This window comes from Bufo bufo, chromosome 6, assembly GCF_905171765.1.
Source record: "Bufo bufo chromosome 6, aBufBuf1.1, whole genome shotgun sequence".
In the NCBI taxonomy this organism is placed as follows: domain Eukaryota; kingdom Metazoa; phylum Chordata; class Amphibia; order Anura; family Bufonidae; genus Bufo; species Bufo bufo.
The window spans coordinates 314,883,755-315,172,112 of record NC_053394.1 but is presented as its reverse complement, the minus strand read 5'-3'; the positions used below and the strand labels follow the sequence as shown (position 1 = coordinate 315,172,112).

The 288,358-nt window shown below is 45.3% G+C and overlaps 5 protein-coding genes across 9 annotated transcripts; 3 read left to right on the top strand and 2 right to left on the bottom strand.

Annotated features, from left to right (window-relative positions):
* The first annotated feature begins 67,226 nt into the window (after positions 1–67,226).
* On the top strand, positions 67,227–133,356 carry PLEKHH3 (pleckstrin homology, MyTH4 and FERM domain containing H3). Of its 2 annotated transcripts, none has more exons than XM_040435875.1 (13): positions 67,227–68,271; positions 101,685–101,740; positions 113,887–113,975; positions 116,042–116,236; positions 117,054–117,211; positions 118,651–118,774; positions 122,064–122,361; positions 123,256–123,463; positions 127,483–127,610; positions 128,986–129,106; positions 130,162–130,626; positions 130,729–130,920; positions 132,611–133,356. In XM_040435875.1, exons 1-13 carry the CDS (start codon positions 68,134–68,136, stop codon positions 132,719–132,721), a joined length of 2,283 nt encoding a protein of 760 aa, XP_040291809.1. In that variant the 5' UTR covers positions 67,227–68,133; the 3' UTR covers positions 132,722–133,356. The 2 variants fall into 2 exon arrangements, with proteins under 2 accessions (XP_040291809.1, XP_040291807.1); XM_040435873.1 differs by having other exon boundaries at positions 67,228–68,271; positions 127,483–127,619.
* A 9,182-nt stretch (positions 133,357–142,538) lies between these two features.
* Positions 142,539–173,983, bottom strand: TUBG1 (tubulin gamma 1). The gene is made up of 12 exons (XM_040438755.1): positions 173,807–173,983; positions 171,104–171,216; positions 170,342–170,509; positions 169,924–169,992; positions 166,093–166,172; positions 165,583–165,709; positions 164,242–164,328; positions 162,405–162,554; positions 151,078–151,230; positions 149,051–149,212; positions 145,569–146,406; positions 142,539–144,878 (listed from the first exon to the last, which is right to left on the bottom strand). The coding sequence occupies exons 1-11, from the start codon at positions 173,853–173,855 to the stop codon at positions 146,209–146,211; spliced, it is 1,356 nt and encodes a 451-aa protein (XP_040294689.1). The 5' UTR covers positions 173,856–173,983; the 3' UTR covers positions 142,539–144,878; positions 145,569–146,208.
* A 210-nt stretch (positions 173,984–174,193) lies between these two features.
* On the top strand, positions 174,194–196,318 carry RETREG3 (reticulophagy regulator family member 3). Its single transcript, XM_040438756.1, is given in 13 exon segments — positions 174,194–174,308; positions 174,390–174,688; positions 185,198–185,213; positions 185,215–185,247; positions 185,249–185,293; positions 186,273–186,276; positions 187,378–187,430; positions 187,432–187,545; positions 188,065–188,149; positions 191,479–191,616; positions 192,759–192,829; positions 193,039–193,171; positions 193,797–196,318. Coding segments are annotated over 12 exon segments (1,359 nt in total). The 5' UTR covers positions 174,194–174,308; positions 174,390–174,455; the 3' UTR covers positions 194,231–196,318.
* Positions 196,319–215,421: 19,103 nt separating this feature from the next.
* On the top strand, positions 215,422–243,762 carry LOC121003477 (PSMC3 interacting protein). The gene is made up of 8 exons (XM_040435357.1): positions 215,422–215,543; positions 220,401–220,501; positions 223,531–223,620; positions 223,711–223,822; positions 227,070–227,215; positions 227,921–227,974; positions 242,982–243,041; positions 243,531–243,762. The coding sequence occupies exons 1-8, from the start codon at positions 215,519–215,521 to the stop codon at positions 243,585–243,587; spliced, it is 645 nt and encodes a 214-aa protein (XP_040291291.1). The 5' UTR covers positions 215,422–215,518; the 3' UTR covers positions 243,588–243,762.
* Positions 243,763–247,483: 3,721 nt separating this feature from the next.
* MLX (MAX dimerization protein MLX) lies at positions 247,484–264,661 on the bottom strand. 4 transcript variants are annotated; one of them, XM_040435352.1, is made up of 8 exons: positions 264,571–264,661; positions 261,409–261,442; positions 260,345–260,428; positions 257,869–258,014; positions 256,853–256,952; positions 254,691–254,790; positions 254,401–254,602; positions 247,484–249,005 (listed from the first exon to the last, which is right to left on the bottom strand). In XM_040435352.1, exons 1-8 carry the CDS (start codon positions 264,616–264,618, stop codon positions 248,949–248,951), a joined length of 771 nt encoding a protein of 256 aa, XP_040291286.1. In that variant the 5' UTR covers positions 264,619–264,661; the 3' UTR covers positions 247,484–248,948. The 4 variants fall into 4 exon arrangements, with proteins under 4 accessions (XP_040291286.1, XP_040291287.1, XP_040291289.1 ...); XM_040435353.1 differs by having other exon boundaries at positions 257,869–257,975; XM_040435355.1 differs by having other exon boundaries at positions 264,483–264,590.
* Positions 264,662–288,358: the final 23,697 nt, after the last annotated feature.

Below are 288,358 nucleotides of genomic sequence, written 5' to 3'. Positions count from 1 at the left end.
ACAATATAGAGCATGCTGTGATTTTCACGCAACGCATAAGTGATGCGTGAAAATCACCGCTCATGTGCACAGCCCCATTGAAATGAATGGGTCAGGATTCAGTGCGGGTGTAATGCGTTCACCTCACGCATTGCACCTGCGTGGAATACTCGCCGTGTGAAAGGGGCCTAATATTACCACTTTACAAAGCTTGGGTGCAGCCTTATCTGGAATATTCAGTTCAGTTCTGGGAACTAGTACATAAAAAAGGATTCTCTGGAGCTGGAGAGAGTACAAAGGAGAGCGACTAAACTGATAAGGGGCATGGAGGGTCTTAGTTATGAAGAAAGATTAAAAGAATTAAATGTATTCAGTCTTGAGAAGAGACATTTAAGGGAAAAATGATTAACCTACACAAATATATAAATGGGCTGTACAAAAATATGCTGTCCCTCCCTTCATCTAGAGAAGAAAAAGTTCAATCTCCAGAGGTGTCAAGGCTTCTTCACTATGAGAACTGTGAATCTGTGGAGTAGTCTACCTCAGGACATGGTCACAGCAGGAACAGTGGACAGTTTTAAAAAGGGCTTAGATAAAAAGTAAATGACTCACTCCCTTTTTTTAAATTCACTTCACCATCTATGCCTTGGTTAAACTTGATAGTCTTATGCAGGGGCGGACAGGGAACTTAAAGTGGCCCTGGAAAAAAAACTAAAAGTGGCTTCAAGTTGTAGGCAGGTCCAAATCGACAGAAGACAGGGTGACATAAGTAGGCAGGGTCAACAGTAATACGCGGGGTCAACAATAACATAGCGCAGAACAGAATTCCAGCCCAGCAGAACCAAATACCACAGTGTAACATAAAATACTACTGCCCATGCCACAGTATGAAACTGTATCATTATCTTGAGGACAGCAATACAGTTGAGTTCAGGAGGGCACCTGTGACCGCTGGCCAGGTGCATAAGTGCCTGATGTGCCTACATTAATTAATGCTGAGAGCATCAGATCTTTATATACCAGGCTGCCCGCCATGAGGAGGGCTTGGACGGCCCCCTGGGCATCAGCCCACTGGGGAATTTCCCTGTAGTGTCTATGGCCAGACCACCCTTGGACTTATGTCTTTTTTCAACCGTATTAACTATCATTATAAAAAATGCTGCGTGACTTTTCTGCGACACGTCGACGTGTAGCCCTAGCCGCAAGAACCAGCGTATGACCTTATGTACATGACCATATTCATTTTGCGAAATACTTTTTCTCACACCTGTCAATAGAAATGTCTATTCTTGTATGAAAAATGGATGACAATAGAAATGTCTATTGTTGTATGCCAAATGGATGACATCTGTGTGCTGTTCACATTTTTTGCAGACCCATAGAAATGAATGGGTCCAAGTGCGATCTGCAAAAATGTGTATCGGACACAGACAAAAACTATAGTCATGAAATCTAAAAGTGCACCGAATTTCTCATCCACGTCCTGTCTATAGACCCTGTAACGCTTCTGATTCTCAATTAGAATAACGTGTACAAAGAATCTTTAGCATTAAATACTGGAAACTCTGTGTGTATTTAATGCCAGAGATTCTATGTACTACTTGTGATCGGATCGGCTAGCAGATAGTGACCCCTAACATTAGCAGTGGAGGTGTGGCGGAACTGCTTACGTGATGGTTAGCCTAAAGGGGGCCACTTTAGAATGGAGGATATGAGAGCTGAGGCCTATGGGTGGGAGGGTATGACGTCCTGTGAACCGCATCGCTGTGGAGCTCTCGGCCCCCACCTTATGTAGCTGCAGCTGGCGCCTCCCCTCACACAAATGCGGCGTCTGCCGCGCCTATACTTGTGATCGGATCGGCTAGCAGGTAGTGACCCCTAACATTAGCAGTGGAGGTGTGGCGGAACTGCTTACGTGATGGTTAGCCTAAAGGGGCCAAAAAGGAAACACAAGACCCGGATGGTTCAAAGGACTCATGTTACAGACTTACAGCAATAATTTCTGGAAAGCATTGGACATCTCTGAGCGAGGATTGGGAATGTACCTGGTATAGCAGGAGGACTGCCATCGACCTAGTTTCTTAATGATGTGCGCCGGTGTACCATTTTTTGATGCCGCTGAGGCAGCGCCTATCCTAAATGAATGCCCCGTGATCGACCGTGGATTCACCTTCAGATTGGAGAGGAGGATCCGTACGTGTTTCAAGAAAACTTGAATGCTGAGGGGAACGGAGCCAAGCGCTAATAGGGGAGATTGAGCTGGGGCCTGTTTGATGGTGTCTGACCAGTCCCGCAGGACCGCTACCGGGCACCAGGCATTCCCCGTGGGAAAATATCTCACTTGTACGGTTTCCCCCGGCCTCGCCGTTTTCGAATGCTGCAAAGAGAGTGAGAACAGGCAACCAACCTGGACGAGGTGTCCCTTCTGGAGGTAATCGGGGGAGGAACCTGCGCATGTGAATTCACCTGGGCGTAGGAAACCGCAGAAGCTGAGATATATCGCTGTCTTTATAAGTAGACTAGTATGGTGCCCAAAAGGCTCGTTGTCTAACATGTGAGACAGGGATTTGAACATTTCCCCTGTGATGGGTTCCTGTGACGTCTTAGGTCTTACTGTTGTACATAGTATCCCCTTCAAGATGGCTTTGATGGGGTGTGCCAAAAATAACGATGGTCTATCGGGGTATATGCTGTACCAGAAATGCTGGATGCCGGTTAAATATAATTTGATCGTGCTATGGGATAGTTTGAGAGTCTTGTGGCAGTATGCTATGAACGCTAAGATATAAGAAACATGGTCTACGTCAGATTGCGGAAAAAGGCGTTGGAACGTGATGAAGTGTCCCCAGGCCGTGTTGTAATTCCTCTGTGTGTTTTTGGAGAGTGACTGATTAATGAGGGACCTAGCCACTTCCAGGTGCTGCCTCAATCCATGTGGAGGAGGTTGTGAGCTGGTGTTGGAGTCGGGAATGGGTCTGCGTCTGGAGAAACCTGGAAAAAAGACTGCATGTTAAGTCTGGACAAGGCATCTGCGGCCAAATTTGCCTTCCCGGCAATGTGCGCAACTTCATAGTTAAAGTGATACTGTAACGCTAACCACACGAATCGCCTTAAAAACGCCATGATCTGCCCGGATGCTGATCTCCCTTTGTTGACCAGATCCACCAGTACCATATTATCCGAAATGAAAAGCACCGTCTTGTTAGTCCAGTGACTACCCCAAGCCTGCGCCGCTGCAGCTATGGGGTAAATCTCAAACAGTGGTGATGATCCGGAAAACCCCGGGATGCTGGATACCTCTGCTGGCCACGCACTAGCCATCCAGTGCCCACCATAAATCGCAGCAAAACCTACTGATGACGAGGCGTCTGTGTGTATGACGGGGGAGTTGTTGGAGACCATGGGTATAAATAACGAGACTCCATTCCAGTGTGTCAAAAACTGGTCCCACATTAACAGATCTGCCCTGGCCTGGTGATCAAGATAGATGAGAGAATCTTGATCTGTCGCCTCAGGCAACAAACGAAGGAGTCTGGAGATGAATGATCTACCCTGGGGGATGATTCTCATAGCAAAATTGAGCATCCCTAAGACGCTCTGCAAATCAACTCTGGACGTGACCCCCGCCTGGACCAAGCTGCGCACCGCAGCTCTGATCCTTGACAACTTATCTTCAGGTAGACTGGCCTGACACGTAGCAGTGTCTAACTGGATGCCTAAAAAGGTTATCCTGGTGCCGGGCCCATCTGTTTTGTTGTCAGCGACGGGTACGTGGAGGTCCCTGAAAACCCGCATCAGTGTATTGAGGTCACCTGGCGATCGTGAAGGGGGTTCGATTAGCAGAAAATCATCTAGGTAATGTATGACGTGTGTGAGACGGGACCACTCAAACAGTCTCTTTTCAGGGTTTATTAGGCACACAGTACAGTACAGGCTTGCTTTCTTCAAATAACAGAACAGTCCAAATGAAATAACAACACGCAGTGATACAGGCTTCTCACCAGCTGCAGTTTTCTCCCAGCAAATCCTCACTGCCAAGAGGTTTGGTTCAGCAGTCTTCCTCTCAGACCACCATCCACACACACTGCTCTCTGGCAGAGTGTGCTTTTAATCACCATCACACCTGTGTGTGTGGCGGTAACACCCGAGATGGAGTATGGGAGTGACCTTCCCACCCAAGCTCTTCAGTCACTCCTAAATCCCGGACCCAAACTCCAGCTACCACCAACTCAGTGATCTACCACCACTGGTCACTACTTACCTCCGGGATTTACATCACTGAGCGTAGCAGCCTCAGTGACACATACCTACCATCTATGATGTCACCCACTGCATGCTTACATATCCCCCCCCTCTGCCTAAAGCCGGGGGGCTTGGCACCTTCCATAACCAAACAATGGACTCTTGACAGGGCATCTGCATTGATGTGCAATTTGCCTGGCCTGTGTTCCACCACATAGTCAAAATCCTGTAATGCCAGGAACCACCTTGTTACCCTAGCATTATTTCCCTTGTTTTGACTCATCCACTTCAGTGGGGTATGGTCTGAGACGAGTCTGAACTTTCTGCCTAGCAGGTAATACCTTAGGGACCCTAGGGCCCATTTTATTGCCAGACATTCCCGTTCCACAATCGAGTAATTCCTCTTACAGGGGTTCAGTTTCCTACTTAGATACATGACAGGATGCTCTTCTCTGTTAACCACCTGGGACATAACAGCCCCTAGTCCCACCTCTGATGCGTCTGTCTGTACTATAAATTCCTTGGAGAAATCTGGCGCTATTAGCACTGGTTGCCTACAAAGAACGGACTTTAGTTCTACAAACGCCTTTTCTGCCTCCGGGGACCACTGAACCATAACTGACTTTTTCCCTTTCGTGAGGTCAGACAAAGGAGCAGCAATACTGGCAAAGTTGGGGACAAATCGCCGGTAATACCCGACTATCCCTAAGAAGGCCTGCACTTGTTTTTTTGTAAGAGGCCGGGGCCAACTCTGTATGGCTTCTACCTTGTTGGCCTGGGGTTTAATCATGCCTCTTCCCACAACATAACCCAAGTATTTGGCCTGCTCCATACCTATGGCACACTTCTCTGGGTTGGCTGTAAACCCTGCTTCTCTGAGTGAGTCTAGAACGGCCTGGACTTTACTTAAATGGCTTTTCCAATCCAGGCTGTAGATAACAATGTCATCTAAGTAGGCCGCTGCATATTCCCTGTGGGGAAGCAAAATGTCATCCATTGCCCTTTGAAATGTAGCAGGGGCCCCTTTCAACCCAAATGGCATCCTCACATAGTGAAAACATCCCTCTGACGTAGAAAAGGCTGTTTTCTCTCGGGCCTCCTTTGCTAATGGTATTTGCCAATACCCTTTGGTGAGGTCTAATGTGGTTATATACCTGGCGGGACCCAACCTTTCAACCAGTTCATCCACCCTAGGCATAGGGTAAGCATCCATCTTGGAAACCTCATTAAGTTTCCGAAAGTCATTACAAAAGCGCCAGCTTCCATTTGGTTTTGGGACCAACACAATTGGGCTGGACCATTCACTTTTGGACCTTTCAATTACCCCTAATTGTAACATCCTCTGAACCTCCTCTGAGACTGCTTGTCTACGGGCTTCTGGGATGCGATACGGTTTTACTTTAACCCTTATGTGGGGTTCAGTGATGACATCATGTTCCACCACATTAATGCAACCTGGTAAGCTAGAGAATATGTCCGTATTACGTTGCAACAACTCTTTAGTTTCCTGTCTTTGGGGACGTGATAAGGAACTAGCAATTATCACCTTTCCAAACTCAGGACCGGAAACGGTGGGAGATAAGAGCGTAGCTGACAAGGACTCCCGTTCTTTCCAAGGTTTCATTAAGTTTACATGATAGACCTGCACTGGTTTCCTTTTCCCTGGCTGATGAACTCTATAATTTACTTCCCCAACTTTTTCCATCACCTCAAAAGGTCCCTGCCATCTAGCCAATAACTTGCTCTCAACCGTAGGTACCAGAATTAATACCCGATCCCCTGGCTTGAACTCTCTAATTCTGGCAGAACGGTTGTACACACTTCTCTGAGCTTCTTGGGCCCTCTGGAGATGTTCCTTCACTATGGGCATCACCTTGGCAATTCTCTCTTGCATTTGTACCACATGATCAATGACACTCCTGTATGGAGTAACTTCAGTCTCCCATGTCTCCTTAGCTACATCCAGCAAACCCCGAGGGTGTCTACCATAAAGCAATTCAAAAGGTGAGAACCCTGTAGAAGCTTGAGGAACTTCCCGGATTGAAAACAACAGATATGGCAACAAACAATCCCAATCCTTGCCATCTTTCTCAATGGCCTTTTTCAACATGGCTTTCAAGGTTTTATTGAACCTTTCTACGAGGCCATCAGTTTGGGGATGGTACACTGAAGTTTTTAACTGTTTCATTTTCAGTAGTTTACACAGCTCGAGCATGACCCTGGACATAAATGGGGTCCCTTGGTCAGTCAAGATTTCTTTGGGGAGTCCCACTCTCGTGCATATATGAAACAACTCCCGAGCAATAGTTTTAGCGGAGGAGTTTCGTAACTGCACGGCCTCTGGATACCGGGTAGCATAATCCAGCACTACTAGAATATACTGGTGTCCCCTAGCTGATTTGTCTAACGGTCCCACTAAGTCCATGGCGATCCTTTCAAATGGTATCTCAATAATAGGAAGTGGCACCAACGGACTTTTAAAATGAGACCGCGGGGCCTTTAATTGGCATGTAGGGCAGGATTTACAGTATTCGTCTATTTCTTTATAACACCCCGGCCAATAGAACCTCTGAAATATTCGTTCGCGGGTTTTATCTGTACCTAGGTGACCCCCTAACACATGAGTATGAGCCATTTCTAGGACCATTTTTCTATAGGGCCCGGGAACCACTAACTGTTCTATGACCTCATTGTGAGCTTTGGTAACCTGATATAAGAGGTCATTGTGCATTTCAAAATACGGATACCTGTGGTCAGCACCCGGCTCTTGGGGGACACCATTTAGAACGGTCACATTTGCTAAAGCCCCTTTTAGAGTGGGGTCTTGCGCCTGGTCCGTCCCAAAATTCCCTTGCGGGATATCCAGAACGGGTATGGTCTGCTCAGATTCTACGGTCTCACTCTCGTCTCCCACCAAGACAGATAGCGGAAATCCCTCAACTATCTCAGCTGGTTCACTAGGCATAGCCTGGTTTGTGATTTCCTCAACATGAGACACATCATAAGCAGGTGCAAATTTTACTTGTTTGGGTGACATTTTACCCCACAGTTCCCAAAACAACGGAAAATCCCACCCTATTATCATGGCATGCAATAAGTTCTTCACCATGCCCACCATATGCAATACAGTCCCACATTCAGTGGCTATGGTGACCTGAGCAACTGGATAGTTCTTAACATCCCCATGCACACACATCACCCCCATGCCCTGTCCAGGTGCCGGCAATACGGGAACAAGATTTTCTCTAACAAGTGTAACCAGGCTTCCTGAGTCTAGTAGTGCAGTCACAGGGCTAGCATTGACAGTCACCTGGTACATATGAGGCCTGGTTGCCTGGCACTGGATGGCACTGCAGGCGGGATGGGCAAACAGGGAGCACCGTCGTGCCATGTCACAATCCATACGTTCATTTGTCATGGGACAGTGAGCTGCAATGTGCCCCAGGTTATGACACCTCCAACAAACAAGACGGCGGGGCAGAGGTCTAGAACCAGCTTCTGGTGATTCTTTTCTCGTTTCCACGGACACTTGTCCCCGCTCTCCCCTGGGTTTAAACCCCCTCTTACTGGGTTCCGCATAAACCTTGGGGTTACCGGGAGTTATTTTTATTTTCTCAGCTCCTGCAAGGAGGTTCTCCGCTGCAGTGTACCTCTCAACCAGGTTTATCAGCTGGTCAGCATTCTGGGGATCTCCCTGGGCCACCCAGCGTTGTACTGGCCCGGGAAGAGAGTGCAGGTAACGATCCATTACCACTTTTTCCACCATCTGCTCTGGGGACGACGACTCTGGTTGTAACCACTTCCGTACCAAGTGGAACAGATCAAACATCTGTGACCTCGGTGGTTTGTCCTGGCAAAAGATCCACTGTTGTACCCGCTGGGCCTGGAGTGCAGGACTGACTCCCATGCGAGCCAGTATTTCTGCTTTTAATTTGCGGTAGTCTCTCGAATCCTGCAAGGTCAGGTCATAGTATGCTTTCTGCGGCTCCCCAGTCAAATATGGAGCCAGCACCTCAGCCCACTGATCTACAGGCAGTTTCTCTCTGTCTGCAATACGTTCAAAGACAGTTAAATAAGCCTCCACGTCGTCCTCATTTGTCATTCTCTGTAAAGCAGACTGCACAGTTTTCCGCACCCCACCTGAAGCTTGCCCAGCCATATGCACCACTTGTGGTGCTGTCACCGCGTCTCTGAGGGCCGCAATTTGCTCAGTCAATAGACGGTTAGTCTCGTGTTGCTGTGCATTAGCCTGCCGTTGAGCCTGTAAAGCCTCTGTATGGGCTCTTTGCTGCTGCTCCAGTGCCTGCCGCTGCTGCAGATTGCTCTGCACCATCTGCTTGAGGAGCTCCTCCATTTCAACAGATTCTTGTTGCAATCCTGCTGCTGCCTTAACCCACGACATTCACCACTGACAGGTTTTCATGTCGTTGCTCCTAGCAACCAACTGCCCGCATCCTCCACCATATGTGAGACGGGACCACTCAAACAGTCTCTTTTCAGGGTTTATTAGGCACACAGTACAGTACAGGCTTGCTTTCTTCAAATAACAGAACAGTCCAAATGAAATAACAACACGCAGTGATACAGGCTTCTCACCAGCTGCAGTTTTCTCCCAGCAAATCCTCACTGCCAAGAGGTTTGGTTCAGCAGTCTTCCTCTCAGACCACCATCCACACACACTGCTCTCTGGCAGAGTGTGCTTTTAATCACCATCACACCTGTGTGTGTGGCGGTAACACCCGAGATGGAGTATGGGAGTGACCTTCCCACCCAAGCTCTTCAGTCACTCCTAAATCCCGGACCCAAACTCCAGCTACCACCAACTCAGTGATCTACCACCACTGGTCACTACTTACCTCTGGGATTTACATCACTGAGCGTAGCAGCCTCAGTGACACATACCTACCATCTATGATGTCACCCACTGCATGCTTACACGTGGCATGCGTCGAATTTGTGCTCCAAGATCCAGTGCAGGCACTTGGCAAATTGATCAAAAAGCCAAGGACTAGATCTGGACCCAAACATTAACTTGTTGGCGAAATAATAACTACCCTCCCATTTGATTCCGTGCCACTGCCATAACTGAGGTAAGATAGGGAGGAGTTTAAAGGCATCCGTGATGTCAGCTTTGGATAGCCACGCCTGTTTACCTAAGGACAGAATGACCTGGATGGCTTTGTCTATGGAGGAATACTTAATTGAAAATTCCTCCCTTTTTGTGGGCAAGCGATGCGGGGGTGTGCCCTGTAGCAATTTGCGCAAAGATGCAATAAGCGGCACTGATTATGAAAGCAGCTTCCTGCGTTGAAATTATTACAGATCTGCGACTTTCCCAAATATCTAATGGGCCGCCCTAACTTGTCCACCCCGGAGACCGTTTTAGACTGAAATGAATCTAGGGAGTTTTTAGGGATGGGAAAGTCTGCCCGCGCGCTGGCGATTGTACACCATTCTTCTGAATGGGAATAAGACCCGCAATTGATGCATGCCAGTGTTTTAAGCCCGGCGAAGTGTCGACAGAACAGCTCAGTGTCCATTACTGCCCAATCAACTGTATGCTGGAATTGGGCTAATAATGCGGCAGCTTTGGCGGAGAACGAGCGATGGTATTCGTAAAATGCCGTGCCCCCATACTTGTGGCCAAGGTCCACCACCTTATAAAGGTACAGGTCTAATTCTTCTCTGCGCCTCAGGGACACTGAGCAGATTACCTCTCTGTATAAGCTGAAAGCTAGCACGAATTCGGTGACACTGAGCTTTCTGTTCAGTCTGGTGTCCCTGGATTTTAATATGACTGACACATCGCCACATGCGATTGTTTTGTTGTCCGGCACCTCGTGGGTGGCTATTAATAATGAGGCTAAGTTAATGTCCTTACCCTCTAGGATAGCTTTCCTCAGATTTGCAGGAATTAAGTGAGACGGGGATATGCTGGGGAAATTGGGCGGGCCATAGACGCCTGTGCCAGCGGATGTGGATGGAACCACCGGACCCTGACTGTCGCCAGTGGAAGTGGATGCCCTGCTTTCGATGACCTCGAGTCTGGCCTGAAAGTTGGACATTGAAGAGGACATGTTATTGATAGCTGCATGCAGCTGAGTGATGGAAGTTTGTATGGTGTTCATGGAGAACATGTCTTGACTGGGGCCTGAATCCGCCTGAAGAAGATGAAACAGTTCGGCCTTCCTGGCCGATGCAGGAAAAGGGATGCCTCTTCGCAGGAGTTCTGCTGATAATTTTGGAATGGTCCAGGATCTCAGGGAATGGGTGTGATCCCTATCAGACAGTAGATCAAGACTTCTTTGGGAATCAGCCGTGCCTTGGCTCCCTTGATCCTGTGATGGTTCCATCTAAAAATAGTGTGAGACATGAAGGCCCTGTTACCCGAATGTACCCCTTAATGAGCATGCACTAGTGCGCCCTGGATCTATTCACCTGTGAAGTTCTATCTTAACCGTGCGCCCGTACCTGGTGATGACATGAAATGCAAAGTGTGCGCCTGTCCCCCAGAACAAGGTGAGTGGAGTGACCCTTGGTGTCAGACGGAACTGTGTGCGACATGACAGTAAGATTGGTGCATGAACGGAAGGTTAGGATGTGACTTTGGAGCTGTTCTAGAATGGGTTTCCTCTGATTTCGTACGCCTGTAGTCGTGACAGGACTCAAATTGAGTCCTAAGTTCGTGAAGGACCGTGTTTGCCTGCAGACGTGACAGGACTTAAATCGTGTCCAGGATCGTGTTGGACTAGCATTTGCCTGAAGTTGTGACAGGGCTTAAATCGTGTCCTGACTGCGTGACGGACTTACGGTTTGCCTGAAGTCGTGACAGGACTTGATTGTGATCTGAAGGCGTGACGGACCTGCGTGCGTGCGTGAAGAGTACGTACGTTCCCTGTGGTGTCCGACTGAATATCAGACTACTGGGTTTGGGGATGTCGATATTATGCAATGGAAAAAAGGGGGTACCGAAGATTATGCATGGAGAACCGAGCGTCGTGCTACCCCCCCTATGCCATCACCCCAAATGCAGAAGTTCTAATCATGCAACAGAGTAATTATCACGATCGCCGACATTATCCCCCAACAGCCAGATAACCAGTGATATATATATATATTTTTTTCCTTTACCTTATCAAGTTTAGCAATGAACCTGCCGCCCTGTAAAAAAGTGCAGACATAGAATGAGTGTGTCCCCAGTGCATGCTGGAGCCACAAACCCTGCAGCCCCCTGACAATACCCTAAATGATAAACAATTCCTATATAGTAGCTGCAGTAACTGGCCATGTGTCACCACCTGCAAAGAAATACATGACAGAAAAGCGAGATGAACCTCTGGTCAGACCAGCAGACAGGGCGTGCGCTGCCCGTGTCTGTCATGAAGCATGCTGCCTGATACTGAGTCTGGCCATATGCGCTGCTGGTGCCTGCGGCTGTCATCGCCCCCCCCACTTACCCTCCGTGTGTGTAACCGCCGTACCGCCGCTTGTGCTGTAAAGCCCCTGGCCGACGGTCTTCTACTTACCCGACCTAACGATCGCCTCACGCTCGCCGGAGGAAGTTCCGAAAATCGCGCTCAACGCTGACGCATGCGCAGAAGAAGCACCGGATATGACGTCCTGTGAACCGCATCGCTGTGGAGCTCTCGGCCCCCACCTTATGTAGCCGCAGCTGGCGCCTCCCCTCACACAAATGCGGCGTCTGCCGCGCCTATACTTAATCAAATTGAGAACAGTATAAAGCCAGTTAAATGACTAGCAAATATCTACGAGGACAAATATAACATGTACAGTTGCTTTAACTCTTTGACTACTAATAGTTGGCGATCTGTTGCTTCATTCTGGATAAAAATGAAAGTTTTGAGGGCGGCAAAGAAACACCATGTGCAACAAAGTTTGGCGCAGGGAGATAAATCCCCATTATGTCTAATTTAATAGTAAATATCCTGGTGACAGACTCCCTTTAAAGACGTTTTACTCTACTGTCTGCTCCTTGGACCTACAGGACCCTGTTCTATCCATATACACTTTCAGTTTCATATGGTGCTTGTACTTCCTCAACACTACTACTTTTTGCTGTCATGGTTCCTCATGAATCAGTGATGATCTTCTTTCTTTTTTGTTTCTACACAGACATAGGCTAGTTTCATATCTGCACAAATCACTGAAAAGAATGCACTAAAATGATACACAACTCACAATACTAGCTAATTCCTCATGCCGTTGTTAAAAGCTGAGAACTTTGCCAATGTCTTCCAGTCAGGGACATATCGGAGCCCCTCATGCACCACGTCACAGTGTCTGAGCTAGGGTTGAACGATATCAAAAATATTCCCACGATAACGATATTAAGAAATTTATCGCGATAACGATATATATCGAGATAAATGCCCATTTAGAAGAAAAAAACACTTGGGGCCACAAGGAGACATTATACTGTATGGGGGCAGCCACAAGGAGACGTTACACTGTATGGGGCAGCCACAAGGAGACATTACACTGTATGGGGGCAGCCGCAAGGAGACGTTACACTGTATGGGGGCAGCCGCAAGGAGACGTTATACTGTATGGGGGCAGCCGCAAGGAGACGTTATACTGTATGGGGGCAGCCACAAGGAGACGTTACACTGTAAGGGGGCAGCCACAAGGAGACGTTATACTGTATGGGGGGCAGCTACAAGGAGACGTTATACTGTATGGGGGCAACCACAAGGAGACGTTATACTGTATGGGGGCAGCCACAAGGAGACGTTATACTGTATGGGGGAAGCCACAAGGAGACGTTACACTGTATGGGGCAGCCACAAGGAGACGTTACACTGTATGGGGCAGCCACAAGGAGACGTTACACTGTATGGGGCAGCCACAAGGAGACGTTACACTGTATGGGGGCAACCACAAGGAGACATTACACTGTATGGGGTCAGCCACAAGGAGACGTTACACTGTATGGGGGCAGCCACAAGGAGACGTTACGCCCCTTTGAAAAAGCTTGGCGAAACGCGCGTCAGGGGTCCGCTCACCAAGGATCCAAGGTCGGTTCCCCAATACTTCTTATGTGTTTTTTTACATGTGTTGGTTTTATGCTTGCTGTGATCTGATACATGGTGGATGCAGGTGGCATATAATGACATCTGATGTTGGGATGTGTGATTCACACACTGCGTCTATCAAACTGCTATTTCCTGCAAGCATGTCAACACCTGCACTTTTACTAAAGCTCACGTCTCCTTTTTGCCTGTGATGAGATAATTCATCTTGATAATAATCGGGCTAATCGGAGACATGGGCCCTGGGTATATAACAATCTTTGTGTAACCTTGGTGGGGCGCTGTTTTGCAGTGCCACCACATTACTGCATCATACTTAATATATTTATTATTGTCTAATTTTTGGTCGTCTTTTATGTGACTTACCAATAAAATATTTGCAATTTATGTTCATGTGTGTTTTGTTTATCGGATCCACTGTATGGGGGCAGCCACAAGGAGACGTTATACTGTATGGGGGCAGCCACAAGGAGATGTTATACTGTATGGGGGCAGCCACAAGGAGACGTTACACTGTATGGGGGCAGCCACAAGGAGACGTTACACTGTATGGGGGCAGCCACAAGGAGACGTTATACTGTATGGGGGCAGCCACAAGGAGACGTTATACTGTATGGGGCAGCCACAAGGAGACGTAATACTGTATGAGGGCAGCCACAAGGAGACGTTACACTGTATGGGGCCAGCCACAAGGAGACGTTATACTGTATGGGGCCAGCCACAAGGAGACGTTACACTGTATGGGGCCAGCCACAAGGAGACATTATACTGTATGGGGGCAGCCACAAGGAGACGTTACACTGTATGGGGGCAGCCACAAGGAGACGTTATACTGTATGGGGCCAGCCACAAGGAGACACTATACTGTATGGGGGCAGCCACAAGCAGACACTATACTGTATGGGGCAGCCACAAGGAGACGTTACACTGTATGGGGGCAGCCACAAGGAGACGTTACACTGTATGGGGCAGCCACAAGGAGACTTTACACTGTATGGGGGCAGCCACAAGGAGACGTTACACTGTATGGGGGCAGCCACAAGGAGACGTTACACTGTATGGGGGCAGCAATAAGGAGACGTTATACTGTATGAGAATAGCCACAAGGAGACACTACTGTATGGGGCAGCCACAAGGAGACGTTATACTGTATGGAGGCAGCCACAAGGAGACGTTATACTGTATGGGGGCAGCCACAAGGAGACATTATACTGTATGGGGGCAGCCACAAGGAGACACTATACTGTATGGGGGCCACAAGGAGACGTTATACTGTATGGGGACAGCCAGGCAGCCACAAGGAGACATTATACTGTATGGGGACAGCCAGGCAGTCACAAGGAGACATTATACTGTATGGGGACAGCCAGGCAGCCACAAGGAGACGTTATACTGTATGGGGGCAGCCACAAGGAGACACTATACTGTATGGGGGCAGCCACAAGTAGACATTATACTGTATGGGGACAGCCAGTCAGCCACAAGGAGACATTATACTGTATGGGGACAGCCAGGCAGCCACAAGGAGACGTTAATTGTTATACTTTTAAATGTCATTTTTCACCATTTTGGGTATCTGTAACTAGTCGATTGACTTCTAGTAACAACAAAAACATTACAGGGTTAATTCTGTACCAGAACGAGTGGTTTATAGTAATCTTATGTATCATCTCCTACTAGAAGGTGTATTGCAGGCTGTAAGCAGAAGTGTTGGTGGTGCTCCTGTCCTGTCCTGCGCTGCGCAGCCTCGCCTGTCATCTGATTCCGACGTCAGACGTCAGTGGGCGGAGACTGCATTATGGGAGCCTGCATGGAGGAGCCGGGGTAGCCGCTACGGGCAGCAATTGGTATGGAATCATACTGGGGCAGTCAGCGCACATGATCGCTTCTATGACGTCACAAAATACTGCGGTAATTTGGAAACAGCGATATCGCCATATCGCTGTTTCCTAATACCGCGGTATATTGCCAACACCGGTATATCGCCCAACCCTAGTCTCAGCACGCATGGGGTCCTACCACTCAACTGCCCGTGGTTTGTGAACAGGGTCTGAACAGTGCAATTAACTCACAGCCAGGCTCTCACATGCCTCCATAGTGGTATCACCAATGCATTGTGAGATAGAATAAAGCTGTGAGCCGCACCCACAACAGACCATGTCACACAGAAGCTACCAGGTACAAAAGAATGTTACCAGCAAAATGAAGTGGCACATTCCATACACATAAAAAAAAACTCACTGAAAAAGTGGCCTAAACAGGTGGAAATGCTCCAAACCCAGACACTGTGGCGTGTCTATAACCGGGGGAGCAATTTCTCTGAATGTGGTCCGCAGATAACGGCAATCCCCAGCAAAAAATGCGTACAATGGAGGATGCCGGGGCGGACCGCATGCACCACAAAGACATCTTACACAAAATGTATATATACCCAAATCACTGAAAAAAATGCACCAAAATGATACGCAACTGAGAATACTAGCTAATTCCTCATGCCTAATAATGTGTCCCATTATTAGGACCGCCCCTCTTTGTAACCGGAAGTGACGCGATGCGTTCCAGGCTGGAACGCATTCGCTTCCTTTCTATGTGTGGCCACACATGTCCTTTCCCAGCTGTTCACTATACAGACTAATTATCTAGCTATAAAGTCACTCTGCTAGCCTCCTTTATACACACTCTCCCCCCTGAAGAAGCTTACGCTAAACGTGCGTTGGGGCTCTGTTGGTTCACCACTCAGGTATTTACTTTATGGCTCTTCTATGGCTATTTCAATGTGATATACTTATGCACTTTGTCATTTTCTGCACTATGCACTTTATATCTTGGCATGTATTGTACCTCACCCTGATCTAGTTCTGGTAGCCTTGACTAGGTTTTATATATTTGATATTTGGCTTTGTGCCATACGTACATATTTTAGGATATTTTTATCATTCCTCTAGCCTTGACACGTTCTGTTATCCAGTGGTGCTCCATTATTCTGAGTGCTCCCCACTTACCATTGCATTGTGTTTTTATGTGTATTTGAATACATTTTGTCTCGTGTTGAGACTATAATAAAGTTTACATTTATCATTATTTGTGCTAGCCTTGTTCTCTTTTTTGGTGTTACATCGTACCTGCAGGCTCAGCACGTGTACATTTCTTGTGAGTCATCCTCTATTGGTGATAGTCCTCATGCCGATGTTAAAAGCTGAGAACTTTGCCAATATCTTCCAGTCAGGAACATATCGGAGCCCCTCATGCACCACGTCACGGTGTCTCAGCAAGCATGGGGTCCTACCACTCAATAGCCCGTGGTGTGTGAACAAGGTCTGAACAGTGCTAGAAACCAACTCACAGCCAGGCTCTCACATGCCTCCATAGTGGTATCACCAATGTGCCGTGAGGTAAAATAAAGCTGTGAGCTGCACCCACAACAGACCATGTGAGACAGAAGCTACCAGATGCAAAAGAATGTCAGGATCCCGAAAGGAAATATGGAGGGATCCTCATGGGATTATAATCATCCCAGAGTTTTATATTAGGAGCTTTTGGTGGGAATTTTTCCCGCCAAGAATATGAGGTTCAGGGCTAAGAATAGGTAGGTTACCGGGCAGAGTGGGAGAGGTCAGTGATTGGGTCAGGGAGAGACCTATGGAATTTCGTTGCTGGGCAGAATGGAGTAGGGATGCCCAGCAACAGGTATGGGATTGGGCGGAATTTCTGGGCTGGGACCAGGTTAGTGTTATAAGAAGAGGTGTCTGCCAGCTGTGTGCTGCCAGAACAAGTACCTGAGGGAAGTTTTGCTGCCCGTTTCTGTCTGCTGCTCTCCCCTGTGAAGAATTGGTGTCCGTTCCCTCCTGCTGCCTTTTACATGATGGAGGATTTCGTCGCTGAACTTAGGAGGCGTGCTGGAGATAGTGACACAGCGTCCTGGCTTGAATCCTGCCTGGCTGAGATGACTCCCCTTTCAGCGGTTCCTGCAGCGGTCGGCGATTCCATTGCGGTTTCGGAGGTGTCAGCGATGGTGGGTGAGGATCCGGGTGCTCCCTCCATGTTGCCTGCGCTGCGCTCTTCTGTGAGAGAGAAGAGGCAGCGCACCCGTTTTTCTCCTTCCCCACGCAGGTCCGGTCAGGAGAGGAAGAGGCTGGAGAGACGTGGTTCCTCTGCAAATGAGTGCGCCGGAAGCAGCAGCAGCTTGATGACGTCGGCGGTGCACCCGGAATTGATGTCCCCGGTGAACTTGGATCAGAATTTCGGTTCCGCTTGCGATCTTCAGCGTTCGGGTCCTGTTCCTGAGGTTTCTTCTGCTGGGAGAGCTTCCACTGATGCCACCAACGTTCCGGTCCAGTCAAGGAGGAAAGGAAGGCGCAGAGATGGAAGGCGGCCTGTGCAGCATTCCTCCCAGCAGCTCCACTTAGGTGTTGAGCGCCAGGGGAGTGCGTGCCTGGATGAGGGACCACAGCTACAGGATTTCCCTAGATCTTCTGCAGGTATCCAGGCTTCTGCTTCTGAGGGTGGTGAGTGCACCAGTGGTCTGAGTTCTGTCATTGCCTCTTTGTTTTCTGTGCTTTTCTCTTTGAAGAATTTTGTTCCTCCTCCCCCCCCTCCTCCTGAGCCGACTAGTGTGGCAGGTGATATTGCGGACACTTTGCGGTTTTCCGGTCAGGAGGTGGGTAGGGATTCAGATAGTGAGGTATCTCTCCCCAGGCCAGTAGTTGCGAAATGGAAAGGCGTTTCCGAAATGTGTTATAAAGAAACGTTGCCATGTGAATTATCTCCTTTAGGATTTCATCTCTCCATGTCAGTAAATTAAAAGTAGAAAAAGAGAGGGAGTGAGCACTCACAACACCTGGACCATAGGATAGAGAATGTACACTGCTCAAAAAAATAAAGGGAACACAAAAATAACACATCCTAGATCTGAATTAATTCAATATTCTTCTGAAATACTTTGTTCTTTACATAGTTGAATGTGCTGACAACAAAATCACACAAAAATTAAAAAATGGAAATCAAATTTTTCAACCCATGGAGGTCTGGATTTGGAGTCACACTCAAAATTAAAGTGGAAAAACACACTACAGGCTGATCCAACTTTGATGTAATGTCCTTAAAACAAGTCAAAATGAGGCTCAGTAGTGTGTGTGGCCTCCACGTGCCTGTATGACCTCCCTACAACGCCTGTGCATGCTCCTGATGCGGTGGCGGACGGTCTCCTGAGGGATCTCCTCCCAGACCTGGACTAAAGCATCTGCCAACTCCTGGACAGTCTGTGGTGCAACGTGACGTTGGTGGATAGAGCGAGACATGATGTCCCAGATGTGCTCAATTGGATTCAGGTCTGGGGAACGGGCAGGCCAGTCCATAGCATCAATGCCTTCGTCTTGCAGGAACTGCTGACACACTCCAGCCACATGAGGTCTAGCATTGTCTTGCATTAGGAGGAACCCAGGGCCAACCGCACCAGCATATGGTCTCACAAGGGGTCTGAGGATCTCATCTCGGTACCTAATGGCAGTCAGGCTACCTCTGGTGAGCCCATGGAGGGCTGTGCGGCCCTCCAAAGAAATGCCACCCCACACCATTACTGACCCAATGCCAAACCGGTCATGCTGGAGGATGTTGCAGGCAGCAGAACGTTCTCCACGGCATCTCAAGACTCTGTCACGTCTGTCACATGTGCTCAGTGTGAACCTGCTTTCATCTGTGAAGAGCACAGGGCGCCAGTGGCGAATTTGCCAATCTTGGTGTTCTCTGCAAATGCCAAACGTCCTGCACGGTGTTGGGCTGTAAGCACAACCCCCACCTGTGGATGTCGGGCCCTCATATCACCCTCATGGAGTCTGTTTCTGACCGTTTGAGCAGACACATGCACATTTGTGGCCTGCTGGAGGTCATTTTGCAGGCCTCTGGCAGTGCTCCTCCTGTTCCTCCTTGCACAAAGGCGGAGGTAGCGGTCCTGCTGCTGGGTTGTTGCCCTCCTACGGCCTCCTCCACGTCTCCTGATGTACTGGCCTGTCTCCTGGTAGTGCCTCCATGCTCTGGACACTACGCTGACAGACACAGCAAACCTTCTTGCCACAGCTCGCATTGATGTGCCATCCTGGATAAGCTGCACTACCTGAGCCACTTGTGTGGGTTGTAGACTCCGTCTCATGCTACCACTAGAGTGAAAGCACCGCCAGCATTCAAAAGTGACCAAAAGATCAGCCAGGAAGCATAGGAACTGAGAAGTGGACTGTGGTTACCACCTGCAGAACCACTCCTTTATTGGGGGTGTCTTGCTAATTGCCTATAATTTCCACCTGTTGTCTATCCCATTTGCACAACAGCATGTGAAATTGATTGTCACTCAGTGTTGCTTCCTAAGTGGACAGTTTGATTTCACAGAAGTGTGATTGACTTGGAGTTACATTGTGTTGTTTAAGTGTTCCCTTTATTTTTTTGAGCAGTGTATTTATTGGGATAGGACCTACTACGTCCAATAACAATCCAAAAATAGCACACACTAAAATACAATTAAAAATACAATGCAAAATTGGTACCAATGTAAAATTATACTTCTGATGGGGTGGAAACCTTGTTAATACATTCTAAACAATAATATCACTTAAAAGCACCTAATTCCTAGAAAAATGATGAAGGAAAAGAACCGCATGTAATAATGGCACTATTAATAATCGTTGTGCCGCAATCCGCAGTCCAAATTACTCAGTATCTATTTCCTAGAAATAAGAAATCGCATCAAATGAGGGCACTGATGATATTTATTGTGCCACAATCCGCAGTTCAAATAGAAGTGTCCCAAATATATCTGTAAAGACTCACTAAAAGTGCTGGTTTATTTCTTAATGCATACCAGTAGTGTATAGTTCCAGCATTATAGCACAATGAGTCCCTCCAAAGGTTATCTTCTTCCAGCTATATGACCGCCCAAAATGGTAAGGTTTAAAACAGTGCTGTTCAAATTACTGCTGTTCAAATTAGCAGTTCAGGTTCCTACCTGAGTCCTGGTGCTGCGTCCCGCTGTTGCATCTCCCAGTCCTTCCACGAGGTGCGTGCAATGTTGGTCGCTTCGGCGTCTTGCCTTGCACGTCTCAGACAAATGACGTCACACTAACGCGGGACTGAATGAGCAGGATCAATGCCTTAGCAGTAGTATTCGTTTGCTATATACTGGAGCGGTAGTTAAAGCTGAAGATTCTCCTATCGCATGGCCATGCAATTCTTTAGAGAAGGTTCCGTAGGTTGGGTGGGCGCTTCTTCCTAACACCAGACGCGTTTCGGGGCGTCTACACCCCTTTCTCACTGAGTTACCTACACTGGGACAGTTGGCATCCCCCTCCCCTGAAAAGGGGTATTCCTGTAGGCCAATATCTGAGGGCACGTCGGAATTGCTCGGATGACGTCTCTTTCAACAGAGAGAGCGAGCAACTCTTGCAAAGGTTTAGGAAAAGAGGGTACCCCAATAGATCCCTAAAAAGAGCATACAACAGAGCTAAGGGGGCAGACAGAGAGGATTTACTCAAAGTCGTGCCACCTAAAAAGAGCGAAGTGATCAGATGTATAGGGACATATGATGGGTACAACAGAGAGATCTATGGCATTATTAGGAAACACTGGCATATTATAAAATCAGATAAAGATCTGGGCATGATACTCACCCCAAATCCATCTGTGACATACAGAAGAGGTCCCAACTTAAAAGATCAGCTGGTCCATAGCCACCTCATGGAGAAGGGTGTAAACCCCGGAACATCAAGGGAGAGATATAGAGGCTCATCGCCGTGTGGAGACTGCTCTTTTTGTAAATTTATCCCACGCATTAAGAAATTTACTAATCCTGTGGATAAAAAAGAGCATGAAATAAGATAGCTGATCACATGTAAAACACAGGGTGTGGTTTATGTGGCCTCCTGCCCATGTCCCAAATTATATGTGGGCAAAACCATACAAGAGCTGAGACGCCGCATCTCAGGTCACCTGAGCACTATTGAAACTGAGAAAGATACACCTATAGCTAGACACATAAAATATTTTCACGGCAATAAGAGTTCTGTCCTACGTTTCTGGGGGATCGAGAAGATATCCCTAGGACCAAGAGGAGGAAATTTGGATAAAAAACTCTTAAGGAGCGAGGCTCGCTGGATATTTAGATTGGGCACTATGAACCCATACGGCTTAAATGAGGGATTCTCCTTTACAGCATTTATATAATTCTATACCCCAATTGGAGAAACCTTAAAATACAAAGTAGGAATTTAAATTAATGTAAAAATAATTTGTAGCAGGAAGAAGAGGAATATCCAGAACCACTATCACCTAACATCCATCTGAAATAGGATGACGGCGAATGGACTTGGTAGAGAATACATGGGAATATCAGTAAAAAATGATGCGCATGCGCGAGGACATAGAAGAAACAAGCATCTAGTCCTCGCTGATTTTAAAGCTGTAGGCTAGAAAAAAATAATGTCCAAAGCGCATGCGTGGCATTATCATATAAATATGCTCTAGGAGGATAAGACCCCACGCATGCGCTAAAACTTAGAGGTAACAATCTTTGAACTCTCAGCCCATGTGCATGCGTGATATGAAGGACACGTAAGGGCGAAATTTTGGATAAAATTCCGTCTTTTATGTATATTACAGTACGTAATTATAACGTACAGTACGTAACTATCATCATCATAAAGGGGAAAAATGAATCCAGGCTGTAGCGCATGCGTGGTATAACCTCGGACGTTTTGAGAGCATAATGATTTAACCTTAAATAAAACTAAGTTCAGACGCATGCACAGAGCATAATAATTTAAACGGAAATAAAATTAAGTCCAGACGCATGCGCACTAGGTATCCTCCCGATGCGAAAAGATGACGAACCTACTATGGATGTGGTGAGTGGACGGATTATCACTCTGTCACACGAGCGACGGATATTGGATTGGATTTTGACTTAAGAAATACCCACCCATAGAGGTTAAAAACCTCTTCCTGTATAGCGCTCGTGTTGTCAGTAGCTCCATGTCCCCTGAAGACGCCACATCCGTGGCGAAACATGTCGGGGGAGCTACAATCTTAATTTTAGATCAAGTGTGGTTGAGATAGTGTGTCTGAACGGGGTCTGACTGCAGACACACCTCGTGTTAGACACATAAAGGCAGGGAATCGTAACAAAACGCTGTACAACATTACAGATTGGTACAAAAAGCGATCACATATGACCTTAATATTGCGATCTATACAGAAACTAACACAATTACCTAGCCGATACTTAAAGAGCTGGTAAATAGAGGGAATAAGAGTGTTATAATATCACCCACTGGAAGTATGGACGCATGTTATTTAAGGCAGTAATATAGGTGAAGCAACCTGTGTCCACATTGCCCAAATCCCAGCTACACTTGTAATTTTAAAATAGGATCTTCCTTTCTTCTCGATTTATTTTAAATAGTAAAAACAATAAATGTTATGTTTTAAATGACCACAAACGGGAAGCTTGTAGCCTTAGGCTAACTGAATTATATTTATTATTATTTCTCGGGTCCAAAGGGTCCTTGCTGAAAACTGATAATAAAGAGGTTAACCCCCTCCAAACCTAGACCCATATACGGTGAAGGAGTTAGGTCTCCAATTCACTGTTAGATATTTCTCCAATAGAATTGCTTAGGTATGAAATAGATCCCGTAAAGCGATCTAAGCGAGTCAAGTAAATTAACATTGATGCATAGTGTGTATAGCTCGACAAAAGAAGAAAAAATATATAAAAAATTTAAAAAACATATATATAAAAAAAAGTGTGTCAGATGACCTGGGATGGCAGGTTTCCTCAAACAAAAATTGAGTCTAGAGAATCTCACTATTGAAGCAAGCCAGGTTTTCTCGAACGTCCATATACCTCTGGGCCAGACAGATATAAATATTGCCTTCAGGAACTTAAACAAAACCTATAGCCAACATGTGTGTTCCTGGTGGGAGATAGCTAGCCTGGAGACATACATACAACAGGGGATGGTATATAGAGGTTTGTGTATCCCTTTAAGACCAAACGTACATTTGGAGGATACCCAATTTACAAAGGGGTGGGAAGGCCTATTGACAGATTGCTCATTGAGACTGCTGAAATATCTAGCAGAATATGAAAAAGAGTTCTTCAAGAAAGTAGACCAACAATTAGAAAAGGAGATTAGGTAAATACAGGAATTCAGCCAACATCCAGAATTCCTTGACCTTGAACAAAAAAATAAAGAAAAACATAGACACATTACAAAACGAAATAAAAGAGAGGAAACATGGGAAATATATGAGAGACCGTACCGATTTTGAAAGTGATAGAGTGTACCTTTGGAGGAATAGAGCTAATAATAGGAACCCACAGAGGAGATATAGAGAACATTCAGACATTGAGACCTCGGGTACAGAAGGATCAGGTTATAGCTCTACTGGGCAGGGGAATTACCCTAAGGGGACAAAACGCAAAACTAAGAAGAGACAGTACCCCCCCCCCCCCAAAAAAATCCTCATTAGAGAGACGTGAATCTCTTCAAACATGCCCGAGAGGAACAGTATTAATACCAAGTACATCAGATCACAATACAACTATGGGAAAGACTCCCACCCAATCCAGTATTTCTTTATCTACACAGCCTTTCTCATTTGGTCCATCCCAAGGGGAGAACATAGGTCCGGGCCTATCAATGTTTCAACCCCCGACAACACAATCCCCTATTTCACTGCATTCGACTCAGGCAATTATGGGCTCAGGGGAAAAAATCACTCCAATTGCCCCCCTTTTTTTAGGGCAAGCAGGGGTTCAATTGAGGGACCGGGAAAGATGGGGCTACAGCAAATAGCTGAAATTACATGTCATGACAATCAAGCCCAAGATGACAAACAAATTATAAACTTGTCAACACATGTAATAACATCAGCACAGAGGACTCTTCTAAGCAAAGGCCTTACCTTTTCACCGGTGCCACAGTGTGACAAGTTCTTGTGGATCAAGGACATCAATCTCTTTGCACGAAAACTGGCCCTACATAAAATACACAAACAAGAAGAACATGACGCAAGAAAACTATACGAGAATGAAAGAAGATGCGTGGCAATGTTGGAGGAATTACAGCAAGAGAGTGAAGGTTATCAGATTATACCTGATCCTCCGTTCTCTACACTTAGACCTAAATCTAGAATCACTCCACAATTTACACAGTTTCAGGAAATAGAGACTTTTGTTCATCTGGTCACACATGATATCAAATCATTAAAAATGAGGAAAGATCCTATAGAACCCAACCTGAGCATCCAGGAACAGGAAGCCTTAGAGTCTTTAAAGAGTAATGATAACATCATAATAAAACCTAGTGACAAAGGTGGCAATATAGTCATTCAAGATAAAAAGGACTATGTTGATATGGTGCTGAGACTATTGAGAGATAAAAAAAAAACATATAGGCCCTTACCTAATGACCCTACAAAGGAATACCTGACCAAACTCAAAGATCTACTATATGAGGCCCTCCGAGAAAATATAATAACGAAAGATGAATACCAATATCTATATAATAAGAATCCCATGATATCCACCTTTTATGCCTTACCAAAGGTACATAAGGATAAGAGACCAATTCCGGGGAGACCCATAGTCTCGGGCAATGATAACCTAACACAGGCCATCAGTGAATATGTCGACCAAATATTAAGACCTTTTGTGACCACACTTCCTTCATATATCAGGGACACCAAAGACCTTCTTCTAAAAATAAACGATATCACCTTGACACCTCACACCATTTTAGCTAGCCTGGATGTAGAATCACTCTACAGTAACATCCAGCACACATTAGGGATCAACACGGTAGAATATTATTTAAACACTAGAAGCCAAAATTTTATGAAGCACAATAAGTTTGTTTTGTCACTACTATTGTTTGTCCTAGAACACAATTATTTTGTTTTTCAGGGACAATTCTATAAACAAATTAATGGTACTGCGATGGGGATGTCATGTGCCCCAACGTATGCTAATTTATTTTTAGGGTGGTGGGAAAATAGTCACGTTTTCACGGAGGGAATGTCGTCATATGTCTGTCACATTATTTTCTGGGGCAGATATATTGACGACATTCTCATCTTATGGGATGGGGGTCACACACTGTTTCATGAATTCACTCAGGCACTGAACAATAATGATATTAGCATGAAATACACCTATGAAATACATGATAAGGAGATAGTGTTCTTGGATCTGAAAATTAAGAAAACAGAAAGTGGTCACTTGACAACAGAGGTTTATCGCAAACCCACTTCGACAAATAGTTACCTACACTGGGACAGTTGGCATCCCCCTCCCCTGAAAAGGGGTATTCCTGTAGGCCAATATCTGAGGGCACGTCGGAATTGCTCGGATGACGTCTCTTTCAACAGAGAGAGCGAGCAACTCTTGCAAAGGTTTAGGAAAAGAGGGTACCCCAATAGATCCCTAAAAAGAGTATACAACAGAGCTAAGGGGGCAGACAGAGAGGATTTACTCAAAGTCGTGCCACCTAAAAAGAGCGAAGTGATCATATGTATAGGGACATATGATGGGTACAACAGAGAGATCTATGGCATTATTAGGAAACACGGGCATATTATTAAATCAGATAAAGATCTGGGCATGATACTCACCCCAAATCCATCTGTGACATACAGAAGAGGTCCCAACTTGAAAGATCAGCTGGTCCATAGCCACCTCATGGAGAAGGGTGTAAACCCTGGAACATCAAGGGAGAGATATAGAGGCTCATCGCCGTGTGGAGACTGCTCTTTTTGTAAATTTATCCCACGCATTAAGAAATTTACTAATCCTGTGGATAAAAAAGAGTATGAAATAAGACAGCTGATCACATGTAAAACACAGGGTGTGGTTTATGTGGCCTCCTGACCATGTCCCAAATTATATGTGGGCAAAACCATACAAGAGCTGAGACGCCGCATCTCAGGTCACCTGAACACTATTGAAACCGAGAAAGATACACCTATAGCTAGACACATAAAATATTTTCACGGCAATAAGAGTTCTGTCCTACGTTTCTGGGGGATCGAGAAGATATCCCTAGGACCAAGAGGAGGAAATTTGGATAAAAAACTCTTAAGGATCGAGGTTCGCTGGATATTTAGATTGGGCACTATGAACCCATACGGCTTAAATGAGGGATTCTCCTTTACAGCATTTATATAATTCTATACCCCAATTGGAGAAACCTTAAAATACAAAGTAGGAATTTAAATTAATGTAAAAATAATTTGCAGCAGGAAGAAGAGGAATATCCAGAACCACTATCACCTAACATCCATCTGAAATAGGATGACGGCGAATGGACTTGGTAGAGAATACATGGGAATATCAGTAAAAAATTATGCGCATGCGCGAGGACATAGAAGAAACAAGCATCTAGTCCTCGCTGATATTAAAGCTGTAGGCTAGAAAAAATTAATGTCCAAAGCGCATGCGTGGCATTATTATATAAATATGTTCTAGGAGGTTAAGACCCCACGCATGCGCTAAAACTTAGAGGTAACAATCTTTGAACTCTTAGCCCATGCGCATGCGTGATATGAAGGACACGTAAGGGCGAAATTTTGGATAAAATTCTGTCTTTTATGTATATTACAGTACGTAATTATAACGTACAGTACGTAGCTATCATCATCATACTGTAAAGGGGAAAAATGAATCCAGGCTGTAGCGCATGCGTGGTATAACCTCAGACGTTTTGAGAGCATAATGATTTAACCTTAAATAAAACTAAGTTCAGACGCATGCACAGAGCATAATAATTTAAACTGAAATAAAACTAAGTCCAGACGCATGCGCAACTAGGCATCTCCCGACGCGGAATTATGACAAATCGAGTCAGAATAAGACTAAGTCCAGACACATGCGCACTAGGTATCCTCCCAATGCGAGAAGATGACGAACCTACTATGGATGTGGTGAGTGGACGGATTATGACTCTGTCACACGAGCGACGGATATTGATTGGATTTTGACTTAAGAAATACCCACCCATAGAGGTTAAAAACTTCTTCCTGTATAGCGCTCGTGTTGTCAGTAGCTCCATGTCCCCTGAAGACGCCACATCCGTGGCGAAACATGTCGGGGGAGCTACAATCTGAATTTTAGATCAAGTGTGGCTGAGATAGTGTGTCTGAACGGGGTCTGACTGCAGACACACCTTGTGTTAGACACATAAAGGCAGGGAATCGCAACAAAATGCTGTACAACATTACAGATTGGTACAAAAAGCGATCGCATATGACCTTAATATTGCGATCTATACAGAAACTAACACAATTACCCAGCCGATACTTAAAGAGCTGGTAAATAGAGGGAATAAGAGTGTTATAATAGCACCCACTGGAAGTATGGACGCATGTTATTTAAGGCAGTAATATAGGTGAAGCAACCTGTGTCCACATTGCCCAAATCCCAGCTACACTTGTAATTTTAAAATAGGATCTTCCTTTTTTCCCGATTTATTTTAAATAGTAAAAACAATAAATGTTATGTTTTAAATGACCACAAACGGGAAACTTGTAGCCTTAGGCTAACTAAATTATATTTATTAGTATTTCTCGGGTCCAAAGGGTCCTTGCTGAAAACTGAACTTATTGTTGCCGCAGCGTTCATCCTTTGCGACTGCAAGACAACAGTCAACTCCGCCAGCCTCACATTCGCAGTTATTTAAGAAAGGCACTTGCTTTGCTTTTAATGAATCACAGTGTAGATGGCCTGCATCTAGCAAGTACCGTCATGAGTGTGCTTTTTGTGGAGGTAGCCATCCGCTGGTTCGGTGTTATAAAAGAGCTAACATGCCGACCCAGCCTTCCACAAAAGAGTATGTGGCTAAGAGCTTGGACGCCAGTAAATCTGGAGAACATGCGCCCTTGGCTCGAGCGTTACCCAAATTTCATGATGGCGGAGTTGCTTCTGGATAGTTTTGCTTTTGGTTTTCGGTTACTGTCATTTTCTGGTTTGGGTTGTGATTGGGTTAAGAATTTGTCTTCTGTTGATCAGTTCCCTTTGGTGGTTCAATCCAAATTAGCAAAGGAATTGGCTTTAGGTAGGATTGCAGGTCCTTTTTCCTCTCCTCCTTTTGCTAATTTTCACCTTTCCCCATTAGGGGTGGTCCCTAAAAAGGAGCCTAATGCTTATCGTTTAATTCACCACTTGTCCTTTCCTCATGGGGCGTCTTTGAATGATGAAATCGATAAAGCATTATGCTCTGTTAAATATGCCACCTTTGATTCTGCTGTGGATTTTGTGCGGGGCTGTGGCAAAGGCGCTTTAATGGCGAAAGCGGACATACAGTCCGCTTTTCGTTTATTGCTGGTTCATCCTTCATGTTTTATTCTTTGGGTTTTCATTTTAACGGTTTGTTTTACTTTGATAAATGTCTTCCTATGGGATGTTCCTTATCATGTTTTTATTTTGAAGTTTTTTCCCCTTTTCTTGAATGGACGGTTTCGGTAAGATGTGACGCATTATTTGGATGATTTTTTGTTCATTCGTCCGGCAGGCTCTTCGGTGTGTTCTGAATTGTTGGAATCTTTCTTTGCAGTATGTTCTGAGTTTGGTGTTCTGCTTGCAGAGGATAAGACGGTTTATCCTGTTAATCGTTTGGAGTACCTGGGAATAGTCATTGATTCCAAGAAGGCTGTGTGTTGTCTCCCATTGGAAAAGGTTGCCAAGATATGCACGGTTTTGTCTGAATTGTTGAAAAGGCGTAAAGCTACAGTGAGGGAGATTCAGTCGGTTTTAGGTATGTTAGCCTTTGCTAGTAGAGTAATGCCGATGGGGTTTGTATTTTGTAGGAGGTTGTCTTCAAAAATTTCAGGCATTAGGAATCCAGCTTTTCATGTTCGTTTGTGCAGAGAGGTTAAAGAGGATTTTGTCGTTTGGTTGGAATTTTTTCAGCAGTATAATGGTAGGTCGTTTTGGCAGGAGGATTTTGTGGTGGCTTCATCTTTGGATTTATTTACTGATACTGCCGGTTCGTGTGGTTTCGGTGCATATTGGAACGGGCATTGGTGTGCTGCAGAGTGGCATCCGGCATGGGTATCGAATGGGATCACTAAGAATATTGTTATGTTGGAGTTGTTCCCTGTAGTGGTAGCGTTAGTTTTGTGGGGTAGTTTTTTCTCTAATAAAAGGATTATTTTGCATTCTGATAATAAGGGTGTTTTGTTTGCAGTTGTTTGTCGTCTAAATGTCTGTTGGTGGTTAAGTTGTTGCGTCATTTAGTTCTTTTGTGTTTAAAGTTAAATATTTGGCTGAAGGCTAGTCATGTTCCTGGAATAGATAACTCCATTGCTGATTCGTTGTCACGTTTTCAGTTTCAGAGATTTCATTGGCTGGCGGAAGGGGCCGACCCGGAAGGGGAGATATGTCCAGAGCATCTGTGGAATCTGATTTGGTCCTAGGCATGTCGTACTTGCAGTCATCCGTGGCTCCTGCAACGTGGTTGGATTAATTTCGGTCTTGGGGTCGTTGGTGTCGGTTTGCCGCTGGTAGAGGTTGGTCCCCTTATGTCTGTGGCGAGGTTTCGGCTTTAGCTTTTTGCTTAACATTATTTCAGGATGATTTGGCTTATGCTACAGTTTTGAGAGTTTTGTCTGGATTTCCTTTTTTGTTAGAATTTTAGGTTCCCCTTCCATTTTAGATAATTTCTTGATCAAGCAGGTTCTGAAAGGATAAAGGCGAGGTAAATGTTTTCCTGACAGTAGGTGTCCTATTTCACCGGTGTTGTTGGAGGCAATTATGTCACGCTACTTATAGGGTTTGCTTGAATGATTTCGAGGCATTGCTTTTTTCCACTGTGTTTTGTTGTATGTTTTTTGGTGCGTTTAGAATTGGTGAGTTGTTTCCAAAGAATGGAAGGTCAAGCTTAGGCTTGGAATTTCAGCACGTTCATATTCATGTTAACTATGTTTTGATTTTTCTTCCATCATCCAAAGTGGATCAATCAGGTAAGGGTACCTGGATTTGTTTGGACAAGGTGAGGTCGGGTTCTATTTGTCCGGTGAGTATGTTATTTCGGTATGGGCAGGTCAGACCGGTGGGTTGTAGCAGGTTTTTTATCCATGCGAATGCTTCTACATTGACACAGTTCAGATCTGTTCTTTCAAGATGTTTAAAGGATTTGGGACTTGAGGGTTTCCGCCTCACGTCGTATTCCTTTCGGATCGGTGCTGCCACGTCGGCAGCGGAGTCTGGTTTGAGTACGTCCGTAATTAAGAGTATTGGTAGATGGTCATCTAATCGTTTTAAACTATATGTTCGTCCTGATTTTACCATTGTTTAATTCTTTCTTGTTTATAGCTTTCACAGGGCTCACCGTATGGATCATCGGCCATTCTTTCGTGCATTGGGCCCATAGAAGAGCTTTGGAAAGGTCATACGGTGACAATCTGTCCTGGTCTACAGACGTCGTGAGAGTATATTGGAATGGAGTCAGGGGTTTGCGTTGGGAAGGTTTATTGGATGTAGTTTTAGAAATGTGTTCATTATACCCCGACCCTGATGTTATTATTTTTCATGCAGGAGGCAATGATGTGGGCAAGTTCAGTACCATTGAGTTGGCCTTTTGTATGAAGAGTACTATGGTCAGGACAAGGCGGTTGTTTCCTGATGCCCGTCTTGTTTTTTCTGAAATGATGCCTCGTTTGCTATGGTTGTCTTATCCAAACTTTAAGTATTTGGATAGAATTAGGATTCGAATTAATAGGATTATGGCTCGTTTTATGCCGCTAGTCTGGGGATTCTCTTTTCGTCACGTGGACTTTGAAGGTGGTTTGCCCGGCCTCTATTTTTCAGATAAAATCCATTTGTCAGCAATTGGTCTGGATATTTTCAACTTAAACTTGCAGACGATGATTGAATTAGCAGTTGGTGGGGTGGGGCCCATGCCGCCTGTTTAGTCGGCATGTTCCGGTGGGTAAAAGTCGCTCACTGATAAGGTGAGCGGACGAGTTGAGTCAGTAGTTTAGGCCGAGCTTATGGCTGGTCTAATAATTGGTTTGTTAATAAGATATTGATGATGAGTTAATTCATTGATGAGTTATTTTATGATGATTTATTGTTAATTAACTTTAAGCTAATCTTTATTAAAGATGGCCGTGGCCTTATTTATTCCACCCATTTAAGGTGTCCACGTGTATTTTTTGTAGTGATTAAGCTATTGGTGTTGGTTATAGGGTTGGGTATGATTTATAATCCCATGTCAGGATCCCGAAAGGAAATATGGAGGGATCCTTATGGGATTATAATCATCCCAGAGTTTTACATTAGGAGTTTTGGCGGGAATTTTTCTCGCCAAGAATATGAGGTTCAGGGCTAAGAATAGGTAGGTTACCGGGCAGAGTGGGAGAGGTCAGTGATTGGGTCAGGGAGGGACCTATGGAATTTCATTGCTGGGCAGAATGGAGTAGGGATGCCCAGCAACAGGTATGGGATTGGGCGGGATTTCTGGGCTGGGACCAGGTTAGGGTTATAAGAAGAGGTGTCTGCCAGAACGAGTACCTGAGGGAAGTTTTGCTGCCCCACCCGCCCTTCCCGCTTTTATTTTATTTTGTCACGGCCGCTTTATTAGAAGGAGGGTAAAAGTCGCTCACTGATAAGGTGAGCGGACGAGTTGAGTGAGTAGTTTAGGCCGAGTTTATGGCTTGTTAATAAGATATTGATGATGAGTTAATTCATTGATGAGTTATTTTATGATGATTTATTGTTAACTAACTTTAAGCTAATCTTTAATAAAGATGGCCGTGGCCTTATTTATTCCACCCATTTAAGGTGTCCACGTGTATTTTTTGTAGTGATTAAGCTATTGGTGTTGTTTATAGGGTTGGGTATGATTTATAATCCCATGTTACCAACAAAATAAAGTGGCACATTCCATACACATAAAGACAAAAACTCACAGAAAAAAGTGGCCTAAACAGGTGACAATGCTTCAAACCCATACACTATAGCGTGTCTATAACCGGGGGAGCAATTTCTCTGCATGTGGTCCGCAGATAACGGCAATCCCCAGCAAAAAATGTGTACAGTGGAGGATGCCAGGGCGGACCGCATGCACCACAAAGACATCTTACATAAAATGATACATTGTGCAGATGAAAAAATATATATATATACAAATCACTGAAAAAAATGCACCAAAATGATACGCAACTGACAATACTAGCTAATTCCTCAGGCCGATGTTAAAAGATGCCGAGTTTCATATCTGCATTTTTAGAGGAACAGCTGGTCGGATTTCACCATATACGTCATAGCCATATACTGCCGTTCACCTCCGGACTCCATTGACTACATTGGGATTCGATGGGGATCTGGCTGGCTTTTGTCTGGCTGAAACCCAGCACTCATGCAGGAAACCGGACAGATCCTCGTCAGATCACATTGTAGTTGATGGAGCCCACAGGAAAATGGCAGTATCTGGCTATGCCGGATACCGTGAAATCCGTCAGGCTATTTCTCTGCCAGAACGGCCTGCTGAATTTACAAGTAAAAACACAGATGGGAAACTAGCCTAACAACTGCTCTGTTTTTTCAGGACTGTCCCTACAAACTTCCTCCTGTGACTTGTCTGGCGCTTTCCTGTGCATGCATAGCTTTCTTTGCTGTCAATATTCTACCTCTAAGTCAGGCCTAGGCAAATCTTCCAGTCAATGTACTGAAGATATAACAAGTTAATTGAGGTTTGCCCCCTCAGTAAGAATAGAGCTTTACATAATGGCAGTCACAGAGGTGAGACGCCTAAGGCCTCTTTCACACTACCGTATGGCTATTTCAGTGTTTTGCGGTCCGTTTTTCACGGATCCGTTGTTCCGTGTTTTTTGTTTTTGTTGTGTTTCCGTTTCCGTTCCGTTTTTCCGTTCCGTTTTACCATATGGCATATACAGTATACAGTAATTACATAGAAAAAATTTGGCTGGGCATAACATTTTCAATAGATGGTTCCACAAAAACGGAACGGATACGGAAGACATACGGATGCATTTCCGCATGTGTTCTGTTTTTTTTTGCAGACCCATTGACTTGAATGGAGCCACGGAACGTGATTTGCGGGCAATAATAGAACATGTCCTATCTTTCAACGGAATGGAAAAACGGAAATATGGAAACGTAATGCATACGGAGTACATTCCGTTTTTTTTTGCGGAACCATTGAAATGAACGCAAAAAACGGCCCGCAAAACAGAAAAAAGAAAACAGTAGTGTGAAAGAGGCCTAACACTTTCACACTCGTGTTTGGTGCGGATCCGTCATGGATCTGCACAAACGCTTCAGTTCAGATAATACAACCGCATGCATTCGTTCAGAACGGATCAGTTTGTATTATCTTTAACATAGCCAAAACGGATCCGTCTTGAACACCAGGGCCGATCCTAGGGTCACAGGCGCCTGGGTGCAGAAATATTTCTGGCGCCCCCACATGGGCGTGGTTATCTTACTAACTCCTCCCCTTTACAATGTTTCTATGGCAACAACTTCAGCCCCCAACTTCAGCCCCACCAATTTGCTTTGACAATAACTTAGTCAACGGCTTTGACAAGTCAAAATAAATGTCATGTGCCAGTAGCCAGAGCCCCCCCATATCATGTGCCAGTAGCCAGAGCCCCCCATATCATGTGCCAGTAGCCCCCCTTATGTGCCAGTAGCCCTCCTATGTGCCAGTAGCCCCCCTATGTGCCAGTAGCCCCCCTTATCATGTGCCAGTAGACCCCCTTATCATGTGCCAGTAGCCCCCTTATCATGTGCCAGTAGCCCCCCTTATCATGTGCCAGTAGCCCCCCATATCATGTGCCAGTAGCCAGAGCCCCCCCCCCCTTATCATGTGCCAGTAGCCAGAGCCCCCCCCCATATCATGTGCCAGTAGCCAGAGCCCCCCATATCATGTGCCAGTAGCCCCCCTTATGTGCCAGTAGCCCCCCTATGTGCCAGTAGCCCCCCTTATCATGTGCCAGTAGACCCCCTTATCATGTGCCAGTAGCCCCCTTATCATGTGCCAGTAGCCCCCCTTATCATGTGCCAGTAGCCCCCCATATCATGTGCCAGTAGCCAGAGCCCCCCCCTTATCATGTGCCAGTAGCCAGAGCCCCCCCCCATATCATGTGCCAGTAGCCAGATCCCCCCCATTATCATGTGCCAGTAGCCAGAGTGCCCCCATATCATGTGCCAGTAGCCAGTAGCCCCCCCTTATCATGTGCCAGTAGCCAGAGCCCCCCCCCTTATCATGTGCCAGTAGCCAGAGCCCCCCCCCCCATATCATGTGCCAGTAGCCAGATCCCCCCCATTATCATGTGCCAGTAGCCAGAGTGCCCCCATATCATGTGCCAGTAGCCAGAGTGCCCCCATATCATGTGCCAGTAGCCCCCCTTATCATGTGCCAGCCCAGTAGTCCCCCCATATCATGTGCCAGCCCAGTAGTCCCCCCTTATCATGTGCCAGCCCAGTAGTCCCCCCTTATCATGTGCCAGCCCAGTAGCCCCCCTTATCATGTGCCAGCCCAGTAGCCCCCCTTATCATGTGCCAGCCCAGTAGTCCCCCCTTATGTGCCAGCCCAGTAGCCCCCCTTATGTGCCAGCCCAGTAGCCCCCCTTATCATGTGCCAGCCCAGTATTGTACCTATATAAAAAAATTAAAAAAAATAATACACTTATACTTACCTCCAGCAATGCGATGCGATGCAGGCCGCCTCTTCCGTCTGTGTCCCTCGCTATACGGCTCAGGCGACGCGATGACGTCATCGCGCCGCCTGCACCGGCCTCTGATAGGCTGCCAGCACTAAGCCGGCAGCCTATCAGAGGAACAGGAGGGGACACACCTCTCCCTCCTCTGCCACAGCACAGGCATCTGTATTGCCGTCCTGAGGACGGCAATACAGATGACTATGGAGATGAGCGCTTCCGCAATGGAGGCGCTCATCTCCTGCTCTGCCCTGCCGCCGGCCGCGGCCGCCCCCACTTGTCACCAGGGCCGCGGCCTTGCGGCACTCAGGCTTGCCGGCCCATCGGGAAATTTCCCGCTATCCCGGCAGGCCAGTCCGGCCCTGCGCTCGGCGCCTTTCGGGTGACAGCGCTGGGGTGCGGGGCACCCACTGCACCCCGTGTAGGATCGGCCCTGTTGAACACCATTTAAAGTCAATGGGGGATGGATCCGTTTTCTATTGTGCCATATTGTGTCAGTGAAAACGGATCCGTCCCCATTGACTCACATTGTGTGTCAGGACGGATCCGTTTGAATCAGTTTCATCAGACGGACACCAAAACGCTGCAAGCAGCGTTTTAGTGTCCGCCTCCAAAGCGAAATGGAGGTGGAACAGAGCCAAACTGATGCATTCTGAGCGGATCCTTATCCATTCAGAATGCATTATGGGCAAAACTGTTCCCTGAATGGATCTCACAAATGGAAACCAAAACGCCAGTGTGAAAGTAGCCTAAGGGCTGTGTTAGACTTGCTGATGGCTCGCTAACGAGTGTTCATAGGAAAACACGTTAGCGATGATCTGGCAGTGTAATACTGATTACCTGATGAACAAGCAAACACTTGTTCATCGGGAAATCGTGATTTTTAAGCATACTTAAAAATCATAGTTTGCCGGAGGCAGATTGTGCCTTCTAATCACGATCTGCTGCCAGCAAACAATGATTCTGTATGGAGACGAGCACTGGCATTAGCGATTGCTCCTGCCCATACTGTAGAGGAGATCACTGCATATAATTGCAGCGGTCTCCTCCAGTTACAAGCAGGCAATGGCTGGGAAGGAACGCTTCCTTCCCAACAATCGTCTGCTAAATCTTTTAATGTGATACAGCCCTAAAGTAGTAGTGTCCCCCAGTGTACAAAGCATGGTCTAATGGGTGAACTGTCAGTGTAATCCTGACAAGTATAATATATTGCAATATCGAAGTATTGAAGTGTTATAGAAGTTCAGATGTCAAGTCCCCTAGTGGACCTAAATAAATGTAAAAAAAATGTTTCAAAATATTGTTAAAGAATGAAAAATAACAAAACTAAAACATTTTCCCTATTAAAAGTGTTTTTTATGTAAAAAAACAAAACAAAAACAAACAAACACGTACTCAACCTATATAAATAAATTATCACATTTGAATGCAATGGTCCAGTGAAGAAAATGGTAACAAAGAACATTAACTAGAATGTGCCACTTTCCACTTTTATTTGTACTTAAGGACAGATTGCCATCTGGCATAATATACATTCAGCACGGCAGATCTAGAATAAAAGTGGCTTCTATGGCTGTTTTTTGGAAAGCAATGGGGATTGATATGAGATAAAGAGCATTGACGTAGTTCAATGCGATGGAGATTTAATTACAGGCTAGTTTGGAATGATAACTAGCGCTTAGTGTGTGAATAACAATCATTAATGAACAGGAATTGTGACTATGGAGTTGTCACTTCACAGTATACTGATTGCACAAGTGCTATAGACTTGAATAGAGGAAGCCACACCCAGCTTTTCCCATCCTTCCTTCCTACTTGTGTCTGTTTTGTGGAACAAGCATATGGATGCAGAAAGCACACAGATGATCCGTGTGATTTTTGCAGCCATATGTTTGTTTCACAAAAAGATAGCACATGTCCTATACTTGACCACAAAATGCGGACCACATACCAACTAAAGTCAATGGGTCCGCACAAAATGCAGATGTGACACTAATGGTATCTGTATTTCCCACCTCACATCCAATTTCTCATACACATGTAGGTTTCTGCTCTATGTTGCACCACTGACTCCAGCAATCCAGTCTGAAACCAAACTCTTGTTCACACCTGGTATCATTCATTAGCTTTCCTTATTTGCATATAAACAGTCAGCCAGTGCCACCTCTTGCTATATCCCACTCTCACTTGTCTAATCCCTACCGTTCTATCTTACCTCCATCACAGAGTCCCTGCCACTAACTGCTCTCACTCCTCTAACGTCATACCCATTCACCTGACCCCTGCTCCCCCACTCTACTGTATCTGGAGGATTATGGAACTCTTGTTCCATCTGCAACAAACTTTCCTCCATCCACGACCTCTTCATTTCCCAGAAACGTACATTCTTTGGCCTCACTGAAACATGGCTGACACCCACTGACACAGCCTCCCTGCTGCACTATCCTATGGGAAACTTCAGTTTAGTCACACTCCCTGCCCAGACAGACATGGTGATGGTGTTGGCCTCCTATCAGGTAACTGCTCCTTCAACCCATCTCCACCCTTTCATAACCTCCCCTCTTTCAAAGTCCACTCCGTCCGCATGTTCTCTCCCTCCAACTACCGAATAGCTGTTGTCTACTGTCTACTGTTACACAATGGTCCTGCACAGCCATCCACAGAGACGGGCACATGCTAGTCCTTGTCTTCACCTGCCTTTGCTACCTATTTATTTTCTCTATCTCTCCTCCAAGGGCGGACTGACCGGTCGGGCACTTCGGACATGGTCCAAGGGCCCTGCCGGGATGGGGGCCCGCCGCTGAATAACAATGTGTTAAGCCCAGCGCCCCGATTCCGAATGTTATGATGGCCTGGTAATGGCAGCGGGGGCCGGTGCACTCACTGTATTCTATTACACCGGGCCCAGCTCACTGTAATACTAATATTCATATGTGAACAAGAGAAATCCTCTCCGTACTCACAAACTCAGTAGCAGGTAGGCCGGGCGGCAGCGTAACTCACTGACGTCACGGCGTCACGCGCCTGCTTCATTCATAAAGTGGGAGGAGCAGGCGCGTGAAGGCAGTGAGTTGCGCTGCCGCCCGGCCTGCCTGCTACTGAGTTTGTGAGTACGGAGAGGATCGCAGAGGATTTCTCTTGTTTAATGCCTATATTAATGCCTCAATAGTACAGTGAGCGGGGCCCGGTGTAATAGAATACAGTGACTGCACCGGGCCCCGCTGCCATTACAACACCAGATGCCAGCCCCCAGACCCTGTATTGGGGGTCATTCACTCACAGGGACACTGTTATGGGGGGATCTGTGGATGACACATATATAGCATAAGGTGCTATATATGTGTCACCCACAGATCCCCCCCCCACAACAGTGCCATCCACAGAGCCCCCAAACCGTGCCATCCACAGAGCCCCCATAACAGTGCCATCCACAGAGCCCCCATAACAGTGCCATCCACAGAGCCCCCATAACAGTGCCATCCACAGACCACCATTAGTTCAAAACCCACCAAAAGCACACCTTTTGGTTCAAAATATTTTTTAATTTGGCAATTCCCCGACCCTCTTGTAATTGTTCCACTACTTGTGGGCTGCGCGGGCATGAGTTCAGTCACTTCGGTGCGCAATCCGTCCTGCAGCGCGTGATCCCGCAAGACCAGCCACTGTAGGTCACGGGTCTCGCGGGATCACGCACCGCAGGATGGGATTGCGCACCGAAGTGACTGAACTCATGCCCACGTAGCCCGCAAGTAGAGGATCAGTGGAACAAGTACAAGGTGGGTGGGGGAATGATCTGTGGGGTTGCCCAGACGGCTAGGCCCTTCACAGTAGTTATTAACCGCTTTCAGCAGTCCCCCATTCACTGAAGGCGGGACTGCTGAAAGGGACTAATAACTACTGTGAAGGGCCTCCCCCCTCCCCTTCACAGTAGTTATGCCCAGATATGTGCTCCCTTCACAGTAGTTATGCCCAGATATGTGTCCTCTCACAATAGTTATTCTCCCTCCAACCTCCAAATAACCATCATCCACTGTCCAACAGGCCCTTCTACTGTCTTTTATGACTACCTACTTACATAGCTTCTACAATCCCTCTCTGGATTACAGGCCAGCCAGCCAGGCCCAAAGCCTGCCAGCCGCAGCCAGCAAGCCCACAGCCTGCCAGCCAGCAACCGTAATTGAGGTAAGAGGAGCCAACTTGGCCTAGGTATCAGCAAGCTATGTTGTGTTGCTATATTGTGAATAGGAACCAGAGTGTTGGAGAGACCCCCCTCCAGGCCCCATTAGACTCCATTGTAGTCTCTAATGGGAGGGGATTCTTTCGAACACACTCTCTAAAGGACACTGAGATAGCCTCTGCTAGAAAGACCCCTCTCCATGGCCCATTAGCCCTCAATTGTAGTCTATACTGGGGCCTGGAGGGGACTGTTTCTAACAGAGCCTCACTAATGGACGCTGAGATGAGATCACCCCATACGAAAGCATTGAATCAATGCTTTCCTATGGGGAAAAATCTGACCCTGGAGGTCATCATGCAGAGTGTGAGGACGTCCAGCGTCAGATACCAGACCAAAGGTCTGTTTTACTCCAGGAAGCCCTCAGGTGGCTGCCAGCCACTAGAGGCTGACTTATTGCTGGAACGTAAACAATGCAGTTTCTCTAGAACATTGCAGCTCGATTTGCAAAAGGGACACTGTACCCAGACCACTTCAATGAGCTGAAGTGGTCTGGGTGCCTTTTGTGTCACTTTAACTTTGAAATCTTATTAAAGATTGTGTAGGGTGTGGCTGGAGGCGGGGCATGGAGGCGGGACAAGGGTGGGGCTTGCAGCAGAACATGGGTGGGGCCTGTAAGGGGGCCCTTGATTTATTTTGCCCGGGGGCCCTGAGGGTTCTCAATCCGCCCCTGCTCTCCTCTCTCCCTCTTAGACCACAATCTTCTTACATTCTCTCTCATCAACTGCCCCTCCACTCCATAAACTAACACACTCTCATAGAAACCTCAAACATCTCTATTCGCACACTCTCCGACTCTCTCGCACAACTATCCTCCATATCTTCCCTTTATGACACTGACACAGCCGCTGCTTTCTACAATACCACAATTGCTTAAGACCTCGACTCAGTCACCCCTCTCGCACACACTAGAACCCAGCAAATCAATGGACAACCCTGGCACATTCACCAGACAAATATCTGAGACAAGCATCCAGAGATGCAGAATGACCCTAGAAGAAAACCCATTCTAAAGAAGACTTCATCTCATTCAAACAAGCTGTTCTCAAATTCAAGTCTGCACTCACCTCTTCTAAACAGGACTACTTCACTAATCTAATATCATCTCTTTCCCACAACCCCAAACAACTGTTTAATACATTTGTTTGTTCCCCAGCGACCAGTGGCGTCGCCAGGGGGGGGGCCAGAGGGGGCCACGGCCCCCCCTACATCAAGCTGTGCCCCCCCATGTGCCCCCCCAACTAAAATGTCCCCCATTCATTTTGGTACTAGTGTTGGTCTGTGCTGCCTGCTGCGCACTGTGTAGGCACTCCTACCGGACATCTAAGTTCACACATCTCAGTCTGAGTCTCGGTGCCCGGGTGCCGTACGTACTGCCGTTGCGGTCTCACTCTCTTCTAGTCTCACTCTTCACCCACCGTCGCCGCGTCCCCTAGCACCGCCCCGGCCCCGGCCCTAGCCCCGCCCCCAACCCCATACCAGTTGAGTCAGACTCAGTGGCAGACAGTGCTGTGCATAAATCAGCGCTCCTGCTCCTCCTCCTAGGCGCATGACGTCACTGTGAGCAGCCCGCCCACTGCCTGTAGTCTAATTTGCTTAAGCCAGCCAGGGCCAGACGAGACTAGAGACTGACTAAGACAGACAAAACAGTGTGTGGCGTGGCCCTACCGAACAGACAGACAGTGTGTAGCAAGCAGGACACTCAGGTTAACTTAATAATATAAGGTACTACAACTTACAAGTAGTGACTGAGTGGACTGGTTAAGTCTCTTTCTATTCTAAGGCTACTTTCACACTTGCGGCAGTGTGATCCGGCGGGTAGTTCCGTCGTCGGAACTGCCCGCCGGATCCGCCGATCTGCTGCTGACTGAAAGCATTTGTGAGACGGATCCGGATGCGGATCCGTCTCACAAATGCATTGCAAGGATGGATCCGTCTCTCCGCTTGTCATGGGGACAGACGGATCCGTCTTGTAAATTTTTTCAAATTTTTACCGGTCTGCGCATGCGCAGGCCGGAAGGACGGATCCAGCATTCCGGTATTCTGAATGCCGGATCCGGCACTAATACATTCCTATGGGAAAAAATGCCGGATCCGGCATTCAGGCAAGTCTTCTGTTTTTTTCGCCGGAGAGAAAACCGTAGCATGCTGCGGTTTTCTCTTTTGCCTGATCAGTCAAAACGACTGATCTGAAGACATCCTGATGCAAACTGAACGTATTACTCTCCATTCAGAATGCATGGGGATAAGGCCTCTTTCACACTTGCGTTGTTGGGATCCGGCATGCACTTCCGTTGCCGGAGGTGCCTGCCGGATCCGTAACAACGCAAGTGTACTGAAAGCATTTGAAGACGGAACCGTCTTCCAAATGCTTTCAGTGTTACTATGGCACCCAGGACGCTATTAAAGTCCTGGTTGCCATAGTAGGAGCGGGGAGCGGGGGAGCAGTATACTTACAGTCCGTGCGGCTCCCCGGGCGCTCCAGAGTGACGTCAGAGCGCCCCATGCGCATGGATGACGTGATCCATGTGATCACGTGATCCATGCGCTTGGGGCGCCCTGACGTCACTCTGGAGCGCCCGGGGAGCCGCACGGACGGTAAGTATACTGCTCCCCTGCTCCCCGCTACACTTACCATGGCTGTCAGGACTTTAGCGTCCCGGTAGCCATGGTAACCACTCTGAAAAAGCTAAATGTCGGCTCCGGCAATGCGCCGAAACGACGTTTAGCTTAAGGCCGGATCCGGATCAATGCCTTTCAATGGGCATTGATCCCGGATCCGGCCTTGCGGCAAGTCTTCAGGATTTTTGGCCGGAGCAAAAAGCGCAGCATGCTGCGGTATTTTCTCCGGCCAAAAAACGTTCCGTACCGGAACTGAAGACATCCTGATGCATCCTGAACGGATTACTCTCCATTCAGAATGCATTAGGATAATCCTGATCAGTATTCTTCCGGCATAGAGTCCCGACGACGGAACTCTATGCCGGAAGACAATAACGCAAGTGTGAAAGAGCCCTAAAACTGATCAGTTCTTTTCCGGTATAGAGCCCCTGTGACGGAACTCTATGCCGGAAAAGAAAAAACGCTAGTGTGAAAGGACCCTAACTAGAGAGATTAGATCTGACTCTGACTGAGTCTGAGAGGAGAGCTGACTGGCGGCTGCCCCTGAATCTTCCTGATTTAAAAGTTAAATGGGTTCTGCACTTTCATTTAACTGATAATCTATACTCTGGATAGATCATCAGCTTCTGATCGGTGGGGGTCCCGGGTCAGACACCCGGGACCCCCGCTGATCAGCTGCTTGAGAAGGCACCGGCGCTCCAGTAGCACCGCGGCCTTCTCACTGTTTACCGCCGGCCCAGTGATGTCACGAGTTACGACTAGTATCAATTAGTGTGGGCGCGGCTAAGCTCCATCCAAGTGAACAGAGCTTAGCCGCGCTTAGGCTAGTTGATACTAGTCGTGATGTCAGTCAGTGGGCCGGCAGTAAACAGTGAGAAGGCCGAGGTGCTGCTGGAGCGCCGGTGCCTTCTCAAGCAGCTGATCAGCGGGGGTCCTGGGTGTCGGACCCCCGCCGATCAGAAGCTGATGATCTATCCAGAGGATAGATCATCAGTTAGATGAAAGTGCAGAACCCCTTTAAAGTTAATGTCAGTGCATCCTGGATGATTACAGTGTTTACTACTTTACCGTTTAGAGAAATCATGTTCAAATGTGAGCGGTGGGGAGGGTGATCTGTGGTCTGTGGATGTCATGAGTCATTACACTGTTAAAGGGGGGAGGGATCTGTGGATGATACTCTTATAGTGTTATAGGGAGGGGGATCGGGGGTCTGTGGATGTCATGACACTGTTACGGGGGGGGGGGGAATCTGTATATGACACTGTTATAGGGACGGGGATCTGTAGATGACTCGATTATGGGGGGGGGGGGGTCTGTGCCACTCTGTGGATGACACTGTTAGGCTCCATTCAGACATCCGTAACAGCGGCAATGTGCGGGTCCGCATTTTTTTTCGGGAATGGAATTGCGGACCCGGAAGTGCGGGTCCGCATTTCCGTATCCGCCAGCACGTCGTGCTGCCCTATAGAAATGAATGGGTCCGCAATTCCGTTATGCAAATTTCGGATGTGTAAATGGGGCCTTATAGGGAGAGGGATCCCGGTATGACACTGATATGGGGTGGATCTGTGGATGACACATATAGCATAAGATGCTATAAACGGTATGTCATCCACAGATCCCCCTCCATAAGTGTCATCCATAGATCCCCCTCCATAAGGGTCATCCACAGATCCCCCTCTATAAGGGTCATCCACAGATCCCCCTCCATAAGTGTCATCCACAGATCCCCCTCCATAAGTGTCATCCACAGATCCCCCTCCATAAGTGTCATCCACAGATCCCCCTCCATAAGTGTCATCCACAGATCCCCCTCCATAAGTGTCATCCACAGATCCCCCTCCATAAGTGTCATCCACAGATCCCCCTCCATAAGTGTCATCCACAGATCCCCCTCCATAAGTGTCATCCACAGATCCCCCTCCATAAGGGTCATCCACAGATCCCCTTCCATAAGGGTCATCCACAGATCCCCCTCCATAAATGTCATCCACAGATCCTAATGATCTGATGCTCTCAGAATTACTTAATGCTAGTTGCTTCGGGTACTTATGCACATGCACTTGGACAGCAGCTGCGGGCGCTTTCCTGAATTCAGCCGTATAACTGCCCTCTGTAAACTACAACTCCCGTTGGCTGTCCACTCCAGGCATGCTGGGAGTTGTAGTTTTCCAATATCTGGAGCTCCACAGTTTGGAGACCACTGCTCTATAAGCTAAAGCAGCAGATGGAGGTCTAACCACTGTGGCCCCCACCAATCCTGAGAATGGGACATAATTGTGCCTGGAGTCAATAGTGGGGACTGCATCTGCGTGTCCACCACTCCATCCATTCCCCATGCATGTCTACATTCTCAGGATCGGCAGGGGTTCCAGCAGTCAGACTCCCACCTATCTGACCTATCTGCTTGTTATCCCCTATACTGTGGATATATATAACTTAATGACATGGGGAAAGAAAAATTGCAGTGGGAGGTTATTGTTTTATTCATTATGTTATAGGAATGCACTAAATATCTTTTTTTAATACTGAATACAAGTACTTCAGGTGCTCGCCGATAGCGATACTATCGGGTCATGCCATGTGACAAAGAGAAGGGGACTTGACACAGCCGGTAGATGCTGGAATTGGAGTAATTCCAGCATGCCCAGGCAGCTAGGACATGTTGAAATCTGAGTGATTGGGGTTTTTCTTCCCTATTGCGGTTTTAGGTATTGGGTAAAATATCGCAGCATTTCTAAGCATACTTGTGTAAATGTATCGTTGTTATAGCTGCCCCCCCTACTTTTGTCCTGGCCCCCAGTGTGCCCCCCCAAAATTTGAAAGCTAGAGACGCCACTGCCAGCGACCCCTACCACAACCTTCATCTCAGCTGAAGACTTTGCTTCATATTTCAAGGATAAAATCGACCAAATCCGTGAAAGCTTCAAACTACCACTACTTCCCCCCTACACAGCTGTCCAGTGCTCTTCCTACATAACTCTGTTTACCACTGTCACAAATGAAAACCTTTCCACCTTGATCTCCAAGTCACACCGCACCACCCGTGCCCTTAACCCAGTCCCATCCCATCTCATCCCCAACCTCACCACTATAGTTATCCCTGCCCTAACCCACCTCTTCAACTTATGGATAACCACTGGTGGCTTCCCTTCCTCTTTTAAACATGCAAGCATCACACCCATACTCAAGAAGCCCTCACTGAACCCATCCTTTTTATCCAGCTATCGCCCCATCTCACTAATCTCATTTGCATCAAAACTCCTACAACAACATATCCATCTTGAACTGTCCTCCCAGCTCTCATCCCACTCATTTTTGACCAGCTGCAGTTTGGCCAATCTACAAGGATCACCAAGGATCTGCTAACTTCCAAAGTTAAACGTCACTACTCTGCGCTCCTCCTCCTTGACCTGTCCTCTGCCTTTGATACTGTTGACTACTCTCTCCTGTTACAAACCCTCTCTTACCTCAGCATCAAATACCTGGCCCTCTTTTGGATCTCCTCTTACCTCATCAACAGAACCTTCAGTGTTTCCCATTCATCCTCCACCTCCTCATCACCCCCCCCCCTCTCTGTTGGTGTCCCTCAAGGCTCTGTCCTGGGTCCCCTACTTTTCTCCATTTAAACATTTAGCTTGGGACAGCTCAGAGTCCCATGGCTTCCAATACCACGATTATGTTGATGACACTCAAATCTACCTCACTGGCCCAGATGTCACTTTCCTGCTATCCAGAATCCCAGTGTGTCTGTCGGCTATAGCTTCATTTTTTTCCTCCTGCTTTCTAAAACTCAACATGGAAAAAACTGAATTCATTGTCTTTCCTCCATGTCACTCAGCCCCCCTACCTGCCATATCCATAAGAGTTAATAGCACAACACTTTATCCAGTCTAGCAGGTCCGCTGCCTGTCATGGTCTTACCTTCTTGCTGTTCTCCTTCGTTTGACATGTGCTGGCGGCCATCTTGGTTTCTGGGTTTCTTGTAGCCTTCCACCCTGCGGCTCCTCCTTCCCACTGGGAGGAGCTGGATGCCTAGCTCATATATATAGGAGGTCTGTGGCTTCAGTTCCTTGCTTGGTCCTCCTGTGTTCACATGCTTCTAAGACTGCTGCTGCTTCTGGTTCCTGATCCTGGCTTCGTCTGACTACCCTGCTGGTTCCTGATCCTGGCTTCGTCTGACTACCCTGCTGGTTCCTGATCCTGGCTTCGTCTGACTACCCTTCTGGTTCCTGATCTCTGGCCTCTCAAAGACTCTGCTTCGGTTTCACCATTCGTTTGGACTTTTGCTTTACAGCTTTATTTTCAATAAAGCCTTCTTATTTTCACTTATCTCTTGTTGTACGTCTGGTTCATGGTTCCGTGACATTAGGACCAAGCCATGAGTTCTGACGGTACAGGGCCATCCTCGCTACCCATGCTGGTTGCCAGACTTGATCAGCAGGATCACCTGTTGGGTCGGTTCGCTGTGGCGTTGCAAACCCTGCTTGAACGCACGGCTCATTTCGCTCCCGTTGCCGATGGGTCGGTTGTCGCTCCTACTGCCGCTCCGGTTGTTGCGCCAGAGTCTACCCCGACACCTGTTGTTGCGCCTGCGGTGTTTCGGGGTATGACCGGTTCTGCCCCTCTTCCACAGCGCTTTGGGGTAGAGCCAACTCAGTGCCGAGGTTTCCTTAACCAGGTGGGCATTTATTTTGAGTTGCTGCCACATGCCTTTCCTACTGAGAGATCAAAGGTGGGCTTCTTGATCTCGCTGCTCTCGGACAAGGCCTTGGCCTGGGCCAGCCCTTTATGGGAGAACAACAATCCGGTGGTTGCCGAGTTTTCCGGTTTTGTTGCTTCTCTTCGGAAGGTATTCGATGTGCCGGCTCGTGCTGCCTCTGCCGCGAAGCTCCTTATGTCCATCAGACAGGATTCACGATCCGTAGCTGAATACGCCATTGAGTTTCGTACCCTGGCAGCAGAGGTGGGCTGGAATAATGAGGCTCTGGTCGCTGCTTTCTCTCATGGTCTCTCGGATGCCTTGAAGGATGAGGTTGCAGCTAAGGACCTACCAGTGGAGCTCGAGTCTCTTATTTCTTTCCTGATTTTGATTGACACCAGACTCAGGGAGAGACCTTCCTTTAAGGAGAGCCTGCGGAGGTCTTCTAACAGATTGGCGCCTACGTTTGCTGTCCCACCCGTGCCTCCCTCTCCTCCCACGCCTCCTGGGGATGACTTGTCTGGGGGTGAACCCATGCAGCTGGGGTTTGCTCGCCTGTCCGAGGGGGAGAGGGTACTCCGGAGACGCGAGGGTCGATGCATGTACTGTGGTCTCGGTGGGCATTTTCGGTTGGCATGTCCGAACCGTCCGGGAAACGCTCGTACCTGAGATCCTGTCGGGGGCAGATCTTGGGTGGAGTCTCCTCGTCCCCGGTTTCCCGTGTTGACAAACCACTGATCACTGTTGTCCTCTCCTGGGTCGGGGGCTCGGTGACGACCCAGGCGTTGGTGGACTCTGGTGCTGGTGGTTGGTTCATTGATAGTGTGTTCGCTGCCGCCAATTCCATTCCTCTGCAGGCTCGAGGTTCCCCACTGGCTCTTGAGGCGATAGACGGCAGACCCCTTCTGTCGTCACACGTGACTCATGAGACCCTTCCAGTGGGGATAGCCATTGGTGCCGTTCACAGAGAGTCGGTCTGCCTCCAGGTTATTTCGTCTCCACACTACTCGGTGGTCTTGGGGTACCCCTGGCTCCAGAAGCATAATCCGACTTTCGATTGGAGATCGGCCGAGATCCTCTCGTGGTCACCGCAGTGTGGGGCTAGTTGCATCCATGGGTCTGTCAAGTTGCTGTGTACTTCCTCGGACTCTCTGTTGCCTCCTGAATACGAGGAGTACCGGGATGTATTCGATAAGGTACGCGCGGTTGCTCTACCTCCGCACCGCCCATACGATTGTGCCATAGAGTTACAACCTGGTGCCGTTCCTCCTCGTGGCAAAGTCTATCCACTGTCGGTAGCGGAGAATGAGGCCATGGAGGAGTACGTGAGGGACGCGCTTTCACGCGGACACATTCGCAAATCCTCGTCCCCGGCAGGGGCTGGATTTTTCTTTGTGAAAAAGAAGGGCGGTGAGTTGAGGCCTTGCATCGATTACAGGGGTCTCAATCGCATCACGATCAAGAACGCTTACCCGATACCCTTGATTTCCGAGCTGTTCGATCACCTTAAAGGGGCCACGGTCTTTACCAAACTCGACCTGAGGGCGGCATATAACCTGGTAAGGATCAAGGCGGGCGATGAGTGGAAGACCGCGTTTAACACCAGGACCGGTCATTATGAATCCTTGGTTATGCCCTTTGGGTTGTGCAATGCGCCCGCAGTCTTTCAGGAATTCATCAACGATGTTTTCCGTGACCTGTTGCAGCAGTGTGTGGTGGTCTATTTGGATGACATCTTGGTATATTCTGAATCCATGGAGGCCCACATTCTGGATGTCAGACGAGTGTTGCAACGGTTACGAGAGAACAAGCTGTTCGGTAAGCTTGAGAAATGCGAATTTCACCGATCCCAGGTAACCTTCTTAGGTTACATCATTTCCGCTGAGGGGTTCTCCATGGATCCTGAGAAGGTTTCAGCTGTCTTACAGTGGCCCCAGCCCAGTGGTCTTCGTTCCCTGCAGCGCTTTTTGGGCTTCGCCAATTATTATCGGAAGTTCATCAGGGACTTTTCCATGCTGGCCAAGCCTCTCACGGATCTGACCAGGAAGGGCAGTAATTCCCAGGTCTGGCCGCTCGAGGCCATCCGAGCTTTTGAGGCCCTAAAGTCCGCTTTTGTGTCGGCTCCGATTCTGTCGCATCCCAACCCTGGGTTGCCCTTTGTCCTCGAGGTGGACCGTCTGAGACGGGAGTAGGCGCCCTTCTGTCTCAGCGTAGAACACCAGAGGGTCCTCTGCTTCCTTGTGGGTTTTACTCCCGGAAACTGTCTTCCGCGGAGTGCAACTATCAGATTGGTGACAGGGAGTTATTGGCCATCGTGCAGGCCCTTAAAGAATGGAGGCACTTGCTCGAGGGTTCGGTGGTTCCGGTTCTCATCCTGACGGACCATAAGAATCTGACCTACCTTTCTGAGGCCAAGAGATTGACACCACGTCAGGCCAGATGGGCTCTGTTCTTGTCACGTTTTAATTACGTGGTCTCCTACCTACCCGGTTCCAAGAACATCAGGGCGGATGCCCTATCACGGCAGTACTCCGAGCTGTCCAGGGAGGAGTCGATTCCGACTTCGGTCATACCTCCGAATCAGATCCTGGCCGCCATTCGCACCAGCCTGACCTCTCCCCTGGGTGAGCAGATTTTGGCGGCTCAATCTGGTGCTCCCTCTGGGAGACCCAACGGCAGATGTTTTGTGCCTGAGGAGTTGCGCACTCGGTTGTTGCGAACCTACAATAACTCCAAGACCGCGGGGCATCCTGGAAAGAATCAGCTGTCCTGGGCTGTTTCACGTCTGTTCTGGTGGCCTTCCCTACGTTCCGACATCGCCGCATATGTAGCGGCATGCTCCGTTTGTGCCCAGAGTAAGTCCCCTCGGCACCTTCCGTTGCGCCTTCTGCAACCCATAGCCACCGGGGAGCGCCCATGGTCACACCTGGGGATGGATTTCATTGTGGACCTCCCTGCATCCCGAGGCCATACGGTCATTCTCATGATTGTGGATCGGTTTTCCAAAATGTGCCACTGTGTTCCTCTCAAGAAGTTACCCTCTGCACAAGAGTTGGCCACGATTTTTGCCAGGGAGGTCTTCCGGTTGCACGGTTTGCCCAAGGAGATTGTGTCGGATCGGGGGAGTCAGTTTGTGTCCAGGTTCTGGCGCGCCTTTTGCTCCCAGTTGGGAATTCATCTCTCCTTCTCCTCGGCCTACCACCCTCAGTCCAATGGGGCCGCAGAACGATCCAATCAGGCCTTGGAGCAATTCCTTCGTTGCTATGTCTCCGATCACCAAGACAATTGGGTTGACCTTCTGCCTTGGGCTGAGTTTGCCAGGAACACGGCGGTGAACTCTTTCTCTGGGACGTCTCCCTTCATGGCCAATTATGGGTTCCAACCTGCCGTGTTACCGGAGGTATTCTCTCCCCAGGATATTCCGGCTGTGGAGGATCACCTTTCCGTCCTACGTGCTTCTTGGGTACAGATCCAGAAGTCCCTTGAGGCCTCTGCGCAGCGCCAGAGACTCCAGGCTGATCGCAGACGAGCGCCTGCTCCTTCCTACCAGGTCGGAGACCGTGTATGGTTGTCCACCCGCAACCTCAACCTTCGAGTGCCCACTCCCAAGCTGGCGCCTCGCTTTGTTGGTCCCTTCCGAGTGCTTCGCAGGGTAAACCCGGTATCCTATGCCCTTGCGCTTCCTCCTGGCATGCGGATCTCTAACGTGTTTCATGTCTCCCTGTTGAAGCCACTGGTGTGTAATCGTTTCACTTCCTCGGTTCCTCGGCCTCGTCCGGTCCGAGTGGGCAATCATGAGGAGTATGAGGTGAGCAATATCCTGGACTCACGCCTGGTCCGCGGTCGGGTGCAGTTTTTGGTCCATTGGCGTGGTTATGGTCCAGAGGAGCGTTCCTGGGTTTCCTCCGCAGATGTCCATGCTCCTGCCTTGCTCCGAGCCTTCCACGCACGCTTCCCTCAGAAACCGTTTTTTGCTCCGCGGAGGAGGGGCCTTTGAGGGGGAGGTACTGTCATGGTCTTACCTTCTTGCTGTTCTCCTTCGTTTGACATGTGCTGGCGGCCATCTTGGTTTCTGGGTTTCTTGTAGCCTTCCACCCTGCGGCTCCTCCTTCCCACTGGGAGGAGCTGGATGCCTAGCTCATATATATAGGAGGTCTGTGGCTTCAGTTCCTTGCTTGGTCCTCCTGTGTTCACATGCTTCTAAGACTGCTGCTGCTTCTGGTTCCTGATCCTGGCTTCGTCTGACTACCCTGCTGGTTCCTGATCCTGGCTTCGTCTGACTACCCTGCTGGTTCCTGATCCTGGCTTCGTCTGACTACCCTTCTGGTTCCTGATCTCTGGCCTCTCAAAGACTCTGCTTCGGTTTCACCATTCGTTTGGACTTTTGCTTTACAGCTTTATTTTCAATAAAGCCTTCTTATTTTCACTTATCTCTTGTTGTACGTCTGGTTCATGGTTCCGTGACACTGCCTGAGGATAACATTTGATTCTGCTCTGTCCTTTAACATCCTTGAGTCAACTAAAATGCTAGAGCATGCCCTAGTCATCTCCTGCCTGGACTACTACAACATTCTCCTCTATGGCCTTCCATCTAGCCCTCTTGCTCCCCTCTAATCTATTCTCAACTCTGGTTAATCCACCTCTCTTCGTTTGTCCTCTGCCTCCCCCTCTGCCAATCTCTTCACTGGTTCCCCATTTCCTAGGGAATTCAGTTTAAAATACTAACAACTACATATAAGGCCATGCTTAACCAGTCCCCTCCTTACATCTCTGACCTGGTTTCTTGATACATTCCCACACGTAATCTCCCATCTTCACAGGACCTGATTCTCTGTTCTCCTCTTCACACAGTTGACTGTAGCTGGCCAGCTAAGACCTGTCCTAGGTTGCTAATATAGCTTCTCTGTTTATACAGCTAGACCTGCCAATAACCTTAATACAGTTCCTATGTTTGTGTATTAAAGACAAAAGCAGAGTTTTTTACAGGGACTTCATGTTTGGATGTCATATAACTGTTATATATTGTGTTCACAGAAGCAGAAAAAATAATATGCCTTTAAGATTCATTATATGGATGTGAGGTAAGTTCAATGACACAGCAGAAACAACAGAAAGGATAGAGTTAAACTGCTGTTGCTGGGCAGGAGTCTAGACCAATCACAGCCAGCCTCACACACAGCCTGTGTGGGAAATTCCCTAGCACGAGCTGCTAGAAATTATTATTCCCCAGAGAGAGAAGCAGCTGAACAGACATTCACTCCACTAAGAGAGGTATTTAAAACAGTTATATAATGTTCCTACTGTTAATATAGTGATTAGAACTGTATACTAAACCAGTTATATGTGTGTTTACTTACAGTTCCACCAATTGCAAACTACAAAGTTCACAATCCAAGTTCAAATTCTATATTGCAATCCAAATTGCATACAACCATACCAGATCATACTCAACCAACCTGAAAATAGTTACTGCTAACTTCATATTGTAAATGTTTGACCAAATTCAGCAAGTGAACTATTAGTTAGACCTCAGATATACCTCTCAGAGAGATCATAAAGTGCTTAAATAACTTAAAGTGAGAGTACAGATACTCAAGAGAGAAATATATCCACCATTTTATGTTGAATGACAAGATTGAACAGTTGAACCACCATCTTATGCATACTGCCATTTTATGATACTTTATTCAACATGTGTTTTGTACATGGACTATCTGCTGCGGAGGCGGCAGTGTTATATATGAAGAAAAGTTGAAGTTAATAAATAAGTTATTTCAAGCATTTGGTGTGCTCTTTAAACCTACTGTTTCCATAGAACAGCGCTAGAGGAATTACAGAGTAATAGACAGTGTGGCTGGACTAAAAAGTCAGAGATATCAAAATTCTTCTAATGCCACAGTGCAAAAGGCACTTCATAGTGCTGCGCCTGCCACATTGACTACAAGATATTTAATGTATGTATGTTTTATAACTATTGGTCCTAAGGAAGAATATGTATTATGTGCTAAAGTTTTAAAGAATGTTTTGTATAAGATGGGTGTTGCCTGCAAAGGAAGGGGAGGGGATGAAAATTAACCCTATATAAAGGAGTGTTTGGTGAAAGATGGCACGGTAGCCCCTGAGGAAGCCTTGTCGGCGAAACCTAGGTCGGGCATTGGACTTGATGGACCTGATTGTATAATAATTTTATAAGGCGTTTTTTATCATGATTTTATTGTGAGTATAATAAAAAAAGTTCCATTTACTCAACTGTGTGGCCCTTCACTATGTACCCAAAACTTTGATTACGTAGGAAGGTTGCTTTGAGGAAAGGCTACTACCCACGGGATTTAGGTGTGCTGGTTGTGTCAAAGAAGATTGCCGCTTCTCTAGAGCTTGTGAACTGGGACGTATACCTGGCAGCACGACCACCTTTTTTATAAAGACTGGTTTATTGTGATTTTCATTTTAAATCTTGCTAAGATATTTAATGTGCCTCTCCCATACTCTGGAACTCGCTGCCCCAGTACATCACCCGCTCCCTCAACATCCAAATGTTCAAAAGTAACCTGAAGACCCACCTCTTCAGGAAAGCCTGCCACCTTATATAAGCATTCGGCTCCACACAGTCAAATAAGCAGCATTTATCCCCACCCACTGTGTCCTTCCCCCTTCCCTTGTAGATTGTAAGCTCTTGCGGAGTCCTCTTCCTCTCTGTACCAGTCTGTTAATTGTTTAATGTATTTTATATTATGTATTTGTAAACCCCTGTTGATGTACAGTGCCATGGAATTAATGGCGGTTTCAAATAAACAATAAAAATTATATTTTGCGGATTCTCAATTTGCGGATCGCAAAATACATACGGTCATGTGCATGAGGCCTAATTGTGCTCATAAGGCTTAGGGTCCATTCACACATCCGTGTGTGTTTTGTGGATCCACGGATCTGCAAAACACGGACATCGGCAATGTGCGTTCCGCATTTTGCAGACCACACATCGCCGGCAATTGCGGACAAGCATAGAACATGTTCTATTTTTTTCGGGATCGGAATTGTGGACTCGGAAGTGCGGGTCCGCATCTCCGGATCTGGGCAGCACATCGTGCGGCCCCATAGAAATAAATGGGTCCGCAATTCCGTTCCGCATTCAGAATTGCGGACGTGTTAATGGACCCTTAACCTGACGTAAATATTATTTCTATGAAGAGAGTCTGGCCGCTTTGATCTCTGACTGGTGGATTCACTGACAAAAATCTCATGTCTGTGGCCAACCTTAGCCTTGTTATAAAGGCCTTCTGCTTCTGAAGAGTTATGTCAGTGCTTTCAACAGACTGAAAGGACTCACTGATTTGTACAACTGGATTTGCAAAAGGGAACTCGTTATTTCAAGGGGTCATGCCATTGAAACGTATGGACGTCATAGAGGAATAGCCGACCCTCTTCAGTACCAAAATATTCTTGCTGACACATCTTTGGGTTTTATTTCATAGGTACTCACTTTAGTTTAAGTTCAATTGGGTAATCGAAATGGCTTACGTGGTGATGGATTTCTTTTGGCTCCGTATTGACATAAGAAGGTGGCCTAGCTGCTTGAATAGGAAATAGAAGCAGCTTGTCTTTTGTTCTTTATCCTGAGTAGGAGGCACATGTCCAAATATCAGTTTATAAAGCAGGGTGAAAGGTGCGTGCAGATTAGGATCTTGGATGCTCGCCAGTTTCCCTGGTTTCACAACTGCATGAACCTCACACCCACTGCCTCCGAATCCTTCATACACCAGCTTGTGGTTTCACACTTGCGGCAGAGGATTCCGGCAGGCAGTTCCGTCGCTGGAACTGCCTGCCGGATCCGGCGATCCAGACGCAAACTGATGGCATTTGTCAGGCAGATCCAGTATTAACTTTTTTAGCATTTTTAAAGGTCTGCACAGACCGGAAATCTGGATACGTTTTGCCAGACCACTTAATGCCAGATCCGGCACTAATACACTTCAATGTAAATGAATGCCGGCATTGCGGCATTCCGGCAAGTGATCAGTATTTTTGGCCAGAGAGAAAACTGCAGCATGCTGCGGTATTTTCTCCGTCCAAAAAACGTAAGAGGGACTGAACTAATGCATCCTGATGCATACTAATTGGAATGCATTAGGATAAAACTGATCAGTTTTTTTCCGGTATTGAGCTCCTGTGACGGAACTCAATACCGGAAAACAAAAACGCTAGTGTGAAAGTACCCTTAGGCCCCTTTCACACGGGCGAGTATTCCGCGCGGGTGCAATGCGTGATGTGAACGCATTGCACCCGCACTGAATCCTGACCCATTCAATTCTATGGGGCTGTGCACATGAGCGGTGATTTTCACGCATCACTTGTGCGTTACGTGTAAATCGCAGCATGCTCTATATTCTGCGTTTTTCACGCAACGCAGGCCCCATAGAAGTGAATTGGGCCGGGTGAAAATCTCAAGCATCCGCAAGAAAGTGCGGATGCGGTGAGATTTTCACGCATGGTTGCTAGGTGACGATCGAGCTGGGGACCCAATCTGTATTATTTTCCCTTATAACATGGTTATAAGGGAAAATAATAGCATTCTGAATACAGAATGCAAAGTAAAATAGTGATAGAGGGGTTAAAAAAAAATTAAAAATTAACTCACAGAGGCCACTTGATCGCGTAGTTGTGGATCTCTGTCTTCTTCTGTAATGTTGAGCTGCCGGCTAAGGACCTGTGTTGATGTCACATCACATGGTCCAATCACATGGTCCCTCACCATGGTGATGAACCATGTGATTGGACCAGCAACACACCCGCATCTTATCCGGGCAAAAAACATGACGCCCGTGTGAAAAAGGCCTTAGAGTGCCGGATCAAATGTATACAAATTATACCCACAAGCTTCCTCTCAATCTGCAGTTGATGAAGTTGAACCCTGGTAATGTAACAGGTTTAATGTGCAAAGCTTGGTGGTCAAAGCAGCTACTTACAGGTGCTAGTAAATAAATTAATAAGACCTACCCAGGGTGGGTGCAAGAAATAGGAGGGGGGGAGATTTATCAGAACTGGTGTAAAGGAAAACTGGCTTAGTTGCTCATGGCGACCAATCAGATTGCACCTTTAATTTTTCAGAGCTCCTTTTGGAAAATAAAAGGTGGAATCTGATTGGTTGCTATAGGCAACTAAACCAGGTTTTCTTTACACTAGTTTTAATAAATTTCCCTCCTGGTGTTCATTATTAATCTGTCTGCTAAGGCTTTGTTCACATGGCAGATTTTGTCCATGGATTCCTGCACAGATTCTGTGCCAAAAACCATTAAACATCTGCAGTGGGGTCGAAGACGTCGTCGCTCGGGGTCCCTTCAAGGTGTTATGAGTGTTTTTGTCATGACGCCAGTTGCATTTCAGCAACGAGGGACATAGTCCCCCTAAGTAGATGGTGTTGGTGGTACCCAGGTGTAGGAATGCCAGAGTGGTGTACGGGTAGCCTATAATGTTCCTTTAGATGTGGCTGTGCATATGTCACGATGCTCCTAACTGGATATCCTGGAACCCCAGGCGTGGGCGCCCGTTGCAGAAAAAAGGAAATGATGATGCAGGGAACGATGAAATAATTGAGTCCAGACTCTGTATAACATAGAACAGCAGCTTTAGGCATTTTCACACGGTTTTTTTTTCCGTTTACGGGCCGTTTTTTACGTTCCGTATACGGAACCATTCATTTCAATGGTTCTGCAAAAAAAAGGAATGTACTCCGTATGCATTCCGTTTCCGTATTTCAGTTTTTCCGTTCCGTTGAAAGATAGAACATGTCCTATTATTGCCCGCAAATCACGTTCCGTGGCTCAATTGAAGTCAATGGGTCCGCAAAAAAAGGAACACATACGGAATGTACTCCGTATGTCTTCCGTATCCGTTCCATTTTTGCAGATCCATCTACTGAAAATGTTATGCCCAGCCCAATTTTTTCTACGTAATTACTGTATACTGTATATGCCATACAGAAAAACGGAACGGAAACAAAAAATGGAACAACGGATCCGTGAAAATCAGACAGCAAAACACTGAAAAGCCATACTGTCATGTGCAGGAGGCCTTACTTGAATAAACTTTCATCAGGGAAACAATCTTCCAACTTTGTCTTGGTTACCAGCAGGTTTTGGCATAAATTCTGGCAGGCAAACACATTTGGCCCTGCTACATCTGTCACTCTCTAGCTCTGCTGTTCTATCAGGATTAAATAGAAACTTTTCCTTCCTGCTGTACTTAGCTCGGTAGTCTGACTCTGTCTTTATCTTTCTTTTTCTCTTTCTCTTTATCCAGGGAACCTTTCCTCCTGGCTTTTGAGGGTTTCAGCTCTCTTCTCTTGTTCCAGCAAAACTGATGGTGCTCTGTTGGCTGGGACACAACTTCCCTTTTGGAAGGGAAACTTTAGACTCCCTTCTGCAGGGACGAGGACCTGCTGCCTTCCCCATACAGGGGCTACTCTGAACTGCTCCTCGCTAACTAAAACTCCTCCCTCTCTATATCGCTCTCTATATTGCTGGGTATAATGACCTCTGACCCCATGCTGGGTATAATTACCAGATGTTGATTCAGTTACATATTTATTACCAGAGAATTCTTGTACAGTCACTCAAAATTGAGAAAGCTCGTTGGAAGAATGAGTGAAATGTTTTCAAGAAATCTACAGTAAGTGCAGTTGCCTTGATTTATTCTTTACAGATATCCTTCCTCTCTAGAGAGGGTTAGAATGGACAGAAGGTTCCACTCTAGGCAAACTAGCTCTGCCAAGCTCGCTTCCACCTGCTGGTGACCCAGGCTCATTACATGTTAACATAACATTACAGGGAAAAGAATATGCACATTGTTTGAACCTGGAAATAAATACACATGATCACATTTAATCAACCATAGGAGATAGTGGACAGGTGTGTAAAAGGTGGTTGTGCCACTCTGGGGCATTACACATCCATGTGGAAACCACCTCCCATTGTTGTCCATGGGAGTCCGCTATGTTGTTTACGAGTAGTTTTCCAGTCCTCTCCAAAACTCAACATTTTCATTCTTGACTCAGTTTTCACGTGGACACCACTGGAAACAGTGGATCAGCTCCTTATAAATTGAAAAACCGCAGAAAAAAACTGTGGGTTTCTGGCATGGAATACATGTCAGATTTTGAAATTGGCAAAATCAACTGTGTGAACACAGCCTAATATCCATCAGCCCCAACTTCCCCATTACTTCTCTCTAAAGTGTATTTTCAGCTCTGTTGCTCCTTAACTTGATTAAAAAAAAAATAGGGTTGGACACTTTGAAATCCAACTTTCAGATGCTAAAACAACTGTTCGCAATGAAGAGGGCCCATCTTAGGCCCCTTTCAGACGAACGAGTTTCACGATCCGGAATTGCGTCGTCAAGTATGCAGTAGCTCCCGCCCTCACCTCACAGCACTGACAGGGACGCATAACATTATATTGATTTATGACGCTATGTAACCCTTAGAGTTCTGGAATGTATTGGATAACACTTACATAATGCTGTCAGTGTTATCCAATACATTACAGAACTGTAAAGGTTACATAGCATCATAAATCAATATAATGCTATGTGACCCTGTCAGCGCTGGGAGGTCAGGGCGGGAACTGTGCTGCAAGTCCGCAGCATGGCACTCGCTCATCTGAAAGGGGCATTAGGAACCACATTTTTAACAATGACTAATTTAAATGATAATCACAGCAATTACCTCCAACAGAAAAGAAGTGCAACTAGTCACTTAATGTGGATTTAAGGTGCTTTCACACTTGCGGCAGAGGATTCCGGCAGGCAGTTCCGTCGCCGAAACTGATAGCATTTGTTAGACGGATCAGGATCCTGATTCCGTATGACAAATGCATTGAAATGCCGGATCCGTCTCTCCGGTGTCATCTGGAAAAACGGATCCGGCATTTTTTTTTTTTTTTACATTTTTTGCGGATGCCGGATCCGTTTTGCCGGATCTGGCATTAATGCATGTCAATCAGGCATTCCGGCAAGTTTTCCGGAATTTTGGACGGAGATAAAACCGGAGCATGCTGCGGTATTATCTCCGTCCTGGAAAGTCAAAAAGACTGAACTGAAGACATCCTGAACGGATTGCTCTCCATTCAGAATGCATTAGGATAAAACTGATCAGTTCTTTTTCGGTATTGAGCCCGTAGGACGGAACTCAATGCCAGAAAAGAATAACGCTAGTATGAAAGTACCCTTAAACTGCCTGATTTTTGGGCAAATTATCAGGAATGATCGTTCCTGCAAACACTCGTTCCTGACAATCTGCCCATCTAAATGTGCAGCCGATCACCCGATGAACGAGTGAAACGCTTGTTCATCAGGTGATCCTGTTGTTCGTCCAGGCACCACCAATCATCATTTCTGGGCAGTAGATTGTGCCGTCTAAACAGCGATTCTGTATGGGGACGAGCGATCGCAATAGCCAACAATAAATGTATGGTTGACATGATGTTAGATGGATGCACATTGCACTGTTGTTGCTTACATACTGTAGAAGTAGCTGATAGATTCCCTTTAAGTTAGCTTATTCATATGGGCTGTGCAGTGTTACTCACTATCTAGAGGGGATGTTAGTATTGTTTTTCTATAATACATATGTACAGATATACATATGCATAATTTATTACCACTGCGGTTGCATTTAGCAGTTTGTCCCCAGGCATTGTATTGTGTGCTCATGGAGCACAGAATTTGGTCATTACTTTGGGACACAGGCTGATCATGGAAATTCAATTTCTCACCTTTGGCTGAATAAACATGGCAGCAGTCAGTCGACAAATGAGAGATGTGGGCTTGCCCACTGACCGCAACCCTCTACATGGGCCTAAAATTTGTCATTGTAGGTGGCACATTGCCCCATGCTGTTGGCTATATACACTCTGTATGGGGACAGAATGACCTTTAAGCCTCCTGCGCACAACCATATCCATTTTGTGGTCCTTGTGCATCCTACACTTATCGCAAGGCCGATTGTCAAAATGTCTATGCTTGTACACAAAAAGAACAAAAATAGGACATGTCCGATAATTTGCGGATACCTGCAAGGATGCAGGATAAGATCCGTGTGCTGTCAGCGTTTTTTTGCAGCCCCATAGAAATTAAAAAGTCCACAATCGATCCACAAAAAATGTAGTTTGGATGCGGACCAAAAATATGATTGTGTGCATGCCTTAAACAAACTATGACCCACTTGTTATAGCTTCGATCAGCATTGGTTATAGCTCCACATTGGAACTTGAGATGAGAAACTGGATTTCAACATGTCCCATCCTTGAAAGCAGATACGGCTGAGTTCACAGTAATGTTTTGCTTTCCGCTCTCCTGATCTGTCAGAAGATTAGAAAAAAAATAGATCCAGTATTTTAAGCATCAGTTAGGCTAGTTTCAGTACCGCTAAGGATCCAGCGGGCTGTTCCGGCAAGAAACAACATGCCGGATCTCTCTGCATTCTGGCGCTGCCAGACGCTTGAACGTTAAACTACAATGGGGAGCAGAGGAGATCCGGCCACATCCCGAAAAATATGCCTAAAATGGCCCAGAAAAAGACTGCTGCGCTGCCGGAACAGCCCGTTGGATCCCTAGTACAAGTGTGAAACTTGCTTTATAATCAGTTTTCATCAGTTTGCTTCACTTCTGTCAGAGATCAGTTATTTTCTGACGAGAGAAAAAGTCCTGAATGCAGTTCTTTTTCTCCTGTCAAAAATAACTGATCTCTGATGGAAGAGACAAAAACTGATGAAAACTGATAACTAATGCCCAAAAAAAGACAAATCGGTTATTTTTAATGCTAACTGAGCATAACTGATGCTCAAAATTACAGATCTGTTTTTAGAAATGTTTCTTTTCTTCTGGCGGATCGGAAGAATGGAAAGCTAAACGGTGATGTGAAGTCAGCCTAAGCAACCACTTGAGATGTCTAGCAGCCACTCTGGGTCCTTTTACAAGGGTAAGCTAATAACCCATAAACATGTGTTGATCAACAATTCATCATGTCAATCAGCGCTCATCTAACATTTCAGGCTGCTTTCACATCTGTGCTTTACATGTCCATTCTTCTGCTCTGTCATTGGAGCAGAAGAATTAAAATAACGGAAGTGTCAGATTCAGCACTTAACTGAAGCGAACGGAGCCTACAGACCTCATTGACTACAATGGGATCCGATCTACGCAGTTCTGTTATTAAGGCTGATGACGGCACAGGAATTCAGAGTGCACGGGCACTACCATTACATGACGTTGCGCATGTGCGAGATTTTACTGCTGCAGCAGAGTGACATCCAAATATTGGTTGGCTTACGTTCAGACAGAAAGCCTAATTGTGCCAATTTCCACCACTTTTAGACAGATTTTAGGCGCAAACACATTAGAAAATCTGAGTCACTGAGCCTGCTACAGAATTGAACATCCACCGCACGCTGTGATTTCTGTGTGAAATTTCTGGTACATGTGAATTGGGTTTTGAAACCCCCATCCACTTGTATGGTAAGGTAATGTAAGAATCTGATTATTGATAGAGATGGCTCACCTACTAATCAACATATGAAATGGGTGCACCTACAAAAAAAGATCCACCCAATCTTCTAAAAGGTAAGTATACACATAAACATGGAGGATTGTTTGAACAATATATTTATTTAGTAAAACATTCAGAATGAGTTGTAAATATAAAAATCTGTGATTAAATACAAAATTCCATAAAATACACATAAAAACATATATATCACATAGAAGGTATAGTCTCTATATATCCTTGATATATATAGGTGGTGATCCCAATGAAGTGACTCGGTGCAAATAACAACGTCCGTCCGGTGGCCTCACTAACCCAGCTAGTATCAAGGTGAGACGTGCATTAGTTTATACTGATAGTTTTATAGAATCCTCAATTAGATCAATGTCACGAGGGTGTCAAGAGCCACGTCTGACTCCGTTATACCCGGGGTCAGGAAGTCGCAGCGGGTGGCTGCGCGCTCTATGTCTAAAGACAGTGCTGTTTCTTAATGGTAGCTTTCTGGGTTTGCCTTGCAACCCTTTTTGGCTCACTCAGGGATCCGTAGCTCCTTCTCCTCAGCTGTTTCTTGTCCAGCACTCCCAACCTCCTTATATTCCCCTCTCCCACTTCTCTGGTTGCCAGATATAGAGCTTCCTGCCTGGACTTCTATACTGACCCACTGGAGCTGAGTAGCTGTGATCCCTGGTTGTTGTTCCAGAACGTTACCCTCCGGATCCCTGTTGGGCCTTGGTGGTCTGCTGTTGTTGCCCACCTGGGATTATATGTTTGTCTGTATTGTCTGTCCTCTCCTTGGTGTTTTCCTCTTAGTGTCAGTGGTGCGGACTAGTGATCCCACCGCCCTGTTCACTACGTAGGGCTCATCTTAGGGAAAGCCAGGGTTTAGGCACGTGATCGGCGTACGGGTGAGGAACCCGTCTAGGGATGTCAGGGCAGTCAGGTGCCAGCCTCAAGGTGAGTCAGGGGTCACCACCTTTCCCTCTCCCTTGGACAGGGCCTTCCCATTTCCCTCCCTTTGCGTGACGCCGGTCATGACAATCAATTGTGCTTGCTCAGTTGGGTCGGTTACTTTTGTGATCGTCTGTAATGTATTGTGTGGTATCTTAGATATCGCTGCTTGCATATACATTCAGCACTGGTTTACTCACTGTTCTGCTGAACTTGTCGGCTTTACTGCGTGTATCGTGGCGTCCCACGTGTAGCTCGGTCGTTGGAGGCAGTGGTCTGGCTTCCAGGAATATTGTCCACGGGTTTAGGGAATGATTTCAACAATTATAAAGCATCCAAGATGTTTGCAAATACAAGTCACTTGCCTCTATGATTGGAAAAAGTGCGGATCTGTTGGTCCCCTTGGGTTTCTGTCGGCAAACAGCTCCTCTAACTAATAACATGAAAAATTCCTTGTTTTATAAAAAATATATTTTTAAATAATAAATAGCACAAAAACAAAGTTAGCAATTACATACAAAAGTGATTTTACATTGATACAATAATCAATAATTATTAATAAGAAAAAGTACCGAGGTATTTTTAAAAAAAATGCAACATTACCGCAAGATAAACGCGAAAAAAATGTATGGCTAGTATGTGATAGTATAAAAAGCGTATTGAGATATTGTATACATAATATCATAATGGAACTTTGGAAATATATATATCGTAATAGATATATAGAATATACAACATAAGATGGTATACATCTATAACAATAGGCCACAACATTTATAAAAATTGCATTACTATATTATGCCATTTATAACATATACATAAACGACATTGTGAATTTTAATTGTATACTTCTACTAATCAACTTTGTATTGTATGTATTTTAATAATATATTAATAATAATATAGGAATAAGTCTCTATTTATACATAGACAAAAATAAGGCAATACGATCCTACTCAATACACTAAGATCCCAACTAGGATCACACAGAAATCCATGCCATATCTTCAGTACAACACAATTAAATTAATCTGAACCATACCTGGGAAGGTATATAAACTAGCCACATTCATGAGAAAAATGACCACTGAGGAAGGAGTCTTAGTTAACTCCGAAACGCGTATGGTAATAATAAGATCGATATTCTCATGAAATAAACTACAGGACCGAAAATTGAAGCGCTTCAAGTAACGAACAGGGAGAGGAATCGGTAACGCGATTTACAAGGGAAACGCCAAAAATTCACATCTCCAGTGAAACCTGGTCTTGCGCTAAACTGATTACATGCACAAGACTACCACCAGGGAGTCACTGTTACGGCATATCCGCAGTTAGTTACTGAGGATCCCTAAACCCGTGGACAATATTCCTGGAAGCCAGACCACTGCCTGCAACGACCGAGCTACACGTGGGATGCCACGATACACGCAGTAAAGCCGGCAAGTTCAGCAGAACAGTGAGTAAACCAGTGCTGAATGTATATGCAAGCAGCGATATCTAAGATACCACACAATACATTACAGACGATCACAAAAGTAACCGACCCAACTGAGCAAGCACAATTGATCTAATTGAGGATTCTATAAAACTATCAGTATAAACGAATGCACGTCTCACCTTGATACTAGCTGGAATAGTGAGGCCACCGGACAGACGTTGTTATTTGCACCGAGTCACTTCATTGGGATCACCACCTATATATATCAAGGATATATAGAGACTATACCTTCTATGTGATATATCTGTTTTTATGTGTATTTTATGGAATTTTGTATTTAATCACAGATTTTTATATTTACAACTCATTCTGAATGTTTTACTAAATAAATATATTGTTCAAACAATCCTCCATGTGTAACCAAGTGTAGGTGTGCTCTACTACTTTTTCTAATGTAAGAATCTGCCACTTCTGGAGTCGGCCTAGGGTTCATTTTATCAGATTTTTTGTTGTTTTTGCCAATATTATGTTTTGTTTCAGGTTTTTTTTTCCTGTTTTTTTTTTTTTTTTTTTTTCTTCCTGTTCTATTATCCTAACATGTTATCTATGTGTAGATGAAGCTTTTTAGGGACATTTTTCCACACCCTCAACTGTCTATTGTGTATGTATGTAGTTACTCTAGACATGCTGGATTTTATAGACATTTCCATCTGAGTACATTCCCAGGCTGTTAACTCTGCCAGATATTGAGGTATCTGTGGTTTCTTTACAGTGGTTAGCCCCATTTCCACATCTCAAAACCAACAGGGCCTGGGCTCGGATTAAGGAATTCCTATAAAAATCCTATTGTTGAGCCTACAGATGTCTCTGGGGTCCCATCAGTATGGAGGGTAATCTAGACTTGAAAGTAAAGGATTCCTTTGAAAGATATATAGCAATTAACGTGCAGAACAAGCAGCCTGTATGGTGGACCGGAAAATCCTATGCTGTTTTACAGGAGAAAAGTGCTGTCTCAGGAGGCCATTCTGACTTTTTAAGAACTTGATCCTATTAAGTCCGTAGAAACAATTGATGACTGTCTTAATCGCATTAAGGGTTACCACAATGTGTGAAAAATACAATAGGTCTGATTGCTAATGTGATGTATAACAGACACTATGCACGAGACACGTAGGGACATGTCTTGCTACTTGCTTTATTCAAGGACATTCAAGGGTGTAATCTGGTAACAAAAAATAAACCCCTATCTACTAGATAGGTGCTAACTAGTGATGAGCGAAGCTAGCTTCAGATGTTACAGCTTTGTTCATAACTTTAGATTAATACTGTATGGAGATTCGTCTCCGCACAGGATCAGAATGTATGGAGTTAGTTATTTGCAAAGTTGCAAGTGACTTAGTTGAATAACTTCGGTGGAAAACCACTTTAAAACGTGGAACCGAACTGGTACCTTGGAACCGAAGCCGACTTCGGTTTCAAGTTTTAAAGTGTTTTTTTTTTAACTTTAAAAATAAATTACCGAAGTTATTCAACAAAGTCATGCGAGACTTCGCGAATAACTAACTTCAGCTCAGGGCTTTTAGCTTAGCGAAGCAGGCACAGGCTGGAGCTGCTCCACTCAGCTGATCCTGGCATAGCACATGGTTACAGGGTGCCAGCATTTAGTAAACCTCGGGGGGCACAGGCAGGAGCAGCAATGTGCGCTCCTGCCCGTACTCCCTGCACTGCAGTCCCATTGAGAAACTGTGTTCTCCGTACACCGCTGAGAAGTCAGCGACGTGGACAATAGTGAATTTAAAGTGCGCAGGAAATCAGGGCCTAGGGGGGAATATCTCTAGTAAAAATACAAAATACATTAATAAAATACATTAGAAAAATTAGTATTAGGTCATTAGGGACATTCAAAAAAATTTTATTAAAAGTTTAGCTACTCTTGAAGGACGAAATGCCAAACGGAACCCTTTAGAGGCATTCTGTTTTGCTCCGTCCTTATATATTTCTAAGGGCACAAATAAGGGTTCAGTTTCCATTATGTATGATGCGGAAAAAAAGTCCTGTCGACAGGACTTTTTTCCTCGCCATAAATAACGGAACAAAACGGAACCCATCCTATTAGGCTAAGTTCACACGAACGTGTGTGATCTGTGGCCGTATTGCGGGCCGCAATACACGGCCACAGTTCCATGTGCATTCCGCATCACGGATGCTGACCCATTCACTTCAATGGGTCCGCAAATCCGGAATCGCGGAACGGCCGCACGGGACCCCTCGGAAGCACTACGGAGTGCTTCCGTGGGGGTACGTCCCGTACTTCCGTTCCGCAAAAAGATGTCCTATCTTTTAGCGGAACGGGTGGATCGCGGACCCAATAAAGTGAATGGGTCCGCGATCCGATGCGGCTGACCCACGGCCGGCGATCGTGCATTGCGGTCCACTATTTGCGGGCCGCAGCACAGGCACAGGTCACACACGTTCGTGTGAACTCGGCCTTATTGTCCGCATTACGGATAAGGATAATACTGCTCTATTAGGGGCCAGCTATTCCGTTCCGCAAGATACAGAATACACAGGGGCGTCATCCGTATTTTTTTTGCCGATACGTTTTTGCGGACCACAAAATACATATGGTCGTGTGCATGAGCCCTTAGAGAGTAACGAAACTTTTATGCAATTTTATTTAAAAATGGCCCAAATGCCGTAAAATCTTTTTTATAATATACTTTATTAATGGATTTTGACTTTTTTAATAAAGAAATTGAAACTGAAGTTACTCCATGTGCATTCCGTTTCCGTATTTCCATTCTGCAAAAAAATAGAACATGTCCTATTATTGTCAGCATTAGGCCTCCTGCACACGAAAGTGTGCGCCCGGGGTCGTGCTGCGGCCCGCAAAATGCGGGCCACAATGCACGAACACCGACCGTGGGGCAGCCGCAGCGGATCGCGGACATGTTCTTTTTGCGGAACGGAAGTACAGGATGAAACCCCACAGACGCACTACGGCAACGGGACACCTACGGTCGTGTGCAGGAGGCCTTACGAACAAGGATAGTACTGTTCTATGAAGTGGTAGATGTTCCGTTCTGCAAAATACGGGATGCACACTGATGTCATCCGTATTTTTTGCAGATCCGTTTTTTGCGGATCGTAAAATACAAACGGTCGTGTGTCTGACGGTGTCTGAATACACACATTAAAATGAATGGGGACGGGTGCTGTCCGTGGAACACTGACGTGTGAATGAGGCTTTATTTATTTTTTAAGGAAACATTCCTGGGGTATTGCTATTATGCAATTTTCCTCAGGTACAAGGGGCTTGGTGCTATTTACCCACCCCACCCCACCGAGTTAATTATTTACTAGTGCACTCTATAGACCCTGGGCAGTGGTTGTGTAGCTATAATTCCCTGGAGGACATGCTGGGATCTGTAGTTCCATAGCGGCTGAGGCTGGTCAATACTGTTCTTTCAGGCTTGGAGGGGTTAATTGCAGGGGCAGCACCCTGCTGCAGCTGGCTGCCCCCCTCCTCCCTGAGCGCTGCCAAGGGGCACATGATGCAACAAGCTGCAGACTCGGATCAGGGCTTTGCACAACCCGGGGACACACCCCCGCACTCCTATTGGCTGCAGGCAGACGGAGGCTTTCAGCCATTGGTCAGTTGTCGATCCCATCCCCCTCCACATGGCAGAGGGTGTCAGGCAGCTCCCTGTGTAGTGCAGAGGAGGAGGAGGAGGACTGTCATCCTCCCTTCACTGGAGCGCCCTCCTCCCTCTCTTCTATTCTCCCTCTACTCTTATCCTTCTCTCTCCTTGTTCATCAGGAAGTAGTTGCAGACACAGCTGCCGTCACGTCTTCTTCTGGATCTCTTCTTCTTATTTTCTTCCATATCCTTCTAAACTCTTTTTTGAAATTCATTGGATTCTTATGGAGCAGCATATGGATTTAAAGGGGATCATATTATCCAAGTAAAAAACGACCTCGTTACTGTGCCCTATACCTGGCTTACTGTACCTCTGGCCTTTTCATGCTTGGTCTGCAGCTGCAGCCTGGCATAGCTCTTACAAAAGGTCCCTTACAATCTGTGCCTGCTAATTCCAGAGGTGCCCTCCTGCTGTGGATGATCAGATCACCACTACAACCCCCAGCAAGTCCTAACTGGGGTGAGATCATGCCTTGCTGCCAGTAGCCAGCCTGTGGTGGCTGCAGATGTGGGCACCACCAGATGCCAAGACCCCTCCTTCCAACCTAAGATTGCACAGATAAAGAAGAGTGTCCTGTTCTTCCAGGAACCCTGATCTTCTTCACAGAGGGGGGGTTGGCTGCCCACCTCTGGCTTGTCAGATCATTCCCAACACTGGATCCTTCTCCTAGACCTTCAAGCCATTTGGATTACAAAGTATTTTATTCAGAATTGTCTTCTTCATATCAACTTGGCACACTGCCCCATGTATCTTCATCCTTGACTGCTGGGGCTGCTCTTTACACGGGGGTCTCTACGTCTCCCTTTTATATAGCAGATCTGAACATTGTCTGTGACTGCCCAGAAAACTGCTCCAGTTTTTATTCTCGGTTGGGGGTTGAAGCTTGTCAGATGTGAACCACCTAAGCCAAAGCAAAGGGTGGGGGGAGAGAGAGAGGTGGTGGGGACCCTTCTGAATGCCTTTACAAGGTTTCTGGTGGTGGGTCTGCTGCAGGCATGGGTTCACCCTGCTGGGCAGGGAATATGGTGAGAAAGAGGAAGAGGAGGAATCATTTGAGATGAGCAGTCCTGGTGTCCAGATGACCAACAGAAATGTAAGTGTCCAGTACATTGTCTACCACTCTACTCTGCGCTTTTACCAGCAAGGACCCATGAAATTGTGTAGAAGATTATTTAAGGCGATGTTCAAAGTTGCAGTTAAGTTGTCAGAGCTGGTTTTACAAATTGTCGATGACTGAATCCTGCCTATGAATTATTAATTCATGTAATAGCCGCTGGTCTGTGATGAATGATTTAACAGTCTAACGGCCTGTAAGCGTGCTTAATTGGTAGGTTTGTTTCTCCATTTTTGACCTTGGATATCGATGTGGTGAGATAAATCATTGACTTAGAAATATACAAGCAAGAGCTCCATGACATCCCAGGTACAGTCCAGTCCAATCCATTGAGTTATTAAGTAAGTTTTACTAGGATCAGATAAGATCCAGCAAATACACCTTATATACCCCTTAGGCCTCATGCACACGGCCGTTGTTTTGGTCCGCATCCAAGCCGCAGTTTTGGCGGCTCGGATGCGGACCCATTCACTTCAATGGGGCCGCAAAAGATGCGGATAGCACTCCGTGTGCTGTCCGCATCCGTTGCTCCGTTCCGTGGTCCGCAAAAAAAATATAACCTGTCCTATTCTTGTCTGCTTTTTGTGGACAAGAATAGGCAGTTATATCAATGGCTGTCCATGCCGTTCCGCAAATTGCAGAACGCACACGGACGCCATCCGTGTTTTGCGGACCGCAAAACACACAACGGTCGTGTGCATGAGGCCTTAGAGTACTTTCACACTTGCGACAGGATGGATCCGACAGGCTGTTCACCCTGTCGGATCCGTCCTTCCGCTATTTCGCCCTGTGCCGCCGCTCTGTCCCCATTGACTATAATGGGGACGGGGGCGGAGCTCCGGCGCAGCCCGGTAGTGCACGGCGAAAAGCCGCCGGAATAAAAGTCCTGCATGTCCGACTTTTTAGTCCGGCGGCTTTTCACCGCAAACTGCCATACTGCGCCGGAGCTCCGCCCCGTCCCCATTATAGTCAATGGGGACGGAGCGGCGGCACGGCGAAATAGCGGAAGGACGGATCCGACAGGGTGAACAGCCTGTCGGATCCGTCCTGCCTCAAGTGTGAAAGTACCCTTATTCAGACAGTCAGTGTTTGATTAGCGATTTTCATCAATGATTGGGAGCCAAAACCAGGAACGGGTCAGAAACACAGAACAGGGGCAAATCTTTCCATTATACCTTATCGCTATGTAGGCTTCACTCCTGGTTTTGGCTCACAATCGCTGATCAAACATTGACCGTGTGAAAATAGTCTCAGGGGTCGCTACTGGGCACACATCATGGATTTCCAGTAGACAAGGTTGTAGAGTTTATCAAGACTATTGACCACCATTCATGGGATAGTCAGGTCCTGAGCAAAGTAAAGAAAATTGTTAGGTGTATGGTCCACTTGATGGTCCTGGTTGGATGCAGCAGCTGGGCTTCATCTGAAAGTCTGAATTTAGGTAAACTTTATTTAGGTTAAACTGTTACTATGACAACCATTCCGGGAACTCCGCCAAGTTGAGTGTTGCTACATTTTACAGTTTTGTTACTTTGCCCCTGGCAATATTCATTGTCGGTGAGAAATAAAGAGAACGTTCTTCCAGGTATGGTAGCATTGGGACACACGTATTCAGAGGGCTCAGGCAGGTCCACCATCTGGGTCGTGTGCACTCGTTACGCAAGAGTACGCAGGTATATCAAATAACTTGTAGAACAAAAATACGTGCATCATCCATAATGTTAGCAGAGGTTGCTGTTTGGATTCGCCTTGTTGCTTCAGAGCCCTGTGGTGTTGGCCGGACCAGGAAAGGGTTAACAGTGTCCACATAATCCTTTCCATGGATGCCTCTGGATTTGGAGGTGGCTATTTAAGCGGAGTGTGAGCTGACTTCTGTTGGCGTGATGGATTTATCTGGTTTTAAAATCCACATTAATCCATAGGTTGACATTAGAGGATCTATAGAGTGACAGGTATGCGCAGATGGAGGATGGGAATCCATGGAAGTTCAATCTGATGTAGGTCAGTCACCTTGGTGCTAAAAACGGGTTTGTCTCACAGGGACTCCAGCCATGTAATATTGGTTGTTGTAATCCCGTTCACCTGCGTTTCAAAATAATCCACGTGGATTGATGGCAGGGACAGCTTCATTAGCTGTTCAGCCAACAGCGATCGCTTCCGATTTCCCCCATATACATGCATGCTCAGCCGAGCGTGTATGTCTTTTCAAGAGGAGAAAAGCCGCTGCCAGACACCTCTGGTGGCAGTTTATCTCCTGGGAGAACAGCTCAGGAGGTGATAAATATCGGATCGTGGTGGGTACGACTGCTGGCACCCCTTGTGATCCCCCTGAGTCTCCACTGAATGGATCGGTAGTGTGAATGTAGGTTCACCACTCCATTCACTTTTATGGGGCAGATGTAGAATGGAATCGGGGACCAACACATGCACTATAGCTCTAATCAAAGGGCATCTAGAGACCCATCCTTTTCGGGATTGCAGTCTGATATTTATTTACCTATCCTTTGGATTGGTGATAAGCAATATTTATGAGAGCGTTGATTAGCCCCGCTGCATGGCACTAACTCTTGTGTGGATCCGAGGCCCAGCAAACAGTATATCAGTGCAGGAAAAGGGAATGTCAGCCTCTGATTTCTGCCCCAATTCCTTTAGTAAATACGTGTCCGATTGGCCATAGGTAAATACCACGTGTGCATGTACACAGGTCATCAATATCAGATCGGTGGGGGTCCGGGACACCCCAAACCCCGCCAATCAAAAGTTTGAGAAGGCATCGGAGCTCCTGTAAGCGCCACGGCCTTCTTGCAGCTCACCAAGCAGAGCGCCGTACATTGTATAGCAGCTGTGCTTGGTATCACGCTCAGCCCTATTCACTTCTATGAGGCTGAGCGCTATACCAAGCACAGCCGCTATACAATGTACGGTGCTCTGCTTGGTCAGCTGCGCTTACAGGAGCGCCAATGCCTTCTCAAACAGTTGATCGGCAGGGGTCCTGGGTGTCGGACCTCCAACGATCCTGAGAATAGGTTATCAGTATCAAAATCCCAGAAACCCCTTTAATATCTATGGGAATTTGAAATGCATTACACAATTAAAGCTGAGAGGTTACAGATTTGCTGCACAACTTTGTTGCGGATTTTGTTGCAGAAATTTCCACAACTGAAAATCTGTTCCATTCAACTTACTGAGGCTTGCAGAAATCCATGTGCTTGCCGCTCATTTAAATGAATGAAATTGATTTTCAGTCATGGAACTTTCTGCAACAAAATCTGTAGGTACACATACACATGTCCATCTCGCCCTGAATTACTAGTTGTGGAGATGCCACCTCCCCGTAAATGTTAGCGTATATCATCAGTGGGCATGCTTCTTTTTTTTTAGATTGTTTCTGAAGATAGTTGTAAAGTTTATTAGGGAGGGGGGTCATTTATGCTGGTCTTAGATTCCCCCCCTACGTTGCCGTAAGGCCCCTTTCACACGAGCGAGTATTCTGCGCGGATGCGATGCGGGAGGTGAACGCATTGCACCCGCACTGAATACTGACTCATTCATTTCTATGGGGCTGTGCACACGAGCGGTGATTTTCACGCATCACTTTTGCGTTGCGTGAAAATCGCAGCATGCTCCTCTTTGTGCGTTTTTCACGTAACGCAGGCCCCATAGAAATGAATGGGGTTGCGTGAAAATCGCAAGCATCCGCAAGCAAGTGCGGATGCGGTGCGATTTTCACGCACGGTTGCTAGGAGACGATCGGGATGGAGATCCGATCATTATTATTTTCCCTTATAACATGTTTATAAGGGAAAATAATAGCATTCTGAATACAGAATGCATAGTAAAACAGCGCTGGAGGGGTTAAAAAAAAATCAAATCATTTAACTCACCTTAATCCACTTGCTCGCGTAGCCGGCATCTCCGTCTGTCTCTTTTACTGTATAGGACCTGTGGTGAGCATTAACTATAGTTCAAGGACCTGGGATGACGTCACTCTGGTCATCACATGGTACGTCACATGATCTTTTACCATGGTAAATCACCATGGTAAAAGATCATGTTACGTACCATGTGATGACCGGAGTGACGTCATCCCAGGTCCTTGAACTATAGTTAATGCTCACCACAGGTCCTATACAGTAAAAAAAGACAGACGGAGATGCCGGCTACGCGAGCAAGTGGATTAAGGTGAGTTAAATGATTTTTTATTTTTTTTTAACCCCTCCAGCGCTGTTTTACTATGCATTCTGTATTCAGAATGCTATTATTTTCCCTTATAACCATGTTATAAGGGAAAATAATACTATTTACAGAACACCGATCCCAAGCCCGAACTTCTGTGAAGAAGTTCGGGTTTGGGTACCAAACACGCGCGATTTTTCTCACGCGAGTGCAAAACGCATTACAATGTTTTGCACTCGCGCGGAAAAATCGCGGGTGTTCCCGCAACGCACCCGCACATTTTCCCGCAACGCCCGTGTGAAAGGGGCCTAAGAGGTACGTCTCATCATAAGGGCTCATGCACATGACCGTATGTATTTTGCGGTCCGCAAAAAAATTATCCGCAAAAAATACAGATGACATCCGTGTGCATTCCGTATTTTGCGGAAACGGAACAGCTGGCCCCTAATAGAACAGTACTATTCTTGTCCGTAATGCGCACAATAATAGGACATGTTCTATTTTTTTGCGGAACGGAAATACGGACATACGGAAACGGAATGCACACTTTTTTTTGCAAACCCATTAAAATGAATGGTTCCATATACGGTCCGAAAAAAAAACGGAACGGACACTGAATGAAAATACGTTTGTATGCATGAGGCCTAAATTAGACGGATCTACGGCAGTCCGTGGGCCTGGCGTAATAACTACCCCATACAATGAAGTAGTTTTTCTCCAACATTTTAGCCTGTTTGCAGGCGTAAATGTTAGTAAATTTTCCAGGGCTAGGGGCAGGAGCCAACACTCCCCTGCTCTGCCCCCATTCCACCAAATGTCAAACATGGAGTAAAACTTAAATATTGTTGCACTACAGATCAAAAAAGAGACTTGTGACTTTTTTTTTTACGACTAAAATAGGCACAAATCCCTTGATAAATGACCCCCATGATCTTTTACTCTTACTTGAATTGTGCATTTTATATCCACTTTAAGGTAGACATCTTTATTTTTTTCCATGGAAGTCCATGGAAATGTTGCATGACGAGGCAATTTACATTGACTTCTATGCATCTTATATCACACATAGTGCCAGCAGCTGCAGTTTTGGTGGTTGAAGTGGTACAAATGCGTTGTGTTTGTACACCTCTGTTCCTATGGAAGTGCATTGTGTAAGGTCTGAAAGAAACCCAACAGATACAGGATATAAATGCTGCCAAAGTCAACATATTACCCTGCAGTGATTGGAAAAGGGCCTATCGCCTGGGGGCCCAGACCACTCTCTGTGCTGACCTCTATCCCGACACAAAACAATATAGTAGGGTAAGGGTAACAAGCGTGCCTGAAAGTTCAGTGCTGTTCATGGAGAGTTTCTAAAATCGAAAATATTCCTCAATGGGAATACTCAAGTCATATGGCCAGTCTTAGCACCCTAGGACATTACTAGTATTTCTTCACACAATTGTCACCGAGGAATGGATTTTCTGGAAAATAAATTTGCTGGGCGACATCTGGGAATTTGTTCATCAATGCAACCCTTCAGCGTTCATTTTCACAATGGATGTTCAGCACCTGGCTTTCCAGAGCAGCAACAAAGCCCCTCAGTATCTGGCCCGCGGTGAAGCTCCCAGTAATGAAACCCACATGCTTCATCTGCTGCCTCTGAGCTGCGGATTTGCTGGCCTTGCACTTCTAACCCATTCCTCGCAGCACACATGCCGGCAGAAGCACAGTGGCACACTTTGAACATTTAATTGCTTTCATGGAGGTATCTGTCAATTATATTTAGGGAATTCCATGAACTTAGGAGAAACTCATGGGTTACGTTGTTGGGTGCAAAATGTTGACATTTCTAGTTGGTGCAACAACCTAGATTGCTCTTATTTATTGACTTGAGAGTGCACCCAGCTTTCTAGAGTTCTGAAGAGCATATCTGTCTTATGTTATGCAATTATTTGTCTTCTTCATATCTGTGGATAACTAGGTAGAGCTGTCCTTTGGATTTGTTACCCAGCTTGTGCGCCCATACACATTATGGACATGACCAGCTAATATGTATTGGGGTATCCTAACTTTCCCCTGAAGGCAGATGTTGGGGGAAAGAAGGTTTGGGCATGTTGGGTTTCAGCGTGCCCTATTCTTTGTTCCCATGGACAGTCAGAGGAGTCTGGCAGTGCCTTATTCCCCTTTCCTCATTGAAAACACACTCAACTGACTATATATATGGATGAATGACCAGAAAGTGATATCATCCAACAGATATCTCTGGCGTATGGGCACCTCTAGGTCTTATGTACTGCCTGGGATTTGGACAAATTTGTAATATGACAACCATAGATGTCCAAGGAACTTGGACAAGGTACCTCTCCATGGTTCCAGCAGAAAACAAAATTGTGGTTTGCTCCATTAGATGCCATTTTATGGAGCTATAGAAGCTTTTAGTGGTGTATATCTTCATAATACGGAGCTGCAGGGACTCCTTGTGGTACTGTACGAGCTCCATGTCTGCAGTTCTACATGTACATGAGGCTTTAGCATTAGTAAACCCTAAACCATCTCTAAATCAAGATGCAAAATGTAGATCATCACAATGAATGGTGCTTAAATATTGCACAGCTATAGACCAGATGTGCAATACATCCTGGCAAGGAGCATAAAAGAATCTATAAACTCTGATAGGATCCCATCAAGGATCTTTAAGTACGGTATGTATTGCAGATTTTGCTCTTATGAGTCATAGGGAGCAGCCTGCTGGAGATGTCTGGATCCGGCATTGCCGGGCGCTACCTGATACCCGCAAGCCTCATTAACTATAACCGAGCAGCGGTTTTTCTCCGGCTGATTCTCTGCATATTTGCTGGGTTGTGACCGGATCTCCATTGATCCCCATTATACTTAACAGGGGCCAGAAGGCAACGCGGTAGCTTCTGGCAATCTAGAGAGATCCTGCCGGATCTAAAAGCGCTAGACTAGCCTCAGTCTACTATACAAAACCTATTACACTTTAATATATCCCCACCTAATAGGGCATCCATCTACTATCCAAAGTGAGAGTCACATCCGATACACATGGCAGCATTATATGACCTTGTTCTATAAGCATGAGCCTAGCCATACATCATTAGACATTACGTCTGGCTCGTAGATGGTCTGTGAAGGCTGTACAAGAATTGCATACAGGCCGAAGTACAGAAAAAAACTGAATGTCCCTGATGATTGTCTGAAAGTGAGCAGAGGTGATGGCTGCATTCACACACCTCAATCATTCCCTCTGTATGGGGATGAATGATCACTATTGCTATCGCTTGTCCCCATGGATCGCTCATCCCCATATATATTTATTGTTTCTGGGCAGCAGATCCCTGTTTGCACAAGACGATCTGTTACTCAGAAATGGCGATTTTGGGTGCCACATCAACAATGGTTGGTGGCACACTCAGGGTATGGCTACATGTTCAGTTTTCTTAATGCAGCTTTTGAGGCCAAGAACAGGCGAGAATTTAATAAAAAAAAAAAAAAAAGTTGCCTCTCTCCTTAATACTTTCTCTCCTTTCATGATCCGCTTCTGATTTTGGACTAAAAAACTGAATGTGTGGCGCACCCTTACATGGAGAAATGACTACGGTAATTAATTTAATCTGCCTGATAATCTGTCCATGTAAAAGGGCCATAAATTAAAATGAGGATTAGGCCAAAACAGCTGAACAATCACTGCCATGATCTAGTACAGGGATCAGCAACCTTCGGCACTCCAGCTGTTGTGAAACTACAATTCCCAGCATGCTCCATTCATTTCTATGTGAGTTTTTAGAAGAGCAGAGCAAGTATGCATGATGGGAGTTGTAGTTTCACAACAGCTGGAGTGCCGGAGGTTGCCGACCCCTGAATTCTAGTAGGTTTCCATTAATGGGAAGCAGATCTTTTTTGATGATAGGATCAGACAGCGACAAAAAAAGAAAATCCGATCAACTTTTTAAAGAAGTTGCCCCATTTAGGACAGTTATGACATATGCCATAGGATATTCTATAAATGTCACATAGGTGCGGGTGCCACCTCTGGAAAACTCTTCTATTTCCAGAACTGGGACACTGAAGTGAATGGAGAGCACACTGCGCATGTGTGACCTCCTCTCTGTTCACTGCTGTGGGACTTCTGAAAATAGCCCAGCAAGCACACCCAGCTAACTTTTGGAAGTCCCATAGCAGTGAAGGAAGAGTGAAAGTTGGACAAGAAAGGGCCCTATTACGTGGGCACATAAAGCAGACGATTGTCGGGAGCGCAGCTTTCCTGTCATTCACCTGCTCGCTAGAGGAGGCCGCTGCTATTACATGCAGCGATCTCCTCCTCAGTATGGGGACAAGCGATCACTAATGCATCACTAGTCTCTATACTGTCTCATTGTCTGCCGGTAACTGGCGATCTGCCATCGGGTAATCGGTGGCAGTATTACACTGCCAGATGATTGTTAACGAACGTTCAAAGGAATGTTCGTTAGCGATCATCTTACCAATAATCTGCCTGTGTAATAGGGCCTTAAGGCTACCTTTCTATTCACCACTATGGGGGTTCCTAAAATAGCTAAACCAGCACACCACTATTTTCAGAAGTCCCATAGCAGTGAATGTAGGATGGAAGCGCATGCGCGGTTTGTTATCCCTTCACTTCAAGGGCCTAATCTGGAGATAGGAGCTGACCAACACCTATCTGGTGTGTATATATATATATATATATATATATATATATAGCATGTCCTAGTGTAATGCTATAAATGTCCCAGTGTTGACAACCCCTTTAAGAAGCACCATGTTACTCTGTGCCAGCACTGAATTTTGCTGCAAAGTTAGTTGTTAGCCATTTTGGGAAATCACCACCACGCTAATTGTTGGGTGGCTTTAAGGAAGTGGTTTTGCCTTTGTGTGGTATTCTGTGCAAACTTGGATCCTCATAGAATGGAATCTCTTTCTGTAGAAATTGAGTAAGGAGCGGCTCTAGCATTAGGTTAGCTGGAGGCTGTAGAAAACCTGTCAGACAAGATGCGATGATCACACCTGTCTTCAGTGATAAGATGTCAGTTTTTATCTCCAGCTGGGGAGGACTGAGTTAGTTGTCACAGAGAGAAGTTGCTATGTAATAAGGCCGTGACTCTGCCCTCTTATTACCTCTCTTATATGCTGATACACTGGTATCCGTGATTCAAAAATTTTACAAGATCTTGTAGTTATAAGGATTCTTTAAACAGGATCTATCGGTTCAAGTACATAATTGTATTCCCTATAATAAAACCATTCTGAAGCATCTTGTCTTCTAAGGGTACTTTGACACTTGCGTTGTTGGATTCCGGCAGGCAGTTCCGTCGCCGGCAATCTGTGTGCAAACGGATACCATTTGTAGATGGATCCGGATGCGGATCCGTCTCACAAATGCATTGAAATACCGGATCCGTCTCTCCGGTTATCATCCAGAAAAACTGATCCGGTATTTATCTGATCCGTTTTTCCAGAACACTTGGGGCTGGATCCGACATTAATGCATTTCAATGGAAAATAAGGCAAGTGTTCCTGAATTTTGGACGGAGAAAATACTGCAGCATGCTGCGGTATTATCTCAGTTCAAAAACCATACAACTGAAGACATCCCATACAACCATACAACTGAAGACATCCTGATGCATCCTGAACGGATTGCTCTCCATTCAGAATGCATTAGGATAAAACTGATCAGTTTTTTCCCCGGTATTGATCCCCCAGGACGGAACTCAATACCGGAAAAGTTTAACGCAAGTGTGAAAGTACCCTTACTCTGTAAAATCATCTTTTGCATGGAAACATACAAATGGTAATAATTATAAATGGCGAGGGGCCTTTAAATGAGGGATATATGCAAATAGTTCAATTTTAGATACAGACAGTATTCAGTGTAAATGCACAAAACCATCAACAATCATCAATAAAAACCTATAAAAATCAACAGCCGTGGCACAACTTGAAGCTGCAAGGCCCCAATGCAAAATTTGTAGAAAGACCCTCTCCATCCTTTGCCATTTATATAGGGCATTTTGGTCCCCCCCCTAGGCTCATGGGCCCAGGTGCAACTGCTACCTCTGTTCACCCCCCCACCTGACCCCACCCCCCATAGTTACACCCCTGATCATTAGCTTGGTAGAAAGAAGGTGACCAGGACTCAACTGTTCCTTTTCATGGATGAATGTAAAAATGGCGGTCTTCAGGGTTGTATTGATTCCGTACTGGCGGTTGTTTAGTGGTGGTTTGTAAGATTGTTACATGTAAATAGGCCTTGGCCCTCGTGCACGTGGCTGTATTATATAATATAGCTCTGTATTATACCATAGTTCACTATTGATTTATTGGGGTGTTCTCCCCTAGAAGCATTGCTAGTATGGAACTCTAGGGATCATACAGTTTCTTAAATTAAAAACAAAGTCCATGTATAAGAGTGATGTCACACAGTTTTGTGGAAGTTTTTGATGATGTTTTCTAAGCCAAAGCTAAAAGTGGATCCAGTAGGAAGGAGAAGCGTAGGGGTATGTTCAGAGTCGGACGATTTTGTTTCATAATGTTTGCCGTGGGCTTTAATTCAGAGCTGCTCTACATTTAGCTCCTCCGCTAAAACGCGAGGAAGCTCCCTTTGCGGCTCTGCGGGACCTGTACATTCTTGGAGCAGTCTTGAAAACTGGGCAGCAAAAACTCTCAGCCACATGAACTGCAGCGCGGCCTCCCATTGAAAACAGTGGGATGTGGTTTTAGCATGGGTTCAGTCCTGAAAACCCTGCGCCCCAAATCCTTCATACCTGAAGTCTTTCCTTCATTTTTCTCATTCTCTACCAACCCACCTCTGGCTTTGTGCCAAAAAATGCATCAAAAATGGCCACAAAAAGTTGTGTGACAACACCCTAAATGTAGTTTTTCAGTTTGTAACATATGCAAAGAATGTCAACCTGTCTTACCGGACAAACCTCCTCTGCAACGTCAAAATTCTTTAGTCATGGCCTAGCATGTGCATGTCATCACTGGAAATAAAGAATCCGTGACCCTGCTGTCCTGTTCCACATGTTGTAAAACATGCTTGTATTCTGTTGGTGTGTGAGTGTCATAGCCTTAATAAACGTGGCTTCATATCGTAAAATTATCCCTCGGGCCCACCAGTCATTCACAGCATTTTACAGGGGCGGACTGGGAACAAAGTGGCCCTGGAAAAAAATACTTAAAGTGGCTCCATGTTGTAGTTGGGTCCTTATTGATGGAAGGCAGGGCCAGCAATACCATATTGTGGCACATTACACCAACCCAGCAGAGCCAAATACCTCAGTCCATCACAAAATGCTGCGAGGAGCACAAAATATATCCGCAAAAACTTCCACTGGCCGGCTGTGAGGAGGACTCAGGCGGACCCCTGGGCATCGGCCCACTGGGAAACTTCCCTGTAAGGTCTATGGCCAATCCGCCCATGGCAATTTGCCATTCTATGGGGAATTCATGTAAATTTTAGAGGCTATTTTTTAATCTGAACTGCTAATACAATGCTGAATGTTAATAGGCGATGTTCACACACAAAATACTCGTCCCAAAAATCTAGTATGGAACTCGTGACAGAAAGCAGAAGCTGAGCCGTGGGTTAAGCCAGGGGGCTGCAAGCTGATTAGCTTCATTCTATGGGTATGATCATTGAGTGGCCACCCACCATGGTCTCATCTCTGGATCTGGTGTAGAAACCAAGGCAAAGTAGGGCAGGACGTTTCTTTTTTCAGCAGGTTGACAAAAAATAAAAAATGTTGGCCTTTTCATCCAATTAGAAAAATGGGAGGCAGATTTCATGTTTATTCCTATGTGGTTTCTGGGTTAAAATCAGTGTAAAAACCTCGGTGTGAACTAGCTCTTAAGCAATTTATTTTTGTAGTGTCAGCATACCACACAGTACCGTACAGAGATTGTCATTGCTCAAATTGGTCCCTGTCCCAACTGGGGATTACAATCTAAATTCCAAGTGAACCTATTTGGGCCCTTTCACACGAGTGAGTATTCCGCGCGGGTGCAATGCATTGCACCCGCACTGAATCCGGACCCATTCATTTCAAAGGGTCTGTGTACACGAGCGTTTCTTTTCACACATCACTTGTGCGTTGCGTGAAAATCGCAGCATGTTCTATATTCTGCGTTTTTCACGCAATGCTGGTCCCATAGAAGTGAATGGGGATGCGTCAAAATCGCATCCGCAAGCAAGTGCGGATGCGATGCATTTTTCACGGATGGTTGCCAGAAGATGTTGTTTGTAAACCTTCAGTTTTTCATCATGCGCTCGAAAAACGCATCAATGCATTGCACCCGCGCGCTAAAAACTGAACGCATCCGGACCTAATCCGTATCGCTCGTCTGCAAGGTTCACACATCTCTGTCCATGACATTGTCTGTGAAAAAACAGTCTTTGTTGATCCATGAAAATGTCTGTGAAGGGTCTGTTTTTTGCCCTCCATGTATTTCCAATTTCCATGTGCTCTGCTAGGCTTCTCCTACCAATGGTCAGTGAAAACCACTGGCAGAGCGCTGATGCCATCCATGCCCTGTAAGTGGTTTTCTCAGACTCATAGGGGGTCATTTACACAGACTAGCTTTTTAAGTTGGTCTTTTACTCCACTTTTGCGTTGGTGGAAGATGCACCTTGTTTATGACGAGACGTGCACCTCGTCATAAATTAAGTGCACCGTCAGCAGTCCATGGGGGAGATTTATCAAACTGGTGTAAAGTAGAACTGGCTCAGTTGCCCATAGCAACCAATCAGATTCCAGCTTTCATTTTCTAAAGGAGCTGTCAAAAATGAAAGATGGAATCTGATTGGTTGCTATGGGCAACTGAGGCAGTTTTCCTTTACACCAGTTTGATAAATCTCCCCCATGTGCTTGGAGGAAAAACTAGACCAGCCCCTGGCTGGATTAGTTTTTGGCCAAAATTTCTGCCTGTTTCCAGGTGTAAATGTTGGTGAATTGACACGCCCCCTCAACACTTCTGTGCAGGGGTGCACCTTTCTGCTGCCTGAGTCGAAAACTGAAACGGCAACCCTACCTGAAATGGTAGGAGAAGCCTAGCAGAGCACATGGAAATTGGAAATACATGGAGGGCAAAAAACAGACCCTTCACAGACATTTTCATGGATCAACAAAGACTGTTTTTTCACAGACAATGTCATGGACAGAGATGTGTGAATAAGGTCTAAGACCCCTTGCAGACGAGCGATACGGATTAGGTCCGGATGCGTTCAGTTTTAAGCGCGGGTGCAATGCATTGATGCGTTTTTCGAGCGCATGATAAAAAAAATGCCAATTTCTTAACCTAACCCCTTTTCCACAATGAAAGCGCTCATTGCCCGTGGCCCTTCCGCTGCCCCCCTCTTGTCCCCCCGATCACCTCACCTGGCCTCATTGGTGGTGCACCCCTGCTCCTGTGTGTCGAACGTGACACAAAAATGCCTGTGAAACAGGACGTTCAAAAACTCACAAAAAGGTGGTCGTGCAACATTTTTATGCCAAAACCTGGTTTAAAAATGTTTGTAAATGACTCCCATGGATTTCAAATGGCATATTTCCACAACATTGACCAAAGAAGTGCATGGTGCTGCTAAATGGATATGTGTGCTGCCCGTGGAGAACAGGAGAACATGGTCAGCACACACCTGTGATTCACTGACGTGTGAATAAGCCCTTATTATGATTTACCAGACTATGGAGAAACATGGATCGTACTTGGTATGGTCTCAGAAACCATGACTGAGATCGAGGATGATTTTTTTAAACCCTCATGCAGTCTCCTGCTAATGAAAAATACCTCGGTCAAATGGGAGGAGTGCTGACACCATGAAAAAACAAGACAGAACAAATGATTTTGCAAACAATGGAGAAAAGAACCATGGATCGCACATCCACCTGACATTGTGCAGTACCGCATGGCGGCTGTTGCTGTTTTTTACTTAGATTTTTTTCAAAAATAGAAGTAGAGGCTTTTCTGTGTTTGTAGCTCCTACCAATCCTTTACAATCCACATCTGGTTGTGGCTTCAAAAATAGGGCATGGGCCCACGTGGCATTTCCCTTGCGGATCTCTTGGTTTTCAGCTGCAGCAAAACTTGCACCATATAGTACAGATTTAGTTGCTGAAATCCCTGTGGAAATGCCACATTTTCACCTTCTACGTTGCAAACGGTGAAACCTGCAACATAAACTCACATGCTGAGGATTTAAAATCCGTACCGTAATCGTCCGCAGGGACATTTGTGAAAATCTCATCCACTTTGCAGCTACTATATACACTGTGGGTTTTTCTGCAAGCAGCCCTGCTGTAGAGAATCTGCAGTGTATATGCCATGTGTGGATGTACCCTTACACGCTAAAATTGAGATGGACTGGTAGCATGCGCCTACCAATTAGTCTGTCTTCAAAATGGTCATATTAGGCCGCATTCACACATACGTGGATTTTCACGGACCACGGTCCGCGAAAACCTGTCCTGCTGAGTGCACGAGCGCACGGCGTCATTGGTTGCTATAACGCCGTGCGCTTCGTGCCGCCACCGCTGTACAGTAACACACTCGTATAGATCATATGAGTGTATTACTGTACAGAGGCGGCGGCACGAAGCGCACAGCGTCATGGCAACTAATGACCTTGTGCACCTTAGCAGGACGGGTTTTCACGGACCACGGTCCATGAAAATCCACATATGTGTGAATGCGGCCTTGTAAACCTTTCTGGCAGCCTATTCCGGTAGAAAACAGCCTGCCCGAGTTCACCAGATCCGGCATTGCCCGATTCACTCGTTTACCACTGGGTAAATTCCTCTAAAATAACTGATCTCAGATGGAATGGCTAAAATGGATGCCAAATGTGCATACATGGATGCTTTAAATACTTTAAATCTGTTTTTTTTTCTTTATTTTTCGGTTCCTCTGGCGGACCACAAGAATGAAAAATAAACGGCCTTAGATCTTTTGCACATGACTGAGATTTGAGATTCTACATCACATTGGATGCAGAATATACTGAGCTGCAATATCAGACAAAACCCAAGGCCAGGTGTGGCGATGTTTCTGAGAGAGAGAGCAGCCATGTTTTTCTAATACTGAATAGAGCTTTTAAATGCATCCTCATGCTTGAGGTGAATCTGGTATCTTTCTTAGACGAAAAAGCTGACCTACAATGGGAACGTGCTGAACGTATGAAATACTATTTTCCGGCACACAACAGATATTGGCCTTATTATTAGGCACCAGCCCATAAGGTTTTTGGAGCTACCCATTTCCTGCAAGATAAATACCAGTGGTGATGAAATGACGTTGTGTACAGAAGAGCAAGTCTTCCCAGGTCACCACTGTAAGAGGGAAGTCATTTACTCCTATATACAAGTAATAACCTACAGCCACATGTAAAACTGGATATCATCAGTTACCTCGGTTTACCCTGGTCTGACCTCCAGGACCAGGAAACGGAATCCTTAAATATTCACAGTTCCATCAAGTCCTGGCAGAGACATTAGTAAGCAGTCGTTAAGTTGGGAATTATTCAAAGGTAAGTATGTTTAAGGGGCAACTGTCTGAAACTTTATCGGATCTTTTTTACTTTGATCCAGAAGGTATTATGATCATTTTGTTAGTTTTAGTACAATATCATTTTAGATTTTTTAGATTCATGTTTATGTGGGAGTCGGTCAAACAAACATTCTACCAGCACCTACATAAGTGTACACCCACCTTTAAACAGCCGAATGAAGAGTCAGGCTGGTCCCCCAGAGTACGAGATGATCCTCTAGTGAGCCCAGTCTCTAAAGCCAAAGTGGACCCCAAAGGTCCTGAGGATAGGTCATCAATATAAATAAAGCGGACAACCCGTTAGCGGTTTGGGATTTTTGGCAACTTCAATTTCGAGGTCACACAGGAAGATACCGGTACTATAAACTGCATGCGATCGTTACGGGAACTTGGTAGACAAGGTTGCAGTGTGCGTGCCCCAGTGGCTTTCAAGCTTCAGAAGGTTCTCCCTATCAACCTACCATGTTCACATTGAACATGTACGTTGACATTTTTACAATTGACATTTACTATGAGGAAACTGTGGGGTGATTTTGTGTGTTTGTGAAGACACAGCTGTGTAGTGACATCCATCTTCGTAAATACCTTGTTTTAAGAAGGCAACAAACAACCGTTAATCTGGTGTCATCACCATGAGCCATGAGGTTAGTGGTAGGGACCTAATTACATGACACTTCTAGGAGGAGGAACCGGTTATGGATTAGATAGCTGCACACAGTAGTTGTGAATCAATTTTTACAACATAAGGCCTCTTTCACACTACCGTATGGCTATTTCAGTGTTTTGCGGTCCGTTTTTCACGGATCCGTTGTTCCGTTTTTTTGTTTCCGTTGTGTTTTTGTTTCGGTTCCGTTTTTCGTATGCCATGTACAGTATACAGTAATTACATAGAACAAATTGGGCTGGGCATAACATTTTCAATAGATGGTTCCGCAAAAAACGGAACGGATACGGAAGACATACGGATGCATTTCCGTATGCGTTCCGTTTTTTTGCGGACCCATTGACTTTAATGAAGCCACGGAACGTGATTTGCGGCCAAATATAGGACATGTTCTATCTTTGCACGGAACTGAAACACGTAAACGGAATACATACGAAGTACATTCCGTGTTTTTTTGCCGGAACCATTGAAATGAAAGAAGAGAAAAACCTTATTGATGCGGATGCTAGTTACCCCTTTTAGGGGAGAAAATTACTTCCCAAATTATGGCAATTAGGATAAATCCCTGGATCAGCATCGCATCTCCCAAAATCTAGTAAGGCCTCGTTCATAGTTACGTTTGAATTTCAGTGGCCTGATCCGGCTATGTACTGTCGGATCCCCATCGACCCCATAATGGGATCCGGTGGTGATGTGGCTGATTTTCTGGTATAAATGCCTGGTTTTGGTTGGACAGATACTACTACATGCAGAGATTTTTCTCCGGCTGACAGCCAGCATTTATGCCGAAACAGCCTGTTGCATCAGGCTACCCGATTCACAATGCTACTGTGAATGTAGCCTCTGGCAATGTTCACACCTACGTTGTGAAATCTTGTAGGCTGTTATGGCAGAGGCCATTTCTTTGCCCAAGCCTCCAACCTCCCCAAATGTCTTTGACATATTATATTATCCTCCTCTGTGTTGATTACACAGTTTAGTGTCATCTGCAAATATTAAAATTCTACTCTGTGAGCCCTCTATCAGGTCCCAATATATTACCAGAACAGGCCCAATGCTTATTTCTGTGGCACCCTACTTGTGAATGTGATCCAATATGACGTACCCGTACATCATTTAGGTTAAGCAGTGCTAGCACGCTACATACATGGCAGGTGCCAGCTGTACAATACAGCAGACATCTGTCGGCAATAACCAGGTTCACAGATCCCAGTAATTTAACCCCTATGGCTGCGGTCAATAGTGACCGTATCATCTATAGGGACAGGGTTTTGCCTTCTGATTGGAGCCCCAATGGCAAAATCATGGGACTCTGATTGGTTGCCATGACAGGCTGGGGCCTTGTGAAGGCTCCCAGCATTGTCACAGTGAGCTGCCTGTGAAAATCCCATGGACTGCAATAGTATTCAGTTGCAATCTTTGGGACAAGTAATCAGAAGATCGCATGTTCAAGTTCCCTGAGTGGATTAAAAATTATAGTGAAAACAAATTTTAAAAGTTTATAAAGAAATAAGAAAAAATATTTCTTAAAAGGTATAATAGAGAATATATAAATTTGGTATTGCCCTAATTGCACTGACCCGCAGAATAAAGCAGAGATTTCATAAAACCCCCCCAAAAAAAATTGCGAGCCACAATGCACGAACTCCCACAGTGGGGCAGCCGCAGTGGATTGCGGACCCATTTACTTTAATGGGTCCGCGATCCGGCCGTTCCGCAAAAAGATAGGACATGTTATATCTTTTTGCGGAACGGAAGTAGTGCTTCCGTAGGGTTCCGTTCCGTGCTTCCATTCCGCATCTCTGGATTTGCGGACCCATTGAAGTGAATAAAAAAAAAGCAGTATGGATGTCACACGGACATCATCCGTATTTTTTGCTGAGCTGTGTTTTGCGGACTGCAAAATACATATGGTCGTGTGCATGAGCCCTTAAAGGGGTTGTCCAGGACTTTACTGTGGACGGTCTTTATCCTCAGAATAGGCTATTGATATCTGATCGGCAAGGGTCTAACACCCTGAAACTCCGCTGTTTCAGGGCAGCGGCACCAGAACTACACCGATCCATCCATTGTGTAGTGAAGGAAACTGGTTATCGAAGCTCTGCATTTATCACTACACAATGGATGGAGCTGTGTAGTTCCGGCGCCGGAGATACTGCAGAACAGCTGATCAGCAGGGCTGGGGGCGCCCGATATTATGGCCAACCCTATTACATGGATTGATGCATAGACAGTGATCGGGTAGGGTACCGTCTGATAGTATGCCACAGAAAATAAGCACATACCCGTTTGCTCGTTCATCATGTGATTGGCGGCACATTTGCACAGGACAATTATTGTTAACAAGTATTCCTAGGAATGCAGGTTCCCGATAATTGCCTAAGGGCTCATTCAGAGGGCCGTATGCTGTCCGCAAAAATACGGATCTGTTTTTTTGCCGACAGTTCAGCATGTCCGCAAAAAACGGATTGCATTCCATTTTTTTGATGATCCATAGGCCTCATGCACATGACCGTTGTTTTATTCCGTGTCCATTGTTCCGTTTTCCGTGATTTTCTGCGGACCCATTGACTTTCAATGGGTCCATGGAAAACTCGGATAATGCACCGTTTGTCATCCGCGTCCGTGATCCGTGCTTCCAGTCCGTCAAAAAAATATGTCCTGTCCTATTTTTTTCACGGACAACGGTTCGCGGACCCATTCAAGTCAATGGGTCCATGAAAAAACACGGAGGCACACAAGATTGTCATCCGTGTCCGCGTCCGTTTTTTTTCTATCATTTTCAAGGCAAACTTGACTTCGATTTTCTTTTCACTTTTCATGTCTGGTGATCCTCCAAAAATCAAGGAAGACGCACGGAAACGGATCACTGAACAACGGAACAGCTTTTTGCGGACCGCAAAAAAATACTGTCGTGTGCATGAGGCCATAGACTAGGGCCATGTCCTGATTTTCACTGACAAGTATAGGACATGTTTCATTTTTTTGCTGAGCAGTGCAATGGAAGAAAAGGGCCCAATAGAACTGAATGGGACAGCATCTAATCCGCAAAAAAACCAAAAGGGATCCGCATTTTTGCGGACAGCATACGGCCGTCTGAATGAGCCCTAAGATCATTGGCCTGTGTAAACCAAACTTTACCCTGGTCCAGTCTGGAACTTTCCTCCTCATAGAAGCTGACCAGTCGGCTTTTATTTGACTATTTGACAAACTCTTTTCAGAACTATTTGTTACATGTAGGGCTTAGGCTAATTAGCGTTTTCAATTCCGCTATAGAGATCAGTCATGGGGTCTCAATAGCAGAAGAATCCGTTCATGACGGATGCATGCGGTTGTATTATTGTAACGGAAGCATTTTTGCAGATCCATGACGGATCCGCAAAAAATGCTAATGTGAAAGTAGCCTTAGAAAAATGAATGACGCACAATCCTGTATTACAGCTTTAAAACCCTTTGTGCTTCTCTTTTGGAGACCCACTGCCAGGTCCCTATTAAATTTAGAATCGGGTCCTCCATTTGGCCACCTGCCGGAGCGTTGGATTGAGGTGACAACACCTGGTGTGGGACAGATGGGACATGTTGTTAAATATAGAGTGTCACCTTCATTTCTCCTGGACGGACGCGGGAGGATGGAAACTTGATCTTTTTCATTCACTCGAGTACTGCCTGTAACAGCAGTGTGTATAGGGTGCGCAGCAGGTTCTCAGACAGCGACGTGAAGAGATTTATTATCCTAAGGGCCCATTTCCAAATTAGTACTTTTGTGATTGTTTTGTGTGTTTACTCAGGGCATTGCTGTGAACACTAAGGCCTTGTTCACACTTTTTTTTATTTATTTTTTTTAAGCGATATTTGGCGTGGATGCTGCACCAAAAATTAGCAGTCAGCAGTGCTGAATATGTCTCCTGTTGTATATAGTGGAGGCTACACTGCACTTTACGTGGCTTTACGGTTCATAGCCGTGACAGCACCAAGAAAGGGCGTGCCCTTATTTGGCACAATGTCCGGATGGACGCCGCTGGAACCCTGAACCGGGAGCGGATCCGAAACGGCAAAATCCACCATCAGAACTAGCCCTAAGAACGGTAACAGTAATGGCTACATGTAAGGCTACCTGCATATTCTGCAGATTACACAGTTTTTTTCCCGCGTGGATTCTCGCACGGAAAACTGCAGAGCAATACAGTACCAGCAAAGTGTATGAGATTTCACAAAAGTCATGTACACTTTGCTTTTTTGTTCCATGCAGAAATTGATCAATGCAAGGGTGAGATCTGCGGCAAAACCACATCAAATCCACACCAAAAACCGCAGGTAACACATGCGCCGGGAGCAATTTTGGTGCGGTAATACACAGAACTCTGCACTGAAATCCGAGTGCAGGTAGCCTTAGGGGCCACATGGGGCCTAAAAGGCAGTGGAAAATCTGCGGTGCAAAGGGAAATCCCAAGCATAAATTGACATGTGGCAGATCTCAAGTCCATGCCGCAGGTCAATTTACAGTGCAGATATATTTTTTCCTGCAATGGATCATATTTCTTAAAATCTCATCTACTTTGCCAGCACTGTACAACCCTGTAGATTTGCGGCGTGAAATCTGCAGTGTTTACACTACATGTGAACATACCCTAAGGGTCCATTCACACGTCCGCAATTTAGTTCCGCATTTTGCGGAACGGAATTGCGGACACATTAATTTCTATGGGGCAGCACGATGTGGTCCGCAATTCCGATCCCGAAAAATATAGAACATGTCCTATTCTTGTCCACAATTGCGGACAAGAATAGGCATTTTTTATTCAGTGCCGGCGATGTGCGGTCCGCAAAATGCGGAACGCACATCGCCGATGTCCGTGTTTTGCGGAAAGGCGTTGTCTCGTATGTACCAAGGCTGTTTTTCCCGGTTTCGTTTTTTATGGGTTTTTTTTCAGTAGTGTTTCTGGTTCTGTTCCGTTTTTCCATATGGCATATACAGTATACAGTAATTACATATAAAAAATTGGGCTGGGCATAAAATTTTCAATAGATGGTTCCGCAAAAATGAATATGTGTTCAGTTTTTTTTTTATGGAGCCACGGAACGTGATTTGCGGGCAATAATAGGACATGTTCTATCTTTCAACGGAACAGAAATACGGAAACGGAATGCATAGGAGTACATTCAGGTTTTTTTTGCGGAACCATTGAAATGAATGGTTCCGTACACGGACTGTATGCGGAACACAAAAATACGGCCCGTATACGGAAAGCAAAAAACGTTCGTGTGAACGAGCCCTTAACATACTGAGCGGGAAAACTACAGGGGGGCACAGTGGGGCGCAGGAGCGATATTTAAAAAAAACAGGCAGGGTGTCAGCATCACCGCAAGTAAAGGTATTTATCTAGAATTTAAAAATAAACAGACGTCTCAGGTTCCATGTCCCTGGGGATCTGCTGTTGTTGAATGCATAAGCCAAATTTCCTCTGTAAGGCTGGGTTCAGACCTGAGCGTATTCGATATGCGCTTTTTACAGGCGTTTTTATCGGGCACTTGTATCAGGTGTTTTTAATGGGCAGAAACAAGCAAACGCCCATTTAGGCGCGTTCCCGCTGAAGTCTATGGGTGGGAACGCGCAACAATACGCTCCTGTACTTCTTGAGGCATAGGGCGTTTTACAGCGCGTTCGTACGCGCTGTAAAACGCTCAGTTGAGAACCATGCCCATAGGGAAACAGTGGTTTTTGCCTGTTGAGCGTAAAACGCTGTAAAACGCTCAGGTCTAAACCCAGCCTAACAGCCAACTGAATGGATGACCATGAAATGCATAGATAGACCAGGTCCGCCATAGCAGGTAGTCATAGTCATTCTGGTTCCTAGATTACAGCTTTGTGTGTAAAATCAAATCACCGGTTGTGGAGCAGGTCGTGGCTTCTGCCCTTGATTGGTCGATTGGCTGTGATAGCCATTTCCTGCCGGGTTGAGGCAGTAGTAGGAAATGGGGTGCATCAGAACTAAGGTGGTGGGGAATCTGTAAGGTGCCCCTGGGACAGCTTGTTTTCTTGCAACAAATAGTATGTACCAAAAAAGTATATAAATCTGAGATAATTATATAAGTATATAAATATAAAAAAGTTATATAATAAATATTTAAAAAGAGGTCTAATATAGGAACCAGACAGATATGATTCTGGAGCAAGTTACTACTTTAATTTCTGCACATTTATTTCCCAGGTCAAAAAGAGGGACATTTAAGGAGCAAAGAGGGCAGAAGGACTTGGGTCAAAAAAGGGACCGTCACTCTAAGGGCTCATGCACACGACATAGACACGTAAGGAGAGGTTACAGCTCCTCCTTAACAAACTGGTACAGCCTTTCTAGCCGTGCATTATAAATATTTTACGTTTTAAGTAATAAAGTATAAAAATACAAGTGTGTACACAGTGAATATGCATGGACATAGGTTCAGATAGGTTAATGCATTTTGCAGACCTCCCCTCCCCCACCTCCTTGTCTGTATGTCTATGTTTACTCATGTCTCAGACTGTGATAAGCCACCTGGTTTGGAAGAACTTACATGGTTGAGTGCTCCCTCTTTATGACAGCTCTCTGGTCCTTTGATACATGGTTAACTCATTCACTGCCAGCGCAGTAGGCATGGAGTTCCTAACAGGGACATTTTTGGAGGGAACACCCTTCTCCCCACATAGCAGAAGACAGCCCGTAGATTACCACCCTCTAATCTTACTACTTGTTTGCCCATATGGAACTATTGAGGAATTTCAGCAGAGGTTGACTTGATTACTTTATTCCCGGTTTGTGCCACCGCTTTACATACTGCTTGGTGAGGAGTCAGGACCGCGGTGTCAAAGCCTCATTTTCCCCACAGAGCAGAGAGAAATCAATGGCCATTCATTGATTTCAGTCCACGCCTTTGACTCCCTGAAAGCCCCTCACAGCTTCATGCCTCACCCATCTAGAAAGGACTACAAAATGGTCAATTCAGTGGCACAATGAAATGCTAATGAACCCGAAGTGATCAAATTGGCCTTAAATAATATGAAAAGTGACCTAAACGGCTTTTTTTTTTTTTTGTACGCAGGCTTTTGTTCAAAAAGCTAGTAATATCCACATTAAAAAACTCTGAACGTTCCCGATAGGCTTTCAAGTTCTCGCATTGTGATTTGTGCAGTCTTCTGTATTTTATGCTCCATTCGTTAATGTTTTAATGACAGTAGTGGGGTTTACGTAGGAGTAATGTGTGGTCTTTTATAAGCATAGGAGACCGGTGAAGGCATCCAAGAATCTGACAGACCTAGGCTTACACAATCTTTGGAGGCTCTTCAGCGAGATACAGTATAGAACAGCATTGTCGAAAAGTGAGGCCTAATTTTTTTTACGCAATGCCGATAAAGATTTTCTCTTCTATATAAAAAAAATGAACCTTCATCAGTCTGCAGTGTTCTGTACGAGCACCTTGGAAACTGGGCAGACACCCTCCTCATATTACTTGCATAGGAGTTACTAGGTGGGGCCATACATCTGGTCGTCCATGTGACCTCTATGTATTACAGAGAATGTGGGGGTGGGTTATGATGTCGGCTGTGGTAAATGTTTCCTGCAGTTTAGCGTCGGGGGCGACTCTAAAAAGTCTAACAAATATCATATTGTGAGTTGAAAAAAATTCAAATTCCTTATGTAAAGTATGCAAAGTTGGACAAAGCTCTAAAAACTGGTCTGTTTTTGCCGGGCTTGGGCAAACTGTGTTGGACATGGTGTCATTGGGCCAACCCTCCATCTGTATGCTGAATATGTGTATACATACCAACATTGTTGTTGGTTAATTCAAGCCATGTAAGCCTCAACCACCTGGCAATGCCCCCAAACCTACATCGGACCACCCACTTCTGGGCATGGCTTGCATAATCCCGACCTATTTTCAGCCCAGGGCAACCGAATTTGCCAGGACTGTCCCTGTAAATTCACATCCACTTTTAATTTTTCACACAGGAAATGTCATATCAGGTGGAATTGGTTATTTTTGAATCATCTTATATGAAATAGACTCTCTTGACTGGAGGTTTTCGGGGAGGAAGGGCAGGTTGGCAGAGAGGGCATTTTTTGGTTGTTAACTATGCGGTCTAGGGCTGTTTTACAAGGCCAGTATCTATGATCTCTCGCTATCTAACTCGTGTAAAGTAGAACTGTCTTAGTTGCCATAGCAACCAATCAGAGTCCACCTTTCATTTTCCAAAGGGGCTGTGAAAAATGAAAGGTGGAATCTGGTTGCTATGGGCAACTAAGCCAGTTCTACTTTATATCAGCTTGATAAATCACCCCCCAAATGTCTAAATCATATTTTGGATGCACTATTGACACTTATTACATTACTTGCCCTGGTTATACAGTAATAACTGTTAAGCATTTAATTGCATATTTAATTACGTGTTGCATTAATTGCTAGAGTCACTCAATATATTGCATGCTGCGTATCTTAGGCTGGGTTCACTTCATGTTTTCCCCATCCGTTAAATGTATACAAAAAAACATATACGTTAAACGGATGCCTGAGACTGATGCCAGAATACCGGAATTGCCGTATCCAGCATAGCCAGACACTGCCAGGTCCGTTGGATCTTATTCAAAATAATAGGGAGCGTCGGGTTTTCAGCATTCTGTCGAACACGAAACCGCTGCATGTAGCATTTTTTGTCTGGCAGAATGCTGACATTAATGCCGGAAACCCGATGGACCCCATTATAGTGAATGGGATCCGGTGGCCCCAGCAGTGTCTGGCGATGCTGGTTACAGCTGTTATAGTAGGGTGGCCACTTGCTTCACCCTCAAAAGTCGGACACTTTAGCCACGCTCCTGAGTCCGCTAAGCCACGCTCCTGACTCTGCCAAGCCAAGCCCCCTGCTGCTGGCAAAGGGAAAAAAAAGGACTTTCAGGTGATCTGCGGGCGAGGGGATGTTCTTCTTTCCCCCTCAGTCAGCCATGTCGGCCGGCTCTAGTGACTGACTGAGGGCAGGGCCGGCGCTTCCATAGAGGCAAGGGGGGAAATTGCCCCCGGGCCCCCTAGTCCTTAGGGGCCCCCCCCGCACCGGCCCGCAACTAACTATAGGCAGGACAGTCACACGGAGATGAGCACTTCCATTATGGAAGCGCTCATCTCCAGTCATCTGTATCGCCGTCCTCAGGACAGTGATACAGATGGCTGTGCAGCAGGGCAGGGGAGGGAGAGGTGTGTCCCTTCCCGCTCTTCTTATAGGCAGCAGGCACTAGGCCGGCAGCCTATCAGAGGCCGGCGCAGGCGGCAAGATGACGTCATCGCGCCGCCTGAGCCCTGAGCCGTACAGCGCGGGACACAGGCCGGAAGAGGCCTGCATCACATCGCTGCCAAGGAGGTAAGTATAAGTGTTTTTTTTTTGTCTGTCAATACTAGTGGCTACTGGCACATGATGAGGGGCTCTGGCTACTGGCACATGATCGGGGGGCCTATAGCTACTGGGACATTATAGGGGGGCCTATGGCTACTGGCACATTATAGGTGGGGCCTATGGCTACTGGCACATGTTGATGGGGGCCCATGGCTACTGGCACATGTTGATGGGGGGGGGGGCTCAGGCTACTGGCACATGATAGTGGGGCCTATGGCTACTGGCACATGATGGGGGGCTCAGGCTACTGGCACATGATAGGGGGGGCTTATGGCTACTGGCACATGTTGATGGGGGGCTCAGGCTACTGGCACATGATAGGGGGGCCTCTGGCTACTGGCACATGATAGGGGGGGCTCAGGCTACTGGCACATGATAGGGGGGCTCTGGCTACTGGCACATGATATAGGGAGGGCTCTGGCTACTGGCACATGACATAGGGGGGGCTCTGGCTGACATAGGGGGGGCTCTGGCACATGATATAGGGGGGGCTCTGGCTACTGCACATGATATAGGGGGGGCTCTGGCTACTGGCACATTATTGGGGGACATCTATGGGGGCACTTCTTACTGGCCCATTATTGGTGGGCACTATAGGGGCATCTACTGAGGCCACAAAGAACGATTATTTTATATGGGGGCTCTGTATAGGGGCATTTTATACTGGGACACATTATGGTGGGTACTATGGGGAAGGTGGGAGAGGAGTACTATGGGGTCATCTACGTGGGCACTGAGAAGGGGTATTTTATACTTACAAATTATGGGGGACACTGATGGCATCTACTGGGGCACTATATATAGGGCATTTTATACTGGTACATTATGTAGGGCACTAGGAGGGAGGGGGGAGAGGAGCACTATGGGGGCACTATATAGGGGTATTTTATACTGGCACATTATGGGGGCATTATGGGGACATTAGCTCAACTGGGGGAATTACAAGGGGGTATTTTTTGCACTGTCACATTATAAGGAGAATTATTTCTACTGGGGGGGCATTATGGTGGGCTTTATTACTCCCCCATGGTATGACCCCCCCTAGTAGCAGCACCATCCTCTCCCTGCTCTGCTATCCCTCTGCCCCTTCTCCAAATCCTTATTATGAAATCTTTCTCATTAGGATAAAACACAACATCAGCTCCGCCGAGCCCCCGACCAAAGTGTGGAAGTGGTGTCTGAGATCCCCAAGGGCCAAGTCAAGTAATTGTAAGTTTTCATATTAAATATGTTTATGTTATACACATATAGCCTACACCGTGCCCCACAATATACAGTTTCTTCTGTAAAAGTCACGTAGAACCGGCCCTGACTGAGGGTGAGGAAAGCCACTAAGGGTGAGGAAAGCCTCAGTCAGTCAGTTTGTGCCTGCAGCTCACGCACAATGCTGCTGAAAAGAAGGACATCCCTGCATCCGTCCAGGCCCTGCGACGGACAGAGGACAGGGAGTCTGGAAACTGGACTGTTCAGCCTAAAATCGGACGTCTTATAGTAAATGGAATCCAGCGGGCCCTGATATTGTCCAGCTCGACTCCACTGTTGGAACAGAATCCGGTCGCAAATGCCTGCCACAAGTGTGGATGTACCCTCAGCAGTCCTCTTAAAAAGGCTGGTCATAAATATGTCAGCCAGACGCTCTGGGGAAGATTTATCAAACTGGTGTAAAGTAGAAGTGTCTCAGTTGCCCATAGCAACCAATCCGATTCCACCTTTCCTTTTCTAAAGGAGCTGTGAAAAATGAAAGGTGGAATCTGATTAGTTGCTATGGGCAACTAATCCAGTTCTACTTTACACCAGTTTGATATCTTTCCCCCACTGTGTGTCCCAATCGCCACTATAAAGAAGCACACTTAGTGCAGCCGAGCCTACATGAGGGGAGTTATGCTGTCCCCAGAGGCGTCTGCCATTATTGGAGAGTCAGGAGACCCCCCATTAGATAGTCTGCTGATCCTACCGAAAACAGTGGCTTCTGCCAATATGCATCTAGTGTGTATGGCCAGATTTGCTCTATACCTATGTAATACAGTGAAACCTCTCCACCTCTTTGAGAAGACCACTGCTTTTTACAAGACCAGATTTTCTGTTCTTATACATATTAGCCTCTTCTTTGAGAAGACACATTCAGAAGCTGTCAGCCAAACAATTATTTGGCTGACCGCTAGGTCTCACCACTGCCTCCCCACTCCCCCATACACGTTCAGTTCGCCTCAACATGCATGTGTATTCAGTGGGCAGAGAGGAGAAAACTGCTGCCAGATATTTCTGGTGGTGGCTTATCTCCTGGGAGAACAAAAGGATCGGGTGAAAAAATTCATTTCACCTGAATCCTTCTTTCACCCACTTTATTTGTCAAGGGAGAGTCTTGAGCTACCCATGCACTTTAGGATGTTGGCCAAACCCTTAGGCTCCATTCACACGTCCGCAAAATGTGTCCGCATCCTTTCCGCAATTTTGCGGAAAGGGTGCGGACCCATTCATTCTCTATGGGGACGGAATGTGCTGTCCGCATCCACATTTGCGGATCCGCACTTCCGCATCCGTGCTTCCATTTCCGCAAAAAAATAGAACATGTCCTATTCTTGTCCGCAATTGCGGACAAGAACAGGCATATTCTATTATGTCGGCAATGTGCGGTCCGCAAAATGCGGAACACACATTGCCGCTTTCTGTGTTTTGCGGATCCGTGTCTCCGTGTATCCGCAAAACACATTGCGGACGTGTGAATAGAGCCTTAGGGTCCATTCACACGTCAGTATTTTTTACCTTTCCAGATAAACGTTCCTTTTTTTGGCGGATCCGTTTTTCAGTACAACCTTCCGTTTTTTTTACTAAAGTGCTTCCGAATCCGTTCCGTGTTTCCGTTATTCCGTTTTTTTTTTTTTTTTTCCATCCATTTTCCTGTCAATGGATCCGCAAAATCGGATGACATTCGGATGGTTTTGTGCATGTCATCCGCATTTATGCGGATCCATTGACTTGAATGGACAACGGACCCGAAAAACGGACAGAAAGTAGGACAAGCTTAATATTTTTTCAGGATCCGCATACTCGAAAATAGGAAAACGGAACGGATTCCGTGATTCGGACAGCACTATGATTGGTGTCCGCATTTTTGCAGAGGCAATTGAAATTAATGGATCCGAAAAAAACTTTCCGATTTAAATCGGAACGGAAACGGAGTGTTATAACGGACGTGTGAATGGACCCTAAAGGTGAGTTTACAACACACAATGATACAGCTGATTGTTGGGAAGGAAGCGTTCCTTCCTGACAGTCGTCTGCTCGTTCAGTGAAGGAGAGAGCTGCGTTTACATGCACCGATCTCCTTCACTGTTTGAGGATGAGGGATCGCAATTGTGATCCCTCCTACCCATACAGAATCATTGTTACTGGGCTGCAGATCGCTGTTCAGACTGCACCATCTGCTGCCCAGAAATGATGATTGGTGGCGCCTGCATGAACGACTGGATCACCCAAAGAACGAGCGTTTCGCTCGTTCATCGGGTGATCGGCGTCACATTTAGACGAACGCTCGTCAGCGATTATCTTAACAATAATCTGCCTGTGTGATAGGGCCTTGAGGGTGGCAATACACACATTAGATGAAACCTCTGATAATGCAGGGACTGGCTGACCATCTAATGTGTATGGTTGGGGGTGTTTCTGAGTTTTCCTCAACAGTAGTAGTCGGGGAATGAAGAGTCAGAGCTGGATTTCAACATGCCTGATTCTTTTTGTTCTCAGTGGAGATGCCTTTGGAGAGGTCCAACGTGTCTGGCAGCAGCTTACTCCTCTGTCCCTATTGAGAACACATGTACAGTTGGACAAAAAGGGCGTGCATGTTAATAGGGGGTCAGTAAGAATAGCTGTCACAATTATGTAGACCTATGCCTAGCTTTAAAGGGATTGCCCAGGATTTTGATATTGATCATTATCAGTTTAGTGGAGGTCTGACGCCCCACAGATCAGCTGTTACTTTCTAGCTCTGGTACCAGAAGTTGGTGCTGGAACTACATGGTCCCATCCATTGTGTAGTGAATGGAGCTGGTACTTGCTGCGTTGCTCCCAGTGAAGTGAATGGGAGCAACTCTGCAGTCACCAGCTCCTTCTACTGCATGATAAACAAAGTAAGAGCTGACTGGATGCGGGGTGTCGGACCTATGCCGATCTGATATTGATGGTCTATCCCAAGGATAGTCCATCAATATCAAAATGCCTGGAAGCCCCTTTTAAGGTGCCCATTCTCCTTCAATGTTCAGCTGCCAGCTATAATACTGTGGCCAAGGCAGAATGACCATTTGGTGCCTCCTTGCTTCACGGCATCCAGCTGTGTGTGATTTTTGTCTTCTATTGTCTTTTTATATCGATCCCATATATTTTGACTTACAGCACTGGGTATAGTGTACATGTGTTTACAGAGCGAGGGCTCTGGAGACATAAAAAAGCCTTTGAATACCCTCAGGCTGCGTCACCAGGAATTCTTTATTTGGTCTGTTTGTATGTCCATAAACATTTGTTAACACAAGAATCAAATGAAAGTACAAGCAGAGCAAAGTAAGCTGTATGTTAAGAATGTTGCATCCCCCAATATAAGGGCTGTATTACACCAACAGATTATCTGACCAATTTCTGTCCAATTAGACCAATAGTTGGTGTATAACAAAAGATCTGTGTGTGTAATACAGCCCTAAGTGCTTGGGCGGATCTATATAGATAAAGAAGGACAATATCTGTATGTGTGTATGTATGTTCCGCGATCACTCAAAAACGCAACCATCGATTTCAACAAAACTTGGTATACACATCCCTTGCTACCTGGAAAGAAATTTTGTGGGGGTCACAGCTCTCTAGGATGTACCGTTCCTGAGATATTCCCAAAAAATTTCCTGCATTAGCCAATACAAGCCTGCAAATCTTTCTCTTCATATCCCAACTGCCATACACACGGTCACATGTCCCTTATCAGCCAACAGAAGCTCGCAGGCCCTTAGTCTCCACATACACACAGTTTTACTCCAGGTTTCCATAACAAACCAGCCATTTTTCTTCACTGCTGCAGGTCAGCTTTAAAGGGGCAGGGTGCTATGGATGACACTATTAAGGGAGTGGAGTGCTGTGGAGGTCACAGTTCAGGGGGAAGTTACGGTTGTTATTCAGGCCACCATCAAAAGACGGACTTAAAAACTCCGCCTCCCAGTTCCTGCTAAGCCATGCCCCCGATCCGGTTAGGCCACGCCCACTCCACAGCCGGCAGGGATTGAAAAAACTTCTGTCAGCTTCAGGGGTGGGAGGGAGGGGGACTTTCCCCCTGCAGCTCACGCTCAGACAACACAGTGCTGCTGTCTGAGAGTGAGCTGTTCAAAAGGACATCCCTGTGTGAGATATTGCCAAAAAATGCATTAGCCAATAGAAGCCTGGTCACATGACCCTTATCAGCCAATAGAAGCTCGCAGGCCCTTAGTCTCCACATACACAGTTTTACACCAGGTTTCTATAACAACCCAGCCATTTTTCTTCACTGCTGTAGGTCAGCTTTAAAGGGGCAGGGCGCTGTGGATGACACTGTTCGGGGGCAGGTAGGGTGACCATTCAGGCCTCCCTCAAAAGACAGACTTGAAAACCCCGCCCCCAGTTCCCGCTAAGCCACGCCCCCTTCCACTCCGCAGCCGATGGGGATTGAACAAATTAAGGTTAAAATCAACTTCTGTCAGCTGCAGGGGTGGGAGGGAGGTTGACTTTCTCCCTGCAGCTCACGCTCACACAGCACAGTGCTGCTGTCTGAGACTGAGCTGTTCAAAAGGACATCCCTGTGTCCATCCAGGCTCTGCGCCGGACGGAGGACAGGGAGTCTGAAAGCCGGACTGTCCTACCTAAAACCGGGCCTCTAGCCACCCTAGGGGCAGGCTGCTGTGGAGGTCACAGTTAAGAGGACGGTCCGCTATGGAGGTCAGTGTTAAGGGGCAGATTGCTGTAGAGGCCACTGTTAAGGGGACGGGGTATTGTGGAAATCACTGTTAAGGAAAGGGGGTACTGTGGAGGTCACTAATAAAGGGGCGGCCGCTGTGGAGGTCACTGATAAGGAGGCGGGATGCTGTGAAGGTTACTGTTAAAGGGGCGGGTGCGGTGGAGGTCTCTGTTAAGGGGACAGGAAACTGTGGAGGTCACAGTTAAGGGGGCGGTCTGCTAAGAAGGTCAGTGTTAAGGGGCGGGGTGCTGTAGAGGTCACTGTTTGGGGGCGGGGTGTTGTGGAAATCACTGTTAACGAGACGGGGTACTGTGGAATAAACGGGCGGCCGCTGTGGAGGTCACTGTTAAAGGGGAGGGCGCTAATGACACACACAAACATTAAGTGAAATAGATGAAATATAGCCGTGTGAAGCCGGGTCCTTCTGCTAGTTTATTATAAAGGTAGGCCACTTTTGTGATGTGAAAAAGTTGCAAACTGTAACTTTCTCCACCAGCCTCACCCCTTTGCCCAAAAAGAGGATGTGGCAAGGGGCGGGGCTGACGGCACCACCACAATTATCATCTTCTATGCCAGTTTTCTAGCGTAGAACACTGAAATCTACACCAGTGTATGCCTCATCATAAATCAGGCGCAGCATCCGACAGCGCTCCTGATTATCACAGCACTGGCATATGCCTCGGGGTGGGGGCAGGCTATGATAAATCTGCCCCCTTGAGTTTTTCTCTTCTGACAAGTTATTGAAGCAATTGTCTGGTTCAGAAAACCTCTTTTTGATTTATGTATTTTAAAAATTTATTTCTGTGCTTTGTTTATGTAGTTCCAACACATTCCACAGCCTCCTATAGATTGAGATTGCCATCAGCCACATTAGTCCCTGTCCCGAATGGGGGGTAACAATCGAATTGTTCCATTCTCAGAGACACATATACATACTAGGGCAAATTTCACAGGAAGCCAGTTGACCAACCAGTATATTTTTAGAAGAAAACCTATGCAAACATAGAGAGAAAACACAAACTCCTTGTTGTTCTTGGTTAGGTTTCATACTGCTGCTACCATGTGTTAAACGGAGCTCCCAAACACTGGATATGGCAGGGAGTCTAAGTAATGGCTATCTCTAAGGAACCAGTTGGCGTGTCCTCATTTCCCATGCAAAATTATTGCCATCAATGCAATGCGGCATTAGGTTCTCCATAGCCACATCCACACTTTGTAGCAGCTCTCCGCTTTGACTGGTTCTGGACAAGCCCTTTAAGATATTTATTTAACCAAATGTCTCCAGAAAGGATTGTCCAAATGTTGACAGCTGTCAAATACTTTACGCCCTGCTGACTGGCTTTCTGTATCTGACTTGTCACCAAAGGAGACAAACCATGAAGCATGAATACAGGTCAAGTAGAACTGGTTCTTCACTTTGTTTACTATGTGTAGATGACATCAGAAGGTTAACTTCAGGAATTTGAACGCATCACCGTCATTAGTAGTCACAGCAAAATGTAAAAATACCCGATATTTATCACCGTTTTCATCCTCACTAAATCGTTATGTAAGACGTTCTGCCACTCATTGACTCATTTTACTTATATTTTGCCTTTTAATAGGGGTCCACAGATGTCGGCGTTACCCAGCCTGTCCGTGCATCCAATGGCTTGGAAAGGTAGGTCCCAGACTGACTAAAGCATGAAGTGTTGGGTAATGTATATTAGAATATGCAATTCCCATGGTGCCATACTCGACAATTTAACCTTACCATTATAATAAATACACAAGACTACCATTGTGGATAAAAATGGCCGCGGTCTTTATTAAACTGGGGGGGGGGGGGAGGTGGGTAACAATAAATAATAAAATTCCATAAATTATTCAACCATTGAACTTCCCACCAATATTAACTCAAGTCTATTAGTGCACTCTCCTCAAGAGTCCACCCAGTAAGGCCTAGTTCACACGACCGTATGGCTTTTATTGTTTTTTGCGGTCCGTTTTTCACGGATCCGTTGTTCCGTTTTTGAGTTCCGTTGTGTTTCCGTTTCCTTTCCGTTTTTCCGTTCCGTTTTTCTGTATGCCATGTACAGTATACAGTAATTACATAGAAAAAATTGGGCTGGCCAAAACATTTTCAATAGATGGTTCAGAAAAAACGGAACGGAAACGGAAGACATACGGATGCATTTCCGTATGTGTTCCGTTTTTTTTGCGGACCCATTGACTTGAATGGAGGCACGACCCGTGATTTACGGCCAAATATAGGACAAGCTCTATCTTTCAACGGAACGGAAAAACGGAAATACGGAAACGGAATGCATACGGAACACATTCAGTTTTTTTTGCGGAACCATTGAAATGAATGGTTCCGTATACGGACCGTATACGGAACACAAAAAAACGGCCCGTACACTCGCAAAAAAAACGTTTGTGTGAACTAGGCCTAAGGCTGAGCGACTAATCCCCCCCTCCCCCACCTCCCCCTATTTCAAAAGACCGCGACTAAACCCTTGGGAGGGCTGGCGGGACACGATCTTCTTTCTTCACTCTTCAGCCGCTGACAGAGCTTCCAATGGTGAGTGTCTTCTATAAATACTTCTTCATTCCCGCCGAAAACTGCCCTTGACCAATCCATTGTTCCAGCTAAAAATAGCCCTTTGCCCAGCAACTGGTCAGCAACCCTTTTCTGCCAATCACCTTTAATTCAGCTACCGGCTAACCACAGATTTACCTGAGGAGAAATAAATGGCGGGAAAAGGAGAGAAAGAAGGGGGGCAGAGGGGGTAGAGAGACATGGCCACCAACAATACATTTTATATGTCTCAATGACACCATGAGGGGCAAATGCCAATTACTGGCACAGCCCCTTTCATTATGACTGCAAAAGACGATATACAACCATTGCGTGCCTCACTTAATATAAAACACAAGACCAGGATTATGTAATATGAAGGTCTTGGCGTGCAATAAATGTGTGTGGTTCTGATATTATTGAAATGTGTAGTCACGCTGAGGGAATGTAGACATTAATGCTGAAGGAATTATTCTTGGCAGTATTAAATATATATTACAGTAATCGCATCTGCCTTCATGTGTCAGATGCTATTGATAATGTATAGGCATACCTGATTACTCTACAACATACAACAGGGATGCCCAACCTGCGGCCCTCCAGATATTGCAAAACTACAATTCCCAGCATGCCTGGACAGCCTACAGCTATTAGGGCATGCTGGGAGTTTTGAAACAGCTGGATGGCCGCAGGTTGAGCTTCCCTGCTGTAAAGCATCGCCATGGCATTGAGCATTCTCTGGAAGCCATAGTATACAAAATTCTTTCTCCTTTTAATACTTCTTAAAGGGAACCTGTCACCTGGATTTTGTGTATAGAGCTGAGGACATGGGTTGCTAGATGGCCACTAGCACATCCGCAATACCCAGTCCCTATAGCTCTGTGTGCTTTTATTGTGTCAAAAAAACTATTTGATAAATATGCAAATTAACCTGAAATGAGTCAGAGCTTGAAAATATGACTCTTCTCTGGTCACACAAGTAAGATATGACTCTTTAATGTTAATTTGCATATGTATCAAATCAGTTTTTTTACACAATAAAAGCACACAGAGCTATGGGGACTGGGTATTGCGAATGGGCTAGCGGCCATCTAGCAACCCATGTCCTCAGCTCTATACACAAAATCCCACTGACAGGTTCCCTTTAAGGCAGCTCTACCCCATTTATATTCACTTACCCTAATTACTTCCACTATTTCGATTTGGGAGACTAAGAGTGTAGTGTTTTTGTTGCCGTTGGGGTACTGTTCCTCCTTGCAGAGATGCCTGCTGTTGTATCGAAACGTCCAGGCAATGTTCCCTGGGAAAAGATATGCAAATAAGCTCTCCTCCAGAAGGAAGTTAGTGCCCGATCCGTTAAAGAGTCTTAAAGCATGACTACAGATTTTACCAAACCAAAATTTCCTACAAAAGGAAGAGACACTCGTCAACTGCTGGTTTCGTGGGTTCTTGGCCCTTGTCAGTATACAGTTGGGCACTGGTTGGCTGCATACAGCAGTTTCTATCGGCATGCTTCAAACATGTAACTGTATGCACATAGCGTGTTGATAACGTGGTCATCCACAAGATTTTCCCTGCTTCTCCAGTTGATTTAACTGGGATCCACCAGAAATCTATGGACACAATCCAAAAGTCACCAGCTTATTGTGAAAAGATGGATTGGACAGGTTTGACTTTACCTTGTCCAATTCTTTGTTTCCTGAGTGAAATGGTTTATCCCCCTCTTGGTGTTGCCTGAGTTATGAGAACTGTTGCCTAAACTGTAATAATATAACCAAAAAATAAAAATAAATACTCAACCTCTACACTTCTACCTGCACAACCGCTCTTCTGCCTCCCTCAGCGGGTGCGCTGAAAGAGTCCAATGGGTGAGTATTAGTTCCTTGCTTCTGCTATTTCACCACTTGCCTTTGGCAATATTCTTACATAAATTGGACAACCCCTTTAAACATGCAGGCTCAGTCAGTCCATAAACGTATGATTATGGAGTAGTCCTGATCAGCCCGATTCAGCTTTAGGGTACCTGCACACAAATCCACCCCAAAACCGCACATAAATCTACACTTTTTATCGTGGTCTTGGTGCATTTTATGTGCAGTTTTTGGTGTGGATTTTCTATTTAGGTTAACAACCACTCTACATAAGGTGCGGAAACGCACAAACCATTGCAAGCTGCAGATGTAAAAAATCCACGCAGCAGGTTAATTTTCACACGGAAGAAAAAATAAAGCAAAGTGTAGATGAGATTTGCGAGACACCATTCACTTTTGCTGGCACTATATCACTCTGCGTTTTTTCTATGCGTAAAGAGCCTGCATAATCGGCAACATGTGCAAGTAGCCTTAAAAGGCCTTTACATTGCCAGAACACTAGCAGCACTAGTAGAAGTGCAGCCTCCTCTTTTAACAGCTGATTAGAAGGGGTGCCGGGAGTCGGACCCCCACCAATCAGATATTGATGACCTATCCTTAGCTTGTTGGCAATAATCTGCCTGTGGAAAGGTGCCACCAATAACCCGATGAACAAGTAAAACGCTCATTCATTGAGTCACCTAAGTCATCATTTGCTGGCAGCAGATCCGGATGTCTAAACAGCACTGTGCTGCCAGCAAACAATGGTTGTAATTACACTGCGCCGCCTCTGCAAGCAAGACGACGCGCAGTGTAATCTTGAAGAGGAAGCAGCGTTCGTACAAGCGCCGCCTTCTCTTCTAACAGCTGATCGGCGGGGGGTGCCGGGAGTTGGACCCCCACCAATCAGATATTGATGACCTATCCTTGGCTTATCTCAATCAAAGATTGATTGTGATACTTCAGTTTGTCCGATCCTTCTCTACCCCAATGTTTTCTGTTGGGGGAGACGTTGGGAGTTGACCATGCACATTAGATCCTCAGTCAGTGGCGCCAAAAATGGTTGGTTAACCCAACAATACACTCATGTGTATGGGAAAACATGGTCGGCTTGTTCCACAAACTGTGCAATACTTGTGCACAGGTTGTATCCGGCCTTGTAGCACAACCCGCAATAGCAGTTACAGCCTGTGGACTGATGGAGTGCTGCTTCTGGATTTAAAAAAAACATGTGTTTCTAAGGCTACTTTCACACTCGCGTTTTGGCTCTCCGTTTGTGAGATCAGTCATGGGCTCTCACAAGCGGTCCAAAACGGATCAGTTTTGCCCTAATGCATTCTGAATGGAAAAGGATCCGCTCAGAATGCATCAGTTTGCCTCCGATCAGTCTCCATTCTGCTCTGGAGGCAGACACCAAAACGCTGCTTGCAGTGTTTTGCTGTCCGCTTGACGAAACTGAGCCAAACGGATCCGTCCTGGCACACAATGTAAGTCAATGGGGACGGATCCGTTTTCTTTGACACAATTTGGCACAAAAGAAAACGGATCCGTCTCCCATTGACTTTCAGTGGAGTTCATGACGGATCCGTCTTGGCTATGTTACAGATAATACAAACGGATCCGTTCATGACGGATGCATGCGGTTGTATTATTGTAACGGATCCGTTTTTGCAGACTCATGATGGATCCGCCCCAAAACGCGAGTGTGAATGTAGCCTAATACTGTTATGCTTCCACAGTCCACAGCTTGACCATTTCTTTGGCTTGGTTTCTACTGTGGTGAACAGTGGTTATATTACTACACTGGATTCATCTCACACCCACTGACGTCCTATAAAATTGTCCTTAGTGTAAGGTAGGGAGATTAGATGGTGAGGCCCAGAGGGAGATGGACTGATGTAGAATATGTTTGCGCTATTAATGATGGGTGATAAATACTAGAACTATAGTCAGGACTCATTTTGCCCAAATATTTTTTTTTTGTACAGTGACTGGCCATACGTTTTTGATGAGGCAATATCCGTGGGAGGAATTTTCACTGTTTGTATTAAGGCTGTACCTCTGGATTTAGTGTTCTTGTGTGCTCTATAAAGAGAGTCTCCTGATACATTGCAGATCCAGTCCAGCTGGGCTCGACGCTGTCCCAGTATGTGAATGTAACATACACATCCATCTGGAGAGAATGACAGCAAGGTTAATACAGAGCGCAGGCCTTGCCAGGAACCCCTCCCCCGCACGCCTCTTCCTCTCTTCTCACTCATTTCATTTCTTTTCTTGTATCCAGTAGGTTTCTATTTCTTCTCTTCGCTTCTGTATTTTTCCCTAACTTCATTACTAGCCATAAAATATAGTAAATCATTTTGCAGTCCTTTTGAAGTGCTCCCGGTTAACGCTGTACTCATGCATTGTCAATTTTTTCTCTTCCCGACATTTCTCTGTAGCCCTCCCTCCCTCCTTATACTTTTTCGGACCATTTTCCAAATTCCTTGGCCGTAGGATTTACGTAAACAAGTTTATTTTTAGGCCCGAGGTCTCGCTCTGATTAGACTGGCTCCCTACTTTCCCACCAGCTCAGCAGCAAAGGAGTCTGGGAATCTGGAAGGATTATACACGGAGACATTTCTTATTAAAAGTTCGTTCTCTCGGCATGCAACAGGAAATGGAGATATTGTTTGTTCAGCCTAACAGTGTGATTACCTGGAAAGCTTAAAATTAATGAATTTCAGCAAGTCACTTTCCCAAAATGCTTGTGCTGAACTGTTCAAGCTACCACAGGATGTCTGACTTGGCTTATCTATAAGGGTAAAGAATAATAATGAAAGGATCATTTACGGCTCTATGAGGGGTTTTTGGCATAGCATTATATATTTATTTCACATTGCCTCCATAGTGATTCCACAGCGATGTACAGAGATTAGTCTTGAAGCCCAATTGCACTAACAAGCTAACTTCCCTATTTCAGTAAAAATAAGAATTCAACTTCCCTATCTCAGTAAAAATAAGAATTCAACTTCCCTATCTCAGTAAAAATAAGAATTCAACTTCCCTATCTCAGTAAAAGTAGAAGAACAAGATGCATCCATGGACTTGTCATACATACTGGGAAAGGATACTTGCATGTCTACTACTTTGTATTTTTCTTTCACCAGTTTAACACTAGGAATAAACATCTCCATGTGCTTTATACTGGGATGCATTTTAAATGCATTGCCAGTATGTAAAAAGGCCATCTTTCCAACACTATGGCAGAAACATCTCCTATGGTATAGCATCATTCCTGTCTACCAGTTAAGCTGTGACCTCCTGTTCCATTAACTGTGCCATAGTGATACAATTGATGCTTTATTACTTCTCACAAGATAAAGTAGGAAGATATTTTAGATTCCAGGGTCCTGACCCCTAAATAGATTTTTGACCTATGTTGGTGCTGGAACAGCCAGAACTCCTAACGGAGATGTGAACAAGGTCTTAGTGAAGCAAGCTTCCCCGTCACTCCATGTGGCTTCAGTCACCAACTACGTGCAAAGCAAAATGCTGGATCATAGTGGTGCTGCAGGGCATCATGACCCATCATCCAAACTGCAAAGAATAGGTTCAAAGATGGCATATATATTTACATCAGGCATGCTCAACTCCCAGCATGCCCGAACAGCCTACAGCTATCAGCCTACAGCAGGGCATTGTGGGAGTTGTAGTTTTACAACAGCTGGAGGGCCGTAGGTTGAGCATGCCTGATTTACATATATAGCAAAAAATACTACTGCAGTACATGTGCTGCAAAATGGGGAGTGCATAGTTCACCCCCCCTTACAAGCGGCTAGTTGAAAGCTGAATTACAGCAGCAATAGGATGAAGCATTTTGACAGATATGTCCTTCAGATTGTTATAATTATAGATCTTAACCCATAGCATTCAAACCAGGCACCTTGAATCTTCAATTAGTCCAGCTGAAATCTCGCGCAGGCGCAGTACCGCCTACTGCCTGCGCCTGTGCGATCTGACCGCTCCTGAGGGCAACAGCCTCAAAAGTGTCACTGGGCTCTGCGCAGAGCCCAGTGACGTCTTCTTATCGCTGTTGCCCTCAGGAGCGGTCGGATCGCACAGGCGCAGGCAGTAGGCAGTACTGCGCCTGCGCGAGATTTCAGCCGGACTAACTGAAGATTCCAGGTGCCTGGTTTGAATGAATTAGCTGACGTACCAGAGGGGGGCGGCGCCATTAAACTAGACTGAGGAGGCGTGCTTGGGCTATAAACTAAGGCCGGCTAGGCACTTCAGGGGGGCGTTACTGGGCTCAGAGGGTGAAGAATAACGCCCCTCTGGGCACCTTCAGGGTTAATTTGCATAACACAAAGATCGCTTTTTTAGCAAAACGAAAGCATGAAAATAAGAAAGAAAACCACTGCAGGAGAGAAGGTAATTTATTACACATGGCAATGGTGGGAGCTTAATATGGTCAAACCAGGTGACCGATTCCCTTTAATAAAATCTGTCTGTATGGTGCCACCTGCTGTTTGTTCTTTTCTTTATTTCTATGTCCACCTCACTGAGGTGGTCACAAGCTCTCAGTCATATCTCCTGTTAGATGCTGTGGCAGAGCTAAGGCAGAAAGGACACATCCCTTAAGAAAGGAATACCCCTGATCTGCCAGCCTGAAATAAATCTAGCAGAGCAATTGGAGCTCTAAATAGGGAGATCTCTGGATCGGTGTGAGGTACAGGGATGTTCTAGCTTTGTTACAGATTGTCATGTATTATATGATTTTCATTTTTATATCAGTCATGGCATAACCCCTTTAACTACTACCGTATATTTATAACATAGGGTTTCTGCCATCGGTTTCAAATCTGTCGCCCGGACTTGTCCTTATGTCTTGTACCACTTCACTGTTGTAATAGTTCTTTTTATTTCTCCTACGTTCTTCTATTAATGTTCTCTCCTGTCTATATTAGAGTCATCTGGTACTCCCGCTCCTCTATTTTTACCTTTTGTCTCCCTTCCTCCAGTTTTTCTGACTCAGCACCATCATTACACAAATCATTCGCTCTTTCCCTGTGATTCAGCCTCCCCCCTCCTCCTCTTCCTCCTCCTTCACATTACCGCCCCATCTCCCGTGCCCTTCATCTGACTGTCTGGGTGCAGGCATTGGCCCAGGCCCATAGCTAATGTGGTTTCCCTCCCTTCCTTCAGGTGGTTAAATTAAACCCAGCACACTGGCGCGTCCCTGCGTTCCTTCCTGCTGGGCTTCAACATCTCGGGAGCCTCCGGGCAAAGATTTCCCATGGCACTTTTTAGAGGCACAGTCCTGTGGTATGAGTGTAGTCCTCTGGATGAGACTTTCTTCACCAACTATCCTGGCATTCCTCCAAGGCCAAGGACTTCTGATTTCTTCTTTGTTTTTAAAGGAGCCTCTATCACAGTGACCACATCTTCTATGACACATGTTAAAAGGGACATAACTATGAAAAGGGAGAGCCATATATGCATGTACAAAATGGGGATTCCATGTGATAAGCCGCAGTAGAAACAACCTCTGTATGTTCAGCTTAAATACCCGCAAAGCAGTTTCCCATTGTTTGCATTGCTACATAGTGGCAGGCGGGGCGCTGGAAAGAGTACTGAGCATGACATATGGCACCTAAAAGGGAACCCGTGACCAGGAAGTTCACAGCTGCACCAGGAACAATGCCTTGCAGGGCTTGCTCAGCTGAATGTAATTATACATTTAACTTACTGTTGCTTCATCCTCGGGAAAGATTATTTTTAATCCATATGCAAATGAGAAGTTACGTGCACTGAGGGCGGACCCAAGGCACTCTGTGCACCCTTGCTCCTCCTGCTTCCTCTGCCAGCCCCTCCCTCTCCTTGATTGACATCGCCAGATGAGACGACTATGCAGGAACCTGGCCCTGTCTATCAAGAGGAAGAAGAAGGGGCTGGCAGAGAACGCAGGAGGAGCAAGGGTGCCCAGAGAAGTTTGGTCCGGTCCTTAGTGAGCGTAACTGCTCATTTGCATATGGATCAAAATGACTTTTTCTCCAGAATGTACAGATCGCTAGGTGAAAAGGTATCATTACATTTAGCTGAGCTAGACCTACAAGACATGATGCCTGGTTTAAAGAGGACCTGTCACCGCTCCTGACATGTCTGTTTTAGTAACTACTTGTATTCCCCCATGTAATAACAGTTCTGGAGCATCTATTCTTATCACTCTATCTTGTGCCATTCCTTTATTATTCCTGCTAGAAGTTATATATGAAATGCTAGCAATTTGCAATTAAGGTCCAGATGGGTGTTACCAGTTGGAGGTGTGTCCCTGCACAGTCCGACATTGTAGTCAAAAGTAATAGGGCCTATAAATTAAACACTTAGTGCTACGTCTATTAACAGAAAAGCCACAAATATTGCACTAGATCAACAATTGATAAATAAAATCATGACTGGATCGAATAAATAGATAAAAATACTTAAAACAACATATAAGAGGGACATACCTAAGATAACACAGTGACACAAAGGTACTACATAACGTTATAGCACATATGGTGCCATCCAAAATGAAGGTCTCTGGACCAGTCCTGGGGCCAGCCACAAATAGGTAACATCATGCAACTGAGATTGTAAAAGACTAAATATAAAAAGTATTTTGTCTTTTATTATCTCAGTTGCATGATGTTACCTATTTGTTGCTGGCCCCAGGAATAGTCCAGAGGCCTTCATTTTGGTATGGCTGTGGGAATAGCCGGCAGGGTACCATATGTGCTATAACATTATGTAGTACCTTTGTGTCACCTCTTCTGTTCCTCTAGTTCCCCCATCCCCAGTCCATTCAAATACCTTTCTTAATCTGTGACGGTCCTGAGGAGGACCATCGCAGCAGCAGCAAGGTAGCCATCAGCGTAGCAGAGTCTTACACTGTGCTATCACTCCTCTTTGGTGGCCAGGGCGGGAAGCGTGCCGAGTGGGCCTATCAAACGCGTTGTGTGTGATGCGTCTGAAGGTTTTCTATTAAAACATACAGTGCGGCGGGGCAAGTAACAAATGGCGACAAGACTGAAAAGACTTGCCATCATTCGTCGACAGCTGGCGTGCCACCTCTGGCACACGTGCTGCAGGTTGTGCAATATTTGTGGATTTATAGACTGACATTGGCAGCACTGATTGGATAGTGTCAGACTGCACAGGGACACCCCCCCCCCCCTTCCCCCCCCCAACTGGACCTTCATTGCAAACTACTATTAATTCATTAGTTACTTAAACATACATCTTAGGCTACTTTCACACCTGCGTTTGGTGCGGATCCGTCTGGTATCTGCACAGACGGATCCGCACCTATAATGCAAACGCTTGTATCCGTTCAGAACGGATCCGTTTGCATTATCATGAACAAAAAAAAAAAAAAAAAAAAAAATTTTTTTTTTTTTTTTTTTTTTGTTCATGATAATGCAAACGGATCCGTTCAGACTTTACATTGAAAGTCAATGGGGGACGGATCCGTTTGAAAATTGAGCCATACTGTGTCAACTTCAAACGGATCCGTCCCCATTGACTTACATTGTAAGTCTGGACGGATCCGTTCGCCTCCGCACGGCCAGGCGGACACCCGAACGCTGCAAGCAGCGTTCAGGTGTCCGTCTGCTGAGCGGAGCGGAGGACAAACGCTGCCAGACTGATGCATTCTGAGCGGATCCGCCTCCACTCAGAATGCATTAGGACTGGACGGATCCGTTCGGGGCCGCTTGTGAGAGCCTTCAAACGGAACTCACAAGCGGAGCCCCGAACGCTAGTGTGAAAGTAGCCTTAGTAGAGGCTACAGGTCCTCTATATAAGGGCTTGTTCACACGACCGTGCCGTTTTTTTGCAGATCCGCAAAAGACGGATGGCGCCCGTGTGCCGTCTGTGGAACGGAACAGGAGGCCTATTATAGAAATGCCTATTCTTGTCCGCAAAAAGGACAAGAATAGGACAGGACTCATAATTTTTGCGGAGCCACGGAACGGAGCAACGGATGCGGACAGCACACAGAGTGCTGTTCGCATCTTTTGCAGACCCATTGTGTGCACCCCGTGGTCGTGCTGCGGCCTGCAAAATGCGGGCCGCAATGCACGAACACGGTCCGTGGGGCAGCCGCAGCGGATCGCAGACCCATTCACTTTAATGGGTCCGCGATCCGGCCGTTCCGCAAAAAGGTGGGACATGTTCTATCTTTTTGCGGAACGGAAGTACAGGACGAAACCGCACGGAAGCACTCCGTAGTGCTCAGGAGAGATATCTGCCTTTCAAAATGGAAACCTAAATACTGTTTAATATAAACTGAAGCGACTTGACAAATGAAGGACATTTTTTAAAATGTATTTTAATGGAATTTGTTGTAGCTGTCCCTTTTTCTGTGTAGTAGCAGGGTAATATTATGTCAAAGTTTCCATAATTCTGGAGCATCTTTTTATGTAACTCTGATCTCCTGTTCCTTTATTATTCCTACTGAATGAATTGGCAGCAGTCTGCAATAAAGGTCCAGATGGGTGTTACCAGTTGGGGGTATGTCCATGCACAGTCTGCCACTGGCAGCACTGATAGGATAGAGTTAGACTGTGCAAGGAAACCTTTCCCCCAACTGGTAACACCCAGTCGGACCTTTATTGCAGACTGCTGGTGGTTGCTAATAAACCTCTAGTTGGAATAATAGATGGCTGCTCCCGAATTTCAGGAGCGGTGTCAGGTCCTGCTTAAAGGAGTGTTTTATTCTGATAACCTTAGGATAGGTTATCAGTATGTGATCAATGGGGTTCCGGGCCCTCCGCTGATCAGCTGTTTGAGGAAGCCATAGTGCTGCGGTGAGTGCTGTGGCCTCCTCGCAGCTTACTCTAGGCCTGTGATGTCATGTTCATTGGTCACATGGCCTAGTGGCAGCTCAGTCCCATTCAAGTAAATGGGGCTGATCTGCGATACCAATCATACAGCCACTATCCAATGGACGACGCTGTGCTTGGTAAGCTGCGAGGAGGCTGCGGCACTCACCGGGGTGCTGCGGCCTCTTCAAACAGCTGATTGGCAGGGGTGCTGGGAGTCTGACCCCCACCCATCAGATACTGATGACCTATCCTAAAGATAGGTCATCAGTATAAAACGCTTGGAAATCCCCATTAAACAAAGGTGACCTTCATTGGGAAGTTATAATGTCATGATGCTATCAATGGCAGATCCTAGGATATATGTTTGGAGTACCGGTATCTTGCTTCACAAGTGCTATATTCTTTTTATCATTTATTTTTGGCTATAAATCACGGCTGATAGGAGAAGAGCGAGTAGGTGGCCTAGAAGCCTCTTATCTGCTCTCATACTCTGTGTAATAAGTGGGTGGCTGGCTATGAGATCCTCTTCTGTCTTTGCTTATTTCAGGCCGTTACATGTCTCTGAGGAAAAATCCAGCCTGATAACACCCAGCAGCAAGGTTATATGCAAGGACGACCAAGATGTCATTGTGAAAGGTAACTATATATTCCCTGGTGGCTTAAAGGGAACCTGTCACCACCTTAAAGGCTGTAGAACAGGCCGATGTTTGGGCAGTGTGAGCGTCAATGGATAATAATACACCCATCAGTGTATGCAAAGTGAATGATTGTTACCGCAGAGGTTCCTCCTTTATTCAGTTCTGTTGACTGTTGGCAGCACATCCCCGATTACACAGGATGATGTGTTACCAATAATTGGACATCTTTCATCCTGATGATAGATGCCCATCAGCCGAAAAATTAGCTTTTACCCGTTTATCGCCTGGTCAATTATTGAGAACGAGCCATCCTATAAAGGCTTGTTCCCGATAATTGGCCCCAAATCGTGTGGTCTAATAAGGCTGTAACGGATCCCCAATCTCGTTGGGTACCTTACAGCTCAGTTCATCACGTTCCTGTGAATATTTTCGGTTACTTCGTCTGATCACTAACTTTGCAGAAAATCATCTTTATTCACTCCACACTGTATACAAATTGACCTTTTAAGGTCAAGGAGGCAGCGGACCTCATGCTTCAAGTCTAGTTTGCCATCCTGCCATCCCGACTCTTCAGTCCTCATGGACGTCTCTCATTTTGTTTAAGTCAGACACGATGAGCCCGAGATTCTGCGCATGCGCCATCATCTACCGTTTTCTGTGCACAAACAGGTTTTTCTGCAAAGGTAACCATTGAACAAAGTAACCGAATTCATTCATGGGAACTTGATGAACAGAGCTATAAGATTCTCTGGGCAGTTAGGAGGTTGGTTTTTTTCGTGGTGACAGGTTCCCTTTAAAACTCATCCATCCAATGCCAACCACACAAAAAGAAATCCAAAAACATGAGTAATTTTTTTTCTTGTCAAATTTCATTTTTAGTATGAAGTAGGTTTTGAGGCAGAAAGAAATATTTAACATGTAATGGGATGGTGGGAGTTGGAGAAGTTTGGATGACCGTAGAGAGAAAGGAAGCTGCGGGAGGACTGGACAGTGGCCAGGATTAGTGATATCAAATTATATAATGGTAATAAAACATTTAGGTGGCGTCCAGGTCTTGTGTAAGATCTGTCCTATGTAAACAGAATCGGTCTACTGAGAGGAGTTTGTCAGACTTTATTGCTGATCATAGAATTAGAATCGTTCCGGTTATATGTTCACTGCACGTAGTGTATTACAATCACATTAGTTCTCATGTACAATAAAAACTATTTAAGGCGCTATTAGACTGCATGATTTTGCGCAATTCTCAGGGATACGAATGCTCGGTCCCAATAATTGGCCCATATAAGGAGGTTGGGCCTCTCACAATCATATACCGGTGGTCTGGCTAACCTTTGACCTTAGATCAGGGCTGGCTCTGTGGCCATCGAATGCATGCGATCATCAAATGTGGTACATTGCAGCGTGATTTCTCATGTCATTGCCACTAATAGTTACAGGGTTTTTAGGACCCTATTCCACCTGGAGATCATGCAGGCGATTGTCGGGAAGCAAGCGTTCCTTCCTGGCAATCACCTGCTCGCTAGCGGAGGAGACCACTGCTATTACATGCAGCGATCTCCTCCTCAGAATAGGGAGTAGCGATCGCTATGCCATCACTCGTCCCCATACTTACTGTTTGCCGGCATCGTGATTACGCGATACCATCTGCCACTGACAAACAAAGATTTTGAAACCGGATTCCAATTCCAATTACCCGATGAACAAGCGTTTGCTTGTTCATCGAGTGATCGGCGGCAGTATTACACTGCCAGATCATCGCTAACGAGCAATACTAACTCGTAGAGATAAATCAGTGGAACTAATGCCCGTCACTTGTGCAGTTAGAAGAATAAACTTTTGGGGAGATTTGTCAAACTGGTGTAAAGTAGAACTGCCTTAGTTGCCCATAGTAACCAATCAGATTCCACCTTTCATTTTCCAAAGGAGCTGTGAAAAATGAAAGGAGGAATCTGATTGGTTGCTATGGGCAACTAAGCCGGTTCTACTTAACAACAGTTTAATAAATCTCCCCCTTTATGTCTCCCAACTCACATTCAGTTTTCTGTTTCTCCTTTGCCTCAGGGTGGTTGCAGCGCGAGGTGTGTGGTGAAGCCAGACGGCCCTGGTCCAGGCTGAAGAAATACTGGTTTGTCCTGACTCCGGATTCCCTGGATTGCTACAATAGCAATGAGAAGCCTAACAAACGCTTGGGGAGCTTGGTGCTTACCAGCTTGTGTTCTGTCATGTGGCCATCTAAACAAACATACAAGGAGACAGGTAAACGTCAGCATAGAGCAATCTCAGAAACAACCATCTCACAGGAACATGTGCTTATAATGCTGCTCCGTGTCTGCCTATTGATGTGAACAGCATTAGGCCTCTTACGCCTGAGGTCAAACTTGAGAAAAATGGCAAAATAGCTATACATTAGCAGGAATTCTGTCTGCGGAAAATGGGATCGGCTAGGTTGGAAATTTGCGGGTGCAAATTACATGGTTAAGGCATGGTTGGTGGACTAGGAAAGTCTGGTTGATAGGTTTAGTTTGGCACATTGCTGTTTATATGAACAATCCCATGAACGACTGATTGGCTGCAATGTCGCCGATCATCATCTCGTGTATGGCCAGCTTTAGACCATATACCTGGCCATATTACAGCTTCTGGGTTGAATAGGACACCCTTAGACTTCTGTAAGGCATTACTTCACCTTTGTATGTCTCCAATTGTACATAGAGACCTACAGAAGTTTCTGTGCTCCTCAAGAAGCACTGGTTCTAGGGTGGGGGGGGGGGGGGTATGTCTCCACTGCTGCTACCTAGTATAGAGACTCACGGGGCTGTGTATGTTGATTAGGTTCACAAGTTAAAGAAGTAGAAATGTAATCAAAGTTTTGCTGTTCTGAGCACTGACAATATCATGGTAAATGGAAAGGCTCTCATTGGGACAAGGTTTCAGAAAGGTGTCTTTGGTTCTAGTGCTTTTTATCCAGAGTGGGATCATAATCATATAATTGACATGCAACCATAATGAGGTCTCTCGTCTTTGATGGACAGTCACTGTCCACTCCTCTAATGCTTGTTCTGCTTGTCCTCAGGGTTCTGGAACGTAACTGTGTATGGCAGGAAGCACTGCTACCGCTTGTACACCGAACATCTCAATGAGGCCGTGCATTGGGTGTGCGCCATCCAGAAAGTGATAGACAGCAAAGACCCAATGGAGACTCCCACACAGCTGCTCATTAAAGACATTGAAGTGAGTAGATCTGACTGTAGATTGCATCTATCTATTGTCTACTTTCACATCGTAATGAATACATGTTGATATTTTAGTCACTATATACGTTTATACCTGACTGGTTTGTAGCTATAGGAGCAGTGGTTTACAGCCAGGCACCATGCCTCTTAGCTCCCTTTTGTATCATGTTTCTATATGCAGTTTGTTTGAATAAGTCACTGCACCCCCTTTCCCAAAATGTATTGCATAGCAGTGCTTAATATGTGGGCACATTATTAATTCAAATACCATGATAGTTATTCCGATGGTACATAGGAGGTCCTAGCCTATGTCGGGATTGGAAATGCATTGCAGTCATTTTCAGGATATCATTCCAATATGCAATTATTGTCACCGGTTGATTTTCCCAGTGTCCATTTGCTGTATGCCCCTGGAAAGCTTGCAGCGCATACATCAAATGAGTCCATAGGCCCCCATGGTATATGTAGTTATACCTTCTGATGTGCGGGATAGTTAAGCCTGCGGCACTATTGCATATAGAGGCGCGCCACCAGATAACTATACCACATGCTAAAAATGCAAACAGGCAACAGTGAAAGAGAAAAAAATACATGCAAGCCTAATGGGACTACACTATTGCCCAAAAGGTAAAAATGCAAACAGGCAGCACTCTTAGGTAAAAAATAATAATAAAAAATGTATTCACCCATGTGGATGCAACGTTTCGACTCAACACTAGAGCCTTTCTCAAGAGAAAGGCTCCAGTGTTGAGCCGAAAGATTGCGTCCACATGGGTCAATACATTTCTTATTATTTTTTACCTAAGAGTGCTGCCTGTTTGCATTTTTACCTTTTGGGCAATAGTGTAGTCCCATTAGGCTTGCATGTATTTTTTTCTTATTGATTTTTGGTTCTGGTGCTGCCATTTTCCTGTTTTTATACCACTTGTTATACATTTCTTTTTTTTTTTTTCTTACATGTGTAATACCTATGTGTGAGTAAACCCTAGTAGATAGACTTCTGGGTCCACCAGAGCAGCTCTCAGCTCTGGCCTATAGATGGGGATTGGGTCATGCAGTTGGAACCACTGCTAGACTAGAAAAAAGGAAACTGTAAACCATAGGATTAGTTACTTGTGTATTCTTCTGTTTCCACACACCGTATCCCCTAAATTTTGGCTTAACCAGAAGCTTCAGACTTTTCTCTGTTGTAACATATTCAGCAAAACTCGGCACTGCCTCAAAATATGACAGAATCTCAGCTGTTTTACATATAAAGGCTCTGTGTCGAAACAGGATGTTGAGAGAAATCTGAAGCTTATTTTGAGTTTTTGAAGAAGGAAGCTTCATGGTGTCACATATGTTCTGCGACACTAACGATAACCACAATTGTGTCAGTGCCGTGAGAAAGATGATCTTACAGCATCTTTTTTCTTCTATTTCTTTTTCATCATTCAGGAGAATAATTGTAATCAAGAAACTGTGGAAGAAATCTACAGATTGAACCCCATTTTACGGCATACAAAGAACCCCGTCTATGCTCCACTTTTACCCTTTCCGTATGGATCTGACGATCATTCCCGTAAGTGTTGGGAAACGGTGTTTGCTGTGGTTTCGCTTTGCGTCATCTAAAGCCAAACCTAAGTGGTGGCTTTTTGTGAAGACTAGTGAAAGAGCCTTAGATTATTCTACTAGAGTAGCATGGAGACGGAGACGGTAACGTAATGATTGAAGTTGTATTTGCTAACACCCAGCATCGCTCCTAACTGACCAGTTTCAGATCGTAAGATTGTAAAGTTAGTCTTTTCACATATGCTAGGCTGTTTCTAAAGCCATCAGTCATCTTCCTCCATAAAAAAATCAGACATGAATATCTATCTTAGGTTGGCATATACATTACCTTTAGTTATTCCCAAATAACTAGAGGTAAGACCTAAAATGTAACTGAACCAAATGGCATTGGATAGACCCCGTTAACTACAATGGTGTCTGTTTGGTAGTCCACTCTTCCTGCAGAAAAACAGGCTGCATGCAGGACAGAATCAGTGATGGATGCCCCAAACTGAACCTCCAACGAAGATGTGGACATGATTGCTTAGACGGCAGCTATTGGGAAGAGTCGCGACCACCATACACAATAGATTATTCCGTCACTTTTTAACTTTTAGATAAAGTCTACATTATCTTGGCAATACAATGGCAAATATCTCTAACATACCAATATTCTATGGTCCAGCATGTGTGTTTGTGCATACACTGATAGCAACTGAGATACTTCACATCAAAAATGACCATGGAATACATTTTTTGTTCTGTGTTATCAGATGACTGCAGTGTATTATAACAAACAGTTTATTGCTATACATTATATACCTCTGCTTGCAGCTGTGAGATTTTTACCTAGGTCCAAATAGGGGAATTAGACTCACGTGTAAACCAAGTAAAAAAAAGTAGAAGATGATTACGGCCACTTGGCCCAATTTTAGCAGAATAAAAATCCTTCTCGACTCCCATTATATCAACACATTACATGGGTAGATACACAAGGCAATAAGCGGGAACAAACCGTTTGCTCCAGATCATTATCCACAATTACATGCAGCAATCATCCCTTTGTATGGGGATGAAAAATCATTACTACAGACTCGTTTTTTGCTTGTTTGTCAGGTCATTTGCACTGGCCAATTGGGAATGAGCATTCATAGGCACATCCATTCCAGATAATTGGCCTGGTCCTTGGTCCGTGGAAAAGGGCCTTAGTCTCTGGATTGACATCTCATCTTCAGAATCTAGTACCCTTTACCTGTGAGATCATTACTTTCATGAAAGTCATGGAGACACCTCTTGAATTTGTGCAATCAACCATCACTACCTCTGGTGTTAGAGAGTTCTTCTATATTTCTGATGAGTTCCTCTTAGTGCAGCTACACCGTGTGTAGCCATAGTTTGGACAGGAACTAGCAATTTTATGAGAACTAATACTAGAAAGTGATACATGAGGTGCTTCCACCAAGGCTGAGTTCACACTTCAGTTATTTCCATCAGCTATTGTGAGCCAAAACCAGATGTGGGTCAAAAACACAGAAAAGGAGGAAATCTTTGCATTATACCTTATCTCTGAGTAGGCTTCACCACTGTTTTTGGCTCACAATAACTGACCAAAGCTGTCTTCTTGTTCTCATGGACGTGCCGGTAAAGTTGCATCTTTTATTCTGTGCCAAGAGCTTATAAATTGTGCTGCACATACTCCCTGCTAGAAAATATTAGTGATGTCTATTGTGTAGCTGCGTGAGACACACCATGTGTCCCTGTCTATTAAAAAAACAAGGTTAGTCCTCTTTTTGGGATACCAGTTTAAGTCGAGAGAAAACACTGGATTCCAAATAGGTGCAAGTTTCACAGTCCCTTCCTCCTAGTGCATGCTGGGGCCAGCTGAACGCTAGCACTGCAAAACCTTTGAAAGACAATTATACATAAACTCACATTATGCAAATTGAGATCCCAAGAACGTCTGCAATGAGCAAAATATTACTGGTAATCTAGGATTTGATCATCTGCATCACGATCATTTACCGCATATGTGGCTTGTCCTTTGGGGGATTCCCACTCCAGCAAATAAGGAAATCATTGTCTTTCTTGAGGACCCCAGACGCCAGGGAGTTTTTAAATGTCTTAGTCATTCTCTGTCCTTTGATCCCTTGTCTCGCTCCCTCTAGTCTGGCAGACAGAGTAGCACTAACTTCCCGCATTAAATATTAAAATGAAAGCCGCTGGTTACGCGTCTTATTTTATTTTTACCACGTTTGTGGCGTCTTTTCTGGGAAATTAATCTGTGACTTCACTGATTTGTTCCACGTAGTGGCGTCACATTATAGGGGTTGTTTCAGCCGCACATCCCGTGTTTGTATGTCCTCTCAGGGTATGTGGACATCACAGAGAGGGAGTTCCTCCCTATGAGCCAGAATAGAAAACCACTATATGATCAACTGTTCATTTGAATAGCCGCCACATAGGTCATATGATTAACATCCGTTTCTAAACATTTTAAGAGCCCTCAGTGAAATGGTGGTAAACCTTCGTTCAGTCAAGTGATCGCATCTTTCATGCAGCATCTAAAATCATGGTTTGTGGGCATCACATTGCCCTGTGTAAACAGGCATTGGCTGCCCACAAACAACGAAACCCTATGCAGAAGAACAATCACAGTAGTGATTGTTGATTCCCATACAGCAGAGGTGACTGTTTCATGTAAATGCAGCTCTGCTGTAGTGCAAAGATCAGGCAATGATCGGGAAATAATGGTTTCTTCCCAATAATTGCCCCAATAATTGTTTTTATTACACATTCAGCATATGTGCCTGGAAAGCTCCTGGCTCACACTCTGAATGTATCCATAGGCCCCCTTTCACCCAGCATATGCCAAGAGTGTCCTTTTTCTTCCAATGGAAGTCAATGGCCGTTGTGTGCCTAGGCAGTGGCGTACTTTGGAGGGTTACGTCTGAGGTATAGATCAGGGATGTAGATGTGAATAGGGTCTAACATCGCTGTTTGCACCAATTTTCTTAACCTCAGTATGCCTTCCTCTAGGCCATTTGTCAGAATTATATAATTGTTGTAATTTTGCTTTTTTTTTGTGAAAGGGTTTTTGAGGAATTGTGGGAGCAATTATCTGTCTCCCCCTAGCCTTATGTGTAGCGAATGGTTATTAAACTCTCTTTTTTAAGCATACCCTTTCATGTACTTTTTTCCCAGCATGCAGATGGTTTATAATTCTATATATTCATGTTTAAACAAGTGCAGACGACATATGTGCTTGCCTTTTAGCGCGTTTTGTGTTTCAAATCCTAATTTGCCCTTTTTGCCTTTTTCAGCCCATAATGTCAAGGGTTACACAGCTCTACGAGATGAAGCAGTGAAAATATTTAACTCCCTGCAGCAACTGGAGAGCGAACGAGACCCCGTGCCGCTGATGCAGGGCGTCCTTCAGACATGCCTAGACCTACGGCCTCTTCGAGATGAGGTGTACTGCCAAGTTATGAAGCAAACCACAGATCCACCAGATCCAGGGAGTGTTTCTGACCTCAGATACTGGCAGCTGCTTACTTGCATGAGTTGCACTTACCTGCCCAGTCCTGCTGTCCTGCGCTTTCTACTGTTTCACTTGCACAGGTAAATTAGTAGTAAGCTATCAAAGTGAACTTAGCTTGTTACTGTTACACAAAAGGTACTCCAGATAATCAACTATATGACATGCTAATGACAAATATGGTGAATCATCTGTTTTAAACTGCACCCCTCCCCAGCTCTGTGCACACAAATGGAATGACTAAGAAGTGCGATATGTTAATCTCATGCTGTTCTAATGGAGCGGACCATTACAATGTGACAAGTGAATGAGACGCCTGGTATAGAATGGTTTTCGTTCTTTTCGAGCAGGGATAGCGGCTCAGCCGACAGCCCAACCCATACACATGCACACTGGGCTCTACGAGTGTTAAAAAGGAAGTAAGACGCTGCCAGACATCTGTGGTGGAGATAATCTGCGCTGAGAACAAGAGGTTTCGGCATGTTGAAATCCAACATGCCCGCTCCATCTTTCTCTCATCTGGTGTAGGCAGGGGTGCACCTAGCCTTCCTGCTGCATGAGGCAAAAACGGAAACGGCGCCGCCCCCCCCCCCCCTCCCCTTCCAATGCCAATTTCTTAACCTAATCCCTTTGCCGCAATGAAAGTACTCATGGCCCTTCCACTGCCCATAGGAAAATAGGCATGTGCCAATAGGTCTCACTTGGTAGTAGCCGATTTCATACATCATGGGAAATGGAACTCCTCGTAGATGAGACGTTCGGGGCTGTTTCGTGGCTGCCCATTTACATACTTTATCTCATCACAACGATGGGTCAGTATAGTGGTACATGCCCTTTGGATAATTTGAAAGCACTGACCTTGAGAATAGAGGATCTGTCCATTGAGCAATAATACAGATACTGGATTTTTATTTGATATGATTGTTTGGAAAGAAAGTGTTGGTAGATGAGACAGAATCGTATCTTATTCTTCCTAGAATGAAAAGCCAATACCCCAACGCAGAAATGGAGAAGTACGCCGATTTCATCCTGTCTGCTCTGGATAAGACAAAGCAGCGCGAGTACGTACCATCCTATGAGGAGATCTCTGTGCTGATTCAGAGGCAAGAGTTAATATGCACTGTATACTACCCAGGATCCGGCGTCTGCAAAGTACCAATTACATCTCATACTACAGCTGGAGAGGTGAGATATTGTTTGCATTATGGTTATTCCAATCGACTTCTTGCCTTGAAATGAAAACTTGTTTATCGCTGGAAAAGTTGCACTGGATCCAGTAGGCTTGTGCTAGGGCAGATAGTGGAATCTCTCTGCCGATCGTTAACAGGCATTATTCATATACTCATAACTGGCCTGTACTATTTCACCGAGCCAGAGAATAAATAATTACACTTCACCCTAGGAATTATGGGCAGAGACATGAATTGTACCATTTTCTGCTCCTATTGGTCAACCTTACATCTGGAACTACTGGTTTGGATACAGCCAGAGATATGGATGAAACAAATCCTGAATGAAACTTGCAGGAAACAGTTTGAATCTTGTTAGATCTCATCAGTGCAAGGTATGGGTCAATGAAATCACTCCAATATTAGAGAACGTCCTTCTACTGAGATAACTTTGGCTTTGAAGAACCTACCAGAATTTATTAGGGAATTTTGTAAATCTGATTTCTAATACAGTATTATTGGATTTCATTTATGTACAGGAGTGCTCTGACTATACACATAGCTGTCTTACAGATCTGCTAGCACACTACAGACTGCTGTTTATGGACTGTGAATGCGCGCCATGCTTGTTGCAACTTTCCAATAACAGCTGGGGCCGTGCCTTGATTTTTAAAAGGGGTTGTCACGGTGAGACACCCTATTTAGGCAGGAGCTACACAGTGACTTTGGCCATTTGGTGCGACCAAAGATTGCTGTGTAGCTGAGAAGCCTGAAAATATAATGGAAGTAAGTGGGGTCAACGCAACCCCAGAATCACAAAAAATCCAGTAGTTACAGCAACTTGGGAGTTGCACTGAGACCTCATTCACTTCCATTATGTTATGAGGCTGCACTGCTCCACAGCGAAGCTTTTTGCGGCCAAAGTCACCATGTAGCTCCAGCCTTAAAGGGCTTTTTTTTTTTTGTTTAACATATACTGGTAGGTTCACAAAACTGGGACCCACAGTTTAAGCCAGTCCTAAAACCTCAACTAAATACTATTCATCTATACACTGAGGAACATAAGTATTTGAACACCCTGTGATTTGGCAAGTTCTCCCACTTAGAAATCATGGATGGGTCTGAAATTCACATTGTAGGTGCATTCCCACTCGGAGAGACAGAATAAATTTTTTAAAAAATCAGGAAATCACATTGTATGATTTTTAAAGAATTTATTTGTCTTGCACTGCTGAACATAAGTATTTGAACACCTGAGAAAATCAGTGTTAATATTTGGTACAGAAGCCTTTGTCTGCAATTAGAGGTCAAATGTTCCCTGTAGTTCTTGACCCAGTTTGCACACACTGCAACAGGGATTTTGGCCCACTCCTCCACACAGATCTCCTCTAGATCTGTCATGTTTCGGGGCTGTCGCTGAGCAACATAGAGTTTCAGCTCCCTCCAAAGATGTGCTATTGGATTTAGGTCTGGAGACCGGCTAGGTCACTCCAAAACCTTGATATGCTTCTTACGGAGCCACTCCTTAGTTATTCTGGCTGTGTGCTTCGGGTCGTTGTAATGTTGGAAGACCCAGCCATGACCCATCTTCAATGCTCTGACAGAGGCAAGGAGGTTGTTGCTCAAAATCTCACAATAAGGGCTCATGCACACGACAGTATTTTGCATTCAGTATACTGGCCGTTTTTTTGAGTTCAGTATGCGGTACATATACTGAACCATTCATTTCAATGGTTCAGCAAAAAAACTGAAGTGTCTCCGTGTGCATTCCGTTTCAGTATTTCCGTACCGTGAAAAGATAGAACATGTCCTATTCTTGTCCGCAAATCATGGTGCTTGGCTCCATTCAAGTCAATGGGTCCGCAAAAAAAACAGAACACATATGGAAATGCATCCGTATCCGTTCCGTTTTTGCGGAACCATCTATTGAAAATGTTATGCCCAGCCCAATTTTTTCTATGTAATTACTGAATAATGTATAGTGCATACGGAAAAACGGAACGGAAAGGAAACTAAAACACAAAGGAAACAAACAATGGGACGGATCCGTAAAAAACGGACCGCAAAACACTGAAAAAGTGATACGGTCATGTGCATGAGCCCTAAATGGCCCCATTCATCCTCTCCTTAATACAGTGCAACTCAGCCTTCTCTTTCCTCCGAACACGACGAGTGAAGTTTAGACAAAAAAGTTCTACTTTGGTATCATCTGACCACATGACTTTCTCCCATGCCTCCTCTGGATCATCTAGATCAGGCATGCTCAACCTGCGGCCCTCCAGCTGTTGCAAAACTACAACTCCCACAATGCCCTGCTGTAGGCTGACAGCTGTAGACTGTTCGGGCATGCTGGGAGTTGTAGTTTTGCAACAGCTGGAGGGCCGCAGGTTGAGCATGCCTGATCTAGATGGTCTTTGGCAAACTTCAGACAGGCCTGGACATGTGATGACTTTAGCAGGGGAACCTTCCGTGCAATGCACGATTTGAAACCATGACAGCGTAGTGTTCTACTGACAGTGACCTTTAAAACTGTGGTCCCAGCTCTCTTCAGGTCATTGACCAGCTCCTCCCTTGTAGTTCTGGGCTGATTCCTCACCTTTCTTATCATCAGTGATACCCCACGAGGTGAGATCTTGCATGGAGACCCAGTCCGAGGGAGACTGAAAGTAGTCTTTAGCCTCTTCCATTTTCTAACAATTGCTCCAACAGTTGATCTATTTTCACCAAGCTGCTTGGCAATTGCCCCGTAGCCCTTTCCAGCCTTGTGGAGGTCCACAATTTTGTCTCTGGTGTCTTTTGACAGCTCTTTGGTCTTGCCCATGGTAGTAGTCGGTGTCTGACTGACTGTGGGGTGGACAGGTGTCTTTAAAGAGCTCAGACAGGTGCTACTAAGTTAGATTAATGAGTGGAGTACAGGTGGACTTTTTAAAAGGCACAGTAACAGGTCTTTGAGAGACAGAATTCTTGCTGTTTCTCAGGTGTTCAAATACTTATGTTCAGCAGTGAAAGACAAATAAATTCTTTAAAATTCATACAATGTGATTTCCTGATTTATTTATTTTTTTATTCTGTCTCTCAGAGTGGGAATGCACCTACAATGTGAATTTCAGACCCCTCCATGATTTCTAAGTGGGAGAACTTGTGTTCAAATACTTCTGTTCCTCACTGTATATAACCATAATATAATCTTAATTATGATTATTTCTACAATAAACATGTCCTCTTACCATAGCTAAGTAAAAGGTATTGCCCATATATATGGTAGTATAGTCAAAAGTTGTCCCTTCTCCGCCAATAACCAATTATTGACAACTGCCAACTGCTAACTTGGACTAGGCTGTTACTTCTTGTCTTTTAGATTTTTTCTTTTGGGTTTTGTCTGGAATGTAGCGTATTTATTTAGTTTTTGTTTTAAGGCCTCCTTCAGACGTCAGTTTAACCAGTGATTTCCATAAGTGGTTGTGAGCCAAAACCAAGTGAGGGTGAAATAGACAGAACAGGTGCAAATCTTTCAATTATACCTTATCTTTTGTAGGCTTCACTCCTGGTTTTGGCTCATGGTCACCGATGGAAATCACTGATCAAACACTGAATGTGTAAATAAGGCTTTAGGCTAGGTGCACACTTGCACCTAGATTCTGGCATTCTGTTTTGGCATAAGAACGGAATACCAGAATAACCAGATCCTGCATATGCTGGACTCCAGCGTGAGTACCGGGATTGCCAGACTAAATACATCAGCATGCTGCAGTATTTTGTACTTTATTTTTGCTGGAATCTACACCGCTGATCACATAGCCTAAGGGAGAAGGAATGGGAACTTGACCTTGGATTCTTACATGTAGATTGTAAGCCCTCACGGGCAGGGCCCTCTCTCCTTCTGTACCAGTTTGTAACTCGTTTTGTTTATGATTAGTGCAATTGTCTGTATTATGTGTGTATACCTCTTCTCATATGTACAGCGCTATGGAATGAATGGCGCTTTAATAATAAATAATAATAATGAAATCTTCTCAATCTTATCTCCTGAAACAGTTGGTGGAAGAGCTGATCAAACAGCTGAATCTGACTCACAGTCGAAACATATTTGCCCTCTTTGAGCAGAACAACCATTACGAGCAAGCTTTGGCCAAAGCCACTATAGTTGCCGATACCCTCACCAGGTTTGAAAAGTAAATGGAGCTTTTACTAGTGGGTTTTAAGGGGGAGAGTTGGTTAGACCTGATCATTCTGATGAAAACATGTGTAAATCAAGTCACTTATTGAATGGATGAGCTTGGATAAGGCCACAAAGAGAGACATTGGAGTGCAATAAGATTTGGCTTGGTTTTTTAATTGATTACATGCCCACACAATTTTGTCGGAAATCAGCGGATTTGCCTCCACTACTATTAATAATCAGTTTGAAAACCATGGCAAAATGTACCTTGTCTTGTGCTTGGCCACCTCAGTGTCGCTTTCTGTGGTTTTACTTTTCAATGCAATTCATTCAATAAAACATTTCAGTTTTAGACTAAAATGTTTCTTGAGACAATGAACACTGTGGGGGAGATTTATCAAAACTGGTGTAAAGGAAAAGTGATCTAGTTCCCCATAGCAACCAATACCAGTTTTACGCCAGTTTTTATAAATCCCCCCCTTTAAGTCATATTTTTAATCTGTATGTGCAATAACATATAGAGCATGGCTTCTACAGTTTCAGTTTTTCCCTAGGTAACTTGGACATGTAAAAAAAAAAAATATATATATATATCACATAAGCCCTTTGACTTAGGGCTCATGGACACAGCCGTAGCCGTTTTTGCGGTACACAAATTGCAGATCCGCAAAACACGGATACCAGCCATGTGTGTTCCGCATTTTGCAGAACAGAAAGTCCGGCCCATAAAAGAACTGTCCTATCCTTGTCCATAATGCAGACATGTTCTATATTTTTACAGGTGCCACGCAATGGACATACTGTTGCGGACAGCACGCGGTGTGCTGTCTGCATTTTTTGCAGCCACGTTCATGTGAATGGGTCCGCATCCAACCGGAGAAAAAATGCAAACCAAAAATACGTTTGTGTGCATGAGCCCTTAGGGTGACCATTCAGATTGATGAATATCGGTCAAACCAACCGATTATGGTGGGCCCACTATTCATTGTGTATTGGGGCCGTCTAACTCCCACGATGGCAGATGTGAAGTGAAAGAAGCATTGGACAATTGGATTTCAGTGTACTCGATTTCTTGTTTTCAGTGGAAATAAGTTGTGGTCAGTGGAGTCTAGCTGTAGCTTGCGCCCTTGTTCCTACTAAAAACACACGCCCATTTGGCTGAACCGAGTGTGCATGTGTATATGGGGAGGAGTAACTGATAGTTAAAGGAGTGTTAGGGGATACTTCTGAAATCATGCTTCAATCACTGGAGGCCACTCCATGCTCCAAATATGGAGGCTCCAGCCATAAGGCATATTCAGAACAAGGATGAGCGGAATCTTTATTATTGTATTCAAACCATGGCTACTGAAAATCTGTAACATTGTTTTTTTTTGTAGCTTCACGTGTAAAGAGAAGGGGTTTGAAACACGATGGAAGTTATACTTCAAGCTTTACTGTTTCCTTGACACAGAAGATGTCCTGAAGGACAGCTTAGAATATTCCTTCATTTTTGAGCAGGTATGTGACAGATCCACGAGTCCCAACCTTATGTTGATCCATATTTAACCCTTTAAAAAAAACTATGGTATGTCACGAATGGACTAATCTAGATTGGACACAATGGAAGCTCCATTCTCTGGTTGTCTATCATTTTCTAGTTTAGTAGGAATTAATATCACAAGGCAATTGGCATTTTAAATTTGGTGGCTTCATAGATCCCTTTTCCCAGGAACTGGATGGTTTTGAATGGATCCATTCACTTTTTATAGCGGAGTTGGGGGGGAGCATCTGAGGTATCTTGTATCTAAATTTGCTATGCAATTCAACACAAGCTATGGTTCTCTGAACAGACATTTTAGACTTCAGAGAGGTTGGATGTAGTGTTGAGAATACAGACAGGAAGTTCAGGAAAATATCTCCTCCCATGAGAACTACCTTTTTGACAGATCTCTAAAGGCCCCATTTAGACAACTGGAATATGGGCGCATTGTAGCAACCATATCATGACCAAAGACCCTAACCCAAGCAGCAGTCTTGTAACCTAATGGGGTTTTCCAGGATGTTGGAATCGATGGCCAGTCCTCAGGATAGGACATCAATATATGATCGGCAGGGGTCTAATACCCCTGCAGATCAGCTGTTTCAGAGTAGCTCAGTACCACAACTTGGCGACGGAACTACACAGCTCTGTCCATTGTGTGGTTGATGGAGCTGCTGACTGCAGTGCTGGTCCTATGCAAAGCGATGGTGTCAGATCCCCGCCAACCAGATATTTATGGCCTATCCTAAGAATAAGTTACCAATATTAAAATCCTTGAAAACTCTTTTAACTCAGTGTCATAAGGATTCTTAAATACTAATTTGTTCAGGTCAGTGGAGCCACTGTTTGACTTCGGAGTGGACTGTTATATGGACACTAAAAATGTACCCGTATTATGGCTCTCTGAATATCGATTAATTCTGAGAACATTCAGAAATGTTTCCATGCATATAAAAGTAAATTCACCCGTAAAGACTGAGAATCCAGTTTTGCTTGAAATTTTTATTATTATGATGTGCCCCTTGTCTTGCAGGCCCATGAAGCAGTAACCCAAGGCTATCTTCCCACAAATGAGGAAACGTTGCAGTCATTGGCAGCCCTTCGTCTTCAGTTTCTTAATGGTGACTTTTCTCCAAATGCACCTTTCCCTCGGTTAGAGGAGCTGTTCCCCATCTACATTCTTCACTCTCGGATTTTGGCGTCTAATAAACCTCACATTACATCGAAGCCTTCCTGTCCCAGCCTTCACAAAGGTCTTTTCTCAGGAGCTCTTCCGAATGGACTGTGGAACAACTCTTTAGTTAAACAGAAAGCTGAGGAAAGTCAGAAGTTTAAGGGCCGCGTGAAAGAAGAAGGAGCCAGTATGATGTCTGCTATTGTAGACAAATGGAAGGCTCTACAGAGCATGGAAAGAACTGAAGTCATGGCTGCATATCTGTCCATAGTTAAGCAGTGGTCGGGCTATGGATCCACGTTATTTGATATTGACTTTTATATGGTAAATATACCTAAATCTGCTTCTATGATCACACTTTATACATGCTTTTTGTTCCAATCTGTGAATGTTCAGTCACTCAGCACCTGGTTTTTTTTCACGCAGAGTTCTGTTGGGAGTGTCTCACAGCGGCTATGGTTGGGTGTCAGCGCCTCCTCTCTCAGTCTCTACAAGCAGGGAGAAGTGGACGCCTTTGACAATGTTCAGTACAGTCAGATAACATCCTTTGGCGTTTCGGACAATTCCACATTTAAAGTGTCTGTGGGGGAAAAAGAAATGATCTTCGAAACTTCCAAGGTGAGGTTTACAGTTAAAGGGGATGTTCAGTAGATATAAAATCTGTAGAGTAAAAAAAAAAACAAAAAAAAAAAAAAATAATACCTCACTGATCCCCCCTCCCCCCCCCCATGCTTAACAGATGCCATGCCAGTCTGCATCCTAGCGCCTCTAGACACACAAGAAACGACTGCTCAGCCACTTACAGCACTAACCAGTGATTGGCTGGGTGGGAATTCCCTGTGTTCCAGGATAGCAGTGGCAGGGGGGGGGGATATCAGTGAGGTGGGTATTGCATTATTTTTTTAACCAATTTGTTATCCATTTTTGGATTTTTTTTTTTATCCAGATGACAACCACATTAAACACATTACCGCTCCTTCATTTCAAGACCCTGTATTTGGATAATTGTGCAGTATGGCAGAGAGCTGCCCTGTAATGGGACTGTGTGATACCAGACGCGGCCTATTTATAAAAGGTGGCGCTGTTTCTAGAAAGGCAAAAAAAAACGCAGACCCTTTTTGTTTAATCTCAGACAACCCCCATGGATGCAGAAAACACTAACGTGTAAGGGCTCATGCAGACGAGTGTGTGTCCTTGCTGCGGTCCGCACTGCACAGGCACCGTCTGTGTGCATGCGATTTGCGGACTATTGACTTGAAAAGGTGCTACTCTAAACCAAACCAGAGTTCGGGAAATGTTTTTTATAGTACAAATTAATTTATGAAGTTATTACCCGAAGTCTCGCAAAGCAATAACTTCGGCTCATCAGAGCCAATACATTCAAATACTGTACTGAGCTTCTGCACCGTACAGTATTGGAACAAAGTTTTATGCAAAGCGACTTCGGATGTTTCATCCAAAGTCTATTTGCTCATCCCTAATGGTGATATATAAAGTGTTGTCCGGCTGTTAGAAATTAAGCACGCCACGTGTTCTATTTATTTTGCGGTGCAGAGGCACAGACCGAAATCCCACAGAAACCCTTCCAATCCGTGCCTCCACTCTGCACCTCTCTGTATCTTGCGGACCTATTCAAGTCAATGGGTACGCATCCGTGATACAGAGTGTACACGGCCGGTACCTGTATATTGCAGACCTGCTGTTTGTGGTCCGCAATACGGGTATGGGGCACATGCGGTTGGGTGCATGAGCCCTAGTATGATGAAACTCCTCTCTTCCATGGCTAATGATTACCAGTTATGTAACATAATGAGTTAATCGTTAGATTGGATTTTTTTTTTAACCTACATTTAATATGTAATACAATACTTGCAATCTGTCACCTATGGATACCGTATTACTCAGTGAAGCTGATAAGTTAATAAGATATGAAGACTGACCCAATGTTTCCACACTTGAGTACTGACTTATAACTGTATATGTGTTTTCCAGAAACAGCGCCACTCTTACCTTTAGGCTTTGTCTGGTATTGCAGCTCATACCTATTCAAAATGCAATACCAGACACAGCCCAAGCCGTTTTTTGAGGGGAGGGGGGGGGAGAGAGACTTTATTATTATTTTTTTTCCTAGTCCTGGACCACTCCTTTAATAAGCTATGATACTTTCTCTATAGATAAAACAATTTTTATATAAAAGAAATATACTTAAAAAAAACATGCATTGTGACTGTCGGTATCAGAGCTCTGCTAGCTTTGGTACTGGACAGATCTTTAGTCCCTGACTGACATCTGCTTGTTCTGCTTTCAGGTTGACGAGATCACGCAGCTTATTAACACTTACCTCACCTGCATCAGCAGTGCACCTCCCCATCCTGGTGAAAGCAGCAGTTCTTCTGAAGACCCGAGCCAGCTGGTCTGACCTGTGCCATCTCTCACTACTACTACTGCTCACACAAGTTCAGTCGGGAGCAGTTGGTAGACATTTTGCTATTACCCCAGGCTGAATAGCCAGCCATGAGGAATTCACAGCTTTATAACCTGTACACAAAACGATCAACGTGTTTATGGACTCCCAGGCCCTTTTTCTTTTTGTTTAACCAAAAACTCTATTCCACATTCAGCTTCCCTCACATGTCCTCTTTATATGTTGATAATCCACCCGTTCGCATGTTCATAGACCACACTGCGTATGCCATTATTCCCAACCAGGATATAATCACCTTCATATTTATTGGCCAAAAAAAAAAAAATTATAGGAATAATAATTGTTTCAAGGGAGGTAAATTCATGTTTTTAGTTATTTTATACATGTTGCTTTGTCTGAAAGAACTCATTTTTTTATTGTAAAAATTGTTCTTTATATTAGGGAAAAAGGAAGTTTATGTTTCAAAAGCACTTTAGTCATCAATGTTATTTCTACATTAAGTGTATATGGCCCTTGGTCAAGAATTCTTTGCAATAGCAAAAATCATACCAGACAGGACGTGCCATAAATACCGGACAGTTGTCGGCCCTTATCTGTCAGAATAAAAGTGTTCAGAGGTTCTGACCCACCATGGTCTCCACAGAGTGCAATGAACAGGTGGCCTCCTCACTAAAGCCTATGGTAGTTACAAACAAAGCTGAGCCCTGCTTTTTAAACTGGTATTTTCAACATTATATTCAGGTCTTACATTAAAGGGGTTATCCAAATTCTAAAAGATCCCCTCCAATGGCCGGGCCCCTCATATACCTTCTACTTATCTGCTCACAGCACCTGCATCGCTCCAGAACCATGTAAGTAATGTATATGAGGGGCCTGGTATTTGGGAAGGAAGGGGGGGGGGGGGGGAATTTTAGAATTTGGATAACCTGTAATTTATTCATTTAAATTCCTGCTCATTCAGGGTTTTGAAGTGAGGGAAGCGGTCCCATCAGTGATTGACAGCTCTGTATACACAGTCACAGACAGAGGGAAGGCTGTCAATCACTCATAGGTCCGCCTCCTTGACTTCAAAGCCCAGAATGAGCAGGAATGTAAATGAATAAATTACAGGTTATACTGAATCTTCTCCCACAAAACTATATATCAATCTGCTCTGCTCCTCCTGCTCTATAACATGCTGCCTGCTGCTCAAACACCATGTTCAGTGTGACAGGGTCCCTTGAAAACACTCATCCACTTTGCTGGTACTAAACAATGCTGCAGATTTACCACATGAAAATTTATAATGGAAAATCTGCGTTGCATCTGCTACATGGGAACATACCAAGGTATTCTGATACTTTTATTTGAATTATCACCCGGACAACCCCTTTAAGTTCAGCTTAGATGAGCTGTCAGTTAGCAGGAACCCACACGTATGCCGACAGGGACAGGCGAGGATACAGCCCACCTCAGAGAACGGCAGCAGTGCCACCACAAGCTGGGATTATGGACCATGTGACCATGGACCACTGCCTCAAATGACCTGGTGAGAAAGACACCTCCTGCTGCCCAGACACACATGTCACTGGCTTCCCAATTAGAAACAGGTCAGCAGCACAGAGTGCCTGGGAGGTTATAATCGGAATTTGGGTAATCACATAGCGAGCTGTGCCAATTTTCTCGTTTGCCTTCTAATGAAGTAACTGCTTTAAGGTTAAAGATTAAAAGAACTAGAAAAACATAGGAGACTGGAATCCCACAGTAGACTTAGCGTTAGGTAATACAGAGGGCTGGGGAGCTTTGAACAAACCCCCACATTCTTTTTATCATGCATCACCTCTCAGACATGGTTTCATTTTACCTGAAGTGTTCCTTGCCACACCACTGACGTAGATGTGGAGTCCAGCTAATAATCTACAAGACTACTACATAAAAGTCTCTATTATTAGGTCGCTTTCACACAACCACAACATGGGTAAAGCGGCTATATTACTCCCACAACTGTAATGTAACCACCAAAGAACCCTGTGGTGATCTAAGCTGTAGGTTAACCCATGGCTGATTTGTTGCAGACATTTCTGCAAATAAAAATCCAGCCCGTTTGTATGGGTTTGCATCTAAAGCAAGTGCATAGAGTTTTTTAAACTCCATTCAGATGTATGGGACAGTCGCCGAAATTGCGGAACCACAAATCTGACATTTCTTTGTTGTATCCAGAAGCTCCACATATTTGTGGTCACCATGCCTGATGGGGAGGAGCTTTAAAAACCCGCATCACTGGCCATAATGGCCTCGGCAGACCCAATTTACTACTATGGGAAATTCCCTTCTCTTTTCCCCCTGCAATGGTTTCTTTTCTGCTATACAATCCATCATGAGTCAGACACCATGACTATAGCAATGGCTCTCTGCACTTTAAGGGCTCATGCACATGAACATATTTTTTTTGGTCTGCCACCGATCCGCTTTTGCGGGTCGGATGTGGACCCATTCACTTTCAAAGGGGCCGCCAAAGATGCGGACAGCACACTGTGTGTATGTCTGTTCCATGGCGTCCGCAGAAATATAGAACAAGCATTGCAGACAAGGATAGGACTGTTCTATTATGGCCCAGACAGACATTCTGTTCCACAAAATGCAGAATGCACGCGGCCGGTATCCGTGTTTTGCGGATCTGAAATTTGCAGACCCCAAAAACAGGCAACAGTGGTGTGCATGAGCCCTAAGAATGGGATTCCCAGAAGCTGGCACATGAAGTCATGTATGGATGCACAATGCGCTATCAGGTTCTGTATGTATGGACCATTACTTCATGGAGTAAACGCTCTGTACATTTAGAGAGTTTGATGGAGCAGGAGTTCATATAGAGACATACTTGGCGACCTGCAGTACAGTAGAGGGGGTCGTGCACCATCATGGGTGCCTAATTATAGCGAAATGCAAAACAGATCTAGAGTATGAGGCTCTGTTCACATCAAGAATATCCCCATGCACCCAGCATATGCCAAAAGCGTGTCCTTTTTAGAATATGCTGCGCCAGTCTACATCTGCATACTTCCACCACTGTAGAGGAACATTTGTTTCTATGCAGAGGGACACAAGTGTTATGCGCCACACAGCCCCATTTAAGTGAGGAAGGTCAAGCTGCAATGCCAGACACAGCCAAGGGTGGCGCCGTTTCTACAAAAGCAGACAGCTCTCCGCAATGCTCACTTATAGCAAAGGAAGAACAACATTATACACATATAAAATCAGGAATATTATTATTAAATTGGAAATGTAACATGCCCTATGAAAGAGGTGGATCAGTCTAGCGTCTCCTTTGTGTATGCCCCATCTGTGCTAGATCTTTTCTTGTAAATCAGAATATAATCATGGCAGAATGCATAAGAAACACTTTGTAATAGTATAACAGTACAGATTGTTCAGAGACCTTGCCTCGTGAATAATCTATTTTCACAACCCAGGACACAAGAGGTTACGGTAAATGTAACCGGAGACGTGAGGATTATTCTGCTGATCCAAATCAACATGGTAGGATCAATTAAATCAAGGAGGAAAATTCTTAAAGGGGTTTTACTATGTTATTTTTTAGCAGATCTGCTCATGTAGTTGCTTACCTTGTGTACTTCCCCATGGACTCTTCTGACCCATTTTCACCATATAAACCAATCTCTCTGGTTTGTTTCCATCTTGTATGTAACACTTCCTGTTGCTGTATCCCACTAAACCCATGATGCACTTCTCCTTTCCAGCACTGCCCCTAACACCAAGCTAGTTCATAGCCCCACCCACCCAGTTTATAGCTCCTCCCATCCAGCAAGTTCCATAGACACTCCCCCATCACTGTCCCTGTTTCTGCTTTGACACATCCATGGACACAATATCACAGGAAATAAGAAAGAGCTGCATGGACATGGTTATGTGACCACAGCCCAAAACAGGAGAAATGCATTACAACAGCTACCTTCATAATTTTAATTGATGTTGGTGCAAACTGCAAAACCCCTTTAAAAAAGGATATCTGGTTGCTATTGGTGACAGTAGTATTGAGACCAAATTAAAGTGAATAGGATGAACCACATTGGTGCTAGGATAAAACGTAGCAAGAAATTTTAAACAGCTGCTATGGGCAACTACTCCAGTCTTTGGACTAGTTTAGATACCTGTCCTCCATTGACGTGCATTAAAAGCGGCCAAACACATTAGCCTAAAGTTAAATAAAATCGGACAATTTCAACCAAAACCTTAGTTTGGGCTCATGCACATGGCTGTTGCCCCACCATGGCCGTATTGCAGCCCACAAACGGCGGGTCCGCAATACACGGAGCACCGGCTGTGTGCACCCTGCATCGGATTGGCCTTCTTGGGAGATTTGATTTCAGGGTTAAAAGGGCTGTCTCACTTTAGCAAATGGCATTTATCATGTAGAGAAAGTTAATACAAGCCACTTACTAATGTATTGTTATTATCCATATTGCTTCCTGCTGGCTTGATTCATTTTTCAATCACATTATACACTGCTCATTTCCATGGTTACGACCACCCTGCAATGCATCAGTGGTGGTCGTGCTTGCACACTAAGAAAAAGGCGCTGGCCGAGACTGTGGGAGGGCGCATAGTCTAGCACTTTTTCCAATAGCGTGCAAGCACGGCCACCACTGATGGATTACAGGGTGGTCGTAACCATGGAAACGAGCAGTGTATAATGTGATGGGAAAATGAAGCCATCAAAGAAAGCAATATTGACAATCACAATACATTAGTAAGTGCCTTGTAATAACTTTATCTACGTCATAAATGCTGTTTGCTGAAGTGAGACAACCCATTTAACGATATATTCAGATACATTGCCTCGCCATGTTTGCATATCAAACTGAGCGGTTTCGCATTGCAAGGACAGTTCTACAGCTACATGTGAATCCCTGCGATCGGCGTCAGGCGGGATGCCATTCCATTTGGTAGAGTTTGAACACCACATATTGCGACCTTTTAGAAATTCTCCTGTGCAGCTGCTGTAGGACCTTATACCAGTAACCATATGTGATGTGTTTGTAGACACCATTGGACATCCCCAAATATCTACCAAGTCAAATACAATGCAAGAGCACTCTGATAACATATAAACTAATGCTAAATGAATGTGAGGTTCTTAGCAAATACATTTTGATCAAAATTATTTGCGTCCATCTACCAGGACAAGGTAACCTCTTTTGGATGGGAACCTATGCCAAATGCTACATTTTCTGGTGCCAACCGGCCTCCAATGGGGTAAGCAGATTCCACATGCAGTATCTACTGGACCCACTACTAGTATCATGGATGCATAATACCATTATCCAGTGTGAATGGATGTGCTCCGGGGTAGAATCTGTTTTACACAATTATTATTTATTCCATTGGCCAGGCCCACTTTTCTGTTTTCCCTTAGTCTCAGTTTTTAAAGCTGCAGGCAGCACCCACCACCACGTCCACGTACGGTAGCAATTAAATTACATTTGTCATACAATTTCATACATTTCTTTCTGGCAAGCAAAGAATAGATTATTGCTCTGCCCCAGGCAGATGTGTAACCTTCCTACAGTATTGTAATCTATTGAGTATTCCCTGCTTGTTCAGTGGCTGCTCACTTCCTGTATACCACAGCAAGGTCTGGGATATGTGCAATCATATCTGTTATTCCCCAGAACTGAACATTGGTAAAAGTAATAGCATTCTACAACTGTTTGGGACCAGTCACGAGAATATAAAGCAGGTGGGATTTATAGGACTCCCATCTTCGTAATAAGACACACAACTATACAAACCCTAGTGTAGTTTTGTGGAGAAGACAATCACGCGTCACAATATCGTTATGGTTGTCACCATTGTAAAATCATTGCCCTCATTGACGGGAGTTACTGCCATGTTGGTCAGGTTATCTGGCTGACAGGAGTTACTCAGCAGTTCATTGAGAGCCTGTATGCACCGTTTTACAATGCCTTGCCGGATGTGCAAATGCCAAATGCTCTCATCTGAAAAGACTTGCCATTTTCAAGATGTTCCTATGCGTTTTTTGTTTTTTAAATAAAAAATTGTTTGAGAGATAAAGTTGTAATCTTTTACATTTCTTGTTTGGTGCAGTTTGTTCTTGCAGGGCAAATATACTAAGCTTGTGATACGTTTTCAGCCAATGTTCCCTTATATTCTATGTGCTGGAGAATTAGCAACAATTAGCCAAAATAAAAAGTTGAGGATTTCGATGCAATATCCATGGGAAGATCTGCATGAAATCAGGGGACCGGCTGAGATCTGGCTGCAACCGGCAGAAATTCCAAGAACTGGTCAGAAAAAAACTGCTGTGCCGTGTTTTTCTGCATAAGAATCCAAGTGTTTCCATGGGCTTCTAGGTCCATAACCTCTGACATGTCCTAGGTTTTGCCGTATCGTGTGGATCCCGGACCCATTAAAGTTAATGGGTCTGCACTGTGATGCGGACACGGCAGAACCACTACCATGCGAATGCAGCCTAAGGAATATTTTTTTTTTGCTCCAGGTGTTAAAAGTCTAAGGGGGAGATTTATCATGAGGGGAAAATTTTAAGTCAGTTTTGTTTGAATCTGCGTTGGCGTAATGTCTCATGTTACTTGATAAATTTGGCTCATCTTTAGACCTAACACTTTTCTCTAGAAAAGCTACTCCAGTTTTCCTACACCTTCCTTCTCCTGGAGTGAGATTGCAACTTATAAGAAAGAAATAAAAATTATATTGAAAATCATCCACATTACTAAACTGGACTGAGTGGTGTAAGAATACAAAAAGTTGCAAAATTTTGTGCAAGCGAGTGCAAAAAAGTCGCAAAAGCCTTATTTTGTGACTTTTTGACACCAGAATTCTGGAGTAAAGAAATGATAATCAGGGCCTAAAAGTCTAAAATATATGAAATGCAGGGAACACTTTTTTTTTTTCCCCCAAACATGGAGTTTTAGTTTAATTTGGATGGTTTTTTTTTGTGATTTGGCAGTTTTTTTTGTTGTTGTTGATGCAATTGCTTTTTTCCAGCCATTTTTTCACCCCCTTGTCTACAAGTGGAAAAAATGCCTGAAAAAGAAAAGCATGCAGCATTTTAAAAAGCCACAAAAGATTTCAAATTTTTTTTTGTGGAGGTAATAAAGGTAAAAGGTAAAGAGAAAGAGAGAGAAACCTTAGTGTGCTATATAAAAGAAAGTATTACTTACCTATTCTTGCTTTAGCATTGTGGAGCTGCTTTCATCCAGGTGCAGCACTTCCAGGAAATGCAAGTAACAATATGCAGATCTGAATTTATTACCACAACCTATTTGTTAAAGGGGTTGGCCACTCTCTGGCTACTGTTGACCAATGTGTAGGTAACAGGACTATATGGCACTTACTAATATAGCCTTTGTGGATATTCTGTACCATTTGCTATATTTCATAAGCCATGCCCCCTTGTTAGGCAAACCTTCTTTGCTCTCCACAAAATGGCCGCCAACAAGGTCATGTGACCAGACATGGTCATGTCTCCTCTATTCTAAACACACTGCACTAAACTCTCATCAGTGCAAGTACAGTGTAATTGAATAGAGGAAACCATCACATTGAGTTGGTTTCCCTGGTCACATGATCCTCCATCAGCAGCCATTTTATGGACAGGACCTATGTGTGGACTGCACAATAGACATGGCACAAGGGGGCATACTTCATGAAATATAGAAAATGGCACAGAATTTCAACAAAGGCTATAATCAGTAAGTGCCATATAGACATCTTACAAACACATTGGTTAGCACTGCCAGAAAGTGGCCAACCCCTTTAAGGAATTAGGCAATAAAATACCTTTTAACCTGCTACTGTGCACGTCCTACTCAGATTCCTTCCTTCACCCCAGCTGTCAAGGACTTCCTGCATCACTGTCTGTCCACATGTGGTCACTAGTAGTTTCTTTGTGCAGAAAGGGACCAAACAAGAACAAGCTAGGGCAGATGCTGGTATAATGCATAGGTCTAGGTAGTCACCATGTTCTGTTATGCTCTCATTTAACGCAGCAGGCATGTTTCATGTGCGTATTTCTCTTTATTGTAGCATAGAAACACATAATGGTGTCCTAAATTTGCCAAGCAGGCTTCCTGGAATATATTTCAGGAACAAAAGCTGGAGAACAAATATAACTTTCTGTTGATCTCCAGGACGGCTGCCAGCGATTCTCTTCCAAGAACCAGGCAGTGGGAGTAATGAGAGCCAGATCAGACAAACAGGGTCTGCAACCTGCTGCGAGACTGGGGAGTATAAAGAAGTGCCTACAAAAAAAAAATATATGAGAGGCTGGAGGCAGCGATTATCTTCTGCATTACATTTATATGTGTACTGAAAGCTAAAGTTGATGAGGTCTTACAATATTTTTTTGGTGTCAAGTCAACAAAGATGGCAACCAGACACGGATAGACAAGCATGGAAGGGCTGGCGAAAATGGCATGCACTAATGCTACATCCTGCACCACCCTCAAGTTAGGCATCTAACCCTGCTTTACATACCTCACCTCTACGTTGTCCATAAGCAGACTGCTTAGGGATAACTAGAGCCTGGAGGCACACGAGTCAATCCATGACAAATCAGAACATTTAAAGTAATTAGAGGAACCTATAGATGGATGGGGGAGGAGGTCACAGTAGAGAAGTCACTGCTTGGTAACTATTCTAACAACTAAAGCCACAAATGTTGTCTGGTGTGGCTTTCAACCATGAGGTATATAGATGTTAATGGACATCCTGTGGCATATAGAAACCTTCATATAACAGCTGATTTTAGGGCTATTCGTCTCGAATCCCCCATCCACATGCATGCTTGGCTGAGTCCAACACCTCTGGTGGACGCTTACCTTCTTTAAGAACAAAGCAACATGCATGCTTCAGCAGGCCCTATCCATGTCTTCCCCGAACATTTGGTGTTGAGGGAAAGTCAGTGCACCGCCATACACATCATATGGATGGCTGGTCCTGCAGATATTGATGGCTTCATCTAATGTGTATGGCCAGGAAGCGAATACGGTTATTTAAAGGGTGTCTGTCAGCAACTTTTGTCATCTAAAAGTGCTCAAATCACACTGTAGGTCACAGTATCCTCCTGACATCACTTTCCTCTGCTCATGAAATACCAAGCACATCACCGCCAAGTCTGAACATGTGCCGTACAATACCCACAGCATCCAAGAACAGACTGAACATGCGTCGCTTACTGGAGTAACACTGGGAGGCCTGGGCACTTACATATTGCTTCAAAGTTTGAAGTTTGGAGTATCCCAGCTGCAGAAAAGTCCAAAAAAAGGGTACAATTTATTAACTGTTTGTGACCTACAGTGCAATTTGAGCAGACTCCCTTTAAATGGGGTAATCCCTTAATTTAAGTTTTACCTCAATATTACAAGAACACTAGTAGGTATATCCTTGCAATCTCATTTAGGCAGTGGAATGTAGCCATAACTGGATAGAAATGGTACTTCAGGTCCTGGAGAACTGGGTATGACTAAGCATGACTACAAAACCACTAAGGAGATACGTTAATGATATAGTCATACAGCATGGTTGCTCTCAAGGCGGAAACGTTGCATCATTGAATGTCAATGACATGACCTCAGCAACGATCACAGCAACAGAAGGTAGAATACAAACCTTTATATAGATCAAACCTGATCTACATGTCCTACTGACCATTGATAGAAGATCTCTAATGTGTGTTTATACATGGGGTAACAAGCAGAACATGGATGTGGCTTTTCCAGAAATCAGCTTCTCCCAGACCATAAGATAACAGGACAGAAGACAAACAAGTGACTTACAGGAATCTTATTTAATAAGAATAAGAATAATTCTACAATTGCTGAGAGTGAGAAGACAGTGTGAAAATACAGCTCTTTCCAGGCAGACCTCCAATACATACATTTTACGTACAAATATATAGATAAGTATTAGATGCTTTCCTAGAATAAAAGGACACTTTACCAACTGAGCTAATACAAGACAGATACCTGCGAGCTTCAAGGCCATCATGCATAAATGATAAATGTCAATACAAGTCCAGCTGCACTTGGATATGCTCACTGTACGGTGCGCACACATGGCGTATTTTACACCTGCATTACGTACATGTAGTTCAAATTAAAAAAGGTAAAAACGTTTTACCCTCTTATCTCTAATGGGATCCATTTCTTCTATAGCAAGAAATATATACACCTAACAGACCATTAAAATGGAAAATTGCGGACGGAGCTTTGTTTTTCTGATACAGAACACCAAATCCCTGAAACAGATTTAGATATTCTAGTAACAGCAGCCACCACTAGAGGGAGCTTACTGAATACATTGAACTTGACATTAAGCATCTCCTGAAAGCTCCCTCTAGTGGTGGCTGCAAACAACCTGGAGTGTTATCATTTAACTCTACGACAATGGAAAGGATTTGAAGCTCTGTAACTCAATGATGTCAAAAGACTTCTATGGTGCCCTATGGCAGCTAAGTAGAACTGGGTGGGTGCATAGAGCAATAATCCAGCTGTGTGCATCAGTTCTTAGACATTGCTACGCCAAAGGAAAACTGGTCTGTGTTGTCCACAGCAACCAATCACAGCACAGCTTTCACTTTTCAGGGGAACAATATAAAATAAAAAAACACTGCTGCAATTGGCAGTAAAAGTATTATGCATGCCATGCACTAAACTAAATGGATTGTTTTGGGGTTCAAAAATGTAGAAAGTTCAATGTACCCTTTTAAAAAGTGTTTATAAGGTACCAGAAATATGGTGTTGTTCAACTTGTGTCTGAAACACTACAACTTCCAGCAAGCACATGGCTGTTGTAGTTTTGCATAGGCTGGAGATCACAGTTCTGTTCCAATACAAGATGCCCTGTCCTCCTAGTAGTCAGCTAGGGGTAATACAAGAACCACGTAATTTTCTGAATGCACCATCTTCAATGCCAATGCGGGAAATAAAATTGTGGATATTTTTGTAAATCCATAGCATCTATGGATATATAAGGGGTTGTCTAAGATTAGAAAAAAAACAAAAAACGAGTGCCTCTTGTTTATGGGCTGTACCTGGCACTACAGCTCACTCTTCATTTGAGTGAATAGGGCTAAGATGCAGTACCAGATACAGCCTATGGACAAGAGTGGCGCTGTTTCTGGGAAAGGGGGGGAGAGACAGACCTTTTTTTTTTAGATAACCTATTTTAATATTGATAAATCAAAAGCCCAGAAAGGGGCAAAAAGGAAGCTAAAATATAACTTTTAATAAATACAATAAAATATCTGGGTAGTACCAGCTATCAAAAAAGGACAAAACATTGAATGCAAAGTACAAGAATCCACTATTGGAACTACAGGGCACCTGAAGTCCTATAGCACAACAGGCAAGATTCGTGATAAGAAAGAAAGGAACAGTCTTGCCAGCTTGGAGTGCTGCAGTTGAGGACGATCAGGTATCCTTCAGGAAATCCTGAAACTTCCTAGTCCGACTGGGTCGTGGAGGACTATAAGTAACTTTGAAGGACGCTTAGTGCAGATAGGAGGGGAACAACCATCCCTAGAATCCCCTAGATCACGGGAGGGAGGGGGGGGGGGGGCGGGGGCTAAGGTGACCCTACCAACAGCACACAATTTCTTGCAATAAAAATGTAAAAACGTAACTTTTCCTGTCAGTTGTCTGTAACATAAGATCCTTCAAAAATCTGTGAATGTTCCAATTGCCCACCTTTAAAGGGAGTCTGTCAGAAGTTTTTAACATAATAAACTGCTGACAGCACTAGGTAGGGGCTGGGGTGAGCTGGACAATAAAACCTTTTCTGAAGCTTTTATTATCAGGAGGAGTGTGAACAAGCAGGTTCTGCTCCTGCAAGTGTCCATGAGGTGGAGCTTCACTATGTAGTGCTCTCCATACTGAGCTGCTTCACAGCCCCTCCCCTCAGTGTGACAAAGCAGAGGGGCTGTTGAATGCAGGAAGGGCTTCACAGTGAAGACGTGCCCCCTTTGCACTTGTAGGGGAAGAATCTGCCAGAATAAAACGTCATATTCACACTACTTCTCATAATAAAAGCTCCACAAAAGGTATGTTTGTACTGCTCTACCCAATCTAGCGCAATCAGCAGTTTTGCATGGTGAAAACTGCTGACAGAATCCCTTTAAAGGGTTTCTACCACCTCGTTTTGAGAAATTTAGCTGTCAGACACTAGCGATCCGCTAGTGTCTGCTCTACCAAACAATGCTATTATAATAGCTTTTTGTGCAGCCGTTTCCATAAAAAACGAACTTTTATCGATATGCTAATGAGCCTCTAGGTGCTATGCGGGCGTCTTTTCAGCACCTAGAGGCTCGGTCTACCTTCACAAAATGCCGCCCAGCGCGTCCCTCCAGCCCGCCCATCTCCTCTGGAATGCGATCCTCCCTCTGAGTCAGCGGACGAATTCTCGCGCATGCGCCGTGCGCGTCTGTCTTCGGCGCAGTTAATGTCTGACCGTAGAGATGTCTGTGCAGAAAGTGGTCAGACATTAACTGCGCCTGCGACGAAGAGATGCGCACGGCGCATGCGCGAAAATTCGTCCGCTGACTCAGAGGGTGGATCGCATTCCAGAGGAGATGGGCGGGCTGGAGGGACGCGCTGGGCGGCATTTTGTGAAGGTAGACCGAGCCACTAGGTGCTGAAAAGACGCCCGCATAGCACCTAGAGGCTCATTAGCATATCGATAAAAGTTATTTTTTTATGGAAACGGCTGCACAAAAAGCTATTATAATAGCATTGTTTGGCAGAGCAGACACTAGCGGATCGCTAGTGTCTGACAGCTAAATTTCTCAAAACGAGGTGGTAGAAACCCTTTAAGGGCAGTCCTTATGCCCTGCTTAGTAAACATCCATTAAAAGGGGTTTTCTGGTTATAATAATTATTTTATTTTTAAAGTGCCCGTAGGCTGCCTGCTGAAACAGAAGATTTATTTTTACTCGCTCCATGCAGCGCCAATCCTCCGCTGTGTCCATCTTCTAGTCCCCGCACTGGTTACATCCGGTCATGCAAGGATATGGTTATATGCACTCTTCGGTTTCAGCAGGCAGGCTGCGGGCACTTGCTTAAAAATCATTGTAAGCGGAAAATCCCTTCAAGGGATGGAATTCCTCAACCTTTACATGAATGTATATACCTAAAAATGTAAATGATGTCAGGTCTGCCTGGATAGCCGGATTATTACTTCATATACAATGAATAAGCATTAGTTGGCCTCATCACACAAAACATGGAGGTGTGAAGCTCTTCATTTAGTAACATAAGCAACAGCTTATGACAAGCTGCAGTTACATCTGGTTCCTCTGCGGGGGCGCTCTATAGCCCAGTGACCAGAATAGATGTTGCTCCCCGGTGAAACAAGGTAGATCATATGGATGGGATTACATTCTTACTTACAGGTGATCCCCCATCCCACACTGTGCTCCGATACTGTAGTGTCCGTGCTGGCATCGCTCACTTATCCTGAGTACCCCATGAAACGTAATCCGGACGGGTGGCGGCATGGTATTCATCTATCAGCTGCTGGACAATCTCCCTCGAGTTATCCAGCTCATCAAAGTTCTCCTTGAAAATGTCCTCTTTACGGAACTGCTCCAGGAAGGCCTCACGTTTCCTCAGCTTGTCATACTGCCGGCACGTTCTCTCAAAGAGCTGGAGAAAGTGTCATGGAGAATCATCAAATGAGAGAGGTGCAGGTTCTGACACTTAGAATGTAAGAATCGTTTGCATTTACATCCCCCTGCCTCCTACAGCGCTGCCTGTGTATCAGTCTTCACTTCTCTTGCATTCTATTCATAAATTAGGAAAGTCATGATAAACTGAGCTATAGTTTCTATACCGAGTGTACTAGTGATGAGTGAAGTTATGAGAAAATGAGATTCGGCTGCTTTGGCAAATTTCATAAAGAAATTTGATTTGTGACTAATTTCTTTGTCACAAAAGTGCCTTCCTTTGTATGTAGCTGGCGCAATGACCGGGAACGGAGATTGCGTTGTCCCCAGTCATTGAACCCCTCTGATGCAGTGTTCATCACTGATCACGGCATCTGATGCTACAATTGAGGCCTTTCGAGGGTTAAATCAGGTAAAAAAATAAATAAAAAAATAAAAAAAACATACCCATTTGTTCACGGAGAGGCAGTCATGGCCATCTTGTTTGAAGACACAGCACGAGATGACGTTACTGATTTTACGCAGTATCTTCAATCAAGATTGCTGCGACGGCCTCTCCATGAGCAAATAAATGAGGTGTTTTTTTTTAACATTTTTCCTGGAATTCGGATCAAAGTCTATTCGTTTGGCTTTGATTCGCTCAACACTAGTCAAAACCAAAACATGAAAAAAAAATAAAAAAATAAAGAATCTCAAAGGGGTTGGTCCATCTCACACACTGGTGGTGGCATATCGCTAAAATATGCCACCAATGTCTGATAGATGCGGGTCCCACACCGCTCTAGAATGAAGCTGCCAAAAGAGAATAAGCGTGCACCTCACACGCGTGGCCAAGCTCCATCAATGTCTTTGGGAGTGCCGAAAATAGCCGAGCGCTGGCCATAGAAACAAATATCGGAGCTCCCAAAAAAACGAATGAAGGGCAGTTGTGCATGTGTGGTGCGCTCTCCCTAACTTTGGGTGCTCGCTCTAGAGATAGGTGCAATTCCCAGAGGCATTTCCTAATTGACACACTAAGGTGTTTCTCTAGAACGGAGCACACAAAGTGAAGGACAGTGTACTGCGCATGAGCGGCCGCCCTCCATTCATTTCTATTGGACTGCCAAAAATAGCAGTCAGTACCAATGAAGTGAATGGAGCGGTGGCTGCTCTTGCACAGTGCACTTCCCACTCAGCTCCTGCCATTTTTGGCATTCCCATAGACATGAATGGAGAGCGGCCACGCTTGGTCAGTTTTAGATATGTGTGAGGGTCCCAGAGGTGTGACTTGCACCTATCAGACATTGGTGGCGTATCCTGGCGATATTTCACCAGCGTGCGAGATAGGCCAACCCTTTTAAGACGCTGGGTCACTTCCGTGATTAACTGTTCTATGCTGCAATGTCTCCATTTTACTCATCGGAGAGCTGATGGCTTCTCTCCTAGAGATGCATTCATTATTAAATATTTTTTAGGTATGTCACGGTGCTAAATAAAGACTGGAGACAATGGCGAGGCCAGCAGCGGAAATACTCGGCGCTGGAGCAGCTGGAATGTGTTACTGGCTTTCTGGAGAGGAATACTGAGGTGTGATTGAGCGAGGCTTACATCTGCATTGCAGCACACAGTCCGGAGACTTTAAAGCTATCTACTGGCATTTGGAAAAATGACATTTCAAGGATGAAAGCAAAAGCAACACCAATTAAATGTGCAGCGGGGTGACAGCGCCACCTAGTGTTCACAAAAATCATACAACTCAATATGAAACATGAACCTGTGAGCTGCATTATCATCCACGGCAGGAGTCTTCCATCTGTGGGTCTCCAGCTCTTGCAAAACTACAACTCTCAGCATGCCCTTGCAGGTTCAAGTTGACATTAAAACCTGCTGGCAGCTCCTCACAGTTCCCGCACATTGCTGGGAAAATACCAGTTCGACTAAATGGTAGCTTGCATTCTGCTGCCGAGTTCTCTGGGATAAGTGTAAGGCCTCATGCAGACGACCGTTGTTGTGTTCCATGTCCGTTGTTCTGCGGACCCATCAACTTTCAATGGGTCAGTTGAAAACTCGGCTAATGCACCGTTTGTCATCTGCGTCCGTGATCCGTGGTTCCAGTCCGTCAAAAAAATATAACCGGTTCACGGACCCATTCAAGTCAATGGGACTGTGAAAAAACGCGGAGGCACACAAGATTGTCATCCGCGTCCGCGGATGGCAAACTTGACTTAGACTTTATTTTACTTCCCTTCATGTCTGGTGATCCTCCAAAAATAAAGGAAGACACACGGAAACAAAAACGGAAACTGATCACGGAACAACGGAACCCCATTTTGCGGAACGGAACACAACAACGGTCGTATGCATGAGACCTAATGAACATGAAATTATTTTGGAAGCATCTTTTCATCTACGGAAATTTACATTCTCCCTCACCAGTGATAAAAGGGTGCAATTGTGCTGGCTGACAGGTGTGTACTGCCATCTAGTGACAGAGTGGAGAACAGATTTACAAGTCAGTATTACAGCCAGGGCCTGTCGCTATGGGCTATGTCCTAATGCTTATAGGGCTGTCAAGCAGTGAACTTCAACATAGCCACGTTGAAAAAAAATTAAATAAAAAAAATCAACTACATTTCTTTACTCACAGATGAGATGTTGGTGTGATTGGCCATCATTAGTCCGCTGACCCGATGTGCAGATGGAAGGTAGGGGGACTTCCTGGAAAGGGCCACTTGAATGCTAGCTGGACCCCATGGGATAAAGTTGGCCAATTTCCGTTCTCTTATTCTCTGCAAACTTTTGTGCACCTACAAAGGAAATATACATATAACACTGGTCCCTCAAGCTACAATATTAATTGGTTCCAGGAGGACCATTGTATGTTAAAACCATTGTAAGTTGAGGAAACCCAACAATGTCATCCAAAAGAAGAGAAAATGAAGATTTAAGAAAAATAGGCAGATAACTAATACAGATAAAGTAAGTCCTTATATATAACAGTCAGGAAGAGCTGCTAATTAGTAACTCATCCAGCTATTTTACCAGAGAAGTGACCTTAAATTGGTTGGATCCGAGTCTGAGACATTGTATGTTGAGTCTGGTTTCAACTTACGATGGGTCAGAAACGACCATTGTATGTTGAAAATATTGTATCCTGAGGCCATTGTATCTTGAGGGATCACTGTACAACATACATAATGAATGAATTCAGACTGACAAATAATGGTGGCCCACACGTGAATATCATACACGTGCTAAGTGTTTATGTATGTACATCCAGCCATCTGTCCATAAATATAATGTGCACATGTACAGTACAAGCACTCTCTATATAAAATCTTAGGGTCTCTGGACCACAATGTTATTCTGCGCCAGACAATACAATTGGAACCATATAAAGGTTTGCACAGGGTTCTGACCAGTGCGCTTCTGTGACATCACAAGGGGGTTTCAGTCAGGTGTGCTACTGTGACATCACAAGGGGGTTTCAGTCAGGTGTGCTTCTGTGAAATCACAAGGGGGTTTCAGTCAGGTGTGCTACTGTGACATCACAAGGGGGTTTCAGTCAGGTGTGCTACTGTGACATCACAAGGGGGTTTCAGTCAGGTGTGCTACTGTGACATCACAAGGGGGTTTCAGTCAGGTGTGCTACTGTGACATCACAAGGGGGTTTCAGTCAGGTGAGCTACTGTGACATCACAAGGGGGTTTCAGTCAGGTGAGCTACTGTGACATCACAAGGGGGTTTCAGTCAGGTGAGCTACTGTGACATCACAAGGGGGTTTCAGTCAGGTGAGCTACTGTGACATCACAAGTGGATTTCTGTCTGGTCTCTGGACCACAATGTTATTCTGCTCCAGACAATACAATTGGTACCATATAAAGGTGTTGCACAGGGTTCTGACCAGTGACCTTCTGTGACATCACAAGCGGGTTTCAGTCAGATAAGCTACTGTGACATCACCAGAAGCTTTAAGTCTGGCATGCTACTGTGAAATCACAAGTTGGTTTTAGTTAGGTGAGCTACTGTGGATTTCAGTTAAATAAGCTACTATGACATTAGGGTCCATTCACACGTCCGTAGAATGGGTCTGCATTCATTCCGCGGAACAGGTGCGGACCCATTTATTCTCAATGGGGACAGAAAGAATGCAGACAGCACACATTGTGTGGTCCGCATCCGCATTTCCGGTCCTCAGCTCGCGAAAAAAATAGAACATGTCCTATTCTTTGTAATAGATGTCGGGCGGCACTGCGTGGGTTGTGGGTGCACGGTCCGCGGGCGTCGCCCCAAGTACTTGATTGAAAGAAAGAACCGGTACTCCTTGCGATGTAGTTATCAATATTTTATTCGCCACTCATGAATAGAAGTGACGCGCGTTTCGGCACACGCAAGTGCCTTTGTCAAACTCAAGCAAACAGCGAGTGGACAAGAATAGGCATTTGTATAGGGGTGGCAGCCCAGTGTATTGCGGATCCGCAATACACTACGGACGTGTGAATGGACCCTTAGTCTGTTAAGTTCAGGCGTGGACACACTGCAAATTAGCCCTTCTACAATTACCTAGAAAGGCCATTTTGCAAACTTACAAAATCAGATTGTCCATCTGTTCCTGCTCACAATTCCATGTAGACATGTAAACTCATTTACTTACACACAAATGTTTACTCACCTGAGTAGGATCCACCTCTCCCTGAATGATATTCAGGATTGCTATGTAACAGTGATTCGTCTGCCTGTCCCGGCCGGTGGACACCATGACATTCTTGGGTTGCAGTAATCTCCTCATCACATCCAGCACGGTGGTCTTCCGCACACTGGCCACCTGCAGACATAACCCTTGTATAGTAAAGGCTCAGAGCATATAGGCTTCATTGTACTAGTCAAAGAGCAAAAGACCAGCAGAGAATAGAAGTGTCACACGCTAGAAACAGGAGAGGACAGACATGAGTTCCTCCTCCTCCCCACTACATATATGAACTGCCACATGTTTCCCATATGTGAGCAACATGATGAGCCATCCTAACACAGGGATGCCCAACCTGCGGCCCTCCAGCTGTTGTAAAACTACAACTCCCACAATGCCCTGCTGTAGACTGATAACAGTAGGCCGTACAGGCATGCTGGGAGTTGTAGTTTTTCAACATCTGGAGGGCTGCAGGCTTGGCATTCCTGCCCCAACATGATAAGATTATCTAGTCCTTAATATCAACCTAAAAAAACTTCTAATGCCCTGCGCTGTCGGAGTATGCCGTTAATTTACGACGAGGAGCAGGCCTCATTATAAATTAGGCGCATCCTCCAGGAGTCTGGGCACCTAGAACAGAAAACTACGGCAGCTGAGAGCCATTGTAGATTTCTGGCTTCATTTGTGCCAGAAAACTGGTGTAAATGAAGATAAATTAGTCAAGTGAATGGGAGTGCACTGAGCACGCACGGCCCCTGCTCCCATTCATTTCTATGATGCAGACGGAAATAGCCGAGCCAGCGCTCGGCTATTTTCGGCGGCCCCGTTGAAATGAATGGAGGGCGGCTGCGCATGAGCAGTGCGTCCTCCATTCATTTCCCCTCTCTGTTCTCGTTGTAGGTGCGGGTTCCGCTCCTATCAGACAATGGGAGCATATGCTAGCGATATGCCCCCATTGTATGTGATTTCAAGAAGCCAATGTTTATAAAGGCATAAAAAAATAAATCTCAAAAAATATTTCCATTACTCATCATCAGAAAACCAGAACAGGCTAAAAAGGCTATAAAGTTAAAGGGGATGCCCTGCGATCTTTGATATATATATTTTTTTAAAAGTGGTATTAACCAGTTCAAGACCAGGCATATTCTCCATTTTTTTTTAGCACATGCATCTTTGAAAGCCATTCATGTGTCATCTGTACAGCTCTGAACCTGGACAACCCCTTTAAATTAGCATTCCCATTTCAAACATTGATGGTATATCGCTAGGATATGCCATCATTGACGAACAGATTCAGGCCCCACTTCTGGGACCCACTACCCACCTCCAGAACAGAAATCTCCCCCACCCCCAGTTAAGTGAGCGCAGATGTGCATGTGCTGCCACCCTCAGTTCATCGCTGTGGGGTGTGGTGTGCCTCCATCACTCTGGGAGCCCTGTTCTGAAGATAGAAGCAGGTCCCAGAGGTGGGAGAGGCACCGGTCTGTGATTGCTTACATATCCTAGCGATATACTGTCAATGTCTGAGCTGGGAATACAACCCTCTTAAAGGAAATTGGTTGACACGTGCTACTATGCAATTCCTTTACTTAAATAGCAATGACACAGGTGACAGATTTCCTTTAACATCCGATTGAGATGTCTGACAAATTTCTTCTTAGACCCATTAAAATAGAAATGAAATTATTAGATCTGCAATTTTTATAGAAGGTTTCTTTAACATAACATTTAGGCAGAGCACACAGGAAGATGGAGTAGTAGTACTACAAGGTCAATCTATCAAGAGTGGAAAAATAATAAATCGATAGTCACACACAGATGTACCCTCTTATAGTCCATTAGGCTCTTAGATCTGCTTCTCCTAGGAATATCCTTGATGAATGCAGGGAGCAAAATATGGGTTTAATCACTTGTGGATGCAGACACTTATAAAAAGCATGACTGGACAGATTAGGTAAAATGACATGTGGCTCTCCTGACACGGACAACAGATGGATGATGCACACCAATCTTCTACACTCAGTCCTGGCAGCGGATATTGAATTAGCTAGAGGGGTCAGGCATTAGCACAGTCCCCAAGCGTGTTATAGAAAATGAGCCCTGGTTATCCATATTATGGAAATTAATCAGCTCCAGTCCTAAGCAACAGCATGGTATTAGGCCTTGGTCACATCTCCACTAAAGAGGACCTTTCACTACTGTAGAAACTAAAAACTAACTATATCAGTGGGCAGAGCGGCGCCCAGGGGTCCCCCTGCACTTACTAGTATGTCTGGGCGCCGCTCCGTTCGCCCGGTATAGGCTCCGGTGTCTGCGCTCCCTCTGACTGATTTCTTGTATGAGGCGTGTCCCTTGCTGCAGCGCTGGCCAATCGCAGCGCACAGCTCATAGCCTAAATAAATAAATCAGATTTAAAATCCCCAAAAATCTGTTTTTATTTATTTATTTTTTAAATCATTGATTTTTATCCACCCTGATCTCAAGTAAGTATCCAGATTCTGATTAGCGCGCTCAGTCTGTCCGTTCGACTGCGGATGAAAAGCCGAAGAGAAGGACAACTGTACCCCCAGTGGAGCACAGAACGCCTTCCAGAATCTGGAAACAAACTGAGTCCCCCGATCAGGCACCACATCAGAGGGAATGCCATGTAGTTTCACAATGTTATCGACAAACACCTGTGCAAGAGTTTTGGCATTAGGTAAAGCAGGAAATGCTATAAAATGAGCAATTTTACTAAAACAATCAACAAAATCATGATTTTTCAAGAACAATTCTGTAAATCCGCGATAAAATCCATGGACAAATGAGTCCAAGGTCTGGACGGGATGGGCAATGGAAGAAGAGATCCGGAAGGCAGAGTATGTGTCACCTTAGCACGTGCACAGGTACTACAGGCCGACACAGTCCTCAACACATTTACGCGACCCCGGCCACCAAAATCTACGAGAGATGAGATGCACAATGGATCTACTCCCAGGGTGTCAAGCAATCACCGTACAGTGATGTTCCTCGAATACCTTGTGACGTAACTCAGCAGGAACAAACAACTTCTACCGGGGGCACGAGTCTGGTGCATCTTCCTGGGCTTCTAACACCTTTGCCTCAAGGTCAGATATAACTACCCCTTTAGACAAAATAGGACTAGGATCTTTAGAATCCCCGCCCCCGCCTTGACATTCTTAACCCCAGGGTGGTAGGTGACGATGAAGTTAAATCTGGTGAAACACAACGACCATCTGGCCTGCCTAGGGTTCAGTCGCTTAGCCGACTCCAGGTAAGCCAGATTTTTGTGGTTAGTAATCACCGTGATAGGATAAATTGCTCCTTCCAACCAAGGACGCCATTCCTCAAAAGCCAACTTAATGGCCAGCAACTCTATTGTGTTCAGTCACAATTCAGTCCTGCTCGACTCTTTGCGACCTCATGGACCACAGCACGCCAGGCCCCTCTATCTTCCGCTGTCTCTTGAAGCTTGCCTAAGCTCACGTTTGTTGCTTCCATGATACTATCCAGCCATCTCATTCTCTGCCGTCTCCATCTCCTTTTGCCTTTGATCTTTCCCAGCATCAGGGTCTTCTCCTATGACTCTTGCCTTCTCATTATGTGTCCAAAGTATTTCAGCTTTAGCTTCAGTATTGCTCCTTCCATTGAACAATCTGGGTTAATTTCTTTAAGGATTGATTGATTGGATCTTCTTGCGGTCAATGGAACTCTCAGAAGTCTTCTCCAGCACCACAGTTCGAATGCATCGATTCTTCAACGCTCAGCCTTCCTTATGGTCCAACTCTCACACCCATACATTACTACAGGAATAGCCATGGCTTTGACCATACAAACTTTTGTTGGCAAGGTGACATCTCTGCTTTTAATTACACTGTTTAAGTTTGTCATTGCTTTCCTTCCAAGAAGCAAATGTCTTAATTTCATGGCTGCAGTCACCATCTGCAGTGATCTTTGAGCCCAAGAAAACAACATTACTTACCGGTAATCGTTTTTCTCGATACCCATGAGGGCACCCAGTGCGACTCAGGACCTCCCATCAGGACAGGAAACCTGAGAAGATAAAAAGGACACACCTCCACCCAACACCAGTGGAAGAAATAAATTGTTCTCCGGAGAGAAGTGATAAGGGATTAAAGACCCTCTTATTCTTTCTTTTTTTTTTTTTTTTTTTTTATTAAATCTATATTACTTCATATAGACCTGACTGATACTTTATATATTTTTATAAATGTATCCGAATCTGTATCTATATATGGGGAGGGAACTATCGGGTGCCGTCATGGGTATCGAGAAAAACGATTACCGGTAAGTAATGTTGTTTTCCCCTCACCCATGACGGCACCCAGTGCGAGATAGACTATAAGTAGAGTCTAGGGGGGGGCTACAGCCTGCAGGACCTTCTGCCCAAATGAGGCGTCAGAATGGAGCTGCAACCTATAATGTCTGAGAAAGGTATGTGGGGAACTCCACGTAGCTGCCCTACAAATCTGAGCTAAGGACACATCAGCTCTTTCAGCCCATGAAGTAGACACTGCCCGAGTAGAATGGGCCCCGAACCCAGAAGGAGGGGAAAGACCCAAGGAGATGTAAGCCCTTGTTATGGCCTTCTTTACCCATCTGGCAATAACCCCGCAGGATGCTTTTTTACCCCTATTCTTCCCTAAAAACTGGACCTTCTTCTTCTGAGGTATGTCGTGCAGTATTACTGCTGCTTCTCAGGAACTCCCATCCGGAGGACAGGAAACCTGAACAGGTGTTGGGTGGAGGTGTGTCCTTTTTATCTTCTCAGGTTTCCTGTCCTGATGGGAGGTCCTGAGTCGCACTGGGTGCCGTCATGGGTGAGGGGAAAACAAATCTAATAATGCTTCCATTTCTTCCCCCTCTATTTGCCAGGAGGGGATAGATCCTGATGCCATGATCTTAGTTTTTTTAATGTTGAGACTTAGGCCAACTTTTGCACTCTCCTCTTTCACCCTCATCAAGAGGCTCCTTAATTCTTCTTCACTTTCTGCCATAAGAGTCATATCATCTGCATATCTGAGGATGTTGATATTTCTTCCAGCAATTCTAATTCCAGCTTTTGCTTTATCCAGTCCAGCATTTTGCATGATATATTCTGCATAGAAGTTAAATAAATAGGGTGATAATACACAGCCTTGCCATACTCCCTTTCCGATATTGAACCAATCAGTTGTTCCATGTACAGTTCTAACAGTTGTTTCTTGACCTGCATACAATCAGGAGGGAACTAACTCTCCTTAGGGAGAGAGCACCTTAAATCAGTGTGAGGAGACTTATAGGCCATACATGCTCCTCTGGAATTCTGGGAGGGAAGGGATGCCTTAGTTCCTCAGGAGACATGTTAAAAAGATGGGAGTACCAGATCACCTAAGAACTTGCCATAATTTCTTGTGATCCACACAATCAAAGGCTTTGGTGTAGTCAATGAAGCAGAAGTAGATGTTTTTTCTGGAACTCTCTTGCTTTCTCCATAATCCAGCGAAGGATGGCAATTTGATCTCTGGTTCCCCTGCCTCTTCGAAAACCAGCTTGTTCTTCCAGTAGTCCTCGGTTCACATATTGCTGAAGCCTAGCTTGTAGAATCTTTAGAATAACCTTGCTAGCATTTGAGATGAGGGCAATTGTTCGGTAGTTTGAACACTTTGGCATTGCCCTTCTTTGGATTGGGATGTAAATTGACCTTTTCCAGTCCTGTGGCCATTGCTGAGTTTTCCAGATTTGCTAACTCTATTACCCACATCATAATTTCTTTCAGCAGCCGAGAGTTTTTTTTTTTTTTTTTTAGAAAGAAAGCACATAGGCGCCATTTACTAGGTGAAGGACCCTGTGACAAAACTGCTCCTACCCCCACCTCGGATGCATCAACTTCTACAATGAATGGCTGTGACACGTCCGGTTGCACCAATGTAGGGTCCGAATCAAAACATTCCTTTACCGCTGAAAAGGCTTGTAATGCCGCATCAGACCAGAGAGATATTAGAACCCTTTCTAGTCATGTCAGTTAAAGGTTTAACCACAGTCAAATAATTAGAGATTCATTTACGGTAGTAGTTGGTGATCCCCAAAAACCGCATAAGAGCTTTCAGATTTTCGTGTTGATCCCAGTCCAACACAGCACAGACTTTCTCGGGATCCATTTGAAAACCTGAAGATGAGAGTAAGTAACTTAGGAATTGCACCTCCTGAACAGCAAATACACACTTCACCATCTTAGCATACAACTTATTCTCTCTTAGGATCTGTAACACCTGTCTCACGTGATCCTGATGAGTCTCCATGTCAGGAGAATAAATGAGTATGTCATCCAGATATACAACAACAAACCTGCCCACCAGATGATGAAAGATGTCATTGAGAAAGTGTTGAAAAACCGCAGGAGCATTGGTTAACCCAAAATGCATGACCAGATTCTCAAAATGACCCTCAGGGGTATTAAAGAGTCTTTCACCAAATATGACCATTACAGACCACTCAGATCAGGTTCTCCATTACATTCCCCAGATTACTATGGTACCTTTCATATTGCAGTCCATCGCCGATTTGCTCCAAAAAAACACTTTTATACCATATGGTAATTAGGTTCTGAAGGTGCCCAGGGGCGGCGTTCATGCGGCCAGTGCCCAGGCCCCTCTGCGCTTTGCTTCCCAAACCCGTCCTCTTTCACCCCTCTGGCCCTTGTTTAATCGGAATACCTCCTCCTCTCCGTCTGAAATCCCGTGCCTCCGCCGGCTGGATCGAGTTGCGCAGGCTGGCGCATGCGAATTGAAAGTCCCTGTTCCTCTGCCCATAATGGGCAATGCAGTGCACACGCGCCGAGAATGAGTGGAGCGGCGAGGGCGCGGGATTTCAGACGGAGAGGAGAAGGCAATCAGATTAAACAAGGGAGGGCAAGAGGGGTTAAAGAGGAGGGGTTTTGTAAGCAAAGCGCAGAGGGGCCTAGGCACCGGCCGCATGAACGCCGCCCCTGGGCACCTTCAGAACCTAATTACCATATGGTATAAAAGTGTTTTTTGGAGCAAATCGGCGATGGACTGCAATATGAAAGGTACCATAGTAATCTGGGGAATGTAATGGAGAACCTGATCTGAGTGGTCTGTAATGGTCATATTTGGTGAAAGACTCCCTTTTAAAAGCAGTCTTCCATTTGTCCCCCTCCTTGATCCTTACCAAATTATATGCCCCCCTCAGATCCAATTTAGAGAACACCTTGGCACAGAATCTGATTAAACAAATCCGGAATCAAAAGGATGAGGGTAAGAATCACGGACGGTAATACGGTTTAGCTCACGGAAGTCCAGACATGGTCTAAGAGTACCATTTTTTTTTTTTTTACAAAGAAAAACCCAGCAGCCACTGGGGATTTGGATGGTCTGATATGTCCCTTCGCTAAACTCTTGGTGATATACTCTCGAATGGTCTTTCTTCCGGGTTCCAAAAGATTATACAACCGAGATTTGGGCAGTTTAGCTCCGGGAATAAGATTGACGGGACAATCATACTCCCGATGCAGAGGTAACTCCTGGCTACCACTCTCAGAAAATACGGAAATGAACGAGGGTACCGTTTTAGTTGTAACCACAGAGAACGATGTATTAAGACCGTTTTCTATGCGAAATTCACTCCAACCAAGAATCTGTCTCGCTTGCCAGTCGATGGTCGGGTTAGGTTTGCTTAACCATGGTAAGCCCAAAACCACTGGAGCAGGCAGACCCTCCAAGACAAAACATGAAATGGCTTCCTGATGAAAATCACTCACTCCTAAATGGATGTCATTCACCACCTATGACAAGCATTTCTGGGTAAGAGGTGCAGAATCAATTGCAAAGACAGAAATACTTTTCTCTAATGCACTAGTAGTCAACCCATGAATACGAATGAACTGTCCATCAATCAGGTTAACCCTTACCCCACTGTCGATAAATACCTTGATTTCCACAGTTTTGGACTCTAGCGCCACCTCGGCAAACAGGAGAAATCGGGTACCACTAGTAAATGACAAAAGTACGTTTTCTGGGTCCCCACCCACACCACTAATAGTAATTTGGGGATTAAACTTTTTTTTCACCTTGACGCTGAATGTATGGATAAATATTCACAAAATTCCCTTCTTTCCACAACAAAAACAGATTCCCTTCATATGACCAAAGCTCTTGCCAGCAGTTCCAGGAGTATCTCCCCCTAGCTGTGTAGGCTCGTCGCAAGGCGTAACCACAGGTGACTCTCCACAATAAGTGTCAAAGGAAGCCGCCACATTATTAGACAGTACGTCCTGGGGGTGAGGAACCCTAGATCTCTCCCTCAGGCATCTATCAAGACATAAGGCAAGAGACATAGCTGCTTTCAATGACTCAGGACGCTCAAGAAAAGCCAACACGTCCTTCAGCCTCTCAGATCCTGACAGAATTGGCTATAGAGAGCAGGATCATTCCACTCCGTATCCGTAGCCCATCTCCTAAATTCAGAGCAATAGGTCTCCGTGGAGCGCTCTCCCTGCCGTAAACCACGTAACTTGGTCTCGGCCTGAGAGATCCGATCCGGGTCATCGTAAATAAGACCCAAGGCTCTAAAAAATTCCTTTACCGACTGCAGGGACGGTGATCCGATTAGCAGAGAAAAAGCCCAAGACTGGGAGTCACCTTTAAGCAATGAAATGATCATACCTACACGTTGGCTCTCATCCCCAGAAGAGTATGGGCGCAGCTTAAAGTATAATTTACATGACTCCCTGAACCGAACGAAATTGTCACTACCCCCAGAAAATCTGTCCGGGAGAGCAACCTTAGGTTCATCGCCTGTGGTCTCTGGATCTGCAAGACAGTCGCACAGAGGTCAGCTAGACAAATCCTGCAGCTGTTCGACCAGTGCAGACATAGGATCCATAGCTGCACTGATCCGAACAAAAATGGCGGTTGATAATGTCACGAGTGAGGTATGAGAGGGAACACCACACCGACAACAGGAGGGAAGGGAAAAGCCACTAGGCCTCAACGCTAGGGAAAAGGGTCACCTCCTAAATAACCCTACTCCTTGCCCTGTCTCCTATTCGTATGGGCACACCACGAAGGTAGGAATGCCCATACACCGTAACCTGAGACCATGGAGACCATAAGGAGCCCTAGAGATAAAGGCTGGGCATGAGGCGGCCGGATCCTTCTCAGTTGAAGGAACCAGAGTCTCGCTGATGCCTAGTAGCAACAGACAAGGGAAGGAACAACAAAACACTAAGGTGCAAGACACTTAACTTCTGAAGAGATGGACGAGCACGGACTCCAGAGAGGACAACACACCAGCTCTTCCAAGACCAAAACCCAAATGAAGCCATCAACTGCACAGCCAGAAGAGGCTGTTAGATTCCTTCACGTGTAGCCAGTCTCTTTGATCTCCTGACATCTGTCACAGGAGGGACCGTGGCACCAATCCGGTGCAAATGCTGGGTGTCGGCCATGCAAACAGTTGCATGGCCGGATCACCACCAGGCCCAAGATGTAAATAATGGAAAATTGTGGGGACCTACTGATCCTTTGCGTTGATTAGTGGTAGAGCCCCGAGAGGTTTTTCTCAGAGGTTCTATGTCCCCCGTTCCTTCTCACTACACCCCCACAACAAGAAGAAGAGAGGCTCCCAAGCATGAGCACTGCTGCTCCATTCAAAATCTTATGGGACTGACAGACAAGTACAGCAGTTAGAAGGAACAGGGAACATGGGACCCCGTTCTCAAGATCGTGGGGGTCCCAGAACAAGTTATCAGCATGCATTATAATCTAGATAAACCACAGAAAAAAAAGAGTGCATAACACACCAATAATGAATCATAAAATGTAATGTTTATTAATAACAAGTATTAAAAAATGATATTCACAGTACATGATTGTGAATAAGTGGGGAAAAGAACACAGTGGCACATCACCTCAGATAAAAGCTCTTCAACTAACAAAATGCAACAATATAGTGACCTATGAAGATGATAATAACAGATCCCGGGTACAGGGTATGGCGGTCGGGTCTGTATAAAGTGCATGTGAATGTACTGGTGTGCCAAAAAGTGACCAATGCGTAGAGTAAGCAAAAAAGTAACGGGGGCCAGGTGTAACAATATAGTGACCTATGAAGATGATAATAACAGATCCCGGGTACAGGGTATGGTGGGTGGGTCTGTATAAAGTGCATGTGAATGTACTGGTGTGCCAAAAAGTGACCAATGCGTAGAGTAAGTAAAAAAGTAACAAACATGTATACTCGTTAACTACAGAAATAACATAGATGGCAACATACCGAATGGAAGATAAGCAATAAAAGGGTGATGACCATCTATCTTCCAATCGGTATGTTACCATCTATGTTGTATCTGTAGTTAGCGAGTATACATTTTTGTTACTTTTTTACTTACTCTACGCATTGGTCACTTTTTGGCACACCAGTACATTCACATGCACTTTATACAGACCCAACCGCCATACCCTGTACCCGGGATTTGTTATTATCATCTTCATAGGTCACTATATTGTTGCATTTTGTTACAGTTGAAGAGCTTTTATCTGAGGTGATGTGCCCCTGTGTTCTTTTCCCCACTTATTCACAATCATGTACTGTGAATATATCATTTTTTAATACTTGTTATTAATAAACATTACATTTTAGGATTCATTATTGGTGTGTTATGCACTCTTTTCTGTGGTTGATCTATAAATTAGGAGTGTGCCGTTTATCTGAGACCACATAGTGATCTATGAATTATAATCTACCAACTGACTGACTTTCCTGTCCAAAAGTGAGAGAGGCCATCAGGAGGCAAGGCACAGTCCTAAATGCTGCAGCCCCTTCATTTTAGCGACAGGCAGGAGTCACAGCACACATACTTCACACAAATTGTAACCGTTCATATAGACTTGTCAAAAGATAACCATAACTGGAATTACTGGCAAGAGTTCTGCGGATTAACCTGCAGCAAGTCCCAAGACTGACTACATGTCAGCGTTTTCTGCATACATGGTGATGTACGCTGCTAATCACTGGCTTGTAGGCGATAGTGACAGATCCGATTGTGTGTTTAAACTAGGAAAATATGAATGTGAACCTGAATGGGGACAGAGACCAGTGCGACTGGTGACAACCTCTGTACAGCGCTATGTAAGCAGCAGGAAATGGTAGACACTTCCTAAAAGGGCATTCAGAAAAATCCAGAAACCAACGTCTACTTTCCATTCTAATAGAAGTAGACTGATTTTAGATACAACGCAATGTACATCCACAGCATCTGATAAGAGTAGTCGTTTTCCGCTTTGACTTACCGATTGGTCTGTAGTCAGCGGGGTGTATCCAGTCATCAGGAAGTGCAGACGTGGTGTGGGGATGAGAGATGCAATTAACCCAATCAAATCATTGTTCATATAGCCTGGATAACGGAGGGTTGTAGTGCTGGCGGACATTATGGTGGATACCTGTAGAACACATACATAGGACATGTCAAATCGAGTGCCGCACCATCCTAAAGGCCTATAATCCTAAACACGCTGCAGGCTGAAGCATTTATCTGCCATTGTGATTGCTTTCTACTGAATCCTAATCCTCCCATCAGGACAATCCTAGTCATCACTAATATTAATGCCTTCCTAAAGATTTAATATTCCATTTACTGAGCTGTGAAGGGCATGGATGTAGCAGAGCCAACTCAGTGCCCATCTATCAGTCAGCAGTAAAAGCCCTATATGGCCTATTTCTATATAAGTGACTACTCATAATAGATGAATGCTGGCTGAATCTGCCATCTAATGTGTATTGGGGTGTCCCGACTCTCTGACTGCAAATCTCGGGACCAAGAAGGGTCAGGCATGCTATATATAAAGATGCTGATCCTCTTGTTCTCATGGGACGTAAGCAACCGCTAGGGTCGCCTAGTAGCGTCTTGCTACCCTCTCCTCATTAAAGGGAAGGTCTCACTTCAGCAAATGGCATTTATCACGTAGAGAAAGTTAATACAAGGCGCTTACTAATGTATTGCGATTGTCCATATTGCCTCCTTTGCTGGCTGGATCCATTTTTCCATCGCATTATACACTGCTAGTTTCCATGGTTACAACCACCCTGCAATTCAGCAGTGGTGGTCCTGCTTGTACACTGTAGGAAAAAGCATCTACCTCTCTGGTGGCCAGGACTGTGGGAGTAGGCTTGTGCTTTTTCCTATAGTGTGCAAGTACGGCCACCGATACTGGATTGCAGGGTGGTCGTAACCATGGAAACAAGCAGTGTATAATGTGATGGCAAAATGAATCCAGATAATAAATTGGTAAGTAGCTTGTATAAACTTTTGCTACATAATAAATGACATTTTCTGAGGAGAGACGACCCCTTCAAGACATCATGCATGCCTGGCCAAGCATGCATATATATGGAGTGGGGTCCCACCTAATATGGATGACCAGGTCAGTGATCGGTAGTGCTGGAAAGGAGGTGGTAAGGGAGTAAGCATAACTTTTTTATTACTCTAAATGGTTACCTGCCTTTAAAAAAAAAATCAATACTTCGGACAACGCCTTTAAGCAGTATGCATTTTGGAGTGTATCTTCCCCGATGTTTTTCTTACTAATAACTGCTCCTCTTCCGAACAGTTTCTCCAACAGTTATCAGATTGAGAAAGAACTTGAACAATGCAATCCTTTGGCTTGGCTCCACTGTTTCCATAGCTCCCCATGGACTATAGTGGAGAGGGCTGTGCCTACGCAAAACTGATCATCTGATACTTGGCTCTTTGGGTTCCACTGGTCTAAATGAATAGGAGGGACCCAGAACTGGAACAATTACCTATCAGACATTTAGGGCATATCCCATCTATCCTACACTTACTATCATCATAAATACTACATACAATTGGCTTGCATAATCAGTCGCAATTCACTCATTTTGCTGTTTATTTTCTGGTGGTTCAGCTTTTTTCTTTGAACAGTGAATGTGGCTCTGGTTGTGTACCAATAACAGCCATGTGTAAATGGGCCTTTAGTTATAGTCATTAACATCACAGAGGACAGACATGGTGGTACAACCAACCCTACCCCTGCTCATAGCCTGAAGAAAGCAATAGTGAAGTGGACAGACAGCATTCAAGGAAAACCTTGCACAAGAAGTACTCACCAACTGGTTTATCTGGGAGAAGGATGGGTTCTGTATGTGCAGTCTGTCTGTAGCAATTCTGTTCAATGCGGTGTTATCTAAAACCACCTGCAAAGAGAATACAAATGTAAAGGCTCATATAGACTCTTCAGATTATTAGGAACGAAGGCTCCTACGAACGCTTGTTCCGATAATCTGCCTGTATAAACGTGCTGCAGGTCACCTGGTGCTCGATCATCGGGTGAAATGAGCTTTCGTGCAGGCACCTCAATCATTTCTGGGCAGCAGATCCCCGTTTACACAGCACGATCTGCTGCCCAGAAACAATGAATAAGTACAAATATGAGCAATGGCGATCACTCATCTCCATACAGTGGAGGTGATCACTCCATGTAAATACAGCTCCTCACCTTCACTCATGAGCAGGCAATTGTCAGGAAGGAACAGGCCCTTACTGATAACTCTTTGCTCATCAGTGCAGTGTAAAAGCGCTTTAGAGGTGCATTTAGATGGGGCAATAATAGCGAATGAATGTTCCTGCGAACACTCATTCCCGACATTCTGCCTGTCTAAAGGTGCAGCCGATCACCCAATCAACGAAAAATTTCATTCATCGTGTGAAACTGTTGTTCGTGCAGGCACACCAATCATTTCTGGCCAGCAGATCATGCGGTCTAAACAGCGATCTGCTGCCCAGAAACAATGCGGCTGTATGAGGACGAGCGACCACTTGTTCTCATACTGTGGAGAAGATCGCTGCATGTAAATAAAGCTTTTCAACTCCACTGAATGAGCAGCTGACTGTTGGGAAGGAACGCTTCCTTCCCGACAATCTACTGCTCCCCATCCCATCTAAATGCACCTTAAGTAAAGCCCAAAGAGATGCAACGTTAACACAAACACAGTCCAGAATGGCAGCTATTACGACCAAGAAGAATTTAAAGGGAACAATGTTGAACATGATGTCTGAGCTGCAAGCAGCATGTTAAAGAGCAGGAGGAGCTGAGCAGACTGATATATGGTTTCTGTAAAACTTGTCATTTTTTCATTTAAATTCCTGCTTCTTCTGGCCTTTGAAGTCGAGGAGACGGTCCTATCAGTGATTGACAGCTTTCCCTCTATGACTGGGTATACAGAGATAGCTGTCAGTCACTGATAGGACCGCCTCCCTGACGTCACAGCCCAGAATGAGCAGGAATTTATATTAATGAAATACAAGTAATACTGAATCTCTCTCTTTGGTGTTCTCTGAAAATCATGCCCTGAACTAGTCATACTACGGTAGGTCAGTTTTGCACTGAATGTTCCTTTAATTATGCACCAAGAGCCAACTCAAACCATCCTACAAACATGTCGGCCTACCACACAGTCAGCATTTTGTGTCAGCCTCTTCAGCGTCAGGAGGGAATTGTAGGGCTGGACGACAACGTCACTCATTTCATCCTGGTTCGGGAAGACAGAGTAAGTCTGAACCAACTTCTTGGGATACCTGGAATAAATAAAAGAACAGAGGATGGGTCATTTTATGAAGCACATTGCAGCATTCATAACTAGTTATAGCTTAGATGGCTGCAGAGAGTCCACCGGATTTATACATGAAAAACAACCCCAGACGTAGTGGAAGACATCAGTTGTGGACTTTGCTGCACATCTCCATGTATTACATGCTGTGGATTTGAAAATCAGCAGCTTGCCCCCTATTCTGTGTATTGGATTTCCAAAACCCCCTACTACATGCACTGAACTGTTATTTGCTGTGGGTCTGCAGAAGTCTGAAGCCTATAACATCATGACGAGCTATTACGGACAGGGCTCTGACAACTGCAAATATGACAAACTAGATCCAAAGACGCTCCACAGCCCAACACCTACCTGTCATTTAATCTCTCCAATAGGTAAGAACCTAAACCGGAACCAGTACCGCCAGCGATGGAATGGCACAGGACGAATCCCTGTTATAAAAGGGAACAATAAATCAGTGAGGCATCAAAAAATAAACACACAATTACAGCCCTCCACCCCACAGAGACCTCATGTTCGGATCTTTTATGTTAAAATAAAAACCATTTGTTGGCAGCACATCTCTCCATGTAAACAGGGACGTGCTGCCAACAGTATGCAAACTTTACAGGGGGAGGAATGAACGATCTTACTAACACACAGTTTGCATCGGCCACCAATTCACTTAAGTAATATTGTTGATTAGCCCATCGTATGGCCCCGAACCTGCCTGTGTATAAAGACCCCTAGGGTCAGGATAATGAATGGAGGTAAATATTTGTAGAAACATTCATTCCAGATAAATGCCCAGTTTAAAGGTGCTGTCCATCACCAGGCGAATAAGTAAACACTCGATTGTCAGGTGATTGCATCTTTCATGTGGCACCTAAAATGCCCATAAGTCGGCAGCACATCATCCTGTTTATACAAGGACATGCTGCCAACAAAAAATGAATCTGTATGGGGACAAACGATCGTAGTGGCAATCATTTAATCTGATACACTGGGAAGAACTGCTGCCTGTGAATGCAGCCGAAAGAGCGGGCGATGATTGGGAACGAACGGTTCCTTGCCCTGTGCATAAGCCCATGTACATGGACCCTTAGTACTTGCTCAGTGCTCCAGACTAAAAAAAAAAAAATATCAAGGAGCCATTGGCTCCTAACCTGAAAAATTTTGTCGCCAAATTTAAAATACATATAAATTATAATAAAAATAAATAAAAAAGACAATGCACACGGATGTCATCCTTATTTTTCTCGGACCGCAAAATACATACTATCGTGTGCAAGAGGCCTAAAGCACATAATTTAGATTTGGATGCTATGTTCTCCTCCCCACAACCTTTTAGCCACTAAGAGGGGCTGGGGTACAACCCCTCTTAGCCTCACCAGGAGTACAGCACCAAACTACACTGACACATTGTAGCTGAGGTTCCGTTACAATATCAGTGTAGATAAAGCATGGCATTTACCACTGGATTGCAGGCTTTGGATGTAAGCATAAGCGTCTGCATTCACTGACAGCAAGCAGACATCTACAATTTTATGCAGTGTGGCAAGAGGAAAGGGAGCGAGTTCCATTTTGAAGATAAAGATTTGTCTGGACTGGTCAGTGTCAATACACACCATGTAGGCCACTACAAGCACGTCCCTTCACAAGAACATGTAACTTTATTTGCAAAGTTGTCACACAGCACATAACATGGCCATTCCCCTTCTCAGGATCTTTGTGCACGCCAGCTGGGACAACACACAGGTGACGCTTGTTCCGCCCACCACACTCACAAGCCAATCAGCGAACAGGACACAGGAGGAGACACACAACCATCCAATAGAAACAAGCGTTGTTCGTGCAGTAGCTAAATACACGTGAACGGGCGGTGACTGCGCGAGCGATGGCCGGGAAGCGGGAGCACAAGATGCGGGAACCCAAGCCCCGCCCACCCTCTATGCCGGGTAGTGTGAGGGACAGGCGGATCTTCACCCAGCAGTGTGTCTCTGCTGGATGAAATTTCTTAAAGCGGCAGAGCAGCGGGGGGTCTAGGCGCAAATGGCGACAAGGGACTAACACTAAATCAGTTTGTAGGTATACGTCTCTTATTCACAAAAATTAACTAGCCTGATAAGAACGTTAAAAATCAAAGAATGTTTAAAAATATAGGGGATAACCACCCACTAATAAATAACCAGGCTTAAAGAGGCATGTCCGTTGTATGGCTGAATACATATAGCAGGCATCCTCAAACTGCGACCCTCCAGCTGTTGCAAAACTACAACTCCCAGCATGCCCGAACAGCCTACAGGTATCAGCCTACAGCAGGGCATTGTGGGAGTTGTAGTTTACAACAGCTGGAGGGCCACAGGTTGAGGATGCCTGACATATAGCCTACCATACACACATATCAATGGATGGAGCGATAAGCAGATATATGAAGTACTTTACTCTGCTTACGCTCACTAATCCATACCACACGCCTCCACTAATAAACAAGGTCACTTATGACTTTAAATACTTGTAATAGAGAGACCAGCACTCCGTAATTCCAGTGATGAAAGAAAGGTTTCTTTATTCGTCACCCATATGTGACGCGCGTTTCGACACTAGTCTGTGTCTTTGTCAAAGTACAGGTGATAACAGCTGTATTTAATGGTACAGGAAGGGAACATTTCCCTGTCTTAACTGTGTTCACTGCTCTAACGTGATCAAAGGCTCCAACATAGCACACCCTCAGACAGGACAACAAATCCCCATTCGGGGTTAATTTCACATGTGACAGCAGTTTTGTGATCTATTTACTTAAATGTCCCTGTGGGTTGTGCTATGTTGGAGAGACGACGATGCGTATGAAGGACCGGGTAGCAAAACATAAGTCCACAATTAGGAAAGAAAACATCTTGTTACCTATTCCCCAACATTTTAAAGAAAAAAATCACCGCATCTCACAATTGCGTTTTCAAATTTTAGAAGAAGTGACCCTACCTCGACGTGGAGGAAATCGGATCCAGATGCTCCACCAGCGTGAAGCATATTGGATCCATCGACTTGAGACGCTTGCCCCCAAAGGCCTCAATAAGGAATATTCACTGAGTAGTTTCCTCTGATTCAATGAGTGCAGTAAATAATTGTGGATTGTTACTGTGTATCTATGTATGCTGTTGTTTTGTAACCAAATATGGATACCTCAATTCTCTGGAATGTATTTGAACCTGACATGAATTTTCAATACTGCAGCGCAATCTATCTTCTATGAGACTTGATATTTTTTGTAATACTTTTTGGATCTGAGACGTAACAGTGCTATGTCATGTGACACATCATGTGACGGGCATTGCTGCTTCCGTGACCATATGATTTTTTTACATGAGGAGGAGACGGCCTAATTCTAATGTATTGCTACTCATAAAATGTGTAAACCAGATGTATAAAGGATCAAAGATCGCTCTGATAGATAATAATATATGGGTCAGATACATGCCTTACCGTATTCCACTCATGGTCAGTCTGTTTGGATGGGTTGCTTAGCAGTATGACGCCCTGACCCCGTGACTGATCACATGGCTGGGGGCGGTTCAGTCCGCCCCTTTGCCATGTGACCACTGACGTGGCTAGGAGGCGGGTTATTTGAATTGTATTTAATGGTGCCATTTGTATATTACTTTGAGCTGTTATCACCTGTACTTTGACAAAGACACAGACTAGTGTCGAAACGCGCGTCACATATGGGTGACGAATAAAGAAACCTTTCTTTCATCACTGGAATTACGGAGTGCTGGTCTCTCTATTACAAGTATCGAGGTATCTACCTTTTGACCGTGCACCTGGACCGCAACTGATGCGCAGTGCCGCCCATTCATTTCTAATTGACTTATGACTTTAAGTGACCAACCGGTCACTCACTACTGCCCTCACAAGCGACTATTCCCGTCTAACAGTATGCCTCGCATAGTAGGAGGCGATTGTTATGCATAGCTCAACGCGTTTCCGTGCCTACATACACTCGGCACTTCCTCAGGAGCCAAGACGCACAGTTTGGGCGATTGTGCAACAGTATTTTGCCCAATTGTGGCTACTCGGGTTGGAGCATCAGCGCTATGATGGCCGCTTCAAGTCTTGTCGCCATTTTGCAATTGTAAGTCGCATTGGCGACCATTTTGGTCGCCTTCTGGAGCGCTGTTTCCATTTGATTTCACGTCTACTTACCTCCAAACTATCGCTGCCATCAGCTTCTCGATCAATAATGTCAAATATATCTTCATGGATTTTCTCACCCTAGAAAAGCAGTAAAAATCATGTAAGTCTTACTCATAAAATGAACGACACTAACATTACAGAATAACACTCATGACATAGGTAACGGAGAACAAAGAGAACAGATCTGTGACCCCATTATCGTCCATGTACTGGATCAATTCTGTTGTACAGTATGTACGGTGGAAACTGAAATGCCCTATTCTGCCAGACTACTGAAAGCCTTTAGGCTATGCATTCACCTAAAGACTATACTCCTGTAGAAACAGAGAAAAGAGCAGAAGACGGGACGCTGGATGAAGCCTACTACTACGAGAAGAACTTGGTCTGTGTTACAGGGAGCAATCCACTCAGCATGATACACACTTACCTGTGAAAAGCCACTAGCCCAGTTGTTCCCAGCGCCTCCGCCATGTTCGGATAGGTAGATGTTCTCGGGGTTGTAAAGGTTGGCATATGGGGAGTTTAAAATGGAGTGGATAACTCTCGGCTCCAGATCCAGCAGCACTGCTCGAGGTATATAGTGCTCATCGTCGGCCTAGAACATCCAACGCAAGTCAAAGTTACTTATGACCATCTCCCTCGTACGCAGAGGTTGCCTTCATCACATACAAGAGTGAGAACATTTTTATGTGCAGAAGAGATGATGACATCACATATCATGCTTAGGTCACCATCCCACCACAAATGTGGCCAGCCATCTGAACAGTCAGGCTAGACGCCCTTGTCCACTACGGATGGGTAACTACCCCCAAGATATAAAATGCACTCCTGCTTCCAATTTTATTTCAGCCCAACCAACTGTGGAACCATTGTCAGAAAGGAAGTTCACACAAAGACGAGGGCCAGTGCTCATCATCTATTATTTATGCTCCCCAGCCCGTGTATCTGCAATCTGTATAGGGATATAAAATATTTATGTGACATCCATATCAGATATACCAGGATGAGCCAATGTCCAGACATAATCATCCTCACAATTTCATACAGTAATATTAGTGTTCAACAAAGTGGATGGGCCAACTTTAAAGGGGTTGTCCAGGATAAGAAAAACATGGCTGCTTTCTTCTAAAAACAGCACCACACCTGTCCACAGGTTGCGCACGGTATTGCAACGTAGCTCCATCCTTACCTGATAGAAGAATACATCTTTCCGATCGGTGCCTTCAGTCGCAAATTCTTCCACAATCCCTTCTGGGCTGATGCCATGCTCTGCACACAGCTGCTTCCAGAACTCAAACCCGACTGTTAGGGGACAAGAAACAGCACAAAAAAAAAATTAAAAATGGAGTAAACCATTGCAGCCAATCAGATTTCAGTTTTCATCTTCCCCAAATGGTCTCTAGAAATGTAAAGATGGATTCTGATTGGTTGCTAGGAGCAACTACTCCATTTGCCTTTCACTACTGATGTATCTCCTCTCCTATATTTTATAATTCACATGCAAGGGTGGAAATGGTCAAAACGGTCAATGTTTTAAAGGGATCCTCTCACAGTCAGACAACTTTAAATGAGGGCACCAGTTAACCTTGAAGTTAACCTGTACGGTCCCGCCACGTTCAAGGCCCCGTAAAGACCTTTCTAAATGGATCATTGTTTGCCCTCAGTGGCACAACACACCTTCCAAAAATCAGTCTTAAAATGCCCCACGTCATACATAAATGAGACCTCAAGTGTCCACAGGGCGTCCACTCCGTCTGCCGTTTTCATCTATAACTCAGCCCATCTTGCCCTGATTGACATGGATGACGCCCCCTACATTATCCAGCCTTCTCCTGGGAAATGAAGCCTCTGCCCACAACAGGGAGATCCTAATCCACAGTCTTGACCCGACCTACAGTATGGTGGGACCACCTGATGCCACGTCATTTGTATATAACAGGTGTTATACTGTGGCACTCTGATAGAAGCTCAGAGGAATTCACAGAAGATGGGTTGAATGGATGTTGAGGCCTCACTGGCCTTCTACCTCCAAATGTCCTGTCATGCCTCCTCTAAACTGAGCTAGGTATATAGTTATAGTCTGATCTAGACAATCTGGGTGTCACCTGCAGAGAACATAGGTTATATGTAGGAGGCGGTGTATACCGACATACTACATGTTCTATACAGTACATGAAGAAGTTATTCCCCTAATCAGATTCCACCTTTCATTTTTCACAGCTCCTTTGGAAAATGAAAAGTGGAATCTGATTGGTTGCTATGGCGACTAAGCCAGTTCTACTTTACACCAGTTTGATAAATGACCCCATATGTCTTTATGGCTGTGGTGGTGAAGCTATAATATCCACAGCCAGTCTAGTTCAATCAGTCATGAGGAGGGTCACTAGATGAGCAGGGTTCGTCATGACCAGGACTATAAGGTCCGGGTACACTGGTCGCGGCCAGGTTCGCAGAGTAGCGCCGATTCCATAGAAATGAATGGCACAGCACGAGTCGCCAGAAATCCAGCTGTGTTGGGTTTTCTGCGACTTGCACGGCAATCCCATTCATTTCTATGGGATCAGCGCTACTCTGGAATCCTGGCTGCGAACAGTTTTGCTGGACCCTTACTCCAAAGCCCCAAATTGAGACCGTCCATACCTGCGGTTGTCACTATCTGTCAGCCGGAGACTGTGTTAGTGACAGTAAGTGTGCGCCACTCACTGCGCTGGATGTGTACAGGACTGCAGGGCAGACACAGCCATTAATGTTTAGCCCCCATGATGACGGACTCTTGTCCAGCTCTGTTGTGATGATAATCGTGGCGGGACACTCTGTTCTGGGGGCAGCCAATGATCTTTTTGTACTATCAAGACAAGTGCACGTGGCTAAATGAGCTCGTTGTAATGTACATTTCATTGCAACACAATGGACCAGTTTTAACGGGCCTTTCCAGGATGCAGTTAGTCGCCTTAAAGGGGTAATCCAAGTTTCAGGACAAACCCCAGGATCTGGCTGGAAAAAAAAAACCAAAAACTTGCAAGTACTAAGCTGACAGTTCCCTTGCCGCACTATGTTGACCTGCAGCAGTGACGTCACACTGACAACACCTAGCCGCTGCAGCCATTCACTGGCTTCATCAGATACACCGCCGAGACCACTGACTAGGTGCAGCGATGGCGCATGATCTGTCAGGTAAGTCCTCACCTGTTATTTTTTCAGGTGAACCCTGGAAGAAACTGGACAACCCTTTAAGTTATCCTACCGTACCTGCTTAAAAAGCTTGTAATACACTCATCGTCTTAAAGTTGTGTGGATCGGCGCGGATCATGCTACACTGCTCTTTGGAAATCCCACTTCCGACAACCTCATATCCTTTACTGGGTTTCTCGACAGGGACGTCACTTCCACAGCCTAGGATGGGGCCAGAACTGCTCAACTCCCTGGCGCATGTGCCAACTCCTGAACCCACCTCATCTGCACGTGCGCCAGGGAGACTGACAGTTCTGGCCCCGTCCATAGACCGGGCAGGAAACCTGGTGGACGACATGACATCGGCAGATGTAGAATGTCCGAAGAGCTGCGGCCGATCCACGCAACTTCAGGATGATAAGTATATTGGAAACTTAAGGACTGTTACTGGGTCCTTTAAAATATTTATGATATATATTTGCATTTTCCTATGGATTTCCATAATCACAACAATATTTGAGGGTTTCTGGAGCGGAAAATCACTCACTGCTATTGTAGGTATATATATATATATATATATAGCAGCTGCACCGTAATAATGGTATAATTGTACAGCCCACAGACCAGCACAGATCACACCTGTCTCTGCCCAGTGCCCCATAGACATACAATGCTGGAACATCCTAGGAGCATACACAACAGCTATCCCCGTGATACTGACTTTGATTACCGCACTGGCCGAGCTGCAGCGTGATGATCTCCCGGGGCATGGTGCTCTCCTCTGTCTTCTCCCGCCTCACCGCCCGCGCTCAGGAGCTCTAACGGCGGCTCTACGTCACTGTACGGAATAATAAAGCGACAGGAACTACACCAAGGAACCCGCCATGTTTGATTTGACGGCCGCTCTGACGTCACTGTACGGAATAATACAGCGCTCTGTGGGTGAGAGCATGGGGCGTGGCCTCAAGGCTAATTGAATGGAAACCCAGGAAGACTAGCCAATAGGAGGGGCCGTTGGGCGTGGCCTCATCGCTGATTGGACATACGCTGTGTGGGGGAAAAAAATACAGGGTGAACATTGTTTCTGTCAGCGAGTGAGCGCCGCCATGATTTGGATGACAGCTTTGCGCATGCGCCGTGTCCATCGTTGCGTCGGCGGAGATTGTCGGGGGGGTGGACAAGTGACGGGTCGGCTGTGGTTGGTTCAGCTGTCGGTACTGCCGGTGAGTTGGCTTGTATATCGATTAGACCGTCAGTAAACAAGTCGGTATTTTTCGTCATCGTATTTTGTGTTTTGACGTCAGCGCCCTGGAGTGACGTCAATGTTGACCACCTGGTGAGTTCGGAAGAGCAGGCGGAACGAATTAAAGATGGCGCAGAGAGCGGAGGAGGAAGAGGAGAACTCGGGGCTGAGGATGAGGAGAAGCGGATCCCGGAGCCTGGCTGCCAAGGAGCGAGACGAGCAGGTCCGGGCCGTGCAGGAAGCCCTGCAGGAGAAGCTGGGGAGCTACGAGCCGGTGCTGAGCTACCTGCAGGCCGTGCTGGTGTGGGAGAGACCCCGGCACAGCGCCCTGCTCCACCTGCTGCTCAATGCTGCCTTCTGGTGAGTAGTCCCATCATCCTGGGAGTTGTGGTTCCACATGCTGCAGACTGGACCAGGGCCTCCAGAGTCTGCTCCGCTACCTGTGCCATATACCATGTTCTGACTGAATTTATGGGCTAGTGTGAAACTCGTCTTAGGGTACCATCACACTAGCGTTTATTCTTTTCCGGTATTGAAATCCGGTAAAGGGTCTCAATACCGGAAAAAAACGCATCCGTTTTGTCCCAATTCATTCTGAATAGAAAGCCGTTCAGTATGCATCAGGATGTCTTCAGTTTAGTCCCTTGTACGGTATTTGACCTGACAAAATACCGGAACAATACCGCACTTTCCGGATCCGGCATTAATTTCCATAGAGATGTATTAATGCCGGATCCGGTACCAAGTGTTCTTGGAAATTGCCGGATCTGGTTTTCCCATCTGCGCATGCGCTGGGATATAGGTGGAGCTAGTTTCGGTTTTGATCTTTGAAAAAAAAAAGCTATCCGTTTCTATACGGCTTGCGGCTTCTGTACGTTGCCGGAACTGCCTGCCGGATTCTAACAACCCTAGCCTGTCCATCTATTACATAATGATGGCATTTGGAATGTCCTACTACATGCCTCCTGCTGAGGAAATGTCTGACTTATTAACTTCTCTGTACCTGATCAGTGGGGGTACGACCACTTGGATTCCAACCAGTCACGAGAATGGGATCACTGATGGATTCCAACAGTCACGCATATGTGCTTGTGCGCCATTCACCTCTGTGGAAGTGCCGGAGATGGCCACTATAGTTGGCTTCTCTTTGGCAGTCCTATATACACTACATGACTTTGTGTGAAGCAGCGATTCTGCAGAAGGTGACAACTCTTTAGTTAGTCTGTCAGCACTTTTCACCATGCTAAACTGCTGACGGCACTAAGTAGAGGCCAGGAAGAGCAGGACAAAAATACCTTCTCTGCAGCTTTTCTGCTCAGGAGTAGAGTGAATAGTAAGATTTGTTCTGGCACATTTCTGCTACAGCAAGTGCCCAGGAGGCAGAGCCTCACAGTGGGGTGCTCTCTGCATTGAGCTTCACAGCCCCCCCCTCTGAGTGACAGCTGTTGCCACCAATCAGGAGAGCTCTACAGCTGACAAGCAGCTCAATGCAGAGAGCACCCCACGGGGAAGCTCCGCCTCCTGGGCACTTGCAATAGCAGAATACAAGTTCATATTCACGCTACTCTTGGTAATAAAAGCCCCATAAAAGGTATGTTTGTACTGTTAGCACTAGGCAGGGGGAGATCAGAAGTGTACCACGGTCAGAACTGCTGACAGACCCTTTTAAATGCAAAAAAAAATAATAAATCTTTCACTTTTCTTTTGTATTACCAGTGTTCCATTAACATGGTTTCTTAAATGGTGCACGGTTTTAACTATTTGCACATTGATGATATTCTAGTATCATATACACACAGGGAACTCCCGCTCCCTCAGGATACTGCTTTGTTAGCGTTTAGATCCATAGACGCGAGCCTCGGGGAATCCCGGATCAGATTTCCCATTAAACGGTTGGTTTCTCTGGAGCAGCTGATGTCGGCCTTTATGCGTCTGCTGGTTTTTGGGCAAGAATAATGAATCTACCCTTAGGTTAACCCCGTGAATGCCCTGAGGCGCAGCGTGATGAGCTGGATTGTGGTATAGAACGTGCACATCTCATGACCCACATATATCTGGCCAATAGCCATGAAAGTCTCATGGGACAATTCCCCACAGATTTCCTGATTTGCTAAAACTGAAGATTGTACGTATCCTTATGGTCTACAAGGCGATATTTTACAGAATTGTGAAAAACAGCAAAAACCTCAAAGGTCAGTTCTTGTGAACCCAGCCTAAAACACAAATAAAAAATATTTCTTTTTGTTTCCCAAATATTTTTTTTATCGCAATAAATTTGCAGCCAAAAGCTGCCCCCATAATGACATGCACCATTATCACTCTGTGTACGACATCTGCCCTCTGAATGGAGAGAGGGGCGCCTCTGACGATGGCCGTGGCGTGGTTCATTGTACAGCAGGCAGATGTGGGAAATGTGATCTCCTCGCAGCTACTTTCCCCTGCTTAAAGTGATTGTACAGGGAGCGACTAGGTAAGACTGTGTCCCCAGAGCCACAACAGGGCCCGTCATATATAGAACTATGAGGGTACATTTCACTAACCGTGCTTAGAACAAATGGTGATTTTTAACGCTTGCAGTCGGCTTTGCACTAGTTTTTTGCCACTGAGGTTTCTAAATGAGTTTTTAGCACCTTCTCTTTTAAAATGCGTTCAAAAACCACAGCAGAAAAAATGTGCATCCAATACCATATCCACATGTGGTTTCTTAAATTATTTTATTTTTTTTGCAGTCAAAGCAACTCATTTAATTATGAGTCAAAGGGGCCGTTCTCATGAAGTTTTTTTGACAGGTTAATTTGGAGCAGATTTCCCTCCATAAAATGCTGGGCAGCTGTGCTTATGGCCAAGACCACGACAAGCAAAGATGTGTCCTTTCCTGACACGCCAACAAACCGCAGCCACATGGACAACAGCAGTGCCTTTCATTGTAGACAGTGCCAGGCGGTATTTGGTGACTCCTGAGGTGCCAGTTCTATCAGTGAAAGGCTGACTCTTTGGCCACTTTCACATGGGCAGTATTTGTAAGCTAAAAACAGGAGTGGAATCTAAAGAAAAAATATCTGCGTCTCTTCTGTGTTTTGGATCCCCTCCTGGGTCCTGCCTGTGTGAATATGGCCATTCCCTCAGTTTACTTCAGTGTTTTCTGCCATTTTGTTAAAGGGAACCGGACATCCAGATATTCATCATTTTAGTTATGCCCATTACCTTCTTAGGGCTCATGCTTTTTTTTTTTGCGGCTGGAATGCAGAACCATTCACTTCAATGGGGCCACAAAAAAAAAAACGGAAGGCTGGTATCCGTAATTTGTGGACCGCAAAACATCCAACGGTCGGGTGCTTGAGCCCTTATTTCAAGCATGTTGTCCCCCATGGTGCTGTTATTCTGCTTTTGTATTTAATGGTTGCAGAGAAAATCTACTTTATTTCACGCTCCCACTGTATGCTAATGAGCGCTTTACATTGGAGGAAGCTGGCTATTGCATCCTTCAAGTCAAGTTCGCCGCACCCTCTTCCTGCCTTCTGCTCCTTGATTGACATTTCAGAGCAATGACAACATCATCTCATTCCCCCGCACACATCTCATGCAGGAGAATGGTTTCGTCCAGGGCACCTGCGCAGTGAAGCTGGGTGCACAGCTCCTGACTTCTGCACCAAACAAGGGGGACAGTGTGTGCCCGCCCGCATCCTGGATGACCCCACACAGCGTTGAAGCCAGGCGCTGTACACCCGGCTTCACTGCGCACTGACTTCAAAGTGCTCATTAGCATACGACAGGAGCGTGGACTAAAAATTATTTTCGCTGCAACCATTAAACACAAAAGTAGAATTACAGCACCATGGGGGGGACTGGGGGGGGGGGACGGCATGCTTGCAATAACATAATGCACATAGCTAAGGGCTTGTTCACACAACCGTATGGCTTTTTCAGTGTTTTGTCGTTCTGTTTTTTGTTTCCGTTGTTTTTCCGTTCCGTTTTTCCGTATGGCATCTACAGTATACAGTAATTACATAGAAAAAATTGGGCTGGGTATAAAATTTTCCATAGATGGTTCCGCAAAAACGAAACGGATGCATTTCTGTATGTGTTCTGTTTTTTTTTGCGGACCCATTGACTTGAATGTAGCCACGGAACGTGATTTGCGGATAATGATATGACAAGACTCAAAATGTAGCGGAACGGAAATGCAGACCTACGGAAACGGAATGCTCATACATTGCGGTTTTTTTTTGCGGACCCATAGAAATTAATGGTTCCGTATACAGAACGCAAAAAACGATTGTGTGAACGAGCCCTAAATGTTAGGTTTCCTTTAAGTTGCTGCAGTTTATTTTCCTACACGGATGTCATCAGTTGACACATTTTTCATGCCTGTGACTAAAAACTGAAGACTTACTCCCAGCATCTCCTAAGGACCATCAGTGAAAGACGGATTGCACAGAGATGCTGTGTTTTTTCCTAAATGCAAGGATGGTCAGTAGAAAAATATTGGTCATGTCCATATGCCCATCAGGCCTCATGTACATGACTGTACGTATTTTGCGGTTCACAAAACGCAGATCTGCAAAATGTGGATGACGTTGGTCATGTTTTTTTGGACCCATTAGGTCCATGGTGAAGAATAGGACATGTTCTATCTTGCGGAATGGACATACAGATGCGGAAAGCACACAGAGGATCCATGTGTTTTCTGCATCCGTATGTCCATTCTGCAAAAAGATAGAACACGTCCTATTCCTGGACACTGGGGAGCTGCATCTCGCCTCCTGAGAATCATTGGTTCTGCTTTAATTTAGGTTTTTTTAGATCAGAATAAATGAGCATTTGTTTTACCAAAAACTGAGTGAAGACTTTTACCGGCACCTCCACCCACATCTCGACACATCCAGTCCTATATTTAGTGCTGAACATATGTGTCCTATATTGGATCTGTATTATGGCTGTGGGAATATCGATGTATAACGTTTCTGAGCTGCTCATTAGCATTGTAGGATATAGCCCTCTACAAGGCTGGCGTTTCAGGAGAAGCACACGCTTGATAGAAAGGTCTCATTCCAGTAGGTAGCTGTCAGTCTCGCTCCAGTTTCTAGATGTCAGGCTGTGAGCGACCTTTTGTATGTTTATCTCGTGTCAGGATGCGCTCTCCTTTCCAGTGAGTGGCTTGGGCCATCACTACACATTCCCAGCTTTTCCTCGTCCTGCACAGACTAAAATTGTATTCCAAACCCATTGATCTGAACATTTTACACGTCTGTAAATAATATTAGGAGACTAAATTGTGATGTCAGAAGCTGACGATAATAGAGTTGAGCGGCGCTACATTTCGCTCCTGCATAGATCGCTTTAGTATGAAGGTCTTTCTCCTGCGTCAACTACTGACTGACGTATACAAGGAAAGTCAATGATCAGCTCACCGCTTTACTGCGTGCAGACCCCGTTCTGTGCCAAGCAAAATCCAGCACCAGGTCCAGTCGTCAGTAAACCTCTTGAACTTTATTGGTCTCTTCCTAGATTCCATATTTCAATGCAGGAACCCCAGCAGGGCGTCTACGCATTTCAGACTTCTAATAGTCCTTACTCATGACCTGACTGACAGATATGACTCCCGATTTAGAAAGTTCCTCATCAGCTGCAGTGTGTATGAAGCCTGCAGTCAGGTGTATACGCTTGCTCGGGGTCATTTATGAAAGACGCTTAATTTGACGAGGAGCAGGCCTCCTCATAAATTAGGTGCACCTATGGGAATGCATGTGCCTGGGGTGAAAACGGTGTCAGCCCCTGACTGGAGTAGTTTTCATTTTCACGCCTGTTTCCAGGCAAAAATGTTCCAACCTGTTATAATTCTCTTTTGCACTGGCCATCTATATAGAAAGGCGCACTGCTGCACTTGCTGACACATACCGACAGACAGAAGTGGCCTCCGCCTGATGAATAGGGGGCCTGTGGTATACCCCCAAATGCTTTTCCTGCTGTATACATACATACCGACACCGTGTGCACTCAGCTTTATACAGTTCAGTGTCCCAGCTGCTGCAGAACTTCTTTAGGGTGTTTGATATCCATCAATTTATTAATGACGGAAAGAGTTTCTGCAGCAACTGAGGTGCGTGTTCTAAGGAATAATGCCCCCTACTTTAAGCGAAATCATTGCGGATTCAGCGGCCTGTGTTTCACGGAACGCCTGTGCACAGCCAGGGGCATTATTCCATCCGTATTCCAGTGAGCGACACTTCCGTATTAATTAATTGCATAAATGGCAGTTCCATAACATACCCTTATTATTGGCATCGCCTCCTTTAGGGCAGTGTTCTGATAAGCTTGCAAGATGGATGGGAATTCTTGTTAATTCTACCAAGAATTTCTAACTAGCGGCCTTAATATTTTTATTCTCTGATTATCACGTCGTCACCATTAGTCATCTGCGCTGCCGTTAACCTCTTCCTTGCTGCAGTTCTTCATTGCATGGATCTTTTGTACTGTACAGGTGGTGTTCCTCCCCATCGGGTCTATAAATTATGGATCACTCATTAGTGATTATCCTGCTGGCTGATCGCTTACCTTATGTCATTTTCAGCCATTCAGCTCATAGTCTCCCAGTTTTCCGAGGATTTGTAGTTTGATTGTCGTGTAGATTTCAGAAGAGATATTCCACTTCTTGAAGCAGATTTGAAATCCACACAGAATAAATCTGCAGCCGTATGAACTTTGATGCAGATCTCTGACTTTTTGGCATGGGATGTGGACACCCAAATCCGTTGCTGCTTGATATTAAGTACTGCAGCTTTGCTTGGATGTCACTAGAATACCCAAGTGAATCTCTTGCTCTGTCTGGGTATATGCCTCAGATGCTGCCCTTTACTTTGAAGGGTGAAGTCTGCACTGAATGTCCGCACAAACAATTGACATGCCATGCAGATTTCAAAATCCATACCGCAAGTCAATTTTCACGCAGAAAATTGCCGCACCGTGTACATGACTTTTGAAAATCTCATCTACTTAGCTAGTACTGTATTACGCTGTAGACTTTCATTAGGAAGATCCCTACTGTTTGCATGTAGCCTTATTGGGCATGTTTCCGTTATTTAAAGGTTATGGACACCTTCAGGGCATTTTTTATGATTACCTTTTTACTCGTTTTGGGATTGAAATATATATATTTTTTTACTTATTAAAACTTTTCAGCCATTTTTGAGATACAGGGGTTAAAAAGCAGTCTTTGCAGAGTATCACTTCACAGTCCCTTCAGACCTACATCTTTCAGACATTTTATGGCATGCACTACGGACAAGCCATAAATATGCAAAGTAGGAACTGTCCAGCAAGACATCCGTTTTTAAGTAGGATTGAAGGTAATGATGCTACGGCAGACCCTGTGGTGGTCGGTTGGTGTTTAGACTAGCTCCTAGCAATATGGCGGTTAGCCTGTGCAGTATACTGTATGACCAGACCTCTCTGGCTCCATTTTGTGCACTGTGAGAAAATCCTCAGATCTGTATCTCCATCGAGACTCCCATATTGTGGCAACGCCTAGCAGCAGTGTCCCTGGAGCCTGGCATCAGTATACCAGCTGGAGGGAAATGGTGGGCGTACAGCAGGAGTGATGATTACTGATGCTCTCTCTTTCATCCTGTGAAGATAATTTTGTTGCTGCCTTATTATATTGGTTTCCTGACTTTTTATATACCTAAAATATATTGTGTGCACAAGTGTTAAAAACCCAAATTCATGTGGCCATGTGCCCAGATCTGCAGAACACTTTAGGGTAGTAGTTAAACCGTTAAGCTGAAAAGCTGCTTACGGGCAGCCATGTCTGCGGGTCATGTGGGAACATCTCACCATCCTCCTGATACAGCAGCATCCAAAAAACTACCACATGTTGTTGATTTTCCGTAAATACAGATTTGTCATGTGGAAACACATCTGTATACAGCAAGCATGATACTTGGGAATGCCTGAAAATCCTACTAAATGAATATTTATACACAGGCAGCTGCCCATCCGCCTTTCTTAGTAATGTACATCATGGGGAGCTAGTTGGAAGAAGCTTTATGGACCAATCGCTTGATGCGGATGTACAAGCAACATCCATCGTGTTTGAGATGTTGCCATGAATGGATTCTTGACAATGAAAATATTAGCAGTTTGGAACAGTAATTTATGCTATTTGAAGCATTTTTTTTTTTTTGTATTTCGAAAGGTGTCCCGCCCCACCTCCCCAATAAGAGGATCATTGAGTCCAGAGCGATCAGCTGAAATTTGCTGGCAAACCTGTCGGCAAACTTTTTAATTTCCCTGCAGCACCCACACTGGGAAATCAATCCATGGCGGGTTTACTGTTAACTGAGCTCCAATTCACTTCAATGGAGCTGATCTGCAGTAACCCAGCACGACCACTACACTTTAATTGGAGCTGTGCTTTCTGCTCCATTCAATTGAGAGTTCCAGCTCCTGAGGCTGCAGGGAACCGCTGATCAGTAGGGTTTGGGGAGGTCAGACCGTCACTGATTGGATATTAATGACCTGTCATGAGGATAGGTCATCAATATTAGAGACCCCCTTTTAAAGGGTTATTCAACCGCCCAGCGCCCCTCGTATACATTAGACTTACCTGCTCCCGGCACCCACGTCGCTCCGGATCCCTGCACAGGGCCTCCCTGCATCGTTGGTGACGGGGAGATGCAGGCTGCAGCCTTGCAGGTATCCAGGGAGATGAGGGTGCCGGGGGAGCAGGTAAGTATAATGTATACGAGGGGCCTGGCATTGGGGGGGGGGGTTATTATAGGAGTTGGGGTAACCCCTTTAAGCATTACACTGTGCTCATTAAATCAGTGGGCCATCACAGGTGTGCCCAGTTCTCTAGATAAGGTTTTTTGCCATTCCCTCAAGCCCTTAAAATAGGGTTCCCCATTCCTAAATGGGGAACGCCTATTTTAAATAAGAGAGCAAGAATCCCAAATAGGGTTTTTTCCAGACAGACCATCAGTATTTGACCGGGGGGGTCAGACTCCCAGCTGACTCAGTTATTGGAAGGGGCTGCAGCATTTTGGTGGCACTGAGGCCTTCTTCCGCCAGTGGACTCACGTCCATCGGTCACGTGGCCTTTCGGCAGCTCGGTCCCATTAAGTGAATGGATTGAGCTGCAGTACCAAGCACCGCTGCCACTTCATACATCTGATATATGGGGGGTCACAGAAGTAGGAATCTCACCAATCATATCTATGGCCTATCCTGAGAACAGGTCACCCAAAAATAAACTTTATACAGATGTATTGAGGTACTGGACATATAATTAGGAAGCTTTCAGGTATCTGGGAGACGGCCCTGTGGTAGTTTATAGTGCGCCACACAGCTGGGAGCCGGTCACCTCTCTTTTCTGCTTGTTTGTCCAGCATCTGGTACAGTAAGCACGCCCGGCAGGCATATGGTGTTGTGGAGCTGGTCGGGTTGATAATGTCTTAACACTTCACTGCAGGGTAAACTGAAACTTTAGATTTTGGATAACACCTGCTGTACACAGCAGTCTCCTGGGAAGCTTATCTGCCCTGTTGGCCTCCAGTATGTCATTTGAGGGCAAAGCAAGCACATGCCGAGATAAAAAGGCTTTCCTGTTATTTTCTTCAGCAATAATCAGCTGAGCAAGGAATACTTTGACTTCCTGGAGCATTTCATATATAGCCTTAAAGGGGAGCTGCACGTTGGGCAGGAATATAAAGATCCTCATTTTTTAGAGTTTATGGATTATTTGAATTCATTATTTTCATATGTGAGGTAGAAAAAAAAACGTGAGGTAGAAGCCAATTTTCCCCACTTCCGACTCCAATCAGAATAACTGGATCAACGACCCCTCTCTAGTAGCTATAGCCTGTAATATTATTACACTCCAGAAATACATCCAGGCCCCTCTTGAATTCCTTTATTGTACTCACCATCACCACCTCCTCAGGCAGAGAGTTCCATAGTCTCACTGCTCTTACCGTAAAGAATCCTCTTCTATGTTTATGTACAAACCTTCTTTCCCTCAGACACAGAGGATGTCCCCTTGTCACAGTCCTGGGGATAAATAGATGATGGGAGATATCTCTATACTGACCCCTGATATATTTATACATAGTAATTAGATCTCCCCTCAGTCATCTTTTTTCTAAAGTGAATAACCCTAATGTTGATAATCTTTCAGTGTACTGTAGTCCCCCAGTTATGACTTTAGTTGCCCTCCTCTGGACCCTCTCCAGCTCTGCTATGTCTGCCTTGTTCACAGGAGCCCAGAACTGTACACAGTACTCCATGTGTGGTCTGACTAATGATTTGTAAAGTGGCAGGACTATGTTCTCATCACGGGCATCTATGCCCCTTTTGATACATCCAATAATCTTATTGTACTGCAATTCCCAGCCCCCCCTACCTGGTGCTATCAGCAGTTTAGCATGATCAAAAATGCTGATCGACTCCCTTTTAGTCTGCAAGGAAACATGACCTCAAATCTTTAGTTCCCTTTCAGCACCACCACAGGGGAAACGGAGCATTACAGAGTTCCCATTGAAACCAAAGCGCTGTGCACGTAATTCACAAACCTGCTGGATCCTCCACACAGAGAGGGGCGATTTCCCTGGCCATTTCATCCTATTGATGGAGTTCCCGAATGGGCACTGTGGATCCTTTTTAAGAATGGTGCATTGTTTTCAGATGTAGGGTGCCAGTGGTATTTATAGAGACTGGGTGCGTGGTGATTTAGGGATGCCCAGGGGGAATTTATTTAAAGGACACTTGGAAACTAATTTTGCAGTAAATATACAGTATAATCGTGTTCTGTGGGTGAAAAACGGACCATAATGAGAAGAAAAGTAATGACCTAGGAATCTCTTCTATCGGTAGGTTTTTTGCCCTGACTCTCACTCCGAATCGTGTTTCTGGCAGCATTTGGCCCTGATGATCATCATCTGCGTGGATCAGTGGAAGAACAAAATTTGGGCCCTCTGAGCTTGGAGGTGAGAATTAACATGGTGCTTTGTACTGTGAGGTCCTAAATCCAGATAAATAATGTTCCAGTTTTTGATGATGTACGTTTTCTGGGTGTTTTTTCAGTCTGCGAGTGCCGCGTCAGGATAGGTCATCAGGTCAGTGGTAGTCCATCCTCCGCCACCCCCCAACAACAAGCTGTTTTGGCCACCGCCTGAAATAAAACCATGAACCAAGCCAAAAGCAAAAGATTCTGGCGCTGTGTTGGTCATTCTGGTTAATGAAGTTCCAGCTCCATCCACTGTTCTATTTCTTATGCCAATGGCTGGAAAACCAGCTGATGAGTGGGGGTGTTGGACCCCCCACTAATCTGAAATTGATGACCTATCCTGAAAAAAACTCTTTTAGGATTTGCCTCATAGAGACCATTTGTAAGCCAGAACAGAGAGACACTTTATGGACCTGGCCTGCAAATATTGTGTTAAATGTGTTTTAGTGCAATTATCTGCTGATAATTATTTCTTTTTCTAACATTTCAGCTGCAAGATCCAGTGAGATGGACAATGAAAGGGTGAGCTGAGATCCTGGAAAATCCCTGCACGTTCTTACAGCATAATGTCTGGCAGCTGGCCTAATATCACAGTTTATCAGCAGCCCCATTGCTAAATAATTGAGTACTAATCCTCTCAATTACTAATAGATCATTATTGGGTATTACAAACAATACCAGGCAGTGTATGGAGACCATTCACAGCCACACCAAAGAAGTGGGCAGTGATCTCATTACATTTATCTACTAATTTGTGCTCAAAGGGGTTTTCCCCCGGGGAGGAGGGAATAATTTTAATTAAAACTGGGTCAGAGTGTGTCAAAATAATATCATTACCCATCTCCCCTTCTGCTGTTCTGGTCCTGGCTCCTTTCCACTTCCTGGTCTCTGACTCCAGCCAGACAGTAGGTAGGGCAGGTCACGGCTGCGGCCAGAAATTAGCCTTGTGGCCAGTCCAAGTTATTTCTTGTGTGATGCGCCCAAGACCAGGAAGTGGAGAGGTGCTAGAACCAGAGCAGCAGCAGAAACTAGAGGGGTCATTTATTAAGACCAATGTTTTAGACACCGGTCTTAAAGGGTTTCTGTCAGCAGGAAAATGGGTATTAACATGTCTGACATTAGTGATGTACTAAAGCCAGCTGAATATAACTATATTAGTGCCACCTCACTGCGTGCCGCTGTTACTGGGAAAAAAAAAACCTATTATAATATGAAAATGAGCCTCTACGTCGGGGGGGGGGGCGCGTTGATCCTGCTCCTAGAGGCTCCGCTCTCCCACCTCTGGCCGTGCCCTGCTACACTTGATTGACAGGACCAGGCAGCATTGGTCTCCACTTGCCAGCCCTGTCTCCTGTGTAAATCTTACTGCGCTGAATACTGAATGGGGCGGCGCAGGCAGCTTCACTCCCTGCGCCGAATACTCAACCGGACGGCGCAGGCGTGAGATTTCCACAGGAGACAGGGCCGGCAAGCTGAGAACAACGCTGCCTGGCCCTGTCAATTAAGTGTAGCAGGATCACTTGAGAAAAGTGGCGTGAATGGGGGAAAGTCGCAGATTTGGCTGCAAATCCCCTGTGCAAACCGAATCTGTGACAAACAGTATGCCAAAAATGGAGTACTTCAGATTCATAAATACCCCCCTCAGTGGTGGGGGATGGTAAGGTGGGTAATAATAATGAATACACACTTCACTAGGTAGCATGATTTTGCTACCTGTGTGATGGTATCAATTACTGCAACCCCCTAAAGTGCTGCATAGGGGGAAAAAATGCATCATATAAAGCACCTGGATCATCCATGTGAATTTCAGCACCTCATAGTTTTTGGAGATAAGCACCTCCAGAGGTGTCTACCAGCAATATAAAGTGCCTATTCACCTTCAGTACATGTAGCCAAACTATTGTTGGCAGACGGCTATCTCTCCAGAGTCTCTCATACTCGTGCATGTCAGGTACAGCTGAGGGTCTATGTGTTTAGTGGGGAAAGAGGAGACAGCTCTGGTAATGGCTTATCTCCTGGAAGAAAAAAAGGATTGTGTGTCTGTTAGTATTGCTATCTGCTGCTATGGTTCCTTTGGACTCTTCTAGTTGGGGCTTTGTACAACCCGAGGCTGCTCAGCCTACCGTAGCTCTGTCATCATGCAGCCGAAGTGTGGGTCACGCTGGCAAATTTTCAAAGGAACCTTAAAGTCTTCAAATCTGAAAATCCTGGCAAGGTATGAACATAGTTGTCCCTCTCAAGTGTTATTACTGTGTCAGGTTCCTGCCGCTTTAGATTGATTTCTATACTGCTCCGAATGTCCATACATCACCCATGCCACCTAGATCTTAAGTTACTGCCCACCTTCATCCTATATACACATTGACTACTGACCATACAATAACCATGAATAAGAAGATGGAGAGTACGATACTCACCCCCTGGTTAAACATCAAATGAGGATAAAACTGTGTGACAGCGTTTTCATGCAACACTGCACTTCATCTTGGGCCACGAAACATCTGTCCCAAAGTTTTCTCCTCATTTGATGTATCCTACTTGAACAATAGGATGAGTGCCATACTTTTCCCATTTTCTTCTTCATCAATTTGTGATGCATTTGGGTACTGAGCCCCACCTGTAGTCTGGACTGTGTTCACACTGAGATCCCAGCAATGGTATGTGGACTCCCACATTATAGAGCCAATGGCAGTGTCATTACCATCTAATAACCATGCTTTCATTCCGTTTGCAGTTCTGCCTCCTGGTCTGTGGATTCCTCACCTTTCTGATGGTCCTGGGTGGATATATTCCTGGTCTTGTGCTCTCCTATCTGCTGTGTGAGTTCAGCTTTTCAATTTTCCTGTTCACTGTATAAAGTGTCTGTCATTAGATTGGCACAGGCCTTTAGTGCCATGACTATTACCTCCCTCCAGGGATAGTATGTAGAACCCAGAAATCATACTCGTAGGAGTAAAGTAGGCTGAGGCTGCTGATTTCGGTGGGGCCAACCAACTCTCTTGCTTGTATCGGGGTAAGCTGACTCTCTCCCAACAGATTATGTCAGTGGAAAGAAGGATCATCCATGTTGAATTTCAGCACTTCATAGTTTTGTTCAAAGTGGAGATAAGCACCTCCAGAGGTGTCTGCCAGCGATGTAAGCTGACGATTTACCTTCAGTACATGTAGGCCAAACCATTGTTTGGCAGATGGCTATCTCTCCAGACTCCACCATACTCGTACATGTCAGGTTCAACTGAGGGTCTTATGTGGTTTTAGTGGGGGGGAGAGGAGAAATCTGCTGCCAGACAGCTCTCGTAATGGCTTATCTCCTGGAAGAAAAAAAGGATTGGGAGAAAATATTCAAGTCACCCAGTCCATCTTCTTTCTCATCTGTTGTGTATGTTGATCGTATGACAAAAGCCCAGCCTTCCATGCCCGATCCAGCACTTCCGTTATTTTTGTTGTTCTGCTCCATTAGATGAGCGGAACAACAGAAATAAATAGTGGTAAACGGGGCCTAAGAGGTGGGGATTTATGCGGGGGACCATTACTGGTCTAAATAACATCAAACTATTATAGTGACATTATAAAGTCCAGTCCAATATGGCGGATCTTCCCTGTACTTTACCACTTGGCTATAATAGCCTGTCTGCATTCACTACGTACTGCATTACATACATGTGTGTGATGTGTGTGGGGCAGCGCATGATGTATACATGTGTGTGATGATCACACACTGCACTACATACATCCCACACATCATTACGTTACATGCTGCTGTTAACTTGTTCTGTGTCCATCTTTATGTCCAGACCCAGTCTTTAGCTCCACCGCCGCTAGGGTCCTTGTGCAGCACGACAGGCACTCCATATTCAAACATTCCCTGGGAGCCGGCCCCTCCTCCTTCCATCGTCCGCCGGCTTCCCCTGATGCAGGATCTGTACTGCTCCTGCGCCCCTTTCCCCCCCCCCAAACTAACCAACAGCAAAGCTCCTTGCTGTCCGGAGCTTTGCTATTGGTTACTGCAGGCACAGTCCGCATTGCTGCGCTGCCTGTGTGTACCGTTCACAGCGCGTCCTACGCTGATAAAAAGCAGGGAAAAGTTTAAGGCGTATTGGTGCGCCTTAGACTTTTTTCAGGGAGTAAAATGACCTGAACGGGCGTCTATGACGCTTGTACAATCATTATTTCGACCTTTTGGACCAACACAGATGCCTTCAGCTGTCATGGACAGATCCGTTCAGATAATACAACCGTCTGCATCCATTCAGAATGGATCCGTTTGTATTTTCTGTAACATAGCCAAAACGGATCCATCTTGAACACCATTGAAAGTCAATGGAGGACGGATCCGTTTTCTATTGTACCAGATTGTGTCAGTGAAAATGGATCAGTCCCCATTGACTTACATTGTGTGTCAGGATGGATCCGTTTGGCTCAGTTTCATCAAACGGACACCAAAACGCTGCAAGCAGCATTTTTGGTGTCTGTCTCCAAAGCGGAATGGAGACTGAACTGATGCATTCTGAGCGGATCCTTTTCCATTCAGAATGCATTAGGCTACTTTCACGCTTGCGTTCAGAGCGGGTCCGTCTGGTGTCTGCACAGACGGATCCGCTCCTATAATGCAGACGTTTGGATCCGCTCAGAACGGATCCGTCTGCATTATAGTTTAGAAAAAATTCTAAGTGTGAAAGTTGTTTAGACGGATCCGTCCAGACTTTACATTGAAAGTCAATGGGGGACGGATCCGTTTGAAAATTGAGCCATATTGTGTCAACTTCAAACAGATCCGTCCCCATTGACTCACATTGTAAGTCTGGACGGATCCGTTTGCCTCCGCACGGCCAGGCGGACACCCGAACGCTGCAAGCAGCGTTCAGGTGTCCGCTTGCTGAGCGGAGCGGAGGCTGAACGCTGCCAGACTAATGCATTCTGAGCGGATCCGCATCCACTCAGAATGCATTGGGGCTGGACGGATGCGTTCGGGGGCCGCTTGTGAGAGCCTTCAAACAGAGCTCACAAGCGGAGCCCCGAACGCTAGTGTGAAAGTAGCCGAATGCAAACTGATCCATTTTGGACCGCTTGTGAGAGCCCTGAACGGATCTCACAAACTGAAAGCCAAAACGCAAGTGTGAAAGTAGACTTTAATGGCTGTGTGAACAGAAAAAAAAAAAAAAGGGAAAATCGCTGCTCAGGAAGGGTGTAAAGGAGACTAACAAGACTGAAATGATGAGTCCCCTTCTAGGGTGCATGAGCATTTGATATCAGTTTATAACATCTACTGACAAATGATTCCTTGAAGCAGGAGCGGATTGGGGATTTAAAGTGGAAAAAAGCCCTGGAAAAGTGGCCCCATGTTGTAGACGGGTCCAGGTTGACAGAAGGCTGGGCAACACAAGTAGGCGGGGCCAATACACGTAGGTGGGGCCAGCAATACCTTAGTGTAGTATAAAATGCTGTCCTAGCAGAACCATATACCACAGTCCAGCATAAAATACTGTGGCCCACTGCAATATTCAATTCTATCACTGTCTTGATGGCTATACAGTTGTATTCAGGAGGGCCCCTGCAGCCACCGGCTGAATGCAGAAGTACCTAAATGCTCCTAGTATTATTAAACACAGAGCATCAGATCATTAGGTACCTGGCCGGCAGCCTTGAGGAGGACTCAGGCAGCCACTTGGGCATCGGTCCACTGAGAAATTTCCCTGTAGGGTGTATGGCCAGTCCATCCCCGAGCCTTGAAGTTAGAGGTCCTGAGCATTCAGATGTCTCTCAGGTTTAGTGTTATCATAGTAACCTTGTTAATCCAAATCGGCAAATACGACAGTATCTCTGGTAGCTTGGGTGTGTGTGTATGTGGCTACATCCATGGACCGAGAACTTCCTTTAGACCAGCATCTGACAATCTGGAACTTGTTTCCACCACAGGACTCCAATACATAGTGGACTTTTATGGAAACAGAACACTGTCTGCAATAGTGGGAATTCAGATTGTGCCACATAGTTTCTGTTCCTAACATGTAACTTTAAACTAGGAAAACGCATCTATGTCCGTACGCCAGTACTGTAATTGTAAACTGTAAAAGAATCCCTTTGTATAAAGCCCTTGAGTCTAAAGAGGCCATACACTTACCTCTGACCTGTTTCCTCTTCTATACAGTGCTATTCATCCTGCTATGGCCGTTGGCTATGTACCATCGCCTAGGGCAGCGTGTTTACCAGAAACTGGAGCCAGCCCTGCAGAGGTTGGACTTCAGTGTCCGTGGATACATGATGTCCAAGCAGAAGGAGAGACCATGTAAGTGTTAGAAGCAGAGGGAAACCTTAGACATCTCGTGACTGTCATATTGATAACGCAGAGTAAGGCATTTACTCTTTGGTTGGCATTGGCAAATTTGGCATGGAATTATTATGGCTAAATCCTTGGCTCAAACTCTGACGTGACAACAGCTCCACACACAGATTAGTTCCATATGAAGTTCTAAAAGCAGCCAATTATCCCACAACAAACATTTATCCCCATAAGTTAGGGGGATAAGTGTCTGAGGTGGGGTCCAACCACTGGTTCCCCCCGTTAACCATGAGCAAGGGGCCCCTTGAATGGAGGTGATGCATATGCACTCCATCCAACTCTGTGGGCTGCTAGAGAATGTACAGGGCTCTGCTTTATCCTTGGACAACCCCTTTAACCCAGAATGCCCGTAGCAGCCCCCTGTCACCCATTGATGCTGTATGTAAACGGATTGCTGCCTCCTAAGTGGTTTCAGCACCTGACGCAGCTGCGGAGGTGGGACCTGGCAGTCTGTTTAAATATGGCACCCATGGACAGCGGGTGGCTTCTATGGGCATGCTTGGTAAGCAGTGGGCCATTTTGGGATTTCTTATGCATTACACATAAGTTCATGGCATTAGAAATTTAAACACAAGAAGACTACCCTTTTAATTTGTTTCTAAGGATAGGTTCACGTTACAAATTACTCTTGCGTTTAACATATACGTTTTTTTGCTGGAGTCTGCAGTACGGAAAAGTGTAGTGTACTACGCTTTTTTTTTTTTTTTTTTTATCCTTTTGTCCCCAACATATATGTAAGGCCTTGTTCACATCAACGTTCAGCCTTTCCGTTCTCCTTCTCCGTTATTGGAGCAGGAGAACGGAAAGGACGGATTCGGCAGGACTTTTGTCTCCGCTCCAAAATCATCTTCTGAGCGGAAACCTAACGGACCCCATTATAGTCTATGAGGTCCGTAGGCTCCGCTCGGCTCAGTTATGAGCCGAATCCGTCCTTTCCGTTCTCCTGCTCCAATAACGGAGCAGGAGAACGGAAAGGCTGAACGCTGATGTGAACATAGCCTAAAACGTAGGGCAAGAAAACATGACGTGACGGTGAACCCAGTCTAAGAAGTGTATCCACTAGTAACATTGTATCTTTTTGTGACCAGTGCACGGCCGCGCCCTTCCTCCAAATGAGGGAAGCGATAGTGAAGAGGAGCTAGCTGCATTCTGTCCTACGGTAAGAGCACACATTAGATTTTCCTTTGGGAAACTTTATCCTTTTCTGTGATCTGCAATTTCCCCCCACCCCCCAAACACACTTCTTTTTAGTATTTTTTTTTTTTTAAGAAATGAGCAAGTTAGTTAATAGCAGCACAACTAGTCTGCCCGATTTGATCACACCCAGCTGGACACCTCTCTCATAGGTCATGTTTTTCATCTCCTTAGCTGGATGATTCTGCAGTCGCCAAAGAACTAACAATATCGGATTCTGAACATTCGGACGCAGAGATTTCATACACAGATAATGGGACGTTTAACTTGTCCCGGGGTCAGACTCCTCTTACAGAAGGCTCAGAAGGTAAATCTCTTTTACCACGATGGAAGAGTATCGCTTGTGTATTGCTTGCATTGGGATATGTCCAACATTTTAGGCTTCGTGCACATAACTCTATTTTGGGTCCGCATCTGATCTGCATTTATTGTGGATCGTACATGGGCTAATTAATTTCTAGGGGTCTGCAAAATATACGGTCAGCAAACGGATATCATTCTTGTGCTGTCTGCATCCGTGTGGCCGTTCCACAGATTATAGAACATGTCCTGTTCTTGTCCGCTTTGCAGACTGTAATAGCCTGTTCTAGTGAAGGGAGTGAGAAAACTGCGGCATGCACAAGGTCCGTATCCGTATTTTGCAGTTCCTTGGGTTGGGGACCTTTTTAAAGAGGATGTGTGGTGACAGATCCTCTTTAAACCTAAAACATTAAATTATATTCTACTTCCATGCCTGTTTATTTTCTGAAAGGTGACACCTTGCACTTTATGAAAATGCCACTCAGCACTTTCCAATCACAGATTCCTTCTTGCAATTTTGCATCAAAGCATAACCTTTTGTACAAAATGCATAAAAGTTCTGACTGGTGACACGAGTAGTAACTTGCAGAAAAGTTTACAGTATATGAATTAGCATTTCTTTTTATACACAGATCTGGACCGCCATAGTGACCCAGAAGAGTCATTTGCACGTGATCTCCCTGACTTTCCTTCTATAAATCCAGAGGTAACTGGAATAGATGATGAGGATGACACCAGCATTGGGCTCCCATTTGCAACCAGCCGCCCCCATATGTCTGCCGACCAATTCTATGACGAGTCTTCAGAGTTGGAGGTGCCACTTGCTATTGGTGCTCAGCAGCTCAAAGACAACCTTACCAACCTAGTCACTCGGGGGATGATACAGATGGCGTTGGCAGGTGTCACCCAGCAAGCCTCAGGCTTTTTGGAAAATCCCAGGCAGAAAACATATCAAAGAAACTCCAGCTCTGAGCTGGACACTGATGCTGAAGCCGATGACTTTGAGCTACTGGACCAATCAGAGCTGAGCCAGATGGATCCAGCCAGCCCACGTGGCCAGCAGTAACTTTTGACGAAGGTGCCAGTCCCTTGTGAACATACAATCACATACAATTTTTTTTTTTTATAAAGCGTTCTCATTGTGGACCCGTATCTTCAGACTGTGTCTTCTCAGTGTGCCCCCGTGTGAGGTTTCCATTACTTAATGCAGGACTATTCAGCCTGCTCCTTTATCACTGTGAAGTCTGAACCAGTAGATTAGTGAAGCTAGAACGAAAGACGCAGTATTTTAAAAGTCATTACCTGCTGGATAATGGACTGGTACAACAGATCGGACTTTTCTCTTCAGCACCCATCTCATACTAAAACTAGATATCTACAGTAGAAGACTGCCCGGGCAGTTCTTAGTGTAGATGGTTAGAACATTTGGTGGTTTGGAGTTGGGGACATTTCAGTGCGTGACCCTGTAGTTTTCATGTCCAGTTCACATGGCAGATTGTAAAATGTGGACTTAGCACTTAAAAAGATGTGTGTACAGGAGAGTGGAGTAAACTGATGTCTATATAAAGTGTAGCTCCACTTCCAAACAAGTTTTCATTTGGAGGATCCACAGATGGTAATATAGATGTTTTTGGCCTTGTTGGTTATATTTTTGCCGATTTGCTCTCTGGTTGCCTAAAACATATTTTTAGATGTCCACATTCGGCTGCAAGGTAAGTTTATACAGTGGTATGGTCGACCCCTCCCCTTCAGTAAAGGCATATCAAATTTCCCAATCCTAAAACACCAAAATGATGTAAATGTATATTATAAAGTCACCACTGCGGGAATTCAAATCTTCGGCATCGCAGACCAACCGTGTGATGTGGGTGATTTTCACAAGAAGTCTCAGTAGATTCAAAAGGTAGTCGCGCTGCCAGATACACTTCAAAGCATCAGAGTGCAAAGTCAAGTAAAAGCAACAGCTCTTTTTGTGTAGCTATAACACAGGCTTCCACCAAAAGGCAATCTCTATCGTACGAGTTCCTCTTGTGGATTACAAAGTTGCGCCGCACATAGTGAAGTTCAACCAATCTTTATCTCTCGAATACTTTTTAATATACTCTCACAAGAGTCGTTAAAATTCAGGCATTTAAACAATAAAATCTGTAGCACTGCCCGACCCGGGTTTCGCCAGGATAACCTCGCCCCTGACGGAAATGACACAGGAGGAACTCGTACGATAGAGATTGCCTTTTGGTGGAAGCCTGTGTTATAGCTACACAAAAAGAGCTGTTGCTTTTCCTTGACTTTGCACTCTGATGCTTTGAAGTGTGCCTGGCAGCGTGACTACCTTTTGATATTAAATTTCCCATAAGTTGGCTTAAATTGTCAGGAGGGAAGTGTTTCTTGCTTGTCAGTAAAGGAGAAAGCTGCATTTACTAATGCCATCGCTCGTCCTTATACAGAACCATTGTTTGCCGGCAGCAGAGCGTGTTTAGACAGCACTATCAGCTGCTGGCAAACGATTTAGGTGACCACATGAAAGATCCACTTACCTGATGAACGAGCGTCTTGTGGCACCTTTACACCAGCAGATTATTGCTAAGGAGCATTCATACGAACTCATTAGCAATATCTGCCCTAACATCCAGCAGTGTTAAGGGCATTTAAATGGAAGCCATATATCCGCCGTGACCCCTAAATAAACATGTTAGGCACTCTTGTAAAAGTATTCCTTTATTTAATGCATGGTAAGTAACAAAGTTAAAATCTTCAAATACCGCTTATAAATTTTAAGTCCATTGCACGCTCTTAACCCGGCCATACACATTCAATATCTGTTGGCTGAATGTTCGTTCAGCTGACCACTATCGCTCCCATCTCCTTCCCAGCTTCCCCATATACATACGTTTCGGGAGAGCGGAGAAAGCCTCTGGCAGACACTTCTGGCGGTGTCTTATCTCACTGGAGAACAAAAGGATTGGGCGATAATACACTTGTAGTTGGAGTCTAGCCTGGAGTATGTCTCCTGCTAGAGTCAGTAGGTTGGCCAAGGCAATTAGGTCATCTGAACCTCTGGCACAGAGGTTGGTGGAGAGGAGATACAATTTAAACCCATGGTCCTTTGTATTGACCATGAAGAAATGATTTACAATATATTGGAGAAATATAATCAGTGTGATGTGACTACTATTTTACTTTTATGTTTGGAGAGGAGCTCCTCAGTGACCCTGACGTTTGTAATGATGGGGGTTCATCTTGCATTACTGTTCGGTGCCACATTTCTTTTATACTGGAAGGAAACTCTCCTTTTCCTTTCTCCCTAAACAAATGCACTTTTAATTTTGAATACATTTTTTAATTCTTCCTGAAGTTTTATGATTTTTATTTGAAAATTAGCAAAACACAGATTGGGGGGGGGGGGGGAATTGTTTTTATGTAAGGGGTTCAGCACAATGCCAATTTGACATCACTAGTAATGATCCTTGCAGGTCTTTACTGCAGTCTTTATCAAGAAGGTAAGTTGGCCAGTGGTAGCGTTGTCACTTTTTAAACATAGACTCTTCATTTACCTAGAACAGGCATCCTCAAACTGTTGCCCTCCAGCTGTTGCAAAACTACAACTCCCAGCATGCCCAAACAGCCTACAGGTATCGGCCTACAGCAGGGCGTTGTGGGAGTTGTAGTTTTAGAACAGCTGGAGGGCCGCAGTTTGAGGATGCCTGACCTAGAGGAATGCTGTTCACTATGAGTAAGTGGCAGAAAAAATGAGAAAAAGAGTGGTGCTTCCATTAAAATAGAAAGTGACAAGAGCAGGTTTTACATTGGTATTCATTTTCTTGTGTTAACTAGTGTTTTTTTTTGTTTTTTTTTACATCTTACTTAATCTTACTTAATTTCTGTACTATGCTGGTCTATTCTGTCTAATCATAGAACATCTAACGTTATGTAGAGAACACCTCTATACTATACTCCATACTGCAATACCTTTAAACAAATATATATAAAATTTACCCAAAAGAGCACAAAAGGCACAATCTGTCCCCTGCTGTACTTGCATGAAGGTAGAAGCAGGCTGATGCAGTTATCATATCAGGGTCAACACACGAAAGTAGCTTGGCTAAAATAGCATTTTCTTCTTATTGAAGTGCCATATTTGTTAAGCTGGTTTTTATTGTGGGCAGTGACAATGCAGCACTTGTCAGGTTGTGTTCTACTACTCCATGCAAACTGTTGCGTACTATCTGGACTCAAAGGAAAATTAGACAAAAAGTTTTAGAATTCCATGAGATCTGACAGTAGAGGAGATGCTCAACTAAACATTGGGCAAGGCAACAGTCTGAGGCCATGTGTGTCTTATTCTAATAAATGGGCCCCATGCTCATTACTAGCCAGGCTTTAGACTGTTGCTTCCACAACTCAAGTGCCTATTGTGCATTGCCTCTCTAGACTTTTTGCCAGATCACGCGGAAGACTATACCTGGACAACCCCTTCAAAGGGTTTCCCCACTAAGGACATTTATCATGTACCTACTGGTGATCAACAGGACCGCTCCCGTCACTAGAACAAGCTTCCCCAGTCTGCTGGTCACATGACTGTGCTAGAATGGGGGGCACTGGTGCCCATTCAAGTGATCAGTGCAAGGCCCACTAATCGTACATTTACCCCCTATTATCTTTAACCTTTTAGGGCACCTGCACCCACAAATTTGCCCTGGTGTTTTTATGACCTTTAAAAAAAAAACAAGCCATAAAAAACACTTTCCTTTTTTTCCCCATGCAACATGTTCTTTTGATGGGAGTTGTTTTAACCCTTTCAAGACAGGGCCATTTTCAGTACGATTACAACAATGCCACATTTATATACTGTAAATATTTTTTTGTGGCAATGCCTATGATGCTTATTTTTTTTATTTTTGGGGAAAGGTGGTTGATTTTTTTTTTTTTTTTTTTTCTCTCTCATCAGATTGCCTTTCCCACACTGTAATGTAATTTAAAGGATAACTGTCACATTTAGACCCCAATTTCAATTTTCATATATGTAGTTACTAATAACATGATATTCCAGAATCAGTTACTATTAGACTTACTTACCCCATATTTAATAAGATTCAGCCCTTAGCAACCAGACTGCATAAAACTGCAATTTCACTATTCAGTTAAGATGGCCGCCACTGCCCTCACCCTGAGGCTAATCCCGCCTGCCCTCACTAGCCAGTAACAATAGCCCCCCAAAAGTGTCATTAACCAGAGCCCTCCCCCCCCTAAAGGGTTAATTTCCTGCAGCACAAAGGGGTCCTCTTACCACATGTTGCTTTCATTTATACACTGAGCAGATGGCAGATCTCCCTTCCCTGGTCTGTGCTGCACCAACTCTGCATTCTCCAGCTCTGCTGAGTGAGGGATCGTCTGCCAAGCGCAGGGACAGGGAGAAGTGCACACAGCCCAGGCACTGTTATCAGCTGCTGGGGAGGGCCTGGCTTTAATCATTTACTTACAGTCCCTGGCTGTCAGTAATGTGACCTTGCACGCAGCTATCGACCATGCCTAGCAACCCTATTTTAAGCACAGGTAAAAGTAGGCAGTACAGGGAACAAAAAGAGACGATTACGCTTACCGGTAATTGGATTTTCCAATAGCCTCCACCACGGCACTCCGGGAGGGTGTCCCCGCCTCCCCAGGACAGGAAACAACGTAGAAGCTTAAGTTTAAAAGGCCCCCTCCCCTTACCTGTTTCAGTTAATGAGATAGGACTCGGTTAGTTAGTTGGTGCAAAAACTGTATTGATACAATGACAACATAACATGAGTAACATAACATTCCACATAATTTATACCACTTGGGTAGGGAATCCAGTGCCGTTGTGGAGGCTATTGGAAAATCCAATTACCGGTAAGAGTAATCGTCTCTTTTCCCCGGCACCTCCACAACGGCACTCCAGGAGGATTAATAGAGAAATGAACTCTAGGGTGGGACTACTGCAGATAAAACTTTTCTGCCATATGATAACTCATGACTTCTGAGTATATCTAACTTATAATGTTTAAAGAAAGTATTTGGATTCTTCCATGTAGCTGCTGTACATATTTGGTCTATTGAGGCCGAGGCGTTTTCTGCCCATGAGGCCGACACAGCTCTGGTAGAGTGTGCTTTTATCCCCTCAGGAGGGGTTAAGTTCCTCTGTAGATAGCAAAATTCGATGGTGTTCCGGATCCATCTGGATATAGTGCTTTTGCTTGCTGCTGATCCTTTGCGCTGCCCCTGATATTGAAGGAGAAGATGGTCCGATTTTCTGAATGTCGCTGAGATTTCCAGGTACGATAGTAGACATCTCCTGACATCCAGGTTATGGAATTTCCTTTCTAGGTCTGAGGTTGGATTCTCACAAAAGGATGGAAGTGACACCTCCTGTTGGCGGTGGAACCTCGAGGCCACTTTAGGTAGAAACATTGGGGTATGTTTAAGAATAATTCGGTCTTCTAGGATTGTAAGATAAGGTGCTTTACAGGAGAATGCCTGGATCTCACCTACTCTCTTGGCTGATGTTATTGCCAACAGAAAGGTAGTCTTTAAGGACAGAAGTTTAAGTGAGATTTCTTCCAACGGCTCAAAGGGGGCCTCCATTAGGACTTCTAGCACCAGGTTCAAATCCCATGGGGAATGGTTGAATGAATAAATGGGCATTTTCTGAATGCTCCTTTTATGAACCTCTTTATTAATGGAAGGTCTGCCAATTTTACATCAAGGAAGCTACTTAATGCTGAGACTTGTACTTTTATAGTGTTGGGTCTGAGGCCCTTATCTAGGCCTGCTTGTAAAAAGTCCAGTATGAGTGGAATATTTGTCTCCTGATTGTAGTATATTCTATCTCCTGCAAACTTTAGGAAGGTTTCCCAAGTTCTCTTATAGATTTGAGAGGTAGAGGCCTTTTTACTGCATAGTAAGGTAGATATTACGGAATCTGATAGACCCCTTTGCTGTAAGTGGACCCGTTCACTTTCCAAGCTGTCAAGTGGAGGTTTGCTACCTCTGGATGAAGTACCGGCCCCTGCCGTAGAAGCCCCAGATATGATGGGAGAGACCAGTATTGACCTGCTGACAGATTGTAGAGGTGGGGAAACCAAGACCTTTTGGGCCAAAAAGGAGCGATAAGTATTAGTTGTGCTTTCTCTTCTATTATTTTCATTAGTACTTTTGGAATTATGTTGTACGGGGGAAAAGCGTACAGGAGATCTTCTGGCCATGGACAAGACAGGGCGTCCACCATCAGTGGGTGGTCCCTGTTGGAGAGGGAACCGAATAACTCGAGCTGTCTGTTTCTGTGGTTTGCGAAGAGATCTACTTTTGGTTGTCCCCATTTGAGTGTTATTTGCCTGAACATGCTGGGATCTAGAGACCACTCTCCCCCTTTTAGAGCTTCTCTGCTGAGATAGTCTGCTATTTCGTTTTCCTCTCCTTTTAGATGGACTGATATCAGGGAATTTATATTCTTCTCTGCCCAGCTGAAAATTTCTCCCGTCAATTCCTGTAGCTTTTTGCTCCTGGTACCCCCTTGTCGGTTCAGGTAGGCTACGGTAGTAGCATTGTCGGACAGTATCTTTACATGACGGGTTTTTACGCCCGGAAGATGTGTTAGCGCTTCCCATACTGCCGATAGTTCTCTTACGTTTGAAGAGGCTGCTGACATCTCTGGATTCCAGGAGCCCTGGATTAGATGATTCCCTGTATGGGCACCCCAGCCTCTGCTGCTGGCGTCGGTAGTTATAATAATTTGGTTTATCGGTCGCCAAAAGACTCCTTTTGGAGGTTCTTTTTTATTTTCCACCATAGGAGAGATATTTTTACCTTTAGTGGGATTTCTACCTTCCTGTTTAGAGAGCCTTGTTCTCCGTCCCAGGTTTCTAGGAGGAACTTTTGAAAGATTCTCGTGTGATGTTGTGCCCATCGTACTGCGGGAATAGTGGATGTTAGAAGACCTAACAGACTCATGATGTCTCTTATGGTTACTTTTTTTGCTTCGCAAATATTGGAGACTTTTTGACCTATATTTATCTGTTTTTCTAGAGGTAGGAAGGACATGAGATTGTGAGAGTCTAACAGTATCCCTAGAAATTTTTTTAGTTGACTGGGAACTAAGTCGGATTTTTGAATATTTATTAGCCAGCCTAGCTCGGTCAGTTTCTCCTGCACCAGCTGTAAATGATCCTGGAGAACCTGAAGAGATGAGCCCGCTACTAGGAGGTCGTCTAGATATGGGACTACCAGGATACCCTGAAGGTGTAGGAACCCTGTCACTTCGGCCATGATTTTTGAGAAAATTCTTGGGGCGGACGATATCCCAAAGGGCAGGGCCTGAAACTGGAAGTGAAATTCCCGATCTCCTAGAAGAAGGGCTATTCTGAGGTATTTTTGGTAGGCTCTGTGTATGGGCACATGGTAGTATGCGTCCGCAAGGTCTATAGTTACCATGTAACAATCTTTGGGTAGGAGATTTACTGTGGATCTGATCGACTCCATTCTGAATTTTTTGTAGGTCATATGTTTGTTCAGTCTTTTTAAATTGATTATCAACCTGAAGGACTTGTTGGGCTTTTGGATAAGGAATATGGGGGAATAAAACCCCTGCCTCTCCTGACCTTCTGGGACTGGTACAATGACTTCTTTTTGTAAGAGAGATGATATCTCCGACTCTAAGGCTCGTTGGCTTTCTGGTCTTTTTACAGGCCTGTTGATGAAGAAATGCTCTGGGGGGGGGGGGGGGGGGGGGTATTGAATTCTAGCTTGTACCCCATGGATATAGTGTTTATAATCCAAGGGGCGGACGAGATCTTCTCCCAAGCTGAGGTAAACTTCCTTAACCTGCCCCCTACCTGATGCCTGGCGTCATTGACTGGCCTTAGAGGTGGACTCGAGGTTAAAAAGAAAACCTCTACCCCTCCCCCTGGAGGATTGCCATCTATTGGTGTTTCCTCTTCTCTTTTGGTCTGTTTTATTGCCCCTTTGGCTACGAAAGGACCGACGTTGTTGGTAGAATTTTGATTCTGCTGGAAAGCCTTTTTGTCAGACGCTTTCTCTAAAATGTCCTCCAGAACAGAACCAAAAAGCTTATCTCCCGCACACGGAATGGCGCATAGCCTATTTTTTGAGCTAGCGTCCCCCGTCCAAGATCTAAGCCACACAGCTCTTCTTGTGGAATTGGAGAGGGCCGCGGATCTAGCAGATAGTTTCACCAGATCCGCTGACAGAAAATTACATGCCTGTTTAAGGGTAGGAATTGAAGCTAGGATTTCTTCCCTAGAGGTTCCCACAGCCAGGTGTTCTTCCAATTGGTCTAGCCATATAGATAGGGATCTAGAAGTGCAGGTAGCTGCTATACTGGGCCTGAGCATGGCTGTGTTTGTCTCCCAGGTACGTTTTAAAAGTCCCTCACACTTTTTATCCATGGGGTCCTTAAGCAGGCCCATGTCCTCAAAGGGGAGACACGTCTTTTTGGAAATCCTGGCGACTGGCGCATCAATTCTAGGTGTTTTATCCCATAGGACTGAATCCTCTTCCAGGAATGGGTATTTCCTCTTAAAGGAGACCGGTATTAAATTCTTTTTCTCCGGATCCTTCCATTCCTTTTTGATTAATGTTTTGATATTATTATGGACGGGAAAAACTTTCCTCTTTTTTTCTCCCAGTCCCTGGAACATCTTGTCCTGCACGGACTGAGGCGCCTTGGTCTCTTCAATTTTCATTGTGGCCCTGATGGTCCTTAATAACCTCTCGGTCTCTTCTGGGCTACAGAGGAGTTTCCCTGATTCCTCCTCAGAGGATCCGGACTCCTCAAGAGACGCTACCTCACCCTCTTCGGAGTCAGGCTCAGGCTGATGCGACACCTGGGATTTTTGCGAGGTGGAGGGCTGAGGAGAGCACGGAGGGAGTCTAGCAACAATTGCTGCATTCACCTCCTCTTTAATCATACTTCGGATGGATTCCAGAAGAGAGGGCGATTCATCCGACACTATCTTGTCCGTACACTTAGGACATAGTGATTTTTTTTGTTTTGGAGGGTAGGGATTTTTTACACACAGCACATCTCTTTTTAGAGAAAGAGTCCCCAGATCTTCTGGTGCTGGTATCATGGCCCTGAAAGGTAATTGACTCTATTTTAGGGCATGTCCGTATAGCTACACTACCACCAGCACCACTAGTGAGGGAACGTGGGAAATTGTGTGTAATAATCCACCCCCCCTCCGGATTAAACATAAGGGAAGGAGGCTTACCGGGCTCTGGGCGGCAGGATCCATAGGCTTGCGAGTCTCAGGAGCTTCCACGGGAGTCGACATGACAGCAGGTGAAGCAGGACGCCGACTCCTCGCTTCCCCGCTCTATATCCGCCAGTCCTCTGACGTCACACGCCACCGGAAGTGACGCCGAGGACTGGCGAGCTCACTTCCGCCTGTGCGTGCGCATGTGCGCTTGATCCCTCGTCCCTTCCGACAGAAGGAACGGAGGCCTGTGGCTGCCTTCATCATAGACGGACTTATGCCGAAGGTGCAGGGCAGTCCGATACCCCCACCTCTGCACGGCCCTCCCAGACAGGGGAATCCTCCAGGCCGTGCGCTTTACCTCCCGCCGTAGCAGGAGCGGCTTCCACGCGATCCCGAGGACAGGAAACAACAAACTGAAGCAGGTAAGGGGAGGGGGCCTTTTAAACTTAAGCTTCTACGTTGTTTCCTGTCCTGGGGAGGCGGGGACACCCTCCCGGAGTGCCGTTGTGGAGGCGCCGGGGAAAATGTGGAATTAAGGGGTAATTGAATACACAGTGAAAAGTTTAAATAGGGCCACCAAGTTGATATTAATCACCACAATCCAAAACTCAAAAAATAATGACAGTTATACTTTAAAGGGACACTGACAGGCCCAAAAAGCATATTTAGGTATATATATGACAGTACAGGTCTTATAAAGTGTATTAGAATCATCTAAGTATCCCCCCTGTCCACCTTATAAATACAGTAAAATGAAGTTTTATAACCTGCTTGAATCGTCTTCAATCTGCCCAAGGGGCGGTGTTTCATCTCAACTTGCGCCCAGCCAGCCTCGCCACAACTGCCGTTTGAAGCGCCGCCCAGCTCATCAATATTCACTTTGCTGGGCGGCTACTAGTGTCCCCGGCCATCTTCAGCGCATGCGCCAGGCACCCTCACTGGCCGGGATCGCATCGCGCCTGCGCAGAGTCTGATTCTCAGAGGCCGATGCAGCCTCTGCTTTATGCGCATGCGCCGGGCACAGTTCAAAACAGTGCTTCAGAGTAGCCGCCCAGCGAAGTGAATATTGATGAGCTGGGCGGCGCTTCAAACGGCAGTTGTGGCGAGGCTGGCTGGGCGCAAGTTGAGATGAAACACCGCCCCTTGGGCAGATTGAACACGATTCAAGCAGGTTATAAAACTTCATTTTACTGTATTTATAAGGTGGACAGGGGGGATATACTTAGATGATTTTAATACACATTAGAAGACCTGTGCAGTCATATATATACCTAAATATGCTTTTGGGGTCTGTCAGTGTCCCTTTAATGTATAAGTGTGTGGAAAAGGCAGGCCTGCATTGGAATATACCTGTAATAGGCTTGGTAGCCTTATACAGGCTCAGGCCTATTACCACTAAGGAACGCCTTCCCCAGTCGCAGCAAGGGGAAAGGCGTTCCAGCCCTACAGAGCTCCTGGGTTTTCCATTTTCAGGGGCCTTGGTTGCATCTGAGGGGTTAAATGTTATTGCTGATTGCAGACATTAGCCCTGGGTGTCTGCCATTCAAAACTATGGAGTGGGTGCCATTTCTAAGCCCCGCACTTCCGCCATACAGGTGCGGAGGCAGTGCTGAAGAGGTTGTGTTTTTGTTTTGTTTTGGTTTTCCCCAAATTGTCTGGATTTTGTTTTGTTTTTGTCCTGTAGAGAAGACGGGGGAAATAAACCTAAAAAAAACTGCTGCTTCAACATGCTGCATTTTTAAAAGAGAAAAAAATGCCCCCAAATTGGAAAAAAATGCCAACAGCCAAAGAACGCATGTGTGCCCTGCATTTCATATTTCCTATAGACTTTAAGCTAAAATCTGGAGCTGGCGTTCATTCAGCAAAGAAAAAAAAATGCTAAAGTGTTAAATAAATTAAAAAAAAATCAAAATACTTATATCTATATAAATTGCGTGCAGTTTTTGATGCAGAAGTGGATCCAGCAGGAAGTAGAAGTGTAATACATATATATATTGTGGGGATTCGCTCTGGTAGTTGGGATAAGCGGGTGCAGTACAGAGGCAAAGTACAAGTTCGTAATTCAAATGTCCATGTTTATTCACAAATCAGGTCAAACAAAAAACACTCTTTGCAAGGTTGGCGTTTGTTCACACCAAGTAAAAAGTCTGTGCATAAAAAAAAGTCACCTTGTTGGCGGTTCTGCTTCCAGCAGTCAAAATGCAGGCTTTAGGTGGCCTGGTCTCCCAACACACAGGTCTGAGCTTTTCAGACCAGCTCAGGGATCAGTTCCCACACCAGCGATTGCCAGAGCTCCTCTGTCAGAGAGAGGTAATCACTCACAGCTGAAACTGCTGGCTGCGTTTTTTATAGGCCAGTCAAGACCCAGCCTGGAACGTGGGGAGTAGTCACCCACCCATCACTTTGACTACTTCCAGTATGAGCCGTCCCAAGTCAGCTACACAGCCATACTAAAATAGCAAAGTGTCAATCAGCATTAGCTGCTGCTGACACCTGAAAATACCGGCTCTTACTTCACCGAGGCCAGGAACCTCGGTGACACATACCTTCCGTCAACGACGGACCCTTGCGCCTTCCTACATAATATATATTATTAGATTTACATACTAGCATCTTCTATGGTGTAGAACAGGTCATTGAATTCTCCTCCTGTTCCCTTCAGCATATTGTTTTAGGAGCATCTATGCCATAGCTGAATACAGGCTGCAATAAATATTTGCCTGTATTCCGATGTTGTGCTGTAGGAGCAGCAGTAGAGATGTCACCTTTGCCTACTCTGGCATTATCCTATGCCTCCAGCTAATAATATACAGTAAAGGCACATCCACTGGAGGCCAATAATACAGGTGGAGCCATTTGTCACTGGACAGTAGTATTGGTTTTGTGTATAAATCGTCCTGTGAGCTGGTCCCAGTGTAAATGAGACCGGGGCAGGGATCATTTCTATGAAGGGCTACTGTGGATGCCATCAGTCAATGTAGAAGATGCATTAAGAGCTCTCTGACATTAACAAAGGGCTTGATAAAACACACTGCCATGATAGATCTAGAAAATGAGTCTCCTGTGAGCTCACACAGGATCATCCAATGACAGGTGTTTGTCCACTGCCTGCCAAAATGTAAATGGTCTCAGTAGGCTACCTACCCACAGGGGAGACCCTACCATCGGGCTGTATGTCTGTCACTGGCTGCGGTGCTGCCTCTTTCATGTGATGGAGGATTGTACTTGTGTGGGTAATATTACCAGCAAGGAAAGCTTAGTGTTGTAATAGACGATCTGTGTAAAGTGTAAAAGTCACAGCATTCAGAAGTCAAGTAAAATGCTCTTACTAAACTCTGTGTATTTTCTGTATTTTACTGGCCATGAAGTGCTCCCCCTTCTGACATATTCCCCAACTCTTGAATGCTCTAATAGTGGTTTACCATAATCCTGAAAGGGCTGCTGCATAGATGTATGCTGTATTTCATACCTTACAGTCCCAACTTTTACGGAACGGTCATGCAAACCGCAAAAGGTGGTGTATGCTAATTTGTATTAGAAAAACTGGCTGTCTTATTATTTAGGATTTAAATGTTGGTAAGTATGTCATTGTACTAGCTGGCTCCTTGTCTGAAAGATGGCAGCCAGCATTATAGTGAGTCTGTTACGAGGAAATTCACTGTTACATCAGGCACCATGCCTTGTAGGGCTAGCTCAGCTATTATGCACACGACCGTAGTTCGGGTCCGCATCCGAGCCGCAGTTTTGGCGGCTCGGGTGCGGACCCATTCACTTCAATGGGGCCGCAAAAGATGCGGACAGCACACAGTTGCACCGTTCCGTGGCCCCGCAAAAAAAATATAGCATGTCCTATTGTCCGTTTTGCGGACAAGAATAAGCATTTCTACAATGGGCCGCCCGTTCCATTCTGCAAATTGCGGAAGGCACACGGGTGGCTTCTGTTTTTTGCGGATCCGCAAAAAACGGCACGGTCATGTGCATGTGGCCTAAACCATATGCAAATGAGCAGTTAAGTGCACTGAGGGTGGGCCGAAGCCACTCTGTGCACCCTTGCTCCTCCTGCTTCCTCTGCCAGCCCCCCCCCCCCCCCCCTTTTGATTGACAGGACCAGGTGAGATGACCATGCAGGAATGAAGAAGAGTGGCTGGCAAAGGGAACAAGGGTGCACATAGTGGCTTTGGTCCACCCTCAGTGCATTTAACTGCTCATTTACATATGGATTAACCCCTTGACATCAGCCGTACATGTACAGCGCATGTCTACTCTTTAAAGATGATACCTGGAGCGGACGCCATAGCTGCCTGCTGTTTCACACACAGACACTCGGGACTAATGTCTGCGATTGGTGATAACACCAATTGCAGACATTTAACCCCTCAGACGCAGTGGTCAGTTGTGACCATGCCATTTGACTCGACTGAGATCTGGGAATCTTTTTATTGCTGGTGATAGGACTGGTAGCCTTCTACAGGCTGCCTATCACAGGTATATTCCAATATTGGCCTGCAGGTGGCAATACTGCATTTGGTTATATTGAATTTCCCATATACTAATGTATTAAATAACATTAGTTTGTGGGAAAAGCAATCTAATGACTATATTTTCAGGTCAACAAGTGGTGCTTAAGAAAAAAAATAAAAAAGTTTTTAAAAATTCAAATCATCCCCTTTCCCCATAATAAAAAATCAACATCATATGAATGCCTGAACTATTAAAATATAGATATAGTCCAAACGGGGAGTGCTGTAACAGAAAAAAAAATTGGCAATTTTCTGTTTTTCGTTTCTACATGCTCCAAAAGGTTATGAATAAAAACTGCTCTGCAAAACATGAGCCCGCACAGCGCCATAGATGGAAATATAAAAAAAGTTATGCAGGTCAGAATATAGTGATGCAAAGAAAAAATATTTATTTCCAAAGTTTTTGTGCTTGCTCGGTAACCTGCGTTCCCAGGCGTCGGACCCCCACCAATCAGGTACTCTTGACCTATCCGGAGGATAGGTAATCAGTATTAAAATGTCAGAAAACCCTTTCAAACCCTTGCTGTCCTCCAGGACAATGATACATTTTCATACTGTGGCACAGGCAGCATATTTTGTGCTGCACTGTGGTATTTGGCTCTGTTGGGGCAGTATTTTGTTCTACACTACGGTATTGCTGGCCCCACCTACATGTATTGGCCCTGCCTACTTATTTTGCTCCAACTTCTGTCAGTTTGCACCCACCTACAAGATGTGGCCACTTTTATGTTTTTTCCCAAGGCCTCAGTCCGCCCCTGGTAACAAGAGATCTAACCCTTGCTGGATGTCTTTCAGCTGTCGTGTCATGGTCACATTGGGACCTCATTCACTAACATTCGTTGTGATTACTTGTGATGTGGGCAGCACTACGTTGAAATCTTTGGCGCTGTGTTATTAAACTGCATGGGACAAAATTGACACTGGCTTCTTATTAAGGCCTCATGCACACGACCATATGTACTTTGCGATCCACAAACTGTGGATATCTCCCTTCTGCATCCTGCATTTTATGTGGGCCCCATTGTAAAAGTGGCTATTCTTGTTCACAAAACAATGCATGGAGGACTTTTCCTCCCATCAAAAATAACGGATCTCAGACTAAAATGGCTAAAACAGATGCTCAAAGGATCCGTGTTTTTTTTTTTTTTTTTCTGTTCTGATGGATCAGAAGAACTGAAAACCAAACAGTGATGTGAACCTGGCCTAAGAGGGGTGTGCCCCATGTAGGAGGGTCCAAATGACAAGGTGGGACGGAACAAGTATGCAGACTCGAGAGAAGTAAGCAGGGCCAGTAACAAAATATTGCCTCAGCAGAACCAACTATCACAGTGCAGCACAATGTACTGCCCCAGCAGCCTCCGCCGCAGTATTCAACTGTATCACTGTCCTGGAAATACAGTTGAATTCAGGAAGGCTCCTGCGGCCGCTAGGCAGGTGCATAAGTACCTGATACTCCAAGCATTAATTAATTCTGAGCGCATCAGATCTTTATGTAGCCAGCCAGCAGCTGTGAGGAGGGCTTAGGCGGCCTCCCTGGCATTGGCCCACATGGAAAATTATAATAAACTTACAAAATGCTCAACAAATCGCTGCCATATGACTACAGCCACGTGCTCAGTAAACTTTTACCCAATTGCAAACCACAAAAAACATCTTAAAAAAGACTCAGAATGGCCGAAATAATGACAATAATTTTTAATAAAATAAATTTGTATACAAAATATCAAATAATGTCATAAAATGGTAGGGAACAGTGCCCACCCGCACCACTATCCCTACCTACTTGCATCTGTCCTAAGTGATGGCCCACAACTGGACGACAGTCCCTTCTTAGCTAAGTGCAGGGGCCTAAACCAAAATGGGAAAAGAGTAGTGAGACAGAAAGTGGTAAAAACCAGACAGGCAAGACCAGCTTAGAATCCAAAACAGCGAAGTGAAATCAGGAGAAGAAGTAACATGCAAAAGCGAGGTCACAACAAGCAAAGTCAATTACCAGGAGTATCGAAGGCAAAGTCAAAGAAACAGGCAAAGGTCAGTGATCTGCCAACACACAGCTAGCCAGTGAGGCTTAGAAAATCACAGGCACCTGTGGCCAGCAACTGCCAGTTTAAATAGCCCGCCTCAGGAGGCATGTGCTGCCGGCACTGAGCCTGATTGGTCTGGTGTCCTGCCTCCCTGATCGGTCGAGCAGCCATAGCAGAGTGCCACCAACATAATGCGCCCAGACTCGCTGCGGGAGTGCAGACAGGTAAGTGCGTGACAAATAAAAAATGTCAAATACGTATGTGCAGTCTTGGTCTCTCTAAGCATATGTGGGGCCCTCACTTTTATGGCTCCTTTGCTTCTATGGTAAAATGATCATAACAGTATGTCCATCCTTTGTATGGAAACCCCTTATCTTCCACTATGCATAGTTGTGCAAAAATTTATATACCATGTTTTCAATATCAGTGTAGAGTTAATATAGCTGGATACAATAGCTTGAGATGGTTTAGTTACTTAGAATAAATAATGTTGATATAGATATTACATTGCTGTTGCATTATTCAGTGTTAGCAAGCTTCAGTGCTAGGAAGTGCATCTGAACCTTCTCTATGATCTTCAGGTGGTGCTGTGTCCTGTAGTGTCACACAGCATTGGATCCTGAAGCTGCACAGTACTTATGGGATCAGCTAGCATCCTGAACGTAAGGTCCTCATGGCTTCACCTGTCCTTCCCAAGCTGGATATTACTCCCAAAAGCAGATTGTTTCTGCGGCATGCGCCCTATGTCTTTAGGAACGCTGGATTCGGGCTGCCACGATGCCGGTTCTATTTGGTATATATCACTGTAAATCAAAGGGTGGACAGAAGAATTATACTGTATGAGCTCTCCCACCAAATGCGTTTCGGAACACTGTTCCTTCTTCAATGGCTATAGAAATATATGTTCCATAGACTTCCTACCTCCTTTGTATAGGGACCAAGGTTCTATACAAGAACCAGACCGAACTGCATTCATACACTAAATAACCATATATACAAATGTAAAGCACGCAATACAATACTTAGTTATATTTGTGTTGTACATATATTAAGGCACAAACAATTTGCATCTTAACATATACGTACATATATACTACTCACAAAAAGGAATATTTGGCTTGTGGGTGACATTTCAGGATGAACCTAAAATGCACTCTAACCTTTACAGGTGAACTTAGTGTGGCCTTCTCTAAACTTTTAAATGCCTAGAGTGGCATCAGCAGGTTGCAACAGAGAGAATGGAAAAGTCACAGAAAGCCATAGAAGTGGACCTTCTTTGGCCACATCCCACACTGATGACTGTTTCATTGTGAACATTGCCCTGCGGAACCGGATGATGAATGCCACACAACTCCAGGTACATTTAAGGGAGGTGAGAGGCACCCAAGTGTCACGTCAGACAGTTCGAAACCATTTACATCAGCGTGGTCTGCGTGCTAGATGACCATGCAAGGGTATCTGACCACAGGCGTCATCGTCTTGCATGGGCAAAGTAGCATCTACGCTGGATAAAGGGGCCAGTGGGCCTCAGTGCTGTTCATGAAAGTCGATTCACACTGAGTAGAAATGGTGGCCCCCAACGATGTTGAAGACGTCAAGGAGAGCACTATGCATCAGCCACTGGTGTCACCAGATGAGCCTTTGGTGATGGTGGTACAGTGTGGGCAGGTGTGTCTACTCAATACAGAACTGCCCTACACTTGATGGTACAGTGACAAGCCCATACTACTTGTATAACATCATTAATCCAGTCATTGGGCCTCTGCATGAACAACACAGGCCTAATTTCATCTTCATGGATGACAATGCGCCAGCTCATCAAGGTTGCATCATTAGGGAACAGCTGCTGGATACTGGGGTACCTCAAATGGAGTGGCCTGCACTTTCTCCACGCCTGAATCCCATTGAAAACCTATGGAATCAGCTGAGTCACTGTGTAGAGGCTCGTAACTCTGTACCCCAGAACCTCATTGACCTGAGGGCCGCCCTTCAAGAAGAGTGGGATGCCATGCCTCAGCAGACAATAAGTGGACTTGTGAACAGCATGAGACATTGTCAAGTTGTAATTGATGCTCAAGGCCACATGACAAGTTATTGAGACACTGACATTTTTTGTGGGGGTATACCCACCACTGTTGGCTTTTGTTTCAATTGTTTGAGATGAGAAAATCACCATTGCATGCTTTTACTTAAATGCCCTACTTTGATGATATAATATCACTGTACTGTGAGTTTTTTACATTTTCCATAAATTTTACCAGAAAGCCAAATATCCCTAACTTTTTGAGAGTAGTGTATAATATATATATATATAATCATTATGTATTCCAACTCTGGACATCTTGGCCAGCCAATCTTTTTTTTAAACTGATTGTAATGCAGTATATTTTAATTGAGGCGATGAAGAGATTTGCATAACTGGGGGCAATCTTTGTGGCCATGGCGGTACTGGTCATCTGTAAATGAAAATTTGACTCATAATAAAATAATTATGAGACAATATAAATAGAGTGCCTTCCAAAACAAAATGCAATTTATCTACTTCCAAATCATGTTTTAGACTCAGCGTTTTTACAATGGCTTGAATGCCCTGCTCGGGGATTAACAATGGTATACAAAGAACTTACATCTAGAGATTGGTGAACATTTTGTGTGTATTGCTGTGTCTGTCTGTGAAGCCGGTTGTGTTCTCATGTGTTTCTGATCATGTGAACTGTGTGGGTTTTGGTCCTTCCTGCTATTGTTTCCTGCGATGTTTGTCACACTTGGTCTTTGTTGGAGTTTGATGTTCACATGGTGATGATCTGTGTTGTTGGCCTAAAAAATGATTTGTAAGTGGTTGATATTTATTATACATTGTTCCCTCAAGATACAATGGCCTCAGGATACAATGCCCAATATTTTCAACATACAATGGTCTTTTCTGACCCATCGTAAGTTGAAACCAGACTCAACATACAATGTCCCAGACTTAGATCCAACCAATCAAGGGCCCTTGTCTGGTAAAATAGCTGTATTAGTTACTAATTAGCAGCTATTCCTGACTGTTATATGTAAGGACTTAGTTATCTGCTTATTTTTTTAAAATCTTCATTTTCTCTTATCTTGGATGATATTTTGGGGCTTTGGAACCAATTACTCAACATACAATGGTCGCCCTGGAACCAATTAATATTGTAACTTGAGGGACCACTGGTATATTGGTATATTATATTGTATCCAAGAGTCATCCGGATATGTAGCTCCTTGATTACAAGATGACTCTTCAACACAATATAATATACCAGAATATAATAAATATCAACCACTTACAAATCATTTTTAGGCCAACAACACAGATCATCACCACATGAACATCAAACCTCAACAAAGACCAGGTGTCACAAACATCGCAGGAAACCATAGCAGGAAGGACCAAAACCACAGTATCAGAAACACATGAGAACAACAACCTTCACAGACACAGCAATATACACACAGATTGTTCTCAAATCTCTAGATGTAAGTTCTTTATTAATCACGAGCAGGGCATTCAAGACATTGAAAAAAAATTGAGTCTAAAACATAATATGGAAGTAGATCAATTGCATTTTGTTTTGGAAGGTATTCAATTTATTTTCTCATAATTATTTTGAGTCAAATTTTTATTTACAGACGACCAGTACCGCCATGGGCATCAGGTTTGCCCCCAGTTATTCAAATCTCTTTGTCGTCTCATTTAAAATATACTGCATTACAATCAGTTAAAAAAAAAGATTGGTGGAGAGGCGACTTTATAGCCAAGATGTTCAGAGCTGAATCCAGGAAGATCTATGAATTTGGGTCCCTGATTTCAAGGGGGGGGAAGCAACTGTTCCATGACACTACAGGACGCAGCACCACCTGAAGGCCATAGAGGAGGTTGAGATGCACTTCCTAGACCTGAAGCTTGCTAACACTGAATAACACAACAGCAATGAAATATCTATATCAACATTATTTATTATAAGTCTGGAGACCTATTGACTAAATATAACTAAACTAACCCAAGCTATTGTATCCAGCTATATTAATCCTACACTAATATTCAGACCATGGCATATACATTTTCCACAAGGAAAATATGTGGTTTCCATACGAAGGATGGACATACTGTTATGATCATTTTACCATAGAACCAGAAGAGCCATGAAAGTGAGGGCCCCACATACAGCTGCTTAAAGGGGCCGAGACTACATATATGTATTTGAAAGTTGAGATATGTATTTATATTTTATTTGACATTTTGTATATAGCCATTACTCCAGCCATTCCGAGACAGTCTTTTTTCAACTAATGCACAGAGAAAATTCCCTGTATGGTCTATGACCAGTCTGCCCCTCGGTGTGCGTATAAAATAACTGTAGGCTACCTTTGCACGTTAGAGATTAGATGCAGATTTTCATAGAGAAATGAACATTTTCTATATCACCCTTGCAATAGGGAGTGTGAAATCCGATTTTTCCGCTGGCTTTTCATTCACTTGTGAACCCAGCCTATGTGCAGTGATTTTTCCCTCAGACTTCAATTGGGTTGTTAAATATTAAATCTGCATTAAAAAATGAACACAAAAAAGCCAATAAATGGCGAATTATGCATGGTTTTTATCCAATTTTTATGCAGTTTTCATGCTGATTTTCTCCATACAAATATGCAACGTGTGAGGTTCACCTGACATCACATTATTGTCCCACTGCAATGAATGGAAAATTACAGTCGGTCCAAGACCCCTATCGATAACCTGCAAGAAGTAACCTGTATGAAACGAGTCCACCATACTTGCCATTACAAATAACCCACCATGTAGCAGAGTTTTTTTCCCCTGCAATATAATGGCTCCTGAGCGACTCCATTATAAGTCAGTGGGGTCCATTGACCCTCCGGTGACTGTCATGTGAGATTTCTCACTGCTTGAATTCTGTTTTTCTGTGTCTATAACCACAGTAAAGTAAGATTCCTAACACTGATGTGAACTCAGGTCATTCACTGAGGATCTGCGTGTGGCCTCACACATCTCCTTCAGACGTGTTTTTGGCATTCGCCACCTACATAGGGGGACTATGGACAGATTTGTCATATGAAGTGCATGAATACGGTGTGAATGCAGCCCTATTATGTACGGATGTTCGGGCACAGCACAGCAATGGTGGGGACAGTTTCAATAAGCAAGATGTGCATGGACATGGCCATATTGTCAGGCAGTACGTCCTACAGGCAATCAATGAATGAATATGTTTTTCAAAATCATCTGGTGAAAGGGCAGCCATGTTGCCAAGCACGACCAATCAGTCTTGCTGTTATTAAACGCATAAATAACGGAACCTGGGCGCTCGTCATTTTAAGCCCACTAGATACAGTGAACTAAACCACGTGCGGTGCACGCCTCGTTCTGGATTCGCTCTGCACTGGGTGGAGCGCATGATAGATTGATTGTCATTTCCTGTTTGCGTTCCAAGTCTCGAGCTGAGGATGGAGTCGTAAATGAAAATAACGTGGAGCGGAGTGGCGGGATTGTCAATTTATTCCGTTATTTGAGCGCTGTGCATACCGAGAGATGAGTAAATCAAAAGACGCTGTGGGTGAGTGACCCGCCTCCTGTATTCATATGTTTATATATACACAGCACATGAAACTTTACAGCTGAGTGACCTGCACACGTCATCCACCGCCAGTATAAAGGAGTACAGAACTCTTCCATAGGAAAAGTGGAGTCGTTGCCATTAACAACCAATTATCTTTCGCCTCTCATTTTTCAAAGGCCTGTTAGAAATTTTAAGCCATGAGCTGATTGGTTGTCATGGGCAACGACTCCACGGTTCCTTTTTGATAAATTTATCCCAGGGATCTTATACCCTAAGAAGTTAGTCTTTCTGGGTATATATAAAGGTTTAGTGGGAGACGTATATTTATCGTAGGATCAGATTTGTGGGGCTAATATAAGGCTCTGACAGAAGTGTACGGGGCCTTACTGTGCCTCCATATTGCTCCAGTTTCATACAGAATCCAACAGAATTGTCTGATAGGTGTGGGTCCCACCTCTGGGACCCACACGTACATGGAGAAGGGAGCGAGAAAGCAGTGGAGGGCGCACTGCGCATGCGCAGCCGGCCTCCGTTCATTTCTATGAGGCCGCCGTCGGTCTTATAGAAATGAATAGGAGCGGAGGCCGTGCATGCGCGGTGCGTTCCCATTCACTTGTATGGGAGCAGCGCTTGGTGGTGGCCGTACCCCGGGAAACCCGGCTCCTCCAGCCACAACTCTCCCCGCTCCGTTCTAGTTGTAGAGATGGGACCCGCAATTATCAGACAATGGTGGCATATCCGAGCGATATGCCCCCATTGTATGTGATGGGACAACATCTTTAACCTCCTCAGGACCGCCGTACGCAGGATTGCGTCTTTGCGGCGGCCCTGCTCTTCTGGGTGGACGCGCCGGCGCGTCCTCTCGCGAGACGCGAGATTTCCTGTGAACGCGCGCACACAGGCACGCGCGTTCACAGGATCGGAAGGTAAGAGAGTGGATCTCCAGCCTGCCAGCGGCGATCGTTCGCTGGCAGGCTGGAGATGTGATTTTTTTAACCCCTAACAGGTATATTAGACGCTGTTTTGATAACAGCGTCTAATATACCTGCTACCTGGTCCTCTGGTGGTTCCCTTTGTTTGGATCGACCACCAGAGGACACAGGTAGCTCAGTAAAGTAGCACCAAACACCACTAAACCCCCCTTCCCCCCCCCCGTCACTTATTAACCCCTTATCAACCACTGATCACCCCATATAGACTCCCTGATCACCCCCCTGTCATTGATCACCCCCCTGTAAAGCTCCATTCAGATGTCCGCATGATTTTTACGGATCCACTGATAGATGGATCGGATCCGCAAATCGCATACGGACGTCTGAATGGAGCCTTACAGGGGCGTGATCAATGACTGTGGTGATCACCCCATATAGACTCCCTGATCACCCCCCTGTCATTAATTACCCCCCTGTCATTGATCACCCCCCTGTAAAGCTCCATTCAGATGTCCGCATGATTTTTACGGATCCACTGATAGATGGATCGGATCCGCAAAACACATACGGACGTCTGAATGGAGCCTTACAGGGGCGTGATCAATGACTGTGGTGATCACCCCATATAGACTCCCTGATCACCCCCCTGTCATTGATTACCCCCCTGTAATTGATCACCCCCCTGTAAAGCTCCATTCAGATGTCCGCATGATTTTTACGGATCCACTGATAGATGGATCGGATCCGCAAAACGCATACGGATGTCTGAATGGAGCCTTACAGGGGCGTGATCAATGACTGTGGTGATCACCCCATATAGACTCCCTGATCACCCCCCTGTCATTGATTACCCCCCTGTAAAGCTCCATTCAGATGTCCGCATGATTTTTACGGATCCACTGATAGATGGATCCGATCCGCAAAACGCATACGGACGTCTGAATGGAGCCTTACAGGGGCGTGATCAATGACTGTGGTGATCACCCCATATAGACTCCCTGATCACCCCCCCTGTCAGGCTGCATTCAGATGTCCGTATTATTTTTACGGATCCACGGATACATGGATAGGATCCGCAAAACACATACGGACGTCTGAATGGAGCCTTATAGGGGGGTGATCAATGACAGGGGGGTGATTACCCCATATAGACTCCGTGATCACCCCCCTGTCATTGATCACCCCCCTGTAAGGCTCCATTCAGACATTTTTTTGGCCCAAGTTAGCGGAAATTATTATTTTTTTTCTTACAAAGTCTCATATTCCACTAACGTGTCAAAAAATAAAATCTCACATGAACTCACCATACCCCTCACGGAATCCAAATGCGTAAAAATTTTTAGACATTTTTATTCCAGACTTCTTCTCACGCTTTAGGGCCCCTAGAATGCCAGGGCAGTATAAATACCCCACAAGTGACCCCATTTCGGAAAGAAGACACCCCCAGGTATTCCGTGAGGGGCATATTGAGTCCATGAAAGATTGAAATTTTTGTCCCAAGTTAGCGGAAAGGGAGACTTTGTGAGAAAAAAATAAATAAAATCAATTTCCGCTAACTTGTGCCAAAAAAAAAAAATTTCTATGAACTCGCCATGCCCCTCATTGAATACCTTGGGGTGTCTTCTTTCCAAAATGGGGTCACATGTGGGGTATTTATACTGCCCTGGCATTTTAGGGGCCCTAAAGCGTGAGAAGAAGTCTGGGATCCAAATGTCTAAAAATGCCCTCATAAAAGGAATGTGGGCCCCTTTACGCATCTAGGCTGCAAAAAAGTGTCACACATGTGGTATCTCCGTATTCAGGAGAAGTTGGGGAATGTGTTTTGGGGTGTCATTTTACATATACCCATGCTGGGTGAGATAAATATCTTGGTCAAATGCCAACTTTGTATAAAAAAATGGGAAAAGTTGTCTTTTGCCGAGATATTTCTCTCACCCAGCATGAGTATATGTAAAAAGACACCCCAAAACACATTGCCCAACTTCTCCTGAATACGGCGATACCACATGTGTGACACTTTTTTGCAGCCTAGGTGGGCAAAGGGGCCCACATTCCAAAGAGCACCTTTAGGATTTCACAGGTCATTTACCTACTTACCACACATTAGGGCCCCTGGAAAATGCCAGGGCAGTATAACTACCCCACAAGTGACCCCATTTTGGAAAGAAGACACCCCAAGGTATTCCGTGAGGGGCATGGCGAGTTCCTAGAATTTTAGCGGAAAATGATGATTTATTATTATTTATTTTTTTTCCTTACAAAGTCTCATATTCCACTAACTTGTGACAAAAAATAAAAACTTCCATGAACTCACTATGCCCATCAGCGAATACCTTGGGGTGTCTTCTTTCCAAAATGGGGTCACTTGTGGGGTAGTTATACTGCCCTGGCATTCTAGGGGCCCAAATGTGTGGTAAGGAGTTTGAAATCAAATTCTGTAAAAAATGGCCGGTGAAATCCGAAAGGTGCTCTTTGGAATGTGGGCCCCTTTGCCCACCTAGGCTGCAAAAAAGTGTCACACATGTGGTATCTCCGTATTCAGGAGAAGTTGGGGAATGTGTTTTGGGGTGTCATTTTACATATACCCATGCTGGGTGAGAGAAATATCTTGGCAAAGACAACTTTTCCCATTTTTTTATACAAAGTTGGCATTTGACCAAGATATTTATCTCACCCAGCATGGGTATATGTAAAATGACACCCCAAAACACATTCCCCAACTTCTCCTGAATACGGAGATACCACATGTGTGACACTTTTTTGCAGCCTAGGTGGGCAAAGGGGCCCACATTCCAAAGAGCACCTTTCGGATTTCACCGGTCATTTTTTACAGAATTTGATTTCAAACTCCTTACCACACATTTGGGCCCCTAGAATGCCAGGGCAGTATAACTACCCCACAAGTGACCCCATTTTGGAAAGAAGACACCCAAAGGTATTTGCTGATGGGCATAGTGAGTTCATAGAACTTTTTATTTTTTGTCACAAGTTAGTGGAATATGAGACTTTGTAAGAAAAAAAAAAAAAAAATCATAATTTTCCGCTAACTTGTGACAAAAAATAAAAAGTTCTATGAACTCACTATGCCCATCAGCGAATACCTTAGGGTGTCTACTTTCCGAAATGGGGTCATTTGTGGGGTGTTTGTACTGTCTGGGCATTGTAGAACCTCAGGAAACATAACAGGTGCTCAGAAAGTCAACGCTGCTTCAAAAAGCGGAAATTCACATTTTTGTACCATAGTTTGTAAACGCTATAACTTTTACCCAAACCATTTTTTTTTTTACCCAAACATTTTTTTTTTATCAAAGACATGTAGAACAATAAATTTAGAGCAAAATTTATATATGGATGTCGTTTTTTTTGCAAAATTTTACAACTGAAAGTGAAAAATGACATTTTTTTGCAAAAAAATCGATAAATTTCGATTAATAAGAAAAAAAGTAAAAATGTCAGCAGCAATGAAATACCACCAAATGAAAGCTCTATTAGTGAGAAGAAAAGGAGGTAAAATTCATTTGGGTGGTAAGTTGCATGACCGAGCAATAAACGGTGAAAGTAGTGTAGGTCAGAAGTGTAAAAAGTGGCCTGGTCTTTCAGGGTGTTTAAGCACTGGGGGCTGAGGTGGTTAAGTAGTTCTATGAATTTCTAAGTAGGAATAAATGAAAGGTGTCTGAGCCACTTCATCTGCTTCTCACTATGCTGGCACTGAGAGGAGGAGAAAGGAAGTCCATCACTGAATGCAGGAGTAGGTGGACCAGAAGGATAAACAGCAGGGGGCGCTACCAGAGAGAAGAATGTAGTACATAAAAACCTTATTATATTTTTATGGCATGTTTATTGCAATACTTCATTTGAAACACTCTGTTCATTGCATAGTAATACCCTGCATGGGATAACCCTCCAAAATCTCTTCCTACAGCCAACAGTCTTATTCTGAAGTATATGAATGACCAAAACCGGCCGTACAGCACCCAAGATGTATTCAGTAACCTGCAGAGGGAACATGGACTTGGCAAAACTGTAAGTAAATAATAATGTAGTAATGGTATTGTGGGGCAATGTACCCACAAGCTGTCAGACAAGAGACATTAGTCTAAAGTTGGAACAAAACGAAAATTCATCAGTTGAAATTTAAGAATGAACAAACGTTTTAGACAGCCGATGACAGACCATTATCGTCTGATAAGAAGTCGGCCATGTTTAATATTTTTGACCGATAGTTCGACAAAAGATCTTTGAAAGAACGTTTCCGGGAAAGATCTTTCGTCCATCGCCTGGTTTCATTGAGCATGTATGGGCAGTTTGAACAAATCTAAAAGCCACTATGGGCTAAAATGTGTGTGGTCGTGTCTGTGAAACCATCGTTCATCAGTAGTATTGAGCGAACGTGTGTTTTAAGTTCGGCGTCTAAAGTTCGGGTTTGGGTTATTGAAGAATCGCGTTATGGATTCTAAATTCCGCTATAGTCCGTGGTAGCGGAATCCATAACGCGATTCTTCGATAACCCGAACTTTAGACGCCGAACTTGAAACACAAGTTCGCTCAACACTATTCACCAGATGTGTGTTCAACTATCAACCAAGTTCTCTCTAATGTATGGCCGCCTTTATAGTATGTCCACATAGGAGATATTTTGGTGCAGGAAATGCTCAACAAATCCACGGGTTACATGCCTGCCCATCTACTGCAAATCTTTCCCTCTGCATTAAAAAGAGTAACCTCCACAGGACAAGGCCTCATGCACACAACCATAATTTGGATCTGCATTTTTTGTGGATCGCACTTGGGCCCCATTCATTTCTTTGTCTCCAAAAACAAACAAACGATACCACACAGATGTCATCCGTGTGCTGTCTGCGTCCATATGTCCATCCCGCAAATTATAGAACATGTCCTATTTTTGTCCATTTTGCGGACAAGAATAGACGTTTCTATTAATGGGACTGAGAAAAAAGCTGATTGCACCGAACTCTATGTATTTTGCAGATCTGTGGTTTGCAGACTGTTGAACTGATACGGCCGTGCGCATGTAGACTAAGTTGACATGTTGCAGATTGAAAAAATTTCATTTGCATTACTGCTACTGAATGGTTGTATAAAAGATAGCAGCTGCTGATTGATGGGCTGGCTTCAAATTAAAAAGGGGTTGTCCTAATGAGACAAAGTCTTTAAGGACCCTTTCAGACGAGCGAGTCTCACGCATTGGACTTGCAGGGTGATTATGCAGCAGCACCCGTCCTGACCAGCACTGACGGGGTCGCATTATATTGATTTATGATGCTATGTAACCCTTAGGCCCCTTTCACACGGGCAAGTTTTCCGCGCGGGTGCAATGCGTGGTGAGCGCGATGACGTCAGCGCAGGTCCTTTTGCAGGTTCTGCAAGAAGAAGAAGAAAGAAGACGATAACGGCTGCGCGATCAAGTGGATGAGGTGAATAATTTCTTTTATTATTTTTTAACCCTCAAGGGACATTTTACTTAGCATTCTGTATTAAAGAATGCTATTATTTTGCATTATAACCATGTTATAATGAAAAAGATTATAATAATCTACAGAACACTGAGCCCAAACCCAAACTTCAGTGAAGAAGTTCGGGTGTGGGTACCACATTTAGTTTTTATCACGCGCGTGCAAAACGCATTAAAACGCTTTGCAATCGCAGACAAAACTGACTGAAATTGCGTGCGCACTCGCCCGGGTTTCCCGCAATGTATCCGGACAAAATCCTTGACGCCCGTGTGCAAGGGGCCTTACAGTTCTGGAATGTATTGTATAACACTGACATAATGCTGTCAGTGTTATACAATACATTCTAGAACTATAATGATTACCTAGCATCATAAATCAATATGATGCTATACGACCCCTTCAGTGCAGGATAGGTGCTGCTGCATACTCATGCTGCAAGTCCGATGCTTGAGACTCGCTCGTCTGAAAGGGGCCTAAAGTTTTTTTTTCTTATTTCATTGTTAGGACTGTTTCACACAAGTGTGTCCAGTCTGGGAATCGCACTCAATGAGTGAGCATGATCTTCCGTTCTGGACACTGCTCGTTTTGTAGGAGTGCATGGCAATATACTGATTTATAATTCTGTGTACCTTTCCTTTACCTTACTTCTACAGGATCATACTGAAAGCTGTCACTATAATTCTGTAGAAGGAAGGTCATGCAGAGGCACATAGCGTTATAAATCTGTATGCCATGCGCTCCTGCAAGATAAGCAGTGTCCAGAATGGAGGATCACGCATACACATGGAGCATGATTCCCAGACTGCACATACTTCTGTAAACCAGCCCTTATTAAGGCAAGATGGCCTAGGTGGCTGGGAAACAGCTAAGCAGGCCTGAGCTCCGATTGCAGTTCATAGGAGGAACAGTGTAGCACAGCAAGCTATGCTGATTCCGAGTTAGGGGAACATTATAGCTTGCTGTGCAGCACTGTTCCTGTAGCTCCTATGCACTGCAATGGGAGTTAATAAAACAGCCACCTGGGGGTCAGGACTCAGTGCCATTTCACTTAGTAATGGCAAGATGCGACAACCCCTTTAAAGGGGTTGTCCGGGTTCAGAGCTGAACCCAGACATATCCCCATTTTCACCCAGACAGCCTTCCTGACTTGAGCATCGGAGCAGTAAATTGCGCAGGGCAAAGGCATTTTCTGGAGTTCCGGCAGTTTGCTGGCAGTGTGTTATTGTAAATAAGAGCCCTTGCCCTGCGTGATCCAGCTGAACCCGGACAACCCCTTTAAGGGTGCTGCCACACATCACTGCTATGCTGCGTTTTGGGTGTGTCTCCGAGAACTCAACACTGCAAGCACATATTTACTCCCTACCCTTTAGGCCATGGTAACACATTCAGGGATTAGACATGGATACTGCACCTAAATCCTTCATCCTTGCTAATGCAAATGAATGAGTATTTTTGCGCCCCATTCACATGCTCCAGAAAAATTCGGCATGAACTAATAAACATGTGTTTTCCATAGTGCCAGTAACTTCATTTACATCTCCTTACATACCCCCATCATTGTCTGTTTCTCCACTCCAGGCTGTTGTTAAAGCAATGGAGCTACTTGCCCAGCAAGGAAAAATCAAGGAGAAGGTTTATGGCAAGCAGAAAATCTACTTTGCTGATCAGGTGAGCTAAATAGTGTCTCCTCATATATAGCTTTCCTATGCTTTAATTGTGCTGGCCATAGTGTCATCCCTTTAATTGTTTGATGTTTAGGACCAGTTCCCAAATGTGAGTGACGCAGAGCTCAAGAGTCTGGATGACCAGATCTCAGAAGTGTCCAGTAAAGTGCAGAGTGTCCAGCAGGGGTGCCGTCAGCTGGAGACAGGTTTGTCACTTACTTTTGGTTATATGTGATATGCCTTAAAGGGGTTATCCAAGATCTATAATGCCCCCCTGGGCCAAGATCTATAATGCCTGGGCCCCCCACAGAGGTTGTACTTACCTCGCTCCCCGGCACCCATGTTACTTCTGATGGCCGCCGCTGCATCTACCCGTCATGCTGATGAAAAAAAAAGGAACTTGGAGGTAGGGGGTTTAGTCAATAGCAGACTGCGGCGGGAACGAGCCTCCCTAGCATCACCTGCAATGCTAGGCTTATTCCCATCGAGGCCTGCTATTGATTGGTTGCCACTCCCTGACGCCGGATGTTTTCATCTGCGCGATGGGCAGATGCAGCGGCGGCCGTGTCGGCATCAGAAGCCACGCGGGTGCTGGTGAGCGAGGTAAGTACAGCCGCTGTGAGGAGCCCAGGCATATGGGGGGGGGGGCTGGCTTTAAAGGAGGAGGATTTTTTTTTTTTATTGCATTGTACCCATTTTGAGCTAAAAATCTTTTTTTTCAATTGGTCTTTATTTAAAAAAAATATGGAGCCCTTTTTCCTGTACAGAGCTGAGAAGCTCTAGTAGCAGCCTCAGAATTTTCTCTTTACCGTCAGACTAGGAGCAGACAGATTTCATATTATATATACTCATTATAGCTCAGTTCTTATCTTAATGATAAGAATGTGGCTTAAATAAGTGTTTATGGCCTCTTAGTAGATATATGACCAGCACAAAGTGAAAATGAAAGAACCAGTCACACTGTTAGAAAAACAGTTAACCCTTTGTGACAGAACAGGTCAATATTTTTAATAAAGGCCAATTGAAAATATGATTTTTAGCCCAAAATGAGTAAAATGCAATCATAAGCAAAAATTGCCTCCAAAGGTGTACATAGCCTTTAAAGTCTTGCCTCATAATATGACCTACTGTGATACCCTGCACAGAAACAAGTGCTCTACCCCCCCCCCCCCCCTTCCCAACAGGTTACCACCCCTCTGTACCCTTATTGCAGACTGCTAGCAATTCATTCATAACTTCTAGTTGAAATAATAAAGGAATCACACAACATAGAGCCATAAGAATAGATGTTACAGAATGAAGGGAATGCATGAAGCTATTAAAACAGGCATGTCAGGAGTGGTGAAAGGTCCTTTTTAACCACCTCCGGACCGCCTAACGCAGATTCGCGTTCCGGAGGTGGCAGCGCTGCGCACAATCACGCATATACGCGTCATCTCGCGAGACGCGAGATTTCCTGTGAACGCGCGCACACAGGCGCGCGCGCTCACAGGAACGGAAGGTAAGAGAGTTGATCTCCAGCCTGCCAGCGGCGATCGTTCGCTGGCAGGCTGGAGATGTGTTTTTTTTAACCCCTAACAGGTATATTAGACGCTGTTTTGATAACAGCGTCTAATATACCTGCTACCTGGTCCTCTGGTGGTCCCCTTTGTTTGGATCGACCACCAGAGGACACAGGTAGCTCAGTAATATGTTGCACCAAGCACCACTACACTACACCCCCCCCCCCTGTCACTTATTAACCCCTTATTCACCCTTGATCACCCCTGATCACCCCATATAGACTCCCTGATCACCACCCTGTCATTGATTACCCCCCTGTCATTGATCAACCCCCTGTAAAGCTCCATTCAGATGTCCGCATGATTTTTACGGATCCACTGATAGATGGATCGGATCCGCAAAACGCATACGGACGTCTGAATGGAGCCTTACAGGGGCGTGATCAATGACTGTGGTGATCACCACCTATAGAGACTCCCTGATCACCCCCCTGTCATTGATTACACCCCTGTCATTGTTTAAACCTCTGTAAAGCTCCATTCAGATGTCCACATGATTTTTACGGATTCACTGATAGATGGATCGGATCCGCAAAACACATACAGGCGTCTCCCTGGAGCCTTCCAGGGGGGGTGATCACCCCATATAGACTCCCTGATCACCCCCCTGTCATTGATCACCCCCCCCCTGTCATTGATCACCCCCCTGTCAGGCTGCATTCAGATGTCCGTATGATTTTTACGGATCCACGGATACATGGATCGGATCCGCAAAACACATACGGACATCTGAATGGAGCCTTACAGGGGGGTGATCAATGACAGGGGGGGTTATCACCCCATATAGACTCTCTGATCACCCCCCCTGTCATTGATCACCCCCCCTGTCATTGATCACCCCCCCTGTCATTGATCACCCCTCTGTAAGGCTCCATTCAGACATTTGTTTTGGCCCAAGTTAGCGGAATTATTATTATTTTTTTCTTACAAAGTCTCATATTCCACTAACTTGTGTCAAAAAATTAAATCTCACATGAACTCACCATACCCCTCACGGAATCCAAATGCGTAATTTTTTTTTAGACATTTATATTCCAGACTTCTTCTCACGCTTTAGGGCCCCTAGAATACCAGGGCAGTATAAATACCCCACATGTGACCCCATTTTGGAAAGAAGACATCCCAAGGTATTCGCTGATGGGCATAGTGAGTTCATGGAAGTTTTTATTTTTTGTCACAAGTTAGTGGAATATGAGACTTTGTAAGAAAAATAAAAATAAAAAATCATCATTTTCCGCTAACTTGTGACAAAAAATAAAAAGTTCTATGAACTCACTATGCCCATCAGCGAATACCTTAGGGTGTCTACTTTCCGAAATGGGGTCATTTGTGGGGTGTTTGTACTGTCTGGCCATTGTAGAACCTCAGGAAACATGACAGGTGCTCAGAAAGTCAGAGCTGCTTCAAAAAGCGGAAATTCACATTTTTGTACCATAGTTTGTAAACGCTATAACTTTTACCCAAACATTTTTTTTTTTATCAAAGACATGTAGAACAATAAATTTAGAGCAAAATTTATATATGGATCTCGTTTTTTTTTGCAAAATTTTACAACTGAAAGTGAAAAATGTCATTTTTTTGCAAAAAAATCGTTAAATTTCGATTAATAAGAAAAAAAGTAAAAATGTCAGCAGCAAAGAAATACCACCAAATGAAAGCTCTATTAGTGAGAAGAAAAGGAGGTAAAATTCATTTGGGTGGTAAGTTGCATGACCGAGCAATAAACGGTGAAAGTAGTGTAGGTCAGAAGTGTAAAAAGTGGCCTGGTCTTTCAGGGTGTTTAAGCACTGGGGGCTGAGGTGGTTAATGTGTGTGGGGGCCTTACATTAAGAGTTGTGGGTTTTTATTCTTGGCATGTGTTACTGTTAATACGAAATATCACCTTTTGTAGAGCTGAAAGATCTGAACAGCTCCATGACCACTGAGGAGATGGTAAAAGAAATCAAAGAATTAAAGCAGGAATGTAGTAGGCATCAGGAAAAGCTGCAGAAGATTAAATCGGCAACTAATCATGTCACCCCTGAGGAAAAAGAGAAGGTACAGTTATAGGGTTGGAACCTGCACAGGGATTGGATGCTATCAATATGTGCCCATTACAGACACGGCAAATAAGGCCAACCAAACATAAAGATAGCTATCTGCCAAGTGACTGTTTGGCTGACAGCCATGTCACCTGCACAGCCAAGGGAGACGGAAACAGTATTTACCTTCAGTATCAGAAAGGTGTGATTTTATTTTTGAGAAGTTTGTTTTTTAGATAAAACTTTTATTAAGAATAATTTAACTTTTTTTTGCTATTCTTTGATTATGTCACTTGTATAATGCTTTGGAATACTGTGTTATACGGACAAACAACCTATTAGGCCTTATTGACAGATATAGATGGCTGATCTGGGCGTTTGTTAGGTCCCCCAGCTACCATGGTAACCCATCAGCAGACCCTCCACCAAACACTTGAGATTCTACAGTCGCTATTGAGCACGACATCTAAGGGGTTAAAATGCTGGGATTAGAGAGATCTCCGTTCCAGCCAGTTGTGGAAGGGGCCTGGCCAGTACCTGCAAGATCTCAGTGACCTGACAGCCAATCAGATTCTAGTTATTTAAAAGGAGAGATTGTTTGTTGGGCTGTAAAAATATATGACTGTATAGTTCAGAAAGCCAGTACCTGAAGAATTTAGGAATTACTTTGCACCGCCTGCATGTTGTATGTAATGTCCCTGTTCTGCTGCTTGTCTTCTAGGTGTATAGCGAACGGAAGCAATACAGTAAAGAATGGAGAAAGCGGAAACGCATGGTGAGCATGTCTACCTGCTTTATACTTGCTGGTTTCATATACTAGTGTTGTGGGTGTTTGACTGAGAAGTCTAATATTTAGGTTTAAGCCTAACATCACCACTTGATCTCATTGTCACATACCTGTATTGTTTTTTAATCTGGCTGTAATTTACTCCATATCCGTCCTCCTCCCAAATGAAGCCATGTTACTTAGTCCTCTGTGCTGCACAGAAATACTACAAGTGCCCAGTTTGTCAAGACTAGCAAATCATAAGCCATTCTGAACTAGTTTGCACTCAAGCAAGACACCCAATTTATTAAGAGACCTTTTAATAAATTTGGCACATCGCAGTCCCCTCAATGTGCTCCAGCTATGATGCATAGTTTTGTGCTATCATTTATGCCTGTTTTTGGCAGGGTTGTGGAGTCAGTAAGCCAAAGTTATGACTCCTGTAATGTTTAACACTCCGACTCCTTCATAAATGGCCAATAGTTTACGAATGGCAAAGTTACTGTAGGAAAATGGTAACATCTGGCTTTTTCTTACCATCATGTAAGTAATCAGGCTACTTAGAACTTAAACCATATTTATTTGAATACAATGTCTGAAATTCCTGAAATTAAATTAAATATGCAATGCACTATGCATTTAATAACTGGAAAATGCTGTTATACACTTAATTGTAAGAAATTTATGATTTTGTCATTAGAGAAAAAAAAAAGTTAGAAAAGCTTAATATGTCTGTCCTGGAAATGCAGAGAATCATGTGCAAGTCTAAATGAGGGGGGGGGAGGACGTAAAAAGTGTAGCTGCTATATTCATTGCTTGCCGTAAAAAGTTCTGCAGCCTGACTCTGCTATGGAAAGATTTATACTTATCTGCAGCTCCGGTCCTGCGCACTGGCTGCCATGACCCATCTTCCGGGCCACAGCTTGTTTACTTCCTCTCCAACATGATAATCTGCTCCACTGCAGCCAATGACTGGCTTCAGCGGTAAAATGTCCACAAGAGACACATCTGAAGCTAGTTATTGGCGGAAGAGGGACAAATGGGAACTGGCATGCAGGACCAGAGCGGCACGGAGTAGGTAAGTATGCTTTGGGTCCTGTGAAAAGTTACTTATTCCCAGACCGTTTAATGGGTATTCTGGTTATATTAACCTACGGCTGGGACCCCCACCAACCACATGAACGTCCATACCCTGTGGACACCCCCGAAATGAGGACAGTCGGGGAATGCGCTCAGCCCAACCAACCACACTGTTCATTTCTAGCAGCTCCACAGGGTCCTTGTTCTCGTGGTTGCTGGGGGTCCCAGCGCTAGGACCCCCACTAAGCTAATAGTTAACAGTATAGGGGATAATTTTATATAATCGGAATAACAAACACTGTCTTCCTGTTCTGAGATTACTGCAGACCTGCAGTTTCAGGCATTGTAACTAAGGGCTTTGGAGCAGCATAAATATACCTTGTATAAGGGACAGAGAAGAACACAGGAGATGTGAGAACAGATTACCTACCTTCAACTCCACAACCCTAAATGTACTAGGCTGCAAGAGGCCACACTTCTCCCAGTAAGCACCATCCACTTTTCAGAAAAAGAGTAGCCTAGGGTAGGGTACAATGATAAAACAGCTATTTTTTTTATGCAGATAGTTCTTGTGCAAAAATTGTGACTGTTTGACGTTCCTTTTTTGCCTCATGCAGTTCACATGGTTGTGGTTTTAGCTTGATGTGTCCATTGAGTATTTCCCTTTTCCTCAGTGGGGATAATAGGACAAATGTTTATGTTGAACATATGCACAGCTGTCAACAAGCGATACTTTAACCCGTAGAGGACCCTCGCCGTACATGTACGGCGCTGGTGGATGTGACTTAAGGACCAGCACCGTACATGTACGGCGGGCTGATTGGGCGGGTAATTGTAAAAAAAATAGAAACAAAAAAGAAAACCAGACATATTGGGTATTGCCGTGTCTATAATGACTGGCTCTACAAAAATATCACATAATCCTCACCTGAACGCCGTAGAAAAAATAAAATAAAAACTGTGCTAAAACAATCATATTTTTTTTGTCACGTTACATCACAAAAAGTGCAACACCAAGCAATCAAAAAAGCGTATGGATCTCAGAATATGGAGACACTAAAACATGATTTATTTTTTTGTTTCAAAAATGCTTTTATTGTGTTAAAAGTGGAAAAAAAAAAAAAGTACACATATTAGGTAACATAGTTCAAAAGGCCGAAAAAATACATTTGTCCATTCAGTTCGGCCTGTCATCCTGCAAGTTGATCCAGAGGAAGGCAAAAAAAAACAGAGGTAGAAGCCAATTTTCCCCACTTTAGAGGAATAAAAATTCCTTCCTGACTTCAATCAGAATAACTCCCTGGATCAACGGCCCCTCTCTAGTAGCCATAGCCTGTAATATTATTACGCTCCAGAAATACATCCAGGCCCCTCTTGAACTCTTTTAGTGAACTCACCATCACCACCTCCTCAGGCAGAGAGTTCCATAGTCTCACTGCTCTTACCGTAAAGAATCCTCTTCTATGGTTGTGTACAAACCTTCTTTCCTCCAGACACAAGAGGATGTCCCCTCGTCAGTCACAGTCCTGGGGATAAATAGATGATGGGCCAGATCTCTGTACTGCCCCCTGATATATTTATACATAGTAATTAGATCTCCCCTCAGTCGTCTGTTTTCTAAATTGAATAACCTTAATTTTGATAATCTTTCAGGGTACTTCAGTTGCCGTCCTTTGGACCCTCTCCAGCTCTGCTATGTCTGCCTTGTTCACAGGAGCCCAGAACTGTACACAGTACTCCATGTGTGGTCTGACTAGTGATTTGTAAATTGATAGGACTATGTTCTTATCACGGGCATCTATGCCCGTTTTAATGCAACCCATTATCTTATTGGCCTTGGCAGCAGCTGCCTGACACTGGTTTTGCAGCTTAGTTTGCTGTTTATTAAAATTCCTAGATCCTTTTCCATGTCAGTGTTACCCAGTGTTTACCATTTAGTATGTACGGGTGACTTGCATTATTCCTTCCCATGTGCATAACTTTACATTTGTCAGTGTTAAACCTCATCTGCCACTTATCTGCCCAAGCCTCCAATCTATCCAGATCCATCTGTAGCAGTATACTGTCCTCTTCAGTGTTAATTACTTTACACAGTTTAGTGTCATCTGCGAAAATTCATATTTTACTGTGCAAGCCTTCTACAAGATCATTAATAAATATATTGAAGAGAATAGGGCCCATTACTGACCCCTGAGGTACCCCACTAGTGACAGTGACCCAACCTGAGTGTGTACCGTTAATAACCACCCTCAGTTTTCTATCACTTGAGCCAGTTACTTACCCATATACAGACATTTTCTCCCAGTCCAAGCATTCTCATTTTATATACTAACTTTTTATGTGGTACAGTGTCAAATGCTTTGGAGAAGTCCAGATATACGACATCCATTGATTCGCCGCTGTCAAGTCTAGAACTTACCTCCTCATAGAAACGGATTAAATTAGTTTGGCATGACCGATCCCTCATGAAGCCATGCTGATATGGCGTTATTTGCTTATTTCCGTTGAGATGCTCTAAGATAGCATCTCTTAGAAAACCTTCAAACAGTTTACCCACAACAGATGTTAAACTTACCGGCCTATAGTTTACAGGCTCTGTTTTTGGACCCTTTTTTAATATTTGCACCATATTTGCTATGCGCCAATCCTGTGAGTCATTCCCTGTCAGTATGGAGTCTGCTAATATCAGAAATAAGGGTCTGGCTATGACATCTTAATTCCCTTAGGATACGGGGGTGTATGCCATCCAGTCCTGGCGATTTGTCTATTTTAATCTTTTTAAGTCGCTGTTGTACTTCTTCCTGGGTCAGACAGGACACTTTTAATGGGGAATTTATTTTTACATTCTGCATTTCATCTGACAGTTTATTTTCCTCAGTGCATACAGTGGAGAAAAAATTATTTCTCGCCCAATTCCTTGGGGGACACAGGAAACCTTGGGTATAGCTCAACTCCCTAGGAGGCGTGACACTAAGTGAAAACTGTTAAGCCCCTCCTCCAGCAGCTATACCCTCAGCCTGGAGAGAGAGACTACCAGTTTTTTGCTTAGTGTCCAAGGAGGCAAGACACTCCCTGCTCTGCAGGTTTTTTTTTTCCTCCATTTTAAAATTTAAATTTTTTATTGTTCTACTTTTCACAGAGACGCCTGGACCTCTCTGTTTCTCCCGGGGTCGAGCTGCACCAGTGCCGGCCATCCGTACTGGTGCCTCCCCCACAGAAGACAAGGAGGACCAGGGCAACCCAGCTCCCCTGCATCCCGCCAGCGCAAGGGTCGCCCGCACGCCAAGTCCCTCTTCCAGCGTCCTGCCACTACGGTGCCAGTAGCTGAAGGGGCGACCCTGCTGGAACGGACAGAGGGTGAAGACATCAGGATGGTGAGAGTGGCTGTTCCAGCCCTGCTCCTTCTCCCTCTCTCTGCTCTGCATGCCAGGTCCCAATACAGGGTCCGCCACTTGCTGTGCCGCCCCCTGTCCTCTTGGATCCTCCTGAATGGGCAAGATCCCTGTCCCAGGCCGTGGAAAGCCTCACTAATGTCGTGGGCCGCCTTGCGAATACACAGCCTGCCACGCAGCCTGATACACCCCCGAGCGACGCCTCCAGGGCCTGGCACCCCAGAAGCGGTCCAGGGCAGAGTGCGTGTCATCCTCGGATGCATCCCTGTCACCTCCAAGGGTACGGTCTCAGTCGGGCCCCTCTTCCTCACAGGACATGCCCTCAGAGGGGGAATTAGTGGATTCGGATTGGGATAGGGACTCGGCTTTACCATCCAAGCTGGCCTCTGCTGTGGGCCATCTCATTACCAACATTCGTGACACCTTTAAAATTCACGATGACCCTCCCAGCTCTGACAAGGCTGGTGTGTCCTTTTTCCGCCCCAAGCAGGCGTACACAGTATTCCCTCTCCATGCCGACTTCTCGTCGGTAGTCTCTAAGGCCTGGTCTCGCCCTGATGCCCGTTTTACCCTGCCTAAGAAGTTGGATATCTGTTATCCCTTCCCGGCAGATTGCATCTCCACTTGGGCGTCTCCTTCTAAGGTTGACCCTCCCGTGGCCCGCTTGTCCAAAAGCACGGTCATTCCTGTGGCGGACGGCTCCTCTCTTCAGTCCGCTGAGGACCGGCGCATGGAATCCCTTACAAAGGCCATATTTGCCGCCTCCGGTTCAGCCCTCAGGCCGGTCTTTGATTCCGCCTGGGCCGGGAAAGCGGTCTCGGAATGGGCTTCCCAGCTGGATCAGGAACTTGATTCGGACGTCTCTATTCAGGACCTCCGTGCTTTAGCCCAGCTCATTGTTCAGGCAGGAAAATTCATTTGTGAGGCCTCCCTTGATGCAGGTGCCCTCATGGCCCGTTCCTCTGCTCTGGCCATTTCAGCTAGGAGAGATCTTTGGCTAAAGGTTTGGACGGCGGATGCCGCTTCCAAACGGTCACTTGCTCGCCTTCCCTTCGCGGGCTCCCGCTTATTCGGGTCCCGCCTGGACGAGATCATTTCTGAAGCCACGGGGGGGAAGAGCACCCATCTTCCCCAGCCTAGGACTAAGAGGGCCATTCGAGGTCATCCAGGTTTCTCTCGTTTTAGGTCTTCCCGCAGGGCCTCCGGTACTCGATCCGCGTCCGTTCTGTCATCTAACTCTTCCCAGGATAGGCGTAAAAAGCCTTTTTTTCGGACTCCACCCTCCTGGCATAAGTCCCAGCCTGCTCGCCCTCCCACAGCCAAGCAGACCCCCGCCTGAAGGTGCGCCCCCACCCACCCAGGTGGGGGGACAACTCCTCCTGTTCAGGGACATCTGGCAGGCGCACGTCTCCGACGCCTGGGCTCTCGAAGTTGTATCTTCCGGATACAAAATCGAATTTGCGTCCCTCCCTCCGATTCGCTTTTTTCGCTCCCGTGTCCCGAGGGACCCCCAGTGTGCGGACGACTTCTCCGAAGCCATTCGCACCCTTCTGGAAAAAGGAGTCATCACTCCCGTTCCTCTAAGGGACCGATTCAAGGGGTTCTACTCGAACCTTTTTGTGGTCACCAAAAAAAAGGTTCGGTAAGACCAATATTGGACCTCAAGCGGTTAAACCGTTTCCTCCGTCTTCGGCGGTTCAGGATGGAGTCCCTCAGATCCGTGGTGGCCTCTCTGGAAAGAGGGGAGTTTGTCGTCTATCGACATCCAGGACGTTTACCTCCACGTCCCGATCGCTCAGTGTCACCAGCGTTTCCTTTGCTCTGCGGTGGGGAACGACCATTATCAATTTGTCGCCCTCCCCTTCGGCCTGGCGACGGCTCCTCAGGTGTTCACCAAGATCCTTGCCTACTTGGACGATCTGCTCATCAAGGCGCCCTCCTGTTCCCAGACGTCCACCAGCGTGAACCTCACGCTGCAAACCTTGGAGCGGTTCGGTTGGATTATCAACCTTCCCAAGTCCTCGCTTACCCCATCCAGACAACTCGTCTTTCTGGGGATGTTACTGGATACAGAAGCGGTGGAGGTTCGGCTCCCACCGGAAAAGCGTCAGCTCCTTCACCGTTCGGTTCGGACTCTGCTTCTCCACCGCCGTCCGTTCTTCCGGTCCAGCATGCGGGTATTGGGACAGATGGTGTCCTGTTTCGAAGCGATTCCTTTAGCGCAATATCACTCCCGCACCTTCCAGACGGCAATTCTGTCTGCCTGGGACAATTCTCCGGAGAGTCTGCACCGCCCTTCCCCCTTCCTACCCATGCTCGGACCTCCCTCCTCTGGTGGTTACGGACCCCCCTCCTGGGAAAATCCTTTCTGCCGATGACCTGGTTGCTGGTTACCACCGATGCCAGTGTTTCCTCCCCGGTCCGTCCAGGGCACTTGGTCTCCATCGGAGTCCAAACTGCCAATAAACATTCTGGAACTGAGGGCGATTCTCCTATCGCTCCGGCATTGGACTCCACTACTTCGGGGTCATCCCGTTCGTGTCCAGTTGGACAACGCCACGGCTGTGGCGTATATAAATCATCAAAGGGGCACTCGCAGTGCAGCGGCTATGCGGGAGGTGTCTCACATCCTCCATTGGGCGGAAACTCATGTTCCGGCCCTGTCGGCCATTTACATTCCGGGGGTGGACAACTGGGCGGCAGACTTCCTTAGTCGGACGACGATCTACCCGGGCGAGTGGTCTCTGCATCCCAACGTGTTCGAGTCCATTTGCCTCCGTTGGGGTTGTCCGGATGTGGATCTCATGGCCTCCAGGTTCAACCACAAGCTCCCCACCTTCCTGTCCAGGTCCAAGGACCCGAGGGTGTACGGCGCCGACGCTCTCGTTCTTCCGTGGACGGAATTTTCCCTCCTGTACGTGTTTCCGCCCCTCCCTCTTCTGCCATGGGTTCTCCGGAGAATCGCATCAGAGGGCGTGCCTACAGTTCTCATGGTACACCGACCTAATGCTGCTCCTGGGAGACGCGCCTTGGCGCTGCCTCTAAGAGAAGACCTCCTCTCTCAAGGGCCGATCTTCCACCAGCATTTAGGGTCGCTGCGTTTAACGGCATGGCTATTGAGACCGCAGTTTTAACGCGACTGGGTTTTTCGGCAGATGTGGTTCATACCATGATCCACACATGAAAGCCGGCCTCGTCCAGGATTTATTACCGGACCTGGCGGTCTTACCTGGGTTTTTGTGAAACTCTGGATGTTCCTCCCCTTTTCGTTTTTCCCTTCCCACGGTCTTGTCCTTCTTGCAGTCTGGTCTGGACCTGGGTTTAGGTCTCAGCTCGTTAAAGGGTCAGGTCTCGGCGCTTTCCATCCTCTTCCAGCGTCCTCATGCCCCTCCTGGGCCTGTCAAAACCTTTATCCAGGGAGTCGCTCACTCTGTTCCCCCGTATCGCTCTCCCATTCCACCCTGGGACCTTAATGTTGTGCTAACGGCACTCCAATCTACCCCCTTCGAGCCTTTGCGGAGGGTTTCTCTTCGCCTTTTGTCCTGCAAGGTCATGTTCTTTGTGGCCATCACGTCCCTTCGACGGGTGTCTGAATTGGCGGCACTTTCTTGCGCGGAGCCCCTTTTGGTCTTCCACCAGGATAAGGCGGTTCTCCGTCCGGTTCCTTCCTTCTGAAGGTGGTCTCCGCCTTTCACCTCAATGAGGACATCGTCCTCCCTTCCCTTTGTCTATCTCCTTCTCATCCTCGAGAACGGGAGCTTCACCGCCTGGATGTTGTTAGGGCCCTGAAGATTTACCTGGAAGTCACTGGACCCTTTCGGCGCACGGACTCTCTCTTTGTGGTTCCGGAAGGTCTGCGCAAGGGGTTGGCGGCGTCCAGGGTGTCTATTGCCCGCTTCATCAAGATGGCTACTGCCGAGGCTTACCGCGCCAAGGGCAAGGAGACGCCTTTTGGTGTTACCGCTCATTCTACCAGAGCGGTCGGTGCTTCTTGGGCTCAGAGGCATCAGGCTTCGGCTGAACAACTGTGTAAGGCGGCCACCTGGTCTTCCTTGCACACCTTCATCAAGTTCTACAGGATGAACACCTATGCATCGGCGGATGCTGCTTTGGGCCGCCTGGTCTTGCAGGCGGTGGTTTCTTAATACCTCCGGTGGTTTTCGCCTTGGGCTGTAGTCCCTCCCCTCTTGGACTGCTCTTGAACGTTCCAAGGTTTCCTGTGTCCCCCAAGGAATTGGGCGAGAAAACGAGATTTTTGTATAACTTACCAGTAAAATCTCTTTCTCGTTCTTCCTTGGGGGACACAGCAGCCACCCATTGTTCTGGTTTACCGTTACGGTTTAGTTGCCCCTGTCGGGTAGTTGACTTGTTTGGTTTTATATGGTTGGTCATTGCCTTTCTTTCACTACTTGGACACGCAACTGGTAGTCTCTCTCTCCAGGCTGAGGGTATAGCTGCTGGAGGAGGGGCTTAACAGTTTTCACTTAGTGTCACGCCTCCTAGGGAGTTGAGCTATACCCAAGGTTTCCTGTGTCCCCCAAGGAAGAGCGAGAAAGAGATTTTACTGGTAAGTTATACAAAAATCTAGTTTTAACAGCTTTGCTTTCTCCTCGTCGCTCTCTTCGACTCCCCCCTCATTACTCTTTAAAGGGCCGACACCTTCAGATTTATACTTTTTAACATTTATATAATTGAAGAACATTTTAGGGTTAGTTTTACTCTCTTTGGCAATTAATCTCTCGGTCTCTAGTTTGGCCGCTTTTATTTGTTTTTTGCATGTTCTATTTTTTTCCTTATAGTTTTTCAGTGCTTCCGTGCTGCCCTCCTGTTTTAGTGATTTATATGCTTTCTTTTTGTCATTTATTGCTTTCTTTACAGTTCTATTTATCCACATTGGTTTCTTTTTGTTCCTTAACCTTTTATTCCCAAACAGTATGTACCTCTCACAATGAGATTTTAGGATGCTTTTAAAGATATCCCATTTTGTGGCTGTATTTTTATTTTTGAGGACTTTGTCCCAGTTAGTTAGGTCTTAGTTGGCTAAATTTAGCTTTTTTGAAGTTTGGTATTTTTGTTCCTCCCTGTAGAAACGCTCTTTTGAATGATAATTGGAAGGTTATTACTTTATGTCACTATTTCCCAGGTGTCCCCCCAATCTGCACGTCTGTTGTTCTGTCAGGCCTATTAGTTAATACTAAGTCCAGTATGGCCGTCCCTCTAGTTGGGCCCTGAACCAGTTGGGAGAGGTAATTGTCTTTTGTTATTGCCAAGAACCTGTTTCCTTTATGAGATATACAAGTTTCAGTTTCCCAGTCTATGTCTGGGTAGTTGAAGTCCCCCATAATAACCACCTCATTATGATTTGCCGCCTTGTCTATCTCGTTTAGTAGTAGATTTTCTTTGGACTTTATCGCCATTTATCGCCATTAGTAAGGTATCGCCATGTCCGTAACAACCAGGTCTATTAAAGGCCTCTTCCACACGAACATTGTGTGCCCGTGGCCGTATTGCTGCCTGCACACGGCGAGTCCGCAATACACGGACACCGGCCCGTGTGCACTCTACATCACGGATGAGGAGCCATTCACTTGAATGGGTCCACAATCACGGAGATGCGTAACCGAAGCACGGAGTGCTTCCGTGGTGTTTATGTCCATGCCTCCGCACCGTAACAACCTGCTGTACAAAAATATCACATGACCTAACCCCTCAGGTGGACACGGTAAAAAATAAATAAATAAATAAAAAAAAACTGTCAAAAAAGCCTTTTTTTTTTGTCACCTTACATCACAAAAAATGTAATACCAAGCGATCAAAAAGTCATATGCACCCTAAAATAGTACCAAACCAACAGTCATCTCATCCCAAAAAAAATAAGCCCCTACATAAGATAGTTGCCCAAAAAGTAAAAAAAAAAAAATATGGCTTTCAGAATATGGAGACACTAAAAAACCATAAAAATAAAAAAATGCTTTATTATGTAAAACTGAAACAAACAACCAAAAAAGTCATATTTGGTATTGTCGCGTCCGTAACAATCTGCTCTATAAAAATAGCACATGATCTAACCTGTCAGATGAACATTGTAAATAACAAAAAATAAAAAGGGTGCCAAAACAGCAATTTTTTGTTACCTTGCCTCACAAAAAGTGTAATATAGAGCAACCAAAAATCATATGTACCCTAAAATAGTGCCAAGAAAACTGCCACCTTATCCCGTAGTTTCCAAAATGGGGTAACTTTTGGAGTTTCTACTCTAGGGGTGCATCAGGGGGTCTTAAAATGTGATAAGGCAACTTAAAATTATCCCTGTGAAATCTGCCCTCCAAAAACCACATGGCGCTCCTTTCCTTCTGCGCCCTGCCGTGTGCCCATACAGCAGTTCACAAATAGGGTGTTTCTGTAAACTACAGAATCGGGGTAAGGGCTTGTTCACACCACCGTGACGGTTTTTGCGGTCCGCTAATTGCGGATCCGCAAAAAACGGATGCCGCCCGTGTGCCTTCCGCAATTTGCGGAACGGAACAGGAGGCCCATTATAGAAATGCCTATTCTTGTCCGCAAAATGGACAAGAATAGGACAGGCCTCATAATTTTTGCGGGGCCACGGGACAGAGCAACGGATGCGGACAGCACACAGAGTGCGGTCCGCATCTTTTGCGGACCCATTGAAATGAAAGGTTTCGTATACGGAACGTATGCAGAACGCAGAAAACGGGCTGAATGCGGAACACAAAATACGTTCGTGTGAACGAGCCCTAATAAATATTACGTTTTGTTTGGCTGCTAACCCTTGCTTTGTTACCGGAAAAAAATTGAAAATCTGCCAAAAAAGTGGAATTCTGAAATTTCATTTACATTTTCCTTTAATTCTTGTGGAACACCTAAAGGGTTAACAAAGTTTGTAAAATCAGTTTTGAATACCTTGAGGGGTGCAGTTTCTAAAATGGGGTCATTTTTGGGTGGTTTCTATTATGTAAGCCCCACAAAGTGACTTCAGACCTGAACTGGTCCTTAAAAAGTGGGCTGAAAAATTTCAAGATTTGCTTCTAAACTTCTAAGCCTTCTAACGTCCCCAAAAAATAAAATGGCATTCACAAAATAAAACAAACATAAACTAGACATATGGGAAATGTAAAGTAATAACTATTTTAGGAGGAATCACTATCTGTTTTAAAAGCAGAGAAATATTATTACTCCAATTTAATTTTTTGTAAATTTTTGTATTTTTTAAAAAATATTGACTGAAATTTACCACTATCATGAAGTACAATTTGTCATGAGAAAACAGTCTCAGAATGGCTTGGATAAGTAAAAGCTTTCCAAAGTTATTTCCACATAAAGTGACATGTCAAATTTCCAAAAAATGGCCTGGTCCTTAAGGTTAAAAATAGAAGGGTCGTAAAGGGGTCATCCAGAATTAGAAAAACACAGCTGCTCTTTTCCATAAACAGCACCATAGTTGTCCACAGGTAGTACGTGGTATTGCAGTACTAGACTCAACTTGTGGACAGGTGCAGTGCTGTTTTGGGCAGAAAAACAGCCCCATTCACTGACCTGCAATATCCAATACAAACCATGGACAGTTGTGTGGCTGTTCCTGAAATAAATAAGCCATGTTTTTCTTTACCTGGGCAATCTTAACACACTCTCCATAGACTTCTGTGGAGACTTCCTGCCCTAGTTGCGGGACTTCGGCCGAAACAGAGTAAAATAGGACATGTTCTATCTTTTTTGTGGGGCTAGGGAAAGTACATACGGATGCGGACAGCTGTGTAATGTCTGCTTTTTTGGGGGACCCATTGAAACGATCATTTTTAGCCTGCGAAAAATGCGGTCATGTGAATGGGGCCTCATAATGATTTATAAATCTGTGAATTCAAGTCTGAACGCACTGCACTGCATTGAATTGAATTGAATTATACTAAAAGCATTATGTGCGTGCAGGTCATTAGATCTGAGGTCAGGCAGGAACACACAGCTTTATAAACAGGGTGGATTTGATTTAAATCACGATTTAAATTACTAGTCAGTAAGGCTTGATTTAAATCATAGTTTTCTACATAAAGACTAATTCTTGCTGGTATAACTTTTATAATATGCAAGTAGATGAAGATCTTTAGAATAACAACTTTTCATATTAGTTTGATTAGGTTGATTCTGCATTCATAGGTTTGTAGAAGTTAGGATTAAGGTATTTTTCTCAACTCTGTTCATGTTATAACATTTTTGCTGTGAAGAAGAGGCATGTGATCTCTGCTGAGTCAAATTCAGTTTTGAGAACTGCAAAAGTAAACCAAGCATCTGTGACAATATCTTGTAGGCAGAGAAACTGCCCAATAATCTTACAAAAACCTCTGGAAGAGCATGACATTGTGAATGGATTAATGGAATTTATTTACCAAAAAAAAGATATAGAAACATAGAATGTGTCGGCAGATAAGAACCATTTTCCCCATCTAGTCTGCCCAATATACTGAATACTATGAATAGCCCCTGGCCCTATCTTAGATGAAGGATGGCCTTATGCCTATCCCATGCATGCTTAAACTCCTTCACTGTATTTGCAGCTACCACTTCTGCAGGAAGGCTATTCCATGCATCCACTACTCTCTCAGTAAAGTAATACTTCCTGATATTACTTTTAAAGGGAGTCTTTCACCGAATATGACCATTACAGACCACTCAGATCAGGTTCTCCATTACTTTCCCCAGATTACTATGGTACCTTTTCATATTGCAGTCCATCGCCGATTTGCTCCAAAAATCACTTTTATACCATATGGTAATTAGGTTCTGAAGGTGCCCAGGCCCCTGGGCGCTTTGCTTACCAAACCCCTTCTCTTTCACCCCTCTGGCCCGCCCTTGTTTAATCTGATTACCTCCTTCTTTCTGTCTGAAATCCCACGTCCTCGCCGCTCCACACATTCCCGGCGCGTGCGCACTGCATTGCTTATGGGTAGAGGAACAGCGACTTTCAATCCGCAGGCACGGGATTTCAGACGGAGAGGAGGAGGTATTCAGATTAAACAAGGGCAGGCTAGAGGGGTGAAAGAGGAGGGCACCTTCAGAACCTAATTACCATATGGTCTAAAAGTGTTTTTTGGAGCAAATTGGCGATGGACTGCAATATGAAAGGTACCATAGTAATCTGGGGAAAGTAATGGAGAACCTGATCTGAGTGGTCTGTAATGGTCATATTTGGTGAAAGACTCCCTTTAAACCTTTGCCCCTCTAATTTAAAACTATGTCCTCTTGTAGCAGTTTTTCTTCTTTTACATATTCTCTCCTCTTTTACCTTGTTGATTCCCTTTATGTATTTAAAAGTTTCTATCATATCCCCTCTGTCTCGTCTTTCTTCCAAGCTATACATGTTAAGGTCCTTTAATCTTTCCTGGTAAGTTTTATCCTGCAATCCATGTACCAGTTTAGTAGCTCTTCTCTGAACTCTCTCCAATGTATCGATATCCTTCTGGAGATATGGTCTCCAGTACTGAGCACAATACTCCAAATGAGGTCTCACTAGTGCTCTGTAGAGCGGCATGAGCACCTCCCTCTTTCTACTGGTAATGCCTCTCCCTATACACCCAAGCATTCTGCTAGCATTTCCTGCTGCTCTGACATTGTCTGCCTACCTTTAAGTCTTCTGAAATAATGACCCCTAAATCCCTTTCCTCAGATACTGAGGTTAGGACTGTATCACTGATTTTATATTCTGCTCTTGGGTTTTTACGCCCCAGGTGCATTATCTTGCACTTATCAACATTAAATTTTAGTTGCCAGATTTTTGACCATTCCTCTAGTTTTCCTAAATCCTTTTCCTTTGGTGTATCCCTCCAGGAACATCAACCCTGTTACAAATCTTTGTGTCATCAGCAAAAAGACACACCTTACCATCGAGGCCTTCTGCAATTTCGCTGATAAAGATATTAAAGGAAGTCTGTCATCACAGTTTCACCTTTTTAACCCTTCCCATAGCTTTCTAGCAGCATTACAGTTGATAAAAACGTTACCTTTATAAGCAATCGTGGACTTATAAAACTGGCAAAAAAATCTTAGTGGGCTATGCAAATGAGGGCTCGCAAGTGCCCAGGGGCAGCGTCAACCTCTTAGGTGCCCAGGCAGCTCTGCCTTATCGTCGCTTCCCCCCACCCAGTCTTTCCCTCTGCCCACCCATCTTCTTACTTTTTCTCTCGCCGAGATCCCGCGCCTGCGCACTGAGTCCCTCGGCCGGCGCATGCGCACTGCGATGTCCATTCCTGGTACGGCATCACAGTAATTAATGCGCATGCGCTGGCTAAATCATTGATTTTTATACACCCTGTTTATAAATCATTATAATGCTGTCAGTTTGTGTCACAAGAGTGTTTAGCTCGGGACATACTGCTTCCACATGGATTGTGTTTCCCAGACTGAATACGCTCATATGAAACTGGCCTTAGGATACCTCTAGATATACTTTTTGTTGGAATACCCCTTATAGGTAAAGTCAGAACTGCTGGAAACAAAAACTGAATGATTTATATTGCCTTTTTACATTCTAGGCTACAGATATTTTCGATGCCATCCTTGAAGGATACCCCAAAAGCAAGAAACAATTCTTTGTAAGTAACTAGAGTTACAAACACTTAGAAATTTTGTTGTAGCAACTCTGAGTCTTACAGCAGAGCTGTTCTGCCTCTGCTAAGACCCAGCAGCTTGTGCAGGTACCTGGCCCTCAGTGATCATATAATCGCTAGGACCAGAGTAGACCTGCTGCCTCCTGATCTGTATACACTGTACTCGTGGAGCAATATAGAAAGCAATAAAAAAAAATCTCTGCCTTCTCTGTAGGGCACCTGCTGTTACTGGAAGTGGTCTTTATAATGCTATGTGCCTCTGCATGATCTTACTTCTACAGGATCATACTGACAGCTTTATGTCACTATGATCCTGTAGAAGTAAGGTCAAGGAGAGGCACCTAGAATTACTTATCATGATGATTCCTGCAATGGACTCGCTCGTGTGAACCAGCCCTAACTCTCAAAACGCTCTGCAATACAATTTGTGTACAGGTTGTATTACTTCATGATGTTCTCTCTGAAAACTTGCAGGAAGAAGTCGGGATTGAAACAGATGAAGATCACAATGTAACTGTACCTGATATCTGATCATCGGCATAGAACCAGAGACAAAGCTTTAATTTGTATATAGGGGACACTGTGGGAGTAATGTATGAGCTTTCAGAGTTGTAAAGTATTTGGGGGGGAAAAAGCTGGCAGAGGGCACTATATACACTTCTGCTGAATTAAGCTGCATATAATGTTAGAACAAGATGATATAGCAGGCTTAGGCTACTTTCACACTTGCGGCAGGACGGATCCGACATGCTAATCACCATGTCGGATCCGTCTTGCGGCTATTTCGCCGTGCCGCCGCTCCGTCCCCATTGACTATAACGGTGGCGGAGCTCCGGCGCAGCACGGCGAAAGCCGCCGGACTAAAAAGCCTGACATGCAGTAATTTTAGTCCGGCGGCCTTTCGCCGTGCTGCACCGGAGCTCCGCCCCCGTCCCCATTATAGTCAATGGGGATGGAGCGACTGTCCGGCGAAATAGTCGCAGGACGGATCTGACATGGTGAACAGCATGTCGGATCCGTCCTGCCGCAAGTGTGAAAGTACCCTTACATATAAAATCTGGTTGGCCGATCTGCCCATGCATATTTTATGCAACAAAGTATTTACAACTATGGAGTCTGTAATAGCATGTTCTGGATCAGTTATGAACCTGGAAATAATTCAGTACATTTGCCTCAGTCACTGTTTCCAGTGATTAATTTTTTATTTTATTTTTGTGAATGAGGAAGCAGAACAATAGATGGAGAAGCAATGAAATTTACTGTAAAGCAGTTCTGGTATTTGCTGTATAATTGCAACATCAACTATTTGACTTCTGTTATGTCTCCCACGGCTTTAGCACACTCACCAAAGATCCTATTGCTCTTAGGGGCCGTTTCCGGTTAGGGCTTTACGGTTTTGAAGTCTGGCAGAGGATCTCAAAACTGGAATTAAACGGATCCGTGAAATATATTGGGATGCATCTGTTTCTAACAACAACAAAAACCGGATCTGGCACCATTGACTTTCATGCCGGATTCGGTTTGTTTTGTTTCACAGACCGGACACAAAACCGCAGCTTGCAGCGGTTTTGTTTCCTGTCAAAAAAAAAACACTACAAAACGGAACGGATGCATCCTGATTGGGGACAAAACTGATCCATTTTGTCTCGGTTTTAAGATCCTCTGCCAGATCTCAAAACTAGAAAGCCACAACACAAGTGTGAAACAGACTTTAGATTAAGTCTAGTGTCTCCTGCAACTTTTTTTTTTTTTTTAAAGCTTGTGCTATACTTGCCACCATTTCCTAGATGGCATGGGAATGCAGTAGCCTGTTCTAACAGTGACAGCGAGAAGCTGAGCTCTGAGGTATCGGTATTTCTAAGTAAAAAAGTAGAGTAATTCCTGATGGGACTCCTAAGAGAGACAAAGTCCTGATTAATCTGACCCCACTCAGGATGATTGACAGCTTGTCCAGTTTCTGTATGTACACACTAGGCCGCCAGTCACTGTGTGGGTTCATTAATCAGTACTCTCGCCGTCCTAGGATTCCTTTCAGGAATTATCATGCTTCTTAGGCCTCATGCACACAAACGCAGCTTTGATCAGCTTTTTTTTTGTGGATTGGATGCAGACCCATTGATTTCAATGGGGCAGCAAAAGATGCGGACAGCACACCATGCTGTATTTCCATGCTGCGGCTCCACAAAAAAAGATAGAACATAACCTATTCTTGTCAGTGTTGCAGGCAAGAATAGGTGTTTCTAACAAGGCAAGAGGTACCAATCCAGAAAATGCGCTGAGTGGCACCACCCACATGACTCCAATACGTAAAAAGAGCAGACGTTTAGATGAGTAAATTACAAGTTTTATCAACTCTCTTCGCACAAAATGACATATCAGTATGCTCGGCTCATCCTGATCTTTCACATGCTGCCTTTCATGGTGACAGGTTCCCTTTAAATAGGCTGTGCAAAATTACCCCAGCAGTAGACAGCAGCTTATGGATGAACAAAGGAACAACCTACTGAGAAACAAGATGCAAGAAACTGGATAGATTGAAGGGAATCAGACTACACATGGTTTATTTGTAGTCTGTAACCATAACAACACAGAGCCTTAGGCTAAGGCTACACTGCGACGTGTTCTGTCATTTTTAGTAATGCAACTGTCGTGTCACAGTGTGACACCACTGACTATCACTATAAAAAATGTTGCTCAACTTTTCCGTGAAAAATTTCGCCCTAGCCTAATGCTCTGTTAGGACATGTCAGAGTAATAACGTGGTTTGGCCCGGACCACAAAATACCAACTTGGGTTATCTATAGGAAGCAGCGATTTCCCCAGTGAAACAGACTTGCCTTATCTAAAGTCTGGATATGTAAATACTTGAGACATTATTTTGTATATACTGTAACTTGTTTGTAAATTTAATTTACTGTTAAAATTAAAGAACATTGAGGTTGATGGTTTCATTTGTGGTATTTTACAGATAAAGCAGCAACTTTAGAACAATGTATCAATGATTTCCTTTTTACAAATGACAGAATCAATGATGTGGGAATATAGGTCACAAATTTAATTATAAATCAGCTGTACAAAGAACATTCCAAAAGGAAATAAATATCAAAAGTCATAGATACTATAGATTCAGCTTCATAAAATGCAGCTTTAGCCCAGAAGGGAATCACATATTCTGAAAGGCATTGCAAACTCTGAGACACTTGGCCCTCAGTGACTTCTACTCCTTTATGTATCCTACGAAAGTACATAAACTGAACATTTAGCAGTTTAATATACAGGGCACTGTCCAACAGTACATTTCAAGTTCATCTACCTCAGAGGAGGCATCAACTGCACATTTTTATTCTTTTTCATAAAACATAATGTACAGACTGATATTACTAAGGAAAAATGCAAGACCAAAAGCTGGCCATACACAAGAGATGCCTTTCAGCGCATTGCTTGTCCTGCCCACAGCTCTCTCCCCCATCCCCCTTCATACACATTCGGTATTTTGTCCATTAGAAACCCGGATAAAAAACTTAGCATTTAATAAAGATAAATTCTAAAATAGGTAGACACTAGAGGATGAGCCTCTACAACAAACAATATGAAAGACAGCCCTAAGGGCATAGACTGTACATATATACACAGTGTGGCAAAGATGGTATAAAAAACAGGAACGTTCTCACCCGATTGTAGACCAGGGGTTCTCTCAGAGATGGTTGATGATGGAGACGGACCTGTAGTGCTTGGTAGCCACACTGGAAGGAGATAGGTATGTGTGCCCCTTTCACGTAGGTGGGTGACAGGGTAATTAACCCTAGACAGCCCTAAGGAAAGGGGGCAGGGGCTAGTACGCCCTACCTATCTACACGGGGAACTTGCCCCGCAAGGAGCGTCGCCGTCCGGATACCTGACCCTGTGGGGGCAGAATCCCTAATAATAATTTTTTAGGGATTCTGCCCCCACAGGGTCAGGTATCCGGACGGCGACGCTCCTTGCGGGGCAAGTTCCCCGTGTAGATAGGTAGGGCGTACTAGCCCCTGCCCCCTTTCCTTAGGGCTGTCTAGGGTTAATTACCCTGTCACCCACCTACGTGAAAGGGGCACACATACCTATCTCCTTCCAGTGTGGCTACCAAGCACTACAGGTCCGTCTCCATCATCAACCATCTCTGAGAGAACCCCTGGTCTACAATCGGGTGAGAACGTTCCTGTTTTTTATACCATCTTTGCTACACTGTGTATATATGTACAGTCTATGCCCTTAGGGCTGTCTTTCATATTGTTTGTTGTAGAGGCTCATCCTCTAGTGTCTACCTATTTTAGAATTTATCTTTATTAAATGCTAAGTTTTATCTCTCTGTCCCACGGGATCAGTACATACGCTAATTAATTTTGGGAATAAATAGGCCTGGTCGCCAAATCCGGCCTCTCTGTTTCTTACCATTAGAAACCCGGCCATTATAGTGAATGGGATCTGTAGTTTCCTGCGTATGCCGGAAAGTAATACTAGAATTTAAACGGCCATGTGAAGCTAGCCTTAGATCGCTGGTAAGTTCATCTGATATACATCTAACGTGAATGGCCAGCTTTAGGCTACTTTTATATCTGCAGCACTGTTATCCGGCTGCCAGTTCTGCGACAGAATGCCAGACAAAAACCGCAGCCGATTCTCGACATCTCCGCCGGACCCCATTATACTTCATGGGGCTGGCAGGCCTTCTGGTTGCATCTGACAGAACAGCCTGCCGGAAAACATGCCACAGATGTGTAAGTAGCCTTACGAGATACTGATAGCAATTAATCCACCTGTTCTTACTGCAACACTTCAGATCAGGACTCTTGAAAGGCATGATTGCATCTGGAAGACAATGGGCCAAATACAAGACGTATGAACGGCTCCCTTTCCACACTGCCACCACAAAAGACATGCTTTATTTAGTCTGCCCAGTTGTTGGACAGATTTTCAGGAAAAGAATGTTAGTTCCTGATCTGTCCCTGTAAAGGTGCCACAGATCACCTGATGAATGAGCAAAACGCTCCATCCATGAAAGGATCTGAAAGGTGGACGCCGCAATTCATCGTTTCTGGGCAGCAGATCGTGCTGTGTGAACAGTGAACTGCTACCCAGAAACAGTTGGTCCTCATACTGTGGAGGTGGTTGCTGTATGTAAATGTAGCTCTTCACTTCCACTGACAAATAGGCAGTTTTGAGAAGAAGCACTTCCTTCCGAAACAATTGTCTGCCCTTTGGCGCAGTGTAAATGTGCCTTAAGGGCCCTTTTACATAGGCCAATTATCATTACCAATAACTGGCCTACGTACATGTCCTACCAGTCACCCAACAAACAGTCGTTTGTCAGGTGATCACATCTTTCATGTGGCACCAAAAATTCTCACTTGTCAGCAGTACACAGTGCCCCATGTAAGAGAATTTCTGCTGACAATATGCAATATTCCTCTTTAATGTGGGATGAACTACTGTAATAATGATTGTTCATCCTCTATTCAGTTTGCATTGGGCAGTATGAAAGACCCTACAAATGACTGCTGACTCAGTCAGCACTGTGTAACAGGACCCTACGGCAAACAAATCCTCATAGGATGTACTTGTTCAAAACTGAACCCCCAAATCATCAATTATGTAACGTTAAATGTTTACTCTGTCAGGTACTCCTGAATTGTGATTAAAAGCCCATTGTCAATGCAAGGATATTTGAGGAGAAAGAAATATTATACCATTGCGTAGCCAAAGTTCTCACTGACCACAGTCCATTTTTGGCATTGAAGGGTTTTAAATGCCCATAATGCTTAGCTTGCCCAGCAGTAATCTCTGCAACATTTTAAATGTGAAGCCCATTTAGGGCAACCTCCTTGTTTGGTGCAAGAGAATCAGATGGGAGATGTCTCAGTAGAGTGGATTCTTCAGCTGGTGTAAGACACTGCGTACAATGTCACGAAGGGTCTAGAAGGAGAGAGAAAATACATTTATTAAACAGCTGTTTACTATTATCGCTGTAATTCAGGCGAAAAACACCACAAATGCATCTGTGAGTATGATCAGTTTCCTAACAGACCTATTTACACAGTGACTTTGGCTGTTATTATGGGGACACCGTCTGTACTTGTGGGTGGATTTTACATGATAAAAAAAAGCAACCTCCGGCACTCCAGCTGTTGTGAAACTACAACTCCCAGCATGCTCCATCACCTCTATGAGAGTTCTGAGAACAGCCAAGCAAGTGTGCATGCTGGGAGACGTAGTTTCACCACAGCTGGAGTATCGACGGTTACTGATCCATGGTCTACACCATGTATAGCTCACTACATCAAATTATTATTTTTTTACTCAATATTCTGAATGTGGATTTTATTTTTTAGAATTTTTTATTTCAGCAGTTCTGCAGAATTAAAGGGGTTGTCCGGGTTCAGAGCTGAACCCAGACATATCGCCTTGTTCCCCCACCCAGCCCATCTGATATGGGCATCGGAGCATTTATGTATAGTGCAGGGCAAGGGATTTTTTGTTTACATTTTTACACTGCTAGGCGGAGGCTTCCACCTAGCAGTGTTCCCAGTGACATCACTGGCACTGATGGGCAGGCTTTAGCGCTGCCCTAAGCTGTTTTACAGGCCAGGGCTAAAGCCCGCCCATTAGTACCGGTGACGTCACTGGGCTTACTGCTAGGCAGAAGCCTTCGCCTAGCTTACCCTGGTATGTCACCGGATCTCCTGAAAAAGCCCTTTTAATGCGCGATTCAGCACAGGGCAAGGAAGAGCATCAGAGCATGAAATGCTGCCTGGGTGAAAAAGGGCATATGTCCGGGTTTAGCTCTGAATCCTTAGATTGTGAGCCCTATTGGGGACAGAGTGATGCTAATGTCTTTAAAGCCTGTGGAATATAGTAGCGAATATATACAGTGCCTTGCAAAAGTATTCACCCCCTTGACTTTTTTCGTATTTTGTTACATTACAGCCTTAAGTTCATTGTTTTGTTAATCTGAATTTTATGTGATGGATCAGAAAGTTGGTGAAGTGAAATGAGAAAAATATATAAATAAAACTATTATTTAGAAATAGAAAACAGAAAATTGGCATGTGTGTATGTATTCACCCCCTTTGTTAGGAAGCCCATAAAAAGCTCTGGTGCAACCAATTACCTTCAGAAGTCACATAATTAGTGAAATGATGTCCACCTGTGTGGAATCTAAGTGTCACATGATCTGTCATTACATATAGAGTCCAATCACACGCCCTAATAGGGACCCTCGGGATGTTATAATCAATGTAATGTGACCAAAAAATCCCTTTAGGGGTCTTTAACTAATATAAAAGTATATCTTTATTCATTCATGTTAAAATCGTGATTCACTAATTCTATCTAATGTTAAAACTTTCAGAGTTCAGTGAGATGTGGAACATACATATCGTAGTGGGCTCATATGATCGAACTGGAATGGTATTAATATCCATGCCATTTTTTGCTGGTCTCTAAATCTTTTATGTTCTTGATCATCAGCACGATGCAATGGACATGCATCTCTTATACTAGTCCACTAATTTTAGATTAGATAGATACTGGCAGAACGCTAACAGCGAATAAGCTCAGATTTAGCTGACTAGGAATATCAGGCACAGTAAATAGTTCCTGGAATATAGGAGAGACCTTTAAACTCAGTTACCTTGTGACAATCAACTAATAACACACAGTACTAGCAATATAAGAGGGACAATATACAAGTGTTGCCAATGGGTGAAAAACATTGCCAGTTGTTGCAAAAAGGTATAATCACCTCCAAGTCACTACGTGCTAGATATACAGAGTGTTCTGAACAGTTGAGACGTGTTGTCCACTGTACATAAGTGGCCACGTACTAGTAACATAGTGCACTGAGGGTCACTAAATAAAAAGTAATAAAAATAATCAACTTTTACCCAGCCAATACCCTAGTGCCATGAAAAGGCAGTGATAGCCATATCTATTTCTGTATTAAATCGGATACATAACAGCAAAACTGTTCCATTGCTCCTAGTACCCTCATGGGTGACACACCATGATAGGTTTACACATGAATAAACGTGGATTGGAATTACATCCCTGAGTTGTTTGCAGCAACAATTGACAGTGGATAGTTCAATATATGATAAGCTAATATATTCCACATCTCACTGAACTCTGAAAGTTTTAACATTAGATGTCCCCTTATAGAATTAGTGAATCACGATTTTAACATGAATGAATAAAGATATACTTTTATATTAGTTAGTCTATTGACAGCACATTACATTGGTTATTACATATACACACATTTTTTGGAAAGGCCCCAGAGGCTGCAACACCTAAGCAAGAGGCATCACTAACCAAACACTGCCATGAAGACCAAGGAACTCTCCAAACAAGTAAGGGACAATGTTGTTGAGAAGTACAAGTCAGGGTTAGGTTATAAAAAAAATATCCAAATCTTAGATGATCCCCAGGAGCACCATCAAATCTATTATAACCAAATGGAAAGAACATGGCACAACAGCAAACCTGACAAGAGACTGCCGCCCACCAAAACTCACGGACCGGGCAAGGAGGGCATTAATCAGAGAGGCAGCACAAATACCTAAGGTAACCCTGGAGGAGATGCAGAGTTCCACAGCAGAGACTGGAGTATCTGTACATAGGACAACAATAAGTCGTACGCTCCATAGAGTTGGGCTTTACGGCAGAGTGGTCAGAAGAAAGCCATTACTTTCAGCTAAAAACAAAAAGGCACGTTGTGAGTTTGCGAAAAGGCATGTGGGAGACTCCCAAAATGTATGGAGGAAGGTGCTCTGGTCTGATGAGACTAAAATTGAACTTTTCGGCCATCAAAAAAAACGCTATGTCTGAAGCAAACCCAAGACATCACCCAAAGAACACCATCCCCACAGTGAAACATGGTGGGGGCAGCATCATGCTGTGGGGATGTTTTTCAGCAGCCAGGACTGGGAAACTGGTCAGAGTTGAAGGAAAGATGGATGGTGCTAAATACAGGGATATTCTTGAGCAAAACCTGCACCACTCTGTGCGTGATTTGAGGCTAGGACGGAGGTTCACCTTCCAGCAGGACAATGACCCCAAACACACTGCTAAAGCAACACTTGAGTGGTTTAAAGGGAAACATGTAAATGTGTTGAAATGGCCTAGTCAAAGCCCAGATCTCAATCCAATAGAAAATCTGTGGTCAGACTTAAAGATTGCTGTTCACAAGCGCAAACCATCCAACTTGAAGGAGCTGGAGCAGTTTTGCAAGGAGGAATGGGCAAAAATCCCTTAGACTTATCAAAAGCGACTTGGAGCTGTGTCTGTGAAGGTTCTCATTTATCCAGGTCATGGTATATCTGTAAAGAATAAATCAAGGCAACTGGACTTACTGTAGATTTCTTGAAAACGTTTCACTCGTTCTTCCAACGAGTTTTCTCAATTCAGAATTGAGAAAGCTCGTTGGAAGAACGAGTGAAACGTTTTCAAGAAATCTACAGTAAGTCCAGTTGCCTTGATTTATTCTTTACAGATATTACTTGGAGCTGTGATTGCCGCAAAAGGTGGGTCTACAAAGTATTGACTTTAGGGGGGTGAATAGTTATGCACATTGACTTTTATTTTTTTATTGTGAAGCAAACAACTTCAAAGTTGTGGGCATGTTCTATAAATTAAATGATGCAAATCCTGAAACAATCCATGTTAATTCCAGGTTGTGAGGCACCAAAACATGAAAAAAGTCAAGGGGGCTAAATACTTTTGCAAGGCACTGTAAGTGAGAATAATAAAAAATAAAAAAAGACAACCCCTCTAAGTGCAAAATATTGTCCTTTTGTAGCAGCTTTCCATATAGATAGGAAATCCATTGTAAATTTACTGTTGTGGTGATGGGACGATCTTATCTGCTAGTTTAATGGCAGGCTGTACAATTGGGATAACAGCTCTACTGTTTTCCTGATAGGCTTAGATAAAGGCGTTCACAGAAGAGCACTGCACTTATCAGTGTAATGTCAGATGCTCTAATTGAGTCACTCATCCCCTTCCCTCTCTGGCTGCAGTAAATGGTTTGACTGAGAAAGTCAAGTTTGCCGTGCTAAAAGTCCAAACAAAGGAGGAAGTTAAGAGCCAGGACAGGAAGCAAAATACATGAAGTGACTTCAAAAATTACATCCAGAACCCCAAATACGTTTTTGAAAAAAAAAGGAAAAGAATATTCACATATAGGCCAATAATATGTGAAAAATATGACAGTAGTGTTCCTTTAAGTAGGCAAATATTTATTATAATTAGGGATGAGCGAATCGACTTCGGATGAAACATCCGAAGGCGATTCGCATAAAACTTTGTTAGAATACTGTACAATATTAGAATGACGAAACTGAGCCAAATGGATCCGTCCTGGCACACAATGTAAGTCAATGAGGACGGATCACTTTTCTCTGACAATAGAAAACGGATCCGTCTCCCATTGACTTTCAATGGAGTTCATGACGGATCCGTCTTGGCTATGTTACAGATAATACAAACGGATCCGTTCATGGCGGATGCATGCAGTAGTATTATGATCCGTTTTTGCAGATCCATGACGGATCCGCCCAAAACGCGAGTGTGAAAGTAGCCCAATACTGTACGGAGCTCCCGCTCTGTACAGTATTCTAACAAAGTTTTATGCGAATCGCCTTTGGACGTTTCATCGGAAGTCGATACGCTCATCCCTAATTATAATAGGTCTGTTATGAATTCAGACATTTCCAGTCTCGTCAGGAGTTAGTACTGTTGACTTTTTCATAAGTTCTATCGCTTTAAAGAGGACCTGTCACCGCTCCTGACATGTTTGTTTTAATAGCTTTATGCATTCCCCATGTAATAACAATTCTGGACCATCTATTCTTATGGCTCTATATTGTCCCATACTTCTATTATTTCTACTAGAAGTTATGAATGAATTAGCATTAGCCTTCAGTAAGGGTACAGGGGGGTGGTAACCAGTTGGGGGTGTGTACCTGCACAGACTCACTCTATCCAATCAGTGCTGCCATTTTCAGACTGTGCAGGTACACCCCCCCAACTGGTTACCTCCCCTCTGTACCCTTACTGAAGGCTAATAGCAATTCATTCATAACTTCTAGTAGAAAAAATAAAGGAATGGCACAATATAGAGCCATAAGAATAGATGCCCCAAAATTGTTATTACATGGGGAATGCATGAAGCTATTAAAGCAGACATGTCAGGAGCGGTGACAGGTCCTCTTTAAGCTGCACTGCTGTGAAGTGGTTACCGTTGTGCAGGTAAATCTATTGGTATGATGTGGAGTCACTAAGTAGTGTTCACGTAAGGCTGGTAGCATACCTGGGGTTTACAGTGTTCTTCAATCCAGCTGAAGACACAAGCTGACAACTCCTGAAAACTGTTCACAGAGATGGAGGCATTGAAAGTCTGAAACAATGAGTCCATGATGCCCTGAAACACGCTGAACTTCACCTGGTCCGGGACCTGGTCAGTCCCTTCTTGGGGATTATTCTGATGAGCTTTAACAATCTGCTCGTAATTTCTGCAATAAAAATTAATCATCATAAAATGAGTTTTTAATGTGTAGTATCAATTCTCAGTAGATCAAACAGGTTCATCGTAAAACTTACGATTTCATAATTTTCAAGGCCATGACCTCTTTTCGCAGAGTGGAAACTTCCTCCTCCTGCTTCTTCTTCTCCTTGTGTAGGAATTGGATGTAATCTATAGCTGTGAGAAGATTGATATCAATATTATAAGACAAAAATCAGCACTGGCTTTGAGATACTACTTCTACCCAAAATAAAAACGTTGGATCGGTTGATTTAGTTACTACTTGATTAAAGGGGTTGGCCAGTTTCCAATATTGATGACCTATCCTAAGGATAGGTCATCAATATCAGATTGTCAGGGGTCTAATTCCCGGGACCCCCATCAATCAGCTGTTTGAAAAGAACGCAGCGCTCATGCAAGTGCAACCTTCTCTTTGCGGTTTACCTACTCGCAGTCAATATTGCAGCAGCGAGCAGGTGTAATTACAGCTCCTTCGTCCCCATTCACTTCAATGGGAAGGAGCAGCTACATTCCCATTGAAGTAAATAGGGACGGAGGAGCTGCAATTAAACCTGCTCGCTGCTGTGATGTAGACGACGTGCAGGTAAACAGTGAAGAGAAGGCAGCACCAGCGCTGCATTCTCGTCAAACAGCTGATTGGCATGGGTGCTGGGAGTCGGACCCCCAATGATCTGATATTGATGACCTATCCTGAGCACAGCTCATCAATATTGGAAACTGGCCAACCTCTTTAAAGGGGTTGTCCACTTTTTACTACTGATCACTAGTGTTGAGCGAAGCGAGCTTTGGATGCTTCATTCGGCTCCATACAGTATTAAAATGTATGGGCTTAGATGAGCTGAAGTTAGTTATTCCCGAAGTGATGCGTGACTTCGTTGAATAACTTCGGTAATTGATTTTTAAAGTGGAAAAACACTTTAAAATTTAAAACCGAACTCTGCTTCGGTTGTGAAGGTACTAGCGTTTCCCCAAAATGAGAATAAAATAAAAAAATACACATCATGGATATCGCCATGTGCAAAAAAGCCCGTACTATCAGAATATAAAAGTATTTATCCCATACGGAAAAAGGCAAAATGAAAAAAAGTGTCAAAATGGCTCATTCGTAATTTTTTGGGTCGCTTCTCCAGCTGCAAATTCTTTTTTATAAAAAGTGATCAAAAAGTTGTACACGCCCCAGAATGGTATCACTGAAAAGTACAGATGACACTGCAAAAAATGTGCTCTCATACAGCTACACATACCTACAAAAAAGTTATAGGGGTTAATGGCAACAACAAAAATTAGTTTTTGTTTTTTTTCAAGATTTTTATTATTTGTAATTTTTTTTTGTATCAAAACGCAAGAAAAACTATACATATGTGGTATCGCTGGATTCATACTGACCTGGAGAATGAAGATCACAAGTCAGTTTTACCACATAGTGAACAAGGTGAAAGAAAACAAAAACAAAATTGTGGGTTTTTTCCAATTCCACCCCATTTGGAATTTTTTCCCCCACTTCCCACCACATCCTATGCAATATTAAATGGTGGCATTAGAAAGTACAACTTGTCCCGCAAACACCAAGCTCTCATACGGCTATGTGAATGGAAAAATAAACTTATGGCTGTGGGAAGGCAGGGAATGCAAAACGAGAACGTAAAGCCAAAAAATCTCCTGGGTAGAAGGAGTTGTCCCCTCTAGAAAAGCCATTCTCTAAATGAGAACCTGCTGGTAAGTTGATGTGCCGTAAACCCAGCAACTGAAGCTCCAGCTGCCAGGCCTGTCATACTATTATAAGTCAGGGAGGCAGCTGCCAGGCTGTTAATGTCAGGTAAGGCTGTGGTGGTTCACAGGAGAGATGTGGTATTACACTGTGCCCATTAAAATGAATGAGCAACCAGAGTCACAGTTATTTGCAGAGGCTCTCTGCTCTGGCTTACAGAAGGGGGTTTAAAGTGCATTTATCAAACCCCCCCCCCCAAGAACATCTGTTTTCCATTTAATTGTACCTAGCTTTAAAGCTCGCTAATTTGATTAAAATGTAATTAAACGCCAGGAATAGTTAGGGTTTGTTAATTTGATAATCTTCTAATTGAATTGTCTTTAGTCTGGAGCTCACCAGCTAACTGGTTCCCCCCTCCTCTCCATAAGACGTGAAGCCTGTTACATCACAATGGACAGAGAAGATTATGCAAGACTGGTGGTGGCGGGAGGAGGAAGGGAATCTACTTACTCTTCTGCAGTACAACCGCTTTGCTGAGCTTCTGTGAGCCTATGGAGCAATCCTGCTGCTGACATGTAGGCACAATGGTCTGTAAATCATCATACCCTTTCTGTATTAACAAAATAGATGAAAATGATTAGAAAATGTTCTGCAAGAACTGAGTTTCCTAACAGTCATACAGTATAAATGTGTTTATGAGTGTTAAGATACACATTTAGGCCTCATGCACACAGCCGTTGATCGGCCGTTCCCTGCATTGGGGACCACAATTTGCGGTCCCCAATGCACAGACCAATCCAGACCCATTCAACTTGAATAGGTCCGTGATCCGTCCACACCGCAAAAAAATAGTGCCTGCACTACTTTTTTGCAGTGCGGAGGCACAGGCAGAAACCCCACGGAAGCACTCCGTTCCGCACCGAACCTTCTGGATCGCTGACCCCATGTTCCAGGTGAGACAACCACTTTAATAATTTGACAAATGGGTGTTTCCGTTTTCAAGGAGGTGTGTCCTAAAACGGTCAATCATGTCAAGAGGGCTGATCTGTTCTGATTTGCATCTTCGTTTTTTCTTATAATCAGATAAGGATGATGAGGTCAGGGGAAACGCTTGTGTGCACAAAGCCCTATTCTGCTCCAGCTGACCACAGCTAATGTTTTCCAGTAACATGTGTTATGTATGTGAGTTACTTATTATCCGAGAACAGTGAGTCAGTGTGTAATGACGCAAAGAATTACAGTATCACTGCTAATTAACCCAATCGTAGACGACTGAAGTTGGGTGAGAGAGAAATAATACTCTATAGTTAGGACTCTCTGGATTGTAAGGGTTCAGCAAATAATTTGGTCCAAAGCAATTTCATAGAAAAGGAACACGTCTATGATGCCTCCTATGCCTTGTACCCAGTGTAGAAAAAACACAGCTTCTTCTGAGGTCACCTTTCACGTTCCTTTACTTTCATATACAACACCTTCCTAAGGATTGTGTAACCTAAAGACCAGCGACAGGGCATAGTCCTGCTTACCTTAATGGCATCCCTCCGCTTCTGCTCAGCTTGTGTGTGGGCCCGCCTGCGTCTGTCTTTATAGGCATTCTTGATGCTTTCCTGCCGGTAATCGCTGTCCTCGTCATCTGAGGTTGGGGAACAAGTATTGTCGATCATGCAGCGGGCTAAGAGGGGTTGAGGGACACACACATAGATGGCATTGTCACCCTACAGAAAATTTTATGCAATTTTTCTACATCCTCTACTAATCTATTTGTAAGGATCCCCTGTGCAAAACTGCTAGCAACAAGGCATCATCTATGGTCAGAGGACACCAATGTCCATTAATACACCTATCCAGCAAATGTGTTACATATAAATCTGAATTAAATACTTGGATAATCCTTTACATGTTGTGGTGCTTTCACCCCACTGACTGTCCTAAAAGATTCAGTACATTGTCAAAGGGATGCAAGAAGTCTTCCTAGCAGCTGCCATCCCCCTAAGCAGCTACAGGCAGAGTATAATTGGGAATTGCAGATTATGCATTTTCCTAGTATCCTAGTTTGTGTGAAATTTAAAGGGGTATTCCCATCACTGACAATGGGGGCATATGCTAGGATATGCCCCCATTGTCTGATAGGTGCGGGTCCCACCTCTGGGGGCAGATTTCCATCTGCCTTCTATGGGGCAGATGGAAATACCAGAGCGCTCTGCTATTTTCGGCGGCCCCATAGAAATCAATGGAGGGCGGCTGCGCATGTGCAGTGCGGCCTCCGTTCATTTCCCGGCTCCGTTCTCATTGTAGGTGCAGCAGACAATGGGGGCATGTCCTAGTGATATGCCCTCATTGTCTGTGATGGGAATACCTCTTTAAACCCCCCCACACATTAGTGTATTGTACGCCAAACCCAACTATCTGATCACTAAAGATCCAGTAACGAAGGTCGCCAAAAATACAGAAATATAGTATTACATGGTGCCCATTCTAGAAAATGGTTGACCAAATAACTCATGGTTGCATCAAGTCTAACGAAGGAGCCATTCTTTATGCAGCTCTCAGTGCTGGCTCATGGAGGATGGGGGGGGGGGGGGGGGGGAGTATAAATGGAAAATAGGGCATATAGGAAGGGATTTCCAGATGGGAAAATCAAGCCAAAACTATTTGACTGGAAAACAAGTGCCTCAATACAGATGGTTTCACTTATGTTGTTCCTTTATGTTATGGTCTCTTCTGGGAACCAATAAAGAGGAAAAGCGTCATCTCATAGTCCATACAGGCAGCTGTTTCACCGACTGTGGTAACATGTCTTGGATCATGGCGGCACGAGCAGCCACAAACAAGCTACAATGGTACCAAGTAACAATAAAAGTTTAAACATCTCTAATAAAGTAAGAGTTCAGGGATCAGCAACCTTCCGTACTCCAGCTGCTGTGAAACTACAATTCCCAGCATGCAAAGTTAGGGTTAGTTCACACGACTGTTGCCCCTCCGTGCCAGTCCTGTAAACCGCAATGCACGGGCACAGTCCGTGGGCCAGCCGCATGCAGATCGCGGACCCATTCACTTGAATGGGTCCGCGATCCGTCCGTTCCGCAAAAAGATAGAACTTGCTCTATCTTTTTGCGGTGCAGAGGCAAGGAACGGAACCCCAGGAAGCACTCCGTAGTGCTTCCGTGGGGTTCCGTTCCGTGCTTCCGTTACGCAGCTCCGGATTTGTGGACCCATTCAAGTGAATGGGTCCGCATCCATGATACGGAATGCACACGGCCGGTGCCCCGTGTATTGCGGACCCGCCGTATGCGGGCCGCAATACGGCAACAGAGGGGCAACGGAGCCCTTACTCGGCTGTTCTTGTAACTCCCACCGAAGTGAAAGGAGGATTCTGGGAGTTGTAGTTTCAGAACAGCTGGAGTGACGGAGGTTGCTGATCCCTGTACTAGTTCTTCAAATAGTCCTGGCAGGAGACCCACTTACCAAGAATCTATCAAGCTCGTAGAATTTGACTGATCCCCTTATGACCAAGAACTGTACATGTACAGAGCTTGGTGCTGAGCTTCAATCTGGAGCCCTGTACATGTACGGCGTCGGATTAAAGTTCCTGCAATGTAACAGGAGCAGGTCAAGTCCTTGGCTGTCAGTGACAGCCAGGGACCCTGAAAAGACAGAAGCAGTTTATTACCACCTCTGCCTTTTGCTGTACTCAATGAGTGCTATGCAGTGAATAGCCGCTTCCCCTATTGGACCAGGCGATCACGTGATTGCCGGGTGTCTCAGACATAGGAGAATGTCTGACCCTGATCAGCTCTGCCGAGGTAGAATGCTGTTTTCCCCCGTAACTAGAGCTCCTTTGGATGCCCCAGCTACAGTGGAAAAGTGCAAATACAAAACAAAGTGTCAGTGTCCCCCAGGGGTCTTTTAAGAAGTTAATTGGTACAAAACTGATCTTTTGTTTTTACAAGAAAAAAAAAAAAAGAAATATAAAGAATAGAGGGAAATGTGATGTGAACGTACCTGTGTTAGGCACAGAGGAGGCGCTGGTAGAGCCGATGCTGTTCGCTCTGGAAACTATGCTTCCTTTCCGTTCCATGATATGACCTGTAATGAGGAAACAATCAGCCTGTGCCCAGAGCATTTACCTTTCGCTGACCATTCAGACAGCTAATGTGATAAATAGTGATTCCATTTCTGCAGGACTCCAACCTCACAGCATCATACACAAACAGTAAATGATACTGCTCTGGTGTTATAAGGTTGCTTCTAAACAGGGATCATGATCCCCTTATACAGGCTATATAGATGTCTGCACATCCTAGTGCATTGTGCACCAGATTAAAGGGGTTGTCCATTTTTTTTATACTGATGTCCTGTCCTCAGGATAGGTCATCAATATCAGATTGGCGGGGTTCCCACTACCGGCACCCCCACCGATCAGCTGTTTGAAGAGGCCGTAGCGCTCATATGAGTGTTTTATGCAGGTCAGAAATTACGAGCATCCTCTGGCAGCCTATGCACCTAGACTGAAGTCTACTCTAGCCCCTAGGTAAACCAGATTTCAATCTTGATTTAGGCCAGGAAACGGGTGAATTTGCCAGGGTCGAACCCGTCACTCCACAGCGGTGAGGGACGTGTAAAAACACCGGTCTTGCCTAAATTTAGGCACATGGGTCTTTGAAAAGTTGCAAAGCGGGACAGCGAGTCTTTTTTATGCTGCTTTCTGTCATAGAGGGTCATAATAAATGACCCCCAAAAATATTCCAAAGTTTTTATACCATAATTAAGACTTCATGAACATAGTAAAGGCATGTGCACAGGCCCTCACAGGGGCCCATGGAGTCTCTGGGGTTCCATGTTGTTTCCCTCAGGGCTGCATTCTCACAGAGAACTGCTTTGAAGCGAGGAACACCTCCGTAGCATGGCACATGATGAAACATGCCAAACAGAGGTCCAATATGGGAGGTAGGTTGCTGGACTAGAAAACCACAAACTGCACCCATATCCAACTCTGGAAGCTGTAGGGCGCAACAAGTCTGGCATTAATAATCAATAATGGTTACAGCATGGATGATGAGTCTTACCTGTGTCCACATTATCACTGAACGACGTGTCCGACTAAAACATATCCAGAAAAGAAGAGAAGACTGGGTTAGCACAGAAATGGCGTCAATGCGTTCACGTTACTTCATACTGATGATGTGAAACTTGGGAGTGAAAATGCTCAAAATTCTACTTTTTATTTTATTTATTTTTTGTCAGTGCTTGTCTACAGGATGCCATCTTTATCAGCCATGCCATGCAGGAGCCTGAACTGGACAGAATCAGTTGGAGGGTCACTGCGGCTGGCAGTGCCAACTAACGTCCAGGAGTGATGGGGCCCTAAGAATCCCAAAACATAGGATCAGTGGGTCCAGCCAATGTGCACCTAATGTATATAGCATGTGTTGGAAGCTCAAGACTTTCCACTCACAACCCCTTTGTTCGCTCGAAATAGAAACCATTACTAGAGTTGTCTGGCAGCTTTTCTCCTCTCTCCAGCAGAACAGAGCGTGTAGGTGTATGACCAACTTCACTGGCTGCCCTGTTACATATGGAGCGCAGTGGCAGGAAGGCCTGTGCCCTGCTGTGGCTCTCAGGCGGGAAGTGAAAGCAGAGTTTGCTAGTCACTCCCATGTTACAGGTCCTATTTGTGTGTGACATGTCATAGGATCCGCTGGTGTGGGCAGTGCCAATGGGACCCTGCCTGTAGCTCCCATGGACCTACGTGCAGCTGTATGCTACCTGTCACCAGAGGGCTGCTGCGGCCTTCTCATTCTGTCAGGGGAGCCATCACTTTTATCACTGACCTGTGATAAAGTACAGGAAAGATCCACCATATTGGACTGTACTTTATCACTTCACTATAATTGCCTGCTGTCATTAAGACAAGTAATGGTTCCCTTACATAAATACCCGCCTCCCAGGGCACGTTCACACCACCGCTATTTATTTCTGTTGTTCTGCTCCATTACATGAGCAGTAGAATGAAAAGAACGGAAGTGCTGGATCGGGCACATAGTACTGAGCTGAACAGACGGCATTGACTATGATGGACTCCATTCAGTTTCTGTTGGGGATCCTGTCTGTTTACCAGACAAAAAAGTCCTGCACATAAGGCTTTTTTGGCCAGTCTTTTTGACAGAATCGGCAGCAGAGCCCCTGAACGGAGCCTCGAGCGCAGAACTGTAGGCCCACGTATTATGTATTTGAATTACTGCAACATTCGTACTCCTCATCTGGTAAAAATACTCCTCAAAAATGAAAGAAGAGTATTTTTACTCTTCCGGAAAAAATGTGGTGCGACCTCTGCACACAACCCACTTTCATGTCCGGGTGATGTCTAAGAGGTCCAAGTCCAAATGGACAGTACCCAGACTGAACTCTGATCCGTTATAGTCAATGGGCCAATTCACACAAAGGGTCTGTGCAGAAATAAAACTATCGCAGAATGCACCATTTAGGTCTGACTTTTTCCACGCGGCTTTGTGGTGGTATTTTTTTTTGGCGGAAACGCAGCAAAAATTGCATCTGATTTTTCTCCTGGATTTTCAGTCACATGTGAACCCAGCCTTAAAGGGACCTTCCACATTAGAGGGGAAAAAAAAAAGTCATCCACTCCTGCTGATGTAGACTGACCGACTAGATCATGTGTATGGTGGGTTCTGTTTTGACAGCAAAAATCTCTCTGCAGACTGTACTATCCCTTCCACCAAAAGCACCCGGTGAAGACCACCTACCTGGTCAGTAAGGCACCTGTCATATGACCAGGGCCACATAAAACCAAAAACTGCCCGATACGGCATATATAGTCATGACTAGTGTTGAGCGAACTTCTGTTTTCAAGTTCAGCGTATAAGGTTTGGGTTATCTAAGAATTCGGTTATCTACTCTGTTACCACGGACCATATATAGCGGAATCCATAACGGAATTCTCAGATATACCGAACCTTGTACGCCGAACTTGAAAACAGAAGTTTGCCCAACACTAGTGATGCCCCTTTCTGCCCACCATACACCACGCTGGTAATGTCTGCAGGAGGAATACGCTCCTAATAACTGCACAAATCCTAGATCCATCATGGTACATGTCATACCATGTGATCAATACATATACTGTTACAATATGGCGCCAGCATACGCCGCAGCCATGTACACGCCGTGTAATGATAAATACACGTCTGCTGAGTTTTGGCTCCTGCTGGCAGCAGTCACTGTATATATACATCATGGTGACAATGTCCTGTATCCTGTATTGTGCAATGTATGTTATGGTTCATCAATAAAGATTTATCAGCAGCTATGATAATGGCAGTATACAGGAAAGGTAATGGAGGGGGCACAGGGCTGAACATGACCTGTAATGGAGGGGGCACAGGGCTGAACATGACCTGTAATGGAGGGGGCACAGGGCTGAACATGACCTGTAATGGAGGGGGCACAGGGCTGAACATGACCTGTAATGGAGGGGGCACAGGGCTGAACGTGACCTGTAATGGAGGGGGCACAGGGCTGAACATGACCTGTAATGGAGGGGGCACAGGGCTGAACATGACCTGTAATGGAGGGGGCACAGGGCTGAACATGACCTGTAATGGAGGGGGCACAGGGCTGAACATGACCTGTAATGGAGGGGGCACAGGGCTGAACATGACCTGTAATGGAGGGGGCACAGGGCTGAACATGACCTGTAATGGAGGGGGCACAGGGCTGAACATGACCTGTAATGGGGGGGGCACAGGGCTGAACATGACCTGTAATGGAGGGGGCACAGGGCTGAACATGACCTGTAATGGAGGGGGCACAGGGCTGAACATGACCTGTAATGGAGGGGGCACAGGGCTGAACATGACCTGTAATGGAGGGGGCACAGGGCTGAACATGACCTGTAATGGAGAGGGCACAGGGCTGAACATGACCTGTAATGGAGAGGGCACAGGGCTGAACATGACCTGTAATGGAGGGGGCACAGGGCTGAACATGACCTGTAATGGGGGGGGCACAGGGCTGAACATGACCTGTAATGGGGGGGGCACAGGGCTGAACATGACCTGTAATGGAGGGGTCTACGAGCATACCACGACTACTTCCCCGGGGTGGCCCGTTCTCAGTGCCCTACCTTCTAGCCCCGTCCTCGTACTGCCGCTGCTCCCCTAGGGCCTGGCACCTGTAACTATCCCCGGCCTGTCCTACGCCGTCTTCCTTACTTTGATCCAGGAGTCCTCGGGAGATGCTGTCCCCGCTGCTTCCGACATCCCGGCCAGGCACAGACTACATAACAAGGCCTCAGAGGCGACGTGCGGGGGAGCGCCCTCTGCTGGACGGAGAGTGTAGGACAGACCGAGGAAGCGCAGGACTCTGAGCCGTAGACTTACACGAAGTAGGGTGGACGTGCTGTATTGTTTCCCCGCACTGTTGTACGACTAGAATTGTATATATATATGCACATTTTTTGGAAGGTCAAAGAGGGGTAGTTTCGGTTCACTATGTGAAAGATCCATTTTCCCTGCATATGTATACACTTCAATAGTCCTCTTTTACTCCAGTGCAAAATGTATATGAATATAAGGAGGGTTCTAATATACAGAGAGGAACCAAACACTTTCTGGATCAATATTGTAAATCTAATAATGCAAATCTATCCCTCAGATCAAAGAGAGGGACATTTAAAGGGGTTATCCAAGTTATTTTTTTGTTCTTTCTATGTTCCTTCCTAACTAGGCAAATGTAACAGCTTTCCAATTAACTCACTTTATCTCCAGCGCCTGGTTTCTCAGATTTCACTGAGGGTCACATGACTAGAGTTGAGCGAACACCTGGATGTTCGGGTTCGAGAAGTTCGGCCGAACTTCCCGGAAATGTTCGGGTTCGGGATCCGAACCCGACCCGAACTTCGTCCCGAACCCGAACCCCATTGAAGTCAATGGGGACCCGAACTTTTCGGCACTAAAAAGGCTGTAAAACAGCCCAGGAAAGAGCTAGAGGGCTGCAAAAGGCAGCAACATGTAGGCAAATCCCCTGCAAACAAATGTGGATAGGGAAATGAATTAAAAAAAAAAATAAAAAAATTAACCAATATCAATTGGACAGAGGTCCCATAGCAGAGAATCTGGCTTCACGTCAGCAGAGAATCAGTCTCTTCATGCCATAGCAGAGAATCTGGCTTCATGTCAGCACAGAATCAGTCTTCATATCATAGCAGAGAATCTGGCTTCATGTCAGCACAGAATCAGTCTTCATGTCATAGCAGAGAATCAGGCTTCATGTCACCCACCACTGGAACAGGCCACTGTCACACATTTAGGCCCAGGCACCCAGGCAGAGGAGAGCGGTCCCGTAACAGAGAATCTGGCCTTATGTCAGCGCAGAATCTGTATTCATGTCATAGCAGAGAATCAGGCTTCACGTCACCCACCACTGGAACAGGCCACTGTCACACATCTAGACCCCGGCACCCAGACAGAGGAGAGCGGTCCCGTAACAGAGAATCTGGCCTTATGTCAGCGCAGAATCTGTCTTCATGTCATAGCAGAGAATCAGGCTTCACGTCACCCACCACTGGAACAGGCCACTGTCACACATTTAGGCCCAGGCACCCAGGCAGAGGAGAGAGGTCCCGTAACAGAGAATCTGGCCTTATGTCAGCACAGAATCTGTCTTCATGTCATAGCAGAGAATCAGGCTTCACGTCACCCACCACTGGAACAGGCCACTGTCACACATTTAGGCCCCGGCACCCAGACAGAGGAGAGCGGTCAGGGCCGGCCTTAGGTGTCCAGGCGCCCTGTGCGAGCTAACCTTGTGGCGCCCCCCCCCCCCCCCAAAAAAAAAAAAAAAACACTGCTTGTTGCTGGCATCATGGCATAGGCTGGCTGACTATCCAACCAAGTAGTTACCAGCCCACACACCCCAAAGGCCGGTGTAATGTTATACTTCCCTACTTCGTGAGATTTCCCTACCCTCGTCACTTCCAGTCGCACCGGACATGACGTGAGGAGGTGTGCAGCGCCGCGCAGGCGCACAACGACAGGTTAGGAAAGTTTCACAGCAGAGTGCGCATGCGCCAGGAGCCTCACCAGCGGTTAGGGAAGGGAAAAATTACGTACGGGCCAGTGCTTTTTCCCTACCCTAACCGCTGGTGAGGCTCCCAGCGCATGCGCAGTGTCGGCCGGTGTCCAGCTGAGAACATCCATCCGATCACCGCACCTGTGCACTGGCCCATAATTTTTCCCTACCCTAACCGCCGGCGAGGCTCCCAGCGCATGCGCACTCTGCTGTGAAATTTCCCTAACCCATCGTTGTGCGCAGTGCGCCCCCCCCAATATAATAAACATTGGCGCAGTGCGCCCCCCCAATATAATAAACATTGGTGGTGCAGTGCGCCCCCCCAACACCCCAGTATAATAAACATTGGTGGCGCAGTGCGCCCCCCCAATATAATAAACATTGGTGGCGCAGTGCGCCCCCCCCCAACACCCCAGTATAATAAACATTGGTGGCGCAGTGCGCCCCCCCAACACCCCAGTATAATAAACATTGGTGGCGCAGTGCGCCCCCCCCCAACACCCCAGTATAATAAACATTGGTGGCGCAGTGCGCCCCCCCCAACACCCCAGTATAATAAACATTGGTGGTGCAGTGCGCCCCCCCCAACACCCCAGTATAATAAACATTGGTGGCGCAGTGCGCCCCCCCCCAACACCCCAGTATAATAAACATTGGTGGCGCAGTGCGCCCCCCCCAACACCCCAGTATAATAAACATTGGTGGCGCAGTGCGCCCCCCCCCAACACCCCAGTATAATAAACATTGGTGGCGCAGTGCGCCCCCCCCAACACCCCAGTATAATAAACATTGGTGGCGCAGTGCGCCCCCCCCAATATAATAAACATTGGTGGCGCAGTGCGCCCCCCCCTCAATATAATAAACATTGGTGGCGCAGTGGGCAGTGCCAATGAGGGTTAAAAAATAATTAACTCACCTCCTCCAATTGATCGTCTTCTGTTCTTTCTTCATGACCTGTCAAAGGACCTGTGGTGACGTCACTGTGCTCATCACATGATCCATCACCATGGTAATGGGTCATGTGATGAGCTCAGTGACGTCACCACAGGTCCTGAAGAAAACAGGAGACCGGCAGCTGTGCGATCAACTGGAGGAGGTGAGTTAATTTTTTTTTATTATTTTTTAACCCTCACTGGCACTTCCCACTGAGCCACCAATGTGTCTTATACTGGGGTGTTGGGGGGGGGGCGGGCGCACTGTGCCACCGTTTCTTATACTGGGGTGTTGGGGGGGGGGCCGCACTGTGCCACCGTTTCTTATACTGGGGTGTTGGGGGGGGGCCTCACTGTGCCACCGTTTCTTATACTGGGGTGTTGGGGGGGGGGGGGCCGCACTGTGCCACCGTTTCTTATACTGGGGGGTTGGGGGGGGGGGGCCGCACTGTGCCACCGTTTCTTATACTGGGGGGTGGGGGGGGGGGGGGCCGCACTGTGCCACCGTTTCTTATACTGGGGTGTTGGGGGGGGGCGCACTGTGCCACCAACGTTTCTTATACAAATACAGGAGGCGGGTGCCGGAATCAAATAGCCGACATCCGACCTCTGTGACAGGAGCTGCGATCAGCGGCAGTTAACCCCTCAGGTACCGCACCTGAAGGGTTAACTCAACTGCAGCTGATCGCAGCTCCCTGTCACAGAGGTCGGGTGTCGGCTATTTGATTCCGGCACCCGCCTCCTGTATTTGTATTCAGGTCAGTTTTCTTCATTGGTGGCGCAGTGGCCACAGCCCCTCCTCCTCCTCCTCCTCCTCCTGTCTCTTCTTATTGGCAGCGGCGGGGGCAGCAGGCAGGTCAGGCACAGGGGAGGAGGAACGAATCAGGTCAGACAGGGGAGGGCTAGATGGAGGGGGCGCCCCGAGGGAGAACACAAGTTCAGCCTCGCCTGCCGCATATTACATTGCGAGCTGTCGGCCGCCCAGCGCCCCTGTTACTATGGCGCTCTGTGCGGCCGCACAGCCCGCACACCCCAAAGGCCGGCCCTGAGAGCGGTCCCGTAACAGAGAATCTGGCCTTATGTCAGCGCAGAATCTGTCTTCATGTCATAGCAGAGAATCAGGCTTTACGTCACCCACCACTGGAACAGGCCACTGTCACACATTTAGGCCCAGGCACCCAGGCAGAGGAGAGAGGTCCCGTAACAGAGAATCTGGCCTTATGTCAGCGCAGAATCTGTATTCATGTCATAGCAGAGAATCAGGCTTCACGTCACCCACCACTGGAACAGGTCACTGTCACACATTTAGGCCCAGGCACCCAGGCAGAGGAGAGAGGTCCCGTAACAGAGAATCTGGCCTTATGTCAGCGCAGAATCTGTCTTCATGTCATAGCAGAGAATCAGGCTTCACGTCACCCACCACTGGAACAGGCCACTGTCACACATTTAGGCCCCGGCACCCAGACAGAAGAGAGAGGTCCCGTAACAGAGAATCTGGCCTTATGTCAGCGCAGAATCAGTCTTCATGTCATAGCAGAGAATCAGGCTTCACGTCACCCACCACTGGAACAGGCCACTGTCACATATTTAGGCCCCGGCACCCAGACAGAGGTGAGAGGTCCCGTAACAGAGAATCTGGCCTTATGTCAGCACAGAATCTGTCTTCATGTCATAGCAGAGAATCAGGCTTCACGTCACCCACCACTGGAACAGGCCACTGTCACACATTTAGGCCCCGGCACCCAGACAGAGGAGAGCGGTCCCGTAACAGATAATCTGGCCTTATGTCAGCGCAGAATCTGTCTTCATGTCATAGCAGAGAATCAGGCTTCACGTCACCCACCACTGGAACAGGCCACTGTCACACATTTAGGCCCAGGCACCCAGGCAGAGGAGAGAGGTCCCGTAACAGAGAATCTGGCCTTATGTCAGCACAGAATCTGTATTCATGTCATAGCAGAGAATCAGGCTTCACGTCACCCACCACTGGAACAGGCCACTGTCACACATTTAGGCCCCGGCACACAGACAGAGGAGAGCGGTCCCGTAACAGAGAATCTGGCCTTATGTCAGCGCAGAATCTGTCTTCATGTCATAGCAGAGAATCAGGCTTCACGTCACCCACCACTGGAACAGGCCACTGTCACACATTTAGGCCCAGGCACCCAGGCAGAGGAGAGAGGTCCCGTAACAGAGAATCTGGCCTTATGTCAGCACAGAATCTGTCTTCATGTCATAGCAGAGAATCAGGCTTCACGTCACCCACCACTGGAACAGGCCACTGTCACACATTTAGGCCCCGGCACCCAGACAGAGGAGAGCGGTCCCGTAACAGAGAATCTGGCCTTATGTCAGCGCAGAATCTGTCTTCATGTCATAGCAGAGAATCAGGCTTTACGTCACCCACCACTGGAACAGGCCACTGTCACACATTTAGGCCCAGGCACCTAGGCAGAGGAGAGAGGTCCCGTAACAGAGAATCTGGCCTTATGTCAGCGCAGAATCTGTATTCATGTCATAGCAGAGAATCAGGCTTCACGTCACCCACCACTGGAACAGGCCACTGTCACACATTTAGGCCCAGGCACCAAGGCAGAGGAGAGAGGTCCCGTAACAGAGAATCTGGCCTTATGTCAGCGCAGAATCTGTCTTCATGTCATAGCAGAGAATCAGGCTTCACGTCACCCACCACTGGAACAGGCCACTGTCACACATTTAGGCCCCGGCACCCAGACAGAGGAGAGAGGTCCCGTAACAGAGAATCTGGCCTTATGTCAGCGCAGAATCAGTCTTCATGTCATAGCAGAGAATCAGGCTTCACGTCACCCACCACTGGAACAGGCCACTGTCACATATTTAGGCCCCGGCACCCAGACAGAGGTGAGAGGTCCCGTAACAGAGAATCTGGCCTTATGTCAGCACAGAATCTGTCTTCATGTCATAGCAGAGAATCAGGCTTCACGTCACCCACCACTGGAACAGGCCACTGTCACACATTTAGGCCCCGGCACCCAGACAGAGGAGAGCGGTCCCGTAACAGATAATCTGGCCTTATGTCAGCGCAGAATCTGTCTTCATGTCATAGCAGAGAATCAGGCTTCACGTCACCCACCACTGGAACAGGCCACTGTCACACATTTAGGCCCAGGCACCCAGGCAGAGGAGAGAGGTCCCGTAACAGAGAATCTGGCCTTATGTCAGCACAGAATCTGTCTTCATGTCATAGCAGAGAATCAGGCTTCACGTCACCCACCACTGGAACAGGCCACTGTCACACATTTAGGCCCCGGCACCCAGACAGAGGAGAGCGGTCCCGTAACAGAGAATCTGGCCTTATGTCAGCGCAGAATCTGTCTTCATGTCATAGCAGAGAATCAGGCTTCACGTCACCCACCACTGGAACAGGCCACTGTCACACATTTAGGCCCAGGCACCCAGGCAGAGGAGAGAGGTCCCGTAACAGAGAATCTGGCCTTATGTCAGCACAGAATCTGTCTTCATGTCATAGCAGAGAATCAGGCTTCACGTCACCCACCACTGGAACAGGCCACTGTCACACATTTAGGCCCCGCACCCAGACAGAGGAGAGAGGTCCCGTAACAGAGAATCTGGCCTTATGTCAGCGCAGAATCTGTATTCATGTCATAGCAGAGAATCAGGCTTCACGTCACCCACCACTGGAACAGGCCACTGTCACACATTTAGGACCAGGCACCCAAGCAGAGGAGAGAGGTCCCGTAACAGAGAATCTGGCCTTATGTCAGCGCAGAATCTGTATTCATGTCATAGCAGAGAATCAGGCTTCACGTCACCCACCACTGGAACAGGCCACTGTCACACATTTAGGCCCCGGCACCCAGACAGAGGAGAGCGGTCCCGTAACAGAGAATCTGGCCTTATGTCAGCGCAGAATCTGTCTTCATGTCATAGCAGAGAATCAGGCTTCACGTCAGCCACCACTGGAACAGGTAACTGTCACACATTTAGGCCCAGGCACCCAGGCAGAGGAGAGCGGTCCCGTAACAGAGAATCTGGCCTTATGTCAGCGCAGAATCTGTATTCATGTCATAGCAGAGAATCAGGCTTCACGTCACCCACCACTGGAACAGGCCACTGTCACACATTTAGGCCCCGGCACCCAGACAGAGGAGAGGTTCATTCAACTTTGGGTTGCCCCGCAATATAATGGTAAAATGAAATTAAAAATAGTATTGAATGAGGAAGTGCCCTGGAGTAGAATAATATATTGTTAAGGGGAGGTAGTTAATATCTAATCTGCACAAGGGATGGACAGGTCCTGTGGGATCCATGCCTGGTTCATTTTTATGAACGTCAGCTTGTCCACATTGGCTGTAGACAGGCGGCTGCGTTTGTCTGTAATGACGCCCCCTGCCGTGCTGAATACACGTTCAGACAAAACGCTGGCCGCCGGGCAGGCCAGCACCTCCAAGGCATAAAAGGCTAGCTCTGGCCACGTGGACAATTTGGAGACCCAGAAGTTGAATGGGGCCGAACCATCAGTCAGTACGTGGAGGGGTGTGCACAGGTACTGTTCCACCATGTTAGTGAAATGTTGCCTCCTGCTAACACGTTCCGTATCAGGTGGTGGTGCACTTAGCTGTGGCGTGTTGACAAAACTTTTCCACATCTCTGCCATGCTAACCATGCCCTCAGAGGAGCTGGGCGTGACACAGCTGCGTTGGCGACCTCTTGCTCCTCCTCTGCCTTCGCCTTGGGCTTCCACTGGTTCCCCTGTGACATTTGGGAATGCTCTCAGTAGCGCGTCTACCAACGTGCGCTTGTACTCGCGCATCTTCCTATCACGCTCCAGTGTAGGAAGTAAGGTGGGCACATTGTCTTTGTACCGGGGATCCAGCAGGGTGGCAACCCAGTAGTCTGCACACGTTAAAATGTGGGCAACTCTGCTGTCGTTGCGCAGGCACTGCAGCATGTAGTCGCTCATGTGTGCCAGGCTGCCCAGAGGAAAGGACAAGCTGTCCTCTGTGGGAGGCGTATCGTCATCGTCCTGTGTTTCCCCCCAGCCACGCACCAGTGATGGGCCCGAGCTGCTTTGGGTGCCACCCCGCTGTGAACATGCTTCATCCTCATCCTCCTCCACCTCCTCCTCATCCTCGTCCTCCTCGTCCTCCAGTAGTGGGCCCTGTCTGGCCACATTTGTACCTGGCCTCTGGTGTTGCAAAAAACCTCCCTCTGAGTCACTTTGAAGAGACTGGCCTGAAAGTGCTAAAAATGACCCCTCTTCCTCCTCTTCCTCCTGGGCCACCTCCTCTTCCATCATCGCCCTAAGTGTTTTCTCAAGGAGACATAGAAGTGGTATTGTAACGCTGATAACGGCGTCATCGCCACTGGCCATGTTGGTGGAGTACTCGAAACAGCGCAACAGGGCACACAGGTCTCGCATGGAGGCCCAGTCATTGGTGGTGAAGTGGGTCTGATCCGCAGTGCGACTGACCCGTGCGTGCTGCAGCTGAAACTCCACTATGGCCTGCTGCTGCTCGCACAGTTTGTCCAGCATATGCAAGGTGGAGTTCCACCTGGTGGGCACGTCGCATATGAGGCGGTGAGCGGGAAGGCCGAAGTTACGCTGTAGTGCAGACAGGCGAGCAGCGGCAGGGTGTGAACGCCGGAAGCGCGAACAGACGGCCCGCACTTTATGCAGCAGCTCTGACATGTCGGGGTAGTTGCGAATGAACTTCTGCACCACCAAATTCAGCACATGCGCCAGGCAAGGGATGTGCGTCAAACCGGCTAGTCCCAGAGCTGGAACGAGATTTCGCCCATTATCGCACACCACCAGGCCGGGCTTGAGGCTCACCGGCAGCAACCACTCGTCGGTCTGTTGTTCTATACCCCGCCACAACTCCTGTGCGGTGTGGGGCCTGTCCCCCAAACATATGAGTTTCAGAATGGCCTGCTGACGTTTACCCCGTGCTGTGCTGAAGTTGGTGGTGAAGGTGTGTGGCTGACTGGATGAGCAGGTGGAAGAAGAGGAGGAGGAAGCTGAGTAGGAGGAGACAGGAGGCAAAGAATGTTGCCCTGCGATCCTTGGCGGCGGAAGGACGTGCGCCAAATAGCTCTCCGCCTGGGGCCCAGCCGCCACTACATTTACCCAGTGTGCAGTTAGGGAGATATAGCGTCCCTGGCCGTGCTCACTGGTCCACGTATCTGTGGTTAGGTGGACCTTGCCACAGATGGCGTTGCGCAGTGCACACTTGATTTTATCGGACACTTGTTTGTGCAGGGAAGGCACGGCTCTCTTAGAGAAGTAGTGGCGGCTGGGAACAACATACTGTGGGACAGCAAGTGACATGAGCTGTTTGAAGCTGTGTGTGTCCACCAGCCTAAATTACAGCATTTCATAGGCCAGTAGTTTAGAAATGCTGGCATTCAGGGCCAGGGATCGAGGGTGGCTAGGTGAGAATTTACGCTTTCTCTCAAATGTTTGTGAGATGGAGAGCTGAACGCTGCCATGTGACATGGTTGAGATGCTTGGTGACGCAGGTGGTGGTGTTGGTGGTACATCCCATGTTTGCTGGGCGGCAGGTGCCAACGTTCCTCCAGAGGCGGAGGAAGAGGCCGAGGCGGCGGCAGCAGCAGCAGATGAGGCCGAGGCGGCAGCAGCAGAAGATGTAGCAGGGGGAGCCTGAGTGACTTCCTTGTTTTTAAGGTGTTTACTCCACTGCAGTTCATGCTTTGCATGCAGGTGCCTGGTCATGCAGGTTGTGCTAAGGTTCAGAACGTTAATGCCTCGCTTCCGGCTCTGATGGCACAGCGTGCAAACCACTCGGGTCTTGTCGTCAGCACATTGTTTGAAGAAGTGCCATGCCAGGGAACTCCTTGAAGCTGCCTTTGGGGTGCTCGGTCCCAGATGGCGGCGGTCAGTAGCAGGCGGAGTCTCTTGGCGGCGGGTGTTCTGATTTTTCCCACTGCTCCCTCTTTTGCTACGCTGTTGGCTCGGTCTCACCACTGCCTCTTCCTCCGAACTGTGAAAGTCAGTGGCACGACCTTCATTCCATGTGGGGTCTAGGACCTCATCGTCCCCTGCATCGTCTTCCACCCAGTCTTGATCCCTGACCTCCTGTTCAGTCTGCACACTGCAGAAAGACGCAGCAGTTGGCACCTGTGTTTCGTCATCATCAGAGACGTGCTGAGGTGGTATTCCCATGTCCTCATCATCAGGAAAAATAAGTGGTTGTGCGTTAGTGCATTCTATCTCTTCCACCCCTGGGGAAGGGCTAGGTGGATGCCCTTGGGAAACCCTGGCAGCAGAGTCTTCAAACAGCATAAGAGACTGCTGCATAAATTGAGGCTCAGACAGTTTCCCTGATATGCATGGGGGTGATGTGACAGACCGATGGGCTTGGTTTTCATGCGCCATCTGTGCGCTTTCTGCAGAAGACTGGGTGGGAGATAATGTGAACGTGCTGGATCCACTGTCGGCCACCCAATTAACTAATGCCTGTACCTGCTCAGGCCTTACCATCCTTAGAACGGCATTGGGCCCCACCAAATATCGCTGTAAATTATGCTGGCTACTGGGACCTGAGGTAGTTGGTTCACTAGGACGTGTGGCTGTGGCAGAACGGCCACGTCCTCTCCCAGCACCAGAGGGTCCACTAACACCACCACGACCATGTCCACGTCCGCGTCCGCGTCCCTTATTAGATGTTTTCCTCATTGTTCCCGTTCACCACAATTTTGAGAATGGCAAATTTGGGAATGCTTTTTCAACCCAGAACAAAAAGTCTGCTTTTACGGTCACTACAAATAACTTGACCAGCTAAAACTGTGCAGATTTGGTTGAATAGAGATGTGAGACCTGTTTTTTTTTGCGCTGTGTGACAGTTATAGGTTTAATCACAGAATGACACTTCTATCAGCACGCTAGCGTGTGTCTTAGGTTTTTCTGAATGACACTATCAATACCTTCAATGTAAGATTTTCTTTTTGGGATAGATTTCAAGTAGGCCTCAAATACCACAAACTAGTTATTTTGAGAATGGCAAATTTGGGAATGCTTTTTCAACCCAGAACAAAAAGTCTGCTTTTACGGTCACTACAAATAACTTGACCAGCTATAACTGTGCAGATTTGGTTGAATAGAGATGTGAGACCTGTTTTTTTTTTGCGCTGTGTGACAGTTATAGGTTTAATCACAGAATGACACTTCTATCAGCACGCTAGCGTGTGTCTTAGGTTTTTCTGAATGACACTATCAATACCTTTAATGTAAGTGTTTCTTTTTGGGATAGATTTCAAGTAGGCCTCAAATACCACAAACTAGTTATTTTCAGAATGGCAAATTTGGGAATGCTTTTTCAACCCAGAACAAAAAGTCTGCTTTTACGGTCACTACAAATAACTTGACCAGCTAAAACTGTGCAGATTTGGTTGAATAGAAATGTCAGGTCTATTTTTTAGGCGCTGGGTGACAGGCTCAACTTGCCCCTGATGTAATATATGGCCAAAAAATAACCACACTGTTGATGGTTAAATGCACTTGGGTGACACAGGCTCAGCCTGCACCAGATGTAGTATACGGCCAAAAAATAACCAGACTGTTGATGGTTAAATGCACTTCTTTGACACAGGCTCAGCCTGCAGCTAATGTAGTATATGGCCAAAAAATAACCAGAGTGTTGATGGTTAAATGCACTTCGGTGACACAGGCTCAGCCTGCAGCTGATGTAGGATATAGCACAAAATAACCACACTATCGATGGTTAAATACACTTGGTGATAGCTCGTGCTGGCGCACCACAAGTCACAAAATGGCCGCCGATCACCCCAGAAAAAAAGTGATCTAAAAACGCTCTGGGCAGCCTCAAAAAAGTGAGCAAGTCAATAATAGCACTTCAATGATCCACAGCTGCAGATCGATCACAGAATGAAGTCTTTTGGAGGAGTTAATCTGCCTAATCTCGCCCTAACGTCGCAGCTGCAACCTCTCCCTATACTGATCATAGCAGAGTGACGTGCGGCGCTACGTGACTCCAGCTTAAATAGAGGCTGGGTCACATGGTGCACTGGCCAATCACAGCCATGCCAATAGTAGGCATAGCTGTGATGGCCTCTTGGGCCAAGTAGTATGACGCTTGTTGATTGGCTGCTTTGCAGCCTTTCAAAAAGCGCCAAGAAAGCGCCGAACACCGAACCCGAACCCGGACTTTTACGAAAATGTTCGGGTTCGGGTCCGTGTCACGGACACCCCAAAATTCGGTACGAACCCGAACTATACAGTTCGGGTTCGCTCATCCCTACACATGACCTGTGATGTCAGCTTCTCTCCCTGCTCTGATAAAGGTGGTTTACAGACGTCACTGTGCTGGCCACGCCCCCCCCCCCCCCCCCATCACTGCCTACTCTCTGCTAGGATTCTTAACCCCTTCAGCTGCACAGCTCTGCAGGCAGTGAGAAGACAATGCTTGGCACTGGAGCTGACATACTAGAGAGAGTATTGCACAAGAAGGTAGGGGGAAGATCCTGTGTGTATTAGCAGTGTCATTATACAGCTGGGACTTGTAGTCCTACACATACAACATGCTGCAGAGTCTCCCAGCAGGCAGACATGTCACTCAGGGCAGCACTTGTATACACTCCCTTAGCAGTGTCATTGTACAGCTGGGACTTGTAGTCCTACACATACAACATGCTGCAGAGTCTCCCAGCAAGCAGACATGTCACTCAGGGCAGCTCTTGTATCCACTCCCTTAGCAGTGTCATTGTACAGCTGGGACTTGTAGTCCTACACATACAACATGCTGCTGAGTCTCCCAGCAGGCAGACATGTCACTCAGGGCAGCTCTTGTATACACTCCCTTAGCAGTGTCATTATACAGCTGGGACTTGTAGTCCTACACATACAACATGCTGCAGAGTCTCCCAGCAGGCAGACATGTCACTCAGGGCAGCACTTGTATACACTCCCTTAGCAGTGTCATTATACAGCTGGGACTTGTAGTCCTACACATACAACATGCTGCTGAGTCTCCCAGCAGGCAGACATGTCACTCAGGGCAGCTCTTGTATCCACTCCCTTAGCAGTGTCATTATACAGCTAGGACTTGTAGTTCTACACATACAACATGCTGCGGAGTCTCCCAGCCGGCAGACATGTCACTCAGGGCAGCACTTGTATTCACTCCCTTAGCAGTGCAGGGGGAGGGGCAGACATTGTTTTTATTGCATGTAAACAAAGGGCCAGAAAAGAACCAGGGAAATTAGGAAATTTATATATTTCTTTTGCATAAAACTTGCTTAGCTTAGTTATATATTGCTGCCCATCAGATTTTCAGTGCTATATATTTTTTTTTCATAACTTGGACAACCCCTTTAAGGAGCAAAGAGGGAGGGCGGGTCAAATTTTTTTTCAGTGGCTGTCCTGCGTCCTGATTCAGGGGAACGCCTATGTCCCTCTTTCTGGCAGCTGTCCCTACTTCCATAGGAAGCAGAGACAGCTGCCTGTAATGATGAAGCAAGAGCAGTCTGTCAACTCTCTGCGCTATCATTCCACCACCCCCGTCTGCACTCCACACTGCAGGTCTGGGTAGGGGGCGGGGCGAGCTCCCTGTGTCCTGCTGTTGGTGTTGCTGCTGCTGGGGAACAAGGTGAGTATGTGGAGTTTATTTTTATTTTTTATTGCCTGTTAATGGGGCACATTACTGGGCATATTACAGTAAGGGGCACAGCTGGGCATATTACAGTGAGGGGGGCACAGCTGGACATATCACTGTCAGGGGGCACAAATCTGGGCATAAATACTGTGAGGGGGCACCTATTTGGCCATAACTATACAGCTGCTGATGTGCCCCTCACATAATATACAGTATATATCCCCTTATGTGCCTCTAGTACAGTATAATGCCCCCCCAATGGCTCCAACACAGAATAATGCACCGTTATGTGGCCCCAACAAAATACAGTGACCGCTTATGTGTCCCCCCATTTTCAGCAATGCAGCAGTAATGGTGTTACCATTAAGATACACAATAATATCAGCAAAAACAGCTCAAAGAGCAAATAATAAGTAACTGAATCCAACCTCGCTAGAAGCATATCGTTCATTCCTGATCAGTCTACCGCTAATCTCCCAGCAGTACTACAGGTCCCAGCAGCATACCTATAAGAATACACAGATCGTTACACTCATTTAACCTTAGAGGGCCCACTGCCTTGGATCCCATGAGTCGGTGAGCTACCCTCTGCAGCAGAAACACCTGTCTATTTATACAGAGGGGGAGGGAACAATTTATAATCCACTCGAAAGCTGTGAATGTTAAAAATTGAGTCCCCACAGTGTGTGTCATGGCAATGTTGGATAACTCGTGGACATTCCACACTACTTTTTTATATGTATCCACCATACTGTCGTGATTTTAATGAAGAAATGAAATTGCCTTGATTTAATTGGTGAATGTAGCGGATATTTCTCTGTATTGACTGTATCAGAATTTTTATTTTTTTTTAAAACTAAGGGGCTTCGCTTTTGTAAGGAGGGCAGCTCTACTGTGTGGGAATATACAGGGACTGCCACAATTCCCTCAACAATCACTGACAAAGCCCATACAGATGCTGCTCAGCCCTAAAATCTATACTAGAATCTAGGCTGGACAGCAGCGCGCTCAATCCGCGCAATCACTCCTTGTAATTAAGAAATCTCTGTACTCACAGCTTACCTTATATGGCTCTCTGGCATAGTCACTGGACATGCTAGAAGTATAGCACCATGGTGCTCTTCTTCTTCTTCTTCTGTAAGCTGATATTTTATCTCAGCTATGGCACATAACCCCCGAGTCTTCACGACTGCAGGTTGAGAAACAATGCTGTAGATCAGGGTTGCACAACCTGCGGCCCAGGGGCCACATGCAGCCCTCGATACAGTCTGTTCAGTCCCAACCATCTGGTGACAGACATGTATGTCTATGTCTTGTGGCTTCTCACATGTATCTTTCATGTATTCTCTATTAGATGGGAGTCCTGGAAGTGTAACTAGACATTAATTATATATACTGCATGTTCAATATTTCAGTTGTTAATACCCCTTTAAGCTTTATTTTTGGCCCTTGGAATTGGATCATTGTGACAGTGTGGCCCCCAACCATAAAAGGTTATGCACCCCTGCTGTAGATGGTATAAAACATAGACAGGCTGTCTATATGTAACGGCCCAGAGTGGCATTACCACTCCTACTCCCTGCTTCTATCTGTGTATGCTAATATCATGTCATCTATGTATTTATTTCAGGTGCTATACACTGTGCATTTCTAATGTTTGCAACTGTTATGTTCAAATGTAATATGCCTGGTTCACCAACAGGTGGCAGCAAATATGGCAGAGCTACTGTGGAGGAGTGGGCGAGTACCGCTTCCTGCAGGAAGGCTGGGGACCAGTTTCTAGGAGCAGTCTAGCTTACCCCCTGCTAGGGGAAGGAGGGTGTGCGGGGCACGTCTCTTTTGGACGTGCCCAGGCCAAGCCAAGCCAGCTAGAGCACCTTCAGCAGCTCTGCTGGATGTGGAGGCCACACCTTGGAGCCTCAGGAGCCAGGAGTAGGGTTCCCTGGCATAATCTAGAGACAGACTAGAAAGAGAGAAGTTGCAGCATAAAGACAAAGCTAAGTTATACAGCTACCCTGTCAGTACAGCAGAGCCAGAGAGCAACAGATGTAGCAGACTCGAGTTTGCCTGCCAGAGCCTGTAAACTGTTTTGGATAATGTTTATCAAGGTAAAGCTGCTATTCAACTTCATCACAAGGTCTGGGCTCAATTATTTCTTCAAATTCCTCAACTATTACCCCCTATTTGTCTGCTTCGGAGCCAACGCCTGGGGTCCAACCGTATCCTTGTAGGAGCACAGTGACACTCACTGTCACAGAGGGGAGTGGGGGGAAACTCCCCACTGAACACCAAAAGATAACGGGAACAGAAACTAGGCCAGGATACCCAGGAAAGGGAGCAACCCTAATGCTAGTCCTGACTAACTATAAGTATGAACAGTCCTCGATGGCAGGGAAGTTTATACACCGGAACCTAGGGCCCTAACACACCCTGTAGAACCCTGGTTATAGTGTCAGGGCTAGAGACAACCGGTTTCTCCACCAGAAGGATGAACCAGAATCTCCCTCAGGCCTAGAAACATAGAGACATGACAGTGTTCAGCAAACTGGAATCTATGCATATGTACTGGAACCCGAACACCATACAGGAGAGAGTACAAACAACAAACACAGAATCCAGCACACCAGACTGGAACCCTATGCAAACAGGATGCATGGCGGCCCCAGGCAGAGCTGCACACTGACTTGTTGTTCTCCCTCCAGTGAACCCTGACTCTTACCGAAGGCACAGACAGGGGACATGTCTAGCATCCATGCAGGACTATACACACCATAGACAGACTAGACATGGAACAACAACTAGACATACAACACCAACCCGTACATACCACACCACACCACACATAGGGAAAGGAAGGGAAGGTGACATCGAGATGACATCGATGTCTCAAAAGGTGGCCCTCAAGGACTGGGCAGATGAAACATCCAGGACAGGAGCATAGCTCCAGCACCAACAGAGGCTGGAAGACAACTAACCCCAGACTACCAGCCACCGGCTAAATAGCACCAAGTGACCACACCCAGCCAGGTAGTTAACCCCACACGCACCAGATAGAGAAGGAACCAGGAGAAAGGAGCAAGGCACACACATGCTGCATAAACAACACGTTGCCCAAGGCAACCTGCATGCAAAGCTAACGTGTCACGGCGAACAACAATGAGACCGTGACACAGCCGTGACAATTACACTAGAAGGGACATTTTAGGCCACACTACACCACTCGGCTATTCCTACACCTGGGTACTGCCACCTTTACAAAAGGGGCCCTGGAAATTGGTGTTCGTTGCATATGCATGCACCAAATTTATCACAGTGCCTCCGACCGGATGATGAGGATGCCTGCACACACGTGCAGGGTTACGTGCAGAAAATATGCACAAATTTCCATGTGGATTTCTGTGCGTTTCCGCACCACTAACCACAATACATAATTGTGGTTTTTGGTGCAGTTTTGATGCCGATTTTCCACAGATCTCACCCTTCCATTGAAATGGGGGAAATCTGCACAGGAAAAACACAACAATTGACGTGCTGCAGATTTCAAAATCTGCACGTCTGGTCAGTTTCCCAAGGGAAGGCAAAAGCAAAGTGTACATGAGAAAAAATGTATGAATCTGCATCGCGTGCACCAGCCCTAAATGCGATGTAGGGACAGGAACACTGGAAAGTATAACATTTGAGATGAACACCATACTTGTGACTACTTCTATGTTGCATAGTGTTAGCAATATCTGTTAATGGTGGTTTAGCTCTTTTATTAACATGTTTCTTGGGGGGGGGGAGATTTTTGCAACGTTTTTTTTCTGGTATTTTTTTTTTTTTTCCATTAACAGATGCAGACAAATATTAGCTTAAAGAGTCAACAGCAACCCACCTTAATTAATCATATCTTGCCTGAAGAAAGTATCTAATATCCTTAGCGGTTGATGTCACATCCTTTGCCAGGTTGCCAATCTGGTCTTTGAACAAAGACATGACTTCCATAGCCCATGGTGCGGGAGGTGCTGTGGACAGGGCCAGAGCTGTCTCCCTGACGCATGCGCAGATGAAGTGGATTCAGAAGTATGTGCATGTGTCAGGGAAATGAATAGTTCTGACCCTGTTCACACAACCTCTCTCAAGTTGGGCAACAGAAGTGATATCCTGTCCATAGCTCAAACCAGAAACCTAGTAAAGGACGTGACGTCGGCAAATGTAGGATTGACTGGGTTCCAGAGAGGCTGATCCATGCAACATTGAGATGGTGAGTATATTTCTCTAGTATAGTGAGTATAGTTCTCTTTCACCCTTTCATGTCTGTGATGGCATCCTTGACAATATGGTCAGTGGTTCATCCGTGAAGATGTCCGTGAAGGTTCCACGTTTTGCCATCCTTGTCTTATCTGTATTCCATGTACTCTAGTTGGTTGAAAATTAATTTCCAGAGCATCTTTTACCAATGGTCCATGAAAATCACTGACAGAACACGGATGCCATCAATGTTGTGTCAGTGGTTTTCACAGACCCATAGACTGCAATGGGCGTGTTTGGTCTGCATCACAGACCAAAGTAGTGCATATCTCTGGAAAATTTGTGGAAAATTACTGATACGTAAATATAAACATTAAAATCAATGGATGGAGAACATGGACAGCACATTTCCATGATTCACTGACGTGTGAAAGAGGCCTAAGGGTAGGTTCAAACTGAGTTTTTGGAGGAGGTTTTGAGTCATATTTCCCTTTAGGTTTTTCAACCAAAGCCAGAAGAGGATCCAGTAGGAAGGAGAAGTATGAGTCTTTCCTTTATATTTACGATTCCTTTCGAATCCTTTCTTCTGGCTTGAAAAACCTGCAGGAAAATCTGCCTCAAAACATCCTCCAATAAACTGTGTGAACCTACCCTAACATTTACTGTATATGGAAAAATTTCTTCTGAAATACTCCTTTCAGATACATTTTGTAGATCTATATCTCACCACTAGGTGTCAGGATACCATTAAATGCAAAACTAGTGTCAGGGAAAGTTACAACTTGAATGTCAGCTGCCTTGAAAATGTTCTAGACAAGGACAGGTCACAAGACAACTTTTGTTACAATGTTAGTATATCGAAATATGTTGCAAAACTCTGTCAAATGGGTGATTATTACTGCATCAACCTACATTTTCATAATTATTTCTTACAAACTATATATAAGATATATACTTCCCCTATTGATTCCATAAAGGGGTTGTCTCGTTTCAGCAAGTGGCATTTATCATGTAGAGAAAGGAAAAAGCACCAGCCTATGTGCCCCTCCAAGGTCCTGGCCACTAGAGAGGCCAGCGCTTTTTCTTACAGTGTGCAAGTACGACCACCGCTGCTGGATTGCAGGGTGGTCGTATCCATGGATACAAGTAGTGTATAATCTGATAGGAAAATGAATCCAGCCAGCAAAGGAAGCAATATAAATAATAACAATACATTAGCAAGTGGCTTGTATTAACTTGCTCTACATAATAAATGCCAGTTGCTGAAGTGACAAAAGGGTTTCTACCACTTCATTTTCACATAATTAGCTTTCAGACACTAGCGATCCGCTAGTGTCTGCTCTACCGAACAATCCTAATATAACTGTTTATTGTCCTGCCGTTTCGCTAAAAATCTAACTTATATAGATATGCTAGTGAGCCTCTAGGTGCTATGGGGGCGTCATTAGCACCTAGAGGCTCGGTCTACCTTCGCAAACTGCCGCCGCCCAGCGCGTCCCTCCAGCCCGCCCATCTCCTCCGGAATGCGATCAAGCGGACGAATTCTCGCGCATGCGCCCTGCGCGTCTGTATTTGGCGCATGCGCAGTGAATGTCTGACCGCTTCCCTGCAGACATCTCTACTGCGCCTGTTCCTCGGAACACTATGACGTCATCGGCGCAGGCGCAGTGGAGATGTCTGAGCAGGGAAGCGGTCAGACATTCACTGCACATGCGCCGAATACAGACGCGCAGGGTGCATGCGCGAGAATTCGTCCGCTTGATCGCATTCCGAAGGAGATGGGCGGGCTGGAGGGACGCGCTGGGTGGCGGCAGTTTGTGAAGGTAGACCGAGCCTCTAGGTGCTAATCACGCCCCCATAGCACCTAGAGGCTCATTAGCATATCTATATAAGTTTGATTTTTAGCGAAACGGCAGGACAATAAACAGTTATATTAGGATTGTTTGGGAGAGCAGACACTAGCGGATTGCTAGTGTGTGAAAGCTACCGTAATTATGTGAAACGAAGTGGTAGAAACCCTTTAAATGTTTCTCCTTGTCAGTATAATTTTCACTCTGCACATTCTGACCTTTATGATGCTTTTTATCATGCAGTATGAATTTTATTTTGTCTACAATTTTTCAGTTTAGATTAATTGCAGACAGTTGCAGAATCTAAATTGGTACATTTTGGTGGTTACCCATGGCAAGGGGCTATCAAGGAGACCATGGCTGCTTAAAGTTTCCAAAGCTTTGATGCACATTTCAGGTTTGTTGTGAACCTGCAGAATGAGCTGCACATACTGTGTCATGTCACATGACCATATGTATGTCGGTCCTATTACTGATGAAGGTCCTGCACAGATGTCAAATAACTGCACCCAGCAAATAGTGCCTCTGACACTAATAGAGTAAATATAACGTCCCCCCCAAAAAATTGTGGTAAGCTGATACTGTGCCAAGGTGCCCCCACAGTAATAGTGCTCCCAAAAGTCCCACCAATAGGAATAATTATTTGCTAGAGCACACATGGTAGTAATAGTGCTCCTACAGTGCCCCCAACATGTCCCCACTGTGCCCCAGAAGTAATAATGCTCCCATAGTGCCCATACTAGTAATCATGTTCCTCATAGACCCCCAGTAGTAATAAAGCCCATCATAATGCCCCTCAGTAGTAATAATTCTCCTTATAATGTGCCAGTACAAAAAATAACCCCTTTTAATGCCCCCAGTTGAGCTAATGTCCCCATAGTGCCCCCATAATGTGCCAGTATTAAATACCACTATATAGTGCCCCTAATAAATGCCCTCATAGTGCTCCTCTCCCCCTTCCTAGTGCCCCCCATAATGTACCAGTATAAAATGCCCCATATATAGTGCCCCAGTAGATGCATTCAGTGTCCCCCATAATTCTCAAGTATAAAATACCCCTTCTTAGTGCCCCCCATAGATAGTATTCCTCTCTCCCCTTCCCCATAGTACCCACCATAATGTGCCCCAGTATAAAATGCCCCTATACAGAGCCCCCCCATATAAAATACCCCTTTGTGGCCTCAGTAGAAGCCCCCATCGTGCCCCCAATAATGTGCCAGTAAGAAGTTCCCCCATAGTGCCACCCAATAATGTGCCAGTAAAAAGTGCCCCCAATAATGTGCCAGTAAGAAGTGCCCCCATAGATGCCCCCACAGTGCCCCCCAATAATGTGCCAGTAAGATGTGTCCCTATAGATGCCCCCCAATAATGTACCAGTAACAAGTGCCCCCATAGATGCCTCCCAATCATGTGCCAGTAACAAGTGCCCTCATAGAGGCCCCTAATCATGTGCAAGTAACAAGTGCCCCCATAGATGCCCCCAATCATGTGCCAGTAACAAGTGCCCCCATAGATGCCCCCAATCATGTGGGAGTAACAAGTACCCCCATAGATGCCCCCCAATCATGTGCCAGTAACAAGTACCCCCATAGATGCCCCCCAATCATGTGCCAGTAACAGGTGCGCCCATATATGCCCCCCAATCATGTGCCAGTAACAGGTGCCCCATAGATGCCCCCCAATCATGTGCCAGTAACAGGTGCCGCCATAGATGCCCCCAATCATGTGCCAGTAGTAGTACCATATAAAAAAAATAAACACTTAAGGTCCATTCACACGATCCATTAATTTCTATGGGGCCGCACGATGTGCGGCCTGGATCCGGAAATGCGGACCCGCACTTCCGGGTCCGCATTTCCGTTCCCGAAAAAATAGAACATGCCCTAGACAACTTTTCCCATTTTTTTTATATAAAGTTGGCATTTGACCAAGATATTTATCTCACCCAGCATGGGTATATGTAAAATGACACCCCAAAACACATTCCCCAACTTTTCCTGAGTACGGCGATACCACATGTGTGACACTTTTTTGCAGCCTAGGTGGGCAAAGGGGCCCACATTCCAAAGAGCACCTTTCGGATTTCACCGGCCATTTTTTACACATTTTGATTTCAAACTACTTCGCACGCATTTGGGCCCCTAAAATGCCAGGGCAGTATAACTACCCCACAAGTGACCCCATTTTGGAAAGAAGACACCCCAAGGTATTTCATGATGGGCATAGTGAGTTTATGGAAGTTTTTACTTTTTGTCACAAGTTAGTGGAATATGAGACTTTGTAAGGAAAATAAATAAATAAAAAAATTCATCATTTTCCGCTAACTTGTGACAAAAAATAAAAAGTTCTATGAACTCACTATGCCCATCAGCGAATACCTTAGGGTGTCTACTTTCCGAAATGGGGTCATTTGTGGGGGTTTTCTACTGTCTGGGCATTGTAGAACCTCAGGAAACATGACACGTGCTCAGAAAGTCAGAGCTGCTTCAAAAAGCGGAAATTCACATTTTTGTACCATAGTTTGTAAACGCTATGACTTTTACCCAAACCATTTTTTTTTCCCCAAACATTTTTTCTTATCAAAGACATGTAGAACAATAAATTTAGAGAAAAATGTATATATAGATGTCGTTTTTTTGAAAAATTTTACAACTGAAAGTGAAAAATGTCATTTTTTGGCAAAAATTTTGTTAAATTTCGATTAATAACAAAAAAAAGTAAAAATGTCAGCAGCAATGAAATACCACCAAATGAAAGCTCTATTAGTGAGAAGAAAAGGAGGTAAAATTCATTTGGGTGGTAAGTTGCATGACCGAGCAATAAACCGCTAAAGTTGTGGAGTGCCGATTTGGAAAAAAGGGCATGGTCACTAGGGGGGTATAAACCTGTGGTCCTTAAGTGGTTAAGTGTCTTTCCTTTTTGTATTGTGTTTATTTCCCTGTCTCTTAGTACCAGACCTGAGGCAGACTCTTGTTCCTTCAGCTGGGAAGGAACAGGTCATCTGTGGCCCAATCACTATCTTCAGGGCCTTCTAGGGTGAGGCAGGCTTAGGTTCCTGCGGATGAACAGTCCTACCATCAGGGTCTGTTCATTCTGTTAGCAGTCAGGGCTCGGGTTGGGATTTATTAGGTAGTGACCTTCCCCCTTTCCCTAGTTTTCAGGCCTGGTACCTTCTCCCTCTCTTTTGTGTTTGGTGTGGAGTTCCCCTCCCACACCGAGCCGTGACATTATGAACCGCCAAAACCGCCATTTTGTTTGTGTCAGTGCAGCGATGGATCCAATATCTGCACTAGTTGGACAACTACAGGGGTTGTCTTTGGAGGTAGCTGACCTCTGCAAAACTGTCTTGCAGATCCAGAGACCTCAGGCGGGTGGTTCCAACAGTGGGAATCAGTCCGTTCCTGAACCTAATGTTGCTCTACCGGACAGATTTTCCGGGGGCAGTGACAATTTCATGCTGTTTAAGGAATCATGCAAATTATATTTTAAGCTACGTCCTCATTCTTCTGGTGATGAGAGTCAAAGAGTGGGTATAATCATGTCGTTGCTTAAAGGAGATGCTCAGGTCGGTAGATGAGTTTTTCGGAGCTCTAGGTCTGATCTACGATGACCCGGATCGGATTTCCCTGGTCGAGACCAAGTTGCATGGTTTACGCTAGGGAAATCGGTCTGCGGAGATCTATTGCTCTGAATTCAGGAGTTGGGCTACGGATACAGAGTGGAATGATCCAGCTCTCCGTAGTCAATTTTGTCAGGGGTTATCCGAGAGGCTGAAAGATGCGTTGGCCTTTCACGAAAATCCGGACCCATTGGTGGCGGCTATGTCACTTGCTGTACATATTGATAGACGTCTGAGAGAGAGATCTAAGGTATCTCACTCTCAGGATGTACTATCCTATGAGGTGGTGGCTTCCTCTGACACGTTGGGTGAAGAGACACTTGAGTGTATGTCTGGTGACGAGCCCATGCAGTTGGGGGGAGCTACCACTAGACCTGTGGGAAAGAATGTTGGTCATAAGAAAGGAGCCTGTTTTTTCTGTGGTAAAAAGGGACATTTTGTTAATGTATGTCCCTACGTTCAGCGTTAAGGGGAAAACAAAAATAACATTTAATTCCCATTTTACTCTTGGTGGTGTGGGTGGAGAGCCACAGAAATTAAATTTATCATTTACTGGTAGTACCCGATTTCTCCTGTCTGCTGAGGTGGCGCTAGAGTCCAAAATTGTGAAAATTGAGGCCTTTATTGACAGTGGGGCAAGGGTTAACCTAGTTGATGGTCAGTTC

What these genes read in the sequence shown, in the direction of transcription:
- PLEKHH3 (XM_040435873.1), top strand. Translation starts at nt 68,134, where the DNA reads ATGCCTTTACAAGGTTTCTGGTGGTGGGTCTGCTGCAGGCATGGGTTC. An exon ending in CTACTGTTTCACTTGCACAG is followed by an intron (nt 122,362 to 123,255) that starts GTAAATTAGTAG and finishes TATTCTTCCTAG; the next exon opens with AATGAAAAGCCAATACCCCA. An exon ending in TGATCTTCGAAACTTCCAAG is followed by an intron (nt 130,921 to 132,610) that starts GTGAGGTTTACA and finishes TTCTGCTTTCAG; the next exon opens with GTTGACGAGATCACGCAGCT.
- TUBG1 (XM_040438755.1), bottom strand. Translation starts at nt 173,855, where the DNA reads ATGCCCCGGGAGATCATCACGCTGCAGCTCGGCCAGTGCGGTAATCAA. An exon ending in CGGCCAGTGCGGTAATCAAA is followed by an intron (nt 171,217 to 173,806) that starts GTCAGTATCACG and finishes GTCCCCTAACAG; the next exon opens with TCGGGTTTGAGTTCTGGAAG. An exon ending in ATCACACCAACATCTCATCT is followed by an intron (nt 146,407 to 149,050) that starts GTGAGTAAAGAA and finishes CACTTTCTCCAG; the next exon opens with CTCTTTGAGAGAACGTGCCG.
- LOC121003477 (XM_040435357.1), top strand. Translation starts at nt 215,519, where the DNA reads ATGAGTAAATCAAAAGACGCTGTGG. An exon ending in AACATGGACTTGGCAAAACT is followed by an intron (nt 220,502 to 223,530) that starts GTAAGTAAATAA and finishes TCTCCACTCCAG; the next exon opens with GCTGTTGTTAAAGCAATGGA. An exon ending in GTGCCGTCAGCTGGAGACAG is followed by an intron (nt 223,823 to 227,069) that starts GTTTGTCACTTA and finishes CACCTTTTGTAG; the next exon opens with AGCTGAAAGATCTGAACAGC.
- MLX (XM_040435352.1), bottom strand. Translation starts at nt 264,618, where the DNA reads ATGTCGGAAGCAGCGGGGACAGCATCTCCCGAGGACTCCTGGATCAAA. An exon ending in CCGAGGACTCCTGGATCAAA is followed by an intron (nt 261,443 to 264,570) that starts GTAAGGAAGACG and finishes GATATGTTTTAG; the next exon opens with TCGGACACGTCGTTCAGTGA. An exon ending in CAGTGATAATGTGGACACAG is followed by an intron (nt 260,429 to 261,408) that starts GTAAGACTCATC and finishes TCCTCATTACAG; the next exon opens with GTCATATCATGGAACGGAAA.